At 45.0% G+C, this 223,948-nt stretch overlaps 7 protein-coding genes across 16 annotated transcripts; 4 read left to right on the top strand and 3 right to left on the bottom strand.

Annotated features, from left to right (window-relative positions):
• Positions 1-7,166: 7,166 nt before the first annotated feature.
• Positions 7,167-15,689, bottom strand: ADCK2 (aarF domain containing kinase 2). Its single transcript, XM_072341965.1, has 8 exons — positions 14,734-15,689; positions 13,903-14,049; positions 13,253-13,381; positions 12,518-12,613; positions 10,740-10,991; positions 9,192-9,320; positions 8,553-8,606; positions 7,167-8,040 (listed from the first exon to the last, which is right to left on the bottom strand). Exons 1-8 carry the CDS (start codon positions 15,652-15,654, stop codon positions 7,897-7,899), a joined length of 1,872 nt encoding a protein of 623 aa, XP_072198066.1. The 5' UTR covers positions 15,655-15,689; the 3' UTR covers positions 7,167-7,896.
• Positions 15,690-16,960: 1,271 nt separating this feature from the next.
• On the top strand, positions 16,961-72,294 carry DENND2A (DENN domain containing 2A). 3 transcript variants are annotated; one of them, XM_072345745.1, is made up of 20 exons: positions 16,961-17,096; positions 35,897-35,995; positions 37,592-38,803; positions 40,325-40,452; positions 43,209-43,330; positions 46,254-46,451; positions 47,575-47,668; positions 48,925-48,975; positions 51,468-51,655; positions 52,372-52,481; positions 52,699-52,768; positions 53,381-53,458; positions 53,943-54,083; positions 58,029-58,177; positions 64,729-64,906; positions 65,259-65,300; positions 66,622-66,739; positions 67,284-67,523; positions 68,433-68,519; positions 71,589-72,294. In XM_072345745.1, the coding sequence occupies exons 2-20, from the start codon at positions 35,925-35,927 to the stop codon at positions 71,618-71,620; spliced, it is 3,309 nt and encodes a 1,102-aa protein (XP_072201846.1). In that variant the 5' UTR covers positions 16,961-17,096; positions 35,897-35,924; the 3' UTR covers positions 71,621-72,294. The 3 variants fall into 3 exon arrangements, with proteins under 3 accessions (XP_072201846.1, XP_072201841.1, XP_072201855.1); XM_072345754.1 differs by lacking the exon at positions 16,961-17,096 and adding an exon at positions 35,114-35,192; XM_072345740.1 differs by lacking the exon at positions 35,897-35,995.
• A 2,995-nt stretch (positions 72,295-75,289) lies between these two features.
• Positions 75,290-96,888, bottom strand: LOC140247138 (uncharacterized). 3 transcript variants are annotated; one of them, XM_072326517.1, is made up of 18 exons: positions 96,325-96,888; positions 95,590-95,704; positions 94,124-94,298; positions 93,466-93,577; positions 92,730-92,836; positions 91,765-91,891; positions 91,310-91,430; positions 90,946-91,031; positions 89,849-89,973; positions 88,578-88,637; positions 84,683-84,749; positions 83,633-83,727; positions 82,564-82,692; positions 80,092-80,206; positions 79,164-79,301; positions 78,217-78,383; positions 77,705-77,793; positions 75,290-75,715 (listed from the first exon to the last, which is right to left on the bottom strand). In XM_072326517.1, the coding sequence occupies exons 1-18, from the start codon at positions 96,407-96,409 to the stop codon at positions 75,523-75,525; spliced, it is 2,106 nt and encodes a 701-aa protein (XP_072182618.1). In that variant the 5' UTR covers positions 96,410-96,888; the 3' UTR covers positions 75,290-75,522. The 3 variants fall into 3 exon arrangements, with proteins under 3 accessions (XP_072182618.1, XP_072182617.1, XP_072182619.1); XM_072326516.1 differs by having other exon boundaries at positions 75,408-75,715; positions 92,730-92,854; positions 96,325-96,539; XM_072326518.1 differs by having other exon boundaries at positions 75,408-75,715; positions 92,730-92,854; positions 96,344-96,480.
• Positions 96,889-100,223: 3,335 nt separating this feature from the next.
• On the top strand, positions 100,224-121,879 carry MKRN1 (makorin ring finger protein 1). 2 transcript variants are annotated; one of them, XM_072326513.1, is made up of 8 exons: positions 100,224-100,438; positions 106,827-106,955; positions 111,449-111,678; positions 117,659-117,885; positions 118,366-118,580; positions 119,216-119,326; positions 119,787-119,901; positions 120,316-121,879. In XM_072326513.1, the coding sequence occupies exons 1-8, from the start codon at positions 100,275-100,277 to the stop codon at positions 120,526-120,528; spliced, it is 1,404 nt and encodes a 467-aa protein (XP_072182614.1). In that variant the 5' UTR covers positions 100,224-100,274; the 3' UTR covers positions 120,529-121,879. The 2 variants fall into 2 exon arrangements, with proteins under 2 accessions (XP_072182614.1, XP_072182613.1); XM_072326512.1 differs by having other exon boundaries at positions 119,787-119,925.
• A 2,993-nt stretch (positions 121,880-124,872) lies between these two features.
• Positions 124,873-129,953, bottom strand: RAB19 (RAB19, member RAS oncogene family). Of its 2 annotated transcripts, none has more exons than XM_072326514.1 (4): positions 129,834-129,953; positions 129,511-129,719; positions 128,580-128,763; positions 124,873-126,649 (listed from the first exon to the last, which is right to left on the bottom strand). In XM_072326514.1, the coding sequence occupies exons 2-4, from the start codon at positions 129,703-129,705 to the stop codon at positions 126,384-126,386; spliced, it is 645 nt and encodes a 214-aa protein (XP_072182615.1). In that variant the 5' UTR covers positions 129,706-129,719; positions 129,834-129,953; the 3' UTR covers positions 124,873-126,383. The 2 variants fall into 2 exon arrangements, with proteins under 2 accessions (XP_072182615.1, XP_072182616.1); XM_072326515.1 differs by having other exon boundaries at positions 124,879-126,649; positions 129,821-129,947.
• SLC37A3 (solute carrier family 37 member 3) lies at positions 129,950-149,442 on the top strand. Of its 3 annotated transcripts, none has more exons than XM_072326508.1 (15): positions 129,950-130,088; positions 131,492-131,652; positions 132,131-132,242; positions 133,762-133,854; positions 134,612-134,695; positions 135,831-135,976; positions 136,566-136,662; positions 137,709-137,793; positions 138,840-139,021; positions 141,233-141,374; positions 142,577-142,678; positions 144,053-144,100; positions 144,908-145,059; positions 146,752-146,817; positions 147,645-149,442. In XM_072326508.1, the coding sequence occupies exons 2-15, from the start codon at positions 131,552-131,554 to the stop codon at positions 147,735-147,737; spliced, it is 1,503 nt and encodes a 500-aa protein (XP_072182609.1). In that variant the 5' UTR covers positions 129,950-130,088; positions 131,492-131,551; the 3' UTR covers positions 147,738-149,442. The 3 variants fall into 3 exon arrangements, with proteins under 3 accessions (XP_072182609.1, XP_072182611.1, XP_072182610.1); XM_072326510.1 differs by lacking the exon at positions 129,950-130,088 and adding an exon at positions 130,113-130,176; XM_072326509.1 differs by lacking the exon at positions 129,950-130,088 and adding an exon at positions 130,795-130,918.
• Positions 149,443-167,979: 18,537 nt separating this feature from the next.
• KDM7A (lysine demethylase 7A) lies at positions 167,980-223,679 on the top strand. Of its 2 annotated transcripts, none has more exons than XM_072354587.1 (20): positions 167,980-168,243; positions 189,962-190,047; positions 194,995-195,112; positions 195,886-196,046; positions 197,820-197,961; positions 198,251-198,437; positions 198,943-199,105; positions 200,974-201,061; positions 201,785-201,891; positions 204,258-204,349; positions 208,154-208,243; positions 208,828-209,037; positions 210,376-210,500; positions 210,980-211,137; positions 215,588-215,685; positions 217,310-217,458; positions 217,606-217,814; positions 219,870-219,955; positions 220,863-221,139; positions 222,151-223,679. In XM_072354587.1, exons 1-20 carry the CDS (start codon positions 168,128-168,130, stop codon positions 222,243-222,245), a joined length of 2,757 nt encoding a protein of 918 aa, XP_072210688.1. In that variant the 5' UTR covers positions 167,980-168,127; the 3' UTR covers positions 222,246-223,679. The 2 variants fall into 2 exon arrangements, with proteins under 2 accessions (XP_072210688.1, XP_072210680.1); XM_072354579.1 differs by having other exon boundaries at positions 167,999-168,243; positions 217,313-217,458.
• The last annotated feature ends 269 nt before the right edge of the window (positions 223,680-223,948 follow it).

The raw sequence follows: 223,948 nt of genomic DNA, 5'->3' as shown, positions 1-223,948 counted from the left end.
TGTTCCATGCAGTAACTGCTGTCTCAATATACACTGTCTTTATCAGAAAGATTTGAGCAAACTCTGCCCACGTTCTCAGTTAGCCAAAAGCTAGGAAACTGTGCCAGCAGTGTTGTGCACGTGCTAATTCCTCCTGTCTCTCTTCAGGATTCATATCTCAGGCTTTGTACTATTGAGGTATTTATCATTTTTGGCTGTTTCAGAGCACTGGCAGAAGAAGCTCGTGTCTGTCCACAAAGCAACATGCAAATAAACCCTTAATCTGAGTAGCCGTAAGTGTAGCCAATGTTCTTGTGTTAAAGTGATCCTGTAAAAAATCATGCTTGACTGCAATGGCAGGCTTGTTCTTTGAGCACTTGGACCTGTTCTGTGGAGACTAAGAAACATCTCGCTTTGTCAGAGGAAAACATCGATACCTGTTATAAAAGTCTTGCTTGAACATATCTCACATGGTAGGACTTTTTGAATCTTCTTTTTTGTTATAAGCTGCCTATAACTTGATATGTCCCTGCTCTAATTTATTTAAAAGGTCTCTTTGAGTCCAGAGTGGCAGATGCTCCAATTCAACCTTCCCAAAGGAGCACTGCTGTGGGAGCCAGTGCCTTGTGTCCTTTCCAGCGACAAAGCTTCTTTGACCAAGTGCATCAGTCATTAAAGAAAGACAGCCTGGCCATCGAATCAGCCCTGCACGTACAGAGACCACGCAGTACCTCCAGTGTACGAGCTGGAAGATTCACAAACCTAAATCTTCTAAAAGACAAAAGCATTTCAGTAAGTATTCGGTCCAGTAGTTTTTAGCTATTAGGACTGGGTGATTTGTCTATGTCAGGTGAGATTATACTCCCATTTGATCTCTTTCCCAAAGGTTTTTGCTGCAACAAAAAACATGCACGTGTAGAATAATGTCTGTGCATTATGTGGAAGGGAACGGTTTCCACTCAGGATTCAGTGGTGTACGGAAACTGGGCACTTCTGTTTGTGCTCAGCATTTCTGAAAGCCTTTCCTAAATAATGAGACTGGTGGGGACATTAATAACAGGGAGGCAGTGGATGTGATTCGAAGGTCTTGTAACGTTTCCCAGCTCATGGTATTAGAGATGTTCTCCAGAAAGAACTGGAGGGAGACATTCTGTTTGCAGAAGAGTCGCAAATGGCAGGAATGTGCCAATTGCTGCTGGGAGTAGAAGGGAGAATGCATTTGAGAGAGCAAGTGTTTTGTGTGAACTTTACCTTAGCTTTTAACAGCCATGGCATGGCAGAAATGCTGAGTCGTGGCCTGAGACAGTGACTGAGCACCTGGCGGAAGGCAGGGCCAACCCAGAGCAGCTCAGGTGTGTGCAGTGCACCTCAGTGACCAGCAGAGGTGGAACCAGGATCTACCCCTTCACAGACCTCATGTAAGGGCTGGCAGTGGAGGCAAGGGGATCTTGCTGGAGATCCCTGCCCACTCTGCTACTACTGCTGTACTTTTCATCACATTATAGTATTACACATAGAAATGTAAACTAGAATATGTCTGAGTTTTAGTGGTTTCCTTGCTGTTTATGTCATGTAGGGCATTATAAGGATAACAGAACTAAATATCATATTCTGTCTGTGAAGAGAAGCCTTGCAAGTGCTCCTTCACGCAACACAGTGTATTTCAAAAGGCAAATCAGGAACATTGCTCAGCACTGAAATGCAGCTACTACTGAAGAAAACAGCAAGACTTCTTGACTATAGGCAGAAATCTTAGGCAACAGGTAGTTAGAGCTGCAGGAAGATTTGTGTTTACTCTGAGGGAGGCAGATATTTCTCTTTCTAACAGTATATCTGATAAGGAATCTGTTATATATCTTTTTGTCTTAGCAATCTGTGCATAACAGTGCATCTCAGGAGAGGTGGAAAGAGATGGACCTCAGCAAGGCCAAGATTGAGCACAAAAGGCGCCAGGAGGAGGAGAGGCAGTTGAAGAGGCAGCAGCAGCAAGAGGCAGATGCTGTCCGACGTCAGCTGCGCAGGAACAACCAGAGGTAATAAACCAGAGCCAGGTGTTTTTTTGGAAGTCAATATCAAGTGGTTGACAGCGCCCACTGCCTTGCATTCTCATTCAGTCTCTGAACATCACATGCTATGCTAGTCTCTGCAGAGTGCTCATGGGGATTCATTAATGGGAATCAATTGGTGCTTGGTGTATGAGTGAGTAGGTGAAAACCAGCTGTAGCATTAGCTTGAGGGCAAATCCCCTTCAATCTCATCCTCAGAGCTAGAGTCCTTTTGCCTTCCCTATCCTATGGTCCACTTACACTTAGCAGGTCCTTGTCCCCATGGTCTATTTCTTTCCATCTCTTTTGTTGCTGGCACCACCAATAGTAATACATAAAGCCACCCAGCTGCCTGGGTTTTCCCTACAGCCCTGTCCCTGGTCTGTTTCCTTCACTGCTGGTCTTCAGGGCCAAGAACACACATGAGTCCCAGGTTATGCATTCATGTGAATGTGACTGCAGTTAGCTGACAACATCAGGCGCCAGCCCATTTGTAGGGTTTGCTGCCTCTGTTTGGGATACAAGTTTAACCTTCATAACCTAACTAAGAGTCCTGGAGTTATCTGAATCATAGAATAGTTTAGGTTGGAGAGAACTTTAAAGCTTATCTAGGTCCGACCCTCTGCCATGGGCAGGGCTGCACCCACCAGCTCCGGCTGCCCGCAGCCCCATCCAACCTGGCCCTGTGCATCTCCAGGGATGGGGCACCACAGCTTCTCTGGGCAGCTGTGCCAGTGCCTCACCACTAAGTAAAAATTCTTTCCAACCATCTAAGCTGAATCTCCTCTCTTTTAGTTCAAGGCATTCCCCTTTGTCCTGTCGTTATCAGACATATAAAAAAAAATTGGTCCCCTTCCTGCTTATAATCTCCCTTCATGTACTGGAAGGCTGCAATGAGGTCTCCCCAGACCCTTCTCTTCTCCAGTCTGAACAAGCCCAGTTCCTTCAAACTTTCTCCATAAGAGATGCTTCAGCCCTCTGAATGCCTTCATGGCCCTCCTCTGGGCCTGCTCCAGAAGTTCCATGTCCTTCTTGTGCTGGGGCCCCAGGCCTCAACGCAGTGCTCCAGATGGGGTCTCACCAAGGCAGAGAAGAAGGAGGGGAACAATCACTTCTCTCTACTGGCCAGAATGTCTGCTTAACATCTTATGCGCTTTTTGCTTAGTTGCTTTTATTTTCTGAGACATTTTGTTTTGTAAACAGGCAGCGATTGTATCAGAGAACATTGCAAGGGTTGGAGAAACAGCTGGAGGACAACAACAGAGCTATACAACACATGGCACTGCTGCAAGCTGCTCAGTCAGAGAGGAGCAAGAAGGAGTCCTCCTTGTCAGAGGAGGAGAACAGAAAGTTAAGTCACAGGCTGCAGCTCCTACGTACACAGCGACTGCAGAGAGAGAATCTTCTTGCAGAACTCAATGAAAGGAGCTTTGAACAAGAAAAAGAAAGGCTGGTAAGGGGAATTTCAAGGAACTTTTAACCGTACTGTATTTCCAGCAGTAGCACCATCTAGAGTATTTATCTTTCTCTCCTGCATATCCGGTATAAATGTATCGTTTGGAGACATATGCATGAAAATTATTATTTCTTTAACACGCATAAAGATTAAAGATAGGAATTTAATCTGTGTCTTTCTGCATACAAAGAATCGTTATAGAATCCTACAATGGTTTCGGTTGGAAAGGACCTTTAAAAATCATCTTGATAACTTGCTGCCATGGCAGAGCCATCTCTTACTAGGTCAGGTTGCTCAAAGCACCATCCAACTTTCCCTTGAATACTTCTAAAGATGAGGAATCCACGACTTCTCTGTGCAGCCTGTGCCACTGTCCCCAGGCCTGGATGCAGCGCTGTAGATCGGGCCTCATGAGGGCAGTGTAGATAGGGACAGTTGCCTCCGTCGCCCTGTTGCCACCCATCTTTTGATGCAGCCCAGGACACATTTGGCTTTCCAGGCTGCAATCAGGCACTGCTGGCTCATGTCCGGTTTTTTATTCCAAGTTCCCTTTAGGGCTGCTGGCAATCTGTTCGGTCTGTTCAGCCTTCAGTTTCTACTGATGTTTGGGATTGCCCTGACGCAGGCGCAGCACCTTGCACTTGGACTTGTTGAACTTTATGAGGGTGCACACCAGCCTGCCTCCTGAGCCCATCCACGTCCCTCTGGAGTATCAGCTGACCACTCAGCTTGATGTCATCCACAAACTTGCTGACCCCTTAAGTCACGAGAAATATAAATTAATAAATGAATCAGTTCTGCCATTTCTAGCTTATTCCAGTGATAACAGTGGATGAAATTCAGACTTAAAGCTGGCTGCACAATTGCAATTGTCATTTTTTTAACGCAGGATTTGTTGAGGAGCAGAATGCAGTCACGGCAGACGATGCTGACACAAGACTCAGAGGACCAGGATAGGCAACAAAAGCAGCGCCAGGCTGCCAAAAGGAAAGTGTTCCAGAACAGAGACCATTTACATGAGAAGATGCAAAAAGAAGACCAAAGACTCTGTGACCTCCAGCAGTACCTCAGAGAACAGAATCTGCTGATGCTCCGAGCATTGCTACTAGAGTAGTAGTGGTAGAAACTGCAGAGTGGGCCAGCTGTGTAGGAGCCCACAGTCAGCATCTGTAGTGTTTAGTTCTGTAGTCTAGGACTGATGGCAGTGACATGGAAAAGTACAGAGTAGAGGAACAATACAAAAGAGCTGGAAGTTGGCAGTGGGATTTCAGGTTGTAACTGCTTTCAAGACACAAATGACAGAGAAAGGAATTACTGGAGCAAGATCACAGGCCATACGATTTACTAAGTGAAAAACATGAATGAAGGTCAGAAGGAGCTCCCTGGGAATGAATCTCTCAGGTGGTAGAAGCCACAGATACGGATTATGTCCTGCTATAGCAGCTCGCAGGGGAATTAAATACAAGTGTGCAGAGACTTCCACTGCTAAATTCTGGGCACTTTTTGCCCTGCTGTGTTTGTTCCAGAACAGGACCAGGAGAGCACGTTTCTTAAAGGTCAAGGACAACATTAGATAGGAAGTAAAGCCATGAAGTGCTGTCTTGTGACTTAGGTTGCAATGTTAGCGTTACATGACATACGGGGAAGAAGAACTTGGAGAACACCTGGCTGGAACAAAAGTGTGGCAATGAAAATGGACGTGCTGAAATACAGCATAAACTGTCCACTGCTATTTCCATTATTACAACTGACACTTGCAAGTGTCCCGTTGCATGTGATTTGCAGAGAACCGTAGGGTAGAAGTCCATACATAGGATGAAGTTGGGCTACCTCCAGCAACTGCTGTAGGTCCAGAACTGCTGTAGGAGGCAGGACAGGAGTCCAGTAACATGAGCACTGCTCCCAAAAACCTGGTAAAGCAGCTTGGAACCATCCAGCTTGGGCTGCAGGTGAGTGTAGGTCCTGCCACTGTCAGTATTCTTCAGGCAATGTCAGCCACTTCCCAAGAGTGACTTAGAGAGAACCTAAATGTAAAAAGGATTTGTGTGTGTGTATGTGTGTGTGTGTGTGTGTGTGAGAGAGAGTGAGAGAGAGAGAGAGAAGACACCATTTCTAGGCGTTATGGTGAGAAGAATGTTTATGTTCTGAAATACCTGTCTTTGGAGAATCACCAAACCCAGTGGTGGGCACAGGCTTCTATTGCACTATTATCTTTTTGGTTTTGCCTGCTTGTCTCCAAAAGCTGGAAATCTTATGTCAGAAAGACCGGCGTATCCATGCAGGTAGGGCACGTGATCAGAATCAGCAGGCTACACCACAGAGAAGTGAGGGGGATGCTACACAATGGTAAATTGAAAGGCGAGTGAACAAATAGTGTAAGAAACCAGGGTAGCCAGCAGCACTACAGAGGTTTCCCTATTCCCACTGAAGGGTAAAACAGAGTTACCACCTGAGTCCAGGGATAGTGAGGCATGTGGTGTCATTGTGTCCATTTGGAACCAGGTAACACGCCTTCTGGTGGTTACAAACTATCCTAAGGTTTTCATAGCTAAAAGGAGTATTTGTTACTTTAGGATCCATAATAAGCACGAAGCATCCTGAGGTTTATGTTTTAAAAAGCACAACAGGAAGCAAAGATGAACGTATCTACAAGGTGAAGGCTTTGAGGTTTTGTTGTGATTTTAAATTAAGGTCTTGAATCATTTGGTCTAAGCTCTATTTCAGCTTGGGATAAAGTTGGCTGATTTGTTGGTGCAGATGTGGGTGGTTGTGCCTAGGAGCTGCGTAACAGATGGGGACTGAGCCCAGGCTGCACGTGCTGCAGTGCTGTGCCTGAGCGTGGCACCAGCTGGGTACACACACGCAGTGAGGCACACACTGCTGGGTGATGGCGTGCTGGCAGCACATGGAGATGTTCTTCAATGTGAAGTTCAGAGGTCGCTTGCTCTGCTTTTGTTTTTTAATGAAGAAAAGCTATTAACACAAAATCATGCACCGTTTAGGGTGATACCACGCTTAGTTTTGAGTCTCAGCCTGCTTAGACTCGAGCCTAAAGTTTGAAAGCTACCATTAAACTCTGCTGCTGCTTTTTATCCTCCAACATTTGGAGATGGAGCATTTCACCATCGAAGCGCACGAAACACACTGAGCAGGATCCTGAATTAATTTTTCAGGCTTCATTTATGTCTCATTAATCATCGCTTTATAATCGCCGTTAAACAGATGATCTGCATACGCGCTTTCTCTTCATTGCTTCACCAGCTGAGAACAGGCAGCTGCACAGTGCTGTGTGTGGCTGCAATTTCACATGCAGCACATCTGGAAATACATTTAGCACGACAATATTTCCAATCATTCATAGACTGTTCCTTACCATAAAAATAAGGCCATAAAACAGCATTAAGAGTTTCATTAAAATAACGGACCGTAAAAGCCGTACAATGTAGCTCATTTGTTGGCTTTAATTATTTGATTTAAACATTCAGTGTTTTCTATTCTTTAGGAAGACGTTTGGACTCCTTGTTTTGCAAAGTGCCCAAGGAGAAAAGCCACACCTCTGCATGTGAGATAAGGCTGTGAGTTGCACTGGGTGAGGGCTGGGAGGCAGGGAAGGGCAGCACAGCAAGGAGAAGAAAGCCTTGTTGAGCCTGTTATAAGCTTCAACAAAAACTGAGACCAGTACAAGTACTCCCCAAAGTTGTTTTTATTATGGAATTCGTTTTTCTGCCATACATATCATTTAACGTGTGTGTGTATATATATATATATATATATATATATATATATATATATAATATACACACACACACACTGGTCTGTTTTTATCATCCCAAATGACCAAGAACAGAACCGTTCCATGCAGAAACTCAGGGTACTTCTGCAATAAAAGTAGAAGTACAAAGGACAAAAAGGCTTCTGGCTTTATCAGCCTGAATTACTTGCTTAGGTGGCATCAGAACGTCATTCCTTATACTATATTGACGGATCGGTCAGCAAATTAGTGTTTAACCCAATTCATTTCCAAACAAATTGGATTACTGGACATCTTATTGAAGGCTTTCAGACAATTAAGACTGGTTTCCTCATCAGCCTGCAGTGATCTTTTACACACAGACTACATGATACGTCAGTTAAAAACTACCAGAGCATATTAGCTCATAGAACCGCATAATTGTAAGAGTCGGAACTCTCCATCTGTGCAAAATCTTCCCAGAAAAGGAATGCTTCTGAAACAGACCTCACTAAGATCCCACGCCTGGTGCTCTGCTGACAGGACTCAAGGCAGGGTATGGAGGGTTACCACCACGTGGCACTTCCCTGTGACATCTGGAACTGTTCTCACCTTCAGCTTCCTCCCGTCAGCTCACAGGCACCAGAGGTAACCCTGCACCATGAGAGGGCAGCAGCCACAAGAGTCTATTCCAGGACAGAAGCTGCAGTTCTGATGAGCAGCGGTTTAGCTGCCTCTAGAATATCCAGTTCAGGGTCCAGCGAACGACCGAGACCTTCCAGAACCATGATGGCAAAGATGATGGAAGCAAAATTGCTCTCGAGCTTCACCTAGAAACACAAGAGACAGCAGAGCTGCTGAGCTCATTTAACAGAGGTATGAGCTCTGGCTAACTTGGGGAGAAGCAGGGGAGAGCTTCAGCAGGTCTGAAAATAAGAACACAGTTTCAGGGGAAGCAGCCTAAGACAACCCAAAGGTTTATTTCTCATTCCCACGTAATTTTCTATACTAGAGCAGCAGAAGGTTAAGATTACTCGCTACTGCTAATGTGGTTTTAAGCCATGGCAGTATCCAACCTACTTGAACACATGCAGTTGGGTAAGGGGCAGCTCACCTTCTGAAGGGCCACAAAAGAGCTCTACATACCACAGAGGAAACAGCCCCCTGCTCTGCCTGTACACAAACAGTTCCCAGCCCGGTGCTACCACTGCATCAAAGGTACACCAGGGCACTAAGAAATAATAGTCACAGGCCCCCTCCTTGTCAGCCCCTTGCAATCCCAGTACTTCTCCCTCCCCGATGAACTTCCAGCTACTGAAAGCAGACTCTGACAGCTCCTCACCTTATGCGTCATCAGTAATTTAAAGACACTGGAGAGGAGATTTGCCACCTGAAGCTGGAATACAAAAGGAGAAGTTAATGGAGTACCTGTGAGCCATATGCAGGACAGGTAGGATTCAAAGTGTTTGTTAGCCTTTACTCTTAGTGGTGGGACAAAACTACTGGGCTGAGGATGGCCCAAAAAGGTGTGATCCTTCCCACCCTGCTGAGGATGAGGAGGTCACTTCTGACCCATGGTTCTGTTTACTTGCCAGCCCAGCAAGGCTGAAAACATCTCATAGCAGTACATGGTAGGCATTAGTTTCCTCAATACCTCTGTACTGTATTCTATGAAGTGCCAGGCTGGCCTTTACTAAAAGGATACAAGCTGTAACATCAGCTTTAGTGACTCCTCAAAGAGGAATGGCAGACGTTAGAGATCTAAAGATCAAATCTAAACACACACAGTTTCATTTTTAGTTAGAGGGAATTAAGAAAAGATTTTAGACTTTACTTCATCTGAGACACTAAAAGCTCCAAGTAGTGCATGCTGCTGATGGGATCACAGCTGGACAGCTGGCCTTTCCACCTGGACCACTTCAAAAGCCAAGCTGCACTAAAGTGAAGCTACATGAGGGTGGGACATGGTTTGTGGACTTGCCTTTCCCAGGGCAATAGTGTTCCTTCGAACTTTGGTCACTAGTTCTGCCATTTCAGCTTTGAATCGCTCGATATCCTGGCATTGGTTGGCCCGAGCATGATGAAGAATCAGTTCTGCCACTTTCTCCCCCTGTGAAACAAGTGAAAAAGAAGAATCAGCAGAACTAGATCACTGTTACCAGTGGGTCTACAGGGAGCTGCTCTGACAGCACAGGTGGGGTGGAATCCCCCCCCATGTACAAAGGCAGCCCTTAAGGTGTGCAAGTAACCAAGAGCACAGTGACCAGGATGGACAAACAAGGCATGGTGTGGCAGTTTGCACGGCAGTTCACACAGGCAGGGTGAGCAGGGAGGGCAAGCACTCTGTGGGCTACAGAGGTTAGGTCTAATAGGTGATTTTTGCCCACTAAGTACAGGGTTATCATCCAATCCACAAAACCTGGCTTCGTGGCTGGTGCCACCACCAAAACTAGGTGTATTTTGACAATGGGATGCCTTAGATAGCACCAGGCTTGCAGGAAACAGTTGAGTTTCACCTCTCTCAAAGATGGAAGACAGTTTATGGGGGAAAGTTAGCTGGGCTCATTTGCAGGGTGTTAAACTAGGTTTGAAGGGAGAATGGGGTTGACAGTGAGCCTGCCCACAATAAAGCATGGGACAGGATAGCTAAGTTAGATGGAAACAGTGCTAGTACTTCAACCTGCTGCCCTGCGATGTACTGGCAACACTGCAGCACAACTGAAATCTTAACAAGCCAGGGACCGCTGAGACAGTAGGAAGAGGCAACAGGGAAACTCAGGGGAAATAATTCAAGGGAATTAAGGAGTTAGCCTCCAAGAAGGCAACATAACCAGCTGCCCAGCTAAAGTGCCCCTAAACTGATGCACACGGCTTGGGAAACAAACAGGAGCAGCTGGAAGCCATCATGCTACTAGAATGTCATGATGTAGTTGTTGACACTGAAACCTGGTGGATGATTCCCATGACTGGAGTGTGGCTATTGAGGGCTACAAGTTCTTCACCTGTCCCTACAGAATAAGGAAGGGAGGAGGCATTGTTCTCTTTATCAAGGAAGGAACAGAGTGTGAAGAGCTGTCCCTGAAGAATGGCCACAAGTGACTCAAAAGTTATGGGTGAGAGTCAGAGACAACAAAGGGAGCCTTGTGGATAGGGTCTGCTACTGGCTGCCCAATCAAGTGGAGCCTGTTGATCCTCCTCCAGCTATAGGAGGCATCACAAAACTCAAATGATTCCCCAAGCAGCCATAAGTGGCACCAGAAGCACTCTAAACCAAGAAGGGGCAGTGGCTGCTTTCTGTCAAACCCATTCAGTCTCCTGGGCAACTGAACTCGCTCCATTGCAGTAGCCTGTTGCTTTAGGTGTGCATCTTATCTCTGTCTGGTAGGCTTTCCAAGCTAGCAAGTGTGCTCTGCTTCCCTGGGGAGGACTGTAAAGGAAAACAGAAAGAGAGCTACAGTTTGGCCGCCAGGCTCTCCAGCTGTCTCCATTCCCCAACCTCAATGATCTAACACCGTGACAGAGGCCTCACCTGGCCCTGGACCACAGCAGTGAAAACTGCTCTGAAGTTCTGCATGTCAGCACTCTGCAGCTCCGCCACGATCCCTGCATCCAGCAGCACCAGGCAGAGCTGTCTGAGGGGTGGCTGCACTTCCACGACGAGCGTGTCACACAGATCCACGATGGCAGTCTGCTCTTTGTAGCTGGTGCTGACACAGGCTGTGCCTTGCACCAGGATGTTCCCAGGGTGCAGGTCAGCATGGACAAAGTTGTCAACAAAGACCTAGAAGATGAGCAAGTTCTTAGAGCAGTTGATTCCAACCAGACCTCCCATACCAAGCCCCAGACAGACAGCATGTTGTTCCCCGTTGTTGTTCATGTGCAACATTTGCAACAAAGCAGCAAATGACTTCTGGCAAAGATCAACTGTGTTGAAAGAGGGTGGGTGCTACCACCCTAGGAGTGTCAGCAGAGCTGCATGAAGCAATCCTGCCCATCTGAGAGAGAGAAGGCAGAACAGCAAGAAGTTCCAGCAGGTAGTTCTCTCCAGCAATAAGCCCTGCACTCAGTGTAGGGTGGTGAGCCTTGCCAACAAGTAACACAGTTACTTTGCCATTCACTGCTATGGGGTTTAGCGCATGGCTACATTTGTCTACTCCAGCACATCACAGTATCACACACAGTATCACAGTATCGTGCGAGTTGGAAGGGACCTTAGAGATCACCAAGTCCAACTCCCAGGATTCGAGCCCTCTGTGTGCAGAGCAGCACTTGTACCACTTGCACCACAAGGGGGATTCGAACCCCGGGCCTCCGGTGTTGCAAGCAGCACCTTATACCACTGCACCACCGGGGCACATCCATACATTGCAGCCATATTGAAAAGGAAAATTAAATCTAACATTAGCATAATCTATTGTAGTTCTACCACTGCTCTGGTAACTGAATGGTAAAAAGCTATCTGAGGCTACAACACTATGTGAAGTTATAGCTGCAAGCCTCCCTGTTGCCTTAGCACAACACTGCAACTACCTGGATCCTACCTGACACTCACTGTTCACTTGCTCAGCACTGAGGCTGTTTGCAGCTCTTCCCTGCTAGTTCTCATGGCTCCTCACAAGCAAATTAGTTCAACTCTCAGCAAGCCTTTCCAGATCGTTTTTTATTGTCTTGGCCACGAAAGAACTGGACAGCCAGAAGCTGAATTAAAGCTATATCTGGCCAGGTTTTTTCTTTACTTTGTATTTAGTTCTTCCTTATAAAAACGTAATTTTGGGGTAGGAGTGAATAAATGAATAATCTTTCTATTTTCCCTGTGATTTGCAGCCTTTGCAGAGAGCACAGTATCTAATAATTATGTGACACTTTACAGCACTTGGGCAATCTGTGACCATACATTAAATAGATCAGTGGGTTTGCTAAGCAATGCTCTGATCACATTTCACAGTGGGACCCTACCATGTGCAAGCAGATCCCTTCTGCAGCTAAAGGTGCTCCACATCAAAGCCTGCAGAAGTGGTGTATGTATTCCAGGCTCTACTCAGGTCATGTCTTTCATTGCATGTGAAGCACGGACCCTCCCTCTGTCAGTTCAGGAGCTGCACAGTGCACCTGGCAGCCCAAGTCCTGGGTTGTCACAATACCTGACATCCATGGGCTGGCTCCAAAAGGAACAGATGTGTCCTGAGTCCATGGGGAGAAGATGGGGGAGCAAACCAGTTCTCTCCTTAGCCAAAGGGTCTTATTACCCCAATAGAAAAGATTCTGCAGGAAAATAACCTTCACTCCCAGCCTCTGTCAAGTGCCTACCATCTTTAGGAGCATGTCCATGCCCATCTTTGCGAGTCTCTGCCTCAGCTCTGTGGCAACCTCTGTGTGCAGGTAGTGTGAAATCGGCTCACTCTCCTGAAAAAGAAAAAAAATAGAGCTGGAATCAGATCCAACCTGAGTCTCACGTGCAATCACACCTTTACTTCGGTGCTGAGAGATAAGCAATAGCCTAGAAAGAACCGGCTCATTGGGACTGTACCTCATGAGATGGTCAACATGAGAACATGAAGGATTTGTTCTTTAGAAAAAACATGCAACACAGCCCGGGGCTGAGACACCCTTGCCAGGATTGCATGCACAAAAACTAAGGCTGAAAGTAGCTTTGGTCCATGGCTCAAACATCCCCAAGGAAAGTGAGGCAAGCATCAGATAGTGCTGGGTTGCTGAACTCTGTGCTTTGACCCACACCAGAGGAGAGCTGGAGCATGATGTTGGTTTGCAAAGCACGGGCAAGTACATGGTGGCTGCACACACTGCTGGTCTGCTTGGTTTCAGCCAAGTGTTTACTTCTGTATGAAGCTGTCTGCCACCTGTCTTTTGGGACGCACTGTTTACAAGGAGAGCAGAAGAGACACTGCAGAAAGACACCAATCTCTTTAAGCAAAGAAGAGCACTCCTGCCTGTGACTGCTCCTTCTCAAAAGATGCATCTTTAGCAAGCTCCTCCAAGGGCCTTCTCTCTGCTACCACTGCTCCCAGACTGTGCAGTTCTTACCTCGAATGTTTCCACGAGGACATCCGCTGTCACCAAAGGGCGAACAGGAGTTGGGAACTTCACAAAATTGACATCTAGGAAGTTCTGACGGAAGCGCTCCAGATTTCTGGCTTCGTAGTGCAAGTCAATCTCAAAGGAGAAAAAGGAAAAGCAGGTTGGGAGTTAGATACAATTAGATCTTTGGGACCTTTTATTAGGATATGCCTGTACAGTGCAATATACGATACCAACAAACGTGGTCAGAAAGCCAGAATTCAAATAAAATAGAGCGATGCTTCTTATAAGCTTATAGCCTCCCTGATGGGAGAGCAGAGTAACACACTGAGGAATGAGTGGCCCACAACCCAGCACCTCAAAAATACCCCAGAAATACTACAGGCATAGTGTCTCAGAAAAGACCAGGACTGCCTTATTTTCAACAGTGAGAAGGATCCTGAACCGAAGATTACTGTCCAAATAGCGAGGCAGGAAGGCAGGCTAGAAGAACTGCAGCCCTAGCCTCAATTAACAGACGGATGGGCAGCTATAGCAGGAAGAAATTGAATGTAACACATACAAAATAATATACTATGAGAAGTAATAGAATGGATGGAGTTAAAGCCAGTCAATAGCAAGAAGAGTTTTATTTCAGTGCTTGGCATTGCACACACCTGCTGAAGCATAAGTTTCTCAAATTCTTCCACAATCTCTGTCAAACTGAGCCACTTGAATCCAGGGAGAAGTCCAATGATGTGGCTCCCCAACTTCATGAGGAACAGATCCATCTGGACTTGGTGGACTAGCCCTGGGTGCAGGACCTGCACAAGAAGAAATGGTGGCAAGGTCAACTCCCAGAACGCTGTAAAAACAACAGTCGATTTCTATCAGCTAAAACAACCTATTTGAAACAAACAGAACCTACCCTATAAAGCTGGGAGCTAACAAGGCTTCACAAGACAGTCCTCAGAATAATTCTTATTTTGCCGTGGATTAAGCTGTGAAGAAACACTTCCTAATTTTCAAATGGAAAAATCTGTGTCCCAGAGCCTGCAATTTCACCCTTAGCCATTTTCCCTTGCTTCCATTCTTCTGTGCCCTTCCTGCCATGTCGTACAGACCAGTATTTGGAACAGCTCCAACACTTCTTTAAAGAAGCTTTGCTGGAAAGAACGTATCTGTTCCAGGTTTCTCCATACGAGGAAAGAATGGGTCTCATTTTCTGAAAGGTGAAACAACTTATCTTCATTCTTTTAATATATATCAGGCCCTGGCAATTTCTGGTATCTGGGTGCCATGTTAAATGGTGTGTACTGGTGCTGAGAAGAGCTGGGGCCGCTGCTGCCTGGGTTGCAGCTGGCTGGAACCAGAGCACCAAAACAACGTATGGAGGGAAGTGAGCATCACTCCACTTTCAACTCTTCTCCATTGGAACCACAATCTTCCCTGTCTTGTCCTGCACACTCTATGTTTTTACAGGTCTGCCAGTAAGATGTGTGACTTACTTTAACAGCTACAGGTGTGAGGGGTCTGGCTGCTGATGGATTTGCATTCAGGAGCGGTGTGGCCATCTGCTCCACGCGGGGTGTTCCACTCACAGGATTTCTCAGGGAGCAGCTGATGGGGCTCAGCTCAGCCCCGCTCCTCTCTTCCCACATCCCTTCACTCTTCCTTCTCAGCCACCTGAAGAGGCCCCTGAGGCCTGACACCTCCCACGCCTCAAAGGCAGACTGTAACTCCGAGCTCCATGCCAGCCCCTCGGCCGGGGGGGCAGCAATAGCGGTCAGATCGGCATAGGCTTTATACACCTGGGCCACGCAGCCTGAGCCGACCGGCTCCTGGCTGGGAAAGGTAAGGATGCTCCTCCAGTCCTCACCAAAGGCCTTCCTCAAGAGCTCATCGGTGTGACCCCAAGGGTGTGGGCTCACCTCGACGTGCAGCTTTGAAAACTCATCGCAGAAGGCCTCGGAGAAGAGGTCCCTGCGGGTGCTGGCCCACTGGCCCAGCTTGATGCAGGTGGGCCCGGCGGCCTCGGCAGCTCTCCGCAGCAGCCGCAACCACATGGCGGCCAGGCCGGGCCGCAGGCGGCTCAGCGGGTACAGCAGAAGCAGGGGCCCGAAGCGCAGCAGCAGCCCGCAAGCCCGCAGACCCAGCCGCAGCACCAAACCCAGCTGCCTCAGCAACCCCCGGGCCGGCCGCTCCGGGCCGCGCTCCTCAGCCCACGCCGGCCGGGCGGCCGCCCGCCAACGCCCCGGCCCGTCCCGCCGCCCGGCCGCAGCGGGCACCGCCAAGGCCACGGCGGCCCAGCGCCCGGCCCGCAGCCCGCCACGCCCCGCTACCGCCCACCCGGGCAGCGGCCCCCTTGCCCCGGCGGTCCGGCCCAAGCGGGGCAGGGGGAGCAACCGCGCGGCACAGCCCGCCACCATCGCCCCACCGCTGACTACGGCCGCGCGGGGCGGGGATTGCGGGCAGGGCCGACCAATCGCTGCAGGACGGCTGTGAGCGACCGCCCCTTAAAGGCACGGCCAGGGACAGCGCCGCTTCCCGCCCTGCTGCGTCTCCCGGCCCGACCGGGTAGCGCCGGGGTACCGGGCCCGGGGAAGGACAGAAGCAGAAAATCCAGTAACGGCAGACAGGAATAGTGCTGCTGGGATGGATGCGGTTGTCCTGTAGAGCTGAGTTACAGAGACCTAGAATCACAGTGTTGGAAAAGACCGCGAAGTGCACCCAGTCCAACACCAGCCCACCATGTCCCCACAGCACTCGGTGCCACATCCACACGGCTCCGAAACACCTCCGGGGACGGTGACTGCACCACCTCCATGGGCAGCCTGTGCCAGCACAGCAACACGCCTTCCCAGAAGAAATGTTTCCTAATACCCAACCTGAACCTCCTCTGGTGCAACTTGAGGCCATTACCTCTCATCCTGTTGCTGTGACCTGGGAGAAGAGGCCAAACCCTGCTTGTGTCAGAAGGGATCTCAGACACCCCCTAGTCCCAGCTCCTGCTGCCAGCAAGGTTGCCAACACACAACCCAGCATGGCTGTATGTCACTAACTGCACACCTACACAGGGAACAAATCCCTCTCTGCTGTTTTTAATGTACCCTCAGAACTAAAACCCCGTAGGAAAAATGTGTGTGCTTTCCAAGCCGGCTTTTTTCCCTCACTTTAGTGAGTAGCACAGATGTGTGCAAACACACCTGCGTGCCGGCAGGGAGCTGACAGCCCTGTGCAGGTGAACTGATGGAGTCACAGAGTGCAGTGGTGTGCAGCGATCATCCAGAGAGACCAACGGCACAGTGAGCGGCCTGGAGCATCTCCGTTAGGAGTGATGGCTGAGAGCATGGGGGCTGTTCAGCCTGGAGAAGGGAAGGCTGAGGGGGGACCTTCCCAATGCTTATAAATATCCAGCGGGTGGGAGTCAAGTGGATGGGGCCAGCCTCTTTTCTGGTGCCACTTTGGCATCAAGTAGGGACTTTCCATTCCTTTCTTTTCCTTTGGATACTTCTGTTCGCAATCAGAAGACTACCCAGTGCGCCTCAGCTCTTCTTAGTCTGTTTGTCCTTTCTCCCTAAGCGATTCCCTTCCAACCCAGGACGCCCCGTGACACACTCCTCACTCCTCAGCCCGCTCTCTGCCCGTCGCGGTTGGCGCGGCGGGGGCGGTGCGGGGCGGTGCTCGCGGCGGAGGGCGGGCGGCCGGGGCCGGGCTCGGGGCTGGTGCCGGCGGCGGGGACAGCGGCAGCGGCGCGGCGCTGCATGGCGGGGCGGGCGGGGAGCCTCCAGCCGCGCGTCCGCAGGCCGCCAGCACGGCGCCGGGCAACGCCGCCATGCCGGAGCACGGCCCCCCGCCGCCGCCGAGGAAGGTAGGGGGTTGGGGGGCGGCCCCGGGCTGCGAGCGAGATGTTGCCGCTGCCAGCGCGGGACATCGAGCGTTTCGCGTTTTTGTGGTTTTCTTTTTCCTTTCGTCCCCCGAAATGCCTCTTCTTCCCTCGAAATGCCTCTTCTTCCCTCGGTGGTTCGCAGGAGGTGCAGGAGCCGGAGGGCCGAGCCAAAGACCTCCACCATCTTAGCGAGCGAGGGTGGGGAAGTGAGGAGCGGGAGCTCGCTGGGCTTTGGGGGAAACCTGCTCTGATAAGTGGCCAAACCTTCCGTAGTATGAGAGAAGTCCCGCTTCCCTCCATCCCCTTGGCTTTGTGTTCCGCTCTGCTCTCCGGACAGCCCGCCTTTCTCTTGCTTTGCTCTCGTTTGAGGGGAATATCCGCACCAGTGATGCCTTTATCCCGCTTGGGATCCATGAGAACATCTCAGGAGAGAAGCGCCTTCCCGCTGGGCATGGGGCAGCGGTGCTGATGGGGAAGGCATGGAGCCTGGGGGCAGGCGGGCAGACTGTACAGTTAGGAACCGTCTGCTGCTGTGGGCTTGGGGGTGAGAAGTGGACTGGAACGTCCACTGGACAAGGTGCAGCTGGGCTGTGTGTGGAGGTGCTGCTCCTGGTGGTCTCTGGTGGACATGGGGCTGTTGGGGAGCAGTGGGGCCTTGAGGTGCCCTGGGCTGTGTGTGAGCCCCGCAGGACTGGGTCATAACCATGGTGTGCTTCATCATGCACCGGTGTTTTAGTAGGGCACGGTTTATTTCCTGGCCATGTCAGCAGGCTGTACAGACCCTGTTCCTGACCCAGAGGCGTTTGCTGGCACCCTTTCTCTGGACAAGGGGCAACAGCAAGCATCTCCTGCACAGAGTGCGTCGGAGTGGTGGAAAGGAGCAGAGGGATTTCCATGGGGCTTTTGCTCAGGCTATACAGATGTTGTAGGGAAAACACCGGTGGATTAAAAAGCTGTTTTCTTTGTTGGTTGCGTCCTTATCAAACGCTCGTTTCTTGATTTGTGGTACCAAAGTCCTATAAAGCTTGTTGGCTCCATTTTTGAACCGCCAGAATGGAGTCATCGCTGCATCCTGCCAGAGGAAGAATGCATTTCTTCGACCCTTGCGCTGCGTTCTGGGTTGTCATCAGCGTAGTGTTTGTGGGTTTGGGCTGTTTTTGTTTTTGAAGTAATCCAAACTGCTTCGGCATGTGGGATGGAATACTTACCACCTTGGGGTAGGCTTGGACGGAGCTGAAAAATGTAAGGATGGAACTGAGAGGACGGCAACAAGATGTCCCAGTGCCTCTTTGTGGGTTTGAAGAGAATGCACTGAAAACAAGGGGCATTGGAGCAACCCGGGATGTTAAAGCAGGCTAAGGATTTATAGCTCAGCTGGGAGAGCTCTCTGCCTTTGGGCTAGAAGGTTGTGTGCAGGAGGCTGGGCAAGCCACTGGCACGTCCCCTGTCCCACTGGTCAGCCCTGCACCCCATGCACTATCCTCCTTGCAGACAAGCACAAGTTCCGTGTCCCAAAGTGCTCCTTTCCATGGTGTCCCCAGCTCCATGCCTTGGGAAATCTTTGAGGACATTTTGTCTGCAGAGGGAACCACGTGATGCTCGTTGTTCTCCAAAAACAAGAAGGGCATTTAGATCCCTTGTCAAGCGCTCACAGTGTGCTTCTCTTTCTCTCATGCCTGGTGTTTTTATGTTGGAAGATTTCTTTGTGACAAGGAGATGATAAAGACCATATTGGCTACAAGGCTGCGTGTGTGGTGTTCAGGGGTGATCTAAACTTCAACTCAGAGGAAGCTTTGTGATGAGTTACTCTGAATATTGGCCATAACAACCAATTTATCTGGATTGTAATTAAACCTCTGTTATGCTCTGCGCTCTGGGAACACGGAGGCAAATGCAACTCTTTGCCCCTAGTTTAACGTATTCTCCATTGAGAGCCAGTGTTAAGCATGGGTGGATGTTGGGTGTTTTGGAAGTGCTGGGTAAGGGTCCTGTTCGTTGGGTCCTCCGTAAACGTTTCATCCAAAGCAGTTCATTCTCTCTTCTACCACTTGACATTATTTCCTGCTCCTTTCTAAGTGAGGGCCAAGCCAAGGAGAGAAAAGGCTCTTTAGTGCACTTAAGTCCACGAGAATGGAGAAGAACCACTCGTAAGCTCTTGTAGAAGCTCTTTGCTTTTGATGATCAGCTCTCTTAGGCATCCAGAACTGGGCTATAAGCTCTTTAGGGAAGCATTTTTTAGTGGAAGGATTTAAGTACTACTGGCTGATATGTCTGTTGGCAGGATCCCAAGAGCTGGCTGGAAGAGGCCTCTACAGCGAAGGAAATGCTGAAATAAGACTTTTAATTAACTTGCATAGCAGCTCCTTAAGGGCTGAGAAGACTCCACAGGGAAGAAGCGAGTGGGATGTAGCTAAGAGGAAATTCCTTGTTGGACTTGAGCTCTGAAAGTAAATGAATGAGCCTGGCTTTATCTAGGCAGGGCTCAAATAACATTGCATCTGGGCTTTGTTTTACTCAGACAGGACCGGAAAAGGACAGTGTTCTCTCCATTGTTGCTGTGAAGTACGGTGGAAAAGACAATAGCGTGCTTATTGGACTGGCAGGATTTCTGTTTTTCACCTCTAAACAGCTTTACCAACTGCTGGAAATAAAAGGAAAGGCTGAAATGTGTGAATATGAATGTAATTCTTGGTGGATTCAGCCTAGGACTTAGTGAAGGCCAAGCAGGACTGCCTTCATTCTCTGTCTCCGTGGTCATACTGCATGACTGAGCTGCAGGTTCTTGGCTTCAGGCTGCGCTTTTGCAGTGTTGGCTTCAGCAGAGGCCATGGTTGATCTTGGATCTGGGCCATTTCAAGGTCTTTGTTGTTGGTGTGGCGCTGAAAGGCACCATCACTTTGTTAAATAAGTCAGTACTAGAAGTCCCTTAGGCCAGTCCTACTGACGATCTAGCCCAACCTTTACATGTTTCACCAGCTAACTGGGTCAAGGCACCCTGTATCTGTAGACATAGGACTGAAGGTGCAACTTGGAAGAGATATGTCCATGTCTGCCATCCCACGAGTAACTCCCGGGTCATGCGCTGGGCTTAGCTGGTACCAGGGCAGATCCCCAGGCCCTCTGTATTGCAGCAGGGTCCTTCTGGGCTGGGGACGGGCAGTGTTCATGCACCAAAAGGGAGCAGAAGATGGCTTTTCCTGCACGCTGCCTTTGCCTGTACGTATGCTGGCCCACAGCCAGGATGGAAACTCTGTCCTCGTGAGCAGAGAGGGAGCTGGGAGGGGCGAGAGGCAGTGGGGCCCAGGAGCAGAGGGGCTGAAATAAAGGCAGCGACCTACATAAAGAGCAGCCCCTGGCTTCTTTGTGCATTGCTGACACGTGGATGTGGGCACAGGTCATTCCTGGATGTGTGACAGAAGATGAGAGTAGAAGGCAAAAGGAAGGATGCTGAGCAACTACATTAGGTGTTGTTTGGCTCTGCAGTGCCTGAAGTGGGATCTGTGAATTCCAGCTAGGGCAGCAGTAAGGCAGATACTACTGCATGGGCAGTCGGAGGGGCACTGCTTTCTTTTTAACCATGCCATCCTTAAATGAAGCAGGTCTGGGCTCCTTTGTAAGTCAGTATCACTAATGCTGATGGAGGTTTGTTTCTTGCCGCAGAAGCTATCAATCTGGCTTGGAGGTGGTAGTAAGATAGGCTCTGTGCACAGATGCAGCCATCCCCGGCTATCCTCATTAGGCATCACAGTGTGTAATTGGGTTTGCTGAACAATCTGGTGTTTGAGGTGCTGATCTGGTTCAGATTTTGTCTTGGTTTGGTGTCTGTAGAAGACTGCATGGTGGAAAACCTTGGGGAAGCACTCAGCAGAGTCCCTCCTGGGGGCTGGCAACCTATTGGAAAGGCTTTCAGAGCACACGGGATTTACTGCTGTTTGTAGCCAGAATTGTTTTAAATAGCTAGGTACTCTGGGTTTTAACTGCTTTTCCCTTTAGGAATAAAGGTGGCAAAGTGTTTCTGTGATCCTTCCACATTTAAATGTTCTGTAGAATGCCCCCCATTTGTTAGGTCATTTAGGAGGCCGGGTAGGTCTGTGTGCAAGCTTCCATCCTTCCAGCACAGCCCTTTGGTTTCCAGCGCAGTGCATTGTTTCCTCGTGGGGAGTCAGAGCAGGACTGTGTGCAGCACAGCCTCACGTCTAATTGAAGATGGTGGGCTTTGAGCATACACTTAAAATTAAACACCTGCCTAGGTGTTTCCCTCATCACAAGTGGTCTCGCACACACAGTTGTATTCTGTTGGATCATTTTATATCAGCGATATCCTTGAACAGCACTTTCCTCTTCATATCCTGTGAGACTCCTTGCCAAGCTCTTGCTGACGAGGCACAGTCCTGCGAGCAGTTCAGGTGAGATGCTTTCACCGCCCTGGTATTTTGCTAGCCCTGCGAATAGGCACGCATCTGCAAATGATTAAATCAACCCATCAGGGTGTCATCTGGAGAGGAACAAGCGCTGAGCTTGCTTTGCAGGCGGAGGGGGGAGGATCAGGTCCCCCTCTGTATTTTCTGCTGCAAACTCTTCCCCTCTGCAGATGTGCAGCTGCCGGCGTTCCTTGCCAAAGGGAGCCGTGACTTACAGAGCTGGGAACATGCACACATCTGTTTGCAGAGGAGAGCGGGGAAGAGGCCTGCTTCTCCTGTCCTGGGGGATTATGTTCACATGATAGAGAGCGCCAATGTTCGTGGAAGGAAACGGCGAATTTCTCAGGGCAGCGCGAGGGCACTTCATAAATACGAGTTCTGTTGGTAGTGTCAGCCGTACAACACCTTCCTAAATTGAAAAGGAAAGAATTCCCAAAGACTTCTCAGACAGTTGGAGCTTTTTCTTTAAAAACACCAAGCCCCCCTGAAGATAGATCTGTATTCCGCACACAGGACTTGGTATTTCAGCTGCCAAACATGCTGTGAGCATAAGCTGCGTGTTTCCTTGTAGGTAAGAGTTGAGCCTCGGATCATCCAGAGCTCGTAGGGGCTCTTCAGAAATTAGCATCCGACCAAAACCGGAGCTGAGATATCTTTCACTGTCTGCTGAAGTCAGTGGGATCTTCTCCATGAATTCAGTGAGCTTGGGATCAGCGAGCTGTAACCGAGAATCTGTTTTTCCCTGCCTTGACATGTTGGGCTGTGTGCGTAGCAATTTGTGGCCCAGTTCTACAGGCATCCTGAAAAGAGATGTGTAAGGCATTGAACATTTTCCAGATGATGTAAGAAACCCCGATCTTGCTGGCAGCCCTTTTTCAGCTATGTCAAACTTGGAGAAAAGTTTCCTATTGGGAAATCAACACACGCTGTTGTTGGCTTTTTTGTTGTTGTTGTTTTGGGTTGGTTTTTTTCATCAGATTTTTCTTTTCCCTGAGATTTCTTTGAGTGACACCAAGTTGAAGACTTGCCTTGGTGTCACCTCTCACATAAAACAATCCTGTACTTGTGTTGGTGGAAGACACCGCCACTTCTTCTGTGCTAAAGCTTGTCCTGTCGGCGTCCTCATGTTTGTGCAGCAGGAAACCTTCCTGGTAGGATGACCGGTGGGAAACAAAGGTTTCCCCTATTAAATTCCTAAATCTCCCCATTAGAGAGAGGCACGTTTGGGCGTGTTTCAGGGAAAAACAAGGCTGCCTCTAAAAGCCTCACATTTTGTAAAACACTCAAGATTTGACAAGGTTACTGGTAAATATATTCTGGTCTATATATTGTTTAGTGTGCCATTTGCGTAATGCTTGCCTGCTGGGGGCAAAACTATTCTTCTCATCCAAAGGAATCTGGAAGCATTGTCTGAACAAAGGACTGCCCTGCAGGAGCGGTGAAGCACTTCAGCTCCAAGGGGCCATCACCACAGGAGCACAAATCCCAGCTTTTCTGTGCTTCATAGAATCATAGAATGGTTTGGGTTGGAAGGGACCTCAAGGATCAACAAGTCCCAAACCCCTTTAAGATCATGTTGTTCCAACCCCCTGCTATAGGCAAGGACACCTCCCTCTAGACCAGGTTGCTAAAAGCCCCATCCATCCTGGCTTTGAATGCCTCCAGGGAGGGTGTCTCTACAGCCTCTCCAGTCAACCTGTGCCAGTGTCTCACCACCCTCATAGTAAAGAATTTCTTCCTAATATCTAGTTTAAATTTGCCGTCTTCCAGTTTTTCTTTTGACCTGCTGGTCACACTTGTCTTGATGCAACCCAGGATACGGTTGGCCTTCTGTGCTTTGCACCAAACGTGCTGATGGTCCCAAACCCTCTGCTAATTCACACGCTGTTCAGCCCCCAACTCAGGTTGTTGGTTGTTTTATATGAACTTCAGATTCCATGTAAAGATACTTTCTGGAGCAGTCGAGCCTGATCTTGGACTACCTTAATTAAGAAATAGAAAGAAAAAAGACATCTTCAAAAAGGGGCTGGAAACAGTTCGTCACCAACCCGTTCTTTTTTTGCTGTAGGGCTTAAGTAGTTCAGCTGTCGTGCTGTTGCTCTTGCACATGTAACTCATTCTTTTTTAATTTGTGAACAGTGTTTTGCAATAGGGGAGGTTCTGGTCCTATTACCCATGAAATAGTTGAATGCAGAATTAAGCAGAAGATTGTATAATGCAAGTTTTCTTCAGCAGTCGCTTCAGTGTGTCAGCAGGACTTGGTGATAGGCTGATGAAGCCCAGCAGGATGTATCTGGATGAGGTCACCGGGAAAACAAATTCTGAAAGGAGAGCTAAAACCCTTCAGAATCCAGCTACATTTTGCTGGGAGATGAGCTTTTAAAATCAAGAACCTAACTCTGTATGCTCCCTTCAGCGTGCACCAAACACTTCCTTCAACCTCTGGTTCTCATTCTGGGCGCACTGTTATACATTCAGCTTCTCAAAAGCAGTTTCAGTTGATCTGAAACCATAAGAAATGTGTTCACCCAGCAAATGTATGCATGATTTCTTAGATATACATGAGAACTGTATTTTCAAGTACTGTGCACCTCGAATATTCCCTTTGCAAAGACACCTTCTTGCTGGCCTGTTTTACTGCTGAAATTTCCCTTCTGCCATGTTTTTCTTTTTAGTACAGATGGAACGAACCCACTAAGAGAAGCAGACGGCAGATTTTTATTAAGTAAACGCTATTCAGTATGAATGTTTGAATTATTACATGTGGAAGAGATGGGAAGAAGAATGCCTGCTCGAGTGCCAAACATTTTTCATACCAGCCAAAAAGTAAATCAAGTATAGCATTGCATAAGCTCTTCTAGTTGAAGGAAACGTATGGGGAATTTCCCCTAAAATGTTGAGTTTGGCCTTAGTTTGCCAGTAATGTCCACAGCCATTCTCTTTTCAGTAAATCTGGCTGTTATTGAAAGATCTGTGTTGTTCAGCCATGGATAACTGAAGCAACACCTCTGTATAAAGAAGGTGGTTCTGGAGAGGGATACCTCCCTAAGTGGCCAGTTAGTAGGGTATCTGATCTAGCGAGTGTGAAGGGAGATTCATGGGAGAGCCGCTTTCCTGGGCTGAGCCCTTCGAGCTGAATTTGTAAAGCTTATATTTTGGAGGGGCAAGGAAAATGGGAACTTCAGAGAGAAAGGAAAGACTGGATGTTGTGCTGAGGGACACGGTTTAGTGGGAGCTATTGGTAATAGGTGAACAGTTGGACTGGATGATCTTTTAGGTCTTTTCCAACCTTGGTGATTCTATGATTCTAAAGCTGTGGATCACTGGGGTATTAATGGCATTGCCCTGGGATGGCCACCTCTCTCCTAGTGCTGGTTATCTGCTTTGGGAGGCCTCATCTCTTGTCCTGCAGGAAATGTTTGGACTTCCTAATGCCACAGGGAAATCTATAGGACTTGTGTCCTCCAGTAGAGGCTTAATGGGCTGAGCTGAGGGAGCTTTGCTGGGGATTCTGTGGACCTGTGCATGTTGGTGAGGAGCAGAAACAAGGTGAAATGTTGGGGATGGGGTGCAGTACAAGCCACACCATGTTGGGACCACATCAGTGCCTTGAGCAGGGCTGATTTCACCTTGCATTGGTCTGGAACAGCAAATGTTTATGACTAAGGATGAAAAAGAATGATATTTACCAAATTGCACAAGGGATAGGGGCTTCTGCTAAGGTCTGGCTGCAGGAGACTCCTGCTTGGTATTTTGTTTTGGGTGCTGTAAAATATGCCTTTATGAAATGCATTCAGTGCTGGCTGCTCTGAAGAAATGTGCTTTTCCTGTGCACAATAAACAGCATTGGGGCCCCATCCAGGACAACACTGAAACATCTCGGGTGGAGTATGCCCTTGTGGTTACCCTGGAATACAAAACTTGGATGCACTTTCTCTGGGTTGGAAGCTTCTATTAGGAAAGCTCCGCTTCAGTCATGAGATAAGGGCTCAGTGGAGGAAGTTGTGCCCAGGTTCCCTGCTTGTGCTCCCCTATCAAACAGTTTGGTGCACGTGAAAGAGAGTAAACAGCAGAAATTAAAAGACTTTTAGAGTACATATTGCCTTTAGCACATCCCTTTGAGGAGAGTGCTGAACAAAATGTACCCGTCTGAGAAATCTCCAGATTCTGGGTTTTCTGCCATGGGAAACCAAGAAGATGCTTTCACTAATTTTCACTATTTGTTTGAACCCCGATCTCTCTGAAAGTGGGATAAATTTGGGAAGAAAATGTTTTCTTTTTCTGATAGCGCAGTGAAAATGTACACCATCCATCCATCAGTATTTGCCAGGGCAGACTTCCTGATGGACTGACTCCCTGATACCTTTCACTGAACTGCTGGAGTCTATTAGGCACTGCTGAACCACAGAGGAAGGAGGCCAGTGTGGATGTTAGCAATAGCATTGTTTTGTGTCCTGCAGTAGCAGACTTTCTTTACTGCTCACTTGCTGATCAGTTGGAGAGTTTTTAAAAGATGAAAGGCAATAAATAATCTACTGGAAAAACCGACTGCCTGAGGCAGGGGGGTTGGAACTTGTTGATCCTTGAGGTCCATTCCAACCCAAGCTTTTCTCTAACTATGTGAAAGGTGCTCAGTAATAGCGTTTCAAAAGGGAGAGAGTTTTGCAATTTTTTTGCTTGTTTGATGTTTTGCGAAGAAAATGAGAGTGAATTCTTTGTTTTGCTGTCACTGCTGACAGATGATCATCTGGTGGTGCAGGCTGGGAGGGACTGCAGGAGGTCTCTGTTCCAGCCGTCTTGCTAAAGCAGGCTCAGCTGGGTGTTCAGAGTAGGTATCTCATGTTGGGTCTTCAGAATAGTGCAGAGGCTGCAGTACTGTTCACATGCTTTATGATCCTCCTGGTGAAAAAACAAAACCCTTTTTCTTATGTCAGATCTCTGTCTTGTTTCCATTTGGGACTGGGATGTGCAGACAGCAGCCCAGCTGCCACTTGGACACGCTCAGGTGCATCACAGGGCCAGTCTCCCACTCTGCTGAGCTGCTGGGGCAGGAGGAAGCCCTTCAGACTGTGTCTGAACTAATGGTTCTTCTGGGAGCGCCTTCAACAGGACCATGCCCCATTATCTCAGTCATCTCCGTGGCAGCAAGTTCTGCTGGCTGAACCTGGCACTGAGCTGTGCAGACGTGTGGGCTGAGTGCCAGAGTCCTCAAGGTGTATCAGTGCATGAAGGTGCAGACAGATGTCTTCTTGGTTTTCCAGAGGTACTTAGGCAACTGGTGAGAAAGGAGTGAGTGTTTACGGGGGCAGCAAGCCGCACAGAGAGCAGCAGGGCAGAGGAGGAAGAGCTGCTCTCCCCCAGGATTTGGGGTTGGCTTTTCCCCCTTTTATTGGCCAGGAGCGCAGTGACCCAAGTAACCACAGGGCTGGGGCCAGCTCCCTCCCCCTGCTTCCTTTCCCTGGCAGGGAACAGGCGCTCAGATTTCCTCCGTAGCGCAGGCGGATGGGGATGGCGGCTCTCGGCTACATTCCTTTTGGTACAAAAGGAAAGGAAAAACTGCTCTCCATGCAGGCAGATGGCTGACTATTTCCTGGCAGCTCCACTGCACTGTCTTTTTCCTATTGTCCTGACACACACACACACACACACACAGAAAGCAGTTTTCCTCCTGGAAAAATAAATAAACTGGAGAGGTTGGTGGGTTGGTTTTTTCGGCCTGGGCTCTGCAAGGGAGGCTGAGCGGCGTGGTGGTGTGTGCTGTGCTGCACTTGGAAGGTCTCAGTAAGAAATGAGATGTGCAGTAAGCAGATCTGCGTTTGCAATGCCTTAGGTATGCAGGAGGGAGGCGAGGGAAAGTGGGCTCTCCAGAACCAAAAGGCAATCCCCAGGAGGCTCTCTGAGCTGGGATGGTGATGCTTAGAGGTAAGCTGAGGGCAGGTCGCGGGTTTGGGAAGCTGTGAGGTCTGCTGGAGCACACAGCTGGTGCTCCAAGGCCAGGGTGGTGGGTGCTGCAGGAAGCTGTGTGCTGGACCCTCCTCAGGAGGGGAAGCAGTCAGCATCCTGCAGGGTGAAGGCCACCGAAGGAGAGATTCGCTGAGGCTCAGTTTATCTTCCCAAATGATAACTTATTTTGGAAGAATTGTGAGTTCTTCATTTTAATGTTCTCATTTCCTTTCCCAATGTGAGACAATTTGTCTTCCTGCCAGGAAACTCTTTGCAGAGTTGCTCCTTGAAGGGACCTCTTTGGATCTCGCTTGTGCTAGAATATCAGAGGTTATCTCACCGCGCTGAAGATTAACTCCAAGTGTGGTTCATGGTCTGAGTACTCTATTTTAGGGGCAGGTTGTTTCCTAGGCTCGAATGTTTGAGTTTCTTACAAGCTTAACAGTAACTCCGAGTTCTTTCCAGTTCTTTTAACACTAGAAGTGATCTACTGTCATAGTAAGACTGGTGTATTTGTAATATTTGTAGCATTCCAATCATAGGAATGAAAGAAGCTACACCAGTTGGCTACACTGGTAGAAATGTGCTATGCCAATAGAGTGTGGGCTTTGTTGGAGATGGTGCCAGTTCTACTGTATCCGTTAGGAATCCTGCTCGTCCTTGTGGCTGATGGGCTGTTCTGCTGGCAGGTCTTTGCTAGTGTAAATCTGGTCCATATTTCTGTTGCTTTATTCCATATCGACTGTGGTTGTCTTGTATGTGGGTAATTTCAAAGCCAAAGAAAACAGGTACAGAGTGCTGACTGCACTGATGTCATCAGCAAGCTTGCGTTTGCTTCAGGAACACAGGATACACCACTAATGTCTTATTCAGCCTTGTCTTAAGGTAATTGAATTTTCATTTGTGAGGCTGTAAAGCAAGAGTAAATAAGTTCAGCCTGGAGAAGAGAAGGTTCTGAGAAGACCTGATAGTGGCCTTTCGGTATCTAAAGGGGGCTGTAAGAAAGAAGGGGACAGACTCCTTAGGAGGGTCTGTTGTGATAGAGCAAGTGGAAATGATTTCAGAGTAAAAGAGGAGATTTAGACTGGATATAAGAAGAAAAAAAGAATTTATCATAGGGTTGGTGAGGCACTGGCACAGGTTGCCTACACAGGTGGTGGATTCCCCATCTCTGAGGACACTCAAGGTCAGACTGGAGGGACTCTGAGCACCTCATGTAGATGTGGGTGTCCCTGTTTGTTGCAGGGGAGTTGAACCAGATGGTCTTTAAGGGTACCTTCAAACTCAGACAATGTGATTTGATGATTATCCCTCTTTGAAATGGGCTGAGTGATTCCACCATCTTCACAGACGCGCTTATGAGAAACCTGAAGTGTTCAGAGGTGGGCTTGTATTGTCAAGACCTGGCACAGCAGAGTCATCTTCTACTCCTGCCTCCACCTCCCAGGGTCTTGGTTTCTCCATCTGGATTTTTTTGTTTGTTCATGATTTCACTGCGGAAAGCTGAGTCCGGAACATGTCATTCCACTAAACACTGTAATTAGAATTAATTTTAGGAGCTAGAATGGCAATCATAGAATCATTAATAAAGTTGTAAAAGACCACTGAGATCATCTAGTCCAGCTGCCAGCCCATCCCCACCACACCTCTTAACCGTGTCCTTCAGTGCCATATCTGCATGTTTCCTGGACATCCCCAGGGACAGTGACTCCACCACCTCTGTGGGCTAAATGCCAGATGAATCTCTTCCTTTCCTTGTGTAGGGAACCTGCTGTAGGAGTAAGGATGTCTCTAAGCAGCAATACAAACCATTCTTGCCACCAGAAGAAATAACATAATTTACCTTTTATACATCCAAGGCTTGACTAAATATATGAATTAGAGCTGCTGTCTTGCTAGGCATGGTTCTGTCCCATCCTACCACTACCTCTGGAAGTGCTGTGTTTCCAGCTGAGGGTGTGGTTGTCTGCAGGGAACTGGATGTTGAATTCCCTTTGAGCTGCTGAGCTTTTCTTCTGTTTGTTATGTGTTTAAAGGGAGGAACAAAGGGAAAATAAGACAATGGGAAGTGTGGGACAAGCTTAATAATAGTGGGTGCAACTGGCCCCACCTTGAATAGAGCACAATTCATATTGTCAGACTGTTTTCAATTTCTGCCTTTAGGTCAATTGTATCATTTCAATCTGCTGTTTCCCTTCTGAGTATTTGTCTGTGGCTGAATTGCTTTCAAGCCTGCAACCAAAATGTTTCAGCTGTTTTAGGGAATGAAGCTATGGAATAAAAAATGTACTACTTTCTCTGCATTATAAGTACATCAGAATTTTCTTTTGCTAAGATCGATCCTATGCTTTTTAACAGAAGTGCAGCCTGTAGGTGAGGGATGCTGTTTGGATCAGGAATGCATCCTATGCCACTCTGTCAACTGAAATTTCCCGGGCTCTGTGGGAGGAAGAAGATTTCAGCTTGCACATGTGGCACCGAGGGACATGGTTCAGTGATGGGACTCACTAGGTTGTGTTGATGACTGGACTTAGTGATCTTGACGGTGTTATCCAGCCTAGATGATTCTGTGATTCTATGTTCAGATATTTTTTCTCATTTTTTGGTAGCAGAAATCTCCAGTGATTACGTGGAAATCTCCAGTTCTCTGTGACAGGCAGGTGACACTTGTGCTATCCCTGTGGAGCATCACCTACCTTCTTCAGCAAAGGGCTGGTGAATGGAAACAGTGGGTAGGAGGTGAGAGTAGTTCTGCTGCTTTACTACAGAAGAAGGATGCTTTACTACAGAACAAGGACAGCCTATGGATGCACTTAAGACTCGGGGTGACCCACAAACATTACCCACAGCAGCTCCTGCTGGCTCCCCTCTTTTCACTGCCAAGGGTTAGCTTCATTTCAGAGCAGAGTCTTGTTCCAGTGCAGCTGCAGCAGTGATCCTATAATGAAATCCCAACCTAGGAGTTGTATGGTAATGGATATATAGCATCTCCATTTCAGGGCCAAAAGTTGTCCTCTTAACCAAAGGTACAAAATACGTTGCTGTGATTTAGTAGGACGTCCATGTAAATCTCAGTCCAGAAATGGTGGAGTAGACTGGCAGTTACTTCTTTCTTCTGTGCCATCAATTATCCCTCTGGCACTATAACAGAAAAGAGGTGGAAACCACTTATTTGCTGGTATCCAGGAAAGGTGAAGCCTGGATCAGAAAGGAAGGAAAAAAGCCCTGATCTTAGTCAAAGGCAGTGACTTAGGCATAAAGGTGCCATCATTCTGCTTCTAAAGAAATGTGGGCTATGCTTTGCATGCCTGAATATACAGTGGGAAATAGTCATGAGAATAAGGAGAAGAGCAGAGACTGCTGATAGTGAGCAAGATCAACATAAGATTAGTAGAAACTGAGACCCAAGAGAGTTTAACCATGGCTGTATGTCCAAGTGGACAGCTAGGGAGCAGAGTCTGGTGTTGAGTGCACAAGGAAGATGGTGAGGAACAAGGGCCTAGCTGGAGAACATGAGAGAACTAAAGTAGGAGATGACCAGAGTAGGTCTTTGAAAGACAAGACAAGCTTAATGGTAGAATCGGAGAATCATGGAATGGTTTGGGTTGTTGGGGATCTTGAAGATCATCTAGTCCCAACCCCTACTAGGTCAGGCTGCCTATGACCCCCATAGCTGCTTTCTTCCAAACCCAGCACAGAGCCTATGATTCCTGAAACTTCTGATACGTACATACAGATCCCAGCAGTGTCTATCCTACCATCTTCCTGGAGCTGCTCTTACCTTGGCTCTTCCACTGTGTCAGGTGGCAGAGATCTGTGTGGGCCAGAACACGGAGCCATTTTGGTAACTCCATGCCAGTTCTACTCTGATGCCACACTGTCAGAACTCAGTGTTTTGTTTCAGTTAGCCTTTAAAACAAGCAAACCTGGAGCTGAAACTTCATACAGTTTCTGAATGTAGTTCCCGTATGTGTCAAGCTGAGCACTTGGGTGCCACATTTGCATTTGTCTGAGTGGTTCCTGTTGTGTCCTCCATGCCAGCCATGTGAGACCATGTTGCTGGCAGCCAAAGGAGGAGCAGGGGTCCAGGGCAAAAGAGAAGTAGGACAGTTCTTTTCACCATAGCAATCTATTGAATCAGGTCAGTGACATATAAGCATGTAGAGTTTGCTTTGTGGGCTTAGAAGGGGGAAGAAAACCAGTAGAATTGCATGATAAAATGAAGGACATACCATAACAGTGCTTCTCTGTGCGCAGTCTGAATGCCAACACTGCCAGCTTCTGCGTTCCTTGAACTGCAGCACTGGCCCTCTGACATGAGGGTGCTGCACACGAGGGGCTGTGGTACTGCTGTTCCTTTGGGGGTTTAAAAAATAGTTTGTTTTTACACATGGGATTCTCCTGACTCCCATGTAAGCACTGTGGTAAGTTATCATAGTTCAAAGGGAACAGTTAGGACAGAGTGAGGCAAGAGGGGTAGGAAACTATGTGGGATCCAGCTCTGAAATGTCCTCTAAAATGTACTGTAGGAGTGTATCACTTCCCAGTCACTGGGCCTTCATGTTTATGTTTACATGACTTTATCCAATTTCTTCTCTTTTTTTTTTTTCTTCTTTCTTTTTTTATTTTAATAAATGGCTTGAGCCTGGCAACCCACAGTTAGGATCCCATTGTGAGTATGACGACCCAGCGATCCTGCTGTTAGTGTCTTCAGTCCCTTGCAGAGGTAGAGCTGCTGCTGGGGACTTCACATGGCTCTGTGCACAGCCTGGAGATGCTGCTTGGTGCTGGGACCACGCACAGGGCGCGCTCAGTGGCCCCGTGTGTGTGTGTGTTCGTGCACAAGAGCGCATTTCCAAGCTCGCTTCTTCTCCCAAAGGGAAATAGGCTCCAAACAGGGTGAGGGCTGGGGGAGGGTGAGTGTAAGGCTTTAACTCTTGGCGTAGCCTTACGATTTTCCTGTTAGTGTTTTGTCTTCTTGGCATCCTTCCTGTTCTTTATATATATACATTATATATTGTTGTCACATTGTTCCTCCATGTATGTTGCATCCTTTGTTCTGCAGAGCGCTGGGTTGGGAGCATTGCCTGCAGGCTGTTTGGCTGCTGCGATTCATGGGCTCAAACACAGAAGTCGTCAAAGTAAATGGAGAGGATATTTCAGTGAGCACCAAGGGGTAGAAAATGTGCGTGGGCTTTAAATGCAGCATGGCTTTATTCCTCTTGGACCAGAGCTTGACCAGCTGCGGGTCGCTTCTGGGGATGTGAAGCCTCATTGTTTGCATGCACCACTGTGGTGGCTGCGATCCCAGCTACAGGCTCAGATCCTATTTCTATGTGAGGTGCGGTATAATTGCGACGTGGCCTGCAGCACACAGCAAGGGTGATACCCATCCCCAAACCACAAGCCCTGCTGAGGTACACTTCTTTCTTTCCCTATAAAGGAAATAGGAGAATAGGGAGGCCTGGAAAGCTCACCATGACCATTGCCTGACCTTATTGAAGACAAGACTATGTGTGTGACCCGTGTGCAGGCTGCGTACATTTCTGGTGAGGCAAGCTGCAGGGTATTGGGTGCTTCCTAGGAAGTTTAGCTCATATCCCAGTGGAAGACCCCTCTGCCCTTTGAGGGTAGGAGCACGTCTACTGTCAGTGCTTCTTTTTCTCTCCCAATTACTTTGGAATTATGGTGTCCAGTGCTATGTGCCAGATGGGCACACTCCTGACTTGCCTTTTGATCAGAAGTGGAGAAGAAGGCATCTGGAAGGGGGGGGTGGGGGGGAGGAAAACTTAAATTAGCAGAAAGCCTAACAGCTATTGCTGGAGACAGATGATTACAGCTCATTTCAAGGCTGCTTCCTGCATGCCAATGATAGATCAGTAAACAAACGCCTCTTTGCAAACACAAAGCAGGCAGGAACTCTGTTTAGAAGAGAGAGGTCGGTGTAGGTCTCACTCCGCTCAGTGGCAGGAAGCCCTATCACATGGCCCTGGGAAACATGAGGCTGGCTATGCGGAGAAGCTTCTGCTGGGAGCTTCACATCCTTCCCAGAGCCTGCCAGCAGGTTTGGGAGCTCCCTCCTTCCTCCTCTGCCCTTCCTTCCCCAGTTTAATTTTGAGACAGTATCAGATGATGGCTTTGTTCCCCCAACAATGAGGATTACCAAATGAATTGCAGCGATGGGGCTCTGTAAATGGGTCTTGGCATCTTCTCTCCCCTTTTATGGCCTGGCTGCTGTGGGATCTACATGCTAGGAACGTGGCTCTGGGCTGTGGCTGCCACGGGTCTGTGCTTTGCATTGCATGGCAGAAGTTTGCATGTGGTACATGCAGAAAGCAGCAATGGGTCAAGAGGGACCTGCTTGGTGCATGCCAGTTCTCCTCAGGTCATCTGCAGCCTGGACTCAGCTCTGCCTGAATGATCAATCTGAGCAGAGATATGGAAGGTGGGAGAAATAGGAGCTCCCCTTGCCCTTTGCAATGACCTGCCATGCTAGCTCAGGGGGCCAGTGGAGCCAAACCTGGGGAGGAGGTTTACCCTTCATTTCCCACCGAAGGTGATTTTCCATTGCTGCTCTCCCAGTTTCCTCCTGTCAGGCTTTGGGAGTGTCTGTGGGTCAGGTCTGCAAGATGGTTCTGGTGGCCTGGTTAACAAACTAAAGTCTCAGCCCCATCCCCTTTGCATCTCATTTGGGCTTAAGAGTGTCCCCATGCTAATTTTCTGACCTTGGAGCTAATCAGGAGGTACCTCATTTCTGCTCTTTTGTTCCAGAGTTGGTTTTTTTTCTCTTCACGTCTTCCAAGGTGTTTGGATATGTACACCTGGTGGTTGTGGTCATATTGCAGCATCTGATGCTTGGTTGCTTAGGAGGCTCCTGGCCTCAGTCCCTGGAGGTGTTGAAGACCAGGCTGGATGGGGCCCTGAGTAGCCTGATCTAGTACATGTTCTAGCAACTAGCAATCCTGCCTGCAGCAGAGGGTTGGAACTGAGTCACCTTTGAGGCAAAACTTGGAGAGGGGCTGTACATCCACTGCCTGCTGTTGGGAGGTTTCTTACTGCTATTGGCAGTGCCTGGGCATGTTGATCAGTGACCCAGTGGTGCGGCACCAGGGCACTGTAAGGAAGCTGTAGGCCAAGTGCTACCCAGCCTCAGTTGCTGCTTTACAGGAATCTGCTCTGGTTGCCTGGGTGAGTCATCCTTTGGACAGGGACACAGGCAACCATTAGTTTTCCATTATTCGCAATGCATAACAGTTAATGGAGGGATGAATAGATTTTGTTTCTCAGGCTGGTAAATTTTCTTGACAATTTTGCAAGGCTGCTCTGTGTCTAGAAGTGAAATGGGTTTTTGTTCCAGTTCCTAATGAGGAAGAGAAGCCAAGGGGTTTATTGTCTGGGGAAAGAGAGTCTGCTAAATGGTTAGCCATGAGCTGCCCTGAATGTGTACACACTGAGTTGACCCAGAGTTCACTCCTCATCTTAGGAACGCTGCCAGTGTGGGATAAAGGGAGGGAGAGAAAACTGGGAACAAACAAGACTGATATTTTCTTTCTCTCTGCCCAAAGTACTCAAACAGTGGGAATGAGAGATTCTTTTGTTCTTCAGTGTTGTCGGTATGCTTCTTTTAAAAGCTTCGAGAACCGACTACACTTCCTGAGACACTCAGTCTTATTGCTGGATGCTGGGCATGGCAGGGTGGCATTAGGCAGAGCAGGTGAGTGGATAGACTGGGGAAGCCACAGATATTTCAAGCATGATGTGTGAGATGGAGGTAGAGAGGGGACCAGCAGCCTGTTAAGGCCCACCGGAGGGCACACTGCAACATAACGATCAAGGAACGACTGGATGTTGTATTGAGGGCCATGGTTTAGTGGGAGCTATTGGTAATAGGTGAACTGTTGGACTGGATGATCTTGTAGGTCTTTTCCAACCTTGGTGATTCTATGATTCTATGGTTGTGTAACCAAGTGCTTCAGTGCATTGTCTCTTGGTCGTAAAATGTTGAAGGGGTTGTTGTGAAGAGCTTGAAGAGCTTACAAGGCCTTAGCACAATTCTTACTAAAATAATTGTTGTTTTCTTGTTCTGTGAGGAGAAAAAGCCTAAATCCTCTGAGATTCTGTCAATAATAAGAGCATTCACAAAGCATGCTGTGTATTCAGATCACGGTACTGCAGCTGATAGTCAAAGATTGTTCTTGTTATCAAAATCTGTCATCTCTTCTCTGAGCTTCTGAGGGCTGGTGTTGTCACCCTTCTTCCTGTTCTGCAGATGGTAAAACTGAGGCTGTCCTCTAGGAGCTTTCCTATTTTGCTCCTGTTCATTCTCCTGGACTTCAGGAAGAGATGTGTGTGTGTTTGTTTGCGGCAGGAGAGAAGAGCGGAGCACAGAATGATGGCTCTTTCTTGTGTCGTCTGCAGGTGAGCTGCTGCCCAGCTGTGTGCTGACATGATGACAGCTAGCAAAGTGGCCGATGCGAGCAGCAGGTCTGAGAGCGGTGTCTGCAAGTCTGCTGAGAGGTGGGAGCTTTTCAGATTACAGTGCTGGGGTGTTTTGCTTTCGTTTGTTATCCCCAATAGAAAGAAAATCAAAAGAAGAAAATAGTCTTTCAGCTTAACGCCGCCCCTCTCTACTCACGTTAGATCACACCCCTGTATGTCTCAGGTGGTTTCATTGCCATCTCAGGGTTGTCATGTTGTGTTTTTAACATCCTGTCAATGATAATATCCTAGAGGCACAGTGCTAAAAGAGATCTGCCCCAGGGCAAAACCTTTCTGTTGATGATACCCCAGCTGCACTTGAAATCTTCAGCATGGAGACTCCTCAGAGAAGCCTTACTGTCACCACCCCTAACAGGCTTCTCCTGGTGTCCAGCCTTTGTTTCTAGTGCACAGTCCAGCCACCAGTGTCACAGCCAAGCCTTGCTCCCAGGGAAAGTGCCAGTTCTTGCCCCAAGCATGAAGTTGTCATTGAGACAGCCAGGAGTTAAATATCTGAGAGGCTAAGGAAGAACAGCATCTGGCTCAGGTCCTCCTGCTCAGAAACCCATCCCAGACTCAATTTGCACTACAACGGAGCCTGTAATGGCTGCCAGCATTGCTTAGCTCCAGGACAGCATGAGGCCTGCCAGCACTTGGTATCTAAGTGGATGTTCTTAGCAAGTGCTTAAGCTCTGGAAAAGGTGCGTTGATGCATTTAGGTTAACAGCAATTTACAAAGTTGAATCTCAGTGTTGGTACTGTCCTTAAATGGGACTTGTGGTAAAAGCTTGCATCTCTGTAACTACCTTGTGTTGTGTTGGTATTCCTTTCCAAGCCCAAGCATTGCTAAGCATTGGAAAGTACTTCTATTCAAAAGTATTTAGTGTTGGAGTAACTATTTGTCTGTCCAGCTGGAACTTTACAGTGTTGTTATAATAGCACGTATTGAAAAGAAAAGAAAAGCACTTGGAGGTCTCCCAGATTAGAGATATTAGGGAATTTTTCATGTGGTTTGGACTCAAACAAATGAAAATGTTGAATCCCTTGCTCTGAGAATGTTGAGCCTAGTGCTTGGGTGCTACATCACATCCTCTGCACCGAGGGAACGTGACTGGGTACACAGGAGCCTAAACCCAAATGCAGCCTGGGATTGTAGGGATGTATAAATGTAGTTGTAAAACTGTAGGGCTTATATGTTAATGTGCACTTAGGAATATATGAATGAATCCAGACAGATCCTCTGAGCTGGATCTTGAAGAATGTCAGCTGTTTGTTGTTAAGGGTCAATTTTGTATTCATCTGCAATGGACTTGCTCAATGCCTTGAAGATGCGCAAAATTGCTTCACTTACACAAAATGCTATTGAACCTCTCCTTGGTATCAGCATGTTTGTTGTACAAAAGTTATTATCTGCCCTCTACTTCTGCTGCAGAGAAAGTCTTCATTTCAGTAGTCATAATGAGAGCAACACTGCGTTGTGGTTCTCTCCAGCAAGCCAGTTTCTCAGGGGCTTAGTGTGAGCATCCTGTCCTGTTGCAAGATTTATGAGTAAAGTTTGTGGAGCAGAAGCACTGACTAAAGCAAGGATGAACAATCACAGTGAATGTCTCTTCTCTTTTTCTCTTTGGTGTATAGGATCAAACTTGCAGATAAAAACAGGACAGCAGCTGTGAAGGACTTAGGAAGACTTCTGCGTGGATTTTCAAGTGAGAGATGTTCTGAAGGTGCTTCTGTCACCCTTAGTTTAACACCTGAAGCTGAACCATTTTCTTGCGTGGTGAAGGACCCACTGGGAGCCTTGGAGAACTTGATGCTGGATCCAAGGCTAGACTGCTTTCAGCAGAACATGCTCAGTCCCAAAATGATCATCAGTGACCCATCTGTGGATCTGAACGTTAAAGAAAACAGTAGAATCATCAGGAAACAGATAGGAGGTACTCAGAGTACACGGACACCTGGAAAAATTGGCTTGAGGAATAAGTCCTTCAGCATCAAGGACAAAATTTCAGAGTGGGAAGGGAAAAAGGAAATGCAGTCTGCTCCTCGTCGCGAGGAGGAGCAAGGAACTAAAGAGGAGCACAAGATGCCATGTGTAGTTGAGAAGATGAGTAGGGAAGCACTGACGTCTCGGAAAGTGGAGACCAAGAGACCTATGAATTGGGAGCTGGAGTGCAAAGGGGCAGGCAAAGAGAATGAGCGGAAAGCAGGAACTCCAAAAGGCACAGGGCAGGGAGCACAGCGGAAAGGGGAAGTGGAGAAGGATGAGGAAGTGCAGTCCAGCCTTGGAAAATGCAAAGAAGTGAAAGGTGGGAAGCGGGAAGTCCAGAAGGAGAATCTTTCAGTGCTTAGTCAGGTGAAGAAGCTGGAGCGGGCTTTGAAGGATGGCTCAGCAGAGCTGCAGCCACAGTTGCCTGGTACTTATTACTCCCCACAGTGCTTGCAGGAGAAGGCAGCACAAGGACACGCTGCTCCAGAGGGCAGTGAGAGCATATGTGGGACTGAGCTCAACAAAAGGCTTCTTGGTTTGGACTCTGAAATCAGTGAGCCAATTTTTGGGACTCTAGAAGAGGTAAGAACTTCTCATGTGAAATCCAAAGACTGCACTACAGAAAATGTGTACACAGAACCAGGGGTGCCAGAGAAGAAACCTTTCATCAACCCACTGCCAAAGCCCCGGCGGACTTTCAAACATGAGGGGGAAGAGGACTGGGTGCCAGCAGCTAGGAATAAAAGAAACTTGCCCCCTCTGCCATCCATTCCTCCCCCTCCTCTCCCTTCCTCTCCTCCTCCATCAGCTGTCAGCAGGAGGCTTTGGAGCGGGAAGCACAAGAACAATGCTGACCACAGGTAATTGAGCTGTGTTTCACAGAGGTATTGGTCTTAGTGTTGGAGTCCCCCACTTCCCATATTACATTGGAAGAGCTGCATCTTCCTTGGTCACATGTAATCCCCAGTAAATGAGAGCCTTGCTTGCCATCATCTACACTGTCATGTAAAGATGGAGCACAGCCCTGCCAGAAAGGACTTGGGGTGGGTGTCGAGCTGAACACGATCCAGCAGTGTGCCCTTACAGCCCCCCAAAAAAACAGCCATATCCTGGGATAAATCAAAAGCAACTTGGCCAGCAGGGTGAGAGGGGTGATCCATTCCCTTTTCTCTCCACTAGGTTTGGAGTCTTCTGTACAGGAGAGATAGATAGATCTTTGGAGTGTGTCCAGAGGAGGGCCACAAAACTGGTTCAGGGGATGGAACACCTCTCCTGCAAGGACAGGCTGAGGGAGCTGGGGCTGTTCAGCATGGAGAAGAGAAGGCTCCAGGAACACTGGAGAGTGGCCTTTCAGTATCTGAAGGGAAGTTACAGGAAAGAAGGGGACAGACTCTTTTATCAGGAGCTTCTGTGTTGAGGCAAGGAGAAATGGTCTCAAATTAAGGGGGTAGGTTTAGATTGCATTTAAAGAAGTTCTTTTCACAATAAGGGTTGTGAAGCACTAGAACAGGTTACCTAGAGGGGTGATGGAAGCTCTGTCCTTGGAAATACTCAAGGTCAGACTAGACAGGGCTCTGAACACCCTGATCTAGCTGTGGTATCCCTGTTCATTGCAGGGAACTTGGACTAGATGGCCCTTAAAGTCCCTTCCAACTCTAAGGATACTTTGATTCTGTGGTATCTCTGAGAACTCTTGAGCAGTCAGCACAGCTTCATAGGGCAAATGTGAAGAGAGAGGTCATGGCAGATTGGGCTTTAAGGTCAGTGCGTTATATTGATTAGCCTTCAAGCCCAAAATTGAGGGGGTTGTGTTATTTTTGTGCATTTTGTTTTGTTTTTAGCAAAAACTGTGATTACAAAATTAATACAGCTGATCTGTAAGCAGCTCCGGGATGATAATCTCTAAACTCTTCCACAGCATTTTCACTGTTAATAGTAAGCTTGTTCTTTTAACTGGATCTACTGTGTATGTGTTTTCCTGGAATGCTTTCTTGTCTTTTCTCTCTACCCTCATGACTGTAGCACATTTTTGAGGCAGCGAGCATAGAACACAAAGCTGCATCAACTGTCACATCAACACATCAATCCGGTTTGGGTGCCGGAGGGAAACTGAAACTCTCCAGGTTTGTCAGTGGAGGACTCATTGGTTTTTACCCTTTTTAGCACCCACCGCTTGAGTATTGCTGTCCTGTACTGCTGGGAGACCTGATTTGGGGAGCCCCTTACTACTGGTGAGGGTGGAAACTTCTGCACCATAAATGGGACCCGTCGTGGCCTAAGGTTCTGTGCAGTGTTGTGAGTGAATTACAAAATGCCGTGATTTGGCTGTAAAAGCTGCATCACTCTCCTCTTTGTTCCTTTCCTCTCCCATCATCATGCAGGAAGTCATATGAGTTTGAAGACCTGCTGCAGTCGTCATCGGAGAACGGAAGGGTGGATTGGTACGCGCAGACCAAGCTGGCCCTCACACGCACTTTATCGGAGGAGAACGTCTACGAAGACATACTGGGTAGGAGCTTTGGCCAGGGAGGGATTTGACTGCAAGCACTGAATAACGCAGTGTGCTTGTGGTCAACAGCCCTGCGCTGGTGGTGCTGATTGAAGTTTGTTTGTTATCCACATGCAAAACAGATTTACGCAGATCATAGTTTAAACAGTTTATTGGCATAAGAAAAATGGACCAAATATTTCAAAATTCATCAGTTTCAAAGATGAACCTGAGGCATATGGGGACCAGCTTTTAGTTTGTGCTGGCGTCCGTCCTCTGTCTTCCTTGCATCCCGTGGACAAGCTCTCACACCTCTTGTCTGTGCATCACTGTGAGTTCATCACCGATGAACATCTGTCTCATTCAATGGTAGATCACTGAACACGGGACATAGAATGGAAGCATCCTTCTTGAAAAAGCCTTCGTAAGTTTTTGTAGCTGCAGGCTGGGCTGTGTAAGGCTCTTGGCTGAGTTTAGCAGAGTAGGAAGAGAGTGGCTGCATCAGCTCTGACCATGCAGCTGTTACCTGCAGAGGTGCTCTGTGCTGTTCAGCAGGGGAGGCAGCTGCACTTTTGCAGGAGCAATCAGGGAATTTTTATTTTGATACGAATAAAATCTCATCATATCCTATTAGAAGGATCTCCAAAAGGAATGCTGTTCCTTTGGGACTGTTTGCAGAAAGGGTGATGCCAAATGGACAAACTCTAAGCTAAGTGGCCGTTTGTCTTTATCTTCCCTCTATTTGAGGGCCAGAGATCCAGGGGATGTCTGAACAGCTGGTATTCTTTCTCATGTGTGTGTTTTGGGGCATGGTGGGAGGCCTCAGAAATCACTATGTAGCTGTCACCTTGTCAGCTGGAATAACAAGGATAGTGTTACAGGGGGGCTGTGTACGCAAATCCATCTGTCCATCCAAACACAAGCACACCCATGTGTCCTGAGCTTGCAGAGAACTTGAATACCTGGCTGAAATTCCTCTCCCCTCAAGGTCTCAGTTGCAAAGATTAGAAGAAAACAAAGTTATAGACAATTGTCAGCTAATGGGGCATGTTTTATTTTGCTTTGGTTTTGTTTGTTTTATTGCTGTACATTTACGCTTTGCCCAAAGTCAGTGATCTTTAATTGGTTCCTGAAGTCCTGGTTGGTCTTACTATGGGAGCTTGGGAAAAGGGATGGATGGGGGCGACTCCAAAAAAAGCCAGTTTTGTTCTTCACAGGACCACGGGTGGGCACACCAATGGAGAAGTAATGGGGACTGCTGGTAGCACAGAGAGGCGGTGGATGCCCCATCCTTGGAAACACACAAGCTCAGGCTAGACAGGGCTCTGAGCATCCTGATCTAGCTGTAGCTATCCCTCTTCATTGCAGGAGATTTGAACTAGATGACCTTTAAAGATCCCTTCCAACTCAAATTCTGTGATAGCCATGTATGTCCACAGGGCATGAAAGCACACATGCACAACCCATAGACATGTGCATGACCTGGAGAGTGTTTAGCTGCTGGTGGGAGATCTGTTGCCCTTTCCAGCAAGTCACTCAGATTCCTTTCATGCACATCTTTTTACCTGTTTGCCATTGTTTACATGGAATACTGGAAGTTGTACTGGGCAGATGGTTATCACGGTTTACATATAAAAAAGGGGCAAAACTGGACATGCTGTCAAGCAGTTTGAGGATGGGGTTGGCAACAGAACACAACCTCATTCTTCTTTCTCCAGTCCACCCGGTATGTGACTGCTGAAATACATCCTCAGCTGCGAAGTGTGCCATTGGATTTAGAAGGTGGAACCACCTCCAGGAATTGGAGCATTTTTGCTGAGAAAAATGTTAGCACAGATTTACTTTGCTAGCATCACACAGGTTTACCTTTTCCTTCTTGGTGAGTTCAGGTCCACCACTACAGCATGAGTATCTCTAAGCAACAGGCAGAAGTCAGTGTTGAAAAGGGTTGGGCTTTCAGCACTGTTGAAGACTGGGGTGTAAGAAGTTCATTATATTTAATCTTGGGTATTTAAAACTCAAACTGGTCACATACCTCAAGAAAGGGACACCTCTGGGTGGTCATTCAAGCTTAAGTTTTTGAGAGGCTCTCAAATAAGAGTGGACCAAATCTTACACCAGATGGCCTTTTTATTCCCTCCTTTTTTTCTCTCTTTAGGGAGAGAGCATCCTGGCTTTGGATGGCCTGGATTAGGTGATTCCTTTCCTCTTTCTAAAGTGAGGCCTGTGGGAACTGAGGCATCTGTGAATGGCAGATGTGTTCAAAAGCCTATATTGTGTGCCAAGCATCCGTGCTGCAGCAGTCAGCCCAAGAACGGTGCTGGCTCCATTTAAATGATGACCAGAGGTCTCTCTAAATGCGGGGTTCAAATGGACTCTTATGCTAGATATTGGCTCACAGTTTCATTCAAAAATAATTTTAAGTAGAAGACTGGAAAGATGGAAATATAATTATGGACCACTGTGCATGAGAAACTCAGCTTCTCTGAAGAGAAGGAAATGAACTCGAGGACTTGCTGCATCTTTTCCATCTGTAGTTTCTGTGATATATTCCTATGGCTGAATACATCAGTGTCAGGGTTTGGACACTGTCCAGAGAGCAGCTGGACTTCTGGGGCTATGGAGAGAATGAAGCAATGGCAGGAATGCTTGAGAACAGGTCTTTATGTCTGATGTGGGAGGTGGGAGAAGTCCAGCAGATCCCCAAACAGATTTTTATGGCAAACCTCAAGGATTTTCTGCACTTACAGTCTCTTGTTTGTGGCTTTTTACTGCAGACCCGCCATCTAAGGAAAACCCTTATGAAGACATTGAGACCAACAGCCGCTGTTTGGGGAAGAAATGCGTCCTGACCTTTCCAGCATCCCCCACTTCTTCAGTACCTGGGACTCCCACTAAGGTACTTTGTTTCAGGTAGCCACCTCTCCTGCTCCAGATCTCTGGATGAAATCTTGTTTCTGTGTGGAATTTTGCCCCTCGCTTTTATAATGTTAGGATTCGCCACCTTTTTGTCTTTATTACTGATAAGAGTATGATGTAATAGTAAGGGTTGTGTTGCCCTTTAGCAAAGTAAAAACAACATTCCTTTACACTAAAGGTTTTCTTGGCTTTCATATTTTTTCACACCTGGGCTCCTTCCCCTGGTACTTTGCATCTGCTGTGCACTAAGGAGCAATTGGCCTGAAAAAGACTGAATTATTTGGTGTCACACTGGAATTTTACACAGCTGCTGTATGAGACTGATGTGATAAAAGGATAGAAAGAAATCCTCAATCCAGTCTGTATACAAACATGTGTCCCCAGAAACATTCTTCTGTGTCGCTGTCCTCTGAGCAATTTTTGCAACTGTACAGCTAGAAAAGAGCAGTTCATGTATGCAAAGAGTACAACAGTGACAGCTTGTGACTTCAGCTCCTCACCTCTGGGAACCTGCCTCCAGATCCTTAATGAATTCTGAATGACAATGAACTGAGATCTTTACCTTCCTTAGGACAGATGAGTTCAGGAGCAACAGATACAAAATGGGAATCCAGAAATGGGTATGTTTATGTCCAGAAATGGGCATGTTCATATCATGAGGTTGTTTGGATTTGGGAATTATCTCTGAATCCATAGAAAAATCCCAATACGTTTTCTGGTGAGTCTTCTGCCTCACTGGCAGAAGGGCTACATTAGCAGGGATGGGAGTGAAAACAACCTGCTGTGTCTTTGCCTTATACCTGTACTGGGACAAAAGTTCAGTACTAAATTTATTCCAGATACTAAACAATGAGAGAAGAATTTACTGCAGGAAAGCTCCTCCTTCTCTCCTTCATAGAGGGTGTTTTAGTGCTTGGGTAATCAAGCCCTGTGGTTGTCTTGGCTCTGTATCTGTGGACAGCATGAGTGTTCATGCTGATGCCAAGATACCTCTGCAGCCCTTTCCTTTGGGATGTCTCTTCTGATCTCTGCTTGATGAGATGGGTTGCTGGTAACTAATGCAGTGCCAGACCTGGGCTTTGGGAGCCTATCCTAAAAGGCTGTCCCTACTAGCAACACAGCTAGTATTAGTATGAATGCCACTTTCCTCCTTGGCAGTGAAACCAAATGAAGAGACAAAGCGTTACTGTGCACATTATGCTCAGAGCTCATGAAGGCCAATCCTGAGCTGGTTTGAGTGCTTCCTGTTCCCTATTTAGACTGTCTAAGCCTGGAACAGAAGGGGCAATGTGATGGCAGAAATCATGTTGGCAGCAACTGGGTTCAGTGCGGGTAGTAGGGCTCTAACCCTTCAGTCCTGACTGGAGGCTTTTCCTGTGCTCTCCAAGTTGCCGCTATTATTAGAGCTGTTAGCCAACATTTTGAGAAGTCTGACGTGCAGCATTTCTGGATGTGCTCCTCTTTTCCAACCAGCTTAACCAGCAACTGAAGTTTTCCTTGATAACTTAATGCTTTCAAATGAAAATTGTCCTGCAGTTATGAATCCATTCTCGTTGTTACTAGTTAGGTCTAGAGCAACATGAGTCTGTGTGCGAGTGTTGGGATGAAGTTATTTTCTGTCAGATGACTTTGCAATCACTTACGTACCTATTTCCCACCCATACTGTGTAACCAGTGCTGCAGTGTTACTCAGGAAGTCTTTCACCTAAATGTGGTTCCCAGCAGGACAGTTACTGAAGAGCTGAATGGAAGTAATTATGTTGCACTGTGATGCTTTGACATCCCAAAGCTGTGATTTGCATCAGTCAGAGCAGAAGTATTGCTGCTCTCCTGGCAACGATCTGGCTTGCAACTGCAGTATGAATCACACTGGAGAGCGTGCCCAGGATGGAGTCTGGACAGATTTCAGTAGTGGTTTATATCACTAGTGCAGGATGAGATTGCTCAGTGCAAAGATTCTTCCAAGAGTCATTTTAATGTGTGACTTCTCTGTGGGCGGTATGCCTTCTTGTGAGTCTTTGGCAAACCATTCAGAGGCACCTGAGCTAGCCTGGGTGATTGTGTCAGTCTGTCTAGGAAGTCTGCTGGGTGTGTCTGTTGGAGGAGACAGACCATTGTGCTACCTCAGATAGTGCTGGACTGACTTGATGAGAAAAAGCTTAGATAACCTCTCACATTCACTTCCCAGTGCCATGTAGAGATACACTTTGGTATATACAATGCTTGGAAAAAGCATGACTCAATCTTACCATAACCACTGGGTGTAGAAGAAAAACAAAAGTTCTTACTGAGCATTCTTTCTCATGAGAAGTAGTTTGTCCTCCTTTATCTGGAGTTGAGCTTTCTGCTTTTCTGTGCTGCTTCTGCTCAGGGACATTGAACTTCAGTCTGGTGCTGGAATACCTATTGTTATGCCCCCACTGAACTTGCTTCTGGGATTAGCAGGAAACCAGTTTTCCTAATTGTCCATCAGGAATTTTCTTGCATTATCCTCTGAAATATTTAATTCTCACTCCTGACAGAGGCATAATATTATACACTGGCCATGCTTTTCATCTGTCCTCACTGCTCCACTCTTCCTCCTGACCACCTGCTCCTTAGCCCATGTGCTTGTGGTTGTCTGGTTGGTTACCATCCTCTGGATTGCACACTAGAGTAAGGCTTCTTGACTGGCCCCTGAGGCTGTGTTATGCTCTGGAATGAACGTGGGATGGTTAAATTGCTGTCCTGATAGCTGTGGCCTAGCCTAGCAGCTGGACAAGTTCCTTGTGTGTGCTCTCTCAGAAATCAGGCTATTTTGCCAACTGAGTGGTGTGGACTCCACGCTGAATGTGACAATGTTAGCGATAAAGCAAAGGTGCGTGAAGTGCTGCGTTCATTCATTCCTTCTCTTCCACTTCCAGTTGCTTTCCAAGCCCACTTTTTTTCGACAAAACTCAGAGAGGCGGAGTTTCAAACTGCCAGACATACGGAAACTGAGCCGTGATGGAACTGGATCACCATCCAAAATCAGCCCTCCCTCCACTCCCAGCAGTCCAGATGACACCTTCTTCTCCTTGGGAGACCCTCAGAACGGGAAGAGGAGAAGGAAGATTCCCAAGGTAAATCTTGGTCTTTCTCTTTTTTGCTAGCTTCTTCCAGGCTGGAATGCAAGTATGAAGGAGTTCTCTTCAGTTTCCAGTGTGATGTCCCTGCAGTACAGCCACTGTCCTTGCAGTTGACTTGACTTGTGTTTAACTCCCTTTCTTCCTGAAGGGCAAGGTGTACAGACATCTCTCCAAGTTTTGAAGAATACGTTTTTTCATCATGGCACATTGTGAGATACGTGAAAGTCTGGCATTTGATTGTGACGAAGGGCATTTTCTGGAGTGACATCTCCTGGTTTGTTTTTGGGTACAGCATGACTCAATTTGATTTTGTTTCAGAACTATCAGGAACTGTATTCAGTCCAAATGAGGCTTGGCAGCAGGCTATCTTTTGAGTATTCCAAAAGCACAGTACAAAAACAAAGATGCATGTCGAAGTCTTTGCAGGACAAGCAGAGACTACCAGGGCTTATGTGTGGGGATTTTTTTCTGAACCCATTCTGGGGAAAAAGGGATATGTTTGTTTATCCTATTTGTTTCCTGGTTGCCGGATCTGTATCCATATTTGCATATGTGATTTTTGAGTGCCCTTTTGGTGTTATTAGTACACTCTGTGCACATGCTTGAGTTCTGTCAGTGTATTTGCACACACACTTGTGTCAACTGAAGGGAAGGTTATATTGCATATTTACTGGGCAGTGCCCCTGAGCAGTCTTGGAGTGCAAGTTCAGAAGTGAGATTTACTGTATTGGTGTCAAGACTGACCTGAGACTTGAGCTGGGCAGCTGGATGGAGCAACACTTCTACATCAGATTATCCTGCCTCGTGTTAAAAATTTGGATCAATCACTTGACTGGGCGTGTGTAGATCAGCAGGTACCTTTTAAACTCAGATCATAGGGATTTTTGCTCTCATCTTGCTATGCCTGTGCTGTTCCTGTACCAGACAGAGCATGGTTACTCTGTAGGTTACTGTGCAAGGTAGATGCTGGTAACCACTGATTCTGGGCCATCCAGAGAAGTGTTACAGTACTGGGAAGTGGAACACTTCTGAAATTCTATCATTCTTTCTTGCCTGGAGAGGAAAATAACCCTTTTTGTTGTTTGTTTTTTGTTTTGTTTGTGTTTTTGGTGAGCAGCTTGTGTTGAAAATCAATGCCATTTATGAGGCACGGAGGGGAAAGAAACGTGTCAAGAGACTATCACAGTCTACAGAGAGCAATTCAGGAAAAGGTAAAGGAACCTCGAATCTTGGCATATTTAAGACTTCTTGAGAACTTGCCGTAGAGTTTAGTCTGTCTTGATGTCTCATGTGATCTTTTTTTAATGCTTCTTCCAGTCCGGCCTGACACTGTGTTGGGGATTCCACCCCTTCTTTTGGAAAGATAAAGATTGTTCTGCTGCTCAGGGGCCTTTCATGACAAGGCACTTTTTTGTTTTCTTTTGCTTCATTTTCTTTCCGTGGCGTTACGTGATAACCTCCCGGGTCGCACCAGAAATGTTTCCACTTCTTGATGTTTGTTTCTGAAACTGGCAGTAAGCTTTGGAGAAGGATTTTCTGTCCAAAGAGTCTTGATTTGTTGAGTTCAAAATATGTTGCGGGTATGTGTCACTTTAATGAACTGTCCAATAGAAGATAGTGGATTTTCAAGCAGTTCCGCTTTCTTCAACATTCCAATAAGTAAATAGACTCAGTTGGGAATCAGGATTTCTAGACTCTGGGCCGTAGAACCATCTCCATCATCTCAAGACTGAGATTTTCATCTTCTCACTGTCAATCAGCAGCTCACCACCATGTTCAGGTACTTCAAAGCAATTATTTTTTAACACCTGATCTCTGCAAAACTTTAAATTACATCATTCCAACACAGTATTTTTTTTCTAAAACACCCCAATTTCCAGTGAAAGGCGGCCTGCAGCTTTGCTTCTTTCACACAACTACTTGTTACTGCTTATCCTCTTCTATTTATAAACTAGGTGAGTGGGTGTGCTTATGTGAACCTTCAGGGGAAGCATCCCAGACTGGTCTTTCCATTTTTTTTATACTCTTCTCTGAAGCACCGACACAAACAGGCTGTTGGACAGTATAGGCCTACAGTCTCATTCATTCTGGCACTTGTTGGGTGTTTTGTTTGTTTCTACCCTTTATCCCACATGCAACTGCATATTAATCAGTGTTTTGCCCTTGTGTGTGCCATGCTTATACAAACATGGGTGGAAAGACTGTTCTGGCATTTGATTCTTTATGCAGCTCCAATGGCTGTTCAAAATGAATTTTGTTGGGGTTTTTTTTGTTCCCCAAATGAATGAATGGGAATATACTGAGTGTATGTTAAGCATGGGTATGTGCATCCCTGAAAAGTTAGAGGCCCTTGAGATGTGTACTGTCTTCCCCTTGAGGTTGTTAGGTCTAGCTTTCTCAGGTCAGTGATACAAAATGCACTGTTATAAATAGGTTTCACTTTGTCTTTCCCTTTCTTATTTTCTAGTTACAGATGAAAACAGTGAATCAGACAGTGATACTGAGGAGAAGCTGAGAGGTAAGGCAAATTTGTGAAGAGAACAAATGGCTCCTGATAAGCTCTCTGCATTCTTAGGCCAACATCTTTCCCCTGTGTTCTGGCTTTGGAGAAAGCTTCTTTCCACTCAGAACACAGCGAGAGAACGAAGATCTCAAAACTGCTGGAGAAAACACAAGGCTGAAGGGCTATAGGAGTCCAAAACAAACATCTGTTCCAGTTCACGTCAAAGCTCTTTGCACTGCTGTAGGAGATGGTTTATATGCTGTGGAAAGAAAACAAGGTTTTTCAAAGTGCACGGGCAACAGTGTGCAAACAAGGTGACAGAGGCAGTATGGCAGTGGGACAGAGTGTTCAGTAACCCCACTAAAAATTGATTAAGGGAGAAAACCCACTGGCCAGCCTGGCTAGCTAGGAAAATGGTATTGCACTATGTCATTTATTGCTATAACTAAACTCTTCTGCATTGGTTAAATTGGGGTTAAGTGCTGCATTCCTTGTTTCGCTGCTGTGGAGCTTGTATATTGTATACTGGTCTCTGTAATGCTTTTGAATCTTCTTGTAATATAATTAGCCTTGTGACGTGCTGGTAGCATTACATTCTCTTGGGAATTTATAAAGCAAATTTAAAATCTTGACGGAGTAGGAATGCGAAATTGAATTTCATTCAGGATCCAAAGTTTCCTGATTTACATGCACACCTAATTGAGGTAACAGGTCAGTTCTTAAGATGAAAAGAGGGATAAGCAGCAGCTCCCACTCTTTGCCAGCCGTAGCGTCTTGTGCTTAGGAGTGCTCATCCTTTCCTTCTTTCAGTTTGTTAGAACAGAAACCTCAGTCTGAGAGGGCTGGGCTTGGCTGTGATCACCAATTCTTTCCTTTCAATTTTGTAGGCTGTGCTTAACAGACCAAACACACCAGCCAGTTACCACCACTTAGTAAGTCCCTGTACGTCATCTGAGACCCAGTAAATCATCAGGCAGCAGTTGTGAGACTGCACGTCAGAGCTATAAGTACTGATCCTTGGAAAGGAAAAACATTTAAAGAGAAGCTCTGCCACGATGACAGAAGTACAATCTCGGTATCTTTAGTAGGTTGCACAGAATATAAACAACACAGAGCCTAAGTGAGCTTTTCAGAGGCACTCAGCATTGCTGTGGCTGTGCTCGTTTTGAAGTCCCTGGTAAAACAGAGACCACTTCTGAAAGCTTTTGAAGAGTTACAGCCTTAAAGCAAATAGTGTAATAGCTGATGAGAGAAAGGAGTCCGAGCCATCTTTCCAGGGCTATAACTGCCCAGAGTCTGTGTCACTCTCTGATTTAAGAGGCACCTCAAGATTGCTTTGAGTTGTATTGTCTGGATAGTCCATGAGCGGCACAGCTTTACCAGACAAAAGGTCAAGAGTCTGGACTGAATGTATACCATCTCCCAGGAAGCTTTGTCTCCCAGGCAGATGTCTTGTGTATTTAGAGTTTCTGCAGTATCCCTGTGGTTGTTGTTCCTGTCAAAAATGTTGCTTTACCACCCACATTAGCAAAAAGCATTTTTGTGTGGATGTGCTGGAGCCCCCGTTTGTAGTTAATTCTTTCTTTTTGTAAGGGCTAAGGGAGACTCATGGAGATTTAATTTGGATGCAACTGTAAAATGAAGCAGGGGGATGGTCTTAGGGAATTTCATCTGGTCTCTTCTCAGCAGGCAGCTTTTCATTACTTTCTGTGCTGGAATGTTTATTGTCCCACAGCTCAGATGCATTGCAGTTACAGCTTGCTTGGCTGTTTCTCTTGTTTTCCCATTGTCTTGGGAGAACTTGTAGAAATGTGGTCCTGAGAGATTAGGCAGAGATGAGCCAGTCCTTTTCATTTGCACTTCTCTTGTTTTTGCTGTTGGCTTGCAGCCCAGCCCATGTTACCAAACCTGGGAGTCCCAAGTACTGCTGAGCCATGGAAGCCGTAGCTATAGCCATAGCCTGACCCAAGTACCATAGAGGTTGCTACCCACAGTTTCTGTAGAATCATATCATAGAGACATAGAATGGCCTGGCTTGAGAAGGACCTCAGAGGTCATCTAGTTTTAGCCCCACTGCTGTGGGCAGGGTCACCAACCATCAGACCAGGCTGCCTGGAGCCACATCCAGCCTGGCCCTGAATGCCTCCAGGGCTTTCTGAGCAAAGGTGATCAGCCACCTGGCTGTGTTACCTTCAAACAATGCATACATGAGTGTGAGGAGGAGTGCTCAGGTATTACCGTTACACTGTGTCCTATGTAGAAGTCAGTTTGGGTTGTCTTCAGCTGTAAAACCGTCTATGATATACTTCTGCTGCCAAAGCTCTTCGATGTGATGGCACTAACAAGATTCTGTCCCATCTCTGCCAGTATTCATAGGGTATCTTCCACAAAGTTTCCTCCTCTTGCTCAGCCACTAACAAAATAATTGCGGTGGTGCAGTTTTGATTTTAAGTAAGTCTCTGCAAAGCACCGGACAAAATGACAATCTCTACTCTCTCTTGTTGTAGCTCACAGCCAGCGCCTTGTCCACGTGAAATCTCGCCTGAAGCAAACGCCACGGTATCAAACCTTGGAACGGGACTTGATTGAGTATCAAGAGAGGCAGCTGTTCGAGTACTTCGTTGTGGTGTCACTGCACAAGAAGCAGGCTGGAGCTGCCTACGTCCCTGAGGTTACACAGCAGTTCCCACTGAAGGTGTGGTGCCTGTCTTGAAGCTCTGGGTAGCGTGTCTCAGAGTGCATGGTGCACCACACAGCTGGAGAAGCCACAGCATCTCTGTTGGCCACATGTTGAATCAGTAACCCCTCTGCTGTGGCATTGGTCAGTAGAGGAAAGTAGAGGGACTGCAGTAATCTCTTGAGAATTGCCATGACATTCCTTGCTGTTGAAAGAGCAGCTGAGTCAGATCTTTTGCTGCTTTTGGCTATGACTTTTATGTAGCTATTACTTTCTCCTCATTTTGTTTTTTTTCTTTAGGGAGGAATGACAGTTGGGAGAAGATCTGTTCTTAAAGGGAAGGCACATCTTTTGCCAATAGTCTAGCTGAAAATATGGAATGAGAAATAAGAGGAACAGGGAGCCAGTGTGACAGCGTGTTTGTAAACATGATGTACCCAGAGTTTCCCTAGACTTCAGCTATCTGCTCCCTTGCTGGAAAACGTGTCCCACATTGGAGTCACACTTGAGCAGGGGCAGGTGCTGCAGACGCAGGACTTGGTGGAATTGGGGGTACAGAGTTACTTTAAGATATCTAAAGATTAGGTGAGCCAGAATCACAGAAATTTTAATATCTTCCAGGCAGAAGCTTAGCCTCTGTCATCACCTCTTCATTTGTCACAGGAAAAATATTTGAAGTCATTCCATCCCCACATGACTAATTGGAAACATTCCTTCTCTCTGTTCTCAACTAGCTTGAGCGCTCGTTCAAATTCATGCGCGAGGCAGAAGATCAGCTGAAAGCTATTCCCCAGTTTTGCTTTCCTGATGCGAAGGACTGGGCCCCCATCCATCAGTTTGCCAGGTATAAGTACTGTACTTTGTATCTTGATTCATGAGAAATGGATTTATGTACTGAGCTAATTAAATGTGAGAGCCGTTGTGGTAGAAGGTTTGGCAGAGCCCCGAGAGGGTGTATTGGAAATGCAAAAAGATTGTGGGTTGAATGAATTCATCTCTTTGTCACAGACTTTTCTGTGTGGATGATGAGTACCTTCTTATTCTGGCTTTTCTTTCTGCAGTGAGACATTCTCATTTGTCCTGACTGGGGAAGATGGAAGCAGGCGTTTTGGATATTGTAGGAGGCTGCTGGTAATTATCTCTTCTTTTTCTTCTAGCAGAACAGATGCAACATTCTCTGAAGCTGATGTTATTGTCGCCCATAGTGGAAAGTGTAAAGCTGCTGCTCTTCTCTTTAGGCGTGGAAAGGGTGGCAGCAGAACAACTTTGTTCTCTTCTGCTCTGCTCAATGCCAAGGTCCCTCTCTGAATGCCATCCTCCACTCTAGACATAGTGCTTTTGTCTTTTCTTTACACCGGTGCTTAACATTATGATCACTAAACTGAAGACAGAGTTTCTCTCCCTTAGGTTTAGATATCTAATAAACAGTTGTCTAGAATAGTACTGGTCCTGCAGGCTCAGAGTTGTCCCTGTGGAGCAGCTTACCCTGCCTTGGTCACTTAGGAAGGTTTGGATCATACCATGAATGTGGCCATTTCTCCCCTGTTTATAATTTATAGACTACCATTGTTTAGAGCCAGGCTTATATACTGTCATCAGCAGCACACTGTCAAACATGTGCTGTTTTCTGAGCCACTCAGTGAGCTGCAGAGCTAAGAGACCAGGTGCTCTGTCTCTGCAGTAGCTACAACTCTGACATTTTCTTGTTTTTTTGTGTGTTTTTATTTGCATTTGTCTTGAAAGCCCAGTGGGAAAGGGAAGCGCCTCCCAGAAGTTTACTGCATTGTGAGTCGCCTCGGATGCTTCAATCTCTTTTCTAAGGTGAGCAAGGAATTTGTGCAGTAGGCCAAAAGAGACCCAAAAATGAAATCCATGCCAGAAGAATGGGAATCAGGGAAGCTGATGGCTGGAGAAACGCTAAAAATGGTGTTGGCAAGGCAACTGCATGCTAATTTCAGAACCTTTTAAATACAGTTAAATTCAAAACAGTTTAAAGGAAAAATAGATTATCAGCTGTTGCCTTGTTTGTTCAGCAGAACTACCAGAAGGTAAGCACTTAACTTAGAGATTAAAAAGTGGAGTCCTGACTCTGAAGGTCATAGGAAACTTGGGAGTTGTAAGCATTCCATTTACTTTGCTGGAGCTGGATTTTTCTTGCTGAGGATGACAAAAGTCTTTCAGTCCTATGTTACCTTCTTCCTTAGGAGCTCAGGCTCTGCGTTAATGCTGGGCTAAGGATATAATGTAGATGCTGCTACACTCAATTTCTGTTACATGTTTTTGTGGTTTCTTGGTTTAATTCCAGATCTTGGATGAGGTCGAGAAGAGACGAGGCATTTCCCCAGCCTTGGTGCAGCCTCTCATGAGGAGTGTCATGGAGGCACCTTTCCCAGCTTTGGGCCGGACGATTACAGTCAAGAACTTCTTGCCAGGCTCAGGAACAGAGGTAAAAACACCAGCCTAGAGGGAGGGAGCGTTGGGCCAGGATACGGTGACTGAAAGTTAGAACTGTGATGTGGTACCAGAGATGTTCATGAATGGCAGCTGTCTGGCAGCTGTGTGGGAGGAAAATAAGGAGTAAGACTGAGGATTGGAGAGGATGGCATGGAATGTTTTCCAGTAGCTTCAGAATAGAAAAGGAAATCATGGTAAAACTGAAGGTGTGGATACATCAGCCATGTGGTAAAATGAAGCAAGGGGTTGGCCCTGAGGCCAAGTGGCACCGACTGGCAGACTCCATGCTACATAGTGCATACTTTGTGTCTGCTCAAGACCCCTTACATACTTATTTCTTGATCAGTAGCATGTGCTCCAGCATCCTTGGCAACCCTGTGCATGGCAGGGGTGTTGGAACTAGATGATCTTTAAGGTCCCTTCCGACCAAAGCCATTCTGCAGTCCTTAATGCAGAATCACCACTTGTGTGGGACAGAACAGGAAGTTCCAGTAAAAAGTGTCTGAAATCACACAAAGGCAATGATGTAGCCTTTGAAAACAGCATTTTCACAGTGGGGAGGTGAGGGTACATTTTGTATCACCCACAACATGATGTGAGGGCAGAGGAAGGGTTTTAAGAGTTTCAAGGTCTGGGGCATTGCATTGAAGGACTGTGGGCAGATGGAGATAGCTAAACTGAATGTGATTTTGGCCATCCTTTCTGTTAGGCCCTAAACATGAGCAAGGGAGAAGAGAGCCAGTTGATGGAGGTCCTGTCTAAAAGGGGTAACATTCCCAGTACAGATAGTCAGCAGTCTCCTTAAGCAAACAAAAACAGTTGGCTCTAGTTTGCTAGTTCTAGTTGCTAAAACCTAATGTAATGAACAGTCAACCACACAAGGACCAATCTAGAAATAAACAAAGGCTAAAACGAGTTATAGCCAATAGAGGACATAAAAGAAAATATGGGTGTCTGCAAATGGGGAAATTAGTGAAACTTGACTCCTCACACTCCCTTTTCTTTGTGCACAAAGCAGTTTCCATGCCTGTGCCATCTATTCTGCCACTGTGTAGGTGCCAATGCACGGGGGAGCTATTGCAAAGCAGGATGTGTGCAGGGTGTGCTTTGCACTGCCCCTCTTTCTCAGCAGGGATGCTGTGCTGTATGCATGCAACTCCCCACTGTGGGCAGCTTTTCTCTGCAGACGTGCAGAATTTAGTTGTCTTTGGGACCCTTGCTCATTGAAATGGGAAACTGGCCAGCTGGGAATTCAGAAGTTATTGCAAACGGAAGGAACCAAGTGGGAGCATGACTACTAGGAATCTAATTTCCTCCGAAACATAGTCAAATAAGAGAGAATCTGTGAATACGCTGGAAGGATGAGACAGAAATTGAGAAGTCCTGAACACTAACACTGGATTTATTCCTTCTTCTTAATATTAGAAAGCTTTTAATGTATGACAAGTGAAGACAGACTGTCATATTCTTTATGGTTTTTTATGCTTCAGTCTTCAGAAGCAATATCTTAAGGCTGGAAAAGACCACTAAAATCATCTAGTCCAACCATCAGCCCATCCCCACCATGCCCACTGACCACATCCCTCTGTGCCACATCCACACGGCTCTGAAACACCTTCAGGGATGGTGACTGCACCACCTCCCTGTGCAGCCTGTGCCACTGCAGCACCACTCGCTTACTGAGAAGAAATGTTTCCTAATATCCAACCTGAACCTTCTGTGGTGCAACTTGAGGCCATTCCTTCTCGTCCTATCACTGATACCTGTGAGAAGAGACTGACCACAGCCTCATTTCAGGTCATTGTAGAGAGCAATAAGGTCTCCCCTGAGCCTCCTCTTCTCCAGACTCAACAATTACAGTTCCCTCAGCCATTCCTCATCACACTTATGCTCTAAAACCCCTCACAGCTCCGTTGCCCTTCTCTGGACACGCTGCAGGGCCTCAATGTCTTTCTTGTGGTGAGGGGCCCAGGAAGATTATTTACAATCACGTGGTTAATGCTGTTAATAATAATGAAAGGTTGGTGGTGCAGGACAGAATAGGAAGGAGTTAGTTCAAGACAGCTTAGTTGCTTTTGAATAATGGGGATCTGAGAAGACTCAAGGTACGGCTCTGTGAAAAACAACTGCAGGGTTGTGTTTTTTACTGTGTTGCAAAAGTGGCTGTTTTGAAAGCAGCTCTGAGAACAGCAAGTCCCAGTAGAGCAGAGAAGAGTAAGCCTCATGCCTACATTAAAAAGAGGGAAAGATACATGGAAATCTAGCAGGGACAACCTAACTTTGACTGCTGACAGTATGTAGGAACAAAACACATAATCAGCTTGTATGTGTCTGGAGGACTGTGAAGTAGTGAAAAATGGTCACCTTGGATTTATGAAGGTAGTTGTGTTAAACTCACATTGTTTTCATCTCTGAAGTACCTGCTCTAGGTAGGAGAACGTGGAATGCTTTATAAGGAAACGTAGGAAGGCTTTTAGCATAGAGGAACGTGCTGATGTTCTCATCAACCAAACAGAATGGTGCAGGCTAAATTAAATTACTGCAGAGCACATGCATAGCTGGTGAAAAATGTGCAGTCAAGGAGTAAATTCCCAGTTGTGTGCTTGACAGTCGGAGAACGTTACAGCTGTCTTGTTTCTAGGATCCATACTGCTCGTTAGTTATCTCGCTGACGGCGTAAGCCCGCATTTGTACAATTGGTAGATGACAGCACGGAGATGGGCTGCAGGCACTTTGGAGAGCTAGGGATTAAAACTCAAAATGACCGTGCTAAATGGGAGATTTGGTCTGAAATTCAGTATGGATACAAATATGGAGCAAAGTGCTGTGAAGAAGAAATCAGTAGTCTGATAGGACGTGCAAGTAACAGAATGAGCAGTACTGCTTCAGAAAAGGATCTTGTGCTGTAGGGGCTCGTAAAATGAGCAGAAATAACAATGTGATGTTATCGAGACAGATTCCCGTGTTGTGAAAGAAAGAATGATTAATGAAGGAGAGCGATTTCCTACTCTCCAGCACTGGGGGAGATTTATTTAGAGTATTGCTTTCAAAACAAATGTAAACTGCAGGAGAAGCCCCCAGAGATGTAGTTCCAATTGCTAAGTGGTTTAGAAAATACAAAGCTTCAGAGAAGGGTTTGCTTTAAACAGAAAACAAAGAACACAGGGGGACAGGTGTTAATAAACAATATCTGAGAAGTTTCCTACAGAGTGGGAAGTGACCTGTTGTTCTGAGTGCATACAGAGGGTAAAACAACAAGCACCTGGAGTGGTTTGCCACTGAGATAGATCAGCTATAGGCTTGGTGTTGGTCAGGGTTGTATAGAACTAGAGGAGATTTTATTGTGGGGTTTGTAAGATGTCTGGCTTTGGGGGTTTTCAAGAACAATTTTGGAAGATCTATCTAAGATGAGGAGAATGAAGGGCCAAGGTGCTGTGACAGGAATTGCTGAAGTAGTTGTGAACAAAGGAAAAGGCTCACAGGTTACTCTTTTCTGTAATGGTATAAAAGCTTATGGTCACTATGTCAAATGTCCAGAAATAAAAACTGTCTGTAAAAATAAAGAGTGAAGATGGTAAAGGCTCTGTGCAGCTCTGCTGCCTGAGTTCCAGGAAGCCTGGAAACCGTTCCTAGCTGGGCACAGACTGGTTTTCCTCCTTAAGAAGAGCTCCCTGTCCTCAGCCTAGTAGGGCATACTTGTGGTTGTTCCCATGCCGTGCACATTGAGGTGGACTCTGGATGGTCCTCCGCATCATCTGGAAGAACAATTTGTGGGAGGTCTTTGGAAGGTTTGTGTTTGAGGGCTGAACAACAAGTGGTGTTTGCCAGCACAGTCTGTAATGCTTGTTAGCTGCTAAAATACCTGTCAGGGCCCTGCTCCCACGGCATCAGTGGATGGTGAGAGCTGACTGACCTGTGGTCTTTCTCTCTCCAAAAGGTCATTGAGCTGCGGCGGCCTCTTGACTCCAGGCTTGAGCACGTTGATTTTGAATCCTTGTTCACATCCCTCAGCGTGCGGCACCTGAGCAGGGTCTTCGCCTCCCTGCTCCTGGAAAGAAGGGTGATCTTCATCGCAGACAAGCTCAGGTATCCTCTTGCATGAGTTTCAACAACACACTGCTAAGGAAGGAAGGCTGAAAAGGCTGCAGGGACTGATCTCTTTACCCTGTTCTTTTTTCTTCTCTGCTCTTTTCTGGCTCATATCTGATGTAAGTAGGGCTGTGATTCCCAGGAGTGGGGTGCTCACTGTAATTTCACTTCGCAGCTTGCAAGAAGTGAGCGATTTCCCACCTACAGGGAGAGCCAAATTCCCTGTTCTCTACATGGTTTCAGAGTGGAGCGCTGGTGCTGAGGAAGCAAAACCTGTCTTCTTGCTCCACAGTTCTACAGCGTTCCCCACTGAGCTGTGCTGGATTTCCAGAGAGAAGGCTCCAGGCAGAGATAGCTGGCCCTTCTGCTTTGTTCCCCTATGTCACAAGATTTGTTTCTGAAATCTTTTAAACTTCAGCTTGAATTTTAATATTGTCTTTTCCCTTAGGACTTCTTTCTTGTGGGGCATGAAAGTAGAAAGGATGCAGCAAGGGGAAATGAGACAGAGGACTTCCCTCTTCTATTTTTAAGTCTGCTTAATTTGCTTTTTTTTTTTGCTTTTTTTTTTTTTCTTCTTTTTTTCTTTAATTTACTCTCTTAATTTAGAAAAATCGACCCAGGTTTCTTTAAGATGTTGTGCAGCTGGTGGCTGGCAGCTCTCCAGGCCTCCAAGCACTAGAGGATTCAGGCAGGAGAGTTTGCCAGGGCTGGGGAAGGAAAAGCTGCTTGGATGAATAATGACGCTTAGGAGCAAGCTCGGGTTTCAGGAGCATACAGTGCCCCTAAGCTGTCTCTTTTCACAACTTACAGCCAGCAGGCTGCAGCCGTGAGACTGAGTGCCAGGGCAAAAGATGGGGAGGCCCCTTCTGCAGGAAAGCTAAGGGAAAAAAATCATGCTGCAGGGCTCCTTAGGGCAGAGCACTGACAGGATGGCTACAGAGAGGGGGGGGCTGGAGCATCAAGGCAGCACAGGTCATTTGCAGGTTTTTGGCAGCTGCCTTGGGCTGGGGAGGGGAAGATTTAGTTCTTTATAGTCACTGATATATTGTATGCATAGATGTTTAGTGTTCTGGGTATTTAAGCCTCATAAGATATCAGCATTCACATTTGCATTTGAAACAGAGAATTTATCCACTGTGTATTTCTACAGAGTGTGTATGATTTATGTTCTCATTTATGATGACAGGCTCTGTTTGCTAAGGTTTTTCTCCTTCGCTATAGGATAAATTTTACATTCTGGGAAAATCTATTAAGGACACAGATAACACTGTAATCTCTGCAAGGGTCGGGGTGCTGAGAATGTATGGTAGGGTGCATAGCATTGGATGTTTCAGTGTTTTTTTGCATTTTGAGTCATCACTTTAAAATGAACTTTCACTCAACAGATCTTTTTGTATTGAATGTTGCTCCTAGCATCAAGCAATTTTGGGACGGTCATAGTTTTTATTTTCCTTTCACAAAACAAGAATTTTCTTAGATTCTCTTGGTAAAGAAAACCTTGAAAATGACCCCAAAGGACTGCAAAGGCTTGAAAAACAGAAAACAAAGGAAATAACCCTGAAAATGAAGTAAACTGCTGTGTTTTTAATCCCGCCAATGGCTTGAGTGCGCAGAAGTGGAGAGTCTTGCGTAACTGAGAGGTCAACAATGTGTTGTATTCATTGGTGGAAATTCCATGTTCTGAATATTAATAGTGCTGTCCATACGAGGTCTTCTGTCCAAATGGTGCTTTTCCTGGGACAGGAACACATTGAACTCAATGAGTACTAAATTGTATTTACTTTAAGGGTGAAAATGCCAATTTCAGGGGAAAGAAAAGAAACATTTTTTTGGCAATAGCTTAAGGGAAGGGGAAAAAAAGAACGATAAAAGCAGCTGCTCTAAACTGGTCAGGGGTTTGGAATGCTAGAAGTAATCCAGCTGAGATGGATTAGCGGGGAGAGTGCAGGTGACATGGTGAAAGAAGCATGATAAATGTAATTTGCAGTTCTTCATGTAGGCACTATCAATAACTATCGGTACGTGGCTGTAAAGTATGTATGGGTGTGAGTGATGGGGAAAACAATGTGTGCGATGTATTTGTGTCTCTTAATTGCTATCAAATCAGTCTCTGGGAAAGAGAGCTGAAAGGTCTTCTGCCAAATACTGTGTGAACTGTGAAATGTTTTCAAGCTGAGCCAAAAAATTGCATCTAACAAGTGTACAGCAAGTGAAATACTTTGTCTTTTCCATTTTAAGAATGAATGTTGAGTGTTTATTAAAGACCTATCAGTCCAATGCTTGGCAGCGGAAAAGGAAAGAATTTGGTATATTAGTTGTGGTTTTTTTCTCTATGGAGACTGGAGTATACAGCAACCCAGGAAAAGTGACTTTCTTAAAACTGTGTTGGTCTCTCTAGTCTTCCCTGCCTTTATTTGCACTCACACTTGAGGCATCAAAGGGCATCATTTCGAAGGGCGTCTTCCAAACACAAGTAGGCTGACGTTCCAAGGTGCATGGAGTTAGGCGGCTTTCGGTGCCCCGAGGGAGATGTGTTAGATTCAGAGGGCTTTGTAAATTGGAAAATGTACACGGGCTTCAAATCAAGGCATCCTTTTTCCAGATCTCCTCAAAAGCCTGTTGTGGATCTGAGCAACTCGAGCAATTGCATCCGCCCCTGCCAGAAACCACAGCTGTGTCAACAACACCAAGTGGCCATTGTTATCAAAGGCAGATTTGAAGTAGAGTAGGCACTTTAAATGTGGTCATCTCAAGAAAAGATTAAAAGCAGCCCTTTCCTTGGGCTTCAGAAGTGGTCTGACCTGCGCCTGTCAGTGCAGCCTCCTGGATTTCTTGGTTTTGTGTTGTGGTTGGGGAGAAGCAGAAGCCCAAAGAGGACATTTCCATGTCCGGTAGTGGCACTCTCTTCAGAGACCCTTTCTGCTTGCTTCTTTATGTGCATTAACCTCTCTTATTAATTAATCTCTGGGAGATGGTGGCCGTCCCCACCCATGGTGGGACCCAGCATCGGCCTGGTGGGTTTTGCCAAGTCACAGTGCGAGGTTTGGAAGCTCCCGCGCCTCTTAAACATTGTGAACCAGTTCTGTGATCTGACATAAGTAAATCCAGATGTTATGCAGCGTCAGAAATCCAAAGGTGTTTGTAAAGTAAATCCTACTGTAGCAGAGCTTATAAAGAAGAAAAAATAAGGTAATGAAGCCGTGTTACATTACGAAATGCCAACCTACTTCCAGCAGCTTGGCTGGTGCAGGGACCAAAGAGCTTATTGGCATTAAGTGCCAAAAGGCTGCTTAATTCAATAGTATTTTTCAGAAGTCTGCTAGGTATGCCAAACCCAAGGAAAGATCAGCTAGCTGGACTTTTTAGCAGATGTGCTTGCTTTCGGTCTGTTCAGTGTACAATTTGGGAAGAAAATAACCAAATGATTTGTTTCCATGTGCAGTACAGAATCACAACTTTTTGGGTGTTGCTGTATGGAGCCAGAAGTTGGACTTGATGTTCCTTAGGAGTCCCTTCCTGCTTGGGTTATTCTATCAAACTGAGCAGCTGACATTCTCCCTCAGAAGCTGTTTCACGTTGTCAGTGTCTTTTTAGAGCAAGTCAACCTAGTCTTGGAGCAGGTTTCCCCAGGAGAGGAAGAAGAGTTTCTGTGTGGTAGCAGCAGTTTTGTTCAGATTCCGTATTGACCACCTCCATACAAGGTGGCTACTGAGAAAAGCAGCAGCTGTGTTTGCTTTTGCAAATGCACTTCTGCGTAGGATGCTGTGTGGTGGAAGGGCTTGCTGTGTAAGCAAACAAGTTGCTGTGGTGTCTTTGGTCTGATCAAGGGAGTGTTCAGCCAGAGAGATCTGAATGTCAGTCAATATCCAAATCAGCCCTATAGGGGGAGAACACGATATGATTCTTTGTGTACATGTGTCCTTTGATAGTTTTTAGCCGCTGTACTAGCAGTAACACAGTTATTGTCTCCTGCAAGCTCCTGTGCAAGGAACACCAGAAGTACAGCTCAGCCATGATCTGAATGAACCTGTGAAGGATCTTGACAGCTTTCTTTAGAGACTGGTGGTATTTTATGGATTTGCTGTTGAAACCAAAGGCTTTAAAAATAGAGTCTGTTCCATTTTGAACAACTCATAGTGAACTTCTGCAGCCTGAAATTAGTGCGTGGCACCCCACAGACCACCCTGCTGTCACGGTGATAGACCTTTTAATTTCTGGTGGCACCTGGAGCAGACCTCAACCCCAGCAGTCCTGTGCAGTGGCAGTTCCTTCTGTGGTGAAAAGAGTTTCAGAGCACAGAGCAGTAGGATTTATCCTTGAGGTGAGGAGAGAACCACAGATGGAAAGTTGGAAGGGGAAGCGATCTGTTTTGCTTCCCACAGCACAGCACATACAACTTCAGACTTACACAGCTCTGTGACTTTCTCTAACTGGACCTCAGCCATCTTTCCTCCCACTTAAGCTCTCACGTACCATGTGTAATCTGGAACTTGAGAGCAGGGCTGGGGGAAGAACAAGCCACCATAAATACACTGGGAGACAGCGTGCCATAGTATTTCATTGTGCCATCAATAATCACGTACTTAAGTTGCACGCTGTTCTTCTCCAAGGCTGTCTGGAACCACAAAGGCTCTCCCATTGTTTTTTATGTGCTTTTAAGTGCCTTTTAGGCAGGTGAGTCAAATGTGCCTTCAAGATCAAGGGTTTGTGACAAGGTGGAACTTGTAACACTTCCACTTGGGTGTACAAGTAGCATCAACTTGAAGGAGACAGTCTTTACAGAGTGTCGTTAACCTCAGGGTGCGCTCCTAAAATGGTCTGCTTTTGTTGCTGTTCCTTTCAGGTATAGCATGCATGAAAGCGACAAGAAAGGCAGTCTGCTCTGATATTGGTCCCACATTTTTTCTGTGGGAGTTGGTTTGGGTTGGCTTTGTTTTTGTGAAGTTTTGTTTTGTTGTTACACTGGGAAGGCAGAAGGATGCTCTGACAATGTCCTGAGCAGGGATGGGGAACTGGCTTTGGTTTTCCTCTCTAAAGGCATAGAAGTACCGGTCTGTGACACCACCTTTGAAGGCTTTTCCTTTGTTTTTGTGGAGTACCACTTAAGACAAAACTCTTGCGAAGAGATGTCCTCAGCACACACATCCCAGAGGTCCCTCCCAGACACCCACTCCCTACCTGCTGCAGTCCTAGTACAGTTCCCATGCTCCGGGATTTACTTATCTCCGAAAAACGTCATGTGGTTAATGATGTTTACTGCCTGCTTTCTGCATATGGTCACGCTGATGTCCCAGCAATCATAATCATGTTTGGCTGAAAGCATGTATCTGCTGAAAGCCAGCCAGCTGCAGCCACGGCACTGCACTCAGCTCATGTTAACATTGCTGGGCAGGGATTTGGAGTCACCAGGCTTCACTGGAGCAAGGGGAGGAAGAGTGAGCACAAGCCCACACCCATCTCCCCCCTCCCCCCCTTCCTCTCATTTCAAGTCAGCAATAAACTGCCAGATCCGGGTTGCTGGATGTGTGTTCCCCTGTGGACTTTAATGCAAGCCAGCTGCTGATGCTTCCCAGCCACGTGGTTCCTCCAGGCCACACCAGCCTTCTCCCCTCCTTCAGCCTTCAGGGCCTGGATGTTAGTAAAACAAGATGACATTAGTTACACGGTTTATAGCAGTGAGCCTTCCTCCTACAATGCATGTGAGTGCTCCCAGACCCAGGACAGATGGGTCACTGGTGCCCTGCAGCCAGCAATGTGTTTCTCTGCAGTCAGCTACTGGGGAGTCACTGGGGCTTCTGGCCAGGCCCTCCTGAAAGTTGACCACAGAGGCATTTCAAGCAGAGTTGCTGCGAGGGTTTGGAGGAGAGAGAAGGCAGGTTAAGGTGCTGTGAGCCACGGACAGCACCACGTGGAGCCCAGCCATGTGCTCTCCTCCTTGGGTTTCACTTTGCTGTGGTTCTGAGCAATCTTGGTGGGCTCTGCTGGCTGCAAACCTCTGTGTCCTCCTTCCTCTTGCACTCCAGCTTGGCACTGAGAACTATCAGTATGCCTAGGACATGTAGGAAAGCATGTCATTGGCGTGCAGAGGGTTGCCCAAAGGCAAAGCGGGTGCACTGTGTAAGCCGAGGGTCAGGGCTGGAGCATCCTGTTCCGGACAGCCCCTGTGCATTGAAAGCTATGGCTTTCCCATGGGAACAGTTGGAGGGGCATGCTGTGGGAGAATAAACTCATTTCTCAAATGAAGGGCAGTGGCACAGAAGGCCCCACATCTGTGGGGTATTTCCTATCAAGACTCTGGAGGGGCAGGGTCAGGTGTTCAGTGGGATGTGTCTCTTGTCTTGTATGCATGGGGCACAAATGTCTTTCTTAACCTGGTCTCCTGTCACAGGTCATTGCACCTGAAGTTGAAAAATGGGAACAGAAATCTAGGAATGTGCTCAGTAATTACGGAGCTCACTCAGAATGACTGAAAGAGCCCTCACTGCCAGTGGGTGCCACTCACCTCCCGACTGATGTGCTGTTGTTCTGGGTTGTGCTTTGTCTTCCAGCACCCTCTCCAAGTGCTGCCATGCTACAGTGGCCCTTCTGTACCCCTTCACCTGGCAGCACACCTACATCCCCGTGCTGCCGCCTTCCATGATCGATATCGTGTGCTCGCCCACCCCGTTCCTCATCGGCCTGCTCTCCAGCTCCCTGCCCCGCCTGAAGGAGCTTCCAGTGGAGGAGGTGAGCCATGCTTTCTTCCAGCAGGCTCAGCTGTCTTCCGGCCCAGAAAGGCTGCTGAGCATGAATAAATTTTGCTTGAAATGGCAGAGTTGAGGCAGTGAGGAGTGCTGGACGGGGCTGGGATGGCAAGCTCTTCTTGTCCAGGCTGCTCTGTGGTTAGTGGTAAAGCTGCTAGAGAGCCACAACAAGGACTCCTCTTGGCTCACCCTGGGTGCTGCCTCCAGCTGCTGCTGTGGTTAGGAGGAGCAGGGCCAGGGCTCAAGTGTTTCCTCTAAACAAGTTGTAGATCAAGATAAATTCCGATGACAGAAATAGCGATTTACTGCTTTTATTCTTTCTCTCTCATTCTTAGGTCCTTGTTGTTGACCTTGTGAATAACCGGTTTCTGAGACAGGTGAGTGGAACTGTTTCACATCCTGCATCTTGGTGTTTCATTCCTCCATCACACCGTACCTTGATTGGATCTGCTGACCTGCCTGGCTGGCTGCATTGCTTACTTCCCACAAAAAGTGTGGTTAGAAGTGTTATAGCGGTTGCTGTGTAGTTAGGTAGTACCACAGTCCCAAACCACTGATGAATCACTGCATCACTGTGCATTCTCTCTCTTTTCTTTTCTAAGAGGGAAAGATGGCACCTGAGCACTGCAGGTCCTCCTCTGGCATCCTGAGGGCAGAGCTAAAAAGCCTCAGCTCAGTAGTTGAGGCTCCCAGAGGGCCATGGCTTTTCCAGTCCGTGTCTCACAGACTCTGTCTGAGCAGGGATGTGAAATCATCACCTGATTATTTCTTTGTATCATTCCTGCTCCAGGAGTCTGTGATTTCTCACTCCAGTCCTTGTACTGGGTGAGTCACAAGTCAGAAGCCGGTAAATAGGGATCTAGCTGCATGGACAAGATTGCCTGCTGATTTTTGCTTCCCTTTGTCATGGAGTGGAGATGGATATTTAAGAGGACAGACAACATGCTCCTGGCCCTATAAGCTAGCTTTGACCCAGAGCTCTTCCTCAGATGGCTGAGAAGTGCTGGTTGCGTAGGTCTGTCCTGTGCCTCAGTGAAATGGGAGGAGAGCACCTCCTGCTGTGGGAAGAAGCGCGTGGGCGAAGACCACTTCAGTGTTGGCTCACCAGCTTCCTGAGCTGCTGGGACTGCGTTTGCATCCTCTCATCTGGCAGCAGTTGTGGGGTCAAATGCTCCACCTCACACCTCTCCTCCAGACATAAGCTGAGTAAGTCACATTGTGTCAGGTGGAGCTGGTGAGCACACACACACACACACACACACACACACAGGCAGTTCCTGGCCTCGGTTGCTCTGCTGAGTCTCCGTAAGGTGATCAGTGTCTGAGCACAGCCAGGCGAGTGGCTGCAGCCTGCCTGGATGTATGCCAGCATTGTTCAGCTCAGCCTTCTTTGTGGTGCCGGGGGGGCTCACAGGCAGATGGGTGAGCCCTGCCAGGCAGCTTCTGGGGGTGGACGCCTGAAATTGCCACAGGTTAGAGCAGTATTTGGGCAAAGAGACCTTCCTCTCCGGCTTCTTCATGTTCTGACAGGGTGATGCTGAGAAAGTGCCAAGCGTACCATGAGTTCTCCCTCTCCTTCTCCAAACCGTTTCCTTTTAGTGCTCCCTCTGCCGTGTCGGGGACTGGATAGGACATGACCCAGGAGCTGGCCGTGTCCTGGCCCCAGGCCCTCAGGAGGTGGCTGTTTCTGTTTTGCAGATGGAAGATGAGGACTCCATCCTGCCCCGAAAGCTGCAGGCCGCCTTGGAGCACATCTTGGAGCAGAGGAACGAGCTGGCAAGCGACAAAGAGGAGGGCTCTGTGAATGGCAAGCAGGGTAAGGCACAGCGCTGTTCAGGTCAAACCACTTCTCTCCCTGCCCCTTTTGTTCACTTCATTCACACGTTCTTACTGAGTTTAGCTCCACAGAAATTAGAGGTAGGTCAGGTTGTTGCTTGAAGTTTTATTAAATGTTCCATCTCACTGAAAACGTTTCTCATTGTGCAAAGAGAAACAGTGTTTGTCCCCTTCCTGGCTTTGCCCTTTTTGTGTGGCTCTAGGGAGCATCACTCATCCTTCCTGGTGAGGATTACACAGGCTCTTTGCCACTGACAACCTGAAGTATGTGGACTCCTCTAGTGATCAGTCTGCACACACAGCACAGGGCTGAAGCAGCTTATTGAGGGGCACTCGGGTCATATCCTGGTTGAGAAGGAGCTGAGACAAAGCTGGGTGACTTCTAAAATAATAGCAGCCCAGTCCTTTTCTGTTTGTACCCAAGGCTGGTACGGCCCCGTATATAGAGAAGAGTAACAGAGAACACATTTTTTCTAGCACATCCTTATGGTGTCCTCACTGCTGCCTCTTGCTTCTTTCCTCAGAGACCAGCCCTTTGAACGAGGTGGTATCCGAGGCTTTTGTCCGTTTCTTTGTGGAGATTGTGGGCCACTACTCCCTCTTCCTGACCCCCAATGAGCGAGAGGAGCGGACTCTGCAGCGTGAGGCTTTCCGAAAGTCCGTCTCTTCCAAGAGCCTCCGGCGCTTCCTGGAGGTCTTCATGGAGACGCAGATGTTTGGGGGCTTCATCCAGGAACGGGAGCTGCGGAAGCAGGGGGTCAGAGGTGAGGGGCTCTACCAGGGCTCTGCATTCCTGGAACCTCTGCTGTCACTTGCAGGAGAGCCAGGAGATGCCACCAGCTCCAGCAGCATGGGATGAGGCTGCAGTGCCTGTGCACGGGCAGTGCCAGCTTAGGTGGTGGGGAAACTGTTGGAGTGGGTCCAGAGGATGGCCATGAAGTTGATTAGAGGGCTGGAGCACCTCCACTGTGAGGGCAGGCTGAGAGAGCTGGGACTTTTCAGCATGGAGAAGAGAATGCTCTTGCGGGACCTTCCAGTACCTGAAGGGAGACTATAGGAAAGCTGGGGAGGGTCTTCTTATAAGGGTACGCAGCAACAAATAAGGGGAAATGGCTTTAGCTGGAAGAGGGTAGATATCAGGCTAGATATCAGAAAGAAATTGCTTACTATGAGGATGGTGAGATACAAGCGCAGGTTGCCCGGAGAGGTTGTGGATGGCCTCTCCCTGGAGGCATTCAAGGTCAGGCTGCATGGGGCTTTAAGCAACCTGGTCTAGAGGGAGGAGTCCCTGCCTTTAGCAGGGGGTTTGGAACTACATGGTCTTAAAGGTCCCTTCCAACCCAAACCATTCTATGATTCCATGATTCTATAACTGCTGGTGCAGGCTGTGTTTGTAGGTGAGTGAACAGGGCTTGTCTCTCCCTTTGTAAGATACAAAAATCGGTCAGCCTTACAGTGGTGGGGAGAAGTCTGTAGCAGGGCTTATGTGCTGGGAGTCCTACATCCAAGGACCAGAGCTCCTGTCCTACATGTGCACTCAGCGAGTTGCGAGGCTAGGTACGTGGTTCCTGTGTACAAGTGTATTGGTAAGCTAGGAGAGTATGTTTTCAGATGCACTCTCTTTTATTTATAGGGTAGCAAAGTAAAAGTTGTTGACTTCCTTCTTCCTGCAGGTCTGTTTGAGGTACGGGCTCAGGAGTACCTGGAAACACTTCCCAGTGGGGAGCAGAGTGGAGTCAATCGGTTCCTGAAAGGACTTGGTAAGGAACCAGCATGACCATGGGCTTCTCACATAGCTTGTTCTTGTTGCCTTGAGATTCGTCAGCAGAGCTGCTGCTGAGGGGTGGCAAGACTCAACTGAGTCCTGAAGTGATTAGTGCCCAGCCATGTATCCCAGCTTTTGATGTGCTGTTGGTCTGTCTCCAGCCTGGAGGCTGCGGAGAATCTTAAGTGTGGGCTCTGAGCTATGTGTATCCTAAAGGACACAGGTGGGTGTGAGGAGGAAACTGAGTAAACAGTGACTCAGGAGAAGTAGATGCAGTCATGTCAGGGTCATTACCGACAACTGACCCCGGCCTGGACCCTGTCTGGAATGGACCCCGTCTGTAGAGAGACATAACATGGACGCCATGAAGCCTGCTCTCAACTTTACTGCTGCGTCACATGGCTTATATACCAGCATGGCTTCCATGCATGCACGTCCCGTACACCCAGTAATGCAACCCCACACATGCATGCCCCTTCCCACTCTCAGAGTCCTCCCTTGCATAAATCATGTTGTCTTGGGGCACTCAGCAAGGCACCTTATCGCATTCCGTTCTGTGGTTCCACTTCAGCTGCTCCAACTGTTGTTATCTAGCAGTTCTTGTGCAATCGCTCAGGCCTGTCCCCCAGTTGACCTTGTTCCATAACACGCACTTTCAGCTGGGATAAGTACAACATTCTCCATAGACTTCAGGTTTTCTGTAGCAGGTCAGTAGTGGGAATTGCCCAGGAGCACCCTAAAGCTGAATCATAGAATCCTTAGAGTTGGAAGGGACCATCTGGTCCAACTTCCCTGCAGTGAGCAGGGACACCTACAGCTGGATCAGGTGGCCTATGGCCTGATTCAGCTTTGCTTTGAATGTTTCTAGGGATGAGGCACCAACTGCATCTCTGGACAATCCATTACAGTGCCTCACAATCCTCACTGTAAAAGAGAGACTTTTTCCTTATAACTAACTGAAATCTCCCCTCTTTAATCTTGAAGCCATTTCCCCTTGTTCTGTCACCACAGACCCTGCTAAAGAGTCTGTCCCCTCCCCTTTAGACACTCTCAGGCTACTCTCAGGTCACCTCACAGCCTCACTTCTCCAGGCTGAACAGCCCCAGCCTGTCCTCACTGGGGTGGTATTCCCTGGATTATTTTTGTGGCCCTCCTCTGGACGCACTCCAACAGGTCCACATCTCTTCTCTACTGAATACTCCACATCTGGACTCTACTGCGGGTGAGGCCTCACCAGTGCAGAGTAGAGGGGCAGGACCACCTCCATCACCTCCATCACCCTTCTTGCCAAGCATCTCTTGACACAGCCCAGGATACGGTTGACTTTCTTTGGCTGCAAGGGTGCATTGCTAGCTTGTGTCCAGCTTGCCATTCACCAGTATGCCCAGATCCTTTTCAGCAGGGCCGTGCTCGATCCTTTAATCCCCCAGCTTGTGTTGGTATTGGATGTTAACTTGACCTAGGTGCAAGACCTCATTGCTCAGGCCTTCCTAGGTCTCTCTGGATGGCATCTCATCCCTTTGGTGTGTTGACTTCACCCCTCAGTTTGGTGTCATCAGCAAACTTGTGGAGGGTGCACTCAACCCCACTGTCAGTATCACTGATGAAGATACTGAAGAGTATCAATCCCAGCACCAATCCCAAGGGGACTCCTCTCATCATTGATCTCCATCCAGACATTGTGCAATGGACCACCACTCTCTGGACTCAATCCTGCAGCCAGTTTCTTGTCCATCAAACAGTACACTGATCAAGTTGGATGTTGTGGGGCACTGTGTGAAAGGCCTTACTGAAGTCCAGATAGATGACATTGGTGGCTTTTCCCTTGTCCATCGATGCAGTGATACCAACAAAGAAGGCCACCAGATTGGTCAAGCAGTATTTATCCTTGGTGAAGCCACACTGGTTCTCCCAAAACACCTCCCTGCCTTCCATGTGCCTTAGCATAGCTTCCAGGAGGATCTCCTCCATGATCTTCCCTGGCACTGAGGTGAGACTGACAGGTCGGTGGTTTCCAGGGTCATCTTTTTTACCCTTTTTTAAAATGGATGCAGTGTTGCCTTTATTCCAGTATCCAGAGACTTCACCTGATTGCCACAACTTTTCCAATAGCATAGAGAGTGGCTTGGCAAATACATCAGCCAATTCCCTCAGGACTCTGGAATGCATCTCATCGTGACCCATAGACTTGTGGATGTTCAGGCAGTTACCAACCTGATCTTCACTTACAGCAGGAGGGACGTTGCTTCTTCAGTCCTTTCCTACCAAACCAAATGTGTGAGGGCTGTGTGAAGAGCAATTATCAGGGAAGACCAAGGCAAAAAAGTTAAGTACCTCAGCCTTCTCCTTGTCTGTTGCTACCAGCTTGCCTGCATCACTCACTAGGAGGAGTATGCCCTCCTGGACTTCCTTTTCTGGTTGAGGTATCTGTAGAAGCCTTTCTTCTTGTTCTTGGTATCCCTTGCTAAGTGTAATTCAAGCCGGACCTTGGCTTTCCCGACCTGATCCCTACACAGCCTAGCAATTTCCTTATACTCTTCCCACAGTACCTGTCCCCGTTTCCACTGCTTGTACATTTTCTTCTTGCTTGAATCCATTTTGCATTGTAGAGGAGCTCTAATAATGAGAGCTCCAGACTAAGATTAGAAGTTCTTGGTTGAACATCATGACTAAGAGAGCTGATCCCCAGGCCTTAAGTACTCTTGACTATTTAAAGAGAAGCACTGTCTGTGGGATTGGTGGCCCTGCCTCTTAAGCATGTACTTTAGCCAGGTGAGCTCAGTAATACCTTCACCTTCCAGGTCTGCTGGACAAGTGGGGTCTGGGTGGTGTACTTGGAGGCCCGCAGGGTCGTAGACTGCAGTGCTGTTCCCAGGCCACGGTCGGGTCTGTGCCCTGCACTGCAGGCACCTGCTTCCAGCTTTGCAGGGCAATGGACTGTAGGCAGGCACCCAGGGCTGGCAGCAGCAGTGTTTCTCTGTATACTGCTGGGACAGTAGTGGGGCATGATGCTTATTTTGCCTGTCACTGTGGGAAACCCATTTTTCTTTCTCCATCTCTTCAGGCAGCAAAATGAAATTCCTCCACAAAAAGTAAAGAGCGAAGCACATCCTCATTCCACAGGAGAGAATGGCTTTACGGTTTAACATCAACAAATCAGATGTATCCACCATTCCCATTTGACCTGCTCCCAGGGGGCCACAGCCTTGGGCAAGCTGACTGCAGCCAGGATGCACTCACACAGACGTGCAGTGCCACAGGACGATGAGACGGCAGTGGGGCTGCTGGGACAGGTCTCTGGATATCGACAGTTCTATGCACTGGACCAAGCACTCTGAACTCTGTACTAGCACATTGCAGACAGCCCAGCAGATCGGATCCCTTAGCTAGTCAGTTCTTTGTTTCGCTGTATTTTTCTATTTATATTGGGGTTAGAAAAAATATTAACCGATGCCTCTCACCCTGCCTCCTCCCTGCCTGGTGCTGCAGGACAGTGGTGGGACTGCCACGGGACTGAGCTGGCAGAGCTTGAGCACCGAAGATGGGAGGTATACAGAGTTGTGTGGACATGTCTCTGCCAAGCAAAGATGCTGAGAACTGCAGGGATGATTTGGACTGATGAGGAGGAGCTTCTGATGGTGAGGGGGAACCACTAAACCTACTGAGGACATGATCAGCCTGCCAGCTGTCAGGCTGGCTGCATCGGGTCCTGGCATGAGGAGAGGCTTTTCCTTACGCAGCATAATTAAAAGTGAGTGGTTTAAAAGGTGTACAGCCCCTGGGATGTGTTTGTGGTGTGTCTGCCACCTGCCTGCATGGGCCGGAGGAGACATCTAGTGGCTGAGTCCTAGGCTTGGCCATGCCTGCATGCTCTGGACCATGATGACCTTGTGCCCTCACTCAAGCTGCGTGCAAAGGGAGCCTGAGGATGAGCTCAGCTGCAGCGTCTGGCTGTGGAGACCCCTGTCAGGCAAGGCAGGTTCTCCTCGGAAAGCATTCTAACACCCCTGCTGATGAGACAAAATGAGGATATCAGCTCCCCTAGGGAACCAGCTGCTGCTGCTCGCCCACCTTCACTGGGGCTCTCCACAAGCCTGAGGCTGGCTGAAGCTGAGGAAAGAAATCCCTCAATGGTCCTCACTGCAGGGCTGAATGGGAGTGTCAGGGGTGGGCTGTGTGCTGGCACACCTTGCTGAGGGCAGCCCTGTCCCGCACTGTGCCATGCAGGGCTGCTGGAGGAGTTGGAAGTGCCTCTTCCCTGCATTTGAGGGCCATGGTGACCAATTAAAGGGTCAGCAGAGCCTAATTCCACTCGTAAAAGAGTGGAGGGGATCTGTGGGTCCTGTCACTGCTGCCTCAGAAGGCTTCAGAAGCCAAAGTTTCCTACAGCAGCAGCCCCTTTCCTTGCTGGGTATAAGGACCCAGCAAACAGTGGAAGTGGATTGTGGTGGTGGTGGTGGCAGGAATGGACAGGTGGGCATGGTGGTGGAGGGGTGAGTGCCTTGTTGGCAGCAATAAGGAATGTGGGGCTCAAACCCAGCATGCAGTATCCAGGAGCGTTAAACAGCATGAAAAGCACAGAGAAAGAAACTTTATACAGACGTTTAATGAGAGACTGAACGCGAAACTCAAGCAGGAGATGTTGATCTCGGTGGCAGAACAGCCCCGGCAGCTTCACGCTGAGCTGTGTTGCTCTGGGACTGCGTGCCCTTGGATGCTCTGCAGGAACCCCCCTGTGAAAACAAAGCCCAGAGAGCAGCCACGCTGGCTGAGGCCTTGCAGCCGCCCAGAAACCACACGGTACCACAGGCGCTGCTCACCTCACTGCCGGGAGACAGCCTTCAGGCCGCAGGTGCCGGGCGGCCTGCAGGTGTAGAGCCCCAGGCAGCCGCCGCAGTCAGAGGGCTTCCGGCAGGGCCGGCTCTGGATGCCACGGCAGGAGTGCTGCAGGGGAGGCAGCAAGCTCAGCCTAATGCCAGCAGCCAGAGGGGGCACCTTGTCCCCCCAGTGCAGGTTTGCCCTCACTTTAGTGTTTTACGGGAGAAAACACCTAGCAGCGTGTCCTTATGACCCAGGGCTGGGCGCTGGGGTACCCTGCTCTGTTGGAGAGGTGCCGCAAAGCCTACCTGCAGCAAGGGCAATGGGCAGGCATGCCCTGTGCTTACCGTGTCGGTGTTGAACTTCCCGTAGCCCTTCAGGTGATGGCTCAGCCCCAGGCTCCTGCTGCGGAGGGGCTGTGGTGGGCTCCTGCGGGTCCTGCTGGGGGTGTCCTGCATGCTGCTGCCTGTGGCCTTGCAGGGAGACCCAGAGCCAAGGCAGTGCTCTGCCAGGGCCTCCCACACTGCAGCCTGGGGGTGGCTGTCATCCGCCTGGTTGTCCCCCCCATCTCCAGCTGGCCGATGCTTGTCTGTGGGGCCCCCAGCTCTGAGCTGCCTTGGAAGGGCTGCCCGGTCTCCCAGTGCCTCTCCATGTGCTGGGAGCAAGGAGAGCTGTGCCAGCAGCAGGGCAGCGGCTGTCAGCACCCAGATTTCCATCCTCAGGACTTGGCTTGGCTCAGGGATGCTCTGCTTGGTGAGGCTTGGGAACAGGAGCTGAAGCTGAGGCTGCCTCTCTTCCCCAGTGCCGGTTGAAAGTCACTTTTATAGCACCAGCGCACAGCTCTTTTCCCCCGCCCCTGCCATGTCCCACCTCCCCTCCTGTGAGCTAACTGGGCTGCTTGTGGGAGCCTGTCCCCCTCTGTGCACTCCCAAACAGCCCAGCACCCTCCCACCGGGCCACCCAGATCCTTTCAGTGATGGGTACGTGTGTGTGGTGCAAGCACGGCATTTCAGCTGAACAACACAAGGCTTTGATAAAGGGGGGCAGCTGGTCAGTGTGTGGATCTCCATAAAGGTGTCTGCTGTATTTTTATCTTGATACCCTGAGAAGATAACGCTGATGTGACAGAGCTTTGTCCTTGCTCTGTCACAGCCTTCAGACCCTCAGCTCTTTGCCTGTCCCTAGCTTGGTGTCAGATGGAAAGGTGTCAGACTCCAAGCTGATGAGTTGTTACAAGCCTGCTGGAATGAGTCTGGCAGAGGAGAAAAACCCAATGAACCCTTCATCCATTGTCTTTTAAAGTCCTCGGTTGGGCACTTGTAATTGCTCAGCAGGTGTTCCCTGTGGACCAAGGGTGAGTTCTCATGACCACTGACCTCACCTTTGGATAGGAATGGTTCAACCACAGGCAAGTTGGCCCTGCCAGCTGCTTGTCAAAAGGCAGTGGCCAGACATCCTACCAAACTGACCTAAGTAGGGCTGTCCTTGCTAATGAAGATGCCGTGGGTGTTAAAAGCAGAGGGATTGCTATGCAGCCCTATCCTGGACAGGGTCAGTGCTCTGTTCCTGGCTTTGCCACAGCCTTGCTGTGAACTTGGCACAATCATTAGAGCTACACAGTTTGTGTGGCCATCTGTAAAGGAGGGTCATGCTTCCGAACCTCCTCCCTGGAAATGACCAAGAAAATGCTGCACTTGCTGGCTAGCTTGGGAAGACCTATGAGGTTGTCCTACAGCATTATGTCCCTGTCAGCTGCAGCTGAACACTGGTTGTAGTCCATGAGACCTGCTGGAGAGGAAGAGGAGTGAGCAGCTGCTGGGCCTGCCTGAAAACAGAACAAAGAAGTTCTCTGGATTGGGGCCTCCTTCCCTGATGGTTTACACCAAACAAAAACAGGTGAGTGTTCCCCATAGGGATGCGAGATAAACTATTGGCAGGCAGCAGACAGAAGACCAAAGCACTGGTTGTAACTCATGAGAGAGAGGAAGCAACAACATTAAAACATGAATGTGAACAGTGCAATACAAGTTGATACCAGACGCACTCCATTGGGACTTCACCTCCCAGTAGTTCAAGTCCTCTAGTCAGCTTTTGAGGTTGAAACTGAAAACATGGCCTAATTCCTGGAGACAGTACTGCTGGGTGCATGAGGAGGTGACGGATGAGAAAGCGATGTCAATCTAGTCCAGCTTCCATACCTTCACCTCTGGCCAGGGCTTGCTCTGGACTTCTTGGCTGACGGTGGACGTGCTGATTGCTGGAGAAATGGGCTCATAGGAACAGAGAGACAGGCGTGCAGCCAACAGGCCCATCCGGACACAGGTATCTGTGTCGTGGTTGGCAATTATCCCTGCAGCGATTCCTGCCATTAAACTGTGGAGAGAGAAAGAACAGCAGTTCTGAGCCCTGGGAACAGCTTTGGCCTCAGGAACATGGCTGGCTGGAATAGAACCCATCTGAGGGACGTGGTTAGTGGGGACGGTGGTGGTGAGCTGATGGTTAGACTCAATGATCTTTATGGCCTTTTCCAACCTGCGACTGCTCAAACAACAGGTGTTACCCAGAGGCAGCAAGGAGGCATCAGAAGTGATGTTATCACCTGCCTGTCTTGCAGAAGACAGCTCTGCTGAGGCATGGGGACAGGAAGGGTGCTGCTGGTGGTCAGCTGGGAACAGCCAGGGTTTGAATGTAGCTACACTCAGGCATGATGCTAGGAAACTGGGGAAGGACGAAAGAGAAGGGAAGGTGAAGGGAGAAAATAATGACATTGGAGAGGAGGAAGCAAGGGCAGGAAAACATGGCAGCAGGGAGGATTAATGAGTAAATCAATGTGAAAGGGAAAATGACTGCTTTTCTGCACTCTGGCTAATTACATCAATATCATTCTTTTTTTTTCTCTCCTTAACAAAGGCACAGAAGATTGTGGTTTCCAAAACCATTCAATCTCTCAACAGCTCCAGAGACTGAGAGTAAACATTTGGGGGCGCATCCCCTAGCAATGCCGTGTGCGGGCAGGCAGTGTTGTGTTGCCAGGGCAGCTGGGTGCAGGCAGCAAACAGCCACAGAGCAGCATCTCCAAGGGCAGGAGAGCCTTGGGATCAGAGCAGGGCCGCAGCCTCCTGGAAGTGCTTTGGAAGGACTAGGGCTCACAAGGCTGAGCTGTGAGTCTAACTCTGGGTTGTACCCTGCTGCATGGTCCCTTGCAGGAGGCAGCAGGCCAGCCTGTTTCATCTGCTTGTATGCCAAAAAGATGGCACTTCTGGCCCATTCTGGCACTGTTCGATGCAATGGGATCTCAGAGAAGCTGCCCCTGGACAAACAAGAGTGCTGTGAAAACCCCTGTGTGAACCTGGGGGCTCTGAGGAACAGGATTTCTGAAGAAGACATCAAGATGGGATTAATATCCCAAAATTCAGAGCCCTGCAAACTTCCCACACTGCTTTGTTCGGCTCTACGGCATTGCACAACATGACAGCCTCCTTCACAGTGCTGCACTGAATGCAGCCAACTCACTTTAGAGGCAGTTTGGGATATGAGGAGTAAAGAAAGATTCTGGTGTTAAGTGGATGAATTAGCTTGGCAAGAAGATATTCACTGGCTTTTTTATTCTGCCCACCTAAATAAGAAAAAAGGAGAGGTGCTTCTATGTTGAGTTATTGGTAGGTAAGAGAAGAAAACCGAAATGAAATATCTGTCAGATGTGGCCTTTTGGTGTAGCCTAAGGCAATGAAAGGAGAGAATCAATTATTGCAGCACATGAAGCAATAATAATAATAGTAATGCAAAAGAACCCACCAGAAACCTGACTGCTACATAGAGTTTGACAAGTTAACAAGGAGTATAATGAAGTACTTCCCCGACAGAAGGAGAATTGATCAGTGAGGCTAGTATGTGTCATTTCCTATCTCTATGTGCAGCAGCGTGAACAGGCAGGCGAGTTGCACAGCAGACTGTTGTGAAGCACAAGCTATTGCCAGAGGCGAGTGCAGAGCCTGATGTAGTTCTTTTACAGGGCAACTCCAGCTCCTGAGGATCAGTCCCACTTCCACTGGAGGTAAATGAGTTAGCTGGTAAGGTGCTTTCATGTACAGTGGTTTACTCAGCTTTCAGCAGCTCAGCCCAGAGTAATCCAGAACTACAAGATGGCCATGGAGGGCTTTTATCTTAAACAAAAGCAAACCTAATAAGAGCAAGGCTGGCTTCAAGGTGCTCAGTGAGCAAGGAATCACAGTTACCAGTCCTGTTCTTGTGCCTGCTCCTCAAGCAGCAGAACATTGTTTGTCTTTGTAGTACAGTTTGAAAGAAATCATGTTAGAGTGGTTCCACATGTAGCTGGGGAATACAGAGAGGTTAGCAATGTACCTGTCACCGGCTCCTGAGACGTTCACTATCTCCTCCCTGCTGACAGGGATGGCGGGGTAGTGGGTGGCACAGAGGCTGGCAGCAGCGGTCTGTATGGGGAGAGAGGGGGAGGTCAGTGAGCACAGCTCAAGCTGGTGTCATCCAGACATGCATAGATGCCAAAAAAAGGGGAACAAAAATAAGCCAATAACCTTAATAATCTTTTTTTCTTTTTTTCACATTTCCAAAGAGATCAGTGATTTCAGTTCCTGAAAATGAAGCTTACAGTCATGAATATTCAGGAAAAGCGCATATAAAATGAGCTGGCTATAAGCACTGCTGCCAGGAGCCAAGACAGACAATTTTCTTTGCTAATCCTCAGGGCTGTGCATTCCACCCACAAACACGAACATTTGCCAGCACTGGTGCCATGTTTCCCAGCATCGCCGCTCCGCCACCAGAAATAGCAATGATGCTCTGCAGTCCCAGACAGAAGCTGCTGAGAGCCCAGAGTTAGTTTCCCCTGCCCTTACCTGCCCGTGAGGTGCTGGATGAAGAGAGATGCTCCCTCCCAGGCTCCTGCCACACAGGAGGACACCGTGAGCACCGAGGGTCACAACCACACAGCACAGGTGGGTCAGCAAAGGGCGAGCCAAGGCTGCTGCCATCTTGATAATGTCCTCCAGCCTGGATGGCGCCTCTTTAGAGAGAGAGGAGGAAAAGCTAGGGCATAACTTGAAATGGTCTTAGTGGGTCCCTTTGCAGGCTGGCAGCCTGTAATTAGGAGCAGCCCACACAGTGCTCCTACTTATAAGCACTACTGAAAATGTGATATTTTTTTCTTTTCATTCACGGGAAATGGGATTTTCCAGCGTTAGATTTCTATACTGTCCTATACTTCCCTGGAACTACATGTGTCCATAGAGTTCAAAAACACCATCCTGAAGCATGACTTCCATGTTTTCACAGAATCACAGAATCACAGAATTGTAGGGGTTGGAAGGGACCTCTAGAGATCATCGAGTCTAACCCCCCTGCCAAAGCAGGCTCCCTACACTTTATGGGAGACTCCCTACACTTAGTGCTTTTGGGTTTCTGATTGCATACAGTGTATTTTGTTTCCCCAAAGGGTGGTAGTGTCTCCAGGTGCCTTCAGAGCATCTTCTGTCACTGAAATATTTACCAACTAGAGATTGCTTTTATTTGGATGACAAAGTGAGGAAAACGGGACCTCTTGGTTTGCACAAAGAGCCACACTAGGCCTGCTGTGCTCTTTGATCGATCATCAGTCTGGCCTGGGCTAAGCAACCCACACAGAGATGGCTGAAGGGTGGAAGATGCCAAGACTGCTTATGAATTCCCACTGTGTTATAACCCAGTGTGATTGGCATGGGAGATGGGGAGGAAAACGCTCTCTCCCGGTCTACGTTATGTGAAATAAGCAGAGTCAGCACGACTGACTCTTCTGAGTGTTCAATACCTGCTGGCAGAGGGTTCCCAAGAGTCCAGTTTATTGCTTTTAGCTCTTGCAGGTTGGGGGAAATGTACGTGAGTGCTTTCCAGCTGTCTGAGAGGAATGGCTTGGAGGCCTTGTTCTCATCTGTCGGCTCGTAGCACACTTTAAGGGAAGATTGCAATTGGTTAATGAGCTGATTCATCAGTGTTGGTTTTTTTTCTGTATCTGAGTGGGACACAGAGCAGGAGGCTTTATGTGATCTGTACAACTGGGACTGTTTCTGCAGTGTATTAAAACCTAAATTTGATTTCCCCTGCTCTGGGGTCCAGGTTTGCTCTTTGCTCCTCAGCAATGACAAAGCTGCTTCTGGCTCTGGAGTGATATAACCAGTCTTTAGGTCTCCCTTAATCTGCTTTGGGAGCCTCTGCCACATACCGAGAACATCATCTCCTTCTTCTTCAGGATTTGCTCTTAAAAATGAAGGCATGATTGCAGAGGTTTAGGAAGCCTTGTGAATGGTCCTCAGCATGTCAGAGAGTAGCCCTGTGTTTTATGGGAAGTGGAAATCCTCCCAAACGATGCTTCAGCACTTGTTCTGAGAAGCAGACTCCATCGCTGCTCAGAGTGGCAGAAGCACATACAGCTGTGCTTGCCTTGAGATTTAATGCAAAGAGAACAGCTTTTTCTGGCTTTCTGGCAGTGCCAAAGGGCTCTAGCTCCTACATTACAGCAGATGTTATTTAGCTGCAGAATGAGGCAAACTCAGAGAAAGCAGAAGTCTTTCATCCATTTCAAATAGAAAATACATCATAGTGTTTGGAAAGGAGCACTCGGTAACAAGCAAAAGCTGGGTATTTCCAGCAAGAAGTGGAGAGTGCTCAGAGCACATGGAGCACCCTAGTGCACACACCCATAGGAGCCATGGGGCCAGGGCTGGGCAGGGTCTCCTTACCTGCTAGCTGATGATCTCTAGCAAGTTGGCAGATATACTGGATAGTGGAAAGAGGCACATTTCCATCAATGCAAATTAATGGGGCCCGGCACAGATTCTCCTTGAACTGGGACACCTAGTGAAAATCCAAGACACAGAGCAGAGACAGACCAAGTCATTGCAGAGCAACAAAATGATTGCTAGTCATACTCAGGATGCAGGGTTTCCGCTTATATTGCAGCTCTTAAACACAGGAATGAACATAAAGAAGTGATTCCCTAAGGAAGCTGGATGTCTCCTTTTATCTCATCTCTTCCCCTTCTTGTTCTCTGCTCCCCATCATTAAAAGGTGGACTTGACAGGTAGAGGCCCTGCAGCAGAGGAATACAGTTGTTCCTCACTAGACCCATTTGATACTCCTGGGTCACTTAGAGACCTACAAGGAGACGGAAGGCTGCTATTTAATATCACTAGAGGACTCCCTGTGCTCTGCTTGTTTTGACTACGCCTTTGTTTGCTGCCTACTGAGGCCCTGGAGCGTGTCCAGAGAAAGGCAACGGAGCTGTGAGGGGTCAGGAGCACGAGTCGTATGGGGAGCAGCTGAGGGAACTGGGATCATTCCGTTTGGATAAGAGGAGCTCAGGGGAGACCTCATTGCTCTCTTCAATAACCTGAAAGGAAGTTGTGGCGAGGTGGGAGTTGGCCTCTTCTCCCAGGTCACAGTGACAGGACGAGAGGGAATGGCCTTAAGTTGCACCAGGTTCAGGAATATTAGGAAACATTTCTTCTCAGGAAGAGCAGTGCTGCAGTGGCACAGGCTGCACAGGGAGGCGGTGCTGTCACGGTCCCTGGAGGTGTTCCAGGGCTGTGTGGATGTGGCACTGAGGGATGCAGTCAGTGGGCATGGTGGGGGTGGGATGGTGGTTGGACTCAATTGTCGTTGTGGTCTTCTCCAACCTCAATGATTCTATGATTCCCAGTTCTTTAGATAGCCTAAGTCTGTGGCGCAACATGGTGTTTTACTCCCTGTCCTGCTGTATTTCATAGGGATAGGGGACAGAGGCCTGCATTCACAAAGGGCCACTTGTAAACCTTCAGGACTATGGCCCATTGAGTGGAGCTCACAAAGTTGATTGAGGTGACCTCATCTTTTAATTCCCACACAAGACAAGGGGAGACGTAAGGCCTGTGGAGGGCTTTGTAATATCTCCTGCCATGACCGGGCAGACAGAGGGAAGTGCAAGAAAACCAGTCATGGAGAAGTAAAGGAGAGCACCATGTCTAAAAGTGTGTTTTCCTTCTGAACAACAACCCCAGAGGTAACAGTCCCTGTGAGGTGAGGGTTTTTGGCCTGCAGCTCCCTTTCTAGGTGGAAAAAGATGGCTTAAGTCACTCCCTTGTGAAGGCACACAGATCGGCTCTTTGTTTTCTTATCATGATAAATTTCCCTTGGTCTGCTTGTGCATTGTCCTGTTGTGTATCTGGTGGCTACAGCACTTTTCTAGACAGCAGGTTGAAGATGGAGTGAGAAGCTGCAGCTCATTCTCTTGCCTCTCTGAGGCTTCACGACCACTGCCTAAACGCCAGGCCAGCGCTACAGGCAGTCTTGCAGCCTCCCTCCTGTGTCTCTGCTAATCCTGGCTGAAAGAAAGGCTGACAAAATGCACTTTGCAGCCGAAGATTGGATCAGAATTTCCACTGGCCACAACTGGTTTGTAAAGCTCAGGAGAACTAATCTGTCATGTAATGGTTTTCTGTGCCAAGGCTTGGGAGAGGCAGGGTGGGGATGGAAGTGGGAGCAGTGACCATATTTTTCCCTCACTAAGAGCCCACCGATAAGTAAATTGCACTTAACTTTCATGTCGCTGCTAGTCATGAAGTACAGGATTTGTTCTGTTGACAGCAGAACGAGCAGGGAGGAGGGTGCAGTAATGGGGGGTATAACCAAATCAATCCGCAATTACTGCTTCCATTAGCCCTGATGTTTCCAAGGGTTGGACGTGCTGAGGAGCAGTGCCTGTTTATACAACTCAGCATGGAGAAACAGCATGGATGGTGGAGGGAGGGAGTGGAATAGGAAAGCTTACTTTAGGCAGTGTTCTGTCTACATTTGGTTTTTTTCTTCCTTAAAAGGATATAACATTTCTGCAGGTGGACTGGATTCACTGCTGGCCTTAAGATGCCACAAATGATAGGTTAATTGAGATTCATCAGTGCAGGGGATTCCAGCCTGCATGTCAAGGGATGATAGCAATGATGAGTTTTTATGGAACAGAAATATAAAGAAGTTCCATCTGGATAAGCAGCAACAGGTACCTCTGGTAGCTTGCCATGCTGCAAACTCAGTGGCCAGTGTCTGGGGTTAACTTTAAGAATTTCCACATTCCCTCTGCACACCCACTCCCTTCTGGCACAACTTTACTAGCTGGTTTTTGTCACACCTCCACACTGCTTCTCATAAGCAGAAGGTTGCAAATCAGCAGGCATGCATACATATTGCTCTGTTATCTGCTGGTGGATGTCCATATCTCCCAAGCCAATGCTCAGCTCCCCAGCACTGGTGATCATAGCACTGTAAGTGGCTGTGCTCTTCCCCTCCAGCTGCAGGATGGCACTCATGTCCTAAAACAGGGAGAACAGTTATAAAAGGGGCACGTTCCTCTTCTCTGTTACACTTGGCTCAACTTAAATATTCTTTCTCTGCATCCACCCAATCTGTGGCAGCAGCCCAGCTTGTTGTTCTCCCTTCATCCTCCATTCTCCCTTCAGACAAGCTTTCAGAGGTATCTCAGTCTAGGTACAGTTCTAGAGAGTTCTTGTTCTTTTTGCTGTTTTCATTGAGCTGCTCAAATTACCAGTACTAAGGGCCCCATGTGCTCTTTCTCTCTGTATAGCAGGACTCTAAAGGCACCAATAGGCCTTAGTGGCCCTGACCAGCCTCAGCTGGGGCCTCTACCCATAGTCCTGGCTTGCCCTCAGCTCTGCTTTTTCCCCAGAGAAGTGCCTGATGCTCTGGATTGGGGTTGCTCCTGGCTCCCTGGTGTCAGAGGACAAGCTGCTGCTGAAGTCAGGTGTTCCTCTAGTGTACAGCTGTGTACATATGCAGCTGTAAGATCCTGTTCTTCTGAGCCTGGGAGGCACATAGCCTTGGCTCTGAGTTCTACGCTTTCTCTGTCTTGTGGCCCAAATCAGGCTGGTTTTAGCACTGCTTTGTTCATCCTGAGGGTCAGGCTTTGCATATTTCTGGCTGTGCTTAGGCCTTCCTAATTGTTTTTGTGGTTCCTCCTTATTTACTTCTCTTTCTCCTTCAAACTCCACTCCCTGGAGCTGAATTAAGACCACATGGTTCAAACTTCAAGCTCTACATACATCTAGTCTGTATTCTGGGGGTAGCTCCTCAGCTTTTAATGGTCTGTACCTAAGCAGCATTGAATTATTCTCCCTCTTAGTGATGAGATGTGATGGAAGGTGGCTTTTATGTTCGCCAGGGTTAAAAATACTTTTCCCATTATAAAATGCCATCACCTCCGTGCTTCTTAAAAGCCATCAATGTGAAACATACCATGTGGTGACAGTAGTGCAGGATGGACTCTGAATGTTCATCCTTCCCAACAGCTGACAGAAAGAGAGGGGTCAGCCCAAGACGGCTTAAGCAGTCTAAAAGCAAATGAAAAGACATTAGCAGGTCTGTCAGAGGAAACTTATGCACTTCCCTGGCAACATTTCCTGTACCCATCACAAGCATGCAGGCCTGCCAACATCACTTCTGTGTGACCTTGCCATGTGGCTGTTCCAACAATGCTGTTTTACTAATGGGTTCATGGGAAACCCTTCCTCCCCTCCCTTCAGGTTACCACAATTCATTCCTCAGTGAATGGGTTGCATTTTTTTCCTCAACCTTTCCCCATCTGTGATCTGAAGTGATAGTAGATGTGTGTTAGGAAGACTTGGGATAGGTCAAAAAGTCAGAGCAATCCTAAGTTCTTCATGTTATTAACCATGGACGTAGCAGGGGGGTTGAAACTAGATGATCATTGTGGTCCTTTTCAACTCAGGCCATTCTATGTCCTCCTGCTAATTTCAGCACTCAAACACCGGTCTGCTTCTGCCTGTGCTATAGCACCATGCACACTGTGGTCCTTTGCTGTTGCCACTGACTGTAGCCCTTTCTCTCCTACAGTAACTTCTGTGCTCCAGTTCCTCTCGTCCTTGATGCATGGTTGATCACTTTTGAATAGGCTTATTCATTTCAAATCCTTCCTTGAGACATACTCCCATTGCAACCACAACCTAGCATTAATTCAACACTGAGGACCGGGCTGTACAGCAGCCATTGCAGAACAGTAGTGCTTATTTAACCTCAGTTTGGGGTCACTGTGCTACTTACTAGTTAACTTCATATTTGAGGTTCTTTATTCTCCAGACTCCTGACCAAATCCCTTCCTTCTCATTTTTGGAGCATCCCTTGCCTTTTCCAGGCAGTCTGTCCTTTGATGTATTGCCTATTGTGTCCCAGATCTGAACAGTGCTCAAGAGTTCCTGCTGTTGAAGGAGTACCAAAGGACAAATCACAGCTGGCAGGCACCCACGGGCAAACCCAAGCACTAGGCACCTGCCAAGTTTCTTCCAACGCCGCCAAAAGTTCGTCTCACTCTTCCAGCATTTGTCTGCCCACCACCCTGGAGGAATAAATCATTTATAAGCAAAGTTGGAAGAGCTACTTGGTATAGATGCCATGTCTCTATTAATATCTGAAGTGAAACTAATATTGCTAAATCATAGAGCAGCAAATAGAGACCATCTAGGTTTGCGAGCACTGCAAACTCCCACAGCCCATGTAAACACATCAGCTCTGGTGACAAAGGCCTATTGCCTAAAAGGGGAGATCATTTTGGTCTCCCCATGCATAACTATCTTCATTTTATTGACTACAGCCTCTTTGAACAACACCGAAGAGTGTTTTGGTTGAAGAGCAGCCTTCTGAATTTACTTGCTCACATCAGCACTGGGAATCCAGAGCTACTGACCCAGACCTGATGGGCTCTGGAACAGCTTCCCAGGCCACTCAGCTCCTACCTGTAAGCAATTGTTTGTTTGCTTGGTTTTATTTTTTTCACTTTGAAGACAAAGCAGGTTTTTGTCACCTTTGCCAGTGCTGCCTCTGCAGTCCCTTACTCATTTTAACTTATTGTTTTCTTCCCAAGCGTCTCTCTCTCCAAAAACCTTTCTCCACCTTTGTGGTTACCAGCTCCTCCTTTCTCTCGCCTCTGTCCATCTGTCACAAATGGTCAGATTGCCAGAGCACAGGCAGTTCCTCATCCATCTCTTCCTCCTCCTCCCAGCTCTCATGCCAGAAGAATTACCTCAGTAAATGTCCAAATCTCTCTGGGCTTCACCACTGACTATCAAATTGCTTTACAGCTCTTGACTCATAAAATCCTGAAACATCTTTTCCATTTCTGAAGACAGTTTGCCACTGGCATTCCTAATCATCTTCCGGATAATCCAGGGCTTTTCAAGAGTAGGTTGTGACATGAAAGAAGAAAGGATAAGATGTCCTTGCAATATAAAATCTGAGAAGAAGAAGAGGTTAAACAAACTTATATGGCAGGAGATGCTAGCTTAGCACCTGCGTTTAAATCTTGTGTGCTGGACAGAACAGAGTGATCGACTTTAGAGGATGCAAAGATAGTTCTAGTTGGGCAAAACAACAGGCCCTGAATCCAGATTACAAAGTATGTATAAACAAAGGTGGGGGGTACTTGCTGGGGAGGGTGAGTGCGCAACAGGGAACTGAGATGAATGGGAACCCCAAGTATCTTAGACAATGGGGAAAGGAGGAAGGGCTCATTAGCATTGGGTACAGGGATAAAGTGTCCCCTGATAATTTGAGAGACCCCACAGGTGCATGCCTCTGTGGATTCTCCCTGTGTTCAAACAAAGCTTCTCTGTCTCTTCTGGGGATAAAGATAATGAAGCAAGACTGTTGGAACAAAAATTTTCCCAACAGGTGTTTGGGTGGCAAGTACTGAAGCATGTGCATACCCACACAGTGCAGATCCGGGCCCAGATGCTCTCTGCCCTGTGTCAGCCCAGATGCACAAGAATACCTCTGTAAATGCTCACTTTTCTTGCTTGTAAACACTCTATCCTTCCTAAGCAAGCAGATGTATTGCCGTCTCAGGGTACAAGATAGTCTTCCTCCCTCCTCTTGCTGTTCTCAGACCTTCTTTGAACTTGCACCGAAGCACTCCAGGGACCCTTCTTCCCCTGTACTGAGCCTTGAAATTACGGACAGTCCACCTGTCCTTAGTACACAATAAGGTCTTCATCCAGTCCTGTGACTGCAAGAGGCTGTTCTCCCTACTGTGTTCTTCTTCTTTTTATTTTTTAATTTTCCTTATATATATTATTTTTTACCCCCATGCTCCTTTTGTTTCCCTAGGCTCTCCCCAGTTGTGCAGTCTATAAGACACGGTGCTAATTCTCCACCCCTTTGCTCTTCTGACTGGCAGTTCTCCAAGCCCTGAACTGTTTGGACAACCTGAGTAGAATGCCATGTAAGCAACCTATCGCCTCTGTCTACCTTCCCACTACTTGTCACTCCTCATTAACCCAAATGCCTCTCTGTTACATTTGCTTATGCTCCCCTAGAATTGCCACTGGCACTGCCAGGAATATGGCTGTTTCCATCTGTGACTGTCTCCCACTGAGTGTTGCAGATTTCCAAAGCACTGAGCCTGCCTATTTTAGCTCTGCAACTTACTGTGCATAATAGAAGAAGCCAAGGGAAAAAAATATATGTACTCCAAACGAAAGAGCAGGGATGCTTGTTTAGGCAAGTCAAACAACATAGCTTTGAACATGGTCCTCTATTTCAATATTAAAAGAGGATACTGTCATTGATAATGAGCACAAACCTTACTTAATGCAGTACCGTCATCTATTTTTCAAAGCTGATGCCATCAGGAACACTGAAAATACGCACAAGCTCCTTTTTCTGCCTGGCATGCTGCTCTTCTCTTTCAGTTTGCCCCTGCATCCCAATGGGACGCCTTCACCCTCACAGCAGGGGTACCAGCCTGCCACGCAGGCACCCAGCCGTGGGTGCTCCCTGCTGTTGTACAACCCCACAAGATCTAAAAGAAATGAAGCTGCTAAATTACTTTAGAGTGGATGCGATGAGAGATGATGTAGCAGCTTGCTTGCAAAGGCAAAGAGATGACTGACTGATCACACCTTACTGATCAGGCTGAGCAGTACTTGAGTATCTATTCGATGTTGCACTCAGGGGAAAGAAAGATGAAAACGGGCTTGTTGTGATGGTTTGAAATATGACTGAGCTGATGCTTTCTGGCAAGGCTTCAAGGAATTGAAAGGGTTCCTAGGACCTCTTTCAGCATCCTAAGAAGCTTGAATTCCTAATGTAAAGATAAGACTCTGCTCTTTCTGAAGTGGTGGATGCCCCATCCCTGGAAGTGTAGCAGGCCAGGTTGGATGGGGCCCTGGGCAGCCCAATGCAGTGGGCTGGAGCTAGATTATCTTTGAGGTCCCTTACAACCCAAGCTATTCTGTGATTCTCCTGGATCCTGAAAACCATTATAACCATAACTACTTGTCCAGCACCTTTCCCAAACCTAGAAAATACGCATCTTTCTCTGCTGGTTACTTACATGCAAATAATTACTTAAAAGGCACTTCACTTCTGGATAGCCTTGAAAGCCACGCGCAAGTTAAAACTAGTACAGAGTACTGCTGTTTTCTTGCTAACTGGGATAGCATGCGTTGCAAATCTCTTGGAGATTGCTCTTTGGTGGAGATTGCCTCAGTGGTTCCCAGCAGACCAAAGACTTCCATATGGGTGACTTTTTCCTGTAAATATTCTTTTGGGTATTTACCACCATCTTTTCATTATTGTCACTGTACAGTCTGTAACTGCTACTTTTCTCAAAGGCTTCTTCCCACTCTGGGTACTTCGCAAGTAGTCTGGCTCCTATTCAGGCTGCTAAGACAGCCTGAGACGGCCAGAACTGGCTCTTACCTGGGGATTTCCTCACTCTAGGATCTAATCTTGAATTACATATAGGTTAGCACAGTGAGGGTTTTTATCCATTGCTTCTAGCTCTTTGTAAATGTATTTTGTGAATGTCCTGGGCAGCTCTTCTACAAAAACAGCTCTTTGGGTTTTTGGCGTTAAATAATTGCATTAGGATACCTGTTGAGGCCAGAGTGATACATTGAGATGGTAAAGGTATGTTGCTCTGTTCCTTGAGAAGCAGTGACTCTCAGTACATGAACAGAGCAGATCAGCAGGTGTGTATCCACCTAGCCAACATACCAAATACACATGACTACAATTCCTGTGTGTGTGCATATGTGTTCATACAGGCACAAAGAAAACATGCACTAACACCATCTTCTCCCCACCACCTTTCTTTGGCTTGGCAACCCTGTAAAACTAGCTGGAAATGGCAGTGGTGATAAGCAAGCTACTATAGATACTATACCAGGATGACAGAGTTCTGTGCCTTGGCTATGAAGTCAACGTTGATACCTCCAATCACCACCTTTAAAAGGAAGAAAGAGGTAGAAAGTGGTTGGAAGGTCTTCAGGGAAAAGCCACAGTTTTTCTTTGCTTTTTCTCTACCTTCTTGAAAAGCCATCTAATTCACAGGCTTAAGGCCTGTGCTTTCTTTGGTTGGCTAGACACAGGTCTGTGCACTTCCAATCTGAAAGAATGGAAATCTCTCTTCAGTGTTGTTTCGTGAATTATGCCTGCTGATATGCAGCCCCGGCATGGCAGGCAGGATGCTACAGAGAACATAGAGGGGTGCTGACAGTTTGATTGAGTGGTCACAGGGTATAACAATTTTTGACAGATTCAGTATCAGAAAGATTGAAGCAGTGCTGTCTAACAGGAGTGAGAGGAAGGATGGATAGGGAGGAAATGGATAAAAAGAGGCAGGAAAACGTAGTCATGTCTTACAAGCTCCCAGAAATTACCCCAACTAGTGAAACTTTATGGATCACTGTCTTACTGTCCCACAAAGCCAGAAAAAGCAGCACAGCTCCACAAACAGAAAGTGCCCAGATTCTTTGGGGACATAAAGTTCTTTTCTTCCTCATTCTATCAAATGCCAGGTTACTGCCTCTGGACTCACTGCACTCTTTTATGTTGACAAATCCTACTGCAAATGGGTTTTGGAATCTTTTTTCAGCTCTCTAAAGACTACCTAAAATAGATTTGCTGTAAATCACGTAGCACAAATGAAATCTAAGATCGTGAATGGAGTATTAGAGTTATAATGGATCACATTTGGGATAAGCGGCACATCTTGTAATTCTGGCAGTCATGAGAAGGAGGCCAAAGAAAGAAGATATTTATAAAATGTGTGTGACTCAGCAGCTCAAAATATCCTCTGCCAACACCCTCTTCCAAGTCTACTCCTGCAGGCACATGAATTCCCTGGCACTGAGAGAAACAGAGTTGAAGTTGTGCATAAGGTCACAATAAAAGGTGAAAAAGTGATGAAAGTTTTAGTGGATTCGGTAGTCTAAGATTTAATGGGGTTAGGCCATTGTCACAGTTCATCCTCTGTACATAAAAAGGGAGAGAATATTTAGCTGTGAATAATAAAGAAAAGAGAGAAAGTCTGCCAGCATAAAGGAGACTGAGTGGTCTGTGGCTGAGTCACCTTACACTTCTGGAAACAGATAAAAAACTGTCTTCAGTGCTGCCAGCAGACAGGTGTTACGTGCAGGACAGCAGGGGACTCACTGGCTGAGGCAGGGTTGTGTCCCCTCTGCGAGGCAAGCTCCCCTTCCTCCTGGCTTTCTGTAGTTTGCTCAGGGCCACTGCAATACTGCTGCCCACTCTGGCATTGTTTTGGATTAGAGCAAGGTCTGTGTGGCATTTTTTGAGGAAAAGAGAAAATACCAGCATGACTGGCCCAACAGAAGCCTATGTAGGAACTGCCTGGAGGGAGAAAGCAGGAAATGCATGCTGTGAGACTTGGTAGATTTGATTCCCAGAAGCCAAAATCCAGTGCAACATATGCTGCGTTACAGTACCGTATAAACCCACTGAAGTTTTAAGTATTCACCTTCTTCTGTATCCATGGAGAGTAAAGCTAACATCTCCATTTTACAGACAGGGAATAGAAGAAAAGGCCTCACAGAAGATGAGGTGTGATATTGGTATCTATATTGGAGCTAAGAGTCTAACAGCCTTTGAGGTTCTTGGCCACCTTTCCAGTATCGAATGCCTACTGAGGTTTTTGCCAAGTCTCTCCATGCCCATTAACTCCACTGGGAGCAGAGTATCAGAGGCTTTGAAGGCCCCATTTTGTGGCAACATACAACTCCAGTATCCTCAAACCAGCTTACCAGCCATGAGGTCTCCCAGGGAACTGGTAGCAGAGCCTGGGGTTGAATCTGTCTTTACCAGACCCTACACCAGTATCCTAGACAGTGGATCTGTCTTCCTCTTGCCTGTGCATGAGGATTCGTGCTACACAGGAGTATGTTTCTTCCAGGTTTCTCAATGCTCTGGGAAGCCCAGGCATATTCCAGTGCACAACCCCACTATGGGCAACACTGTCCTGAGACTCCATCACTGAGCAGGCAAGCACAGGGATCAGATGAGAGGGATTTCTCTGACTGTTTTGGCATCTCATTTTTAATGCAAAAGCAAAGGAGGGCATTAAGGGTGCTACTGAAAAATCAGGATGCAGTTACTGAGCTTTCATCTGTTTGTAGGTAATGAAGCACTTGCCCCTTGCTAAACTGTCAGTAAAATAGCAGCATTTTCCAGCAAACATCATTGGAGGAGATGATACACTACTCCTTTATTCACTCCATTTAGTAAAAGGATACTGGAGTCCAGTGATTTCCCATTGGTTAATTCATTGATCTTCTGTAACAAAAATGGGGTCAGTTCTTTGCCTATAATCCCTTTGGACCTGCAAATGTAAAGAAAGTTACTGAGACAAACTGAGCTGAAATGGCATCAGAATAGAAGCACTGCTGCGAGCAGATTAATTTATCACCATAACCACATAGCATAAAAAGTCCGGTAAACAAGCTTCAGGGTAGATAAAACCATGGTGGAAACCTTGTTGTGGGCTCATCCACACCCAAGGTTAAGCTGTGCTACCACCCCTCCAGCAGCATCCCTGAAGTCACTCATTTCCCCAGAACCATGGAGCGAACAGAGGTTAAGGCCTAGGTTGCTTCTCACCTGGCTTCACTGAGAGCTTGCTGGATGGCATCTTCAATAAGGTGGCCCGAGGCAGCTTGCTCCTGGGGACAGGGCACTGCTATCAGAACACCGCTGCTCAGGCCGAGCCCCAGAGTGCTGGCTGGGAGAGGACAGGCAGATCGTTAGAAGCTCTCTTTGGACAAACTGAATGCTGAAGGAAAAGGACAGGGAGTAGTTGCAGGGTGTGTGAACCCACAGTGCTGGAGCTAACTGTTCTTAGCCCACCTAAGGGAAGGTTCTTGTCCAGCTAGCAGTTTATATCCTCCTATTTCTTTTGAGGCTGTTTATACAATAAGAGGCAAAGACTTTCTTAAAAACAAAACAAAACAAAAAACAACCAAACAAACCCCAAACCAACCAACCATCAAAAAATGACTCCACTTTTTGACCCTCTGTTCCAGGGCCTACAGGGGTCTTTCCCTATTGAAACACACCAATAAGTTTAGCTGCCTCCTCTTCATCCTGGACACGATATGGTGCCTGGAAGCCACTCTGGCTTGAGAAGAAGGCTGGGAACATCCTTGACTCTCCAAAGGCAGCCACACAGACCCCCTGAGTTTCCTGTAGTAATGGAGGCGACATAATCAGTGGAGGGAAATGGGACCTATAAAGAGATATGACTTTTCCCTTCCAACCATCTAGAAACTGTCATTCTTTAGAATCACAGCATTAGCACAGGGTTTGATTATTTTTGCACGTTTAATACATCCCATTCTATTCTGTTCTGTCACCAACATTTTTCAGAGCAAAGAGCCAGACATGGTAAGTAGTCAGACAGAATCTGGCATATTGAAACATGCGAGACACATGCGTCCTTTGCTCGGAGCTGATCAAAAGCAGGGCAGCTGTCACTAGCACAATGCTGAGTCCAAGGTAACAAGCTGTGACCTGAAGTTATGCCATGAGCTGACAGGAATTTAAATGAGTTCTATTTGTGATTGGAAAGTATTGACTCTGGCTGTTACCTGAAGTGCTGACCCTGGTAGTTTCCAGTATAACAAACCTTAAAAATCATATTGTTTCCCAATTTAATTATGGCTTTGTTTTAGATCTAGCTTGCCTGATTCATCAGTGTGGGAGCATTCTCCCAGTAGGCAGAAAAGTAAGTGAGTCTGAGCCCAGAGAAAAGGCCATAGATTGGACTGCTCAGTTGGAGCAGTCGCTGTAACAGCCTCTGGGGCACAAACAGGATGATGCTAGGGGGTATTCCAGTGCCCAAATAGCCTCAAGGCTAGAGAAATGAAAAGATAGGCATCCCCACATCACATCCTCTAGTTCTTTGTCAAAATATTTGACTTAAAAACTGCCCCAGCATCACTGGGCCCACTTTGCCTTGTTGTATGCATTACACTGAGTGCATAATCACCTGCTTTCATGCTCAGCAGCCCATGACACCTACCAGATATTCCAGTGTCCTGCCAATATCAAGGATAGACTTGACTCCTGCAGATACAACGGCAACTGGAGTTCGTCCTAGCTCTGTCAAGTCAGCACTCACATCCAGAGCTGTCAAGGAACAAGCAGCTGTTGTTTGTGATAGTGTTGCACCTCAAAGTGTTATGATCTGCCTTCTTAAAAAGCCGTGTCTGCCTCCTTTTGTAAACATTTTGATCCACACACAAATATTGCAATTTTAAAGCAGGCTTTTAGATGCTAAGGTTCTAAGGGAGACTGAAAACAAAGAAGTCGCTTGATTTAGGGCAGAGGTGCAGCCTTGTACTGGTGGTCTCAGTTGCTGGTTTGTGTCAGTAAATAGCATGCAGAAATATGGTTGGGAAAAAAGAAAGGATAAAGTTCAAGAAGATGGAAAAAGAAAGAAGATTTTGCTAGATTTCAATACTGACACAACAGGCAGAGAAACACCACAGAAGTTCTGCTGACCTCTGGAAACCCCCAGTCTGGAATTTACATCAGAAAGAGATAGCACTCAGCAGAGTGGTGTGTTTACACTATACTAGGAATATATATAGCTGAAAGGAAAGTATGTACTTAAAGGTCACAAACTACACCGACAAAGCTGTGCCACATCCCAGGTTCCCAGAGAGCAACATGGAGTAGGGCGTAAACCTCATTTGTGGTGAGACCCACCTCCTCCTCAGCTCACAGATGAATGTAGTATGTATTTATTTTCTTACTGTTCTCTCCTCCCCGATGGACGCCTCCAATGCCTCCTGTCACAAACACAGGGATTCCTGCTTTGTGTGCTGCAATCATTGTTCCGGACACGGTAGTTCCACCAGACAAGCCCTGTATGGGACAGCAGGTCACAGGCAGCCCCCAGTGTGACCCAGAGAATGCCAAATGCAGGCAGCTGTGGTTCTACTCTGACAAAGCAGTGTCACAGCAGCCTGTTGACACAGATAAGTGAAATTCTGACACAAATATTCTTTGTAAAAACAGGCAGAGGATTCATCATCCCTGCTACATAAGCTGTTCTTGCTTTGCTAATAGCAAAGGCCTTTGTTCTCCAGGGCTTTCTAACCAGAAGGGTTCTCGGGCAGCTAATGTGACCATCAGCACTATCTGCATACTTTGGGGTGACTTGCAGTCACATAGTTCATGTGTAATATGATGATGCCTTATAGTGCCAATATGAATATTCTTCACTTAGCCAGCCATTCCTGAGTGACTTTTCAGAAGCCCTATTTCAGGTCTGCTATTCCCTGACTCAGATATATTTTGACTCTGGATACACGTGGTATCTCAGTGAGGCTTAAAGCTACCTGGCTTGAAGCCGGAGACCAACCTGTTGCAGTATTGAAAACATCATAGTAGAAAGTCTGTGTACCATACCTGGCTGAGGACATAAGGAAGATCTCTCCGAGACACTTTAACTACATTTTTACTGCTTGCCAAGAACTGAAGTTCCTCATCTGTGAGTCCCACGTGGATTTGACCCTTCAAAATACCTATAGTGGCTGGCACTGCTCCATTTCTCATTATAATTCTTTCTACCTCTCTGGCCATGCTAGAAGAAGACAGACAGGACAACAAGCACAAAATTAGTGAGGCAAACAATCAGGCACGAAACCTGCCAAGACTCATGGCTGGCATTCCCTGTTTCCAGTTTTGTGCAGTTCTTTGGATTTCAGCTAAGTCCAGTTCTGCTTCTGTATCTTCCTCGTGACAGAACTTTGCACCTGATTTTGCAGCAGTGCAGAACTACTCAGAGCTCCTGTTTTAAGGACAGCAATGGACAGGCTTTATGCTTCGTTTCTGAGGCAGGAGCTGTAAAATAGCCCAGCTTACAGGCAAACCTATTTGTACAGTACACTACTAAATATCAGGGATCTTCTCAAATTAGAACCTTTCTGTACCTAATACTTGTTATTTCTGAGATCACAAATCTTCTCAAAAACCCCAGAAAATTCAGCTCCTACTCAGATGACCAGGATATATTTTTCACAGTATAGACAGTGAGATACAGGGTACCAACAGCGTTGAAAAGCTGCAAGTTGAGGATTTTCTAAGGTTAAAAAGTAGGCCTTTCTAAGCTTTGCAGGCTTTATACTTGATCATTTGTGGGATATCCTATCCTTTTTTAGCAGCTATCTTTACATCTGTTAGGCAATCTTCAACTATTAAAACTATCTATTCCAAAAAATGATTTTTTAGATATTCAACATAAGATGGAGTGCCAGGCAAATTAATGACAAGGTAAAAAGCAAGATGGAGAATCAATACCAAAATCCTCCTATGCTTTGTAGAAGCTATAGGATGGAGAGGAGACTGCTAGCAGATGACTGTGCAGATTGCTCTGGTTTCTGGCACCGTGGCTCAGTAAAAAAAACCCTCAAATCTACAGGATGTGAATAAATAAAGGTGTTTATTTTTTCCTGCATAGGGCGCAGAAGGCACTGAGAGGGACCATCAGTTCTCACAGCAGCTGCTCTGAGTGGTGCCAATGAGCAGATTTCACTGTTGTGTTCCAATCCTTTTTGTATTGCAAAAGGTATACTGAAAGGAACTACAGGGGAGTTTTCAGTGTCTGTCATTGTGCAGTCATTACTCGTAGTATCTCTGGCTTAGAGCAAATGATGACATTATCTGCTGCCACATTTCCAAAGAAGCCAGAAATGTAATGTGTTGGGTAAGGAGATAAATAGGTATGAACACGTGTGTCCTATGGTTCTGCTCTACTTAGAAGTCCAAGTACAACTCTTTTACACCAGAGCTCAATTTCTGTATCCCTAGCAACCTGACATTTCTCCTCACTTTGTTTTTGCAACTTTGTTGAACAAGGAACATAAACCCACGACCTCAGATTCTGAGGATAGGCCATGCCATGTGTAATGATGGCGCTCTCCAAGGCTACGACTGGTCTTCCCTCCACCAGGGCTTCCTGTATGGAGGGCTGAATCCTGAAATAAGCACCTGGAGATAAATGAAAAGAAGTCAATTATTTGCAGGGGTATTTGCAGTTACTACCGAGCTATTTTATAAAAGGCAACTTGTCATCATCACAGTAAATTCATTCTTCAGCTCTTCTTTTGTGTGGGCTTGCAAGTAACTTCATGAAGACTAAAACTGTGTTCTATGTGATTGAACTATTTACAAAAAAATAATTAAAAGAATTAAAAAATCACCATAATTAATACAAATAACGACCCTCTTCATTATCTGAATGTTACTCTCCCACTGTTGTTACAGCTGTGTTGCTGCTGGCTTCAATAATATTACTTTAATATCACTTTAAATTGACGTTGCTGTGAATCAACTGAGCACTGTAATCGTGCCTGAATAATGCTATATTTTAAGAGTACAAACAGAAGTATACCAAGACTATATATATAGTAAGACTACTGTGCATCAAAATGTCACCTAATTTTAGTGTTATTATCAAACAAAGGAAATTCCCTGTGCGTTTAGGACCTGAAGTACCCTCCTGAAAGCTGAAATAGCTGCTCATTTCTTTGCTCCCAAAACACTGCCTGCGGTGTTCAGATGAAGAAGATGCTTTCCACACAGGGACTGTCTTGGAATACACTACTCACCATGCAGAAATCTTCTCACCTGCGTGGTCCTACGTGCCTCTGTGGACACGTGTCTTGCCAATCTCCAGGTTATCTTCGCAATCATCTTGTGCAGAAGGGTGGTCCTAAGATGGTACAAAAGCCAGGTAAAAATGGAAGTAGTAATTTAGCAATGATGTGAACAATCCTGGGCTTGCCCAGCAGACTGCCTGGAAAATTCTTGTGTTTCAAGCATGAGCTGGTGTGCCAAATCAAAGTGTTAAACTGAAGAAATTGAGTTGAAAGAGCTCATCTAGCCCACTGTTGATGCTGAAATCGAGGTGGAGCAAAGGAAGGGAGTAACAAAGTAGAGAGACTTCTGAAGTTCCTATTTTGATTTCCAAAGCTATTTGTTCATGACAAACTGCAGGCTCAGCCGCTGTCACCTCCAACCTGAAAGATCACTAGGATAAAACTGTAGGAATACTTTAAAGAAATGTAACTATTTTTTGCTGGTGTCTCAGCGGAAACAAGCAGTTGTCTAAAATAAAGAATGAAGCTGAGGATTGGAAAGCCAGATTGTAACCGTAAGGAGGGAAGAGCAGCTCTACCTAGAGCCAACAGTGCTTTATGTATGCTCATGTTACATCATCTTTCTTAGCACGAAGTGCTGGAAGCAGAGGCACAATTCAGCCCCAGCAAGAACTCTAGAACTCCTCTCGTCTCTTAGCAACTCCTATTCACTTTAATTAAATTCATTTCAGGACAGAGAAAGAGGAGGAGAGAGTTGCAAATGTTAAGAGTCTGGTCTGGTCTGGGCCCCAGGGCAGTCTCCCTCAACTCCAGGCTGCTACACACGTATTTTTGCTGGGCATTTGGCCATATCTCTCAAGCCTTCCTATTCCTCACCCCTTAACTGTGAGGAAAGGATTTATTTCTTCAGTCCTTTGTACCTATTGTTACTTTAGATAGGAAATTAATTAGAGTACGGTACTGTGTTTGTGTTACACTTACCAGAACACGGCTCTGATCTCTGCACAGTGTGTGGCGTTACAGCCATAGAAGCACAGCACACCCACGAAATGTGCTTTGTTTTGATTTTTCAGAATCTAAAGGTTTCAGCTATACAGAGCAGTTTGGGCTGTGTAACAAGGGAGAGACGGGCTGATTCTGCAGGACATCTCCCAGACCATCAAGCCATACATCATCATGACACACAACACATCATGACACACAACACACACCCAACCAAAACAAGGAGATTATTTTTTTTTCTACATTCAAAATCCATTTTTTAAGACAAAAATCCAGACAAAGTTTATGAAATTCTATTGTTGCATGGACGTGGCACAAGCTTTGCTTCACACTTACAGCCCCTGCTTGCGCAGTGCTAAGCTCACAGCCAGCAGCCTGAGAAGTTCATGTAAATGCTCTGCTCTCGCTGAGGGTGTGTACACACCCCTCGCTCTCTGGGGCAAAGTCAGCCTTGGAATCCATTCATTGAGCCACAAAGGTTATGCCGAGGATCAGTTGGGCTGCTCGAGCAGTGCTCTGAATTTTAACAAACCCCTGCACTCTGAAGCGCAGCAGCCAGGAGTGCCCAAGCCGTGCTGGGTGGTGCATACAAACCAGCTGTCCCCACCTGCAACCCGAGAGGAATTAGCTGGTGTTGGCTGGAAAGGCAGCCAGCCGGCTGGGGGTTTAGAAGCTTGGCAAGCCTACCAGTAAGACCTGTCTGACCTTAGGCCCCGTAACAAACCTGTGCACGCTCCTAGCACGGGTTTTGCACAGCTCTCACACAGAGTGGCCTTCCTCCCTCCGCCAGTCCGGCCCTGCTCACCTCCCCTCACCATCGCCCCACACACCTGCCTTGGTGCAGCACTGCCTGGTGTCCCTCTTACCTCCAGACACTGCCGCGTGTACAAGGCAGGGTGGGCCCTGGAGCCGTGCCGGGGCAGCCCTGGCAGAAGGCGTGACGGAGGGGCTGGAGCTGTGGGGCTGACAGCCATTTATTATTAACCACAAGCAAGCTCAGCACTGCGGCCAATTGCTGCCTGGGGCTAAGGGGCGATTTTGCCGCAGGGCAAGGACAGCTTCTACGGTTGTTTCTGTTCACGTGGTGCCACATTTTCCCCTCACGCTACAATTCAGATTCTTTTGCTGCTATATATATATATATTTTAATGAGTGAATTCAGATATCACTAAAACAGCACCTCTCTAGATTTGGCTCCTTTCTACATATTCATTAAAAGCAGAGAAACTGCACTCATGCTTCCCCTGCGGGTTTGCCAAACACAGCTCTCAGCCGCCCAGAGGAAAATCACAGGATCACAGAATGGCAGAGGTTGGAAGGGACCTCAAGAGATCATCGAGTCCAACCCCCTGCTAAAGCAGGTACCCTACAATAGGTTACACAGGTAGGCATCCAGGTGAGTCTTAAATATCTCCATCGAAGGATACTCCACAGCCTATCTGGGCAACCTGTTCCAGTGCTGTAGATCTCACGCTGGTGGAACTCCTCGTGATGCAGAGAAATACTGAGCACAGTACAGTCTCCTACTACGAGGACATCGTGTTCTAACAGGTGTAGGTTGGTTTCAAACAAGAACTTTGAATCTAGAAAACCTCTGTTGCATCATAAAAAGCCGTGATATTTTGAGTTTTGCTAAGTTACAAAGAAAATCCACCCCTGACTCCTGCTACGTGGTCTGCAGGGAATTTAACTGAAGGGCTGCTATGTGGCATCCTCAGATACAACAAATGGATGCTGAGCATTTTGTGTGTTGTCTTCTTGTGAGGATGGGTGGCCAGAGGTACTGAAAACCAAACGTGGAGGTGAAATTACATTTAGGAAGAATACATACCAATTCTCATTTTGATCTCAATGAGGTGGATTTAGAAACACTGCAGTACCATAGGGACTTATCTGGGCTATTAGCTTTTATCAGATGAGGTGATCCGGTAATCAGGCTGATCTCTGAGTCTTCATCTTTCTCTTCAAATCAATATGATCTTAAGCCATGGATACCCAGTTCAGTCTGTGGTATCAGTAAGTCATGGTAACAGCGTGTTTCTTTATTTACCATTTTCCTCTTCAAACCAAGTGGAAAACCAGCCCCTCGGCTTGCTGGTTGTCTGGCTCAGCTTTCCACTTAGAACCTGCAGGTTTCAGAGATCAAATAGGGCCGCTCAAGCCGTTCTTTGATGGCACTCCAGGGCAGCAGTCAGGACCATGGTGAGCAGATGATGGGGAGGAGAAAGCCCCAGAGAACCGCTGGGGACAGCTTTTGCAAGAAACCATAGGGCCGTGCATGACGTGCTCCTCTGTTTGCCATGTGTTGCTGACTGCCTGCAGCAACCCAAAGCTCCCTGCTAGTACTTCCTCCTGCTGGCTTTGGGAGCAGGAGTTAATATTAAACTGGTTGCTGGGTGACATGGGAGAGGCCAGGGATACAGATCGCCATGGCACGTTCCTGCTGCCTGCCGGGAACTGCACCCTCAGGCCCCAGCCACTCCCAGGCCACTCTCATATGTGCCTGAATTGAAGTTGAATGTCACTTAAAGCAAAGCTACGCTTTTCTTTTGCAACAGTTTCCTTCCTGTCCCACCAAGGACACGGACCGCCTCCTCTCAAAGCTCTTCAGCCTTGTCTTGTGTAAAAAGGGACACGTAATGGAGGATGGGAAACCCGAACCAGGAATGTCCCAGCCGTTAGGAGGTGAGAAGGCTGCTAAGAGAAGCATTCATCGCGATAGGGAACCGGCTCGACCCGCCTCCGTGCCGCCCCTCCCCCCGGCGGCCGGCTGAGGGCCGCGCCGCACGGCGGGAACGTTCTGGAGCGAGCGGGCGTTCCCCGGCCCGCTCCGCCAATCGGAGCCTCCTCCGGGCAGAGGGGGCGGTCCTTCCCTTCGCCCCGCCCCGCCACCGCCCGGCCGGAAGGATGTGCTCCCGGAAGTTCCGGCGCCGTCGCCGTGTGTGGGATAAACAGTAATGGCTGAGGCGGTGGCTCTGGGAACAACGGCGGACGCCGCGGCGGGGGCGGTCCTGGGGCCGAGCGCCGCCGCGGGAGCGACGGGCACCATCTTCGGGCCCGCGGCCGTGCCGCCCCTCGCGCTGGGGCCGGGCGGCGGCTGGACCAAGCAGGTCACTTGCAGGTACGCGCTGCCCGCGGTGAGGGCGGGGGCGGCCGTCCTTCGGCCCCATCTCGCCGCGTTCCCCCGCTCCCCGCCCCGCATCCCACGCGGCCGTTCCTCGGGGCGCCGCGCCCCTCCCTGCTCTGTCTCACGTAGGCACCGCAGCGCCCCCCGCCCCACGCGTTCCTCATAAGCCTCTGAAGACGGACGGGGGCCGAGGGCGGCCTGGGGCAGCCCGCGCTGCGGGGCCGGGCCGGGCCCGCGGGCAGCGAGGTCGCCGCCGGGGCCCGTACTTCCGGCGCGGCCTTGCGCCGCCCTCTGGAGCCGGCCCTGCGCTGCGGCCCGCGCCCGCCTCGCCCTTGGGGACCGGGCCGCGCTGCACTCGGGGCCTGCCGGGCTCCGGAGTCACGGCGATCGCTGTGAAAGAGGCTGTAGGGTGCTGGGCGGCGGGCAGCCATCGAGTTCGAATCGGGCTCTCGGTGTCTTAATAGCACGGATGTTACTGAGGCCTTTCTCAGGACGCGGCCCGCCGTGACCTGTTTCCACAGCGCGAGGGGCGCCGCTGCCCACCTTCCAGCACGGGTTGCAGCGCTGCGTCATTTGGCGTCTGCATTTCCGATAAAGCTCCTGGAGACGAGCGTGCAGATCTTGCCGCATGTCGCAGCGCTGCCAGGGGGGCTATTTTTAAACCGGGACTGCAGGCTTAAAGGAGCAAAAAAGCAGTTCTTGCAAAGATAGAAGTAGAGGAGTTCCCGTGGCACAAATGGATGATCAAAGCCTGCGTTCAAGAAGCATCTCTTTTTTCTATTTATTTACTTATTTATTTTACATTCCATTTAACATAGCATGTTCCCCATCGAATGCTTTCCAAATCACTTACAAGGTATTCCTTTTCCTTTTGGAGAGGGGAGGAGGCTCTAGATTCTAACGTGAGATCTTTTGTGCACCGTTTCCCCTTAGTGCCAAGAGCGGCCCAGAGAGCCGGTGCTTGGCTCTCAGCAGCCTGCTGACTGCATCCCTTTGTGCTGCTGCGGGGGCCCTGCGGTGTCTGAGGCATCCCTGCTAACTCTTGAGTTCTGTTTGCATTGCCTCATGCACGGTTTACATGCTCATCTGGGAAACAACGTTTCTCGATTCTAAGTACTCTGCGTGCAAAGAGCTTTGGTCACGAATAGCCAGGTTAATGTTTGCTTCGAGGCCGTTAAGCACAGGGCGGAGATTAGGAAATGGCTGGGAATGGTGCTTAGCTCAGCTCTCCAGTCCGCTGCGAGGGCAGAGGTCAGTGCTCCCTCTGCTTGAGTTTGCTTTATGTTTCTGAAGACCGAAAAGCCTAATTAGAGGAAGTACGTTGATGAGCTGTATGTATTTGCTCAGGCACAGTGAATCGCTTGATTGCAGATGGTGACTGCAGAGTAGTGGAGCTGATCTGTGCCTGTACAGGGCAGTGAGCTTGTCAGACAAATATATTTATTTCAGAACGCTCAGGAAAGCTTAATCATCGCAAAAGAGCACATTCCTATGCTGTAATGTGAGCTTAAACAAAAATAAGATCTCGGCTTTCGACCTAATGAGTCTCTCCATTGTTCTTTTTGACTAATCCTCTTAGCTACCCCGGTGCTTGTTTGTTCCTTTGTTTGTTTGTTTTCAGCGGCCCCTTCCAGTTGCAGACAGCAGAGCTTTCCTCAGGCTTTGAAGTGAAATTAATGATTCAACCTAATCTTCTGGGACTGTGTAATAAGAATTCGTTTTTTCTAAGTGAAGTTGCAGTGGGGTGGAGTTCCTGTTCGCTTGTGAAGAGAATGCACTTATAGAATAAGTTTTGTTTTACCTTTGTCAGTGAGCTGGAGGATTTAACTGAGATGAAAGGGTTAAAAGCATTTCAGAATCGAGGTTTTTCTCACTGCAGTGTCTAGAATGGCTTCTGTTCTGAGTAATACTGCAGAGTTCCTTTCATCTGTAACTTTATCTGAATCATGTATGGGTAGCAGCAAACACTGCCTGGAAAACTTCAGACAAACAGGAGTATCTTCAATATGGATACTTGGCGTTTCAGGTTGGTGAAGGAATACAGCTGTATTACTGAAGTGGGGAAGTTGTAGAATTAGAGGGTGTTCTTGCTGCTTGTTTTGTCAGGGTGATGCCCTTGATTGGGTGATTGGTGTCTTGGAGCAAGAGATGCAGAGACTGAGAGGGAAGGGCTTTGATTTCTCCAAGACTCGTTGTTTTGCAATTGCTGCCCTTCTGCTTTTTCTGCCGGTCCAGTTTAGCGCTCAAAGTGGAAAACAAATTCATCTTGTTCCTCAGTAGGTTACGAGAACTTACTTCATATTCACATAATCTTTTCATTACTGATACATCTAAAATAAGAAATAGACCAGTAGTCCTTATCAAGTGTCTCTGTCCTGACTGTTTTAGGCAGACATACTGCTTCACTGAGCGGTGGTGTAGCTGATGCTCAAACCAAAGATAATGCTGCTAGCTCCAGATGATTGAGTTTTCCAGATCTCATGTAGCGGTACTTCAGCTCATCAAGTTGATTAAACAGATTGCATTCAGTAACTGAACAGAAACAAAACCCTTTAGCAGCTACGTGGTATGGTTTGAGAGTTTTCTGCTGTGCGTAACTTTAGTGTTCTTTCTGAGAATCTAGATCAGGTATTGTGTTGTTTTTATATTAAAGAGAATCTGAAGCACGTGGGTTGGCCTCCTTAATTTGGTGTAACAACGGCGATAAGGTGTGTTGGACAAGCCTCTTAAAAACCTGCACACGTTACCACTTTTTAGCAGCTCTCTTCTAGACACCTCCCACTATCTTCTTGCTGAAGAAGGTTATGGAAAGGGAAGGACAAGCAGGTAAATGCTATTAAGATCGCTTTTGTCTTTTCTCCATTTTTATAAGGTTGCTGACTCCTGTAGAATTTTGCCAGCTGCTCGTGGCTGAATATCCACGTGTTGTGCTAGAGCAGCATGCCTGGCCTTTGCTCAACTGCCTCCCTTGCCAGGAGCTCTCTGCCTCTATCACTCCTGAAGCAGCCAGCGGGTGCAGCTGGCTGTTCCTTCGAGGTTCCCATCTGTCAGCAATGGCAGAGCTGCTGTTCTTGTAGGAGACTCAGCTCTGTTGCTGGGTGTAACGTTCTCAATGAAACCAGTGGTTTAATAAACATATGCGGTTGACTGATAGCAGAGTGAAGTGGATCTGAAGGAAAGGACAAGCCACACCTGAAAAAGCAAACTCATTGCAACCTTCCAGAGCTGTGGGGAAGAGATCTTGCATAGCGATTTCACTAATAGGATTACACATGTGAGGACTCATATGAAGGAAATGATCTGAAAGCAGCTAGTACATGCTAAGGTTCTGGAACGCAGCAGTCTGTGTTTTCAACTCTTATTGTCTTTTTAATGAAGTCATAATACATGTTTTTGCTCTAGCTTATGGCAGGTAGTAGGAGTAATAACCTTCTGACAGTGGACAATAAAATCTTTAAAATGTAACATTTGAAGGCATTAAACTCTATGGCCCCAGCTGAATGCTTTCTCCATGCATTTCCAAAAAAAATGCCCACCAGGTTTTGGTTACATGATAGATGCTTTTTGGATGTACAAAGCCTGATTCCTGTGGCTTTTCTAAGTACCTCATGAAAGCCAGGATTTGCTGTTTTGGTTAAAGGATGCGTATTAGGTATTAGTTGCTATGTTTTTCAATACTAAATTGTCACTGCCTACAGTTAGTACCTCCTGGATGGGTTGTTCCATGTGTTGGTACCACATAACCTTGTACAGTCTTGCAGTGAACTGAATGGAGGGACATGCTATGATCTCAACCTGTGCAGCCTCGCTTTGTATTCCTATATCTGAATAGGAAAGCCAGAGCATTGCTGTGTGAAGATGCCCAGAGAGAATGCAATTATATGCTTATCCTGCTCCAGTTTATCTTTTTTCAGATCAGGTGATGCTTGTTCCCTGGGTGTTTGACAGAAAGCAAAGTTTGGATGTCCTGCATATCACTGAGTGAGGCAGGTAGCCTGTTCAGCTTTCAGTTTTTAGAATCCTTTTTCATATCATATCATAGTATCATAGTATTGTGCGAGTTGGAAGGGACCTTAGAGATCATCGAGTCCAACTCCTGGGATTCGAGCCCTCTGTGTAGCAGAGCGGCACTTCTACCCCCTGCTCCACAGCGGGGGATTCGAACCCAGGCCCCCTGGTGTTGCAAACGGGAATTCTACCGCTGCGCCACCGGAGGCACACCTTTATTATAAACAAGAGGCTGGTATTGCTAGGATGTAACATCACAATTAAACGTGTCTGTGAAGATGTTCTTTCACATTTTAATGTGTCAAGCCAAAAATAATGCATTCTGTGCTTTAACACATCTGGTTTTCAAGTGTGACCAAAGCACGTTTTAGCCCAATGTAGCAATTTCATGTGTAAAATGTTATTTTTTTTGTGGTGTTAGAGTAAAAACTTCCCTTCTTTGGGCAAGAGGTGGACTTGGTGCAATCCTTAGAGATTTTTCCCTCCCCTCACTTGAGTGATCTCATTGAATGGAGCTGAGCTTGCTGCATGGGCATGCAGTGCAAAAGTGATGGAAATTAAATTAAGCTCGTAAGTGCTTCAGGTTTTTTTTTCTTCCCCTTTACAACATACTGTCTTGATGCGACGCACTGTGTCTAGTTTCAGAATTCTAGAGGATCTGTGTTTACAAAGTAGCCTCTTGATGTAGGGTGGGAAAGGGCCTCGGACCTCCATTTCCCGTAAGTAACCAACAGTGGGAAAGCCTCATTCCAAGGCTTCACTATTTAGAGTAAGCTACGCTGACAAAGTGCTTCTCATCCAAAGTGCTCACTGTAGCTGTTGCCTTTCCTTTAGTTACTTATTTCAGCCCAGTGGCTGGAGTAGCAGGGTGGCTGTACACGGGTCTGAGCTGTGATCTGAGTTGCATTAAAAATAACCGCAGGGGCAGCAGGAGGAATGTCAGATTACATCTGAGCAGCTCCTTGATCTGAGTCAGCAGGTGGCTGTGAATCTGCGTGCCCTGACACATGGGGGAAGCAGCACTGTGCTGAAACAAGCAAAGGGTGGAGATAAATGTTCCTAGCTCGTTCTTCGGTAACTTAACAGCCTGAATTAATTTTGACCTGTTGGTGTAAATCTCATTCCTTAAAGGAATCCAGAAGTTCCGGTTAGGTTCTGGTTTCATGGGTCTGTGTGTTGCTAGTTTTTGGCTTTGAGGTGTGTTTGTGAATGGACGAGTGTGTTGTGGTGCTGTTTGTGTGCTTGTGGAGGAGAGCAGGATGAAATGAATTGCTCTTTGCAGTGAGGAATGCTGGCTGTGGAGAGTTCTGGTATAGTACCCAGTTCCCAGGGTGTGTGCTGGCATGGCGGTTGGTGCAGCCGCCTGGCAAACCTGACTAGAGTGCTTGTGTCCCTGGGGAGAATAGCCTGCAGAGTGTCATCTGGTCTTTTTATTATTTATTTCTGTGGAGGATCACGTTTCTTATCAGGTTTGCTGTGTAGCTGCAGTGTGCAGACAGGTGGTACCTTGAAAGCGTGAATTGCACCCTGACGGTTAGTGTCAGCTGGTGGCTTATAAAACCACTTCAGCTCTCCTGCTCTTACTAAGTATCTTGAGTGCACCGCTGGCTTTGCACATCCTCTGTCAGTCTTCTTCAGACTTGCTTCAAGTTACAGCTCTTCCTTGGTGTTGCACTACAAATGTAGCTTTGCTTTTGTAATTTGGTGAAGCGTTTGCTCTGATTTATGACTTCTTAACTACTTGTCCAGAAGCTGGTGCGGTTCAAAGATTTTGAGACCGTTTGTTTAGGAATATTGACTTCAAATGCTGCTCTGTGAAGAGCCATTCTCCTCTTAGTTGGTGCTGCAGAAGGTGATCCAGCTGTCCTTCCTGCTGGCTGACCTGCAAGGTGGCTGTACAGTCACCTCCTTGGAGGACCTGGTTCTGCTGGCTGTGTGGGTAGCAGTGCCCATGCAAAGCAGTGTGGAGCAGGGGGACAGACCTACTCCTTTCAGCAGCAGGATGAGCTTAAAAGGGTATAATGGGTTTCTGAATCTTTGCTCAAGCTGTATTTTATAGGCAGGCTAAGGGTTTGAGTGTAACCTGAGCCCTAACAATTTTTCTTGTGTGGTAGATGCTGATAATTAATTCAGAGTTTGTAACTTATTTCCTATCTGAGGGCCAGTGCTTCTTTCTGTAAGCTGAATTGTTGATAAGTAGTCCTTAAGGGAGATAAGTTGGTTAATACTTCTGCGCTGGTTAAGAGTTCTTTAATATGTTCAGTTACGGCTCTCATGTGAATTCAGCATACCTTGATTTACAAAACAACTTATCTTCCAAGAACTGTTTACAGCTTCAGTACTTCTTAATTCACAGTAATCGTCTATATTACAGGTATTTCATGCATGGAGTCTGCAAGGAAGGAGACAACTGTCGCTACTCTCATGACCTGTCCACTGGTCAGTCTGCCATGGTGTGCAGGTATTATCAGCGTGGATGCTGTGCTTACGGAGATCACTGCAGGTAAAGAGATGCTACTCTCTGTGCTGTAGGAGTAACTTCACTTGGAGTTCCTGGGTAGAGAGCTCAGAGAAGGGCAAAAGAAAAAATCCTTCTTGCATTGAAACTTCATAATTCTACAAAAATTAGTGCATTTCACCAATGGCTTTCTCTTACTAAAGAATGATAGTGTTTACTTTGTTTTGAGAACCAACAAGAAGAGGTGATGTAAAGAGAGAACCAGCCTTCAGAAAAACAGTGGTTGTCAAGGTGTGTTTTTGTTTGTGGTTTGTTTTGTTAATGGTATGAGTAGATGAAAGGAAATCTGGGCCTACGTTCAGACTAGCTGAACTGATGACTAACATTTGGTCAATTACATTAAAACAAGTATGATTTTTGTATTGCATCTCTCTTCAGAAATTGCTGTTCTGACAAACTGTCACTTTTGAAGCAGTAACTAGGCTGTTGTCATGTAGGTTTTTAAAATGCCTGTCCAAATCAGCCCTGTATTGAGAGGGCATAAATTAACCTATACTGTTGAAAAAGAGAAGAACAAAATGAAGGAATGAATAAAGGAAAGTAATGCTTTCCTAGCATAGCAAAGCTTTATAAAGGCTTAGGGTTCTTTTTTTGTCAATGAAGTTCTCTGTATTACAACTTACCAAGAGTTTTAAGACTGTATTTGCATCATGACCTCACGTGGTAGCTGTAGTTTGCTTTTCTTGCATGTTTAGTATATAGTAATAATGTATAAGAAAGATAATGGAAGATAAACCTCTAGCCTTCTGTATGTCTGCAAGTGCTACTTTCATGGTCATGTACATCAGTGGTCTCCAAACTTTTTGTTACTTGTATATAGAATAAAGAAAGTGAATCTTTCTAGTATGTGCCCCTAATGGATGTTTATTTGCTGATAAATTATACATTTATTTCTATTCATTACTAATCTACATTACTATTACATTACATCATAAAACATGGATAAAATAAATGAACAATTGCAGGGGTTGGAAGGGGCCTCAAGAGATCACTGAGTCCACTGCCCTGCCATGGTATGTACCCTACAATAGGTTGCACAGATGAGCGTCCAGATTGTCTTGAATATCTCTGCAATATGACTGCAACCTGAGTGCACTGTTCCCCTGGCAGAGAAGAATTTCTTCTGCATGTTAGAACAGAACTTCAAGTTTTAGGTCATCGTTGCTTGTCCTGTTGCTAACCACCACTGAGAGGAGCCTGGCCTCATTCATTTCCCTTCCACCTCCCTTTAGATATTAATAAACATTAATCAGATCCCCCTCTGAGTCTTCTTTTTCCCAGGCTGAACAGACCCAGGTTAATCAGCCTGTCCTCATATGGGAGGTGCTTCAGGCCCTTTATCATCTCTGTGGCCCCGCACTGGAATCCTTCTAGGAGATCTCTGTCTTTTTAGCATGGTGGAGCTCAGAACTGGACACCGCTCTCCAGATGTGGCTTCAGCAGGGAAGAGTAGAGGGGAAGGATCTTCACCCTTGACTGGCTGGCCACACTGTTTTCAATGTAATCAGAATACCATAGGCCTTCTTGGCCACAAGGGCAACATAACATTAGGTTAAGATAAAGATTAAAATATTTTTAAAACATTTATGAACTGTACAGAAAATGTTTTACTCTCACTAAAAATATAATTTTATGGAGAGTGCCGTAGTTCCATATACCTCATTATCTTTGGAAATGATCAGTTTAGCACTTTGATACAGCAATTGGAAGGTCAGGTTCCAAGTTCCCTCTGTGGATACTTGGACTTAATGGTTGTTACAAAGTTTTTAATGAATCTAAGGCCTACTGAAGCTCTTCTGTTTGAAGATTCTTAAATGTGCTACAAAACTGTTTCCAAGTTGTTTTTTTTCCAACATACAGATGCAAGAATATTTACAGGTAACACACCTGCCTTGTCTTTGACAATAAAATGGTCTCACCGTGGTAGTGTTTCCCAACAGCCATTTACAAACTGTGATCTCCACAGCACAAGCAATTAATTGTACTCCAAAAGCGTCCTTTCTACCCCAAAGGGACTAATTGTGCTTATTTGTTGAAAATGTTTACTGGGTAGCATACTGGTCACAGCTACCTCTCATCACAGAGTAGGTCAACAGATTTGCAGCACTTGTATTGTGAAAGAAAAACGTGCAACTCATCGTTAGAAATGTTAAGTGACTTAGCATGAAATAACCAGCAAACCAGCGTGTGGTACAAAAGGTTTTCCTCACCGTTCTTCTCATTGCAAAATACTGGAAAATTTCACTATTGGAATGTATTAGTTTTGTAGAGTTAACAGTACTCATGGCATGGTAGCGTTTTGTTCCAGCTTTATCTTTCCTATGAACGATGTGCAGTGAATGAATTTCACTTGTGCTATCCCTGCAGTCTTACCTGGGATTGCTTTGTTACAGTTAATGCAGCTCTACCTTCAGTGGTTAAACTCACCTAGCTTTTCCTGTAAAACATCATTTTTAATAGAGTAGTCACTTACTGTTGAGCATACATCTTCTCTAGTGTGTTTCCTTAGTGGCTCACAGAAATGCAGTTCATGTATTTCATTGTTGCAACATAATCTTGGAATGCCATAAGCTGAAGCATTATTAGTAACATATTTTCAGTCACCTCTATTGTGAACCTTGAACATTGTATAGTTTGTTCTAGTACTTGATTCTTTGAATCTTCAGCAGAGTTCTCTGTCTCCCAGCAGTATTCGCTGACCAAGAGAAGTACTTTTGTTTGTCCTGCCATCAGGAAAAACGAGTATTCTGATTTGTGTGTAGCTTTTTGTCAAAGAAAAAACAACTACAGAAGTTTGTCTTCATGTTCAGGATGCTTAGATCGAGTCCTGTCACTGCGATGGTTTCATACTGTCACTGTCAAATATCTCAAGACACAGTGTACGCTTAGGGCAAGAATCATTAACAATAGTGAATCTATTTCAAATCCTCCTCTCAGTAATTTTGATTGCATCCCTTTCCCTAACCCTGCACCCACCCCCAGAAATTCTTGTTAGAGCCGATTCTTCTAGTCTGAACTCTTCCTCAACCACATGACAAAGGTAAAAACAACTACAACCTAATCAGATCTGGTGTCGTATCGTTGTTTTGTGTTCACATAATTGGGATTCTCTTAAACCCACAATTACTTTGCAGAAATCTTTTTTAATCTCTTGTTTGTTTTGTGAAAGTTTAACTTAAAACTGGATAATGTAATCTGGGACTCTTGTCTAGTAAGGCAAATGTGAGCTGCAATATCAATGCACTAAAAGTGAACAAGCAAGGGCACTGCTGTTAGTCCCTCCACATTGTGGCACACCTGCTCTTCCTTCAGGACACCTTATGTACTGTGTGTAACAGGGTATCCTTTGACATACAAACTGAGTAAGAGCACCAACCTTGGTTCATACATTTTACATCAAAAGCTTGAGTTCTTTATTATAATTTTAGATTTAAAGAATTCCTAGCATTTTCTTCCTGAGTTCTGGTGGATTGTCTTGTGTAATGCCTGGGGTGGACGTGCTTTGCTTTGGAAACCACTCACAAAGAGGACTGGAGGCTTGCCTTTTAATTTGTGCTTCATAGCTTCACTGAGATTTTAGAGCTGACATTTGGTTGGGTGTATTTCTTCAATATTCAAGAGCTGCAATGCTTAATTGTTTTCAACCTGACACAAGGCAAGTGAATCACAGTTGCTTAAAGGTTTTATATAATCTCCAAGAATTCCTTCTTTTCATCCTTGAAATTAGTCAGCAGATATCTAAGACTTTGTGGGGGAAAATGGATTATGTCTCTTTGTGTACTGGCTGCTGGAAGGCAGATTTTTGAGAGAAATGGCACTTATCTGTTGTTTGTGGGTGGTAGAGATCAAAGTGTTCTGAGCATCATTTTCCACAGAAAATTGAAGAAGGTGTTAGAAATAATTACTGAAGCCAACATAACATCTGATTGAGGCAAAGCGCCTCATGGAGGTCAGTTTAGGTCACGTTGTCTGGGCCACTGGCCACTCAAGTTTTGAGTATCTGCAAGATCAAAGGTTGTGTAGCTTTTCTGGGCAACCACTTCAGCATTTAACTGATTTCATGGTAAACTTACAGTAATTTTTAAACTTTTAAACTTATTTATTAGCTTTTAACCTATCACTACATCTCTGAGAAGAGTGGCTCCCTCTTTTCTTTCTGTGCCTTCCCATTGAACAGTTGAGGACAGCAATATCTGTCTTTAGTCTCTTCGAAGCTAAATGAACTCACTTCATTCAGCAATACTGCACATCTATAGTAGATAATGAGCAATTTGGGATGTAGTCCAAGTTCAGTGCTGACATGTTATACAGGTGGACTCAATTCTCTTGAAGGGTCATCTGGCATTTTCTTCCAGGCCTCTCCTAGATCTTCACTATAGTGTGTTAACATCCAAATTGGTTTGCTTCCAATTTTTCAGGCAGCTTTGTGGGGGAGTTTTCTTGTGAGGAGTTGACATTATGTTTTTTAAACTTGTTAGATATGAACACACCAAGCCGCTGATGCAGGAAGAAGAAGAGACTACTGTGAATCCAGCTGCAAAACCTTATCCCTCGGTATCCTCAGACCTCGCATCACTCCCTGAAACTGTTGAAGAAGATATTATTGAGATAGAAGATGAAAATATAGATCTGGCAGCTGCTGGAGTAGGTGCCGAAGACTGGGTGAATGCTGTAGAGTTTGTTCCTGGGCAGCCATACTGTGGACGTGGTAAGTTGATCATGGGGTAATGGTAAATTTCTCTCAAGGGTCAATGGTTTCTGTATAGTGCATTTATTTTAAGGCTTCTGGTTGAGTTGAGTACAGCTGTCCATATGTATGAATCACTTCAGCTGTTCTGTTGTTAAGTTCTACTTGATTTTTTCTGGCATGAATAGTAGGATCATTTCAAATCCGTTCTTACTGCTGTATCTGTGTTCTAAAACCAGGTATATGTAAAGAGGTAAATTCTGTGAGTACTGTGAAAGATGTCTAGTGGAGGTGCAGATTCCTGTCAGATGACTTCTAACCAAGTACTTGCTTTCATGACTCCCATAGCAATTCAGACCAGAAACTGAAGATCATTTATTGTAGTTACTTTTCTGAGACTGGATTTTATAGTACTTTGATGGCTCATGAGGAGAATGAGATTGCAAAAGCTCACAGTATGGGCCCAGACAGTTTAAGTATGCCATACCTAGAATTTACTTTCCTTGTAGAAAGGTTTCACAAAGATGTCAAATTCAGGCAAAAAGTGGGTGCATGTGTTTAGTCTAATCTCTAATATCAGGCTCTCTAAAACTAAGTATGTATAATCAAATAATGATTGAATCAAAACCTGGTATTTTATGCCCAGTATAAAGTTTGTTACATAGTTCTCAGATTATACTACTTAGCAGTATTTGTCTTTTGCTATTAGACAGGACATTCTGCTAGTGCAAATGATTCTGATTTGGGACTAAATGTTGTATCTTGACAGTGAGCTCAGCAAACAAAATAGTGACAATTCGTCAGATACTCAATTCTTAGGTACAGATGCACCACATTTCCATGCTATTCCACTGCTACTGCTGCCAGATGTTCTGGAGTAACTGGAGGTAGTAGAATGGCAGAGATATAAGCAACACTGAATTGCGTTGCTCTTTCCTGCCGTGATGAGAATAAAAGATAATAATTCAACAGGGATGGACCTACAAGAATCTAGTCCAGCTGCCTGACCATTTCGGGGCTAGACAGAGTGTGCTCAGCTTCTCTTCACAGAATGTGCCTTCCAGCCCTTTTGCTAGGTTTGGTGCCCTCCTCTGGATGCATTCAAGTATCTTAACATCCTTTTTATATTGTGGAGCCCCAAACTGCACTCAGTATTTGAGGTGGTGCTGCACCAATAGTGAATGCATTGGGAAACTGTTTTTTTTTTGACTGGCTGGTTATGAAGGCACTCCAAAGTGCAGTTTGCCTTCTTGACTACCAGATGTATGTGCTTGTTAAGGATTGTTCCAATGCATAAGTAAGTGTATGAATTGAAGATAATTAACTGGTCTGCACTGGGTTACTTTCCTTCAGTATCTTTAGAACTTCAGGTATCTGACATCTGTCTTGCATCGGTTTTTCCTAACTGAAGATTCATTAGGGCATAGATCTTTTCTCTAGAATTGTGGAGGTCTGAAGTCTGTTGCATCAAGTTCAGATATACAGAAGAGAATCTTCCTGTGTATATCTCCTTGGGATTTTCAGGAAGGTGGTCTGGAGGAACGTGGAGCTGGAGTCAAAGAAGGGGAAAAAAAAGTGGAACTCAAATATTCAGGAATGTTGCTTAGGTATTTTTTGTAAAGATTTTAGTCTGAAAACATCAAAAAAAGGGTTGTAGATACTCTTGTCCAGCTTCACATTAATTGCTATCGTATGTCTGTGTTTTGAGAGGTATCTGCTTATAATTTCTACAGAGAATCATAGAATGGTTTGGGTTGGGAGGGACCTTAAAGCTCGTGCAATCCCAACCTCCTGACATGGGCAGGGCTACCACCCAGCAGCTCAGGCTGCCCAGGGCCCCGTCCAGCCTGGCCTTGGACGTCTCCAGGGATGGTGTATCCACAAGGGCTGATTAGGAGGTGAGTTTACCCTTTAAGACCACAGGTTAGAGTTAGATTCTGCTTTGTAGCTGGTCTAAGGCTTAAAAACTTTCTTAAATTACGATACTGCAGAGTTTAAGGATTGTTTGGAAGCGCTTATGTTCAGAAGTCTTGTTGGTGTTTGAAGTGTAATGCTCCTGGTAGTCAGACTGAATTCTTGGTTTTCTTTATTTTCTGAGGCAAGAAACACATGCTTTAAAACAATTCTTTCCCAATTCAGATTCTGTGTATCGAATTCCTGCAGAATGAGGACATACTTGCTGTCTTTCACTGTAGAGAAACTTTTAAATGATGGACCTGCCAGCAGGAAGGAGTGTCATAGTTTTATTGAAAGTGTCTCCTAGTAGGATATTCTAATCAAGTATATACCTGTCCTACTACATAAATTGAAGACTGGAAAATTTTGTGTGGAAAATACTTTGTTAAACTATTTGGGTTGGATTTAAGTAGACCAGAGTGCTTTTGTTCTGTATGCCCTATCAGGGGAAACAAAAGTAATTGGAATAATCCTACTAAGAATCTGATGTAGTCTGAAGCTGGAGAGTGCAAGCTCTTGAAAGCAAATGCTACTTACTTCATGGGCACAGCTTCATCTTGACAGAGTAGATAATATCTTAATGCCTTAATTGAGTTTTTCAGAACTTGAGAGATATTCCTCAGCTTAGAAATTCTGTGATCATCCACTTTAGTAGGAGCTAGTAGCCTCATTATTTTCCATACATTTGGGCTCTAAAAAAGTGGCATGATTAGAGTGTTCTAAAACTTAGCAAGCTTGCAACTTCTGTGTAGCTCTTCAGTATGAACGGGAGGATCTGTTGAATGGAACTGCTGGCAGAGGTAGTGACATTGCACTTCTCAGTGCAGCTGTTTCTTGGCTCAGTTTTCAGTTTGGCATAGCTATGGTCTGGTTCTGTGAGCTGAAGATCTCTTTGCAGCTCAAGCATCAGATGTGCTCTTAGCATTGTTCAGTTTGGTCCAAAACTTACCCGGTTCATATATTGAGCTTGTTGCATCATGAGAGCTGAAGTGTGAGAAGTAGGAGTTGTTTGTAGAGAGGCTGCTTTCAAAACTGCACTCCATTACGTGCTAAAGCACTGAAGTGGGACTTGCATGTAGTATTACTCTGAGTTTTGAAACCGGCATGAGTGTTGAAAGTAGGTTGCATGCAAGGCAATGGGATGCTTTGTTTCCTTTGTACCATAGTCATAACTTAATCCCCAGAATGATTTAGTCACCCATCTTGGCTGTGAAATGAAACTAGATGATTTTGCAGGTCCTTTCCAAGCAAAATGGAGAATGGGAAGATAGCTTTCTTGGGGTCTAACCTACTGAAGAGTAGTGGCTCTGAAAATAGTGGGCAGAATCATAGAAAATAAATATGACTCTCTGAGGAGTGTTGGATGTGGAACTGCTGAGACAGTAACTTCTAAGTTTCTCTAATTCGACTTTCAAAGATAGAGCAAAACAGTGCAGTAGGTTCAAGAGTTACACATCCACATTCAAGAGTTACACGTGTAGGGCTTCAGATTGTGGAAAAGGTAAGGAAAAAGAAACTGATTTCATTTTCATAGAAATACAGCTGTAGCTGAGAGGAAGTGCTGGGGTAGCATGGAGGACTGAGACTAAAAAATCAGGTCACTTTCAGCATGTTTTCCCCCTCCTATAATGTCATGCTGTTAAAGTGCCTGAAGTCATTATTAAAGGTTGCCATTCATGGAGCTGTATCACCTGTCTCAACCTCTAGATGACAAGAACTGGCTGTGCTTTGGACACAAGGATGGTAGTAGTGTGGATTTAGCTAGAATTTACTAGCTACACTCTGTATTCTGCTTGTTGCTTTTAGTGGCAGTGGTGGTGTTGTGTTCTTTGCTGTTGCTGTTTAAATAAATCAGTATATTCATTTTTGCCAAGGTTTGGAGCTCTGCTCTCTCCTTTAGTGGCCCAGCGTAGAAAATGGATGGGATTGTGAGTCAGTCTTTGGGGGATAAGACTTTAGAACCTTCTCGAAAGAACCTCAGCTAAGAAGCTCTTTGTCAAAACTTTATCAAGGAAAGGTTTTATAAAGGACATCCTTCAGAGGAATACAGGTGATTCTGGAAACTTTCTCCATTAAGAAAAGCTTCAAGTGTGCCTCTGCTTCAAAGTATACATTTTCCAGGGATATAGGATTGCCTTGAGCAAAAGATTATCTTGCCAGCCCCATTTCAAAGAGGTACCGTATCAGTAGGTTCCTTTGAAACTCAGCTGCATTTCTCTGGTTAGTAGACTTCCATCTGTGAATCCTGTGACCTACTAAACTCTCCCTCCTCAGAAAGTTAAAAATGATAATAAAAAAGTCTTAACGGCATGAAGAAAAAGCACTGGCAGAAATGACAGCCGAGGGAATGGAAACAGCCCGGTACTTGTGATTTTCTTTGTTGTTGTTGCTGTTGTTTGAGGAGACCGTGGTACTTCACAGGAGTACAAAATTTCGTATTATGTTCAGCTGGATGGAAAACTAAGTAGGTCTAAGTAAACGGGTACTCGAGTTAGCACCAAAGAAGAGCAACGAGAACTCATAGGGAAGAGGAGGTAATGAAGTTTAATTCATTTTTAGTTTGGAAACCTCTGAAAATCAGGAGGTTAATTGTTGACTTGTTACTTAATCGATTACTTCTGAAAAGTATCTGAGAGCAGTGTGAGTGACCTCTGAAGTCAGATGGTTGTTCACAAGTGGGAACGAACAGGAAGCATCTTGAACTTTTGAGTGCTCATTTTTTCCTGCTTTAACTATTCAGATTTGCCTTCTCCCCTGAAACTGCGAGCTTTCTAGCACATCTAGCACATGCTTTTTCTTTGGATCTCTAAAGGCCATTGGGCTGTTAGATGATTGTTGTGCATCTTTGCTTCACGGGAATAAAAACTGTGTGCAGACCCTGATTCTTTTTTGAGAAGGTCTTTTCTTTTACAGTTCCAAGCACCCTTTTAGTTGTATTTACTTGCTTCTCCAAATCTAGTGCTCAAAGGATTTATAAAGTTCCGCTTTCTTACGGCACAAATGACTTCTCACTCCTCTATCAGCTACTGGTTATGCAAATGAAATGCTGTTCTTCCTTGTGCACGTTCTGGACGTAGCATTACTTTGTCATCCTCCTGTATTTAGTGCATCTTCCAGCGACTGCTTTTGTCTCGTAACAGGATCACCCCGCTTGATGTCACAGCCTCAAAAGGCTGTTTGGCTTGTGGTGGCACAGACGAGCGCATTTACAGGAGAAACAGAAGTCTTAAGCAGAGCCTATCTAAGTAGGAAAGAGAAGCTGTACAGATTTCAGTTCAGTTTAGGATTAGGCGGGGGGATTTTTTTAGTGGGATTTCTTTTTGCAAAGCTGGTAGCTAGTCTAGAATGAAGTGAGGATACCCTAAAGCTGACAGATTTTCTTACCGCTAGGATTGCTCTCTTGATAAGGGCAGATTGGATATCTGTTTCGGATGGGTTTTATTTACTTTATTTGCAAATATCTAGAGTAGACAGAGAGCCACATGGAGCTGTGGTCAACAACACACCAATTAACCTGCTTTTGAGAAACTGCTGGTGTAGTGTTTCTGTACTGGCATTTCTTTATGCTGGATACACCACTATAGCTTCAGTGATGTAATTGCAGTGGGGAAAACTGAGAATCGATTCCAGCTGGACCAGAACCGATTCTCAAAGCAGTGAGAGATTTTTAAACTTACTTAATTGTTGCTGAACCATAGTTAGCATAAAAATGTAGTTAGTGAGACTTTCTAGCGAAGGCTGAGCCTGTAAATGGATTTTGCTCTGACCACTGAAGCCTTTATAGCTTTAGTCTTGTCTGAATTGAAAGATGAACAAATTACATTAGAAACTGATATTGCTTTCTTGAGTCAGAAAATAACTTAGTTCAGATTGAGGGTATGTGGAACTTGGACTGAAGTGAGCCTTGCTTTTCTTCTACTCCATTTGGATAGCTTGAGCAGGGTCACCCAAAGAGTTTGTGTTTTTTTTTTAACTTCTTTTGTTAAATCTACCTTCTTGCTCTAAATGTGAATGTTTTGCTTACCATCCTTAATTTTGTACCCAGCTGCCCCTTCCTGCACTGAAGTACCCTTGGAGGAAATGGTGATTGAGGAAGAATATGAAAAGCAGGAAGCAGATGTGGAAATGAAGAAGCAGCTGTGCCCTTATGCTGCGGTGGGAGAATGTCGTTATGGAGAAAACTGCGTGTATATCCATGGGGATGTCTGTGATATGTGTGGACTGCAGGTCTTGCATCCAATTGATGCTGCACAGAGATCCCAGCACATAAAGGTAAGCAGACAGCTGTCTGGTGTTAAATAGCTCCAAGTTATTGCTTCCTAGCTCCCTGCAGTCACTTGTCATTTATTCCCTTTTATTTGAAGGTGCATGCGGGTTGGGCAGTGAATGAAATTCCTGTTGTAAACCAGCCTGTTTCCTGTCAGTGCCGTATTCAAAAGCAGCTGGGCTTCCTTATCTGTGCTGGGAGAGCAGTCTGTGTGAAGATACTAAAGCTTTGTTCTTAGCCTAGTAAAACTGGATGGTCTTCCAGATTGCCTTTCTGATGTTTAAAGCAATGTCTGAAGAAAGGAATTTGAACTCTGAATTGATTGTTTCCCACTGTCTAAGCAGCACTCTTTGGGGATAAAGACTGCAGCTTAATCATTTTCCATTCCTTATGTAAAACAGTGAAGTGAAACCGAGCTTAAAAACCTGTTTGGATTTCAGCAGGTGACCAGTTGTCTCTGCAGTTGTTTTCTCTCTCCTTTCCAGTCTTGCATTGAAGCTCATGAGAAGGACATGGAGCTTTCATTTGCCGTCCAGCGTAGTAAAGACATGGTGTGTGGGATATGCATGGAGGTGGTGTATGAAAAAGCTAATCCTAGTGAGCGCCGCTTTGGGATCCTCTCCAACTGCAACCACACTTACTGTCTCAAGTGCATCCGCAAGTGGAGGAGTGCTAAACAGTTTGAGAGCAAGATTATAAAGTGAGACACTTTTCCAGTTTAACTGTTCTTTGTTACTGTGGAAGAATTTAGTAACTTCAGTTTGGAAGTGAAGTAATTATTAGGGATAATGTTTACACCCTGATTTGGTTAATGTGGATTAAGTTCGCAAAACTCACTTCGCAGTAGGAAGCGACTTTCACTTACTTAGTTAGCATGTTGTCTGATGGTTACTGTTTATGCCTTGGACACCCAGCCAGAAATCTGATAACAGATTAACCAGTTCAGTATGTATGCTGCTTAGTTCTTAGCTGCCCCAGTGCATTAATCACTTGGCACACCATTTCTCCATTTAAAGGCTGCTCTTAAATAAATAAGAATCCAGTCAAATATATATTTAGAAATCAAACCAAAATAAATTTATTGAATTCTAAAGAAAAAGGAGTCTGTGTGTTTTTTTAAGGTTTGATACAGACTGACCGGCTGCCTTTAACATTGAGTTCTTGATGTCATTGAGCTTAGGTTACCTTTGTGTTTAAGACAGAATATAGCCTGAAAAGCACATATAGCAAGTGGGTTTAAAATGTCTTTAAAGGTGGATATGTGCCATGACTTGTTACATAGGTGGGAGCACCCTGTAATGTGGATTCTTACAGCAAGGTCTGTTCATTCCCCAGGTCCTGCCCAGAGTGTCGGATCACATCTAATTTTGTCATTCCAAGTGAGTACTGGGTGGAGGAGAAGGAAGAGAAGCAGAAACTCATTCAAAAATACAAGGAGGCAATGAGGTATGAGCACTGCAGCTTTTTCTTAAGCTGTGAGGCTGGAGAAGTTACACACACCTGGAGAAGAAGGGTATCGGTGTAAAGCTTTTCCCTTTCCAGTCCCATGTGTGATGTACATCCTTGCCTTCCCACCCACAGATGCATGCAACCACACAGTCACTGAGCTGCTCCTTTGTACTTTGACCTCAGTCTTCCCCTTAGCACTCTGAACACTGGTGGCCTAGTCATTATGTAATACAAACTTGTGCTCTGGAAGCCATCAGTGTCCCCATGCATGCATCAGCCCACACACATCTTGGGTATGAACACTGTGTAATGCATCACTTCTTCGCATAGGCATTGTACTGACAAAGTGCCTTCATCTTCAAATGGTACTTGAGATTCTCTTGGACTGTAGGTAAATGCAATTCCGAAGTCTAGTTGGGTCTGCTGTGAGTAAGGGTTGCAATGTTTTCCTTTCCAGCAACAAGCCATGCAGGTATTTTGATGAAGGCCGTGGGAGCTGTCCGTTTGGAGGGAACTGTTTTTACAAACATGCCTATCCTGATGGCCGCCAAGAGGAGCCACAGAGACCCAAAGTGGGTACAGCAAGTAGATACCGGGTTAGTGCTAGCTTTTGTCCTTTCTGTACAGAGCGTGCACGAAAGGGATGTGCTTTAAATCAGCTGCCTTGAGGGTAGGGGAACTTCGTTTTTTCTAACTTCTGACAGTTCTGTATAGCAGTGAATTTGAAGGAGAGGGTGGTCTAAATTTTGTGAGAGATGGGAGCAAAGATGGAAGGAGTGAATTTGTCGAACTTTTATACCGACATACTGAGATGAAACATTGGGCAGCATTAATAAGAGCGTGTGAGGGTAAGTTCTACTGGAGGTCGGTGTCTCCCTGAAAGAGAAGCACAGAAAGTACATGGGAGCTAAACCTTGTTAGCTTGTGGGGAGGCTCTTGCCTTGCACGCTTGATCACCTGGGTGAACGCTCATGTTCTGCTTGCAGGCCCAGCGGAGGAATCGGTTCTGGGAGTTCATTGAGGAGCGAGAGAATGGTGACCCATTTGAGACCGATGAGGACGAAGTGGTGACCTTTGAGCTCGGTGAGATGTTGCTCATGCTGTTGGCAGCAGGAGGTGATGATGAGCTAACGGATTCCGAGGACGAGTGGGACTTGTTTCACGATGAGCTGGAAGATTATTATGACCTGGATCTATAGCACCTGACAGTGGAGTGTGGACTGTCGTCTTGGCTTCAGGCAGTAGCTATTACTTACCTGTGGTGTTGTGGCAGTGCCTGTGTTTCTCCTAGGCAGGCCTATCAATTCCAGGTGCTGTTGTAATAACTTTTACCCAGGGTCTGTCTCCTCCCATCCTTTCCCACCCCAAGAGTGTTGTTTTTCCTCTGTTTAAACAAATAACAAGAAATCTTTAAAATCTTAGTTTTTGTAAAAATGAATTTAACTGTCAAACAGTTAGCTTAGATTTGTTGCTTCATCTATGTACCCAACAGAGCTCACCCAGTTCCAGGGTTAAAGTGTTTACAGGACTTCCACACTCATTTTGAAGAGCCCAGATACAAAAATGAGCAGTGGCCATGCAGTGGGGATGTACATTGGCTGATGGCCTCTTTTCTGTCTCTGTATCGATATTTCTGACGTCAGGCCAGATACAAATAATCCTTTTCTGGCATCAGCTCCGTTCCAGCCCCCTCATGTACACATCTTCATTTGTGATTTTTGGACTCTTGTTTACTTGCACATTACTATTACTACTGTGTAACCAGAACCAGGTGTGAATGTTCCGGGTTTTTACTGTGTCTAGCATGAAAGGATAATGTCTTAGTGAAAGGAGAACTTTCTATGTGTATATACAGATAAATGTAGAGTTGGACCTCGAGGATGGGGAGACTCTGTGTAAGTTAAGTAACATGACCACCTTTCATCCCCCTCTTGGTGCATGAAGTCTAGCCTCCATTTGGACACGAAACTGGTTTAGTGGTCTCAGCTCAGTCTGTGGCAACGATCTGTCATGTGCAACTCCCTCATACACCAGCTCTCTTTCATGTGTTCCGTTCGGGTTGTGCAGGAGCAGAAGTCCGGTTAGCCGAGTGGGGTCAGAGGAACACGAGAGGCCCCTTCAGCTGTATTGCTCTTTCAGTTTTAGAACTTGGTGCGACCACGTAAGCCACGAGCTTTGCTAGGAAATCTCTGTGCCTCTCAGCTGGTTCAAGGTACGTGTGCCTTTCAGCATCTGAGTTGGGCAGGTTGCCTGGTCAAGCTGTTCAGCTTACGCGAGTTACTGCTTAGGAAGTCGGTCATGCAGTTTCTGGCTGTAATTTGCATTGAGAAATTACATTGCCACCAAAGCTCCAGTACAGGAATTTTAACCTTGCATTACATTATTGCTGTTTGTTTTTTTTTATTGACTTGTGGATGCCCCGTGATCTGTTTTCCTGCTGCTCTTGTCCCCTAGACTGCCTCTCCTTTCACTTTTAATTGGAATGAGAAATTGTTCCGAGGTCTATAATGTAATGTTTTGCAGCTGCCTTTTGTAAGAAGCACTTTTCCCAAATAAAAAAATACAAAAAAATGAAAAAAACAAAAACCCCAAAAAATCAAGTGAGGTCTGTGTGTTCTTTTATGTTTGAAGCCTCTGTATTTTTTATTGGGGCGGGGGAGGGAGGGAGGGAGGGCGTTTGTGTTGTACAAAAGCATTTGTTGTTGCTCGGCTCCTTGCAGAATCATGTCACGCTGAAATGAAGTTTGAACTTTATTATAACCTTTCCAACAAAGGTTTTGTGATGGAAGGAACACATTCTGAACGGACAGCTGAGATGGCTGAGCTGCTGAAGGAACACCTGCAGCTGGTACTGGGAGCAGAAGTGGCTCCCTCAGAAATAATTTCTATGCTGTGCTACTATTTCTGTTTGTCCCCAACAAAATCGACTGCGGTATCTTTCTATTAAGTTTCCTGTCGTAATGCTGTCTGGAAAGCAAGCCTAAGCATTGCTACAGGCTGCTTTCTGGGAATCCGTGTGCTTCTTTAATGCCATGTGTGTATAGCAAGAAAGAAGCATTCTTCTACAAAAGTGCATGAAGATGGAAGTAAAATACTAGAAGCGTATTTGGCCTTGCTCAGGAATATGACTGGGAAAAGAAGAGCTGAGCAGTGTAAAACCATTGCCAGATCTTTTTCCAGAGGCAAGCAGCAGAGGGAGAAATGCAGATGTCAGTGAAATGGAGCTAGTGAGAACCAGAGAAAAAATAGGGCTGTGGAATAGAAGGCGGCTTCCACACAGTGAAGGTAGGTTGCTATCTTCCTACTGAAGAGCTGTGTTCAAAGCGTAACAAAGATGTGACCCGTTGGGATGGAGAATGGTAACGGACTTACAAGCTTGTTGGTCAGTTTTCCTTCCGAAGGGCTCAGAAGTAGCATGCTCTGCTTCTGGTTTGGGTGCGTTCATGGCACAGTGTTAGGTGCTGCTGCTGCTAAGCCTTGCTTTGTGTGATTTTGGGCAAGTTGGGAGTACCTGAGTAAGTGATTTAATGAGGAGGTGGGTCTGTCCACTTGCAAGTGACTGGTGTAGTCCAGCTCATCGCAGCGAGGTGTTTTGGTTGTTCTTTTGCTTTGAAGCATGATGCGGTTCTTGTTCTGCAAGTAGAGGAATTGCCTGTATTTGCCATCGAGCAGCACTGTGTGCTGATTCCTGCATGAACCCAGCTGTTGGTGGCCTGTCCTGAAGTGCTGTTGTACTATAATTCCCTGCCACCCTACCAAGGGGAACAACTGACAAGCGTGGGGCCTTGGAGGTGAGTGAAGAAAGTTGGTAGGCTGCTGTGGTTTTCCTCTGGAAGAACAAATAAATTCATGACAACGAAGATCAACTTTTAATGCGCAAACAGGGAGAGTAAAACTGAAAAGGAAAACGTAGTACAGAGTAAGTCAGATTCCTGAGATACAGAAACTGAGGAGTTTGGGAGGACAATAAGAGTATTCACAGCAGCGTTGGGATGGTGAGGAGGGTTGATGGAAATTTGGAGTCTTTCTACAAAGACTCCATTTCAAAACCAAAATATTCAGGGGGAGAAAAAGATGCGTGCTGTCATTGGCAGCGCCTTCCTTCAGTCCCTGTGCAGGAATATCTACTTCTGATTGCGTCTGAAGTTTTGCACGGGGTGGTAATTGGGAAATAAGCATTTGTTTGCATGTTCTCCTTGGTCTAATGGCAATTGTAAAAGCAAAGGGCACTTCTGAACAGCTGAACTGCTGCTCAGTTCATCAGGGCCTCTGCTTCTTTACAGTCCTTATAAGCGCTGTTCTTTCCTGATTGCAACAATGCATATTGTTATCTTGCTGCTGGGAGGCCTGCTTCATTTAAGGAAATGCATAGTAACTACTTCCTGTTACGGGAGGCACAACATGAATTTCTGTTTGGAGCATGGCTTGAGGTACAGAGCGTCTCCTGTTTAATGGGACTTGTCTATACAGCATTATTAATGCTGCAGCAGTTTAAAGGGAAGGAATCCACACAGTTCTTGGGGTTGAGATAGAATATGAGACTGTGCTGTATGGATCAAATAGCAACAGAGGAGCTACAAAGGCAATTTAAATCAGCTGTAGAATTAGAGGCATTATTTAACTCTGTTTACGCATGCAATTGAGGGAAGCCTTGTGTCTGGTGAGCAAATCAGGCCAGATTTGGCAGTGATAACTGATAAGCAGCAATGTTTAGGGGTACAGCATTTATCAAGGCAATCCAAGTTGTGTGTTCAATTTCTGCCCCTAACTTGTCACCATAGCTTGCTGTCATTGCTGTTACCCAGGGATATGCTATTTGGGCTGCATCATTTGCAGCCACTGTCCGCATCTTCTTGCCAGCAGGTTAATGTGATCACACAGACAAAGCCTCTGTGGGCAGCTTTCAGTTCTTTGCCCTACCACATGGGGAGGTGCTGCCTGCTTCACGTGACATGGGTGTGGGTATGTTTCTTGGTTAACTTCCATGGGCAGCAGCTGCTCGCTTCCATTAGCCGTGATAGAGAAAGGCACTGGCAGAAGTTACACGTCTAATGGTTGCTATTGTCCACTCCAGAAGAACAGGATAAAGCTTGTGAACAGAGTTGGTAGTTTTCTTCATGTCAGCTCCTACCTCATGAATAAGTCTATTAATCTGCACTCTGAAAAACTCAGCAACTGCTGCAGCTCACTCTTAAGCTCTTCCTGTGAATGAAAAGTGACCCTGTGGGAGCCATTCACTATAACTGAAAGGCAGCGGGCAGAAGCAACCAAAGGAAAGCACAGACTCCTGTTTGAGTTGCACAAAGCTGAGCGGCAGGGTAAGTATTTAAGACCAGATTCTTGGGGGGGGAAATAAAAGATAGGGAGACCATTACAGCCATCAAATGGAAGGGAACAGAACACAACAAAGCACAACAGCTCAACTGCAAGCCTGAGCTGTGCAGCTTTCTGCTACGTTTACGGGCAGCTGAATTAACCACTGTTCTTAGTGCGCAGTAGCAAAGAGCCTGGCCAGAGCAAGCAATAACAATAAAAAGATGTTCAAGGCTAAATTAATGATTTTACTCTATTTTTTGGTGCTTTTCAGACAAGCTTTTCCAGAAGGATTCGCTCCATCTTTTCCCCTACTTCTCAGGGACTTGTGAAACATGACAGGTAAAGTGCCATCTTGTCAAGTGGCAGCTCGCCAGCCTTCCAAGGCCTTCTTCCCATATAACCCAGACTGTATTTTATTTGTTACAGAGTGCCATTTCTAGTTGATAGCTTAAACGTTAACAGTTTAAGTGACACACTTCAGTACACGTGGACAGATGATACATCTGAAGACTTCTCCTGTATATTATTGCTTTCCCCCCTTTTCCTCCACTCTTTATATCTTTATAACTGAAAACATTAACGAAACCCTCCACCTGCTTTCAGTTCCTGTGCACAGAATTGAGTCTTCTAGTAGCACTGCTTGTGCTTGGGAGGGACAAGACAAGAATCCTTCCAATGCTTACCAAGATATTCCATGAAGCCTCCCAGGCAATAGCGTACATACTTGTATGCTCAACACCCATCCCTTAACTGCTGTAAGGTGAGGTTGCATTGCTCAACCATATTCCTTGTTGCTATTTTACACAGACTTGAATCCCTTCTTTCTCAGGCCTTTGAAAAAAAGTCTACAGGCACACTCCACCATTGCACTTTCAAACTAACAGTCAGCTTTTGATAAGGATCAGTACATCAGAAGCAAGACAGGCTTAGGAAAACAAAGTAGCCCTTTCACCCCAGCATTAATGGAGGCTACTGTGGTCTTGGAAGCTTCAGTGCTCCTAATAACCCTGGGTAATGAGACAGCTCACTACTAGTTACAGCTCCTATAATTCAAGAACAAAATGAAAGACAGTGGTTCTCATTCCCAGGAGAAGGTTGGGACCCTAACGTACCATATCCTGCCTGCTTTGAAGGACTGAGGATGACTCCAGCTTTGTCTAGTGAGGAAAGCAATGCAGTTGTGAAATTACACCCTCTTACAAGTGTTGGTCTTTAATAGCTTGGCATGGGTGGCTCCATGCCTGACATCAGGCCCTCCCCTAAATGAAAGCTAAGGCAGCAGTGGGTTAGTGCTGCCCAAGTACAACAGGCATTTTAAAGCTGCTAGCTGAAAAGCTTGCACTACAACAGACGGCACATCTCAGAAGAATCAAATCAATGCAGCTCCTAGTGCAAATTTATCTCCTGACATAGCCAGGAAAATGTCTCAAACATAGAGTTAAAGGCAATCTCTTTTTTTCCCTTTACAGTTCTCTTTGGTTAAGGCAAAGGCTGGCAGCTTCCTGAGCTCTCTCAGCTTACAAGTTCCCGTTAAGGTATCAGTTGCCATGTTCCAAGCAATGTGCGCTGCCAACAGCAACAGTGATCGCCGAAGATACTTACACACCAAACTGCAAGGTGGAAACATGAGAGATGGCTCGAGGCCACATAGCAAACTTCCATCATCTGAATTAAACTGAGATCAAACATAGCCTCAGAAAAATGATGACTTCCAACTTTTTGTTCCCGAAGAGAGCATTCAACAAAGGCACTGCGTCTTCTCTGCACTTGGACTGGCAATCACTGGCCTGGAATCAAGGTAGACGCTGTTTGGAGGACTCTCTCCATGAAGCTGCAAGGTATTTCGGGCTATCAGCTCCTTAGCCATCAACACAAACACCTCTTCGATATTTTGAGCTTCTTTGGCTGACGTCTCCAGCACAGCGAGGAGCCCATACTTCTCAGCCAGAGTGCAGGCATCTTCAAACAGGACTTGTCGCTTATCCACCGCGTCTGATTTGTTCCCTTAAAAGAAGGCAAACAGATAACCCAGTAATTCAGTCCCTCCTATTTTTGTTTCCTCTAAGTGCAATGCATTACTTCAGTTCTGTTAAATAACAGAATTACAATGGAAACAAGTTACTGGAAAAGCAAGACGTGGGCACGTCAGAGCCACTGTCACAGAACATGGATGAAATACACAGCTAATCAAATGACTTAAGAAAAGAAACCACTGTTTTTTGTGGGTCTATCTAGTTATTTGCTCTAGGTAGCAGTGCCAGAGGATTCTTTGAAAGCATCCAGGTGAAAATCCTACTCAGAACAACATAATGATAATCTGATAGAAATGATAAACACACAAGGCTGTTTTACATGAGGTGTTTTAAGTAGTCGCCACACTTGTTGGATTATCATCAGTCCTGGTACATGCAGTGCCTGGCTTAAGTCTACCTTCTTAGCTCCAGGACAACCTTTCACCACATGCAGATCTTGACACCACACTACGTATAACCCAGCTGCCCTTCCCCTCTTAAGTCACTTCTCGCTTTTCCCAAAGGGAACAAACACCATCAGCAAAGCACAAGCCCCCAAAGCTGCCTTACTTCATGTTTCTTTGCCACCTTAAAGACCACCCTGCCCTGATCCTTTCCTCCTCCAGCACCAGGTGGGTGTTTGTTTTTTCCTCCTTCAGTTCCAGATGTGAAAAGTTGAAAACTTTTAACTCTCCCACTGGAAAGGTGTAGAAAATGACCACAACTAATCCAGTGTTCCTGCTATGGTAAGCAAAATAGCAGCGGCACCAGGAGAAACTACCACACCATCTCTTTGGCAAGAGCTTGTTACTAATGTCATAGTCAGAACTTAAGAGGAAAAAAAAACAAACAAAAAAGACCCCACCACACACACTATCAGGTCCTGTCCTTTGTAGTCATTACAAGAGAAACGCTACCAAGGTTTGTGGGTTGTTGTGGTTTTTTTTTTCCCCTGCCTCTCTTTCTTTCTTCCTTCCTCCTAACTCAAAGCAGGTCAGAATTTGTTGTTTGTTTCCTCAGAGGAAGAACAGGAAGAACCACAGCACCAGAAGCACGTAGTTTGCTAGAGGCACCAGCAGCAGCTTAAATCCCATGCCTGCTGTGCTCCAGGGCTCAGTGCTGCCTATCCTCAAAAGCCAGTCTGAGCTGCTGTGGCTGTGTGCATTGCTCTCAACACTGTGCTGCAGTGGAAAGTAGATAAAGGCTGTATCGCGTTAGCATGTCAGGGCTCTCATTTGCAGCTTCTTTCTTGGGGGAGGGTAAGAGCAATAATAATCTGAAACCCAAAGGGAAAGAATCATCCTGCTTCCTCTTATCTCCAAACCTCACCGATTTCTACTCATTCCTTTCCTCGAGAGGCAAAGCTTCTTGAACGCTAGCGGAATAAAGGAGGAAGAGAAATGCAAGCAGACTACTTAATGCTCTGCAGAAGCTATGTGCCTGTGTAACCCTCTTACCCAGTCAGAGTCACATTACAGAGCAATGGACAAGCGCTACCACAAGAACAGGGAGGAAAAATGAGAAGGAGGAGTTGTGTTGCTCGGTGCATCCCTCTTCATTTTGAGTTATCAAACCGCTGCATTCCTCCACATCAGAAACACGGGGTCAGGCTTACTGCCATTCTAACATCCATAGGGTTGTATTTGCTTGCTACGCTACCACCAAGATCCATGCATTATTTCAGCAGGGAAGAAACACGTGAAGAGATTTCACTGTCAGCAATGGGCCCTGTCCTACCAGGGTCAGGCTGTGGCTTTCTTTTTAATTGTTTGAGATATGTATTTTCATTATTTTAGTTAAAACCGTGTTCCCCTTTCATTCATAGGTTCATGGATGCTCTAAGCAGCAGCGGGGAGGTGAGGAGGAGTTTGCACATATATTAGAAAAGCTAAGTAACGTAATACTTAAATTTAGATTCCTACCAATTAACATCATGACCAAGTTTGCAGCACCATACTTTTCAACCTCATGAATCCAGTGAGGAATAGACTCAAACGTGGACCTCCTAGTGAGGTCGTAGGCAAGGATGGCTCCATGGGCGCTCCTGTAATAGGACTGGGTTATCGTCCGGAAGCGTTCCTGACCAGCTGTGTCCCACACCTGGATCTGCAAGAGAAAGGATTCAAGTTGTGAAGTCCAATAGATCCAGGCTGGATGTGGTTCTGGGCAACCTGGTCCAGTGTTTGGTGACCCTGCCCACAGCAGGAGGGTTGAAACTAGATGATCTTTGAGGTCCTCTTCAACCCAGGCTGTTCTATGATCTGAAGAGATATTTGTGTGTATACAGACAACCTGCACAGACTGAAGAGCAGTCTGTTAGATTAATGCTGGCTTTATAAATAGACCATCATTCCCACTTTCAACAGGTGGGCTGACAGATAAGGAGCACGGCAGCTTTTTTTAATAAGAAAGAAAAAAAAGCAGATGAACCTGCTGCAGGGCTGGGCAGAGGGAAGGAGTCTGGACCCAGCCTCCCATAGGGTCCTTAGAATTAGAAGGGACCCTGAACGACCACCTGGTCCAACACCTCAGCAATGAGCAGGGACACAGCTACATCAGGGTACTCAGAGCACCTCCAGCCTGACCTTGGGTGTCTGCAGGGATGGGGCATCCGCCGCACCTCTCAGGGCAACCTGTGCCAGTGCTTCCCTATGCTTATCGTCAAACACTTTCTCCTGATGTCTAGTCTAAACCTCCCCTTACCCTACCACAGCAGACCCCGTTATAGGGTCTGTCCCGTTCCTTCTCACAGCCTCCCCTTCGGACCCCGGGAGGCCGCCCTCACGATGCGGTAATGGAGGCACGGCCGCAGTCCCGGCCCGAGGCGCCTCCCAGCCCGCTCCCATCACCCACCTTCACTTTCTTGCCGTCGATATCCACGGAGCGCACGGTGAAGTCCACTCCGATGGTGTTCTGCTGCTTCTCGTAGAACTGCCCCGTCTTGAAGCGGTGCACCACGCACGTCTTGCCCACGTTGGAGTCCCCGATCAGGATGATCTTGAAGAGGTAATCGAAGGCGTCGTCCGCGCTGGAGCTGGAGAACGGCATCCCGCAGCCCGGTCCTGCGGCGACGGCAAAGCGGGGGGTGAGGAGCCCGGACAGGGGCTGCCCGCACCTCCAGCAGCGGCACGACCCGACCGACAGCCGCCCCACCCGCACCCACCTGCACGGCTCACCTGCCGCCCAGGTAGCGCCGCTTTGTACCCCGCCCCGTCGCACCGGGGTCGACGGGAAACGTAGTCCCGGCCCTTCCTTCTCCTCTTCCTCCGCCCCTCGGCCGGGGCGGCGCCGCTTCCTTCCCCTCCCCTCCGCGCCGGCCGTGAGGCGGGACCGCCGGGCGGACTCCCGGCCTACAAGTCCCGCCGTGCCCGCGGGCCGCCCCGCCGGAAGAGCCGCCCGGATCGCCGCTTCCTGAGCGCCGCGGCGGTGCGGTACGTGGGGCTGCGGGGCCGCGGCCGGGAGCTGCTGGGCGGGGGATGGAGGGATTGACGTTGCGCCCGGGGAGGTTCGGGTTGGGGGGTACGGAACCTTGCTTCTCGGAAAGAGCGGGGCTGTGCTGGCACGGGCTGCGCAGGGAGGCGGTCTGTCACCGTCCCCGGGGGTGTTGCGGAGCCGTGTGGATGTGGCACTGAGGGATGGGGGGGCATGGTGGGGGTGGGCATTCGTCGGTGCTTGCTGAACGTCCGTGCAGACCAAAGGGTGGATGTGAGCACAGGGAGGCTGTGCGTGGTGCGTTGCAGTATGACATGGAGGACAAGGAGCGTTCCAGATTGCCGTACGCAGCACAGAGTGAAGGGTCTCCGTTGGTGATGACAACTGGGGAATGGCGTACAGAGCTGAATATTGGCGTCAGTGCATTGAAAATGACAGCGATAATGTTGGAATAGTGCAAAGTTTGCACAGTGTGGGTCCCATGAATGCTCACGTAGGGACAGAAAGAGCAGCACGTGCAGCTTTGTCAGGACCTGTTGAACCAGTATGAGGCTGAAGGTGATGCTGTCCTGGATCACACCATACATGGTGTCACCATCAACTCTGACCACTACATCACGATGCTGACTAAGTTGAAGGCTCAAGCTTCTGGAGTCAGGCCCGAGAAAAAGACAACCTTCCTCTTGCAGCGCGGGGGCCGTACCAATTTGAAGGCTGTAGAGCACAATGCCAGTCTTGGCTGGACTGCCCTACCACACCTACTGTATAGTCCTGATTTGGTGCCTTTTGACTCCCATCTGCTCAGGCCAGGGAACGGTGAACCGCATAGGTATCTATTTCCTAGCTGCAGTACCATGATAGCAACTGTGAAACAGTATGTCACCTGCACAAGTGCAGATCTTTATGGGCGCAGCGTGCAGGCACTTGTTCATCGATGGTGAAACTGCACAGCCAATAGTGGTGACCGTGTTGAAAAATAGTGTTGCTGACAATTTGCTCTATCAAATAGCATTATAGTTTCCATGGAAATAGATAGGAGCGACTTATGATGACCACTCTGTAATCTGCCAAATACTTAAATAGCGTGCGGTGGTTGTTGACACGGGAAGAGCTGCAGTTGGTAGATCTGGGAGGACTCCTCTGGTGATGGGCAGTGAGGAGTGCAAGCAAGAAATGGTTTGGAGGATGACCAAGGGTTGCTTGGGGAATGGGAGTGAGAAAATGTGAGTTGTCGAGGGATGTACAGCTGGTGAGATGAACAGAAACGTGAACTGAAGTGAGAGGGAACAGCAGAGCCATTCCTGCTGAATTCTAGCTGTTTGGTGAGCAGCACTGTATTTATACTTGTGTTTTAATTCATATGCTTTCTTCTTTTCTCCCTTCCCACCTTCTTCTCTTTAAGCAAGCAGACAAAATGACCTAAGCATCGACCAACCCTTGCTGCTGGGGCAGGAGCAGGGCCATGGCTGTGCCTGGGAGCTCGCGGAGACAGCCTGCAAACAGAGGCCTGGTGTCCCATTGCACTCATCATCATGTTGTGGTGTTCCTGCTGACCTTCTTCAGGTAGGCTGAGTGTCCTTCTGCAGAGCGGTGTTTGTTTCACTGAATGTGGGGAGGTACCGAGCTTGTCCAAAGAAGGAGAGCAGAAATAGGGAAGTACTCTTAATTTTGGCTCTGAGCCTTGAAAGCAAACTCAAAAGTCAATAGAAACGGCTGGTCTGGGAGTCCTGCGATAGCCAAGTGAAGTGTGCTGTGCCGTTGGGGAATGCAGCCACCAACGGAGCCCTCACCAAAGGTGAGACTGACTGCCAGGAACTCAACCCGTGGCAGAAGGCTTGTCCTGGGTGGGTGCACAAGACAGATTCTCCCTCTCTGAAGTTGGTGTCTGCCCTTGGTTTTGGAGCTCCCATTGCTAGCAACCATCTCCAAAGTGTCAGTTCTCTGTTATTTGGAGCATATGTCTGAATTTTGAGTCTCGCCCTTTCCCACATGACCAGCAGAGAAGATTTGGCCAACCCGTGCTTGTGTTTTTTTCTGGCAGTTATTCCTTGCTCCACGCTTCCAGAAAGACGTTCAGTAATGTCAAAGTCAGCATTTCAAACCAGTGGACTCCATCCTGCCTGAACACAACTTTTGAGCTCCGGCCAAATGAGGTAACTAGCAAGTGCTAAGAAAGATGAGTAGATTCCAGTAAGCTTAGGTTGTGGCGCTGAAGAGGCTCTTTTATTTCTTGCTGTCAGGGCTGCTACTCTGAATGTGTGTGGAAACTTCATGTTTCTGAATTTAGTTTTCTGGATTATTCTGGTGTTGAACTCTTTCCTAGTGGTTCCCAGAGAGAAATTTGTAAGGAAGTTGGTGTTCTGATTGAGACTGGGACACCCCCCTGCTCATATAGCCAGCAGAACAGAGGAGGTGAGGGAAGGGGAAGGAGGGATCCTGCTTTGAAGTGCCAGAGGCAATAAAGGAGAGCAGTGAATGGGGTTACAGTGCTTTAACATCCTGGCTCTGGCTTTCTGGTGCTGGTGACCATACCACAATTTTATTAGATCTGCACTTTTCAGTCTTTATGGATTTGTAGGTCGTCTGCGGGTTTTATAATAAGTTTAAACCTAGTGACAAGAGATTTGATTATCTTACCTTCCTAAGACACTTAATAGCTTGTGGAACTCCAGGAATCTGTTAAAAGTTGACATCTACTGCTATAAGGAGGTGTTGGTGGCTTCAAGTGGCAGCAAATGTTTTTCAAGGGCCTTATTAGTTTTCTTTGACATGTGAGACTTAAGCAGAAGCTGTGTTGATTGGCCATATCGTAGTTAAGTCTCTTAAACTAAGCAGTTGTATAATTGGTGCTGCCTGTGTAGGATGTTCCTTTGGGGAGGCAGAATCAAACTAAACCTGACGGTGGTTGAGTTAGATGCCTTTGTAGGCCAGGTTTGGATTGTTTGCTTGTTTTTCTAATGGGGATAAAGTGTGGCGGAAACATTGTCCTAATAAACTTTATTCTTCAAGTCGTCCTCAAAACTTGCTTTTTTCCACTGATGTCTCCAATGCTACTTTGTGGACAATGGGACGTTTTCCTTTTGTTTGATCATACTGAATATAGGTTAACACAAAAAATGGAAGAATTAGCGACTGAAGTTCACTGTGCATAGTTTCTATCCTGTTTCTTCCCTGAGTTCCTTTTGTGTTCTCACTTTCTGTTTGTGGTCTGTCATGCCTTGTTACGGTTGCTGCCACAAAGGCTTTAAGGGAATTATTCATTTACTGAAGACGGAAAGATAGCTACAAGAGAGGCACCGCACATAAACAGAATATGCCTTTATTGTATTATTCATTAAGATAGTCATCAGTATTTGCACGTAAGAAGTTGTCTAACGGTTGTGTGCTTGTTAGAAGCAGAGTTTGTTTCCAGTCATTTGTCTTGATCCAGGGGGAAGTTGCATTTCTCACTTGGCTTGCTAGTTTGTTGTTTAGAAGTGAAACAAAATGGCAGCGGGCATTTTCTGCAACAAATAACGTGAGATTTGTTCTTTATTTGTTGATTAAAGTGTTGGAAGAGTAGGAGGTTGCTGGGGCCAGATGCTCTTCTGCTTTGGATTTGGGGTTTGCGTTGAGAAGAGTGTTATGAACTGTGCTTCTCCTTGGTTACCTGTTACAATTTTCTCCCTGTAGCTATGGAACATCAACCATTTATTTCCAAGTGCAGAAGAAGCAACTCTCTTCTTGGGAACGTTGGACACTATTTTTTTGTTTTCCTATGCTGTGGTGAGTAAAACTAACCCAGTGCTGCTGAGCTGTAGTTGAATCTGATGCAGATCTGATGCGCCCATGTTTGGAGCAGATGGACAGGGCCTTCTTGGACTTACTTAGCACTAATGCAGTTAAAAAGCTTGGTTTGGGAGCGTTTCTTTTCCTTTGGTTGTGTTTGTTCCATTTGTGTCCCATGTGAACGTGGCTGTTGACAAGTGCAAGCGAAGTACTGTCACTTCAACGTTTCTTACACCTCTTTCATGAGTGAGGGGGGAGGGGGGAGTTTGAGCTCTCCAAAAACTGTTGAAATTTTTAAACATAAGGAATTGAATGGACAACTTAGGAAAAGCAGCTCTCTTAAATACCTGGAAGGTTATCGCAGTGAGAGCCAGGTTGGTCTCTTCTCACTGGTGACAGGATGAGGGGAAATGGCCTCAAGATGCATCAGGGTAAGTTCAGGTTGGATGTCAGGAAACACTTCTTTACAGAAGGGGTAGTTAAGCACTGGAATGGGCTCCCCAGGGGGGTGGTTGAGTCACCATCCCTGGATGTGTTCAAAAACCGTTTGCATGTGGTGCTCAGGGACATGATTTAGTGGAGGGTTGTTAGTTCGGGTAGTATGGTTTGGTTGCTGTTGGACTTGGTGATCTTTAAGGTCTTTTCCAACCTGAGTGATATAGAAACATTTGGGTCTGCTTGCCCCTTCTGCTTCATCTTAATTCTTGCAGGTACTCATTTTGTGGACTTATTCACTGTTGTGTTTTGTTCTCAGGGTCTCTTTGTGAGTGGCATCGTTGGTGACCGCCTGAATTTACGCTGGGTTTTGTCTTTTGGCATGTGTTCATCTGCTCTGGTGGTAAGTCGGAACGTACTGGTGGGATTTAGAAATACCTCCGTTAGGGGATCTGGATAGGGATCTATTTTTGGAGAAGAGACTATTTCTATGTGAACCTTGTCTTGAGCTGTAGCTGTACCTCCGTGGTCTCAGTGCACGTATGGGATGACTCAACTCTTCCTGAAATATCTATTTATGGATACTGTGTCAGAAGGAAATTCCTGTGTTTGAGGCACTGCCTAGAGACTTGATGAATAGCTTTTGTACAAGATCAGTGTATTTGGACTTTTTGGGACTGCCTGGTGTTATAACTATTCTCCATGAACATGTATGTTGGCATCAGGTTTTTTTGCCTGCAGATGCAATTTTTGCTGCCTTCTTTAAAGGGCATGCTAACAGTACGAAGCATTCATCTGCTTATTCTGCAATTGGCAACAGGGCGTACATCGGAAATGCACAACTGCATAAAACAAAAGCATTCTTCAAGTTGGAGCCGCTGCAGATGAGCATCAATCAGTTTTATCTCATTGTGGTTTTCTAGTCACTGAAGCAATGTAAACCATGTAGAGTTGTTTTGACCCATCAGCTGTGAAGCCTGCTGTGGTCCATTGCATTCTGCAAGCACGTGATCACAGGCAGGCACGTATCCAGCGCACTGTGTTTATTCTGGCTAGTTTGGATTAGGGCTTGTAGTAATGTGGAACCTGGCTGTAATATTTATGTTAATTTTTGCAAAGATAAAGAGCTACTGGAGGCTTTGTGTTTGAGCGGAGACCTGTGGTTTCAGATGTCAGTACGGTAACAAATCAAGAGGCCGCTGTGTTTTTAGCATTGTTACTGAAAGTATTTGTCTCTTTCTTTGGCTGTGAGTGGGTCATTTACACAAATAAGTCTTTTGGAGTGGAAGTGCTGAAAAGATGTTTTTCTCTCCCAAGCTGTTTAGGCTCCAGAGTTGGTGCTGTGGTGGCTCAGCAGAGGGTGCTGTTAGCTCTGAGCCATTTCTCAAACAATACCACGCCAGCCTCCGGCCTGGACTCTGCCAGGAACCTTCTTCCTGAAATGCCTTTACTTCTCACTCTCAGCTTCCAAGAGTAATCTCGTGGTTTCTTTTCTCTTTTATTATTAGCTTTCACTAATTGTACTTATTCTTCCCTAGGTATTCTTCTTCGGCACCCTCACAGAATGGTTGCATTTCTACAACAAGTGGTTCTACTGCTGTCTCTGGGTTGTGAATGGCTTGCTGCAGTCCACTGGTTGGCCCTGTGTGGTTGCTGTCATGGGCAATTGGTTTGGAAAAGCTGGGTAAGCTGAGATTTCTGCAGTGACTCACTTTTTTGACCTGCTGAATAGCTGGCAGAGCTGGAAGTCTCAAACCAGAAAGGCACAACTCTATTTTGCCAGCATTTCAGTTAGAACTGAAGTTGTGTGGGATGCCTTACTTTCTTCTGTTATCTCTTCCGGAGCCATAGAACAGTTTGGTATGAACACGTTTGCATGTGCTCGAGACATGAAGTCAAACTTGCAAAGGTTTGTAGTGCAAAGTGGTGGAGTTCACTTTGTCTTGCCACTGGATTAACTGTTTCTGACCACTTATCACTAAAGAGCTCAAGTGGGAAGTGACTTATCTGAGGGTTGAGCCTGTCTCTGGGCGATGCTATTGATGAGCTGCAGCCATAGCTTGTAAGCCAGTTTATCTCTGCTGTAATACAAGTGTTACAGGACAGAACATTTCTTGCTTATTTATTTGGTGTCCCCAAGTTACTGTGTGTTTTCTTTGCTGTAAGAGACCTTCGATTCTCTTTAGAGCAGGCAAGAAAACGTTGTAACTTTATTGCTCCTAATATCACCTCTCCCTACGTCCTCCCCTCCAAATTCTCTTTCATTTCTGCAGGAGAGGTTTTGTATTTGGCCTCTGGAGTGCCTGTGCGTCTGTGGGAAATATCCTTGGGGCGTTCCTTGCCTCCTGTGTTCTCAAGTATGGCTATGAGGTAAGTATTGCTGTCTGGCTTCTAGCTAGGCCTGCATGTCTGATTGGGTTATGCAGAGTTAGTTTTTTGTCTTGAAAAATAATAGGAATGTTTTTCTTCTTATCTGAACATCCAGTTTCATCTTCTGTAATTCTATGGTAGGAAGCAGGAGGCAGAACAGAATGTTATTCCTTTCCTAACCCTTCAGATTTGGGAGGAATGAACTTGAGAATTCTTGGCAACGTGGGTGAAGTTTTTGAAGAGCCTTAATGCTTTAGTGTATTCTCTTCTGATCTGAGTGGCTTAAAATGCTCTTCCAATCACGTCCATCGCAGGTTCTCACTAAAGTGAGTTCATTACTGCTGAGCAGAGGTGTAGTTTGACTGATGCAGAGATACGGCTTCTTGTTGGGAAGAGGCCAGGTGTGCTTTATATTGCTTGTAGTATGCCAGGCGGGCAACTGAACACAGGGAACCGAGGCATATATTGGAGCACATGACATGCACAGACAGACAAACAGGGCTGAGAAGAGAAACCTTACTGGGCACCAAATATTAGCCTTTCAAGGCTGAGATGAGAAATCGGGATCAGATTCTTTTCTGGGTTGCAGAATAAAAGAGCAAGAAACAGTGTCTATAAAGTGAATCAGGGAAGGTGTCAGCTGGAATTTGGAAAAATATTTTGCCGTAAAATCAGTTAAGCACTGGGGGAGGGTCCCTGAGCCTGGGGAGTCTGCTTTTGGAGGGTTTCAAGACCTGATTGAATAGGTCTCCCCAGCTTGCTCAGGGGAGTCAGAATTTGGTGTTTGCCAGTGCTTTAAGCAGTGCCTACCAGTGTAGCTGGATCTGTGATTGTATTGGGTGAGCTCCTTCCTCCATCACCTGGATAGAACCAAGTCTGTTCAGGAGATGCAGAGCTCACTTGTTTCCAAGTTTCATGGATGTAGTCTGAGTTGTAGCTGTATTTACTCCCTGACGGGGTCAGGATGGAGAGACATCCTCATTGATCAAAGAAGCCCATGTGACTGAAAGTCTTCTTAAAATAATATCTTTTTTATTTATCTTCAGTATGCCTTCTTGGTGACTGCCTCAGTCCAGTTTGCTGGAGGAGTAATTGTCTTCTGTGGGCTCCTGACTTCACCAAAGGAAGTGGGTAAGTAGTAAAGGGCTGTAGTATTTCAGTTCTTCCCTGGGAAGCAGATTTGCAGCTTTCCTTGTAGTACTAAAAGTGCTGCTTGTACTGACAGCACTAATCCTCAGGATTCTTACAAAATGCTGTTGCACTTGAGTATAAAAAATGCTCTTACCAAAATTACGCGGAATGTCATCATGCATCATCTGTATGGAGTCTGGATATTAAAAAAACAAAACAAAACAAAGCAGCCCACCTCTGATCCTTCCAGATAGGAGTTCTGAGTTTTCCTTTACCTGGAAAACCAGTAGCTTTTTAAGAAACAGGAAGCAATCTGTTAATGGGCTACTGTAAGCAAAAGAACTGTGGCAAGCCCCAGCTGCACAGTAGGAAGGGAAAGTGCTTTCAGCGTGCAGGCTTCCAGCAGCCAGTTGAACAGCTCTCAGGCAGGATATAGTCCTTCTCCAAGCAGCTGGTAGGCAAGCCAAAGTATAACAGGAAAACAAAAGACTTTTCAAGCTTTGATGGGGACATGCAGGAGGTTTCCCAGCTGCCTGCAAAGGCTATAAAGTTGGTAGCACTGAAAGAGTCTGCATAAAAGTGTTCAGCAGCCCTGAAAGCTCAGTGCAGTTCCTAAGCCTTCCGTTCCAGAGGAGGCATTAACAGGCAGCAGCAGTCAGAGTAGGTGGTGGTACACGCAGTCTCCATGCACAGTGCAAGTGGTAAGCAGGAGCCAGGTGAGGGGATCCCAAACACCAAGTAAGGTGGAAATTCACTAATTTGGTGTACCTTCAGACTAATGGCCAGACACTCAGAGCAGACAAAGTCAACACCAGGCTCAGACAGAATACTTTCAAGAGCACTAGAAGAAAAAGGGTAGAACCTGTTGACATTGCAGAACAGCATCTATGTGTGTTTCTAAGCCAAAGGAGGATGGAGGCATGGGAGAGCAAGGGAACTTCTCAAAGGGAGAACTGCTTAAAAGAAGAGAGTGTAGCTTTAGACTGGGGAGGGCATGAACAGTCTGTGGTCCATTGTTCCTGTTGCATATCCCTTGTATAACGTAGGCCTTCCTGAGCTTGGAGCTGATGAAGAAGGCAGTGTTGAGGAAGATGCCAACAGACCATTGATGGGCGATGATGATGCAGATGATGATGAAGGCAATTACTCTATTCAAGCGTCTGATACTGACAGCCAGCCAAAAGCCATCGGCTTTTTCCAGGCCTGTTGTCTTCCAGGTGTAGTACTGGTGAGAACACAGATTCCTGAACGGGATCTGACTACTTATTTTTTCTAAATACAAATGTGACTTTTTGTGTTGTCTGCACTGTTAATGTGATTGTTAATATACTGACTGTGTGTTTCATTTGCCAACATTTGACAACTTATCCTGTTAAAACCTTGGGGTTGGGGTAGTTGTCTCTGTGCGCATGTGCTGTAATACTGTCCTGATATGAGGCTGCATGTTGCTCTTCCCGTTGGACTCCTGCTTCGTTTAGTGTATGTGGTGAGCCAACTAGGGCTGTGGACATCCTGTCCTTTTTGCCAATGAGTTTACAAAGGAGGCAATGGGAAAAGCTACCTTTCTTGCTGAGGTAACTGGCCTACCCTGAGAAGTTGAGTTCTTACTGCCAGCAGAGCATTACATTGAACTCTGTGATACTGATATTTGGGTGTGCTTTTTTTAGTTGCTTTAGAGCAGAAGGTTGTCCTGAAAAAGCCTTAGTCAATGTGATGGTGATGTAATGTGCCAAAGTAGGTGTTTTTAAAAAGATAAGTGGAAACAAGATGTGGTGATGCAATTTCCCCATGTCCTCATCCTGTCCCCTGCATGAGAACATGTGCTCCTGCATCTGCAGTATTGCCCAATTCATGAATTTGATCCAGTTGAAAGAATTAAATGGCCATTAAAAATAACATTAGTTTTCTGTGCAGGTGCACTCTGTGCCCTCTGAATATTAGAGTCGGTACACTGAAGCTGGTGGAGTAGCTGACTCAGTAATAAGTGTGAACCATTTGGATTTGATCACGCAGTAGAATTATTGAAAGGGTGATACTGTCAGGTACCTTTAAGGAGCTAAGCAGTCGGCTGTGTTGTGATTAAGGCAACACAAGATCTAGAAGGAGTGAGTGGATGAGAGCATGTTCTGTGTGTTAACCCAGCAACGCAAACACCTCTGAGTCTGAGTTTTGTCTTATGCCAGAGTTCTACGTCAGATCAGTGAGTAAGAAACCAAACACTTGAGAGAATCTCCAGAGATCTGTTAAAATCCTACAAAGACTGTATTTATCTTTCTGTAGTTCCTTTCTTCTCCTACTGAGTCATATGGTTGGAAGAGTTTCAGCATAGACAGTTTTGCCTCGGACCTCCAGAAATTCAGTGTCAAATTAGTCAGTCTGTTTGACAGTTTCTAAGCACGTTGTGATAAATACCTCTGTACAGTGTGATTCTTCACGGTCAGAGTCAGAACTGTAACATCTCTGTGTCACACATGTGTGGTAAAAGCTAGTTTGTGTCCTCGAAAAGAGCAGAGCTGGTAAAAATGGTGTACTAAGAGAATTTTGGAAGAGCTGATTTTTGTGCCAGAATAATCTTTATTTTTAACATTCAAGCACGTATGTTCTCTAAAGCTGTCATCCGAGCAGCTAGTTTTTTTTCCTACCTTGATCCTCATTTACCTCTTCAGACATGGATCCCTTAAACTGCTGTGTCAGTGTATATCATATCAGGAGGCATTACAGAAATAATGTGCCTCATCCTGCTGCATGCTGGGCCAGCGATCCCAGAGAAAGATCCTTTGCCACATAGGAAAGATCCACAAAAGGAGACTTCCTGTTGGCTGAGGAGGAGTTGAGCTCAGCAGCCAAAAGCAAAAGCTTATCTCAGCTGCTGCGTGTGGAGGCTTAGCTTTAGCTCAACCTTCCCTGGAATAAACCTGTCTTGGAATACTTACCTGGTGGTTATGAATGAAACTTTCTCTCTCCTGGTGCTGTAGGCAGGTGAGCGTCTGAAGAACACAAAGTAGCACAGAGGAACTACTTCATATCATTTTGCTCAGCATGTTGTGCAGATGACTAAATTTCAAGCTTGTTTCATGTCATGTGGTTAACTCCCTTCTCCTTAGAAGGTGAATTTAATATTTAATTTCTCTTTTTTTCCCCCTTTTTCTTTTTTTTTCCTTTTTAAGCCTTGTGTCAGTTCCTCTCAAGATTGCACTGGAAGCATTTTAACCCATTGCATTTAGTGAAAAGAAAATAACCTTCTTGACAGTGATTTTTGTGTTCCTGGGTTCCCTTTGATGTTCAGCATTAAGCTTTCATGATGCTGTCTTCTTATATGAAATGCAGAAGCACTTCTCCCTGAAAGCTTCTGCTACGTACAGAGCTTTATGGGAAGAAGCAGAAATGCTTTCTGCTTTTCTCAAGTGCTAACTGCTTTCTGGCCCGCTCTTTGTTCCAGTATTCTTTGGCCTATGCCTGCCTGAAGCTGGTGAATTACTCATTCTTCTTCTGGCTGCCCTTCTACCTCAGCAACAACTTTGGATGGAAAGAAGCAGAAGCTGACCAGCTTTCCATCTGGTATGATGTGGGAGGAATCATAGGTGAGTGAGTGAGCAAGGAAGTGGTGACATCTTCTGCATCTGCCCTGCTAGCATTTGAAAATGAAAGACAGCAAATGCAGCTCTCAGCAGACACATTCATTGCAATCTAGCTGAATATATAAATAGGCTTCTTACATATGTATGTGCTTGTCCTTTTTCTACAATGAAGAGTATATTAGTCCCCCCAGATAGTCCACATATGGTTTAGAGGATTCTATCATATTCTTGGACACTACTCCCAGCAGGTATTTTTCTTTACTTGCTAGGACTTGCCAGGCACAAAAAACAGCATCCCAAGTGCTTGCTGCTTCCTTTTTGACAGGAACCCTCAAGGGAGAGGTGAGGTCTGGGCTGTGAAGTGTTGTACTGTACCTTCTGTCCTGTATTTATAAGAACAGACTCAACACAAAGCTCAATAGAGCAGGCACAGCTCTGTTATCTTCCGTGAAATAAAATGGAATGGTATTTTTTCTGCTGACTGCAACATCTGCCTCTAGTCCTCCAGAATAAAGAACCACCATCTTTGTGATTGGGCTCCCACACTCCTGTGTTCTATTTCTTGCTTTATTACCTAGTCCAGTTTGCTTTCCCAAAGCATACATCCTTGTTTGGATCATTTTCAGTTTTTCTGCCTCTACGGCCTTCTCTAAATTAGGCTTTCTCAAACACCGTAGTTCTTAGCAGCGTAGCAGTTCCTATGGAGGCAGTGGTGATGCATAGGGTGATTTGTGTCAGCTGTCAACATTCGTTGCAATTAGCTGCATCTACCCTAAGTAGGTGAGACAGCGGGGAACGTGAGCCCCCTGTGTGCTCAATACTTTCCCTGTGAAAAAGAGCTGCACTTTCAGTTAAGGGAACCAGCCACAACATTAAGCTTGCTCACGTTCAGAGCTGTGTTTGTTGCTATAGGGGCAGGAAGAGGAAAAGCAGGAACACTGCCTATAGTTGTGTGCCTGAGGGGGAAGAAAAAAAGTAACAAATTTTTGAGAAAGCAGCGTGAGTAGTTTTCCCTGCTCTTTTTGGGCTGCTTATGTGTACTGTTATCTCTGTGTCTGAGGTGTAAGGGCAGGAGACGCCGCTTTCCAGATTGCAGAGAAAATGCACCTTAATCAGAAGGCAAGAGACCGCTTCACTCAGTGAAACAACTTGGTTTTGTTCAGGTGTTAGCATCCTAAGCCTGATGATGACTTATGTTTTTGCAGGTGGAACTATCCAGGGCTTGATTTCTGACGTGCTACAAAAGAGAGCCCCAGTACTAGCAATTAGCCTGCTCTTTGCTGTAGGCTCTCTCTTTGGATACAGCCGTGAGTATGGTTTGTTTGCATAGTGATCAGACATTCATTTGGTGCTTCTTAGAGAAAGACAGAGTGCGCCCTGTTCTAGTTATGGTCTTGAAGCTGCTCCTGAACCAGAGTGGTGCTTTTCGGTGTATTTTACTTCATATGTGGCACTGCACAGGAAGAAATCCATTATCTGATTAATGAGATGGAAAAGAATGTTCGGAGTGGTTGGATTTCCGTGTGCTGACAAGTTGTGGTACTAATACCTCTCTAGTGTCAGTGAGATTTCTGGCGTTGTCACTATATCAAAACCACAACTGGCAGAGCAGGAAATGTAAGGCATGTCTCTGTAGTAAGAGGAAAGAGAATCTGCGGGAGATCTGTGCTGATGAATTTACGTGTATATACTACAAAGAGGCAGAAGCTCTTAGGCTTTACCACTTAGTTTTCTGCAAGTGCTAAAAATCAAAGAGTTCCTGCCTCCTTTATAGTAGATCCATCTCTTGCTGGCTGGCTATTAGAAAAACTCTGTCAGGAAAACTGATATAGGCAGATCTCATTTCAGTGAAACATCTGTGAAGCTCTTCTAAGAGCATCGGGTTTGTACCTTGAGATGTATTCTTCAATGGTTCCAGAGTGCTTTGACTCACTTTTATGTCATTTCATTCCTTTGTATCTCCCTCTAAAATGAAGTGGCGTTGCAGGCCAGCTTTTATAGAGCACTTTGAGGTCTGTGGACGAAGATGACTGCCAAAGCTGGACATGACCTGTGAAGTGTACCTTTTCAGAGCCATTCTGGCTTGCTCAAATGGTCTCAAATTAAAGGCAGCGATGTATGAACATTAGATAGCAAAGATTGTGTTTGGTGGAGTTTTGTCAGAACTTTTGCTACCTCACTGCTGAGGTAGTGAGCTGGAAGCAAATACAGCAATAATACTGAAGAAGTTTGAAGCTTGTACTAGACAGCAGAGCAGCCAAAAGTCCAGGTGTCCGGTGCTCAGCTCAGAAGGTACAGTTGAGCAAGATATGCAGAAGTCTCAGGCTAGTAACTCAGATTTATTGCAGTGGTAATTACATTTCTATCAGCCGAACTGATGGAAATATGCGTCACAAGGAAGAGTGATAATGGACTGAGAAGATATCAGCTGGGCTGCAGCTTGCTTGTCTTACACACGGTAACTTTACCATACAGGGGCCCAAAGTTGTGGTAGTGAGTAAGGAGTTCAGATAATGCCAGGAACTGAGGTTCTGGGAAAAAAATGTGTGAGAAGTGCCAAGGAATTGTGATGGAAAAGCAGCTGCATGTACCTAATAGTGCTGTCCCTATAAAGGCATAAGTCAATGATGTTCTCAAGTTCATTTGTTTTACTCAAGACTTACCCTTTCTTTCCCCTTCAGGTTCTCCTAATAGCAAACCTATCAATGCTGTGATCATGGCAATTACAGGTATTGTCTAAAATGCCACTGTTATGCCAGTAGACACGTTTATATGTTTATAATGTGTGTGTATATATACATTGTGGAAAAATCAAGCTTAGGTAGCGATAATGCATTTGTGTGTGCTGTCATTGCTACTAGCTTTGCAGAAGGAATAAAATATGAGGCCCAAATTATGTTACTTTTGGGATTTACCTGTAGAATAATAGCCTAACAGAGGCAAGTATGGAATATATACCACACGGAAGAATGGATTGGAACTGTAGGGGTCTGCCTTGGCTCAGTATGATGGGAGTACCAAAATATCTGGCAGTGAACTGCAGTTGTGCTTTGTGGGTGTTTGCCAGGACCCTGAATGCCCTGTGTTCTCTGAAGGGTCACGAGCTTTTTGTGCACCAGATGTATGATGCTGTGTTATGGAATTAAGATCAGCCCGCATGAATGGAGTCTTTCTTTTCAAACACTCCTACTCAGAACTTGCTGTCCCACGAAGATTTTTTTTCTTCCATCTCTCCGCCAACCCTTGGATAATGAGACTGTAGCATGGGGGACATACCCGTGCTGTGCTGTGTGTACCCCTCGTTGAGGGTTTGCATATACATACTGTTAAACAGCAGCTTCTTCAATTTGCTGCATCTCGACTCCTCACAGTGTGCCTCATCTGCTTACTTAGCTTGTGCTGTTGAATGAGGATGTGCGTGCTGACAATGTGTGTGTGTGCGTGCTGTAGGTATGTGCGCTGTGTTTAGAAGACGTCCTGTTGAGAATCTGTCCCTCGCTTCATTTGCACCAAGGCTGTTTTCTCGGCTGTTTCAGGGTTTTTCATTGGCGGCCCTTCTAACATGATCAGTTCTGCAATTTCTGCTGACCTGGGGCGCCAGGATTTGGTGAGAGGCAGCAGCGAGGCTCTGGCAACCGTCACAGGGATTGTGGATGGAACTGGCAGCATTGGTGCTGCGGTGGGCCAGGTGAGGCTACGAAGGAAAACAAGCACTGAGAATGAGGCAGAGGGTCTGTTGTGGTTACACACGTTCGCTCACTCCTCTGTTGCATGGAGTGTGGGGGTGTGTGTGTATCTGTGGTGTTTGTTTAACAAACAAACATGAGAATACGTCCTGCAATCCACTGGCTGAAGTTTAACTAAAAGCCAGGCTAAGTATATCTAGCCCTATCGCTATAGCAATTTCATAAACCCAGTGAGTCTGAGACTCAGTTCATACCCTGAACTGGAAAAAGCAAGAAAAGGTCAGCTCCACAAAGAGGGAGAATAAAATGTTTTGAAGCTTGTTTGGCATTTTTGCTCGTAGGTAATAGCAAAATCTTTGCTTACAGAAAACTTCACCTAGAGGACTGAGGAAAATTCGAACACCCATTATGAATGTTACAGTGTTTACCGAGCAATTTCAGCTTTGCTCTTATTTGTGGTTCCCCGTTTTATTTGCGGATGTCTCTTACACCCTGTAAATCTGGCACCACTTACTTTGATAGTCCTTACAGTCTGCTGCCAGGGGCCTGAAGAGCAGACTGCTGCAGAAGAGGAAGCAGACAGAGTGCCCACTGGGGGCATTTTTACTTCTCAAATACAAGCGATAACTTTGTGGGAGAATACAGTGGTGCTTTGGGATGGGAGGACTCAGCAGGAGGATTGGAGCCAGTTCTATTCTAGGCGTTCTGTAGTGCTGGTGAATTACCGACGGTTTGGGCAAGGCGTGCAAGTTTCTTTTCTCTGAGGGGATTTGGATTTGTACTTGTCACTTATTGCCTGATGAATACAATCGTTCTGTCTCATAGGAGAGATGCCACTTAGCTCCATTAAGCATGGAAAATTACAAGTGCCTGGTGGACGTATTAAAGTGCACTGCTGTACTCAGTCTTCATCCTACATTGTCTTCAGTGTTTCTGTCTTCCCCCACACATACCATTGGAACTTACATCGTCATAAACGTCGGGCCTTTAGTTCTGAAAAATTCCACCTGCCTCCCATTCTAACACAGCATTTGTTTCAGCAGAGACAAGCATGATGTCATTCTGGGGGTGTGTAACAGCAAATGCACAATGAACGTGCTGGAAACTCACATCCTGCTTTGTGCTAATATGTGGTGAAGAAGGGAAGCGTTTGTGCAGCAATTGAGTATAAACCTGCTAATAGGGAATACAATTTCTTTTACGCACCGTAATGTCCTATAGAAGAAGGATACAGTTCAGAACAGACTGTAGTCTCAAGTGTCTCGCCTGTGATGAAGGGTTAAGTAGTTAGTAGTTGCACAGCTCTTAAAGAATGTGTCCTAATTTATAAGCCATTCTAGAGCTTTTAGCTCTTCTGAGAGTACTTACATCCACTTATGTCCTGGTGTTCTGCGCAAAAAACTCTGTATTCAGCGGAGTCAATTTGTCACTGTGGAAGCTGTAGTTCAGTTCAGTCTCTGTGCTGCTGTGAGTTGCTGTAAAGCTTCAGGATGATGTCTCTGCTTTGCTGAGATGGGATTTTACACAGAAAGGCTGCTGTCCTGAGTCATCTATCTTGACAGGAAAAGATCAGCTGGAAGGCTTTGTGATCAGCTCTTTATGGCGTGTTAACAGCCCACAGATTCTGAAAGAGTGATGTCTGAATGTCGTGCTTATCTTCCCGATTTGAATCATTTTCTCCTCTTCTGTTTCAGTATCTGGTGTCTTTGATTCAAGAGAACCTGGGATGGATGTGGGTTTTCTATTTCTTCATTCTAATGGTAAGAAAGACCCCCTTTTAAATTAAACTTTTGTCCAGTTCAGTTTGCAATGGCAAGTTTTTATGAGAACTGAAACATGGTGACCTAGGCCTGCAGTCTACTTCTGTAGAAGCTACAGGCTCTGATGCAGGTATCAGAGTGGTGTGTGGTGTGCCTTTGCCTCAGGGTGTGTAAATCAGCTAGGTTCATTCTCTAAAGTCACACTGCTCAACAGGAATGGGGGTTTTGGCAGACGTACAAAAATACTTACCTAAAAATACCTGTGTGCGCTTCCCAAAGTTCATTCTGCATGACTGTTTCACAAGGCGGGACGTTCTCCACATTCATCTCCACGCTGTGTAATTCCTAATGTTTTCAGAGAGCTGCTTGTTTGTCGGCTCTGGAAGGTTAGTGAGACAAGTGATGAGGGTCTTGAAACTAAAATTAAAATGCCTTGTCCTGATACAGTGCCGGGAGAGGGGATGGTTCGAACCCCGATCTCCTCAGCATTGCCACAGTGTTGAACACCGTTTCACCTGTTCTTCCCTACTGGAAGTGGCAGGGATTGTTAGCGGGCATCTCTGCTATGGAATGGAATTTGGTAGCTAGCAGAGAAAGCCAGGAGGAAGGCTATTGAGGAGATAAAGGGCTCAGCTTCTTCCTGGAAGGAAAATCATGATAGCTGAAGTTGTAGCAACCTGCTTGCAAACTCAGGCACTTTGACTGCTGCGCATCTTGCTGCAGTGACTTTTAGCCCAAAGCCTTCAGTGGAGCCCTTGTGCACTCTCTGGATGGCTGTAGCTATTGTTGCTCTGTGCTGATTGTCCTGGATGTGCTTCTTTCCACAGACGAGTTCAACCATCCTGTTCATTTCACCATTAATAGTGAGGGAGATCAGACTGCTTCTGCACGAGCGGCACCTGCGGATGCTGGCTGAGTGACTTCTGCTTTCCTCCAAAGGACTGTTGTCTGGACCTGACAGCTGGGACACTAATCAGATCCCTGGGAGACTTGTCGGTTATACCTTCCAGGTTTGGACTAGTTCAGAATGGCTCTGCGAGCTGCGCTTCGCCTGCCTTTGCGAGCTCAGTATCGCAATACCAAATACCTGTCCTGAGACCATCCACATCATGGAGCTGCTGCTCAGAGCTGGGCAATCCACAGGGCTGGTGGGTTGTTCCAGCCGACCAGGCTTCTCCATGCCAGCAGTCGCATTGGGATCTGCTGTCGGGTGCTCTCACTGCTATTCCCTCACTTATTTATTTCTAGATGTCCTGACTACAGGTCGGGCGTTTAAAACTGACATTAGAGAGGCTGTCTCGCAATGACTTTAGGTGCTTCGTAGTGCTGGTGGAAGCATACAGTGCGTTTCATGGGTAGGTCTCAATTTACAATCACTGTAGCTTTTAGAAAGGGCAAAAAGATTTGCCATTTGTGCTGTCCACTTGTTTCAAAAATCCCGTTGCTAAATCTCTGCACAGATGGACCTGTGCTGGCCCTGCCTAATAACTGTCTCATGTTCCAGCAGATTTGCATGGAGAGGTGAACTCCATATTTTATTTTATTTTAGCATTATTTTTTATTAATAATGATTATCACTACTAATCTCTGGGAAATGAGATTTTGGTTTTTAAATATTTAAGCAGACAAATAGCGTGCAATATTTAGGTGATATTTTACAGTGATCTCTGAGAAAAAAGGCCTTAACAGATCCTTTGCCTCTAAAGGAACTCTGGAATGGCTTTGGGGATCAGCAGTGGGGCACAAATACTTTCACTACCAGGTTGTGTTTTGTACTTTGATCAATACTGACCAAAACGGGATTGTCTGGTGCTCCTCTGAAGGAAGCGGATGTTGCTGATTGCGTCCTCGTGGGGCAACCGCTTTCAACTCCAGCAAGGGATAAATTGGATGAATTTAAGGGACCTGGCTGCTCTCAGACGAGGGCTTCCAGACAGGGACTGAAGCATCCTCGTGGAGCAGTACCAAGAAGCAAATGCTGTCTCCCCTGTGCTCCCCTCTGTGTGGCTGCGTAGGGGGAGCTTATACTCCAGGGTTCTGAAGCTGAGTTGTACATTGGAGTTTAGATGCAAGTGAGCTCTAAAATGACGTGGCTGCACTTAGGATGGGAGTATTTGAGCATTTTGCAGTAGTGCGGCCAGCAGGATGGCTGACTGACACCTCTGACATCTGATGGTGACATTCATGGGATCACTGAATAAGTTCTCAACAAAGTGTCTTCTGCTTTTGCCTTGGGATGTTCGTGTGATAGATACGTGTTAACCAGCAGAACTTTGGTCGAACGCTTGACTTAACCGGACGGTGATGCCTGGTGGGGGCCAGGGGCAGGAAAATCCTTAAAACTGAGAATCGGGAACTGTTTTTAATGGGAAAATTGCCTTTTTAACATGTACAGTGATTTATTTGGTTGTTGTCTGTTTTTTTAATTTATGAATGTCGATTTTTAGTCACGTGATGATTGTAACGAGCAGAATGTGATTAGTGCCTTATGGTTTTACTGTATGGAACGGTTGCTTGGTGATCACTGCTCTTGCAGCAATGGCTCCAGGCACAGCTTTCCTCACGCGGAAGCTCGGCTACTTCATTTTTATATCTCTTTTTAAAGTCTTTTTCGTTCCTGGTGGAGGTGATTGTTGCCTTCTTTGCTAATCCTCAAAAGGTGTCGGTACTTGGGAAAATGACAGCGTTAATCTGACGGGGGACCTGAAATCCCGTTCTTGTCTATTCTCATTCCCATTCCAATTTTGCCTGTATAATTAGAGCAGGGGACCGAGAATCTATCATCAGGCTCTTACAATTATGCCCTGGGGTTGCTGTTCACGTCCCAAGCTACTCATTAGCTCCTGTACAAATAGAATCAAAACTCCCAGAAACTGAGTTCCAAAATTGATGGTGGCACCATTTGCCCCAGCCGTGCTGTCTGAGACGCTTGGTTTCAAATTCCAGGCTGGATGGGCTCTCTGACCGCTGCCCGGGAGCAAAATAAGCTGCGATGAAAGGTGGGGTGGGAAGGGGACGTCGCTGGGGGCGGGGGGTGGCAGCCCCTGGAACAAATGGTTTCCTGTAAACAGCTCTGTCCCCTCTTGAGAAGTGTCAGAAGTGCTGTGAGCAGGCACAGGCTGCCCCGCAGCTCGTGTGTACGTGCGGCGCTGCTCTGAGGCCCTGACCTCAGCAAGGCCTTCCTGTGTCTTCAGCATTTTGGTTGTAATTGTCATCCTGCCTTTGTGTTCTGTGTACTTTGAGGTGCTCAGAAGGAGAAGAGTTGTCAATTTGATAGTGCCCAAACCGATCTCTCACCAATAAACTTGCTTTGACTCGAGCTGGGCTAAGCCATGTGTGTACAAGTCAGGTGTTCTTTCCTTGTAAAGAACCTTGCCATGTGGCAGCCGGCCCTGCTGTGCCTTCCCTTCTGTGGCTTGTTTCTTTACACACAAATCCACACTTAACTGTGCTTAAATGGACTGTCCCGGATGGACACTGGGGGATTGTGTACTTGTGTTTGTGTTTTATAGCTGACTGTAAATTCAGAGTTCAGCACAATACCCGGTTGCTGGGGGGAAGGAAAAGAAGCACGCATCTGCACGTCCTGGTCACTCACCCCCAAGCGGCTCAGGGGCCTGTGAAGCTGTTCTTCAAGAAAACTGTTCCTATTTTTACCCCTCTTCTGTCTATTGATAGATTAGCTTAGAGATTTCAAACCCGCTCTGTAAGTACTTTAAGAAGTAGAATTTGCCTTGAAATTTGTATTGGAAACAACTATAGCAGCAATTCCATCCCCACCGCTGTACCTGCAATCATCAGAGCCTGATGTTGGGCAAGTGGAAGCATGGGAGTTGCATTAGGAAGTGATCTCAGGGTATCTAGCTGTGGCCTGGGATGTGATGGACTGTCTGACCAAATTGGTGGTGAAGGAAAAGATGTGCTTCAGCCCCCTGATACTTATCAGTAGCAAGGAAGGTCCTCACAGTTGATATCATCCAAACAACACTTCCAAGTCCTGGTTTCCTCAGAAGCATGGAACCAAATGGCGGTAAGCCTGCATGGTGGCAGTTATCACAGCAGTTATCTTCAGAAGAGGAGGAATGGGACTGCTGCCCTAAGAGCTGGGCAGCCTCAGAGTGCACATATCTTTGTCCAGACCAAGCCCTGAGCAGCAGCATTCCCTTCTACAGGAAAGTGGGAGGAGAAGCAGGAGTGTGTTCTAAGGGCTGTCTTTTATGTCAGGGAGGAGAAAATAACCTATTTTTAGAGAGCCTCACTGCACTCACAAGCAGTAGTGGTTCAGGTACGACTCAGACATGCCACTGGTCAACTATTGCGTACTTCTGCCCTCTATCCAATGGTAGCCAGCACTAGACCAAGCCTATATGCAATTTATCCCCTTTTCTATCTATAAGCATCAACTAAAAGTGCCTCTTGAAGCATGAGAGAAGCATTGTGGCCCTTTTGTTAGGCTTAAGATAACTGAAAGATAAAGATTTCTGCCTGTGGCTGTGGAAGTCCAACTGAAGCTGCTTAGGGCCAGCCTGCCCTTTTTTCTAAATGCTTTTAAATCAGCAGTTGGCAGCTGTTGGACCTGCAGGCTAACTGATGGAGTTTGTGCTTGGGATGCTGGTGCTCTTGCTCAGCTGTCAAGGACAGGGAGTCCATCCACTAGTGCCTCTTGTCCCTGCAGACCACAGAAGTAAGAACATAATCCAGGTTGTGTAAGTGAAATGATGGCAGATGAGGATAAGCTTACCCAGGTGTGCGCTATTTCAATCTTCTTATAACGTAGCAAGCAAAGTGCTGGGGATTTGGGGTAGCTTGATTTCCCTGTCCCCCGGATTCCAGCATGAATGCAGAGAAATCTTACACCTGGAGACCCACCTCCTCACTGTTTTCAGCTTGTCAGGTGGGACCACTTTCCAGATACACCCTCATCTTCTCTGCAGAGCATGGCAGAGAAAAGCAACGCTGAGCTAACCAAGGCTGTGCTTTCCTGCAGTGAATGCTAAAGGTGACAAACCAGTCAGATAATAGTTTTCCCAGCTGCTTGGCCAGGAGGGTGGAAGTGTCAGAGGCAATTCCACAAGGGCCGGCTCTACTCTCCATTCACCTCTTCTCTTTCAGCTTCCTTGCCCTCTGCTCTAACAGCTGTGTCCTTCTAGGTATATTAGTGTGTCATTGCTTCCAGCCAGAGGCAGGTTCATCCCAGGACTGCTTATTATGAGGCATGGCAACAAGCAAGACAGGCAGCTGTGCTCCTGCTGCAGAAGCACGGAGAGGTTGTGTGGGCAGAGGTGGGAGCACTGCCTGCTCTCATGGGCTTGTATCAGCACTGTACCTACAGAAGCAATGCCTGTGTCAATGTGTACCTGTGGAGCATCAGGTGAGTGTGTGTACAGAGCTGGTAGCAGCTTCTGCTGGAGATGGCTTTTATCTGCTTTGTTTTGTTTCTGTGCACATCTGTGATGCTGCTGTGGACTCCCGGTGCTATCAGGCCCCTCCTAAAACCAGCATCTTGGCTGAGTGTGCTCAGGCAGGGTCAGGGCTGGCTTCAGGGGGTCAGAATAAGGTGTCAGGTGAATGCAGAGTCACTACACCAGCAGCTGGATGTCACCCAGTTCTTTGAGTCTGGCCTTTGTTTCCAGTCATGAAACCCAGGTGAATGAAGTGACCTCTTCATAAGCCTGGCTCTGCTGTGCTTTGGCTGTGATCTTGCTATCAGCTGGATGAGGATATTTGCCACTCTTTTGCAAATCAACCATACTACCTCGGTTGCCTTCATTCCTTAGGCAAAAAGAGAGCAGGGTTTGTTTTAGGAGTTCTCTCATAAGATGAGAACTTGGTTTGCCGGGCTTGCTCTTTCCCTTCTTCTTCCACTGCTTCACCCCAGGTTACCCGTTCAAGGACGTGCAGGACCAGATTGCTCTCTCCACTCCCCAGTCCGTTTTTCTTTGCTTTTGCCTTTGTGGCAGTTTGTCCCAACAACAAGGAAGGGAGCTCGTATTTACTGTGCTAACAAAGTGAGCATTGTTATGCCGTTGTGGAGTGGGTGGATGTGATTGCCGACAGACATATTCCTTCTGCTAGGGTGTGGATTAAAGCTCAAGGTGACTTTGTTCCTGCATAAAATCACCAACTTCCCCATGGGAACTGAAGGGGCAGGGGCGGGAGAGGAGAAGTATGATAAATGGAAGCGTCGGGAGGAAATGCACTCACATAGCAAGTACTGCCAAAGCATAAGTGCGTGCTCTGTGAGGAGCTTTCAACATAGCTTAAGGTAGCACTCTGTGGATTAAACAAACAAAAAAATAGCCAATATTTAGCTGGGAACTTGCTCTGCAGGCCACCGTTCTGGTGTAATTGCCTGGGTTAAGTGGATTAGCGAGCAACAGTGTGGCTTGTTTGGGGTTAGGCAGGCTTTGAGGAGCAGCCTTTTCTGCAGGCTGCAGCCTTGCTCTCCATCAGTTGGACCTGTTTGGCACTGAAGATGGGCAGAGTGTTGTCACTGTGCATTCTCTCTTGGAAGGATCCCATGGAAACAGTTACTTCCAGAGCTGTGACTTGGCCCTATCTGCAGCAAGGTGGGTATCGTTACAGCAAATCACAACTTGGGACACTTCCCTGCCTTTGTTGCCATGGGAATCTGTGTCTTCTGCAGCTTTGTCTTCAGTGAAAAAAGAGAAGTGTCATTATCTCCTGCCGTACACCCACCAAAATGCGCTGAGGTTGAGAGGGCTGTGGTCAGCCACAGCATGTGGAGCAAATTGCTTGCACCGGGGACAAGGCTGGGAGGTCTTTTCTCTCAAATCTCATCGCAGCTCACACAAAGAATCATAGAACCATGGAATGGTTTGGGTTGGAAGGGACCCTTAAGATCATGTTGTTCCAACCCCCTGCTGTAAGCAGGGACACCTCCCTCTAGACCAGGTTGCTTGAAGCCCCATCCAGCCTGGCCTTGAATGCCTCCAGGGAGGGGGCATTATTGTTGCCCACAACACCAATGGGCAGCCTGTGCCTGTGTCTCACCACCCTCACAGTAAGTAATTTCTTTCTGATATCTAGTCTAATCTACCCTCTCCCAGTTTAAAGCCATTTTCCCTCATCCTGTTGTCACATAGCCTTATTAAAAAGTCCCTCCCCATCTTTCCTGTGAGCCTCCTTCAGGTGCTGGAAGGCTGCTGTAAGGTCCCTCTGGAACCTTCTCCAGGCTGAACAGCCCCAGCTCTTTCAGCCTGACCCCATAGAGGAAGTGCTCCAACCCTCTGATCATCTTCATGGCCCTCCTCTGGACCTGCTGCAACAGTCCTGTGCTGGAGGAAACATCCCCTCGGGTCGTTACTACATCTGTATTACAGTGTGGCAATGCAAAGCAGAAAGTGATCAGGCAAGGCGTCCCAGGTGGGATCTCTTAACTTGGGGTATCAGACCAGATCTATCTCACCTTGCCAGCGCAACAGGACTGGCACCTGTCCCACAGCTACTTTACATTGCAGACAGAGGGACAGACAGGGATGTGGGAGCTGCAGAGCCGGTCCTTCATGGCCAGGAGGTGGTGGCAGCACCACCACTCCTTTGAAAGGGTGCAAAGGATGCTGGGGAGCAGGATCCTGACCCGGGCAGCTGGCACAGTCAGTGCTGTGGTTCTCCTGTGCTTCATGACCAAGCCCTTTAGTCTGATACAGAGAGAACGGAAACGGTATTTACCAAATGAGCTTCTTTTCTTACAGGAAACATTTTGATTGCTGGAATTTTTCACCTTGCGAAAGGAGCCAGGTCTCACTGTGGAGGTACGCCGGGGTGATGATAACAAGAAATCAGCTTGCTTTGGAGAGATGCCCTCACTTACCATGTGTGTTGTGTTACTTCCTTTGGCCTTTGCTTGTGACTTTTCATCAGGTTGTGACTGATCTCTGCTTTCGGTTACAATTCTCGAGTAGGTTCCGATACCACAGCAAAAGATTTTTATCTGCACGCGACTCCTACGAAGTGAAGAACTTGTGTCATTTCCACTGTATGAATGAGGAACTGAGTCATAGGGAGCTGAATGACACATCTGAGGTTACCTGAGGAGGCTGAGCGCTGCTGGGAACAGAGCCTGGGTGTTCCTGGCCCAGGCTGAAGGCTCACCCACTGCGCGGCGGTGTTGTCCTGTGGGGCATCGCTGCACCCTGCTCTGCCCTTTGATCTCGGCCTGGGCCCTTGGACTCTGAAACGAGTCATAAATGCAATAGTAAACCTCTTTCAAGAGGAAAGGGTGATTTATCTGGAGCCCTAAACGTTTGGCACTAGAAGAAAAAGCAGAATTTGAACTGGTCCCTGTAAACAACACGACAATTACATTCGAGTGCTTTTTGCTTAAGCTTTGGTGTTTGTGACACTGCGTACCCCTGGGGAAGCGGGTGGTTATTGTGCCTGCAATTGACACAGCGTTCACATTCGTGCCTAAGCTGATGCAGGCTTTGTAGCTATTTCAAACTGCGCTGCTGTGAGCTGAGCAGGGAGTCATCTTCTCCGTGCTGTCATTCAAATTACAAGTGTCTAAATGCAGGCATGTAAATGAGAAAGGTGGAATTTGGGAGCAGGGAGAGAAAATCGCACCACAGGGGTTTAACCTGAGCTGGGAATAAACCTCCCCATTCGCTCTCAAGATGCGTGCCAGTTCTGTATTTCTCAAAATAAAAACCTCTGTGTCACAATCCGGTTTAAGTGAGTCATTCAGGAATGACAACTCAGGGCCGAGGAAGTTTCAGTTCCTTGTCTCGTAGATGTGTTTGTGTTTACCTGTTTGCATATATATGAGCTTGTATGTACATGTATGAGTACATGAAATGCTCACGTTGTTTTGGCTCGAGCAGTTTTTCTGTGCTTCCCCATCTTTAACCGCTGCCGTTCAACATGAAACCCACTGTAAGTCACACACTGCTAATTTCACAGACCGGGCTTTCATTGCCAGCCTGAAGCTGTTCTCATTGACCTCTGACCGTGAATGCACCTTCCTGAAGTTGCCAAGAATGTCACCACGAAACGCCCGCGTAACAGCAATGAGTGGCTGAGCGCGGGCAATTAATGAGTCGAAGTACGGCCACTGGAATATACTGAGCTCAGTTCACATTGGTGTGGCTGCCTCTGCGTCACTGCCGACTTCTTAGAAACGTTCCAGTGCACGCGAAGGATTTAGTCATCTGGCTGCAGAGAAATAGTACAGCTCCAGCACTGTGTGAGTAACTAAGTCCTGTCTGCCACTGTCTGCTTACTCACCCTGGAAGGAAGCCGGTCCGAAAGCAGCGGAGAGCAAGTCGGCCTCACAAACTGAGTGAATCAGGCAGTTAGTGAGTCACGTTTTGCTCTGTGTGCCTGGTTTTCCTCAGCAGCCTCAGCAACATCCTGGCCCTTATCTGCTGCCCCGCAGGCTGCACAGGAATGGGCAGTGCTGTGTGTGGGGGCTGAGGGGCTGCTTGAAGTCCTCCCAGGTGCCTGGAGGGGAAAAGCCAAACCCAAGAGCTGCCCTCTCTGCCCCAAGCAGGGCTGTGTCCTGATCCACAACAGGGCTTGCACAAGGATCTGCTGCAGGGCTGGTGCTTACCTGTGTTTGCAGCAAGGTGCGGGTCAGGACCCGGCAGACACAAAACTGCTTTAAGTGCTCAGGACTCCAGCACAACATTGGATGCTGCTTCCCACAGCCGCCAGGAAAAGCTGGCTGCTTTTGGCTCTGATGGATGTGCTGTTTGCAGCATGGAAAGGAGGATGTAGCAAGGTGGGGGACAGCCTCTTCTCCCAGGTAGCAGCAATAGGATGTGAGAAAACACGCCATGGAAGGTTTAGACTGGTTATCAGGAATGATTTCACAGAAAGAGTGGTGATGCATTGGAACGTACTGCCCATGGAAGTGGCAGAGTCTCCATCTCTGTAGGTATTTAGGAGACATGTGGATGTGGCACTGAGGGACATGGTCTGGTAGGGAGTTTGGTAGTGTTAGGTGAAGGTTGGACTTGATTACCTTGAAGGTCTTTTACAACCCAAATTGTTCTATAGCCTGTTTTTTCTTAAGCAGCACGGCCCAGACTGAGCAAAACCTTCTGGAGGCCGCGGGGCTTGCAGATATTGGCCTAGGAATTAACACAGAGTATTTTATCCATTAAAGTGCTGGGCAAACATTAACTAATCCTCTCAACCCCCTTCTGGGGTAGGTAAATATTACTGTCTCGCAGGTGCAGAAACTGAGGAGGGAAAGTGATATGATTTGCTTAAAGCCACAGAGGGCACCAGGTGGGGATAAAAACAGGGGAGGTGTTTTATGACCTGTGCTTAGGCTGCTTGTACTTGCTGCCTCCCGGCCAGCACTGTTTTATAAGAACTTGGTGCTGGCGTCCCCCTGGTGCCACGAGGTACAGGCAGTGATGCAGGGGCTCAGCCCAGTGCATGCACAGCATGCACAGCAAAAAAAGGTGGCTAGCTTGGGCAGTGCTCCCAAGGACCACACAGCAAAAGCCCTCCCGCTTTGAAGTTGGTGGGGCTTGAGCCAGTGGCTTCAGGCAGGGCTGAATGCCATGAAATCTTTGTCAATCTTTGTCGCGTCCAGACCCTGGGGGGGGGGGGGGGGGGGGGGGGGGGGCCTCTCAGGGGGCACAGCCCCAGCCTCCATGCTTTCAGACGGGTGATAAATGTTGTCTGCAGCACTGGACTTGTTTACCTTTGGGATTTACACTGCAGATAGGGCAGCGGGGCCTGCAACACAGACTTGAGTCTGGCTGGTCTGGCTCCGCTCCTACTGTCCCGCACCGCCTTGGCCTGGACATGCAGGGCAGCAAGGCCACTTCCCGGCGCTGCAGGACACTGCCTTCCCTTCATGACAGTAAGGATTTCCAGCTCCCTGGCAGCTGGGTAGGGTTTCTCACTATGCCTTATTGTGCTGTTCTGCAGCACAGCAGCCCAGCTCCTTGCTCTGCTTAGGCTGAGCCACAGAGCCTGGGCAATCAGATAAAATGCAAAAGGAAGGTTTCTGCACCACGGGGCTGGGCTCTGTGCAAGATAAAGATTGCTCCTGGCCTCCGAGGTGGTGTTGGGAGTCTTCTGTCTACCCCATGTCACACCCAGTGTCTTTAATTAGAGACATGTGCTTTATTATTCAGAAGAATACGCTTTCACAGCCCATCCAAGAGTGCAGCAGACAGTCAGGCCTAAATTAAGCCATACTGGGCACGCTGAACACCTCGGGGAGGGGCTGGCACAGGGTGGGGGCCATTGTCCTCACCCTGCATTGTGGGAAGCCCCTTCCCAAGGTGGTCCTTTCAGTAGTGAGACAGCCCTTAAGACTGAGGTTTGTTTCTGTCTCCATCTGTTCAAACTTCAGTTCATTCATGGTGCTGTAGGTATTGTATGCTGCATTGCTTGCTTTTCTTTTTTTTTTTTGGTGGATGGGAAGAGACTCCCCTTTTCATGGTTCACTTATTCATTTTGTAGGTCCCCGGCTTCCTTGTCAAGTTTCCTCTTTTGTTGTATTAATTGGCCTTAAATTTACAGTCAGGTGCTGTGTGCATGCTTCCCATGTGCACCTTGGCCATCTGCTGCCTTTCATCTCCATGGCGCCCAGGCCAAATTCCAGCTCTGGCAGTGGCTCCCCACCTCCCTGTGCTTGCCCTGTGGCGCTGATTGACCCAGTGCCCATCCTACTGTACATCTCCAGGTGGAGCCAGGGCTGAGATGATGTTATGACATGAATTGAGGCTGTTACTCTTAAACATATGATAAATGTATAAAATGAGCTGCCAGCACACTCTAGGTACTGTAGTTAGGGAGAAAGACTAGTCTTCAACCCTTTGTTGTTCAAAGCAGTGCAGCTAGCAGTCAAGCTGGTGGGGAATAACCCTGCAAGCCCCCATGCAGCAGATATCCCTGGAACATTACGCGTTGTCTGTCTTTTGTGTCTAAAAGTTTCTGTGAAGATAGTGGCCCATGTGGCAGGACATGCAGCATGCATGCAAGAGGAAAAGTGTCTGTCTTGGAGGATCTGGAGCTTGAGGAACAAGGATGGATGAACAAGGGCAAGGGGAGCAAAAGGCTGTGGGTCCTGTGCCCCTCAGTGGGCTGGGAGAGATCTTTTTAGTAGTATTTGGAAGCACAGAGATGTGGGGAGGTGTTCTTCCTGCTGAGTTGCTTGCTGGGTTGCTTCATAGTATAGCCCTTGGTGCATCTCTAAGTGTCCTCGGGAGCTCAGTCTTGGATGTGCCAGATGTAGGAATTCAGCACAAAGTGCCTGAGGTCAGCATGTGACAGCATCCTCCAGCTGCAACAAGGCAGGACCTCCAGATCAGCAATGCACTGGGTCAGGTTTGATGGTTTGAAGTGAAAGGGTTTGTTTACCAGTGCAGTGGGTTAATGCTGTTATTGTGGCCCTGTCCCACTGCCATAGCTGGAACAGGCTGTGGCTGCAGTGAATTTAGCACTGCCATGAGTCCTGGGAGGTTCTCACTTTACAAGTAGATAATAACTAGAAAAAACAAAAACAAAAACAAAACTGGAAAAAAAGCTTTCTTCTGAGCACTGCAAAAGAAAGCATCAGTGTGTGGTTAACATCAGCCCTGGGGAGCAGTGCTGTGCCTACCCCTAGGGGGGCTTGGGGCAGGGAGCAGAGACCCTCTGGTGAAGGATGCAGCCTAGGGCCCCTTTTCCTGTCCTGGTCGTCATTCCTGCAGGTCAGAGCTGCCCTCTCCCTCTGCCGCAGCAAGTCCTGGATTTATGGGAGCCATAAACCACAAAGCAGAAAGAAATAAAAATACTAAACACTTTGGTTTTTAAAAGGCCAACTGTGCATTGATGCTTTGGTGATAATTTGCTCGTAAAGAAATATTATGCTTGAAATCATAATACCAGGCTGCTGATGGAGGCTGAGATGAGAGTTGCTCCCGCTCCGGCTGTAGGATGGAAACAATCACTTCCCCTTGGCCATGCCACCCTTCTCAGCCACTCTGTCCCCAGCATTCGCAGGTGCCTCTGCTGCTCCTCCTTAGGTGAGGAGCTCTGAGCTTCCTTTCACGCACCCTAAGAGGTTCCTCTTCGCCCAGTGGTCAAATTTCTCAGGGTTTGGATCCTCACATTTGCTGAAAGTATGTTCATGGTACATCTAAAGGTTTTTATCGCTCCTTGAACTGCTGAGTTCAGGCAGGTTGAATCTGAAAGGCCTGCAGGAGGTGAGCAGAACTGCATAACTGTATCCAGGAGCAGGGCTCTGCACCTCAGCAAAGACTTTATTAGTTAAAATAAGAAGGTGTTAGCAAAAACAAATGCAGAGCTGAAGCAGCCCAGCTGGAAGGGGGACTTGGAGCCGTTAACTTCTCATGCAAAGCTGCCACTTGGTGCTGCAATGATCCTGGCCCAGAGCTGCCTCTGTCCTCTCCTACAGGCAGAAGAAGGGTTTCAGATGCTCTGCATCTGCCACAGAGAAGTGAGGGCATGTATTCAGTGCAGCTGTCAGGGAAAAATCGCCTTTACCTTTCACATAAATCAGACTCCTCTCCAGCCCTGTGAAAGAGCCTCTTCCTAGAGAGGTGTTTGGGGGCGATTTCTTTGTCTAGAATGGGCAGAACATGCTCACAGAGCAGTCAGATCTTTCAGAGCCTCTGGCTTCCCCCATCTTTTCCTTAATGCTTCCTGAAGTGTTTCACGACATCCTCTTTGCCTGTTTCCCAGAGACTAAGTTCCCCTTTGTGGTTAGGCTTTCCTCTACCCCCCTCTGCCATAGCTGAGAAGTGCAGTCCTTGACAAGACTTCTCTGCTGGGAAACAAATCATTGCAAAGGCCCAAACACCCCATTGCTTCTGGTTAGTGACTGCTCAAGTGCCACTCAGTTTCTCTGCACCGTATGTATCTTAGAATCATAGAATGGCTTGGGTTGGAAGGGCCTTAAAAGACCCTCAGTTCTAGCCCTCCTGCCATGTGCAGGGCTGCCCCCCAGCAGTCAGGCTGCCCAGGGGCCCATCCAACCTGGCCCTGAGTGCCTCCTGGGATGGGGCATCACAGCTTCTCTGAGCAACCAAATCTACTGTGATTGTGAGGGAGCAGGGCTGTCCCACCAGGCTGAAGTGCACCTGGGAAGCAATGGAAGCCAGAACTGGGCCAGAGTTGATGTGTGCCCAGAAGGCTACAGACAGTTCTCTCTTGTAGGGCTGGCAGGAGATACTGGCATTGCCCCACCAATAGCCACCTCGTGTCTCTTTGGCATGGGGGTGCCGGCAGGGAGACAGCTGCCATGCTGCCATCCTTCTCATTGGGTGACTCCACTGTTACAAGGGCTGTGTATCAGGGTCAGCGGTCTCAGTTTCAGTTCAAACGGGATGCAATGCCTGCTGCACTTTCTGCTTTGTTTTTCTGGGCACAGCTGGCTCCTTGGGCCTGGGGATGTGACTAAGGGTAATGTCTGGTGGCTCATCAGATATTCAATGGGGTCTCTAGGCTGCTTCTTTTGGGTGTCTTTTCTTCCTAGAAATCCTTTGCCATGGGCTCTGTGACTGGTCATTCCAGAAGAGCAAAAACCACATGCTGAACTTTGCTCACGGGAGCACTGCCATCAATGATTTACCTGCTGAGCTCAGCACCCTGCGGGAACCATAAGGAGCCTCTGGCCAGTCCCTGGATGTCCCACATCCTTTATTACACCCTACCTGCCTTCACCAGCCCCACGGGCTCAACCCTTGGCCCAAAAACAGCACCATTAACCTGCTGCATAACTGATCTTTGCCCATTCTCTTTTTATAGACGAAGGTGAAGGCCTTCTGTTTCACCTGGCCTTTTCCAGCCTCTCAATGTCCCATTTTAGTGTCTCTAGAGATGTCTGTCACCTGGCCATGGCTGGGAGTCTCCTGTCCGCTGTGGGAATGCTGCTCGTAAGATGGAGCTTCTCATTGAAGCATAAGGCTTGAAGGAAGGAAATGATGGTGTTCAGGCATCATGGTTTCTAGCATTTATTTTTAAATTGGAATTTTACAGTTTCTTCTTTAGCTTTGTTTCTGAGTAATGCTTACTTAGACACCCATAGGAGCTGTTTTTGGCAACAGTTGCGTAGAATTTCTTTTAAATATACTTAATGTAATGTAAAACAGGAAGAGAAACTGAACTTTGGCTAGAGCCTTCCTCCTCAATAAGCAACTCTTACTACCAGGAAATGTCAGGATTCTTTTTTGTTCCCCAGCACAAAGCTGAAAAGCAGCATCCAGCTGGATGTATCCACCTGCCTCCTCACCACCCCTGTCCCTATAGGGACCTTCAGGCTGTGCCCAGCTTCACTGACAGCCTTGGTGCACTAAGCCCATGCTTGGCCATTGCTGCACATCCTGGACCCAAAGCTGTCTGTGGGAGGGCAGGGACCAATGAGGGGCTGCCCCTAATACAGCCCTTTCTGTCCTGCTCCCAACACACTGTTGGTGCAGTTTGGGACCAGAGCAGCTCAGAGGCACAAAAGAGGCCGAACAATAGGCAGGGGGAGCCTCCTGCCCCATCCAGGCAGCTTTGTTCCCTTAGCCGCCTGCATGTTCCTGGCCTCCTCCACTTCCTTTGTCCTAGGGCAGGTGAGCAGCAGGGAGGGCAGGTGCACAATAATAGGCTTGTCCCTGGGTGTTGGATGTGCTTGGTACATGAGACTGCTCAGTCTTTGGGGCTGTGGATCTGGACAGGGACATCTCTCATCTGCCTGCTCCCAGGCATGGCCAGCACAGCTCCTGCCATCCTTCCTGCCCCATGTCGTGTTTCTGGGGCTATGCCAGGGGCCCCACGTCTTGCAACTGATCAGCGGGGTCAGAAATGGTGCTTTTGTGTTCTAAATAGCAGCTGTAGTTTTTACGCTTCGATTTTATGAGTGGTTGTAATGTTTGAACAAAATAAAGCCGCAGCTGGCAGGCAGATATTAGCCGAGCAGCAATCAGCCTGTGCCCTGACAAGGCTGACACTGGCACAGGGTTCAATAAAGCATATATGGGAAGGGTGTGTCTGATAATACCAGGAGAGGAAAACAAGCAGCATGCTCCATTGGGGTGACAAAGACCTTGCACATGGTGCAAATAGGATTGTTTGCATATTCATCTGCCTCCCTCTTCCCTGTTCCCCTGCACCAGCGGGGCCAGGCCCTCAGGGAGCAGCCAGGCTCTGGCAGCGGATGTGCTGGGGGGGCACAGAGGGGCCGCTCTGGGGGCCCGCAGCCACTGGGGCCAGCTTTATGGCCAAGGGTAGGCAGTGACAGCTGAGCTCCTCCGGCTGCTTTCCCTTAGATTCTTAGCATGCAGCTCATCCCACCCTGAACCTGACATCGAAAACCACATCTAAACTGTACTCAAAAGTGAAGTAAAAGTCCCGGGTCTGATTTTATTTTCTTTCTTTTAATATATTTTCTTGGCTGTCAAGGAATTAAGCTGAAGCAAGAGGTGAACGGTAGTACTTATTCCCAGTGGCCAAACAGAGGAAGGCTGAAATTAAGGATTATTATACAGCGGTAGCACTCCGTGGGCAGCAAGCTGCACCTCCACATTTCCAGAAAGCCTGCCCAAGCTACAAAACAAACACACCAGGAGCTGTCTGGGTGCATTTACCCTCATGCTGTTGCTGGCTGCAGGCACACATGGCCGTGCTGCTGCTGCTGCAACATGGGGACAGGCACGGCCACCTGCCTGAAGGGTTGGAACCTCGGGGCGCATCCTAGATCTCCAAGAAGGGATGTCAGAGAGTTCGATCTCTGGCTTATGGCAGCTCCCAGTTCTCTGTTTTTCCTTTGTAAAATGGGTATTAGGCAATTGTTGCATTTTGAGTAAGTTGCCTCTTGCTACATAGTATGTGGCCTTCCTGAACAGTAAAGGAGATGCTGAGAAATGGGGTGTAGAAGATTCTGTCTTTCCTTCCCATTCAGTGTTCCATCCCACTGCCCTAGCTGCTATGCGAACTGGTCCCAACTTCCAGCATAAAACCCAACAGCTTGCTTTTTGCTCCAATGACAACCGTGCTGTGTTTAAAAGGAAAACAAATTAGGTATGGCCTCTGGGCTCCTGACACATCTCCCACATCAATACCAGCACCACGGCAACTGCAACACTGCATCTTGTGTGTGGTGATATCCCTGCTCCATCTTCATAGAATCAGAGAATCAGAGTCCAGTTCAGGGAGAACCAATGTCCCTCTTGCAGGAAAAGAGCTCTTTGGGATCTTACACAAATAATGCTTTAAATTTGCTACTTCTTCTATGCAATGAAGTACAGGACTCTTTGCTGCCTTTGCTTTGGACTCAAGCAATGTACAGTGTGTTGCACCATTTCAACACTCCTAGCTTGAGCTCTGTGGTGTTAAACATAAGCTGTGGTGTTTAATTTCAACAGAAACCTTTAAGTCTTTGCAACTTCCTCCACGGACGCTAAACCGAGTGCTGTCACAACAGGCTGGTGAATGGGCTGAGAACGCTGTTGCCGGTTTGGAATGGTGTGTGGGTGCTGCGGGGGCGAATGTTCCCTGCACCGGGTGTTTTCTAAAGGTCTCCGATGCACGAGGCATGGTTGAATGACTTCTGCTTTCTTTACGTGGTGAGGGGGTGAATCTTGAACCGTTGGGCTGCTTTTATTTTTGTTAGATGTGTGTGGGCTGACAACATGACTCAGTATTTTCTCTGCAGATGCGAAGATCATACTGCCAATTCTGGGTAGACTCTGGGCAGTTTCATGCGGAGAAATGGAACGCTTTTTATTCCACAACTCTGGTTTTTGGCAGCTTACATCCCCTTGATGTGGAAATAAAGAAAAAAAATAATAATTAAAAAGGAGTCCTCTTGCAAAATGGACAAAAATATAGTGAAAAAATGTCTGGGGATGGGAAAGTACCTCTCAGTGCTGTGTTTTCCCAGCAACTTATCTGATTCTTTACTTGCTACTCTGAAAACACCCATTAACGTCTGACTTCTTTTTCTGATCTTTCCTGGTCCCGATTGCTTGCAGGCTATGCTTTCATCTGCTGAGTGCAGCAGCATCTGTGCCTCTACAGACAGCCCAGAGTGCCACCAGCCCCCAAGTGATGGGTGTGAGTTCTGTCCCCTGTTCCCAGGAGACACATGGTCTACAGAAGCACATGTATGCGTGGTTCAGCCAGTACCCAGGAGCGACAAAGAAGACTAGTAAAATAGGACACCACCCTTTCTCCCTTTCAGCAGCCTCCCTGCTCTGCTCCCTCTTGTCTATCCTCCCTGAAAGCTTCCTGCACCTCACATCATGAGCAGTGTATGGCACATGCTTAGGGAGACATGTGAGGCCAGGCATGGACCGTGGGTGCCTGTAGTATCCGGTGATGGGTGCTCTCTCCACCCACTGCCTCAAATGTGGCATGAAGTCGCTGCCTCTGAGAATTGGAACTTGCCACCTGTCAGTACTCACAGACATGCTTTCAGGGTCTTTGCTGGAGTCCAGGCATGGTACTGGGGACAGCTGGAGCTGGCTGGGTACAAAGAGTGAAAGCTGGGTTTGTCTATGGCTGTGCCAAGCACAACACGTTCTGGTGGAGCTGAGGGTGGAAGGATCAAAGAATCACAGAATATCCTGAGTTGGAAGGAACCCATGAGGATCATCAAGTCAAATTCCTGACTCCGCACAGCACCACCCAAAATCAAACTCTTATGTCTGAGATCACTGTCCAAATGCTCCTTGAACTCCAGCACTCAGAGCCATGCCCACAGCCCTGTGCATCCCATTCCATGCCCACCGCCCTGTGGTGCAGACCCTTTCCCTGCCCCCCAGCTGCCCCTCCCCTGTCACAGCTCCATGCCGTTCCCTTGGGCCCTGTCGCTGTCACACAGAGCAGAGCTCAGCGCTGCCCCTCCGCTCCCTGTGAGGAGCTGCAGCCTCCATCAGGCCTCCCCTCAGCTCCTCTGCTCTGTGCTCAGCAAAACCAGGGCCCTCAGCTGCTCCTCACACACCTTGCCCTACAGACCCTTCTTCATCTTCACAGCTCTCCTTTGGGCACTCTGTCTCAGAGCTTTGCGTCCCACTCATACTGTGGCACCCAAACCTGCACCCAGTGCTCAAGGTGAGGCCACACAGCACAGAACAGAGCAGGACAACCCTTTCCCTTGTGTTCCAGAGAGCACGCTCTAACCAGACTTACCTCATTTATGTATGTTCAAGGCTGATATTGCCATTTCTGCTTCTAAACTGCATGTGACGAGGCTGCCCATATTTCTGAGAAGAATACTCGTTCAAAGTGGTTTTGTAATTCTCTTTCAGTGAGTGTGTGGTCTTTTTTGCTCTTCTGAACTTTTGTTGTTCCACATTCAAGTACAGCTTAATGGATTTGTGCTTGGAGAGAAATCTTGAGCGGAGAAGAGTTGACAAGAGCGGATCCGACAGGGAGCACGATGGAGCTGTTTTATGTTATGTTTTTGAGGCAGATGAAGTAGACATTCCCCACCTGCTCAAAGAGTGCCCACAGCAGACTGTGCCGCTGATACAGCTTGCCCTGGCAGAAATCACAACAGCAAAAGGATGTTGTTTGTGGCAGCCGAGAAAGTGTTTGTTCAATATTGAGTTTAGCTCTGCGTGATTGAGGCCGTAACAAATTCCTTCTCCCCGAAACTTCTGCTTGCTGCAGTATGCAAGGCTGGTAAAGGGAAAGTCCCTGCAGGGGACCTGCTTCATCCTGCTTCCTCATTCTTGGCACTCTCACTGCTGGACAGCCCTTGTCTGCGTCAGCTGAAATTGAATCAAGCACCACTGAGCCAACCCTGAACAGAAGAACACAAGTCAGGCAGCCTCGTGCATCTCTCATGGGAATACCCAGTGTGTGCTTTACCGAGGTGATTAAGGGTTTCGTCACTTACAGAGAACTCCTGAAACACAACATGTGTGCATTTTTATGGCCAATTTGGATGAAGTTACCACTGCAGCTGGTGAGCTCAGCTTCAAGATAAAATTCAGCACGTGACCATCCAAGAAACAGCAACTAAGGAGCAGGGAGCTGTTGGCTTTCAGGCTGCAGCGTGGCTGCATGCACAACTGTAAGGTGAATGGTTCTTAGAGTGATAGAATGGCCTGGGTTGAAAAGGACCACAATGATCACCCAGTTTCAACCCCCCTGCTATGTGCAGGGTCACCAGCCACCAGACCAGGCTGCCCAGAGCCACATCCAGCCTGGCCTTGAATGCCTCCGGGGATGGGGCATCCACAGCCTCCTTGGTCACAGCAATAGGATGAGAGGTAATGACCTCAAGTTGCACCAGAGGATCAGGTTGGGTATTAGGAAACATTTCTTCTGGGAAGGAGTGTTGCTGTGCTGGCACAGGCTGCCCATGGAGGTGCTGCAGTCACCGTCCCTGAGGTGTTCCAGAGCTGTGTGGATGTGGCACCGAGTGCTGTGGGGACATGGTGGGCTGGTGTTGGACTGGATGATCTTAGAGGTCTTTTCCAACCTTAATGATTCTGTGATTCTATGAAGATGCTCTGGGACACGCTATTTCCAGACATAGTGAAACTATATTTATTACATATCGGTCCTTTCTGCTGCTGTTAAACTCAGCACTAGTTCTCTGGATTGTGGTGTGCCCATGGCTGTGTTCCAAGCTGTGGCAATGCAGGGGACAGCCCCTAGCAGCTGGTTAGGGGCAGGGCAGGGACCACGGCAATGCTGTAGGCACGGACAGTCCGTCAGGATAAGGAGCCGGCCCCCCAGACCTTGACAGCGCGCAGCCCTCCGTCCCATCGCCAAACCCGTACGTGCTTGTACGCGTTTGCGCCTGCGCGGGCAGCCCAATCTTCGGCTGTCTTCGGCACTGCTCGGCTGCTTCCGCCGCGGTTACGTAAAAAGGGGAAGGCGGGGGGGAGGCGAGAAGAGGCGTGGGGGAGGCGCGCGCCGTGTCCCGCGCTCTTTCTCTCCGTGTCCTCGCGGCACCCTGTCCCTCCCCCACCGCCTCCCCGCGTGACACGGCCCGGGGGAGGGGGGCGGGACAGCGCGTGCCTCCCCTCTCCCCGCCCCCCGAGGGGAGGGGCGGGCGGGCGGCACGTGCGCTCCTCCTCCCGGCAGCCAATGGGAGGCCGCTCCTCGCGCACCGTCGCTGGGAAGTGCGGGGCGGCCCGCGGGGCGCAGGCGCGAGGCTCGCTCCCCGCTCAACCCCCCCCCCCCCCCCCCGCGGGGGCCGGGTGACGCACGTGCGCGCGTCCCCGCGCGCTGTTGTCCGCTCGCTCCCGCGCCGCCTGCCTCTGGGCGGCGGGGCGCGCGCGGCGTGTGGGGCTGGCACGCGCGCTGTTGTTATTGGTGCCGGCGGCGGCGGGCGGGGGAGGAGCGGCGGGCGCCTCAGTCAGGGAGTTCTTTAAAGATGGCCGGAGCGGCGGCGGCCGCCGCCACCCCCGTGTACTGCGTGTGTCGGGAGCCCTACGATGTGAGTCGCTTCATGATCGAGTGCGACATCTGCAAGGACTGGTTCCACGGCAGGTAGGCGCCGGCGGGCGGCGGGGAGCGGCGAGGTGCGGGACGGCGGCGGCGGGGCGAGGCGAGGCGGCGGGCACCCCCCGCCCGGTACCGGCCGGCGGACAATGGCCACGGCTCCCCCCTCCGCCACCCCGGCCCGGCCGCCCTTCGCCCCGCGGTCGGGTCGCTCCCGGCGCGGTGCCGGCCCCGGGCACGCGGTGCGAACGAGCGGCGGCGACCGCGGGCCCCCGTCCCCAAAGTTGCGGCGGCGCGGGGGACGCGTCCCCGTGGCTCCGCGCTGGGACGCGGGGGCTGCGCGCCGGGGGCCGCGGCTCTCCGCCGGTTTTGTTCGCGCGGTGACGGCCGAAGCCCGGTGCCGGGAGACCGTGTGGCGTGCGCGTGTCTGCGTGCGGATAATAACGGGCTGCCGGCCGGGGGGGGCGGCCGAACAAAGGAGCAAGTTGGGGGTCGGCGGCGCGGGGCTCGGCGGGGCCGGGCGGCGGGGCCCGGCGGCCGCCCCCATTATGCGGGGAGCCCCGGCGGCGGCGTAGGAAGTGCGCGGTGATTGACAGCGGACATTTAAATACCCCGTCACAAAAACGGGCGGCTGGCTGTTGTGGCGCCCCCTGCCGGCGCGGCGCGGCACCGAGCGGGGCCCCCGCGCGGAGCGGGGTCGGGAGCGGGCGGAAAGCCCCGGCTGGAAGAGCGGTGCGTGAGCGGCTCGTACCGGGCTGCGGTCACCGCACTTGGCGGCTTCCGTACAGTAAAGCGAAAGGAGCGCTGACAGTTTTTCGGGTGCTGACTTGTTGTGGCTGCTGTTTTGCGCGTGGGTTTCTCTCGTCTCAAAAGCACGGCGTAGCAAAATATATTCAGGCAGCTCCATAAACTGTAAAAAACGGGCAAAGCGTGGCTGGCACAACCTTAGGGACGGCAGAGCTGTTCACAGTGGAAGCACAGTGTCTTGTTTGGGTTATGGCAGCGCTGTGTAAGTTTCTCAGAACTTGTTCCTTGCAGTAAAGGTGCGGGACTGAGGCTCGCCGTGCCTCTGTGTATGTCTCTAACTCTGAATTGGCAATGGCTCTGATAGCCTGAACCAAAATACCACTCCTGCGTACTGATATCGCGCAGTTACAGACACGCCGGTTACTGAAGTTGTTGGTTGAAAAAGATAATTGCCTGTCTGATAAAAAGACCTCCGCAAAGTCTGGGGCTGCATAAAGATCCCAGCAGTCGCTTTGCTGCCGCGTAATCAGCAGCGCAGCGATACCGAGCTGCTGGGGAGCCCCAGGTGTGTGGGGGAGGCCGCTCGGAGGAGCTGGCAGCTGCCGCGCTGGGGTCTGGCTGCGTGCTCCCGGCCGGTGACAAAGGGACGGGCCGTGGGAGGCCTCTGTCCTTTCCCAGCTGCGCTCTGCTCCGGGGACTTCTTCCATTGGTCAGAGTGTCAGGAGGCTGCTGCCATGTTTCTAAAAGAAAATGCCACAACCCGAGATCCTAAAGTTCGGGGTGAATTGGTTTCTTGCTCTTCGCTTCCAGCCTGCGTGCTGAAATTGCTGTGACTTTGTTAGGAAGCGTGTAGAACCGTGCTTGATGGAGGCTGCGTTGTGCTGGCAGCACGCGCTGCTGTGTTAGAGGCTCTTTACTGCCTTCCTGTGTGTAGTCAGGAGAGTGCCTCTGATCTGCAGCCTGCAGCTCTGACAGATGTGTGCCAGCCCCATTGTATTCTGTGTGATGCTGGAGCATTCATCCTGCACTGTCCATCTCCAAATGACCACTTTGGCTTACTGTTGTCCATATATTAATGCTATCAAATACGTGTTTCCTTTCTTCTGGCAAACACTGTGATGTGCTTTATGAGGTTATGAGCCTGCGCTCCAGGTTTACTTGCTCTGTATACAGGCTGAGCGCCTGGTCACAACCTTGTGCAGTTACAATCTGCTGAACAGAAGACTGTGATGTGTGTTTGTGTGCTGTGGGCTTCAGAGTTTCCTCGGTGCTTTGCACAAGAGACACAAACTATCAGTCCCTTTATTTCCACATCTACCTATTCATTTAGTTCTTCAAACGCCCCACTAAGCCTCCTGTCCCTTTCTGCCTTGTCTGGAATATACTCCAGCAGAGAAACTCCTCTACCTTTCTGTGTGCTCAACTTGAGGCTGCCCAGTAGCTCCTTACACCTGTGTAAGCTCTGGGCTTTGTCTTCTGATGTTACCCGGTGTCCTTGCCTAACCCTTGGCATTCTTCACCGTCTCCAGTTTTTGATGCTCTTCCACAGCTATTAGGTCAGCCGTGTCCTGCCTTCTTTTATCACATTGATACATATTGCCTGTGTAAGGTTAAAGGTGTTTGGCGTGGACAGGCACGTGGCCCTGATGTACAGCTAACTATTCTTAGAACGTGTCTGGAGTGTGCAGAAATCCTATTGTCAGCATGGAAGTCTTTGTCTTTTTTTTTCCCCTATCCATGACTCACGCACTCAACTAGACGTAGGGGCATTGCATAGATGTCACTTATTTTTGTGTACCAGATTTGAAGAAGATCTGGATGAACTTACGTTTCTTCAAGCATATGATGTTTGCGCAATGTAATGTTGGCTGAAATGCTTGAGAAATGAATAATCATGAAGTTGGCTTTCTGGGGCTGCGTGCTTTGTGAAGCTGCGCTGCTACAGCGCTGGCTATAACGAAGCATGGAGAAGTCAGTCAAACTGACAATTAAAAACTGCAAGTGTCCCTGTGCAGCTTTCTGTGTGGCACTTCTCCAGCGATGTTTTGTCTGTCAGTGAGCGTACGCTGAGCTTCCAGCACGTCTCAGTGGCAGGTAGGGTAAGAAATTATCCAGTGATATATGCAGTTTGCCTATTATGTCGGGTATAGAAATCCTGCTCCCCAAACAGTCTTTGCCATTTAAAATGCATGTAACCTTTCCTGATGTTTTTTTTTATATTAAAAATAATAATATATACATATATTTTGAAACAAAGGGAATGTATTCTTCTCCAAAGCCAGCATGATGGGGGAAAAAGAAAGGGGTGCTCCTTTTGTTGAAAATTAAGAGTTCTTGTTAAAACTTCGTCATTATGTCAACAGAGCTGTGCCTTCTCCATTTCCTCATAGAAGAAAGAAACGCCCATCCACCTTATTGCAGCTTTACATGCAGTTGCATCTCCTGTGATTTGTAAATGAAACTTGGCAGCTTCTAAATTAATATTTTATTTGGGCAGGTTAGGGGGCTCTCAGCTGTGTGTAGTGTATGCGTCATAGAATCACAGAATGGCCTGGGTTGAAAAGGACCATCCAGTTTCAATTCCCTGCTATGTGCAGGGTCACCAACCACCAGACCAGGCTGCCCAGAGCCACATCCAGCCTGGCCTTGAATGCCTCCAGGGATGGGGCATCCTCAACCTCCTTGGGCAACCTGTGCCAGTACATACATTGTACTTCTGTTGCTACACAAAACCCAACCGATTACATTTGTGTTATCATTTATAGGTTGATGAGTTTTGCTCTTCAGATTAATTCTGTGCTCTGTGAGGACTTCTTGGAATAATTAACTTGCTTTCCCTTATCCTGGAGCACTCACTGATGGCAGATTTTGTCTACTCGGTCATTGAGCTTTTGATGTTGTCTACCACTCTGCCATGAAGCAGCATCATTTGAAAAGAAAGGTGATTTGTACTTTTTGAGGATGATTAAACTGCAAGTACCTTGAGGTACTTCTCCCAGAGAACACAGTTTTTCTGCTATTTGTATAGATTTAAGCTTTAAGTTCCTCCTTTAGTCTCTGAAGAAGCATAACGTGTCTTGGTTGCTCCTTAGCCTGATCTCCGCTCTGAAGTCAGGGTTTCTTGCAGCTGTTAAGAGGGTGCGTGTATCCCACTGCCCTGCTTTATGCTCTAGGGGCTGGCTGACACCTCAAGGAAAGAAGAAAACATACATGCTACAGTGGCTACCTTTCTTGAATTGGTTCTTTGTTTTGAGGCTGTGTACACCAGGTTCTGTATAATGGGCTCCACCAAGCCTTTGCTGCTCGGAGAGGCTGGCCTGCTCCTGGCTGCCAGCTCCTATAATTTCTCTTTTGCTGGGTCAGTGCTTGTCTGATTGCTTGATAAATCAGCTCTGCTCAGAAAACTGACCCAAACCATTCTTTCACTGGGTTAAGAGTTTTGGTGGGCTGCTGAGCACAACAGGCTCATCGTAGGCTGGGATAAGTGTCGGACAGTTGCAGTGCACTGCTTGGAGCTGTGTTACTGGAGGAGATGATAGTGGGGCAGCTACCCTTTTGGGATAGGTAGAGCATTTCTGTGTCTCATTCTGCAGATGCAAGCCTGCCTTGTGTCTGATGTGTTGATCCAGATCCATGTGCTCATTGACTGGGGTCCCCGGTGGGTGAGGCACCTCCTTGGCGGATGCGGTGTGTGGCTCAGAGTTCTCCCATCTGCAGAGATACGTGATGCTCCTGAGCGTCTCTTAGTGGGGGCAAGGGATGGGTACAAAGCCTGTTACAAATGCCTTTTGGTGTGGATCTTCTGTTTATTGGAAATTAACACCTTGTAGCCATGAGACACATCTACATATGTTCAGGAGCCTGAGCTGAATCAACAAATTGTTGTGTGGTCACTAGAGCTTTCATCTGGCACCAGAGGCTGTTGAGCTGACTTGCTGGCTTCAAGGATATGCAAGCTTTAAATTCTCGTGGAAACTAGGAGTACGTTTTCATCCTCAGGAGAAATCAGCACATTTGTTGTTCTTAGTTGTCTTTGGTTTTGCCTTGTTTCCGTAGAGTGAGGCGGAGGCTTGAATTCAAGTCGGGTGAGCTGTGTCCTCTGCCAAAGAATTAAGGAATTTCAAGTGACTCTAACAGTACCAAAGCTGAAGTGGTTTGGGTTAAACTGAGAAGGAACTAGTAATAAAGATCCCAGACTAGCACTTGCGTAATTGATTGTTTCAAATCCTTTTATATTCTTAATTTGAGTAAGCCGTGTTTTCCCCCCTGCTCTGTTCCCATCTGTGAAGTGGGAAGGCTTATTAATATAAAGTAGATGTATTCTACCATAATAAGCACTACAAACTAGTAAGTATTCAAATTTCTTCATTTTTGGAGCTGTAATAACGTGCGCTATTATATGTATGAGGTTTTTCCTTTCCAGTTTTCTTGCAAAACTGGTTTTGATTGAAGAATATGTACATCTGTAAGTTAGCCCTTCTTTCCTTTAGACCTGTAACTTAGTTTGTGGGTTGTTTGGTTGTTGGTTGTTTTTCATTTGATGTCCTGGAATAAAAGATGGCAGCTAGTTTAGAATATGCATTCTGGCATAATAACAAGAACAAGAGGAAAAAAAGCAAAGCCTTATCCATTTCTAAGAGAAATATTGTGGTGACCATAGCTGAGCTTTTAGAATTAGGGTTGTGACAGGATTTTAGGGAGCTTCTTCTAAACAGTGCTTGAAATGCTTCTGCTTTTAATCTTCAGAGTAAAGATTCATCGCCTATTAAATGTTAGTTGAAAGATGCTGAGATTTGGCATTACTGATTTAAACAGTACCTTCTGATTTCTTGTAATGCTGTGATCAGCATTACTGATACCACTGTTTTCATTTTAGCTGTTCTTCATAGTGTAAATGAGGATCACAGTGTTGTGTAGTTTGACTAGCAAGCAGCGAATCTGTTATCAGTCAGTTAATTGATGATGATTTGGTATATCAGAATTATCATTTGCTGATGCTTACGTAGCACTTCTGTATCCTTTTATCTTATGCTTTATTTAATATGTGCTTAATTTCACTGAGGAACTGAAATATTTTCAAAAGGCTTGGTTTTGTGACTTGTATGTCTACAAACTGCAGAGGTGAGAGGTGTGTGTAGGAGGCGGCTGCTTGGTGCGCTGACTTCTGTCTGCTCTGCGCAATGGCACCCATCAAAAATGAAATCTATTCCTTTTTCTTTCAACTTATCTCGATCTGTTGATTTGTTTACAATGCTGGGTTCTCTTAGGGAAACACAATGGCAATAAAATGAATTAAGCCTCGCAGTGGAGTTTCATTCTGTTAACTGCCAGTGGGCAAAATCACATTAATTTTGTTTTCACTCTTCATTTGCGGTTTCTAGCTTTTTGTGGACGGTTCCCATATTCGTTAGCAGTTTTCATGAGCTCAGTTGGGTTTTATGTGCACTTCCTATATCATGCGAGAGCGGCTCTGCTCTGTTTACATGACAGTTGGCACAAAGTGAAGATGAACTCATACTCTTCACATAAATATTTATACTTGCCCTACATAACATTAAAACAAAACACCATTGTCTCAGAACAGCTCTGAGTAATCAGTGAACGCTTTCACAGGTACAGCATGCTTGCTTAAAAAACAGAAGAATACTCCAAGCCTTTCAGTTGTCTCATTGCTAAAGTATGAACATCTGATCAGCAATATCACTATGGCTTTACTGGTGATGTAGAAGGAGATTGTAGTGAAATGTACGGCTTTGAAAATGGCAAAGCTATTTCTCATCTGTTAGTCCTTTGTAATGCATTGTAGCGTTAGCTCGTGAATGCGTAGAAATAGCAGTCTGTGGGGTATGAATAGCCTTCAGAAGTCAACTATATGGTGGTAATGTGGGCTTATGTGGCTAGTTACATCTCCTCGGGTCAATTCTGCTTTTGAATGGAATTAATATTTAATACCGGTTTCTCCATTACTTCAGCGCTAACTAAAGCGGAATTTAAAATCGGTCTTTCTCATTGAAAACACAGAATTTGTTGTTGCTCAGGCAGCCGTAAATGCTGACGTTTGCTGCAAAAGTAAGAAAGCTTCCTTAAAACTCTTCGGCATCATTCTGTCTGAAAATCCAACTGGAGTGAGGATGACTGCTGTAAATTTTTAATGCGCTGCGGTATGAAGAAGTATATTTATTTTCATTGGAGGCTGTCAGCTGATAGCGCGTGTAGCCTGGCAAATTCATTTCATAAATTTAATTGTTTGTTCCATTTACGTTAATGCTTTATTCACTTAAAGGCTCTTAAAGCACTTTTCATGGAAATGAGTGCAAGGAGAGGTGACGTTCTGAGAAATGAAGCCTTTGATATTCAGGATGTAGGATTGATCTGATCTGTCATTCTTACCAGTTATCAGGCAGTATTTTCTGAACAGACTGACATTTTCCTTTTGGGATATTGATCTTTGCGGATGGATAGACAAAGGCCAAATTGTGTAAATGAAAAGCAGCCAAACAAATTGCTGTTTCCTACTATGCCAGACCGCTTGTAAAACTTCTGCTTGGCTTGCCAGTAGTTTGTGTTTCTAGTTTTGTTTCAGTAACATCACTCAGAGCTATTCAGTAGATGACTACATCATGCAGTTGGCTTGCAGAGTGCGGTGTGGGAACAACAGAGGTGGGATGAGGCGCTGCAAAGCCAATGCATGCCTTGCAGGAGTGCTGGGGGCAGAGCTGTGAGCAGTGTGTGTGGCTTGGAACAGCCCCAGAAGGATAGGCATGCTGATGTGACATTGTGCCTAGGCAAATGTTGCCCCTTGACCTCTGAGGATAATGCTTTCTAACTTCATGATGGTACACCATGTTGGTGTGCCACAGCCTCAAGCCCGAATGAACTGTCCTTTTAGGCATTTCACTGTGCTCTATTGTTTATGAAGGAAAGGACTAGAAGCGTGTTAATGAAAACGGTCTACATGTAGTCTGTTAAATCTCAGGTTGAGCTCTTACTTCAGTGCTTGTCTGTACTGAGGGTACATCAACATGATGTGAAAATGAGCGGCAACTTGTGGCTGCTGCTGTGCTCTCCTGTGTCACTTTCTGGGACCTCTGGGGACATCGTTTGAAGTCTCTTAATGCTTCAGTAAAACGTGCTGCTCTTGTAATGAGCATGGAAGAAGTAGCTTTGAATGCTACTCTTATTCTTGCTAAGGAAGAGTGACTTCTAGCTGTCAGCATTGAGTGATTGAGCTAGCATCCTTACTGAAAAGTGGGGGTCTTAAAGAAAACTCAAACCCTCTATAGATGTGTAAAAATTGTCTTCTAGTTGGCTCTGGTACTGGGTACTGTACAGACTCATTAAGGTAAGAGGTTGAAATCTTGCATATCGGAGAAAGGAAGTTGGTGGTGGTGCCAGTGCTTGACTTGTTAATGTGAGGTACTGTTATCTGCTTCTCACAAAACTAAATACATGTCCCGTGTGTAACTGGTAACACTGACAGTAACCTGAACTGGCTTCCTCATGTACAATCTTAATTCTTGTGTTTTCTAAAGATGGATGTTTGGTTTGAGGTTATCTTATGCAACTCCAAGGTCTGATTTGCTGCAATTCCTTTCAGAGAAAGCTTTCTCTGGATGTATTTGAACAGACATACAACAAATTATATTGTGAAGCTGGGGAGTTGTCACTCTTCAAATAGCTTGATGAGTCAGGTGTTAGGCACATTTCAATTCCTTCTCATTGGTTTCTGAAATTGTTTTTTTTTCTTTCCCCAACGCATGCATTCATAATTGGGGTCCTATAGGAAGCAATGTTAAATTGATCAGTAGACTTTAAAAGAAAAAAAAGCATTGGTATGTTTTTAGGACACAAAAAAGGTTGTGCAGTAACATGTGCTCACTTGTTTGTGTTCAAGGAGGACAGGAGCAGGACTGAAGATAATCTTAGCTATGTCTGAGTGCCCTAACCAGAAGGTTGTTTGGGTTATGTTACATTCTTTTCTGGCTGTGGTTCCTGGATCCTTTTCTGCAGAGTAAGAGCCGTCAGTGGGGAGATAAGGTGTGTCTGTAATCAGAAATAGCCCTGAGATGAGCATTCCCTGGAGATGTGTGTGTTTCAGCTACAACAATGGAAGCAAATTCTGCTGCCCACCTCTCTTGGAGAAACAAAATAATTTGTCCCCTTCTAATCCCTGAGCTATACTCTGTATTCTTAGTGCCCTGTGCTGGGAGACTGTGACAACTGTGCTTTGCCTGGCTTCCCTGCCAGGATGCCTGGCATGCACTGGTGGGGGTGAGTGGGAATAGACAGAGTTCTGGGAACCCTCAAGTCAAGCAGAGGAGTCTGAGAGGAGTTTAGATCAATCTGTGGTTGGCCGTCCTGAATGTAGGTAGTCATTAGGGGGTCTACATCTTAACCTCGATATTACCCTGATGCCTTCATACAGGTATATCCCTTTTCCCTGTTATTACAATTTCTCCTAGTTTTTCTCTATTATGAATTTGGAAGTATTCCTTTCTTACAGCCTTTTATTCCATGGCTAAATCCTATTGCGCATCCTGTTTTAACTGATCCGCTGCTAATGCTGTGGAGTAAATCTAGCAGTCAGATTATTTTTGGTTGAAACCAGATATCTAAGTGTAGTGATAGGCCCAGAAAACTTGCATGGGATCACTGAACTACTGAGGCTAGAAAAGATCATCTAGTCCACCTCACTACCCAAACAAGATCACTTAGAACAGTGTGCTCAGAGAAGCGTCCAGCTGGTTTCTGAGCATCTCCACAACCACAAGCTCCACAGCATCATTGATGTCTTCCAGTGTTTGGCTAACCTCATGGTAACAAAGAAAATTTACCAACTGAAAAGAAAAAAGAATTGGGTTCAAATGGGACCGTGTGTGCTTCCGTTTGTGACTCTTGCCTCTTGTCCCATCGCTGCTGTGAAAAGTCTGCCTCTTCCCTCCAATAGAATGCCCTCTCTGCACCTTCTCAAGGCTGAAGATTCATAGCTCTCTGTGTTCCTTATCTGCTGCAGGCTGACTTAGTTCTTTGCTCTCTCTGTGGCACTTGGCTGGACTCATGCCAGTGATTCCTTGTTGTTCTTGTACTGGGGATCCAGGACTGGATCCAGCCCTGCAGGTGTGGCCATGCTGATGCTGAGCAGAGGGCAAGATTACCTCCCTCCACCCGTGGGCAGCTCAGGTGTTGCAGTCCAAGATGCTTTCAGCTCTCTGCCGTGGTTGCTTTACTGGGTCGTGGTCAGCTTGCAGTTTGCTAGAGCCATCCTTCCACGGAGCTGCATTCCAGCCCATTGGTCTCCTGTGTATATTGATGCAGACAAAGCCAAAGACCTGTAATAACGTGTGTTTTCATTCTTGAATTGCAAATACTTCATTTACTTAATTTATATCAAAACATTTTCATATAATCACTGCTTGTTGTATTGACGCCCAAGATAAAAATGCTTGAATGTGTTGCTTTTTTTGGCAGACTTCCTGTCTTCACTCACAATCAAATGAAGCAAAATTTGAGCTAGGAATCTTCTCCTGAAGAATTAATTGTTTGTTTTTTCCCCGTCTCAAAATAAGTAAATCTTAATGCCTTTTTTTTACAGGAGTAGTAAATGTCTGCACTCACTTTCAGGGGACCTCTTATATTAGATCCTCTGCTTCCTGCTTTATGTCTTCCTGTGTGCATTTCTGTTCCAATATTATCTGTGTTTCTCCCGCTATGAAGAAAAAGGAGGTGTTGTGAGAGTTATATGTATGTGTGCCACATTGATAGCTATGTGTTGGTTTTTTTTACTCCCCTTCTGAAGCTGTAGAACAGGGTTGCATAGGCTGTGGTGTAAAGATTACCTCTAAAAACGTATGTGTCCAAAATCTATAATAAAGGATGTGATTTGTCCTTTTGCAAGTAATGTATACAACTGTAGATAGCTTATGATAGAGTGAAGCTGCTTTCAGTAAACTGGATCTGAACTGTTTAGAGTTTTAGATTAAAATCAGTGTGTCAAATTGTAACCAGAATAAAAATAATCGATGCAGATAAAATTAAACCTTAGTGCTGATGTAACTCAACTCCCAAACTCTGCTCAGCTTTGTTCTGCGCTATTTGAAGTTTCCACGTGGCCTGAAGATAACTATGCTTCATTAGATCCATCTGAGAACGATTGAGCGGCTAGATTACTGTAGATAGAATAATGTGTGGAAACAACTTCTCAATACGTTATGGACTACACAGATGCCGTTTTGCCAGTATGCCCCTCTGGACCTCTGTAAGCAGCTGAAAATCCAATAAAGATCCCTAAATGATGGGCATTATCCAGTTGATTGAAGGAGCTTATTCTACTTACAGCTCTGCCTGCCAGCCAAAGTAACATCTGATATTTAAACTCATTATTTGTGTATCTGAAACAGTTTGCTTGTATCATAGCTTAAATAGAAGTTAATGTAATCAGCTACTCCATCTGCGTTTGAAATGAGGATGGCGAGCTAGAGATGATGAGCAGTTTGCTCTCGGATTTCTTCAAAAATGAAGCATCTGTCTCTGCTTGCTATTGACTGTGAGTCTATTTGCCGTGTAAGTCAGGAATTCCAATGCTATGGAGGACATCATATACTCTTTTGTGGCTGGAAGCTGAAGAAATGATTCTGCTAACAAAAAAATCTTGATCGAGGGACAAGAGTTCTTGGCAGTATCTGAAGAGGATTGTAGACTGGGGGGCGGGGGGAAATTGCGCAGCTGAGAAGCGGGGGAGGTTAAATATATCTTCAAGCCTTTTTCCTTAAAGGAAGAGAGAGGTTTCATGGTTTAAATTTTGAAGGAAAAACAAATTCATTTTAGGTACAACTGCAGAGAGCAAGTGTTGTGGTGCGTGTTAGGAGGCCTTTAAAACAAGTCACTGTCTGGTCTGGAAACTTTAAAAACAGTTAGGTGATATGGCATATTCAGTTTAAGGCCCTAATTAAGAGGTATGTAAAGCAGGCTGAAGGCAAATTTGCTGTTGCTGCCTTCTATAAAAATAGCCACAGTAAGTAACCCAGGAAGAAGGGATTTGCAGCAGTGGAGTATTAAGGTTGTGCTAATACTGGTTAATGGTGCTAGACTGGGAGGGATAGGAGCAGGTATTACCTCATTGCAAACTGAAAACTGCGTTCTTACAGCATGCCTGGCATTGCCCAATGCACGGGCACAGTTCTTGGGTCTGGTTTTTTGGTACTTCTGTCAAAAAATGAAATTTTGGCATTTCTGGCAATGGCTGAGGGGAGCCTTTGTGGGTTTGTTACCTGTTTGCCTCCAAAGCTTTTATTATGATTGAGCTTGAGAACGAGACATCTGATAGTATCTACTGACAGCATTGCTCAAGATGGTGAAAGACTGACAGAGTGTGCATTGCACGAAATAACAAAGTACTGGTACTACTTGTCATCTGTCACGATCTTTCTCAATAGCTCATCTTTATTAGGCAACCTGGTCTTTCTAAATAGCTCATCTTCATTAGGGAGGCTGAATAACCAGGCAGCATGCTGCAGGAGGTGCAGTCCAGGCCCTTCATTGATGCAGAGCAGTCAGCTCTTCTAGGTGTTGGGAAGGAAGTGGAACAGCTGAAGGTACTCCAACAGTGTCCCAGATGAATCAGAAAACACTTATAATATGTGGTGCAGATCACCTAACTGCTGATTGGCCTGATACCCAATGTTAGAGATCTGTTTGTTACACAAGTCTATAATATGGCATGTTTTTCATGAGGCTTGGGTATAGGTAGCTCCAGAGTTCAAAGACTGTTACTAGTGAGCGTGCAAGATCTGTTAGTATTTTTTATTTATTGTCTTGAAACAAATAAAAAAACACCCCCAAGACCCACCCCTGAAGAATCAACTACAAAAAACCCAATCAAACAAAATGGGCACTTATAGCAGCTGTTCTTGCAGCTGAAGCTACTGATACTGGAAATGTCAATGAACTGATAAAGCTAAATATCTCCTCAAAGAAGGGGTTGGGATATCTGCAGGTAGTCAGGCTGAGATCACCTTAGGTGCTATGCTATCTATAAGAGTTTGCATCATCTAGCATTAACTTTGCACCCAGTGCCAGTATGTGCGTCTCTGGATGTGATAACATCTTGCTTCTCTGTTGTGCAGAGAGTATGGCTAAATTCTAGGCAGTTTTTCAGATCGATTTCAGAAGAGCATCTCTCCCTGCCATCTGGGTGTGTAAGCTGCTGGCAATCTACTAACTCATACTAGTTCTGAGTGTTAGTGACTAATGGGGGCAGAGTTATACAGCAGGCCTGGCTGGGTCTGGCAGCTTTCATTGACAAACGTGGCAGTTCTGCTTCTTCCAGATTACGCAGCCCCACTGCCTTTCGTAGACTGGCTCTGATAGTTGTCTGACTGTGCTGTAAACTACCTTGGTAAACAGGGACTGAACTGGTTAGGTTAGTTTCTGTCAGATAGGCAGGTGAAAACAAGTGGCTTTGTCATCATGCAAGTACTGGGGCCATTGCAGAGAAGGGAATGAGAGTGTTGGAAGTGAGTGAATAACTTGTCTCTTCTAGGGGCTGCCAGCTGTTAAATCAGTGCAAGTTATATCATGTCACTGCTTCCTGACTTGTCATTTGGGGCTGAAAATCAGTTTCCCTTCAAAGACTGCTTGTGATTCAGTTAATTTCTCTCCTTTCCTCTTCTTCTAGTAGCCTCTCTCCCAGAACCAAATAACTGATATGTGTGCTTGTTGTACAATAGGGCATTGCCACTGAACAGGAGTGCAAACCTGCTACAGTCTGCACGGTGACCACCACAGACATCTGTATTGTCTGTGCACAAATGATTTGGACCCCCCTATTCTTAGAACTATTCTAAATTTAATGTTAAACCTTCCTTTCTGCATCTCTTGTGGGGAAGATAGAATAGATAGAATAGCTTTCATTTACTTCAGTCTGCATCTAGCAGTTACAAGTCTGTTAAGTCAGTATCTAAAGTAAAATGGGGCAACTGATTTTTTTTCCCTTCCTTGGTGTGTCAGACTGGGAAAATAGTGGAGTGCAATGAGCTGCAGCAGGGAGACTGAATTCCTGAGTGGAGCACTTTGCTTCATATGTGAAGGGTTGTGCTGATTACTAGTTTTAAAGGGCTGGAGAAATTTCCTTCAGGTCAGATTGATGTATGTGGTTTGTCTTTTTTTTTTTTTCCCCTATAAATCATATGCTGTGATTTGCTTGCTGGTGTCGTCCTGTTGTATCTCAGCTAATCATTTTCACAGCGAAACAAGTCCTTCAAAATACAATTTCAGCTTTTAAAAGCCTTTTTCTCTCTGCTCTCACTGTGTGATGCACTGTTAAGTTTTCAGGTGTGCCATATTTTACTTAAACATGATTTTTCTGATCTTCTTGAGGCAGCTTATTTTGCCAGCAATGTACAGTAAATGGTCTAGGTTCTCTAGGCCTTCATTTCTGTAAAACAATGATTTCAGAAGTACAGGGACAAGAAGTAATTGTAAATGTTGTTTTAAAGCAGCCTATTGCAATCCGTATACTTGGGAAGAAAAAGCAGAAATGTCAGCTTACGTAGGAGGGAGAGAGAAGTTTTGTGTGTGCTTAATGGCTGATGCTAAACAGAAGTACTTTAGTGGGGTTAACTCTGCCTTGTCATGAAACCATTGCCAGCAAAATTACTTCTCTCATTAAACTGCTGCACGTAATCCATGATGGTTAATGCCATTATGAATTAAACTGGACTGTGTCTCTTCCTGACACTCTTACATGCTACTGAAAAGGTTAATTGCCTTCCGAGTGTGTTTCTGAATGTGAAGCTCTTTGGATAACCTGAGCATGGGCTTTAACTGCAGTTTGAAAAGTTGTGCCCCCTCCAATTTGTTTAATTTGTAGCAGTTACTATATGATAATAATAATATAAAATAATAATAATAGGTATTCCACTGTGTGAAAAATCAGCTTTCCACATGGCACTTTCATCATACAATTACACTGATGGTTGCAGTTGTCAAAATATCTTGTATAAGTAATGATCTTTCTCTCTTCAGTCTAGAACTGTATTTCAATTCCAGCAGTCGCATTGTGCTGATAATCTCTGTATTTGAATAAGAGTGTACATGCATTCTCAAAAACTTAGCAACTTGCACTCTGGGAGGACTGGAATTATAGAATGAAAGAACTGATGTGCAATAAATATATTTCAGTGTTGTTTTCCTGAGATTTTAGGTACCACAGTGATTATACTGAATACATACCTATATCCCTATATGAAGGAAGAAGGTTGTGTGTAACTGAATCTATGTTGTTATCTCACATAATAGCTTTGTCTCATTGCTCCTTCCTTTCTTACTAAGTTTCTTCTTTTCACAGCCCAGTCTATGAAGCTGAGCTTTCAAATGCTGCTTGTGTAACTTGCATCTGCTGTTTAATTTTGGCAATAAAGGCAATTGTATTTTGGCATTATAGGCAGTAGTATTTTGGCTCTTATTAGGCTTGAACAGATAGAAAACTGGAAGTAGCAATGGCAGACTGACATAGTTGACAGGTAAACTGAAATGTTTACTGTAGTACTTGCCTACTTTTTACTTAGATAGTTGCTCAGTATTTTAATAGGAACATCTTCCGTCTGTGAAATTTAATGAATACTTGTTTGGTTCAGACTGTTGAAAACTAAGAGATCTTTTGGCCTGGACCATGTATGTTGTAAGAAGAAGGTCAAGAGACTTGAAGGAAAAAAAAAAATTCTGAGCTGTAAGCCTATGTGTAAGTCTCTGAAGAAACAGTAGATATTCCTACGGGGACGTAACATGTTTCTTCTTTGTCTTTGTGATGCTTACAAGCAGAAAAGTGTCATGCTGGTGTTGAGAGAAGTGGAGGCTAACATGGGAAACTGATCATGTAGTACAATTGCATCTAGAAAGATGAGACTTTCTAGATGCATTAGACTGAGTTCTGCTTGATACTGAAAGGTGAAAGAGTTGCTCTTGGAATTGAATATGGGCAAAGTTTTGAAGCAGGATGACTTGGACATAGTGTCTGCAATGAGCTATGAGATGGGAATTAGCCAAATAGCGGTCATCAGAATAGGAAGAGCAATCAGAGCAGAATCAGACATGCCACAGTTACTGGTTAGAATTAAAAAGAAAATGAGAACACTCTAAGGAAAAGATCAGAGAATTGAATTGAATGGGATGTGAGAAGAGGCAGTAGCTAAAATTCTTTCAAAGGCATAGAGCTAATTACAAACATATTTCAAAACTCATTGAAGGAGAGACTTTCAAGAGTCCCTTTTGTTTAAATACATTATTTGGCTTGTGAAATATTGGCAGAGTTTACTGTGGAAATGAATATACTAGTGAAGTGCTAAGACATGTCAACCCAAAGCAACAAGAGAGAAGGATGTGTTTGCCAAAGGAAAAATCCTTTCTTGCAAGGAAGCACAGGTGAGGCTGTTTCGCTGCTTCCTCAGTTTAAGAAAGCAGTAAGAGGAAGTAATGCCTCTTCAGATACATAGATCTGCTCCACTTGAGCAACAGGTACTCAGATGAGTGTGCTTTTCTAGTAGGATTAACAGAGTGGCTGTTCAATGATAGAATGGCTCATCCATTCCAACCCCTTGCCATGGGCAGGGCTGTCCCCTACCAGCTCAGGCTACCCAGGACCACATCCAGCCTGGCCTTGAGCACCTTCACGGATGGGGCACCACAGCTTCTCTGGGCAGGTGTGCCGGTGCCTCACTAGTCTGAGTGAAAAATTTTCTCCTAATAGGGAGTTGGACTCGATGATCTCTAAGGTCCCTTCCAACTCGCACGATACTGTGATAATCTGAATCTCTACGTTTTTAGTTCAGAGCTATTCCCTCTTGTGTGATCGCTATCAGAGCATGTAAAAAAAAATGGTCTCCCTCCTGTTTTTGAGCTCCCATTAACTATTGGAAAGCCACAATGAGATTGCTCCAAAGCATTCTCTTCTCTAGGCTGAATGAGTTGAGCTCCCTATGCTTTTCTTCACAGTAGAGGTGCTCCAGCCCTCTGATATCCTTGTGGTCTTCCTCTGGACTAACAGCTCCATGTCTTTCTAGTTCTGGGGTTCCTGGGTCTGGACACAGTACTGTAGCAGGGGCCTCATGAAGAGATTGGCATAGCGACTGTATGAACCAGACTACTCATGGAGTACTGTGTCCTGTTCTGGTCCCTACAAATCAATTCAAGATATGGATAGGTTGGACAAGGTCCAAAGGCAAGCCACAAAGTCAATCAAAGGGGGCTGGAGAAACTACCCTACAAAGAAAAAGATGGAAGGGGTTGGATCTTTTTGCCATGGAAAAGAGAAGGCTTGGGGAGATCTCATCATTGAATTCCAGCATCTATGAAGATGAAGGAGGCTCACTTCTCCAGGAGTCACATGGAGAAGACAATGGACAGTGGGTACACAGTTACACTGGGTAAAGTTTTTGTTTGCTTAGATAATCCTTTGAGGTGTCTTTCAGTGTGAATCTTGTCTGAGGTAATGGAGGAAAGGAATAGGAGACAGAGTCAAGGAAAATGGTGTCTTGTGTGGGAACTGGCTTCTTAATGCATTCATTCATTTTTTCCATATTGAGGATGATCCATTTTCTGCAGTCCTCTGGCTAGATCATGAGAAGTTGCTCAGATTTCTCAATTCATGATTCTTATTTTCAATATGCAATGTATATAGGGAGTATTAGGAGCTGTCTAGGAGGAATATCTTGCTATCAGTGGATGTCTGGACTACTAATCTCTTAAGCATTTTGTGATGAAATTGTGTAGTTGGTCATCCAAACATCTTGTATTTTGGCAACTGTTGTCTTATGTAGCGTGATGTTTGTATTCATTCCCATTTATATACCTGGAATTTTATATAATGTTAGCATATACAGACTATTTGTTTTAATAAAGTGGAAGAACTTTTCAAGCTCCTTTTTAAGGATGTGGAAAATAAAGCCTTGAATCAGGAGTGCTTTGTTTTTATTTTTTCCCCTCAAACCTGGATTCATTCAGTCAGATCAACAGAAGCAGTTCAACAGTCTCAAATATTTCACACCCATAAATAATCCATGATACTTCCTCACTCTCCCTTCAAAACAAAAGAGAGAAAATGCAGCAAAAACAGCTCATGAGTAAGGATGGGGAGTTCATTTGCCGATTACCCTCACAAGCAAAACACTGCGCATAAGAGAGATTAATGGAACTTATTGGCTGCTGATAACAGACCAGAGCTATGAGAATGAAAAGCGAAGTAAAAACGCTGTCCCTGGTCCATCCTTTCCACCTCCTCCTCCTGAACAGCACAGTCAAATGAGAAACGGGCTGCTGTCAGTCTGTAGTTCTTCTCCACCATTCCTTCATGGTTACACTCTGTACCTGCTGTACCCTGGACTTCTCCAGAAGCAGCTCATGGGCATATGCTCTGTGCAGATTTGCTCAAGCTGCTGCCATGGGCAGCAGGGGGGGACAGCCTGCTCCGCTATGGTCATCTCCTGGTCTACAGGAGTGTGCCCCGGTGGCGCAGTGGTAGAATTGCTGCTTGCAACACCGGAAGCCTGCGGTTCGAATCCCCCTGTGGCGCAAGGGGTAGAAGTGCCGCTTCTCTACACAGAGGGCTCGAATCCCGGGAATTGGACTCGATGATCTCTAAGGTCCCTTCCAACTCGCACGATACTGTGATACTGTGATACAGAGAACTGCTCTGGTCGGAAGCACCTCCTGCCCTCCTTCTGTACTGACCTTGCTGGCTGCAGAGCTGTTACTCTCTTGTTTGCTCACTCCTCTCCCTGAGCTACAGTTCGCAGCCATTTTTCCTTTCCTCCATCCTGCTCTCCCAGAGTTGCACCCAGTGTTACTCATGGCTCAGCTCTGGCTGCGGTGGGTCCCTTTTGGAAGTAGCTTGAGTTGGCTCTGATCTGACATGGGGCAGCTGCTGGGATCTGCTCACGGAGGCTTCCCCGCAGCCCCCTGCTACCAAAGTGTTGGTTTGTAAACTCAGTGCAAAAGTTTTTGAACTTCTGGATTGCACAGGATATAGTCCAAACATAAAGTTGTTTAATTAACATACTGAAATTATCTGTACCATCCTTATCTACTGACATCTAAATTAGTAGCCTTGCTGCACTAGAGAACAGCCTTTGTAAGGTTGTTTTTGTTTTTTTCTTCTCTCTGAAAGAAGACTTCTTTTTCCTGCAAGTAAAACCTGGGAACTGCCAGTATTTATCACATATGTTAAATTGTACTCTTCTGGTTGTTTTGCATGCCCTCCTCCTGCATAACTAGAATTTGAAGAATCAAATGGAAACTTCAGGCTAAAGCAAAACCATTCACTTTCTCCTGAGACTTTAATCTGGAGAACTGGTTTTTTGAACTTTGAGTAGCAAGGGATTTCTTCACTTGCCAGGAATGGGTGTGTTGTTGTGTGTGAAAAAACTGCACATCCCAGTTTCATCTCCTGCCTCTTGCTGACCTTGCCTTGATACTATAGGATTAGTCTGCAGCTTCCCTGCAGGAGATGAGCAATTCAGAAATGAGGTAATATATACTGCAGACGTTTCAGCCCGAATGGGTGGAGAGGTGAAGGATAATAATGATATTTTATTCAGGAAAACAACTGGTATGTTGGGAGTATTGCTGTGTTTGAGTATGTTAATGCTTTCCAGACTCTCTGCTATCTCCTAGTGACCTTGCTTTGATGCTGGAGGTCCACAGTTGTACTTATCACAGTAATTGATTGTTCGCTTGTAGCTGGAATGATTTATGTCACATTTGTCTCTGTATGTTGCAGAAAGAGACTCAGGGAAGTGACTGGTAGTGGTGCTGCATGTGATTGATAGACTCCATGGCTTCCTTTTGTCAGTGCTTGTTCTTGCAGGTGCTGGAGCCTCATGTGCCCTTTGCATCAGTTAGGCATCTGCTGGTATTTTCCCTTCCCACATCTCTCAGTTAGGGTATTGCCTTTCCAGTTAGTTCTGAGCTTAGAGTATAAATTGTACACTGAAAATATTTGCTTTCTTTATAATTACCAACTCCCTAATACTATTCCAGTGTCACCCATCTCTGTACGCAAAGCCTGTGGTGCCTTCATGAAAGTCTGTGGAGTTAATCAAGCCGGAGAGCGTTTTCAGTAGTTAAAGGAATTTCTGCTTTTATTTTCAGGCTACCTGTAACGTTTTATAAGATAATAAAATTAATGATCATATACGGAATATGACAGTTGTCGTATTTTCAAAGGTCTTGCCATCAGCCAGTTAATCTGGCTGAGATGACAAATGGGTTAGATAGATACCAAGGGAAGGAATAAAGGCAGTAAATGTAATTTTTGTATGGAACACTGAGTCCCATTGAACAGTTGTGTAAACTTGGGCAAAATACAGTCCAATATGAATATCTACAGCTATTGAAAAACCAGATATTTAGCTAAAATATGGGGATTCTCCAGTGTATCTCTAAACCAGCCTTCTGATCTGGGACTTTCACAGTGGATCTTTAAAACAATTTTATTACACAGATTGAGATACTTATCTCAAAAAAGAGAATAGAGTGTAGAAGCAGAAAGTGATGGGATATGCATTTTCAAAGAAGACTTTTGCCTTTGTTTCTGTTTATATGTCAGCTGAATTATCATGCAATAACAATTTCTATAGTTGTGGTCTTAAAAAGAGAAATGAATTATTGCAGGAATTATAGTGAAACTGGCAGCTGAGTTTTATATTTAGATTTTAGAACAGTGTACATATAAAAAGCTATATAACTTAATTTACACGTGGCATTTTGTGAGTGGATAAGTGGAAGGAACAGCTGAAGCTGTTGATACAGAATTCAGAATGATGTACTTCTCGTTGAGAGGTGCTTCTCAGATTTGACTGGCTCATTGGTACCCTTTGAATGCTTGACTAGTATGTTGTGTTAGTAGTATCTACTGATGTTTATTGGATCTGTCAGCAGTTTTGGCACTTTGCAGCTAGAGAGTAGATTATTTGGAGATGTATCCTTTCAAAGCTTCAGTTTTTTGGCTGTCATTGCACTTTTGATATGAAGTGGCTACCTGAATGTAGTGATGTTCAAGTTCCCACGTTCTTTGAATATGTTAAATAGAAATATGTAAACATGGTGTAAATATTCAGTGTTGTAGTCTTGTTTCTCTATTATAAAATCAGCAATTTTCTAAGCTTCAATGAACTTTTTAGGGAAAGAACTCTGTCAGGATTCAGATTCTACAAGTAAGTTGGGATTTTTTTTCTTGAGTGCTCTCACAAGAGCCTGGCTTCTCCAGTTAACCTCTAGTATTTCATCTTCCGAAAGACTGTCTCTCTTTTGGCCTTAAAGTAGTGTTGTTTAGATAGTTGATTAGATGCTTCATCGCGACTACCAGGAATGTCTTCAATCCTGCTTCGGCTGTTTAAGCAGGCAAAAATTTCACCAAGCAAATATTACTACAAATGGGATTTTTAAAATTACAAAAACGTTACTGCTGTATGATTTGTGTGACTACACATATAACTAACTCACCTAGAACCAGCAGGGTGAAAGTTGCAGGGAGCATGCTGAAGTATTATTCACTGTCTTGGATATAGGAGTCAGTTATGTACTCCTTGTAAAAATAAGAAAAAAGAAATATAGGAAAAAAACCCTCATGACCTCTTCTACAAAATGACAGCACATAGGCTTCATATTTGTATGAAGAGAGAATTGACTGAGTGATTTTGTGTACACTTTTACCATAATCAGAATCAAAGACAGATTTTTGTGGGGGTAGGGAGGTATTGATGTACACTGTGGACTCTTTTTAAAGTAATTTAATTCCTGTTTTTTTTTTTTTTTTTTCTGTTACTTTAAATGACATTCTCTTTTCAGTGGTAAACAAATTATTACTTAAAATTTATGTGGCAATCCAGTAGTTGAGATAGTTTGGTAGCTCATTATGATTTTGTAAACTAAGCATGTTCTAGTAAAGACTTGAGATGTAATTATTTTTTAGCCTGAAAAAATAAATCTTGCATGTATTCTCATTAACATTTAAAAAATATCATTGCAGCTGTGTCGGGGTAGAGGAGCATCATGCTGTTGACATTGATCTGTACCATTGTCCCAACTGCGCAGTTCTTCATGGACCTTCTCTAAGTAAGTGTGCATTATTCAGGTTTTATTTTACAGTTCTAATGTTTTCTCTCCAAATACAGTTGAAGAAAAAAAAAAAGACTGTTCAGAGGAACATTCAAGATGAGTTTGATTATTTAGGAGTTACCGGTTCTGTGACTAACTTTGAACTGATAAAAAACAATGACGATAACAACAACAAAACCTGCAAGCTGTCTTTTCTTGAGAGAGTCTCCTTGATCTGAAGGTGCAGATAGAATAAAATATAAGCCACAGCTATAGATTGGAGAAATCAAAGTGTACGGAGATAAGAGAAAGCAATCTGTACTTGGCTGAGAGGGAGGCAAAAATTAGGAAATCATCATTAAAAGAAAAGAAAAAAGAAAATTCAATTGCAGGTAGTGATGCTTTCTCCTGCTGCACATATGATAAACTGTTAAAAAAAAAAATAAAGTTCCAGAAGGCTGCTTAAGATTTCTGTATTTTAATCATCAAAATTCTGATACCTAGGAAGACAACCTTGAGATGTCCAAGTTAGCTTTCTTTGCTTTCCTGATGCCTAAGGGCTGTATTCCATGACAGTCCAGTGAAGTTTGAGAATCGGAGCTGGAATTGCTCTGTTTTTCCCTTATGTCCTTGAGAATTGCACAGCCATGTATTCCAGGTATCTGGTATGTAAATACGATTCCACCAAATCCCTCATGGAATTTTATGAGTTGCCAGAAGTGAATGTGGAGTCAAGAGAGACCTGTTTGGTTCTCCTTTCAGTAGGTACCTTTGCTGAAGAGATCTGAAGTAGAAAGATTGTAACACCGGACTTAGGAAGAAAATATTCTTGTCTTTCTGTAACTACTGCAAGGATTCTCTTTTATCTGACTCCTTAGGTTCCCCCTACATCTTCAGTTCTCAAATAAAGTAACATGATAGTGAGTTTCACCTGTCCAGTTTCTCTGTTCAAACCTGAAAAATATCTATGTATGCTTAGTGTCCACACATTGTGGGCATTTGAGTTTCTTCAATACGTGTTTTTTTCCTTGCTTGAAGATCTTGTAACAATTTATAGCCATCTAATGATTTAGAATCTCTACAAAGCTGAATTTACCATTTAGAAACAATCATTTTAAATCACTGCACTATCAGTGGTGGTCTTATGGAGTATGAACAAAGTGATTAATTTCAGTTACTGACGCAATTAAGATGTCGTATGATAAATATCTTGTACATAGGTTATATTCACTGCCTTCAGTATTAGCTACCTTCAGGTTAGGTGCTAAAAGGTAAGTTGAGTGCTCTTTTTATGTGCTTGGAGTTTTATTATTATAGTTGCATTTTTCAGTTAGAAATCCATGTGTCTTCTGTAAATAAGAATACAAATATTACCCATATATTTTCTCACCTTTCTGCCTGGTTTTTGTGTTTATTTATTTATTTATTTATTTTGGGTGGGGAGATAGTTATTCTTTGGGGGAGAAGGGTTTGTGTGTGTGTATATGTGTGCATGTGGAATACTGGGGCGAGGGGAGGATTGATATCAGACTTAAATACTAAAGATCTTGGAAGTTTGGAACTTTATTCTTTTTGTTTGGCAGAACTAGTGTGCTTCACCATCCTCTTGATGCTTGTGAATAGCCTGTCTTGTAGTGCAGAGACTTCTAGCTCTCACTCTAGCTCTGTTTCACCTGTGGCAATCTGACAGTAAAACAAGAGTCATTTCTGTGTTGTATGGCCTTTTCAAAAGACAAGAATCCATAGTAAAAATTATCTTTACTACTTCATATTGCCTCAAGTGAGTAGATAGTCTAGATTTAGTAAAAGATTCAGACATATCGCTTACCTGCCCAAGCAGAAGTGATATGTTGAAATATGTCTTCATCTGCAGTTTCATTAATTGTATTCAGCTAGGCTGTCAGAATCAAATCTTTGATAGTCTGTGGTTTGGACATCAGCATGTTTTAGAGTTGGGAGAGGCTGATGTTCGATGACTTCAAATGTTGCAGTGATGCTGCACGGCTTCAAACCTATGAAATTATGTATGTAAGTAAAAAGCACATCTTTTATTTACTACTTCATATTCTAGACTCTATTTGTCTAAAAGAGTTCCAAAGAAGACCAGAATTCAACTGTGTTCCATTTAAGAGGACAAGCGAATCTGTGATTTTGACAAGCACTTGCATATATAACCCAATATAATCAAATGGCATTGTGCAAAAAAAATTTACTAAGAACATGCAAGAAACATACATTTTATATTACCAAGCGGATTTTCATTAAGTATCTAACAAAATAAATGACATTGCTTCCAGTAATGAAAAAGAAAGCTACTGTGTGCTTCTTAAAATTTTCCACTCTTCCCGTGCTAACATTTCTCTTGCCTTTTCCATCAGTGGGTATCACATAAAGGACCTCTCACAAGGCTGGGGCCTGGTTGTACAGATGTGAGTGCTTCTTGGTGGTTCCCTTTTCAAGTGTGTGCATGATATCTGAGGCAAACAGACAAGTGCGGGCAGGCGAGGAATAGAGTTTGCCTAAGCTGGGTACAGTTATCAGCTCACTGTTCTGGCTGTATTGAGGGACTGGGAGTGAAGGAAGGTAGTGCTTTATGTCTTTTAATGTTTTTTTAACATTTGTTTTAATGTGAGCACGGGGATTCATTCTGTTAGGTATTTTTTTCTTGCAACTGTTATTGTCTTGTCTTAAGGAATTATAAAGCTGCAGAATATAAGATAAAGTTTTCATTATTGTTCTGTGTTTTTTAGCATTCTCTTATTTATGGAAGCATGAGAAATGCTGCAAGTGTTTAGTAGAGGAACTTTAATTTCTGTTTTTCAAGTGTTGGAAGGTCAGACTTTTAAAAGTTCGTTTTGTGCTATAAAATCTCTTAACCAGTCATATCATCTTACAGCTTTAATGAGCTGTTACAACAGCAGTGAATTTATGAGAAGCTACTCTGTTGCAAATTAATATCACCCACTAATTTCTAGTGTTATTATTTATGACTGAGAAAATGGTTTTGAAAACTTAATAAACTTGGCTTGGTTATTTATGAAGTTTTACTTTATTTGAATAGTTGGCTCATTAGCAGACTCTTCAACACTGATTGCGAGGGTAGCAAACAGATATAAATGTCGCTTTACTCTCTTAAATGCCCTCCAAGGGGTACATTTTGTCACTTATGCTTATCAGTAGGAATAACTTTGTTATGCAGTGGCTGTAAGATGTCAGTTATTCCTATATAAGCAACTGATACTTTTGCAGAAGCAGCATTAAAGTTTTGGGATCTTTTTCCCTTTTAAAATCCTTTGCTGTTAGCTATCCTTCATGCTATTGTTAGCTGTGGTTTTGGTATAGTGCTAACTTCTTTTGAGTTTGGTTTGTCGTGACTGATATGTTTAAGGATGAGCTCTTATTAAAGTTCAGATTTGTATTAATGTAGTTGTTTAGCTGGGGTATATTTGTGTTGCATGGTGGTTTGTACATGGCCTATAAGAGACCATTTATATTGACTAGTGGCAATAGCTTTCTCCTGTATTTCTTGTGCAGATGGAAGTAAATTTCTGCTTAGTATTATTGTGTTTCAGATCTAGTCACAGTAAATATACTTGGGGTAGACTTTCAGTAGCAACCATCAGATGCTGTGGAACAGAGTTTGGCTTAAATTTGGTGGATTATTTTGGGGAAAACTGAAACACAATCACCTAATAATTATCTTTGTTGTATTTCTTAGTGTGGTAAGTGGTGCGCTGTTAAGTCAATAGCAAGGTAGCAAGCTGGGGACTGTCAGAGATCCTTTTTGCTGTGGCATCTGTTGGGAATTTAATAGGACTTTTGCTAACAGATAGTGTGAATGCATGCTTCCTTTTGAAGTAGTGACTTTCTGTTCTTTATAAATGAAGTTATGAAATGGATGCGTGATGAATTAAGGTGAATTAATTACATATTTGGAATGAAATAATTTGTTATTAAGTAATAAAAATTTCGAAGACAGGTGGTAAGTTTACCAAACCATAAATCACTTATTCCTCTGATGCACGTAAAACTGAAAAAATGGAAATGGAGGGGCTCTATGGAGCCCAACTATGCTTTACAGTAGCTTTTTCTTGTTTGAGTATCTCTTGTTTTTCAATGGCATCCATCACAACGGCTTTTATGAAAATATTGAGTTATTCATTTTCATCTGCCCTGTAAATAGAAGAAGCTGTTAAAAAAAAATGCAATTTAGTTACTACTGGATTATCAGACTTCCAAAATTATGATATAACATTGATTTTATTATTTATTCTTTATGAATATTTTGCCATAGTGAATAACTTGAAGCAACTCAGGAGTTCATTGTTTTGGGGTATGCTTGCATTATAAGTGTTTTATTTGCAGAGTAAATACTGTACCTGCTAGGATAGTTTATACCCAAAAGTGTTATGGAAATGTAAGTAGTAGATAAAGAAAGGTGCTTTTGTTTCAAGCAGCTTGCAGTGGTGAATAATGGTATTATCAGATTGTATGTAGCTGTGTTCCTATGGCCAGACAGCACAATGAGATAAAGTCATATTAATTCTGTGTTAATGCATGAGAGGAAGAAGTGTAAGGATCTTGAAGAGACAGGATTCTTCTCTTCACTTAAGAAAGTGAGGTTTAGGAGATAAAAATTGTAGTTTCATTGACTTGAGATTTGGATAAATTTCAGGATGTTACTGTATACTTTCATTATTCTGAACTGAGTATTTGAATTTCAATCATTGTGTATAACATGTACCGGTGTTCTCCAATGGAAGTGGCTCTAGAAGTGTAAGTAATTATTGTCAGGTGTTCTGAAGGTTTCATTTTTTGCAGATGAATAGTTTCACCTGTATAAACACTAAAGTTTGTTAATTGCTGTTTTGGGGCTGAGGCATGCCTGGTTCACTGACAGAGAGACTGTTAATCTGAGACATCTGATTTAACTAATTCAAAGTTTAATCCTTTTGAAACTCGTAGTGAAAAAGAGGAGGAACTGGCACAGACATGACTACACAGAGTTGGATGATGGCTCCAAACCAGTGCAGGCTGGAACACGGACCTTTGTTAAACAGCTGCGGGCTCGCTCTTTCCCAAGGTACAGAAGCTCACTTTAACATTTTGGTGAAAAAACAAAGGCCTAAGATGACTTCCTCCTCCTTACGAATTCTGTCTTTCCACTGTTCTTATCAGTTGCTAATCCCTTTCCTCAGAGCTGCTCTCTAGCCACTTCATCTCCCAGTCTATACCTGTTCCCAGCATTACTCCGTTCCAGCTGCAGCACCTGGCATTTTTCTTTGTTGAACTTCAGCTGTTGCCGACCACCCAGAGCTCCAGTCTGTCAGTGTCCCTCTGCAAGGCAGAGTGGATGCAACAGCATGAGTGGCTGACTTCTTTTTTTTATTTATTTTCTTAACTGTTAGAATATCATCTATCTCTATAGTCCAGGTGAGGAGAGAATGGGAAATTACTCCTCAGTTGATTCATTCCAGATAACGTAGAACACTTACTATGTTAGTAGTGCACCCGTTCTCTCATGCTGTAGAGGAAAGTAGAGAAATTTTTTTGTAGCAGAAATAATCTGTGTGGTTGTTTTTCACACTTAAATGTGTTATAGCTTATAACTCTTCAAAGGAGTTTCTGTTGTTCTTATAAAAATATATTTTAACATTTTTTCTGATAATTCTTTTTCCTCATCCTTTCACATTACTATGCTAAATCACATAGAAATACAGTGAGTTTCCAGGTAATGTGGAATAATATTGTTCAAATGCAGCCATTTCAACCATTCTTCCTTGTATTCGTGACTTTTTTTTCAGTAGTTTCAGAGGATGCTCTTCTGCTAATATTCCATGATTTCTTGTTTGTTAGTGCTGATGAAGTCATTTTGAAAATGCATGGAAGCCAACTGACACAGAGATACTTGGAGAAACATGGGTTCGATGTACCTATTATGGTTTCTAAATTAGATGGCCTGGGGCTCAGACTTCCTCCACCAACTTTCTCTGTTTTAGATGTGGAACGCTATGTAGGTAAGGGTCACTGTGGAATAAGTGCAAACGGTCCCCTCTGTAAAGTAAAATAAATATTTACATGATTCTAAGAGCTTCTGGAGTGCTAAATATATATTAGATATTAAGTGCTCCTCCTAACCAGAAGAGTACAATTAAGCTACCGATTTGAATTTTGTTTATGTAGATATGTGATGGGAGAACACCGTTATTTTTCAACTTCCAAGTGTGTTGACTTTGGTGCGAGGTGAACATGGAGTGATGTTTTTGTTATGCTACAGGATTGTCCGTTTTGTGAGAACTGAATGAAACACTCTTAAGATTGATAAGGATGAATCATTGGTCAGAATATTGCAAAACATAACGTTTTGAGCTCAGTGAATTGGCTTTTTCAAACTAAATAAATCTTTCTGGAAACCTTCCCACCATGGCCTCCTTTGGTGAGAGAGCCAGAGCTCCAAACAATTTCTTCCTTACCCGATCTCTTGATAGTCTTTCATCATTTCAACTTCATGCAGTTGTGCAGTACGTAGACTGAATCATTTTGAGCATGAAGTTTGTTGTAGTAAACAGTGCTGTTGAAAAGTCTGTGTGTGGGTCTTTGTTCTTATGAGAACTTCATATAATTCTGAGTACTAAAAGTAGAACGTCTGTCTATCGGTGTTTTACCATGGCAACAGAATAGAGGAAATATATGGTATAGGAAATACTGTTGCTGTTACGATGACTATAAACAGTAATGTATTCTGCATCAAAGTGTAATTGTTGTTTTGATATTTCTGAAGCTTATCTTTTGGAAAACTGTCAGTTCAGTTTCAGAGGAAAGTTTGATCATCTCATTACTATGCATGTATTTTGCCCTGCCGCTTTTCTCTGGTTTAGGAAAAAAATGGAAATGCTGCAGACTTACCTTTTTGTCATGGAAATTAAAAATAAGAAATCTCAACAAATACTATTCCAAATAGCATTTGTCAAGATTGTGCTCATTTTTAATTTTATAAATATGCATCTAGATGCATTCCAGAGTTAAATTTCAGGTACGATCCCTGCATAACTAAATGCACTTAATACAATTACTGTTATAATTTTGCCATTACTCCTTTATTTTGGCTAAAGGTTACTTCTTGCTTGTCTAGTTCTACATCTTTAAATATGTGATGTGTATGTTTGTGTTATGTTTACAAATGAAGCCTGCCTTAGTAATTTCATTGAATTATTAAGACGTGTGTGCTTAAAAGCCATTCATGTATGAAAAGGTGAGAGCATAGGATGTTTGTGAGTGTCTGCATAGTTTTCAACATAAAAAAGCTATCAGTCAGTTACGTTAAAAGTTCAGTGCAGTTTGCTAAAAACTACAAGCTGTGAGCAGTAAAATTTGTTATTTGTAAAGAATTCTTTGTGGGCACTGTGTTAAATATTCAAGTGAGGTAAATATTCAAAATTCAACTTTTCTATACTATTCTTACCAGTGAAAGCCACAAACCCCGTTGTTATTATTTTAATCAGTTGCGGTGATTCTGTATTGTTCCTTTTATTCTTTTTGCTGACCATGGGGAAAGAGGATTTGTTTGTACACTGTTCTCAGTTGTGTCCATAGCTGACAGTAACAATTAAAGCTTGACCTAGTTAAAAGTTGGTTTATACCATCTCTGTTCCTCAGGAATGCTGGTAGTAGCAGTGGTTTTGTGCAGAAATACATTGATAAAAGCTGGGAAAAAGTAAAATTGTTCTTGTACATGTTAAATAATTCTTTTTACCTGTGACAGAATTAAGAAAGTAATCCTATTTTTACAGGTGGTGACAAAGTGATAGATGTAATAGATGTAGCAAGACAAGCGGACAGTAAAATGAAGCTCCATAATTACATTAAATATTTCACAAATCCTGACCGACCAAAAGTATTGAATGTGATCAGCCTGGAATTCTCGGACACAAAGTGAGTATTGACTGCAATTTCTTGAATGTAGGAAGTGGTTTTCACAAAGGTGAACAGCATGTATATGGATGTAATGTCTTTAGCACTAAAGTTAAGAGGCTGCATATTTTATGTAGACAGCTACTGTGATGTAATAGGGATATAAAATAGTTTTATTAATTCATAAGTAGTAATTTTGTGGGAAGTATGCATTTAATGCCATCATTTGAAAAGAAACAGAAACACAACAGAAATGAGGGGCACTTGCTCTTGGTCTTATTTATGTATTTAATTTTTTTCTTTCTTAAAGGATGTCTGAGTTAGTAGAAGTACCAGATATTGCCAGGAAGCTTTCATGGGTGGAAAATTATTGGCCAGATGATTCTGTCTTCCCTAAGCCTTTTGTTCAGAAGTATTGCTTGATGGGTGTCCAGGACAGCTATACTGATTTTCATATCGATTTTGGAGGAACTTCAGTTTGGTACCACGTTCTCTGGGTATGAAAGCTTTTTGGTTTATGATTGTATGATTGTCACCTCTTGAGAGTGGAATTCTGTGCTTAGAAGAACGCGTGAGGAGTTTGAAAGTGAATTGGTGATCATTGGTGTCTCATTTTCATGCTTTTATATTGGCACACTGTTGATGACTTCAGTAGTATAATTGGTTGGCTGACCATTTTAATTGATTGGTAGGTTTTGCAGTAAGGTTTTAGTATTTATTTAAAAATCGAAAATTAAATGAAAATCAATGACACCGTTGAGTGTTTTTTTACATTACAAGACACATGTCCCTCTTTCCCCTTATCCTTATTGGTTACTGTCCTATTTACTAACTTCGGGCAACTACAGTTGCGAAACAGTGAGTTAGGAAACACCAGTGTTCCATAGTAGAACTACAGAATTCCACCATTTATGTCAGTTACTTTTAGTGCAAATGACTCAGAGGGTGTACTGTCTGGCCAGGAGGGCATGCATTTATTCACTTGATGTTTTTGCTTAATAGGGTGAAAAAATATTCTATTTGATCAAGCCCACTGATGAAAATTTGGCTCTGTATGAGTCTTGGAGCTCATCTGTTACCCAAAGCGAGGTATATTTTGGAGACAAAGTTGACAAATGTTACAAATGTGTTGTAAAACAAGGACACACTTTATTTGTTCCAACAGGTAAGATGTTACTCTTATTGTTAGGACTTAACATGTTTGATTACCAGGAACTAAGGATATCCTAAAATGACCCATTATCAGTATTTGTTTTATCCTGGAATTTTGAATGGAAATAAATCCAAAACCAAATGCCATGAGAATTGGAGTATGGCATAAGTGAATGGTGAACTCAGTGAATGGTGCTAGTTTTAAGCGGTCTTTGGTACTAAGACAGTAATGACAAGAGTTTATTGTTAGTTTAGTCTGGGGAGGTGTGCACGCGATAGAACTGAAATACACATCCTCCTTGATCCTTCATCTGCTATGGTGAGTGAAAAAATGAAACGATAATGATAAAGGCAAAATGCAGTTGGATAAACACGGAAGTCTTCATTCTGCTGCACTTTGCAAAGAATAGAAATAAAACAAAGCAACTTACAATATTAATTAAAAACAAACAAACACATCAAAACCAACACATGCCAACCGATCCGTTGCTTGTGCGGTTGTACCCTGTAGAACGGTATATGAAAGGCTGAAGTTTCCTTCACAGGCAATATAGCAGGTGTGGTGTTTACTCAACACAGTTGCTAGTTTCAGATTTTTCTTTCTGTGTGTGCTACCCAAATACTAAAACTGGTTGTTTTTGGCTGAATGAGGGCATAGATTTAGCGCTGGTTAGCAGTATATAGTTAGTTGTGATTTGGCCTGATCTTGCATCTGCTGAGGAGCTTTCTCAATTTATCATAGTATCATAGTATTGTGCGAGTTGGAAGGGACCTTAGAGATCATCGAGTCCAACTCCCGGGTTTCGAGCCCTCTGTGTAGCGAAGCGGCACTTCTACCCCCTGCGCCACAGGGGGGATTCGAACCCGGGCCCTCCGGTGCTGCAAGCAGCACTTTATACCACTGCGCCACCGGGAGCACACCGGTTGCCTATTCTCTGTCAAAACATAAAGTAATCTGCAAATGTGTGACCAACTGCTCTTTAGAAAGATCTCTATGCATGTCAAATCAGAACAAGTCTGTGTGCCTATTGTTACCTTATTTACATTAAAAACGCACAGTATAAATCTTCAGAGCAAATTTTTAATTAGGAATCTAATATGTTCTTTTGTGCACTTAATTGAAATTATCCAGTAGCAATCAGTTGGATTGATAGTGTAGTGTTGGTCACGCTTTGCCATACTGAATGGTAGAGTTTATAGGGACAATATTTCAATTATGTGACAAATTAGTATTCTGAGAATATCTAGACTAGGTTTTAAATAGATCATAATTTCACTGGGATTAGGAGGGCTGTATTTATTAATAATGTATAGAACTACTGGGTTCTTACAGTATTACTAAATAATAGATTTTTTTGTGTTGTGCTAGTAATTGAGTTATGGAAATAACATGTAAACATGAAAAGGAATATAACTTTTATTTGCCTTACTTTGTCTTTTGCTCAGTATGATTTTTCTATAGTAATTCCATTATTGTTAGCTGGAAGGAGAACTTTGGGGAATCTTTTACTTGAGAAATTAGTGCTGTTTGGTCCCCTTGACTTCCACCCAGTCAAAATGTCTTGAAGACACTGTTGTTTACGACTCCTTTACTAAACTTCAGTTCAACTAGATTTCTGAAACATATTGTGATCTGTATGTCTGTATGTTGTTAAGAACAGGACTATTTGTTCCTCTTCCTTTTCCATCTCTTTTTCCTTTTTTTTTTTTTCCCTTTTCCCTACCTTTTGTCTTCTTCCTCTCCCATTTCGCCCCTCTTTCCTCCCCCTTTTCCTATATTTTTTAGTATGTACATGCAAGTATTTTAAAACTTTCTTATTTAAAGGTCTTTCTTAAGGCAGTCAATATGTATGTACTAAGTTTCCAAATCTTTTGTATCAGGCTGGATTCATGCTGTGCTCACATCTCAGGATTGTATGGCTTTTGGAGGAAACTTTTTACACAACCTCAATATTGGCATGCAGCTCAGGTTAGTCTCAACTCTTCCTATACCTTTTCCTCAGTAAATAGGATATGCTTTTAATAGATACTTCTCTTTGTGCTTGTAACCAGGATCAAATGGGTACAGGCTCTCAAAGCAGACGATAGTGGCATTTTCAATTAGACTGTATCCACCACATACTCTTATTTCATTTCTGCAAAGTACGTTTCAGAACTGAAGGGTATGCATAATTTAATTAAAAACAAAGTAAACCTCACCCTCCAACCCCATTACTTTGGAGGCTAGTATGAATAAATAAACCAAAACTGAGCAAGCCCAGGTGTGCAACACTGAGTTGAAATGAGCATCCTCAAGTCAGCATTGCTCAAAGGGCAGCTGTGTTTAGTTTTTGTCCAAGATGTGGAGCTGTCTTCTAAACATATTGTTTTTATTTATTACAGTGGAATCCTGATAAAATTCCATCTGTTAAAAGATCACACACTGGGTTTGTATCCTAGTTTTATGAAGTCCAACTTTATTCTTAGAAGTGCAGCAGTCAAACTTGATAAGGTCAGAGCCTGGATGAGACCAGAGTTGAATCTTGTCTGTGGTCTTGTTGGGGTTTAACTATGTTGTACTTGACTTTTTTTATTTACCATGGCCGTGCTTATTTTATTTTATTTTGGACATTATATCAATTTGAATAATTACATAGTTAAAAAGTAAGTTGGATGACATGAATGCTTTTAGTTAATCTTTCTATTTGTTCAGGTGTTATGAAATGGAGAAGAGGCTAAAAACCCCAGATCTTTTCAAATTTCCTTTCTTTGAAGCCATCTGTTGGTTTGTGGCCAAAAACTTACTGGAAACATTAAAAGGTAATCCTTGTCTTACTTTTTATGGTGTACATGTGTCTGCTTTTATGTTTCATTGAAGGCGGAGAAAATTGTGTTGCTGCTGTTTGAACAGATGAAATGTTTTGAGCTGAACAGCCAAAACTGCCATCTCTGGTGGCATTCAAGAGGCATCTGGATGAGGAGCTCCAAGATATGGTTTAGTGGCTTGTTGTAGCAACGGTACTGGGAGGATGGTTGGACTAGATGATCTTGTAGATCCTTTCCAACCTTGTGATTCTATGATTCTGGGATGACTTTGGTGATTAAGGCTTTCTAGATAACTGGAGCTGTGCAGAATTTGTGGTGTACATGATGATGTGTGTAACTAGCATTTTTTAGCAAGCTACCAAAACTTTTGAATTGTTTATTAGTCTTTTATATGCAATGCTAACAGTGTATCTGACTAATGAAGATACTCTGATCGTCTAGCATATCTGAGATTCTGGCGCAGTGCAATTATACTACCTAACAGATAGGATTGATCTTCCGTTACCTGAAAAGACCTTGCTAAGGCAGATAGGATTTCATTATTATCACTTCTTACAGTAGACTTCTCCCCTATCATTTAAGGTCTTCAAATATCCTTTGGAAGCCTTTTTCTCCTTTCAGTAGATGACTCTCTAAGCGACACCATTGATTTATATCTGTGGGTTGCTTCATGGTGGCTTTACTGTTGAATGTAAAGGTTTTCTTGCATTTCTGTGATTTTCTTTGACCTTTTCAGTCAAGCTACCAGTTGTCTTCTGCTCCTTCTTGTCAAAGGAAAGGCACCCATGAGAGTTTTTGGAGGAAAAATGTATCAGTTCCCGTGAGCAGTGTTAAGTAATTTATATTAGTGTTTAATAGTAGATACCTCAAAAGGCACCGATTCTTGACAGTTTCCAGTCCCTTCCAAACTTACTCATCTAGTCCTTTAATTTTTGTTATCTGTGCCGATCTGTGATTGAGCCCGAGTGCTGACTTCACTTTCTTTTTCTCAAATGTCTCACCTGTCTAACTGCTGTTTGATCTTATTAATAAATATCACATTTCAAATTATATATTTCAAATAAATATGCCTTCTAAGGAGACCGCTGAATTTAGCCTCTGCTCTGGAAGAGATCACTCACATAACCATCTTATAAGGTGAAAACAGTATGGAAAATTATCTGTTATCCTTTCAGCCATGATATTTAGAAAGTTTTTAGAAATTTTACCAAATAAAGATTTTCTTTTTAACTGCTTGAAAGTTTTCTTTGGTTGGTCTCACATTTGGGTAATTAAAATTTACAAATGTGTCAGAAAATGTAGGAGTTGTATTTCTACTGGAAAATCAGTGGGATACATGTTCCTAAGTAACATAGAGATGAAGCTATGTATTTCATCTCCTCCCCTCTTCTATCATGTGACTCCTTGCTTGAGTAGGTACACTAGGAGCCTCTTGTGACATATGGTTCATATCTTAAGTGAGGATTATGAAGCTTATTTTCATGTTATCTGTGGGTTATTGTGAAATCATGTTATCTGTGGGTTATTGTGAAAATCCAGGATTTAGTCTTCCTTTGCTAGAGTGATGGTTAAGTTGGGTTTTGGCATCAAGTTTCATGTCTGTTAAATGCTTACCAGTCAGAATCCCTTGTTTTTAAATGAGAAATGATACTAATTCCTTTGTGAAATGTACCAGTTTGTAATACACTGAGCATGTGATTTTTAGAAGTACTTTGTGAAGTTCATGTCAGTAAGCAAAACTGGCATGCTGTGGTCCTTTTAGTTTCATTATCCTTTCAGGATAACAAAAAGTCATACAATTTTTGGTTTTATCTTTTCATGTGCAAGAAGTATATTATGATGCTGTGAATTTTATGGCATTCACGTAAACTTTTCTCTGCAGTTCTAGGGACTTAAGGGGAAATGATTTGTCCATCAATACAGGACTGATTAGTTTTGATTAGTCTTATATAACACAATCTGTTTTTAAAGCTGCAGTAAAAAAATAAAACATTAAAAAAAGTCCAATCTGTAGTGCTGCATTGCATTCTCAAAATGTTATGAAGTCAGCTAGTGGGCAGTTGGACTTCTGCTGCATCTCAGCTCAAAGGTCTCGCTATTCCTTCTCACACCCTTTAAAAAATAGGAACTATATTGGAGAACTGGTTTGGAAGCAGAATTTTTTTATTTTATTTTATTTTATTTTATTTTTGAATATTCATGCAAATACAGCACGTAGTATTTCATTTGCTTACATGATTTTATTTTTTTTTCATTTTTTTTTGGACAGCTGCATAATGGCGGCTTTAGTGGCTGAAGGATAGGTATCGTTCTGCTGTTTTCACTTAGTTCGTTTTTGTTGGTGTCTGTGTCCTTTTTAGAACTGAAAGAAGATGGTTTCCAGCCTCCAAGCTATTTAGTGCAAGGAGTGAAGGCTTTACTTACTGCTTTAAAATTATGGATGAAAAAAGAGGTAAGTGCAAGTGGTTTTGTTTGCTGTTTTGGTGTACTCTGGCTTTATGTAGGAGTAATCGAAGATCCGTGTCCTTGTCATACTTAAGATTATTTTTCTGCTAATGAGTAATGAAAGACTATGGAGAGTATGTGCTGCTGACCTGGGGAAGAGTCATGAAAATTTTATGTTGTGTGATCCTAATGATGTCTTAGCCCAGTGAGGAAGTTCTTGTATGATAGCTGGTAGAAACAGAATCTTGCTTCATCTCAGCATGGGATAAGAATTCTAGAGAGTTCACTGAGCCTTTTGTTTATACAGTCAATTCATCCTTGTCTGAGGCAATGGAGGTATAGAGGGCTGTGATATTTAGGGTTTTCCACTGATGTGAGTGCTTTGGAGAGTACATCTCAGGTATACCTACATTGCTGAAAAGTCAGTTTTGATTGAGGAGCATATTAACTTCATTAAAGTACTGTCCCTGCTGAACATTTGCTGGCTTGTAAAATCGTTAAGAGTATTGTCTACATTGGCTTTGCTGCTGCTCTCTAGGAAGGCTTATTTGCTTTGGCACGGCGCTGGACCAGGCCTGACTCCCTGTGTATTTTTCATGTGCCTGAGCTAATAAGACCTCTTAGAACTCGTGCTTTTGGGAAATGCTGTCCACAAAGCCAGTTTGGTTCTGACTGAGCTGATTAATTCTGATTTGTTGTTGGCCATCATGACTTAAACTGTCTCTTGGAGACTTGTTTGGGTTTTCTGCCCTCAGGTTCTTGTAAGAGAACTTGAATCACAGCAGGCATTGTATTTGCAGGGTGCTGTATCCAATCCAACATAGTTTTGTGGAAGCGATCATGAGATGTACATGCAGACTGTTTACTTTGAGTGGAATCAGCTCAACTCCAGACTGTATAGCGTTACTGATTACAGGGTATATCTTTGCTGTTGCTCTGTAACACCTCAGAGTTGGTTTTCCAGTGTGCCTTTATTGGTGCCATTCTGGGTCAAGCCTATCTAATAAGCAGTATGGCAGTATTTACAGCAAATTGAGCCTGAGATATTAAAGCATCTGTGAATGTAGGCTATCTGTGCATCTATGCCATGAATAATAAGCAAGCTGTGTAATCTTACTTTCTGATAAATGAGACCAAACATAACTCAAACTAGTCTTCATATATACTTGATATTGGATTGGATTTCCTCTTTTATAGATTTCACAAACATTGTGGTACTCTTCTACAACAGTACCTGGTAGTTAATTGTTTTGAAGAATACTTTGTCTAAAATGTTGTATATTTCCTACTTTCCTGTGGGAAAAACAATAATTGAAGATGCTGCATTCTGGCTGCCTATTAATGAAAGCAGTGAATATTCCCAAACCACTGGCTGAACAAACGCTTCAGTTGTGACGACACTGCACAGCATTCGTGATCTGTTCAGAATATGGTCTGCTCCCCACCAGCTTGCCTCCTAGTTTCTGCTTCATAAGTGAGCTGATGTCTTTCCAGCAGGCCATGTGTGTGGTAGGTCTGTAGTTGTATGAAGCGGAAGACAAGGAGAGCTTAGTGCAGTGCTTGCCATCTGCTTATGACTTGCATCTCAGACAGATTCTGAGAAGGAAATGAAAAATGAATGCAGTTAGGAACCCTACTCATAAAGCTTCACATTGCTCTTATGATCTAAGTCTTTTTGAGATAAGTAAATGGTATGGGTGAATTGCTTGGAAATACTTCTTGGGGCATCTTCACCAAAGAGGCATTATTTTCATTTCTGCGATCTTTTAAAACTGCCTACAGTTACAAAATGCTGAGAATAGAGATTGAGCGATGCTAAAATGTTTTTAGTTTTCATGTCTTGATTTGAATTCAGTTTGTGCAAGGTTCTTATTGATATATGTATCTTCTGATTTGTTTGGTGCAGAGCTTCAGTCTGCAAGTTTGTTAATATGCACAATAAAGATGATGACCTATCCAGTCATCTGATCTCTTGGATTGTAGCTCTGGCTTCCTTCCAGCTTACATAAGCAACAGGCCTCAGATTCTATTTTTAAGATGTTTGATCCATGTACCAGTAAGATTATTTGGGGTAACTGTTCTGTTGTGGGTTTTTTTTTTTAATAGCTCTTTTTAATATTAAAAATGATTTTATTTTATTTTATTTCAAAGCATGGGTGCTTGATTGTGTTTTTATGTTATCAGTATGCTTGACTGTGATGGTAATTTACAAATATTGGTGGCTTCATGTGACTACCAGGACTATTTGAATATATGTATATATGTATATATGTATATATGTATATATATGTACATATACATATATAATATATATGTGTATATATTTTTTTTTCTTGATCACCTGCTGTTTTTTCCACCATTTACTTTACCTGCTTAGATATCAATTTGAGTTTATTGACATGTTTAAGTTGCTTGGTTGGATATTTTCCCCATAATTACTCTGTTACAGCTTAGTTGAGAAAGCTTTGGTGTAAAGAAATACCTTTTTTAATAGCAAACAAGTGAGCTTGCAAATGGAACTTCGTTGGCCTTGTGTTTTACCTGTGAAACAATCCATTTATTCTGATACAAACTGTGTTTGCTTCAGAGAGGCTTGTTGGTATTTTTAAAGCAGTGAAACTTTCCAGTCAGTGTTTTAGAAGATTGTATCAGAGTCACTTCCTCTTGCAGTCATCATGGGCAGGAAGGCTCTTTGGGAAAGTCCTTATGTTGAAAGAATTGAGTATCATTAATTTATTGGAAACCTTATCTGATGTCAGAGATGCTGTGTTCCCAAGTATGAAGGTGTAAAGGTGTTTTACTTGAGAATGATCAGTAGTAAATAATAGCAGCAGATTTTATCTTGCCTGTAGCATTAATGATACTGAAATGAATATATCATGGTTGTACTTACAGTTGGTTTTTAATGACTGAGAGGAAGCCAGATGAAGTGAAGTATGTTTACAGTATCCGTTTGCTTCTAGTAATAATTGTGCTGCTGAACCTCATTTTTGAAGTATGGATAGCTGAATGTGTTTGTGGGACATTTTTCCATTTAAATAGTTAATTGAGGGGATACCGGCGTTCATGTTAGTCAGTCTGTTCTATGTGTGTTTTGTCTGTTTCATTTTTAATAGGTATGTCTTGGGGCAAATTTAAACTAGATACAAAATATAAAACTTGTTTTACTAGGTCTGAATGTGGGGACTTTGGACTTGCTCAGATTGGTAATAAATACATTGTAGATCTGTCTGTGCTCTGGTACTGTATCAGGGAATTAAAAGGAACAAACTCTTACAGCTTTCCAAGTTGTTTTTATTGGGAATTATTTAGAATTGTTTTCTCCAACTTACCACGTTTTGAATAAGCTGAGAAGATCATTTAAAAAGTGAGACATGAGGCAGATGTTTAAAATCTGCTTGTTAGATGCTCGTTTTTCATTTGCTATTTAGGATGCATTATTTCATAAAGAAATTCTGCTTCTGAAGGTCTTTAATTATTGTCTGAAGTGTGTCTCCATACTGACTGTGCTGAAAAGGAAGTATAAAAGAAGTTAATTATGGAGAAAGCAAATGAAGAAAATACCAGAATGGCTTTGTATTACCACTTCTTTGGAGTTTCTTAGACAAACTGTGGGATGGCTAACCTTGAGCCCTTACATATTCTAAACATTATGCACTAAATCTTGAACTTGAAGCTTTGGTTTGTTGTCCTGGCAGTTTGCTTTAATACTTAAATTAATCAGGTCTCTGCCTTTAATTTCTTCTTCCTGTAGTTTTGTTTATTTTATACTACCTCTGCTTAATTAATTGTCTTCATCCTTTGCATACAGCTTGTAACAGAACATGCCTTTGAAATTCCAGACAACATTAGGCCTGGACATCTCATAAAAGAGCTCTCAAAAGTGATTCGTTCCGTAGAGGTAAGAATGGAGGCAACCCTAAACTCTGTAGAAAAATCTTTGATTCAGGGCCTTTGCTGATTATATTCACCTTTGAATTTATTTTAATGTTTGTTTTCTAATAGAAGATTAAGAGAAAGCTGTTGGAAATACCATGCTGTTGGTATTTCAGATAAAGTATGGTGAGGGTGTTTTATGTAATTGTTTAAAATAAATAAATTTTTAAAAAACTCACGCAGTTTTAATGGTGAAGTTATTTGTAGATTGGCGTTTCTAAACCAAGCCCAATTAAAACTGCTTACAGCAATAATTATGGATGAGTCCCTTTGAAATTCTGTCTGTATTCTATTCTTCCAGCCCCTTGTCTGTTAGTTGTGGTCCAGCTGTCATCTCAAAAGAGGAAAGACTCATTTTCTTATGCTTTGTGTGTGTTTGTTGTATAGTCAGTGTTTTAGGGTTTTTTTGCTCCTCCATTGTAGCAGAGTTTTGCTCCTTTATTCCTTAATACCAGTTCTTGAAATTACATTTGCATGTGGAAAGAGTTCTGAAAACTGGAGACTAATCTATTATTTATTTATTTATTCATTCATTCATTTCAATTAAAGGAGGAAAACAACAAACCAGTGAAAACTCAGGGAATTCTTGGTGTGTGTTCAGCTTCACGGTCTTCACATGAAACAGCTTCTCCTCACCACTCAAGACGAAGGGTGAGGAAACTGCGAGATCACGCTACCAAAACTCCTTCTAATCTGGATATCTTAGAACTCCACACAAGAGAGGTACTGAAAAGGCTGGAGATGTCACCGTGGGAGGAGGCAAGTATTGTGTTAAATAAAAGAAAAACAAAGCCAGAATAGAGTAATTTCTAATGTGTTTTGAACGTGAAAAGGTTTTAATGTACATAAAGAATGCAGCCTACTGATCTTTGCCATATGAGCTATGGGTAGATAGTTCTCATAGAACTTTCTCTCTTCCTTGGTACTTTTTTGTGCACATTCCTTCAATGTTTTTTTCTAAAAATGCCCCGAATCCTTCACCTACTGCATGTATAGTTTTCCAATTAAGACTGCAGTAACTATTAGGTGCTACTTTGGATCTGTTCTGTGCAGTAAGTGGACCTTTTGAAGCTTTTGTTCTTTGAAGCTCTGGGCTGGATTTGCTTCTTTGTATGATTTTAGGTAACTGTTAGTATAGTTCAGTTACTGTAATTTGATGAGCTTTGTTTTTCTTTGTTTCTGTTTTCTCTATGACTGTGCCTTCCTTCCAGTAAGCCTAAGATTACCTTGGTCTCTACTGTGGTTCTGTTAACTGATTAGTTGTATTACAACACTGTCACAGACTCAATGAGAAAAATGTAGTCTCTTGATATATTATCTTTTCAGATTTTATGGCCTAGTTTCAAAAAATAGAAGCAGAAATGGGAGAAAGAGCATGAGTAACCTTCTGAAAGGAAATAAGTAGTTTTCTGAGAATAAGAAATGCAGGCAACTGTGTCAGGACCTATTGACCTTTATAAGACAAAAACAAGAGACGTACATTCAGATCCCAAAGAAAAGAAGCTGAACTTCAGTTTTAACACAAATAGTAGACCAGTACAGTCGTGTATTTAAAATGTTTGGGATTATCAGTCATTGTCACTTAATATAGAAAAATACTGTTCTCTCTCATTTTAAAAAAAACAAGTAAACCTAGTGCCTTGATACCTTGTTTAGCACATAAACCTGTCATTTGATTCTTTAAAGAGTTTACATCAAACATAAATGTCTTCCAGCCTAGAAAGTTTTTCTTTAGGCAGGTTAATTTGCATTATGAACATTTTGCTGTACTATGAGTAAATTCTGGAATAGTAATTCTAGAGAGCAGACAGCTAATTATCGATTCCCAGTCCAGCCTCTCCAAAGGAAATCCAAAAAGAGTATTGTAGAGATTTTGCAGTTATTACAGACACTTCAGGAAAATGTAGATCATTCAAGGAAAAGGGAGAAACAGCAAACTGCATCTTCTATCTAAATATGTTTTGTCTAAGCTTTCTTCAGTTGGTTTTCAGAAACGTAGAACCATCCTGGTGTTGAGTTGAAGCTTTTGTAGTGTGCAGGAAAAGACATATGATTTATAGAAACTAATACTAATCAATGATGTTTTTACTTCTTTAGGACACAGCAAACTCGAAACTGAATGGGAGATTTAACAAGCCCTTTCAACCATCTTCTACAGTACCTGACTGGCGAACAAAGGACAATGATCTTCGCCTTGTGCTGTCAAATGGAAGAATCATTAGGTACAAAGAGTTGATTGAGAATCATTTATGGTCATTATGGACAAGAACATGCTATTTGTATAATAATTTCTGTTTCTGTAGCTCTTAAGTTTTATTTTACCGGTAAGATTCATGTGACAAATGTAGAAGAAATACGTTGACTATTGTGTTTGCTGTCCCCTAGTGGAATCACAGTTATGGAGTGAAGAGTAGGAGATGCTTTGCAAGCTCCTTTCCTATAGCATTTCAACAAGTTGCTCAGTTTGGTCACTGTATTAGAGTAATTTTAATTAAAGATATTTTGGTGTAAAGCTTTGCACCTAGTTGTTAGTTACAGTTGTCCAGGGTGCAAGATGGGAGTATGTGCAGTTCAGAACCAAGAGGTGAATATAAGAGAATGTTCCTGTTATTGTCTCAGTGATGTCCTGTACATAATTAAGGAAGAGAAGACAATTGCTGTGCATTTGTAAGAATAATATGTTACTTTTCTTGTGAGACAGAGATGAAAGACGTCCATTTACAGATCGAAGTCTTTACACGGCTGATAGCGAAGACGAAGATGACAGGACAAGGTCGAAAAAGGTGACTGTTAAGAGAGAAGATCAGACCTCAGGATTTGAAGGAGAAGGGAATGCAGATGCCCAAAAACCACTGAACAGTAAGCTCGTCTCTAATCCCTATCAATCAGTATTTTGATGGTCTTAGGGAGGGACTAATACTGTGATATATCTGACTGAAATTTTACTTAAGTATAAGGAGGATAAACTGACAGATTGAAGAAAGCAGTATTAAAAATGGCAAGAATGGGTTTATCAAGTGTTACGGGATATTATTCTGGTGAAGAAGCTGTCAACAGTGTGGAGTTGAAAGTAAAGCTAATCATTTTACATTGGTGCTGTTTTGGATACTGCGTTACAGCATCTTTCAGAGTGGAGGTTTAATTGGTGTTATAGGTATCATTTCAAAATAAGGTATTTGTTTATGTTGGTCAGTTCCAAAATGTAGGAATGCTTAACTATTTTTTTTTTTTCTGATCAAAATTTATCTTATCATTCACTCAAGAGAATAATAATGCAGCTGGTATCAACCCTGTACAATTTTGTACACTTTGCCTAACGAGTAGGTTTATTCCACACCGGCAAAGAAACAGAACTTAGCATTAATGAAATCATAATGTTTTCAACATTTTCAGTTACACGCAAGGTTGGGGAGGAATTCAGTATTGTCCATAAAACACTTCAACTCTTCTTTCCAGTACTTTGTATCTAAACCATCCATCATTAGGAGTTAGTCTTTGTTGGCCTTTCTGTAATCTCAGGTCTGCTAGGTGTTCAGCAGTGCTGATCACATGCTGTTAGTGAATAATCAATAGAAAACGCCTGTTTTCATTACTTATTTTCAATATCACTGCCTAAATATGGTGAAAAATCATCTCTTGTTTAACTCTTCGTTTAGCTATGAAATTCACATACTTTCACTGGAAGGCAGATGTGTACTAGGAAACTAAGATCAATGTTTGTAAGACAAGTTAGAAAGAAAACAACACAAAAAAACTCTTAGAGACCTACAGTTCCCTTGGTTTCCTGCACATCTGTAACAACATCTATGAGTCCATTGTCAACCCGGTAAAATACTTAATTATTTTTGCTAACAAAGCAGTTTGTAATCTCTGTTGACTTGTGTTTCCAAGGGTCACAGAGGACAGTATTTAAAAATCTGCACAAGAAGGAGATCCTCATATGTACCCATGAACAAAAAAGTCAAATGGCTTATTGGGTAATGGTTAGGCATCACGTTGTATTTATCCACTTCAAAAATTGAACTAAGTTTTACACTTGAATTGAAGATCAAATCATACACAGATATGGTAGATTTTCTTCAAAATTGTTGTTCTTACTTGATAGATCAATAATTTGTCAGCAGGCATCTAAATCTAAGAAACATGTTGAGGACTAGAAGTGAGTGTTGAGATTCTTCCAGAGATTGAGCACTCAGGGCTTTCGCTGATTTGTAATTGAATGGTAAGAGTCTGCAGACCTCCCTGTTAAGAATCACCTACCTCTGGTTATTTTGCCTAATCCGAAGGTTTACAGAGAGGGAAAATTTTTTCTCCTGCTGAGAAGAACTACCTGTTTCTGTAAACAGGCTGCTGCCTTCCATTGTTCTTAATGGGCTTTTGGCCAAGTGGTAATGTCTGTAGAAAGATGCCTTTAAACAGGTCAAGTTATACCACTTTACATATCATGCCAGGATTTGGGTTCTAAATGGTGACCCAGTCTTATGAGTGATCTGGCACAGTGAGCAAGATACTTTTGGTGGATGGGAGGAAGACGAGTTAACTTCTTTTTTTGGTTCCTTTTTTCTTTTTTTTTTTTTTTCCTAATTTCAGTAGGTTAGCAATTTTTGGAGTATTCCTCCCAGTCTCTGGAAACATATGTGCTTATAGTTACCCTTTACATGGAGATAGACTGGTTCTTTTAAAATTCAGTAACTACTAGGATTCTGAACAAAAAAAACCAAATAAACAAAAAATCCCCCAAACCCACCCGAAGCAAACAAACAAACAAAAACATCAAAAATCACTCAAGCTAACCCAATACTAACGTCTATATTCACAGCAGTTTTTCTTTTTTAAAGCTTGATTGCAAATCACATACTGATGACAACATGAAGGACAATGTATGCCTCTGAATGTCTGTAAATGTGTGCAGAACCTGTATCAGAAAGGTGATGAAACTAGGGGAATCATTTGTATGGCAGTATAGAGAACAGAGAGAAAGGCAACTAAACACTTGTGAGTTCATTGCTTTGCCTACAGCTTGCAAAATAAACTAGAGTTAGAAATGAACAGTGGTTTGGCTGCTTGTAGGTATATTTGCACAGCCAAATTGTGCAGGTCAAACCCGAGACTCATACAGTGTTATGTCATATATGGTAGTAACCAGCCCCAGTTGAACCAGAAAATAGGAGGTTCTGTATTAGTGTTGCTTGTATAAATCTTCAGTATTCTGGTATTGAGCTAATTATGTGCACATCCTGTCTTTTCTGTCTTGTCAAATCATTCGCCTTCTCATGTATTGTGGTGAAGGCTTACATTTTCTCTTAAAAGTTCTGTTGATTTAATATTAGGAATTTCTGGTTTCCTAGGCTTGAAATGAGAGTAGCTCTTGAAGATCCTTTATGAGTGTTATTTTTGCTGATTGTGGCTCACTATTTACACATGAATTTTTGCCCCTTCTAACTTTAAAGCAGTGCTTTTCTTGAAAAAGGCATGATAGAGTACTCTGAAGGAGAATTTGTTGAGCTATATGATAGTGTTATTTTTCTGTATTATCTATTACTTATCCTGGAATCTTTTTATTTCCTTTTTTTCTTTATTTTATTTTTTTATTTTAAATTTTATTTTATTTTTTCTTTTTCCCTTGAGCCAAAGGCTTAAATTATAATCAGAAATCTTCCCCTGCTCCCTTTTTGATCTACATTCACTTAGATTATGCACTTTATTGTCATATGTTAAACAAATTCAGGCCAAAATGTTCAGTTTTGTTGCTCATTTTACTATATTGTGATATTCCTCACAGTTCTTGGTAGTGCTGTTATAAGTTAAGGGATATGTTGGTCCCAGGTTTTCATTTTATTCCCTTTCTGAAAATTAATCTTAATCTAAGCTTTCTTCTAATTCTTAAAAATTTCTTCTTATGCAAAGTTCAGAACTTGCTAGTTTTCCTTGGAATACATTTAATGCCTATTTATGAGTCTTGCCTCAGTTCACAGTAGAAACAAGATCCTACTAGAGATAGGTTACCAACTATCTCTCTAATGCTTGCATAATTAATTAGCTACGAAAGATGGCATTCCTTTTATGCATAATATAAAACTGTTATAAGGAAGACAGCATTCTAACTATGTTTGTCTTTGTTTCAGAGCTGATTTCTGATCTGTGTTAGTACTTAATATATGGTATTTGTTACAACTTCCTATCAGAGACTTTGTAAAAAGCACTTCAGAATTTTTGTGTTGCTATTTTTGCGCACTACTTTCTTGACATACATTCATAAGTTCTTCTTTCTGTTACTGATACATGTCTTTTATCCAAAACAAACTTGCCAGGTAATCTGTGTATTGTAGTCTTCCATTAATTTGTACTTAACAAAGATTTCAGCCAGTAGCCTGTACATAGATATACAGCCTTAGATGATTCTGAACTCTTAAAACTTGATATTTGGAACACAGACTGTCCTAAGAGGGGAATGCTTCTGGGAGTACCTTAGCTACTTTGTATTTGAGTTCCTTCTGCTATTATGAAAGTAAACCATGCGGATGAGATGGCTGATTTAATTGATTATTTTGTCACATGCCAGTGTTTTTGATGTCTGTTTTGACACGTCATTCTCTGATTGTACTTAATCTTACCACTAGCAAAAGTTACATCTAAGGCTGGTACTTCCTCTTCATCCCTTCCTTTAAAGGTATTGATGTGATGAAAACCAATGGAAGCACATTGTGAATCATCACAGAAATATTTTAATCTTTTATAACAGATGATCATTGTAACCTCTGTTTGGCAGCTCTACAAAGCATTCAGAATAACTGAATTGTGGTGTAAAATAGCAAGTAACACAGTGTTTGGTTGTTTCAGTTTTTTTTCTTTGCCTTTGTCATTGAGTATTTTCTGGCTTCTGTGATTTGTGTTTCTCTGTGACAACCCTTATTTTACAACAAGGAAATCTCAGGTTTAAAGAGTCTAAGAGTGAATTGCATCTAGTGCAAGCCTACTCTATTCTTTCTGGGACCCACTCCTGACTTTAGCATATATACAAACGTGGGAATTGTCTCAGCTGTCATTGTTGCCACCTGTGCAGTTTGTGTTCTTTGGGAGAGAAAAGGTGCACGTGATTTCTCTGCCTCTATCCAATGTTTCACTTTAGAAGTCTGCTGGTCAGTAGTAGATGGTTCAGAAAATTGAGGAAACTTGACTCATGAACCAGATCATTTTGTTATAGATATTGTTAAAAACGCAGAACTGTTAATTTTTTACTTTCCTCATAACTGTTAAATATTCTGTGTATTAAATATTGAGTTTCATAGTTTTATTTTTCTCTTCACAGTGTTCTTTGAAAGTGTGAAATCAGAACTCAGGAAAGGATCCTCAGTGTACTCTGATATTTCTGATTCAGAAGAATCTGAGCCAGATTGCACTACACAGGTATGGCTAGAAAAAGTGGACAAAATAATTCAGGATAATTTTGCTCACTTCATATTTATCTGGGAAATGACAAAATATTTAATGCTTGCTCAAGGCAGTATTTCAAACTCTACACTTTTGCCTCATTCTTAATTTATTCTTATACTGAGGAAAACGGCAAGATGTGCCCTCTTGAGCCAAATACTATGATCTCATTTGCCATTAAGATGGGACTGCCAAAGGATGACTCTGCTCTGGATCGTGCAAAGGCTGGGAAAGGATAAATAACAGTTACTTTGTTCATTTCTTCCATAATGAAGCTAAATTTAAGCATTTGAGTTATGAGTGCCTGCCACGCTATTTCATTTTAAAGCATGGTTAAATTAAAACAATCCTATAACCATCGAATTTATCTTTAATAACCTTAAGTGGCTAACCCCTGATGAAGCCTTTCAAACTACTCAAAATAAACGGAGATCCTCCTTTTGAATGCCTAGACTTCTTTACAATTAAATTAAATTACTTTATACAAGCATGTGACCACCCTTGGATCACTTTATCATGGAACAAAATGTTTTGTATTTGTTTGTATTTTTTATTGTAGTGATGTATCCAAAATGAATTATCTCAGTAGTTCCTGTAAATCGTTCAGTAGCTTTGTTACTTATGTTGAATTGTAGTTATAACATCGTTACCTATTTGTGCCACTTCAGAAGTGTCAAAGATTAACGAGCTGCTTTTCAGAATGAAGCTATTGTTTAAAAACATCCCTTGGTGATCTGCTGCACTGCCTTACAGTTATTCTGATTGGTGGTGGCAGTCTTGAAGGACTACAATCCTCCATTTTCTGATCTTCCTCTCTGAAGCGTATTATTGAGTTATCATGTATAGTCTTTGGCTTGAATTAAAATGTGTTGTTGTCTATACTTGTTGAAAATAATTAGTCTGAATTACTGAGCTGAATGTATCTATGCTAGCCCTTTCTTTACTTAGTGGTGTGTTAAGGTGCGTATTGTTACTTCACCTTTGAGAAGGTTTTGCTTATACAAGCTATAATCTCATCAGGAGTTGACAAGCACTTTCATTCAAGAAATTAGTCTTTTCCATCATAAGAGAGGTCTGTTCTTGCTGTTTTCTGGGTTTACCTGAGAGCTTCTATCACTTGTAGATATGCTACTGATGGAAGTTATCTTGCATTTGTGAGAGTGGGCATGAGAAACTGTTACCTGCAGCAGCACGTCTCATTATAAATAGTAGGAATAATTCTGGGCTGCTCCTTGGAACTCTAGTTCCACATTTTTTTCCTCAACTTTGAATACTGAAGATAAGAGTAGTCATTACTCTCTTAAAAAACGAATGCAGTGATTTGTGCGTGCTTTAATGTGTGTAGTGTTCTCTGTTGGATTTTGAAGACGCTTGCTGCAATATTTGTTAGATAGTATCTCAGTTGCTCATTCAAGTTAGCTTCATTCTGGATATTATATACATATATATATATATATATGTACATACATGTATCACATTTATACATGTATATAAAAATGTTGTTCTTAGAAGCTTTAGATCGTTGTTGTTTTAAATAAAGTAGCATCTCTATTTTAGATGGCATGATGACAACTCTGTATACTGTTTGCTTTTGTTTCAGCAGAAGGATTCCTCCACAGAGGAGTCAGAAAGCTCAGGTGATGAAGAGAAACAGGAAGTAACATCAAATTTCAAGGAGGAATCTAAGGTCACGAGAGACCTTTGTCAAACTACCCAGAAGCCATCCAGAAATGAAACTCCCAGTAAAAAGTAAGCACGTTGTTGGCATTTGTTTATAAATTAGTATTAGGCTTTTTCACACTAATATTTTTGTTTCTGCTTTATATTAATGTAAAAACCATTCAGAGAGATTTACTGTTCTGTTTTGAACTGCTTCATACATGCATGTTTTTCTAGGGAATGTCCTACCTCGACAAGTACAGAAGAAGAAGCTATTCAGGGCATGCTTTCTATGGCAGGATTGCACTATACCACATGTTTACCAGATCATACTCAAAGCACAGACTGCACAGATAAAAGAACCTCTCTTCAGGAACAAAGAAGCTATCCTAGAAGTAGGCATAAAGACAGACAGCCTTCTCAGAGCCACAAAACAATAGAATGTGGTAAGTACCTGATTTAATTACAGGGCTGCTCTCTGCTATTGAAGGAACTGCTTAGAATAAGTACTTAAAGATTTAAGATCTGTACTCAGGCTTTTAAGTAAATTGGAGCAACTTTTAAAAAGATGGCATTTTTTAGTTTTCTTTTGCTGTAAAAAGGAAAAGTTGCTTTGTAAAGCAAGGGCAAACTTAGCTTGAGAAGTCATCGAATCACATCTTCTAAGTGTTGTCATTTAGAAGTTTTATTACATTTTTATAAGAATGACAACGTTTCGGTTAGATTGGAAGTGCAGTCTCCTTCAGAAAAGATTGACAGAACCTACGTAGTTAACTGCTTTCATGGCATGTGTGTTGCTTAGATATCCATAGGAATATGCTTGACTTCTTTCATGTAACACTGGAAAGCACATTCATGTTTTCTTCTGAAAGTCTGCTATGAAAGCAGTTCATTAAAAGAGATTTTAATCTTGAAGGGGAGAATTCAGAGATTTGGGTTTTTTTTCTGATTGTTGTTTTTCCTTTGTGTTTTTGTCAGAGGCATTTTAACATCTGTGGAAAACAGGTATTTGTTAAATGCATTTTGGGATTGACAGACAACAGAGCATTTAACACTAATTCCCTCAGAGGAATCAAAATCAGTTTTTGAAACAGAGAGGAAAAGTAGTTATGTGTGAAAATTCTTTGCATGAGAATGAAATTGAAGAGGGTTGTAATTGGGAAAAAAAGAACCTCAGTAGCAAATGAGGTGCTAATTCAAAGATCTATAGCCCTACCTTGAGTTTGTTTGAGCACAAAACAGAAAAGCCCGGTATCATGGACTGTGTTTTGGTAACTTTAGCTGTAGGTCCTTAAAAACCTACCAACCAACCACCTAAATAAATAAAACCAAAATGAACACAAAAAACACCCCAAATAACAAAAACACAAAAATCCCCCACCCCGGCAAACCACACAGACATACACATCACACAGCAATCATTGTTCATTTATTAAGAGTGTGAATCCCAGGTTACTTTATCATGATGGACTGACTCAGGCCTGCAGTTAAGCAGCCACACAGCTGCTTGTTCCCTTCCCCTGCTCTGCCCATTCTGTGGGATTTCAGAGAGAACGAGGAGACCATAGGAGAGAGGGCTCAAAGGCTGACATGAGGATAGTTTAATAAGTGAAATTAAAAGAAGCAAGTGGTACAAAGATGATCACTCACCACCTCCCCTACACAGACAGATGCCCAGCCAGTTTCTGAGCCACGGATGCATTCAAAGACAGCCTTCCTCCTCACTCCCCTTCTCTCTTCCAGCTTTCATTGCCAAGCAGGATGTGATGTGATAGCAAATATCCTTCTGGCTAGTTTGGGTCAGCTCTTTGGGTTACATCTCCCCAGTAGCCTCCTTATTGTTCGAAGGCAGAGTGGTAAAAATAGAGAGCTGTGACTGTGTCCAAACACTGCAATAGCCAAAACTTTGGTGTGCTACCAACGGTTTTAGCCACAAATCTAAAATGTAGCAACATGTAGATTTTTATGGGGAAAAAAAATCCAGCTCACTCAATATATATCAGACTTCACATTAAAGAGGTTAACTGCAGTGTAAGTGTTTTTGATGTGGAAACTCCTACTGTAGGCTTGGCAGCTTAGATCTTGTCTAGTATGTTCTACCCAAGCAGCAAATCGGTGCTTAGAAAGAAAACAAAAGACAGCATTGGTCTTGATGTGAGCTAAGTATGGTGCAAAGTCGTGGTGGAAAACTGAAAACTGTGGCATAGCAAGGAGAGTAGAATATCCTTAGCATTGGTGTTTTCAAATGTGAAAAATTGTGTTTAGCTGATCTTCTTATGGAGGTATATGAGTCTAGTTAATCCTATTTATACTGCAAGATTGCTTTCCTGATTAAGTATGTAGAACCAAACAAATCTGACAACTTTTATTTAATATCTAGGGAAAATTTTGTATTGTATTTTTCTTTCCTGAACTCGTTTTTAAAGCTATTCAAATGCATTGCAAGTTTTATATTCCTAATTACTGATTTCAACATTTGAGTTTGTTGAAATTCTCTGTAGGTAGGTCTGTGAAGGAAGAGGAAAGACACCTGGGGACTTCAGCGTGGGCTAGACACCTGAATGAAGCTTCAAGAATTACCCCTCAGGTAAAGCAATCCTTTAAAATGTTTTGAACAAATTTTTATTTAAAAAAAAGCCAACAAAACATCAAAACCAAACCCATGAAGTTGTAACACCTGCATGGGTAGGTGTTTACATACTGAAAACCTGATAGCTGTTCTGGTGCTGGTAATCGAGGACTGTATTTCTGTCACGCTTCCCCCCCCCCCATTGTTTTGTTTGTTTGTTTCCCTTTCAAACTCTCTGCTGTCACAGTGACTACTGTTAAGATGCTTAGTACGGTATATTGGAAAAGAAAATGTGTCATACAGAACAGTGTGGATTTATATTCAGTCTGTCTGGGGAAGCACTGTATTGTTTGCTTGCTCCTCTCAATTAGAGCATCAGAACAAATATACTTAAAAGAAAATCCCCAAAAAGTATACAGTCAAACTGATAAAAACTTTTCAATAACCGGTGGTAGGAATACCATTCCAGGTCCAGGTGAAATCCAGGAAGGAATACATGAATGAAAAGCTGATTTTCTTACTCTCTAAAGTTTTTGATGATTTTTTGATAGGTTTGTCTATTTCTAAAGTTGCATATGCTAAAAATATGAGGAACGATTCAAGTTACAAAATAAGCGCTGTTTAATAACTGCACGCTAAATGCATGCTGTGTAGGTTTTAATAAAGTCTAACTACATTGTCTTCTTTACAGTGTGTGTATAACATTGTCTTTCAGTGCATATGAAAAAGTTTACTCTGATATTATATTGTATACCTGACTTTTAAGAGGAACCTGAAGGAAGTGATAAAGTGCTTGAACACTGGTGCTGTTGCATCCTATTTTTAAAGATGTTGTAGTGTAATTAGGAAAACTGTAGTGAATTTGAATCCAGGAGCTATTAAGTTCCACTTTTTCTTCTCTTTCTCTTCCTCATTTTCACACCAGGATTCAAGTAAAACACAAAAATATATCAAGAAAGAGGGTGCATCAGAGGCTAATCATAAGGCTCAAGAAAACAGAAGTATAGTCCACAGCAGCGGCTTGAGTTTTCAGCATGGCAAGTATGTGCGAGACTCCAATCTAATTCAAGGAGAATGCCGGCTGAGCGATGGCAGCCTTAGCCCTGAGAGGCCGTATGGTGAAACATCCTTGTCTGTTCCACTTCATCCAACGAAGAGGCCAGCATCAAACCCACCCCCTATCAGCAACCAGGCGACAAAAGGTAATGCTTATCTCTGTTGCCCTTTTGCCAAGGAAAGAAGGCAGGGGAAAAGTTAACAATAAACACCTAAAGTAGAGGAGCCTGTAAACATCAAAGAGTGCGGAGGAGGAAGGAAGAGAGATCGGACTGGCTGCTTGGCTTTAATTGGAGTTTGTAACCAGAAGGGAGACCAACTTTTTACACGGTCTGATAGTGACAGGACAAAAGAGAATGGCTTTAAAGTAAAAGAGGGGAGATTTAGGTGAGATACTGGGGGGAACGCTTTCACTCAAAGGGTTTGTGAGGCAGTGATGCAGGCTGCCTGAAGAAGCTGTGAATGCTGTGTTGCTGTATGCATTCAAGGCCCTGGGCAGCTTGATCTAGTGGGTGACAACCCTATCCTCAACATGGGGTATAACTAGAGGGGCTTTAAGGGTCTCCTCCAACACAAGCCATTCTGTGATTGTTACCGTTCCATCTCTGCAGTTATATCTGCTGTGTGTTCATTACAGGGAACAGAACAAATAGAACCACAGCTGTACTCTGAAATAGTGGCCTGAGTCGCGTATGTTTATCTAAGGAAAGGTTGGAAAACTATGCCAACCGAAAGGGAAATAATTAAAAATTCTGATAACCGTACTGCTTTCTAGTTTATTTTGCATAATCTACTCAAGGGTATAATTTATGTGAGCTGAATTCAGAGAGCTCAGCGTAAGTTTTCTGCTATCACACTCACTGCCCTGCCATAGTTAAAACTATTTGGAAATAATAATATCACTTTATTTATGATAAAGTTAGCCAGGGCTTAGGGAAAACAACTCCTGCTGTTAGGATTCTGGTGCCCAGTTTGATGGCTCTGAAACAGATGGATGAAGAGCACTTATTGAAAAGTGTTTCCACATGAAAGTTTTGCCTGCTTTCAGCCTTGGAATCTGGATTTCATTTTTTTCATATAATGACTTAAAATTAAAAATAAATAAGTAAATGAAAGCTCTGAAATCCCAAATTAAGGTATTTGATTTCATTTTTCAGGCAAACGTCCAAAGAAAGGAATGGCAACTGCTAAACAGCGCCTCGGGAAGATCTTGAAGCTGAACCGCAATGGCCATGCACGCTTCTTTGTTTAATGTAGCTGCTACTTCTACTACTGCTGTCTTTCCTATACAGACCAGTATTGAGGTCAACAGAGCCTGGAGCTGCTGTTTTTCCTCTGCTTGAAGCAGACTTGCATGTACCATATAAAACACTGCCTGATGAACAACAACAACAAAAAAAACCAACCCACAACCCAATGCTGCATTTTCACTGTGCCACACCTGCTCAGCAATAACCATTTGGGAACGGGGAAATCTTCAGAGAGACACGGACTGTGAGAATTAGTCTCTCATCAGGGCTTGAATATCATTTGTTGCTGGTAGTTTCTGACCTAATCCATGAGGGGAAGATGATGAAGGTGGTTTATCAATAATTTATTTCTGATAGATTTTGACGACTTTAAAATTCATTTAAAAAACTATTTATTTGGAAGACTTTTTTTTTTTTTTCTTTCTGGGAGTTATTAATTTAGATTTCAGAATGTGAAAGCTTTTAATTGTTTTGATAATGTATGTCTGGTGCAGTGGAGAGCCACATTAATGGTAATTATTCTGGACTCCTTGTTATTCAGGTTATAGTCTTAAGTAGGAATGAGATGCATTATTAATTATTTTTAAATTAAGGCTTATGGAATCTTATTTTTTTTTCTGCTCTTGATAAGCTATTGTCTGGGCTTCTGTTGACTTGCAAGGTGCATATTTTCTGCCAGCTTGATTATTTTTTGATCTCTCTTTTTATACAGATTTATTTATTTGATGGAGTAGAATAGACTCTCTAAGGACACAAGATTCTTCTTATGTCAGTCCAGTAGCTAACTTGTTTGAAGCTGCACCCCTTTCCTCCAAGTCGGAGTGCATGTTTTTCCTCCTGATGTGGTGTTTGATCTATCTGTGATGATTTTCTTCTGCAAAAGCTCCCTGAAAGTTGTGTTTGCATAAGTGATTTAGAATCTGGTACAAGGGAGGGAAGCATCGTGCATCTTCTTGGAGGAAGTGGGAGCTCAGTTAAGATACGTGTTTCTTAACAATTACTCAGAAATAACTCATAAGATGCATTGCAGTCTTAAGATTTGGCATAGTGCTTAACGTGGCATGAAAGAAGCATTAAAATACTATTGTCTTTAAAGCAGTTTAGCGAAGCGTCAGGAAGGTAGGAGAAATCTGCATTACCTTTAAAGCTGGACAACCAATTGGAAGTCTTAACTGGTGCACATATGTGTGTTAAGTAGCTTACTGGTATCAGAATGACCATTTCTCTCAGGCTGCGTACAGAGCCGATAGCAAATGCTGATTCTGAATTACTGTAAATAATTTTGATTTAGAATTTGTATTTTTTCTGTAATATAAAATTAAATATTTAACTTTCGGGGTATTGGGATGAAGGCTTAAAGGGGAATACTTGATTCTGGAAAAAGGGCATTTTGCAGGGTCCAGCCAAACAAAAACATTAATATGCTAGTGACAACAGTCTTGTGGATTTTTTGTTTTGTTTCATTTTGTTTGTGTGTTTATCTTGAGTGATTTCTAAGCGTAAAATACTCAAGCATAGCTATCCAATTTGCTGATGTAACAAATCTCCATAACCAGTTTTTCCTTCCTCCATATTCTATACTGAAATAGTTTTCTCATATTGTAATTTAAAAGCAGGTTGACTTGGACTTTCCAGAATATTTGTGCAGGATTATTTTTCCTCCACACCAGATTATTAATATCTTTGCAAAATTATGGAAGTAGTT

The sequence above is a fragment of the Excalfactoria chinensis genome, chromosome 1 (genome assembly GCF_039878825.1).
Source record: "Excalfactoria chinensis isolate bCotChi1 chromosome 1, bCotChi1.hap2, whole genome shotgun sequence".
Lineage (NCBI taxonomy): Eukaryota > Metazoa > Chordata > Aves > Galliformes > Phasianidae > Excalfactoria > Excalfactoria chinensis.
This window is presented reverse-complemented; position numbering and strand designations above follow the sequence as displayed.

Excerpts from the sequence above, each read along its gene's own strand:
- LOC140247138 (XM_072326516.1), bottom strand. The coding sequence starts at position 96,409 with ATGATTGCGAAGATAACCTGGAGATTGGCAAGACACGTGTCCACAGAG. Across the intron at positions 78,384-79,163 it reads TGGGAACCCTCTGCCAGCAG|AGGCGCCATCCAGGCTGGAG; the intron begins GTATTGAACACT and ends CTCTCTCTAAAG. Across the intron at positions 75,716-77,704 it reads GTCTCAGGAGCCGGTGACAG|TTTAATGGCAGGAATCGCTG; the intron begins GTACATTGCTAA and ends CTCTCTCCACAG.
- DENND2A (XM_072345740.1), top strand. The coding sequence starts at position 16,990 with ATGGCGGGGCGGGCGGGGAGCCTCCAGCCGCGCGTCCGCAGGCCGCCA. Across the intron at positions 66,740-67,283 it reads CTCTGTGAATGGCAAGCAGG|AGACCAGCCCTTTGAACGAG; the intron begins GTAAGGCACAGC and ends TTCTTTCCTCAG. Across the intron at positions 67,524-68,432 it reads GCGGAAGCAGGGGGTCAGAG|GTCTGTTTGAGGTACGGGCT; the intron begins GTGAGGGGCTCT and ends TTCTTCCTGCAG.
- SLC37A3 (XM_072326508.1), top strand. The coding sequence starts at position 131,552 with ATGGCTGTGCCTGGGAGCTCGCGGAGACAGCCTGCAAACAGAGGCCTG. Across the intron at positions 135,977-136,565 it reads AATTGGTTTGGAAAAGCTGG|GAGAGGTTTTGTATTTGGCC; the intron begins GTAAGCTGAGAT and ends TCATTTCTGCAG. Across the intron at positions 145,060-146,751 it reads TTGGTGCTGCGGTGGGCCAG|TATCTGGTGTCTTTGATTCA; the intron begins GTGAGGCTACGA and ends CTTCTGTTTCAG.
- ADCK2 (XM_072341965.1), bottom strand. The coding sequence starts at position 15,654 with ATGGTGGCGGGCTGTGCCGCGCGGTTGCTCCCCCTGCCCCGCTTGGGC. Across the intron at positions 10,992-12,517 it reads TGGACATGCTCCTAAAGATG|GTCTTTGTTGACAACTTTGT; the intron begins GTAGGCACTTGA and ends CTCATCTTCTAG. Across the intron at positions 8,041-8,552 it reads AATTACTGATGACGCATAAG|GTGAAGCTCGAGAGCAATTT; the intron begins GTGAGGAGCTGT and ends TTGTGTTTCTAG.
- KDM7A (XM_072354587.1), top strand. The coding sequence starts at position 168,128 with ATGGCCGGAGCGGCGGCGGCCGCCGCCACCCCCGTGTACTGCGTGTGT. Across the intron at positions 197,962-198,250 it reads CTGGAATTCTCGGACACAAA|GATGTCTGAGTTAGTAGAAG; the intron begins GTGAGTATTGAC and ends TCTTTCTTAAAG. Across the intron at positions 217,459-217,605 it reads AATGAAACTCCCAGTAAAAA|GGAATGTCCTACCTCGACAA; the intron begins GTAAGCACGTTG and ends ATGTTTTTCTAG.
- MKRN1 (XM_072326512.1), top strand. The coding sequence starts at position 100,275 with ATGGCTGAGGCGGTGGCTCTGGGAACAACGGCGGACGCCGCGGCGGGG. Across the intron at positions 119,327-119,786 it reads AAATACAAGGAGGCAATGAG|CAACAAGCCATGCAGGTATT; the intron begins GTATGAGCACTG and ends TTTCCTTTCCAG. Across the intron at positions 119,926-120,315 it reads GTACAGCAAGTAGATACCGG|GCCCAGCGGAGGAATCGGTT; the intron begins GTTAGTGCTAGC and ends TTCTGCTTGCAG.
- RAB19 (XM_072326514.1), bottom strand. The coding sequence starts at position 129,705 with ATGCCGTTCTCCAGCTCCAGCGCGGACGACGCCTTCGATTACCTCTTC. Across the intron at positions 128,764-129,510 it reads TCGACGGCAAGAAAGTGAAG|ATCCAGGTGTGGGACACAGC; the intron begins GTGGGTGATGGG and ends TTTCTCTTGCAG. Across the intron at positions 126,650-128,579 it reads CTTGGTCATGATGTTAATTG|GGAACAAATCAGACGCGGTG; the intron begins GTAGGAATCTAA and ends CCTTCTTTTAAG.